This window comes from Argopecten irradians, chromosome 11 (assembly GCF_041381155.1).
Source record: "Argopecten irradians isolate NY chromosome 11, Ai_NY, whole genome shotgun sequence".
Classification (NCBI taxonomy): domain Eukaryota; kingdom Metazoa; phylum Mollusca; class Bivalvia; order Pectinida; family Pectinidae; genus Argopecten; species Argopecten irradians.
Window position 1 is genome coordinate 6,674,893 of NC_091144.1, and position 233,900 is coordinate 6,908,792.

The following is a 233,900-nucleotide window of genomic DNA, read 5'->3' on the forward strand; positions in this document are numbered from 1 at the left end:
TTCAAGTGTTACCCCAACAATATACACTCTCCTGCCGTTTTCAAGTGTTACCCAACAATATATACACACTCCTGCCGTTTTTCAAGTGTTTACCCCAACAATATACACACTCCTGCCGTTTTCAAGTGTTACCCCAACAATATACACTCCTGCCGTTTTCAAGTGTTATACCCAACAATATACACACTCCTGCCGTTTTCAAGTGTTACCCCCAACAATATACACTTCTCCTGCCGTTTTCAAGTGTTAACCCAACAATATACACTCTCCTGCCGTTTTCAAGTGTTACCCCAACAATATACACTCTCCTGCTGTTTTCAAGTGTTACCCCAACAATATACACTCTCCTGCCGTTTTCAAGTGTTACCCAACAATATACACACTCCTGCCGTTTTCAAGTGTTACCCCAACAATATACACACTCCTGCCGTTTTCAAGTGTTACCCCCAACAATATACACTCTCCTGCCGTTTTCAAGTGTTACCCCAACAATATACACTCTCCTGCCGTTTTCAAGTGTTACCCCAACAATATACACTCTCCTGCCGTTTTCAAGTGTTACCCCAACAATAATACACTCTCCTGCCGTTTTCAAGTGTTACCCCAACAATATACACTCTCCTGCCGTTTTCAAGTGTTACCCCAACAATATACACACTCCTGCCGTTTTCAAGTGTTACCCCAACAATATACACACTCTCCTGCCGTTTTCAAGTGTTACCCCAACAATATACACACTCCTGCCGTTTTCAAGTGTTACCCCAACAATATACACTCTCCTGCCGTTTTCAAGTGTTACCCCAACAATATACACACTCTCCTGCCGTTTTCAAGTGTTACCCCCAACAATATACACTCTCCTGCCGTTTTCAAGTGTTACCCCAACAATATACACTCTCCTGCCGTTTTCAAGTGTTACCCCAACAATATACACTCTCCTGCCGTTTTCAAGTGTTACCCCAACAATATACACTCTCCTGCCGTTTTCAAGTGTTACCCCAACAATATACACTCTCCTGCCGTTTTCAAGTGTTACCCCAGTGTTACCCAACAATATACACTCTCCTGCTGTTTTCAAGTGTTACCCCAACAATATAGCTGTTTTCAGTGACTCTCCTGCCGTTTTCAAGTGTTACCCCACAATATACACTCTCCTGCCGTTTTCAAGTGTTACCCCAACAATATACACTCTCCTGCCGTTTTCAAGTGTTACCCCAACAATATACACACTCCTGCCGTTTTCAAGTGTTACCCCAACAATATACACACTCCTGCCGTTTTCAAGTGTGACCACCACAATATACACTCTCCTGCCGTTTTCAAGTGTTACCCCAACAATATACACTCTCCTGCCGTTTTCAAGTGTTACCCCAACAATATACACCCTCCTGCCAGTTTTCAAGTGTGACCACCAACAATATACACTCTCCTGCCGTTTTCAAGTGTTGACCACCACAATATTCACTCTCCTGCCGTTTTCAAGTGTTACCCCAACAATATACACTGTCCTGCCGTTTTCAAGTGTTACCCCAACAATATACACACTCCTCCTGTTTTTCAAGTGTTACCCCAACAATATACACTCTCCTGCCGTTTTCAAGTGTTACCCCAACAATATACACCCTCCTGCCGTTTTCAAGTGTGTACCACCAACAATATACACACTCCTGCCGTTTTCAAGTGTTACCCAAACAATATACACACTCCTGCCGTTTTCAAGTGTTACCCCAACAATATACACTCTCCTGCCGTTTTCAAGTGTGACCACCACAATATACATTCTCCTGCCGTTTTCAAGTGTTACCCCAACAATATACACACTCCTGCTGTTTTCAATGTGACCACAATAATGTACAGACTCCTGCCGTTTTCAAGTTTTACCCCAACAATATACAGACTCCTATGGTTTTCAAGAGTGACCTTAGCAATGTATAGGCTCCTCTCCTTTTCAAGAGTGACCCCCATAATGTGTGACCTCCACAATAGTGTGATTCCCACAATATACAAACTTCTGCCGATATCGCTGGCCTCATTTGTGGAGAGAGGCATTGTTGTGGCGTGATGAATATTCGTAGCGTTTAGGGAAATACCCCTTGTACACCGGAACTATATTACCCCATACTATGGACCCACCAGATTGCCCTAAGATCATTTTTAGACGTTCAAGAGGTCTAGGTAAAAAAAAAAAAAATCGGTAACATAGTGCTGTACTAAAAACTTCTAAACCCACCTAGGTTTAGCGGCGAAACACATTTCTATCAAGTTTTCATAAAAACGGTTACTGCCGTTGGAAAGAGCGATAATTGTCCTTTCAAATTCATCCTACAAAACTATACAAAGTGCCTTCACTAAGACGATGGCGGCTCCAAAACGTCAGCTCGAGTACTATTCCATCTCTCGACAATACTATCAGCAATACTGCCCTCTCAACCAGGTCATAATAGATCTACGTGTAGTACCCTCTCAACAAGGTAATGATAGAGAAGCAATGAGTGTACTACGCCTACTTTGTGATGTAGAGGATGTAGATATCCCCCTATATACCAGTACCTTCACGATACTGTCTCCGACCATCCTCTGTGTGTACTACGCCTACTTTGTGATGTAGAGGATGTAGATATCCCCCTATATACCAGTACCTTTACGATACTGTCTCCGACCATCCTCTGTGTGTACTACGCCTACTTTGTGATGTAGAGGATGTAGATATCCCCCTATATACCAGTACCTTTACGATACTGTCTCCGACCATCCTCTGTGTGTACTACGCCCTACTTTGTGATGTAGAGGATGTAGATATCCCCCTATATACCAGTACCTTCACGATACTGTCTCCGACCATCCTCTGTGTGTACTACGCCTAGTTTGTGGTGTAGAGGATGTAGATATCCCCCTATATACCAGTACCTTTACGATACTGTCTCCGACCACCCCTTGTGTGTACTACGCCTAGTTTGTGGTGTAGAGGATGTAGATATCCCCCTATATACCAGTATCTTTACGATACTGTCTCCGACCACCCTCTGTGTGTACTACGCCTAGTTTGTGGTGTAGAGGATGTAGATATCCCCCTATATACCAGTACCTTTACGATACTGTCTCCGACCACCCTCTGTGTGTACTACGTCTAGTTTGTGGTGTAGAGGATGTAGATATCCCCCTATATACCAGTACCTTTACGATACTGTCTCCGACCACTCCCTGTGTGTACTACGTCTAGTTTGTGGTGTAGAGGATGTAGATATCCCCCCTATATACCAGTACCTTTACGATACTGTCTCCGACCATCCCCTGTGTGTACTACGCCTAGTTTGTGATGTAGAGGATGTAGATATCCCCCTATATACCAGTACCTTTACGATACTGTCTCCGACCACCCCCTGTGTGTACTACGCCTAGTTTGTGATGTAGAGGATGTAGATATCCCCCTATATACCAGTACCTTTACGATACTGTCTCCGACCACCCCCTGTGTGTACTACGCCTAGTTTGTAATGTAGAGGATGTAGATATCCCCCTATATACCAGTACCTTCACGATACTGTCTCTGACCAACCCCTGTGTGTACTACGCCTAGTTTGTGATGTAGAGGATGTATATATCCTCCTATATACCAGTACCTTTACGATACTGTCTCTGACCACCCCCTGTGTGTACTACGCCTAGTTTGTGATGTAGAGGATGTATATATCCCCCTATATACCAGTACCTTTACGATACTGTCTCCGACCACCCCTGTGTGTACTACGCCTAGTTTGTGATGTAGAGGATGTAGATATCCCCCTATATACCAGTACCTTTACGATACTGTCTCCGACCACCCTCTGTGTGTACTACGTCTAGTTTGTGGTGTAGAGGATGTAGATATCCCCCTATATACCAGTACCTTCACGATACTGTCTCCGACCACCCCCTGTGTGTACTACGCCTAGTTTGTGATGTAGAGGATGTAGATATCCCCCTATATACCAGTACCTTTACGATACTGTCTCCGACCATCCTCTGTGTGTACTACGCCTAGTTTGTGGTGTAGAGGATGTAGATATCCCCCTATATACCAGTATCTTTACGATACTGTCTCCGACCATCCTCTGTGTGTACTACGCCTAGTTTGTGATGTAGAGGATGTAGATATCCCCCTATATACCAGTACCTTTACGATACTGTCTCCGACCATCCTCTGTGTGTACTACGTCTAGTTTGTGATGTAGAGGATGTAGATATCCCCCTATATACCAGTACCTTTACGATGTCTCCGACCTTCTTATAGACACCAGCGTATAACGCACAATCCTCAACATCGAATTTAATTTTCACACCTTTGCCGTATGATCATTTGTACACATCATTCTCGTCGCCGGAACGTCACACATTGGCAAAAATATCCATTGGTCGTGTAACAAACATCGTTTTATAAATAAAGAGGCTATTTTTTTTCAAAAATTGCTGTCCTCGACAGGGAAATGTCTTGTTTTTTATATAGAAATGTACTTATTTTTTAAAATCCCTATTAAATACTTTTTAACTAGCATTGTCAGATTTAAGTCAAGAAAAATAAAATACAAGATAAAACATTCCGTGGTGAGATAATTTGTTTTTCTTTCAAATGGTTTGCTGATGACCCCTATATATCGGCCATAGTTGACGGACATTTCCCTATTAGAGCACGTAGTTACAGCTGTTGGTATGCATCTGCTTATGGAATTACAACAATGAACGTACAAATATTTCATTTTTGATAAAAGGGTTGGTGTTGTACTAAATGAATTATTTAACATTAAGGGACTAGTTTATTTTTCATTACGGAGCGTTTGATCCACACTAATTGGGACCCGTTTCATTCTGAATTAATGGGAGAGTCCATCTCCTAATTGTTTGACACTGAAGAGACTATCAATATGAAAGGTCGAGCTTGTCTCTCGAGAAAAGGCTTGATTCATAATTAAAGAATATTTTTATTATTAATTAAACTGTTTGTTTGGTTATTAATTGAAGCGCTGGTTTGAATATTGTTAAAGACTGATTTTGTTTAACAATCAGAGGTTGGCTATTTATTGCCTTTCGTCCGTAGCTCGTCCATCCTTCATCAAACGATTCTTGCTACTTCTATTTTCCTTGGCTACTAGTTATTCCCCTCGGCCACTGGTTGTTCCCCTCGGTCATTAGTTGTTCTCCTCGGTCATTAGTTGTTCTCCTCGGTCATTAGTTGTTCTCATCGGCTACTAGTTGTTCCCCTTCGCCACAAGTTGTTCCCCTTGGCTACAAGTTGTTCCCTTGACTACCAGTTGTTCCCCTTGACCACCAGTTGTTCCCCTTGGCTACTAGTTGTTCTCCTTCGGCCACTAGTTGTCCTCCTCGGGCATTAGTTGTTCCCCTTCGGTCATTAGTTGTTCCCCTGGGTCACTAGTTGTTCCCCTGGGCCACTAGTTGTTCCCCTTCGGCCACTAGTTGTTCTCCTGGGCCACTAGTTGTTCCCCTGGGCCACTAGTTGTTCCCCTTCGGCCACTAGTTGTTCCCCTTCGGCCACTAGATGTTCCCCTTCGGCCACTAGTTGTTCCCCTTACCTTTCAGCCACTAGTTGTTCCCCTCGGTCATTAGTTGTTCCCCTCGGCCACTAGTTGTTCCCCTCGGCCACTAGTTGTTCCCCTGGGCTACAAGTTGTTCCCCTCGGTCATTAGTTGTTCCCATCGGCCATTAGTTGTTCCCCTTCAGCCACTAGTTGTTCCCTTTGGCCACTAATTGTTCCCCTTCGGCCACTTGTTGTTCCCCTCGGCCACTACCTAGTTGTTCCCCTTCTGCCACTAGTTGTTCCCCTCTGCCACTAGTCGTTCCTCCTCGGCCACTCGTTGTTCCCCTTCGGCCACTAGTTGTTCTCCTTCGGCCACTACTTGTTCCCCTTCGGCCACTAGTTTTTCTCCTTCGGTCACTAGTTGTTCCCCTGCGGCCACTAGTTGTTCCCCTGGGCCACTAGTTGTTCCCCTTCGGCCACTAGTTGTTCCTCTTCGGCCACTAGATGTTCCCCCTCGGCCACTAGTTGTTCCCCTTCGGCCACTAGATTTTCCCCTTCGGGAACTAGTAGTCCCCCCGACCACTAGTTGTTCCCTTCGGCCACTAGATGTTCCCCTCGGCCATGCAATAGTTGTTCCCCTCGGCCACTAGATGTTCCCCTCGGCCACTAGTTGTTCCCCTCGGCCACTAGATGTTCCCCTCGGCCATGCACTAGTTGTTCCCCTCGGCCACTATATGTTCCTCTCGGCCACTAGTTGTTCCCCTCGGCCATTCATCATCAAGTTCATTTGAATCACAACATGTACACAATCTATACTCTCGTGAAATAGTTTGTTTTCTTCCATTTTCAATATTTAATTTACTAAGTCGAAATTTCGAGATACTAACTCGAAATTTCGACTTACTAACATGAAAAAACGAATATACTCTTCCGTTAAAAGTCTTATTTTTGTTAAACAACATCTTTTACATTCCGTGTCAATAGGCTTTGTTAAATAAAATTTTAAACAAAAATCGTCTACTAAATGTTTTTAAAGTAAACCTCGTGTTGTATTATTTACATTATTGTTAATAACCTCTTGTCTATATACGTCATTAATTATATTCTCAGTAATGTTACATGTATAACAGTCAGTGTAACTTTCATTCCAGAGGTATCCTAATCCATTTTTTTTAGGAAAAAACTTTTATTGTTCCAAAAACCAAAAACAGGACGTACACAACTATGCCCTCTCACAGGAGGGGGATCCGTTCAAATCACTTTTCAACGGGGTCCATTTTCAACGGGTTGGTTACACCGGCACATTTCAGAGGGGTTTATTGTTGTGGACATCTGCGCCAAGAAAAGCACACAAAAGTCGTCGTTTTACAAACCACATAGGTCTTGAAAGACATTTGGACCGAGGTCAATAATAATATCGTTAAGGAAACGATGCTTTAATTCGGTTGTTATGGACAAATGTAACGAACCGAGTCCCTATGATTTTCATTGCATAATGCTGGATTTGGTGCTCGGGAGCACACCTAAAATGTTTCTGTCTTGTACCAGCAACTCACAGAACAAGAAGTTTGTATGTTGGGTGGTTGAAGCGGTCGAAATAGTTGTCATCTGACAGTCGACGTTTAAAATACATTATTTGTGAAGCAGTTGATGTCTGTCTTGTCCTCCGTTTCCCCCCCCCCCCCCCCCCCCCCCCCCTGGTAATATTAGCTCTTGTTAGCACTAACCGAGGTACGTAGATTTTACTTCTGAGGTATCAAGTTGTAAATGTGTATTTCCTTTTTTCCTGAGCAATAGTGAAAGTGTATAGACGGAGTAAGAACATTGTCCTGACAATATGTCTACTATCAAGGTGGATCAGCTGGACAAGAAAAATAAGCTTCTTTTCGTCAATTGCGGCACATATTCGTTTGATCCCTAAGCCACTTTCTACAACGTCTGACCATGTGTCCGGTATTACAATAATTTGGATAGGATATCTCGATGCTAACCCGGTCAAATGCTTTGTTTATGTCACAGTGGTGTGTTCTCCATTTGCCCACTTTTTAGAGAACAAAGAAAAGTGTTGGTATAGGAGAACAATGGAAAACCAATTATAGTCAGTTTCATAATAATTTTTACCTATGCTTACCTGTATTCATTTACCTGTAGTTTGTCAAAAGTGGGGAAATAGAGAGATATCAATATATACAGTACAGTATATTTAATGCATTTTGACAGAAAATTTTGCATCATATTTTATATTACATCTTTGTAAATTTCAACATTGAGATAAGAATAAAGAACAAAATTGCATCCAAGTTTTAGGGGAAGTGTCATAAGAAGAGCAAATTGTTTTTACCAACTGTTTCAATTTCAAGAATTAGTTAAAATCATGAAAACTTTTACATCTGTCGTTATTATGTGAACCCAATCAAGACAATAATGCTTGTAATGTTGGCACGTGTACTTATGTAGCTATATAGAGAATATATCACAAGAAACTGTTCAATTCTATAGGATGATACATGTAACAATACACATGTAAATATGCATGTATCTAATTAATTATATCATATACAGCTGTATTCCATTAAACAACATCTTTTACATTCCGTGTCAATAGGCTTTGTTAAATTGAGAAAATCCAGCTATTTTTCATCTAGGATGATATTTGGGCAAAAAATTCGCTAAAATATCCTCTTAAACAAAAATCGTCTACTAAATGTTTTTAAAGTAAACCTCGTGTTGTATTATTTACATTATTGTTAATAACCTCTTGTCTATATACGTCATTAATTATATTCTCAGTAATGTTACATGTATAACAGTCAGTGTAACTTTCATTCCAGAGGTATCCTAATCCATTTTTTTTAGGAAAAAACTTTTATTGTTCCAAAAACCAAAAACAGGACGTACACAACTATGCCCTCTCACAGGAGGGGGATCCGTTCAAATCACTTTTCAACGGGGTCCATTTTCAACGGGTTGGTTACACCGGCACATTTCAGAGGGGTTTATTGTTGTGGACATCTGCGCCAAGAAAAGCACACAAAAGTCGTCGTTTTACAAACCACATAGGTCTTGAAAGACATTTGGACCGAGGTCAATAATAATATCGTTAAGGAAACGATGCTTTAATTCGGTTGTTATGGACAAATGTAACGAACCGAGTCCCTATGATTTTCATTGCATAATGCTGGATTTGGTGCTCGGGAGCACACCTAAAATGTTTCTGTCTTGTACCAGCAACTCACAGAACAAGAAGTTTGTATGTTGGGTGGTTGAAGCGGTCGAAATAGTTGTCATCTGACAGTCGACGTTTAAAATACATTATTTGTGAAGCAGTTGATGTCTGTCTTGTCCTCCGTTTCCACTCCCCCCCCTGGTAATATTAGCTCTTGTTAGCACTAACCGAGGTATGTTCGTAGATTATACTTCTGAGGTATCAAGTTGTAGATGTGTATTTCCTTTTTTTCCTGAGCAATAGTGAAAGTGTATAGACGGAGTAAGAACATTGTCCTGACAATATGTCTACTATCAAGGTGGATCAGCTGGACAAGAAAAATAAGCTTCTTTTCGTCAATTGCGGCACATATTCGTTTGATCCCTAAGCCACTTTCTACAACGTCTGACCATGTGTCCGGTATTACAATAATTTGGATAGGATATCTCGATGCTAACCCGGTCAAATGCTTTGTTTATGTCACAGTATACCAACATAATTTCGCTATCCTTATCGAAAATAGAAACGATTTTATGAGAAATGGATAAAAGTTGAGAGTGGAATCGCCTGATCCGAAGACAAATCCGGTGAGTCTCTCATTCCGCCAGAAAGATAATTAAAGAACATAATATTTGTTTAGTAGCGCATGTGTACCGACCTACTATACAAGTAATGAAGACACCTGTGTAATAAAGATGGTCTAGAAGCCAATGTGCTTCATGGACCGAGGTTCACGCAAGATATTGGATTGTATCTAGGACACGTCATTTTGTTCTATATTCCACAAAGTGTAATGCTGCACCACGATCCCCTAGGAAACCGAACCTCCAACCTTTTACATGGAATAGAGACGGCGTCTCATCCTCCGCCCTATTTTATCAGTTTCTACCACAACAGTCGATGTCGATGAAAGTACGTGTACAGTTTGTATCGTATTGTATGGATTCCATATTTAAGGATTGCTGATCACTAAAATTGAACGAATGTAAAACAGAATACTCCATATCATTTTAGACGAAGATTATACCGTATCAGATGATGAACTTCTTTGTAAATCAAAATGGCTACCTTTTAGCAAAAGAGTACAATATAATGAGTGTATTCTTATGTTCAATGTTATTAACAAATTGTGTCCTAATTATTTAGATTGTAACAATTTAGTATCCAATGTTCATGAAAAGAAGACTAGATCAGACACTACAGGGAAATATGCATTACCAAGATTTAAAACAGACAAATTTAAGGGCTCATTTAAGTATAGTGGAGCATCACTATGGAATTATCTACCAGGAATTGTTTCTGAAAATACAAAAGTCTCTAAATTCAAATACGAATGCAAAAAACACTTCCTACATGTATCTCAATACTCACTGTTTCATTTGCTTCTTAATATATATTTTAGTAAACCCAGCACCTTTTGTCCTTTTATCTTCTTAGTAAACTATCGTTAATTAATTAAATAAAATTAATTTTAACACATGCTATAATAGCATATATACTGTCAATTTTTATTCTTTTGTCATATTGGCATATATGTATATTATACACTAATTCATTAAGATGTGTTTTATTTTTTATTTTACCATATATTTATGCACCATGAGCTTTATGAGTGACTTTTTAATTTTTAATACTATTTTCTGTGATAATCTGACTGGGATATCCATTATAAAAATACATGCAACGCTGTAATATGTATTGTCTATCATATATTCCATGTTGTAAATATTGTATATTTTTATGTCGACCACCCGGAAGACGAGTCTCTGACTCAAAGTGTTATCGACTTTATTAAAGTCTAATAATATTATCATTATTATTAATTTCACTTCAATCAATTTCATTGGGTAATCAAAAAGATACGTCAACAGGCTAATTCTATAGAAGTCATAGAAGTCCTATCCTACTTATGTTATAACTCATAATGTATACATTTAATTTACCAATAAAGTGTGGAACTTTGCACTTTAAACATTATTTATTAGAAAATGTTCATCGACTATTAAGTACATGATAAGTAAGATGTTTATCCACTCTGAATGTTGAATAGATATTAAAATCGACAGGATGTAGGTAAGTATATATACGTTGTGTAGGTAAGCGTAATACTTGTATAGATGTATGTACGATGTTCTAAATGTATTTACATGTAAATGAGTGTTAGAAGAGGGTAAAGTTATGCAAGTATATACACACATCTCATTTCTAATTTTACAAATGAAATATAGTTAAATTCGTCTATACACAGTAATCACTAAAATGTAAGATTATCTTTGTAGATATACATGTAGGCACATATAGATCAATCTATGATATGAAATATCTGTTGAGTTGAGTAACAAATAATTGTGTTCAAAGCAGAATTCTTTTTGACAGCATACCAATATAATCAGAACCTACATTAATACAAAATAAAGTATTCTGATTTTAGAAAATGAACTAATAAGATTCAGACTTGTGTTAACTTTTATACCACAGGTGTCGGACAATTATTCTTTGAAATCATGCAGCAGTAAAAAACGTCCATGCTGAAGTCGACGAAGCCTTAGACGCTTCTTCTTTGGGACGTCTGATCCTGATGAATCTTGTACTGTCCCATGAGACTCTGCCTGAGCGAGCTGATAGTTATTTACGGGATGAAATGGAACCCAAAATGTAAAAGGTACAAATGGAAAAATATAATTCCGTGAACTCCTAACCTAGGCCACGTCCTAAAGTAGTTCTGGGGTAATGACATTGATTTTTAAATCCATTTTTGACTTGAAATGTTTATTTTCTCGAGATAATTGAACAAAGATAGTTTATTGAATTGGTACGTAAACCAAATCATTTCTACTGATTTAGTTTTCAGAGATGGGGCACAAAGTTATCTGTATTACAGAAAATGTCCAGTAAAGAAGAAAAGAATAAAGTTGATTTTAAATAAATAACAGTTTATTATATTATATTCAAGATTCAGTAATATCAACGAACAAAGCCAACACTGGGATACTAACATTACTAACTCATATTGTTTACTGTCGTATCAAAGTAACATCGCATATCGCCAACATCATCTGACATTTCAGTGTACCACGACATCTGCAAGGTCATCTAATATATCATTGTGCCACGATATCGCCAACATCATCTGACATTTCAGTGTACCACGACATCTGCAAGGTCATCTAATATATCATTGTGCCACGATATCGCCAACATCATCTGACATTTCATTGTACCACGACATATGATATATCGTTGTACCACGATATCGACGATGTCATATGATATATCGTTGTACCACGATATCGACGATGTCATCTGATATATCGTTGTACCACGATATCGACGATGTCATATGATATACCGTTGTACCACGATATCGACGATGTCATTTGATATATCATTGTACAACGATATCGACGATGTCATCTGATATATCATTGTACCACGATATCGACGATGTCATCTGATATATCATTGTACCACGATATCGACGATGTCATCTGATATATCATTGCACCACGACATCGACGATGTCATCTGATATATCGTTGTACCATGATATTGACGATGTCATCAGAACTATCGTCAATTTATTGTTCTTCCTTTTTAACACTTGAGTTTGTTTTATGATATATCGTATTTCCTTTCGCTACAATTCCGTCCTAATGATGGCTATCACAAAGGCAAGCAATTTTATACAACAAACATATCACTTCTACAATAACAGATTCATCGCGTTTATAAGTACATCACTATTGCCATGGTAACCAACAGGCCATGGATGTGTAAAACGTAAAAACAAAATAAATGACGTCATACTGACAATTTATTAGCCAATGTGGTGTATGTACGATACACAGTCTTAGTAAATATGCAGCAATGCCATACAAAAACAATGCAGCATTGTCTTAAAGAACAATACGGCAGTGGCTTACCTTGAGTATATCACAATCTAAGACATTGTCAACGTCATCTCATTGTCTTACAAAACAATACAAGAAAGTCTTACGAAGGTTTCCATGTGTCGAACTTTATGAAGCATTGTCTTACAAACATTGCTACTAACTTGATATCAAAACAGTTATAAAACAATACCAAATGTCTTACAAAGACATGGCAGCGAAGTTTTACGAAACAATGCAGAATTGTCTTTCGCTAACAATGTAGCTAGGTTTTACAAAAAAAAACCAACGACATTATCTGGCAGTAGTCTTATATATCTTACAAAACATTGTAATATTGTCTTAAATCATTGGAATATGTCTTATTAAACGACATTCCATTGTCAAATAAAATACTCCAACAATTTCTTACAGAAATCTTCTATTATTTTATAAAACGATGAAACAGCGACTTAAAATACAATGATGTATAACAAATAAATGCTGCAATGTCAAACTGTTCTAACAATGTTTATTTAATCAAGCTAGTTATGTCTTACTTATTGCCCAACTGTACGGATGTACTTAGGTATACCGTCTTTGTATATTACAGGGTTAGCTCCCTTGCGGGTAGGTATCGATTGTTACGTCATTATTTTATGAGCGCAAATCACGTCGTTTACTCTGAAAAGTATGACGTTACGCTAGCAAACATATGACGTCACAATCAATGCCTACCCGTAAGGGCAGATAACTCTGTAATATGCAAATACAGAATAGCCCATCTGTACGGGTGTGCTTATAGCCCCACCTGTACGGGTGTACTTCTAGCCCCACCTGTACGGGTGTACTTCTAGCCCCACCTGTACGGGTGTACTTTAGCCCCACCTGTACGGGTGTACCTATAGCCCAACTGTGCGGGTGTATTTAAAGCTCACCTGTACGCGTACGAGTGCTTATTAAACTGAAGGTGTTGACATGATATTAAACGAAGTACGAGGAATACTACACAATGACGTCGATTATGCAAATAATTCGTGGTCCTAAGATAGGCTAAGATGGTTTTTGTTTAACTCAAAGAAGTATTTGCCACCGAATTCTCTCCAATAATATATCTCTTTCCGGAATCAATTAGACTAATGATTTGTTACTAGAATCAACCATTCCCTTTCACCGACAGAAAACAGACACATTTTGATATATCGTATTTACAAAATTATGTTATGTATGCTTATGTTAATATATAATTCAGTTTTGGTTATAACGACCATTTTTATAAGCATAAAATTTACTTAATAAGCCCGTAAAGGAAAAAAATGAGATTGTAATTTGCAGTGCTGACATACTGCGAAATGATTTCATATAAAAAAGTCCCTGAATGAATCTGGAATTTTGAAGATATTACCTATAGTAAATTGTGGTTTATTTAGATTATTAGTTTTAGTATTCAAGTGAAAACTGCCCAAACGTACTGTTTGTTTTATATAGCACCGGACAAATCTCTGGGGATAGAACAAAAACCGAACTAGCCATCTAACAGCATTAAAAACAACAAAAAATGGTATTGCTTTAATTATGCATACGGTTTTGGCAACTTTGGATTTTAAATCCAGAACTCATTGATGTACAAATAATAAATAAATAAAACACCATAAAATGTGTTGGTAATGTCGACTTCATCAGCAGTTAGATTACAAAATGTTCAATGTAAGAAAAAAACACAACAAAAATAAAATGATATTATGTCGTACAGAGACTATTGGTAACAGGAGAGCTATCAACGCCTTGATTTTCTGACCACATCTGACCATCACGCTGTCATTGTCCGCTGACCAGTCGCGATCCGCTGACCAATTTTATTGCTACATTACATTCGGTTACGTACCCGATTCCCGGTCCGTGGTACTGTCGGACAGCCATTATAGGTAGGATTACATTAATAGACGGCCATGTCTAATGCTCGTAGCATTGATAGTTAGGGTTCCGATGCATCTGATCGTATTTATCTGATCGTATTTAGTTATTTTCAAATATAGAAAATATAAGATATTCGGAAGTTGTCCTCATAATGAAGGGTATAAATGGTTTCTGCTCCAGCAACACGCTTTTGAAATGTACATCCTAAGAATTACCTTACAAATTGTTTGAAAAACTACGGCTCCTAAGTTATATGACATATCTATCTTATCGTTGTTTTTAGGTCCATAAGAAATGACCCGAAACTCCTAAACATTGTTAGTATTCAGCCTTTGCACAATACAGACTGAGGGTTTTCTATCTTTACGAGTAGGTATCGACCGCGACGTCATTATTTTGGGAGTCAATCTCTCCAAGGGACCGCAATGAATCCTGGGAGAGATTGAAAATGTGACGTAGAATGACGTAACAATCGCCATCTACCCGCCAGATAACAGTAGCGGTATTGGACTGGGTCGATCATCGGTAACCAGGTAGCTAAGTCGGTAGAAAACTCGGCTAGTGTTCGGAGGGTCCCAGTTCGATTCCCGGTCTGACCGCTACATTTTCTCCTCTCCTGTTACAGAATTGGCACCCAACTTAATAACATACGGTAGGGTCTCGTATGTCTTCGTGGACTAAGACTTCGAGAAAGGAGGAAGGAGTGTAGCGGTATTGGACTCGGTCGATCATCGGTGACCTGCAGGTAGCTAAGTCGGTAGAGCACTCGGCCAGTGTTCGGAGGGTCCCGAGTTCGAATCCCTGTCTGACCGCTACATTTTCTCCTCTCCTGTTACATAACTCTGTATGATGCAAATACAGAATAGAATCTCCCAGGGTTCATTGCGGTTCCCATGTTCAGGTGAAATCAAGGGACTGCAATGGACTCTGGGAAAGTTTACTCAAATTCCGGTACAACTGACCTTCATTGTCACATAAGCTATTCGGAACGCTAGTGAGATGCTGTGTATGTTGCGGGGATACTCTGTAATGCGTTACGATGGGATGTCTGACTAGGGTTATCATGTAGGTTATCTGGACTGTAGAAAACATATCTAAATTAGAGTTTATATGTCACAGCTAGGGAGTGCTCTACATGTTTATTATAGTTATATTTGAGAGTAGGTATCGAGCATTAAGTATATATTGTCATAGATAATATCAATTAAATATTGTTATATGAATTAAAAAACATTTGAATTAACGGCATTAATTACGTTAACATGTGTTTAAACACAACCCTTTGTGAGATCCATTATGCTTTATTTTCATTTAAAGAATGTAATTGACTAACGGAATATCAATACATTTAAATCACATCAAGCCATTGGTATATGGTAAAGAGCTGACTTTACACTACCGATAGGTGGTAAAAACAATTGACCATACACCGGCGGTATATGGTAAAAAATAATTGACCATACACCAGAGGTATTTGACCACACACCGGCGGTTGTGGTCAAACGAATCGACGTCACATCGGCGGTATGTGGTAAAAACCGTTGACCATACAATAGCGGTTTGCTGTCAAAACAATAGACCATACACTGGCGGTTTGTGGTAAATCTGATATGAAACGGCAGTATGTAGTAATATTACTTTACACACGTGATATGTGATAAAAAATATCTAAGCGGCGACATGGCGGTACTCGAGGTAAAACTTTGTACACCGAAAGTACGTGATTGAAATACTGGCCCGACAAGCGATGATGTGGTCAAAACATGGTCTGTCCCCGGCATGATATCAGGTTAATATGACTATCCTGGCAAATAACAACGATATTTACAGATAATGAAAGTCGGTTATTATGACTCATAGTTATTATGCTTCAAAAATCGCTCTATGATGTAAATACCACATGTAATAACGTTAATATCCCACGACCAGGGCCTGTATTTAGTACGGCTAATCTCATTGTAGTCTTCAGCTTAGAACTCAATCCAAACAGGCAAAACAAACCTTTACGTTAACGTACCGGATTAGAACTTTCTGAATTGTACATTAAACAGCTTATGAATAAGAGAGGAGAAAAATATGTGATACACATCAATACGGAAATAAAGGTTTGGCAATGTAGCAAAATTTACCTTAACTATCTAAATTGCATTGAACATAAATAGTTGCACTTGGTTAACCGTCACTTTCCAGCCATTGTTGATACAGCATGGCCGATAAAGTAACTTTTGTAATGGACAAAGGGCAATAACTCTATAAAACATGACAAGGGCAATAACTCTGGCATATAATGTAAGCCTACAAACGTCCTAAACACTTATTGACGGGTAACAAGGTTATAAAAACGTTTATCTATTGGTAACAATGTCCTATAAACGCTTTTTGATGGTAATGAAAGGGGTGACGTCATTTATGCAAATATTAGACCTCGATCGTCATCAGTTTTTAGAATACGATTCAGTTTCAGTGTTTATAGGTACCTTTAACTGTCTAGATGACATAAATGATGACACCCCACAATCTATCACAGTATATCGTCAATGGCAACGGTAGATAACGGAAACGCGTACTTACAGTGCAGGTCACCTATGTCAGGCAATTTAAGGCATTACGATATAGGTTCTATGTACAACATTATTGATGACGTAAGAAGTCAATGACATCACAAGGATATATTTAATATATCATTGGAAGTCGTATTGCTTGTTCTACATATCTACTCCATAACAACCGTTGTTAAATCTTTATAACTTAAATAGTATATATAGTCCTATTGATTGGCACATTCTTATTAACCATTTCATGGCATTGCTTTCACATCCTATATACACGAGCTCACAGCTTGCTTTCGTCCGGACATGCATTACCGTTCCCGACGTGCACAATAGTGTGTCCCTGGCTGTTATACCTAACAATAGTCTCCGTGGGAGGTCGTAGACTGTCCCGGAACGTGGGGTCTGGACCATATTGTTCCACGTAACTTTCCGAGCGAATACGAGAATTAATACCCTTACACCGGAAGCATAAGATTTCCTTAAACGGAGTTCGAAACTCTCTATTGAATCGTGCGTAGATTAAAGGGTTTAGAAATGAGTTGAAATACCCTAACCACACAAACACACTTCCTAACCACGGGGGAATGGAACAGTACTGCTCCTGGGCACCACAGAACGGCCGGATCACCGCCAGAATGAAGAAGGGCAGCCAACAGGCCACGAACCCTCCCATGATCACACCTAATGTCTTGGTAGCCTTGGCTTCCTTGGAGGACGACGCCACCCTACTGTTCTTTGTGAGGAAGGATCTGAGAGTAAAGCGGCGCTTCCCGTTACTTGCCTTCACAGTATTGCCCAACATTTCCATAGACGGGTCATCCCCGTCGTAATTACCGTTTTTTAAATTGCCATTACCGACTATAGTATTCTCACTGATACCGCTGCTTTTCGATGACTTTTTAGAAGGTAAATATATTTGGTCATTGCCCTTATCAATACTTCCCAATTTCGATTTGTTTTCAGATTTCATAAGTCTTGACGACACTTTCCAGATACGGAAGTACACAAACAACATTACAGTAAGAGGGACGTAAAAGGCACCAAGGGTTGCATAGATTTGATATCCTATTTCCTGGCTTATTAGACAGTGCCATGGCGGCCGTTCTGTTTTCCACCCGAGTAAAGGCGGGATAGAAATGATGACTGAACCACCCCACACGCAGGCGATCATTATACCCATTCGACGTGGTGTCCTTTTCATGGCGTATTTAAATGGCCGAGTTATGACAAGATAGCGGTCCACGCTGATCATACACAAATTTAGAATGGAAGCTGTACACAGAATAACATCCAGTGATGTAAAAAGATCACACACGACCTCGCCTAGCGACCAGTAGGACATCACTTCGTAGGCGGCATTGAAAGGCATCACACAAATGGCGACCAGGAGGTCGGACACCGCCAGGGAGAGGATAAGAAGGTTGGAGGGCGTCTGTAGCCGCTTCACAATGCCCACAGCTATACAGACCAGGGAGTTCCCTATTATCGTCCCCGTAGTCAGCAGGACTAGCACTATAGTAATCAGCACTTGTTGCCAAATCTCGTACCGGGAGTCCGGACGGGGAGGGTAACCTTCGGCAATAGTCGTGTCATTTCCGGAAAATGACGAAATGTTCCCACTAGAATTAAATCTCGTTGTGTATATCACCGCGGTGTCATTACTTAGATCTGGGAAAACTGCTAACGTTTTATTGAACACCAAATTTGCCATGATATGTTTTATCTCTCTCACTTCCTTATTTAGGAACAGTTGGGAACACCGGAAGTCACGTGAGGTTTAATCATTATCTGCAAACTTTCAAAGAGCAATATTCCTTGCTGCAAATATTATATCAAAAAGTTACGGCCTCATGAAAACAACATTGTTAAATCCAAACACAGAGAACGCGAATATGTCGTCGTATACATTTCAGCACAATTAGATAACAACCAAGAGTACCTAACGGACATCTCTGTCTGTAAACAAGCCCTCTCGCCAGCTATAAAAAAGTTAGGTACATAAATCCGATCTTGATATCAAAATCCCTCACGTGTGTATAATGCCAGTTAAATGGTATTGGAGTCCATTTGAGGGTTTTATTTTTCACGGCGATGAAAACATTGCCCGTTGTGGGGGGTTACATAGAGCTGGTGTAGCCTCGCCTCTAGTATCGATCCCTGACGGGACAAGGTGTATACGAATACTTCCCAAGGACTCGTTACTGGCCAAACAGCAACAACAGTCGCCTGGGCTTGCACCCATAATCACTTTCTACACAAACCGTTCGCTTTAATTTCGCGTCGAAAAGATTGCATACATTTTTGACACCATTAGCTGGATGGATTCCGTCTTGGTAATGTCGTTAGACCGGTCTGAGTTGGGCTCTCCAAATTTTCGTTTCAGATAATATTCAACTTACACCTAGATATATATCCTTGACTTTAATGTGCTTCAGAATTGCTTTTACACAGAAAAGATTCATGAATGCACAATGTTTGCCTTGATTACGGTGTATGAACTCGTTTGGTAGTGTGGCTCCGTGTAAAAGTTGTGATATACAGCGAAATGAGTTCCCAATATCAGCCACAGATTAGTAACAAACATGGGTATATTTCGCCAGTTTTTGCTTGTCATAAGAACATGTCTAACACCAAAAGCTCCACGGAAAATATACACATGTATTCTGTACAAAATATGAAATCGCACTGGCCTAAGCTTTGTTATAATTATTTATAATCCTCTACAGTTAGCGAAAATATGTATCACACTCAGTTTAATCCCTTTACGGAGTCGGCTGATCGACACTGTGGATCACGGTTGAGAAGAGCCCTTGATATACGTCAGGCGACACCTCTCCCAGACTATACATAAATTACTCCTCGTTTTTAAACACCCGGCGCTACTTTTGAAACAGTTTATCCAGCTGTAGCTCCTTTGATGATACAGCCTTTTAGGACCAGAGTCCCAAGACACAGTCGAATACTCCAACACACTGTACAGTGACCTCTAAGTTTTTGACCAAGGCGCACTGATAAAGATGTCACAGATTCCCTCCTCTCCAACAGATTGACGTGATTTGGGTCGTCTGATAGTGACAGGTAAAGTCCTTAATTGGATCACCACACTATGATACCTTTACATTAATTATAGATCGCGCACCTGTCAGGTGTTAGAACTACGTCATGGAGACAAAGTTCTTATCCAATAATTGTTCGTCCAAACGTACTGGTACAGAGAGAGTTTGATTGGCCAAGAGCGGGTTCCGGAGCATGCGTCTATACCAAACCTATAAGAGAAATAAAGACGGTTAAATGCATGGTGGCAGTCACATGGGGAGGATTTAAGTATTAAGTACATATAAATGTCTAACAGATTGATTATATATAGCATTAGTATACAGGTAGGTATAATCTTATAACTTACAAACTGACAGGTACACATTACAAACTAACCTACCTTAATCCTTAATATAAAGTAAATACATTAAGTTTCTCTTCTCGTTTTAAACCTCAAGCTAACACTGCGTAACACCCGCACACGCAATAAACCCTTTTGATAAAACTACGAATTAACAATAAAGTTACGCAATTATTACGTTGGTAATGTGAATATCTTATCCATCTAGCGGGCTAGAAATTACTTTTTTATTGAAACCTTGTAAACTGCAGATATGACCTCATACACGTGTAATTACCTGACGAGCGTGAATAGCGTTTTACAGGAATAAGTTAGTTCCTCCGATATTAATATACACAACAGGTAAGCTACAGCATTATACTAAGGTCTCCACACCTAATTTAACGTTAGGCGAAATTAGACAGCTTCATGGAAGTCATTCTAAAAGGTTTTCAGTGTTTACAAATTCACATGGAAACTGACAATAGTAAATTCATAATGCAATGCAAATGTGACGGAAATGTCTACATAGCCAAAATGTATGCCGATATATGTCTCTGATGTAACGTAGTGCCTTAATGTAGATAATGATAATAAGCTTTATTCAAATTGCAGAAATTTTAGGAGCGTAATTACACAACATTGTGCGCGTTACGAAGTAGAAATAGCTTAAGCGTCAAAAGAAAGAATTAGATGTTTGACGAACGAGGTACTGACCATCACGTCTATTTGAGTAACATCACCCCAAATATAAGTTGGCCTAGAATCATGTATATCAGTAATGATACTTATTCATCACCAGTAAACTACGGCCAGGAAATGGCAGTATTCTAGTGTGTAATAAAACTATGGACCGAGGATCTGTGGCGCCAGAAGTCCAGGATTTCCCGGAGGATCTATAAGGGTTTGGCTGGAACACAACAATAACAAATATATAGGGTGTTCAGGAGATAACTATTGTGGCTATTGTCAAATTTAATTCTGCGCAAGTGTAGTGAAACAAGAACTTTCGTTTCGCATGTTTTGTTGACTATAACTAAAAAAAGTCGAAACTCTCGAGCAAATGTATATCTATTCTTTATAGATTCATCAAAACGATGATTGTATGAACTCGAATAGTGTGATACGTTGTTAGAACTATACAATATAAGTCTAAATGGAAAGAGCGATTTTCTTATAGAATTATCCTACACAAATTGTATATACCGTGCCGTTACTAATACGATAGCAGCCAACAAAAACTGACACAAACATGTCCAGCCGTGATGTGGAAAGCCATGGCGGCGCATTTGCAAACATTATGTATACATTTTCCCCAGATGTCTCTGATGTGTTGGTTTCGCCATACATATAAACGACGAGGTGTCCCGAAAAGAGCATAACAACAGCCAATTGGATTAAACCTCATACATACGTAATGTGCCACCATCGACGACACTATACAGATAGATAGATAGATTATATAATAGTATGCATAAAATAGATATAATTAGTAACACTACTATTTTTGTTTATTAAATGGATGAAGTGGTCGACGATAGTTCATCTAAAGATATATAATTGTCAATATTTTGTGAAATGGGTAGTAGTTAAATTTCAAACGACAAAAAGTGGAGGGGAGGTGGGGCGCAAAACAATATGATTCTGATGATGAGGGTTCTTTATTGAAGTGTTTGCAGACTCCCCCAATTTTATCATTTATAGAGGGTTCATTCATAAATAAATTAATCTACCCATCCGGCGATACTGTCTAAGTCTATGGAGTTAACACAATAACAGAACCTACTACTTTATACCAGTACATGGCTATACATTAGACGTGGTATTACAGTGAGTACAGTAACAGGGGTTAATCCATAATTACACCGGTCATTATACAGATTACACTAATTCACAGGGCCAACCCACACAAAGCGAGCTGCTGTCGTCTTAGTGACAGCACTTTGTACAGATGTGAAGGATGATTTTGAAAGGGACATTATCGCTCTTTCCAACGGTAGAAACCGTTTTTTTATGAAGACGCGCTAGAAATGTGAATTGTATCCGCTAAAGCTAGATGGAGTAGAAGTTTTGTATCGGGGAGCTTGCTATCTTTTACGTATATAGTACAATGTAGAGAATCATTTTTACCGATTTTTATCTAGACCCCTAGCACATATAAAAATGGTCTATGGGCATTCTGGTTGGTCCATTATTACATAAATTGTAACTAATTCTCAGATCCCTGTGCATCTGTGGAGTAGCTACACTAATTTGCCTGTAGCGTGCTAACTGTGACATGTCATGACCTTTTCTATCATACATATATAGTATAGGCTCCAAAGTGGTGCATGTTTGGTACTACAAGTTTCGGACATTAGCACCATGGCAAAAATCAAATATCTAAATGAAAGGATAGGATCACTAGGACATCTTCATATTAATGATAAATGGTTGTAATTGAGGTTTCTAAAGTCTAATAGCGTGGGCCCCATCCTTTGTATCCATAAAAATTATGTTTAAACTAAAACAACAAACCTCCACTATAACGTGTACTGATCAAGGTACATCCATTATAATTTGGCAATATGTGTCAGCCAATCAGATTCATTAATTATAACTTGGCAGTATGTTTCATCCAATCAAGGTGAGTCAATTAGTTTTAACCAGTCAAGATCACCAATTATAATCAGACAGAACGTTCCGTCCAATCAGCATTTTGCCGATCTTAGAAACATTCCTGTGTAATAATTAAAGTTTACATTCAATTAGTCAAATATTGTCGTAGTTTTACAACAGTTTTTAATTAAAGTTTACATTCAATTAGTCAAATATTGTCGTAGTTTTACAACATAGATATCTGGAAGATTTCCTTTTGAACACCAGTTTTTGAATACCCTGATTATTGTGCCACATTCTTGAGTAATTACCCATTAATACGGCTGATAAACACAGTAAACCTAATTAACAGTTTGATGGTTACAGGAAATGTAACTATATGTATGTCATTATTGACTGTATATTAGAGATGTATGGACATTAACTGTGGGGTTCCTAGTTAAATACTTCAATATAGTGTTTTGGTACTTTTAAGTAGCAAATTATGAAAGGACAAGCACACCAAAAAGAAATGTCTTCACAAAACAGTTATATGTATAATTTTGATGGTCGTATGTAGATTTACGGTCCCTAAATCTGAACAACATGAACTAATGAATGGTTTTGTAAAGAGTACTTAACAAAAGTGACCACGTTGTCCCCGGGATTCGTCGTACAAGTGATTCATATGCTAAGGTTACGTGTGAGAGGGACACAGACGAGTCCAACCTATCGTAACAATAGCTTTGTGACAATAACAATCCCGAAGTCCAATAAGCGCGCGTGACGTCGAGTCAGACTTGTAGATGAAGGGCTTAAAGAAGCAGGATCATGCATGGATTGTGGCGGTGAAGGGATACCACGAGGATTCCGAGAGACGCGCCAGACAAAGCTGGGACAGTAGTAAGGTATCCTATGTAGGCTATCTATTATATAATGTCTCACAGCTCGCCCCTGTATTCCCGACCAACTTGCCATGTACTTAATACTATACTGCTGAACTTATAACTAAAAGTCATTTCTGTTACTATCATGACTATAGCAGTAATAAAGCCGGCAGTCTATCCAATCGAGCAGTCCCTACATGTATTGTGTTATAGCATATCAGAAGTCATGTCGATCATTATCCAATTACAGACCGATCGAGTAATCCCAGATTGTAATTGTGAATGCAACAACGTTTATGACCATTATACATATTCATAACTATTATTATACATGTATACAGTTATTCATAACTATTATTATACATGTATACAGTTAAGTCGTACCGAAATCTGCACCAGCAACATCTACATCCTGACTCCAAGGCCACACAGTCCCACATTCTAAGTCAGGTATAGGGTCAATGGTCCGTCATGTGTGTGGGCAACACGTCAACACTTATTGCTGGACATATTGAAGAGATAACACATTGACAATAAGGCCGAGAGGCCATCGGAACACATTGGCAATAAGGCCGAGAGGACACCAATAATCGAGGCCATCGGAACACATTGGCAATAGGCCGAGGCTTCGAGTGGCCATCGGGGACAGGGGCCTTCGGAACACATTGACAATAAGGCCGAGAGGCCATCGGACACAACACACTGACAATAAGGCCGCAATAAGGCCGAGGCCATAAATACCGAAATCTGCACCAGCAACATCTACATCCTGACTCCAAGGCCACACAGTCCCACATTCTAAGTCAGGTATAGGTCAATGGTCCGTCATGTGTGTGGGCAACACGTCAACACTTATTGCTGGACATATTGAAGAGATAACACATTGACAATAAGGCCGAGAGGCCATCGGAACACATTGGCAATAAGGCCGAGTGGCCATCGGAACACATTGACAATAAGGCCGAGGGGCCTTCGGGACACATTGGCAATAAGGCCGAGGGGCCATCGGAACAAATTGACAATAAGGCCGAGGGGCCTTCGGAACACACTGACAATAAGGCCGAGGGGCCTTCGGAACACATTGACAATAAGGCCGAGGGGCCATTGGAACACATTGACAATAAGGCCGAGGGGCCTTCGGAACATATTGACAGATTGCTTCCGCAGATAGTATAATGGGAGGTTGTCCTGTATCAGCAAACAGATACAGATAAAGCCTGGCTCCCTTTCATCCGGAGGGGCACAGTAAATCGGAAACAACACATATATATGTGTACGTCAGTCTCCCCCACATTGTTTATCTCTGTGTCTAGTAGATACACTTCCCAAGGGCTTTCTTAAAAACACGAGGTGTGCCAAATATTGATCTCCAACATCAATTTATTATTTCCGTTTTTTTCCAAATATGCCTGGAGTTTAGCCAGACGTCGAGGAGATACATGATGTAAGTCGTAAATATGACATAAGTATGAAATCGATACGGGAAAAAACTGGCACATTCACATTACATACTACTGCAGAGCTCGGGAACTTGTCGAATCGAATGTCCAATTTGTTTCGTGGAAAGGAGGAGAGAAACGTACGGCATGGCGTCTGTCAAATAACTTTGTGACCAGAATGCTTATGTTTGATCTTAGACAGCGATTCCCTTTATCTCGTCAGATGATTAAGTGACAGTACCGATTCATTGACACCCACACATTATTACATGTACCTCATTTTATGAGCGGATTAGTGCTCTTACAAAATATGACATTACACAATGTGACATTACACAATGTCACATCCTAAGCTGACCTTACAAAATGTGACATTACACAATGTGACATCCTAAGCTGACCTTGCAAAATGTGACATTACAAAAGGTGACACTGCAAGCCGACCTTGCAAAACGTCACAACACCGGCCGACCATACAAAACGTCACAACACCGGCCGACCTTACAAAACGTCACAACACCGGCCAACCTTACAAAACGTCACATCACCGGCCGTCATTACAAAACGTCACAACACCGGCCGACCTTACAAAACGTCACAACACCGGCCGACCTTACAAAACGTCACATCACCGGCCAACCTTACAAAACGTCACAACACCGGCCGACCTTACAAAACGTCACATCATCGACCGACCATACAAAATGTCACATCAACGGGCGACCTTACAAAACGTCACATCATCGACCGACATTACAAAACGTCACATTACCTGCCGACCTTACAAAGTGTCACAACACCGGCCGACCTTACAAAACGTCACAACACCGGCCGACCTTACAAAACGTCACATCATCGACCGACCATACAAAATGTCACATCAACGGGCGACCTTACAAAACGTCACATCATCGACCGACATTACAAAACGTCACATTACCTGCCGACCTTACAAAGTGTCACAACACCGGCCGTCATTACAAAACGTCACATCATCGGCCAACCTTACAAGACGTCACGACACCGGCCGACCATACAAAATGTCACTTCACCGGGCGACCTTACAAAATGTCAGAACACCCGCCGACCTTACCAAGTGTCACATCAGCAGCCGACCATACAAATCGTCACATCACTGGCCAACGTTACAAAACGTTAAATCACCTGTCGACCTTATAAAACGTCACAACACCGGCCGTCTTTACAAAACGTCACAATACCGGCCGACCATACAAAACGTCACATCACCAGCTGTCATTACAAAACGTCACAACACCGGCCGACCTTACAAAACGTCACATCATCGACTGACTATACAAAATGTCACATCAACGGGCGACCTTACAAAACGTCACATCATCGACCGACATTACAAAACGTCACATTACCTGCCGACCTTACAAAGTGTCACAACACCGGCCGTCATTACAAAACGTCACATCATCGGCCAACGTTACAAAACGTCACATTACCTGCCGACCTTACAAAGTGTCACATCACCGGCCGACCTTACAAAACGTCACAACACCGGCCGTCTTTACAAAACGTCACAACACCGGCCAACCTTACAAGACGTCACGACACCGGCCGACCATACAAAATGTCACTTCACCGGGCGACCTTACAAAATGTCAGAACACCCGCCGACCTTACCAAGTGTCACATCAGCAGCGACCTTACAAAACGTCACATCATCGACTGACCATACAAAATGTCATATCAACGGACGACCTTACAAAACGTCACAAATCACATCGACCGACATTACAAAACGTCACATTACCTGCCGACCTTACAAAGTGTCACAACACCGGCTGTCATTACAAAACGTCACATCATCGGCCAACCTTACAAAACGTCACATTACCTGCCGACCTTACAAAGTGTCACATCACCGGCCGACCTTACAAAACGTCACAACACCGGCCGTCTTTACAAAACGTCACAACACCGGCCAACCTTACAAGACGTCACGACACCGCCGACATACAAAATGTCACTTCACCGGGCGACCTTACAAAATGTCAGAACACCCGCCGACCTTACCAAGTGTCACATCAGCAGCCGACCATACAAAACGTCACATCATCGGCCAACGTTACAAAACGTCACATTACCTGCCGACCTTACAAAACGTCACATCACCGGCCGTCATTACAAAACGTCACATCATCGGCCAACGTTACAAAACGTCACATTACCTGCCGACCTTACAAAGTGTCACATCACCGGCCGACCTTACAAAACGTCACAACACCGGCCGTCTTTACAAAACGTCACAACACCGGCCGACCTTACAAAACGTCACGACACCGGCCGACCATACAAAATGTCACTTCAACGGGCGACCTTACAAAATGTCACATCACCCGCCGACCATTACAAAGTGTCACATCAGCTGCCGACCTTACAAATCGTCACATCACGGCCAACGTTACAAAACGTTAAATCACCTGTCGACCTTACAAAACGTCACAACACCGGCCGTCTTTACAAAACGTCACAATACCGGCCGACCATACAAAACGTCACAATCACCAGCACCATTACAAAACGTCACAACACCGACCGACCTACAAAACGTCACGCGACCTACAAAAGTCGACACCCGCATACAAAATGTCACATCACGGCCGACCTTACAAAACGTCACATCATCGACGCCAACATTACAAAACGTCAAATTACCTGCCGACCTTACAAAGTGTCACAATACCGGCCGACCATACAAAACGTCACATCACCAGCTGTCATTACAAAACGTCACAACACCGGCCGACCTTTCAAAACGTCACATCATCGACTGATCTTACAAAATGTCACATCACCGGCCGTCATTACAAAACGTCACAACACCGGCCGACCTTACAAAACGTCACAACACCGGCCGACCATACAAAACGTCACATCACCAGCTGTCATTACAAAACGTCACAACACCGGCCGACCTTACAAAACGTCACATCATCGACTGACTATACAAAATGTCACATCAACAGGCGACCTTACAAAACGTCACATCATCGACTGACTATACAAAATGTCACATCAACGGACGACCTTACAAAACGTCACATCATCGACCGACATTACAAAACGTCACATTACCTGCCGACCTTACAAAGTGTCACAACACCGGCCGTCATTACAAAACGTCACAACACCGGCCGACCTTACAAAACGTCACATCATCGACTGACTATACAAAATGTCACATCAACAGGCGACCTTACAAAACGTCACATCATCGACTGACTATACAAAATGTCACATCAACGGACGACCTTACAAAGCGTCACATCATCGACCGACATTACAAAACGTCACATTACCTGCCGACCTTACAAAGTGTCACAACACCGTCGTCATTACAAAACGTCACATCATCGGCCAACGTTACAAAACGTCACATTACCTGCCGACCTTACAAAGTGTCACATCACCGGCCGACCTTACAAAACGTCACAACACCGGCCGATGACATTCCCGTCGGATCTTGCTGAATTAAGAGAATTAAGGTCGATGTACTGAATACGATATCAATTTGGTTCGTGATAACCTATCGGCCTATATCAGTTTTGGATCATGACAATCTATCGGCTTATATCAGTTTTGGATCATGATAACCTATCGGCTTATATCAGTTTTGGATCATGATAACCTATCGGCTTATATCCGTTTTGGATCATGATAACCTATCGGCTTATATCAGTTTTGGATCATGATAACCTATCGGCTTATATCAGTTTTGGATCATGATAACCTATCGGCTTATATCCGTTTTGGATCATGATAACCTATCGGCTTATATCAGTTTTGGATCATGATAACCTATCGGCTTATATCAGTTTTGGATCATGATAACCTATCGGCTTATATCAGTTTTGGATCATGATAACCTATCGTCCTATATAAGTTTTGGATCATGATAACCTATCGGCTTATATCAGTTTTGGATCATGATAACCTATCGGCTTATATCAGTTTTGGATCATGATAACCTATCGGCTTATATCAGTTTTGGATCATGATAACCTATCGTCCTATATAAGTTTTGGATCATGATAACCTATCGGCTTATATCAGTTTTGGATCATGATAACCTATCGTCCTATATAAGTTTTGGATCATGATAACCTATCGGCTTATATCCGTTTTGGATCATGATAACCTATCGGCTTATATCCGTTTTGGATCATGATAACCTATCGGCTTATATCAGTTTTGGATCATGATAACCTATCGTCCTATATAAGTTTTGGATCATGATAACCTATCGGCTTATATCAGTTTTGGATCATGATAACCTATCGTCCTATATAAGTTTTGGATCATGATAACCTATCGGCTTATATCAGTTTTGGATCATGATAACCTATCGTCCTATATAAGTTTTGGATCATGATAACCTATCGGCTTATATCAGTTTTGGATCATGATAACCTATCGTCTTATATAGTTTTGGATCATGATAACCTATCGGCTTATATCAGTTTTGGATCATGATAACCTATCGGCTTATATCAGTTTTGGATCATGATAACCTATCGGCTTATATCAGTTTTGGATCATGATAACCTATCGGCCTATATCAGTTTTGGATCATGATAACCTATCGGCTTATATCAGTTTTGGATCATGATAACCTATCGGCTTATATCAGTTTTGGATCATGATAACCTATCGGCTTATATCAGTTTTGGATCATGATAACCTATCGGCTTATATCAGTTTTGGATCATGATAACCTATCGGCTTATATCAGTTTTGGATCATGATAACCTATCGGCTTATATCAGTTTTGGATCATGATAACCTATCGGCTTATATCAGTTTTGGATCATGATAACCTATCGGCTTATATCAGTTTTGGATCATGATAACCTATCGGCTTATATCAGTTTTGGATCATGATAACCTATCGGCTTATATCAGTTTTGGATCATGATAACCTATCGGCTTATATCAGTTTTGGATCATGATAACCTATCGGCTTATATCAGTTTTGGATCATGATAACCTATCGGCCTATATCAGTTTTGGATCATGATAACCTATCGTCCTATATCAGTTTTGGATCATGATAACCTATCGGCTTATATCCGTTTTGGATCATGATAACCTATCGGCTTATATCAGTTTTGGATCATGATAACCTATCGGCCTATATAAGTTGATGCCTGTTTATTTTCTAATGTTCATTGCCACTTTCATTCAGCTAAGGTCATGTCTATCTACACTCGTTAATGCGCATGACATATATCTCTGAAACGACAAGATATGTGTAATTCAAATAAATTCAAAGTTAAAAATATAAAAAAATTGTAGTGGCTTAACATAAGACGTGGGTGTGTGTGGTGGGATGGGGGTGGGGAATTGTGAGGTGGGGAGGGGTGGGGGATTGTGAGGTGGGGTGGGTGGGGGATTGTGAGGTGGGGTGGGGTGTGGGATTGTAGTGTGGAGAGGGGAAGGGGATTGTAACATGGGATGGGAGTGAGGGATTGTGAGGTGGGATGGGGGAAGTGTGAGGTGGGTTGAGGGTGGGTGATTGTGAGGTGGGGTGGGGTGGGGGATTGTGAGGTGCGATGGGGTGGGGGATTGTGAGGTGGGTTGAGAGTGGGGGATTGTGAGGTGGGATGGGAGTGAGGGATTGTGAGGTGGGATGGGGGGATTGTTAGGTGGGATGGGGGATTGTGAGGTGGGATGGGGGATTGTGAGGTAGGTTGAGGGTGGGGGATTGTGAGGTGAGGTGGGATGAGGGATTGTGAGGTAGGGTGGGGGATTGTGGGATGGGATGGGTGGGGAATTATGAGGTGGAGTGGGGCGGGGGATTGTGAGGTGGGGTGGGGTGGGGAAATGTCAGGTGTGGTGTGGTTGGGGATTGTGAGGTGGGGAGGGATGGGGGATTGTGAGATGGGATTGGGTTGGGAGATTTTGGATGGGATTTGGGTAGGGGATTGTGAGGTGGGGAGGGGGTGGGGGATTGTGAGGTGGGGTGGAGTAGGGGATTGTGAGGTGGGGTTGGGTGTGGGATTGTGAGGTGGGGAGGGGTAGGGGTTTGTGAGATGTGATGGGAGTGATGGATTGTGAGGTGGGATGGGGATTGTGAGGTGGGTTGAGGGTGGGGATTGTGAGGTGGAGTGGGGGATTGTGAGGTGGGTTGAGGGTTGGGGATTGTGAGGTGGGATGGGAGTGAGGGATTGTGAGGTGTGATGGGGGATTGTGAGGTGGGATGAGGGATTGTGAGGTGGGGTGGGGGATTGTGAGATGGGATGGGTGGGGAATTATGAGGTGGAGTGGGGTGGGGGATTGTGAGGTGGGGTGGGATGGGGGTTAGTCAGGTGGGGTGGGGTGGGGGTTAGTCAGGTGGGGTGGGGAATTAGGGTTGACGATGGAAACACGTAAGGAGTCCAAGGAAACCACGTGATCGCGTCAGTTTGGTACAGCAAGAGGACATACAAAAGGCCAAAAAGGCCTGTACCAGTCACCTTGGTATTTCAGTTAATGTAACTAATCCCCATATTTCAAATATAACACGCATTTTTTGTATATTATCATAACAAAAGACAAAATGATCAGTCAAAAGTTATTACCTTTCCTAACAAACAACAAGAGCCACTGGACTTAGATACCTTTTACTAGAGCTAATGGACGTCATGGAGATATTATAAGTAAACTTGGTCCTTCGGACTAAGTGAGCTGATAACAGCTGATATTTTATTTCATAGAGATTTTCAGAAACAGAAAGTAATAAAAAAATGTCGTAGAGAGTTCATAGCAGAAATAAGTAGAAAGGAAAAATAAAACATATTTACATTTTTAGATTAAAAGAAGAATTTATCAATATGGCGACAAACAAAATGTGATCACCTGTAATGAAACTGTGATGGAATAATGGTATAAACGAGACAACATTAGGCCCTGCTCTGGTATACAAGTGTTGTATGTCAATATTTTTGTATCATATTCTTTATATGGAACTATTATAATAATGAAGTTACATTAGTCAGCTGTATAGTCGAGAAACATTATTACTCATAGTTCCGCTTGAGTATCCATAAAGTAACCGAGTGTAAGTTAGAAAGGCTTATATACATTTTAGTCAATGTCCTGGATTCAATGTCGTTTAAATCATCGAGGCGGAATATATGTACAGTATATTTGTGGAGTGGGAGGTAAGACTTAATACCATTCATCAATCCTCAGTGTTACACCAACAATCACTCCCAACGCTCAATCAAAAATTCTAACCTTTACATTATCGTATCAATACATTCTGAAAATTTGATTTAATATAACTTTGAACTTACATTCTTGTATTCAACGAAATCATTTCATACTAGTGTTGAAAGGTTTCACAACCATCCATCCTAAATCAGGCCAGACAATTCAGACTCAAACATTTCTCATCTTAAGCTTTATTTACTCTATAATACACAGCATTTTCAATGTGATAGTTTTTGACAATAAAATGTTTAATTTGATAACGTTGTCAGAGAGGGGAAGGCTGTTTCCCTTGTTTTTGTATGATCAGATAGAAGGAGTCCCGCTCTACACCGATACAGGCATAGGCATATTTCTTCACGTGAATTCCACGTGGAAATTTCCACATATTTCAAAAAAAATAAGCATTGCTCCTTAAAACATTAAGTTGTGGGATTAATTTGCATTTTCGTATGTTTGTCTTTCTGTTCATATTTTTTCATTTCATTTTTCGGAAATCATTTCAACGTAAATTTTTGTCCGATTCAGGTGAAGTTCAAGTGAAATAATATTGCCTATCTTGACAGCATATTTCAGTACATCCTCGATACCCCAGGGGTTCCGATCACTTACGATCTCTACACCCCTGGAATATGTGATCGAAACCCCTGTAGTATCGAGGATGATTTCAGTGATATAGGATTAATGTGTGACTACAGCTAGAGTACCCCGCTCTATACTACAGCTAGAGTACCCCGCTCTATACTACAGCTAGAGTACCCCGCTCTATACTACAGCTGAGTACCCCGCTCTATACTACAGCTAGAGTACCCCGCTCTATACTACAGCTAGAGTACCCCGCTCTATACTACAGCTAGAGTACCCCGCTCTATACTACAGCTAGAGTACCCCGCTCTATACTACAGCTAGAGTACCCCGCTCTATACTACAGCTAGAGTACCCCGCTCTATACTACAGCTAGAGTACCCCGCTCTTCTTCTACTACAGCTAGAGTACCCCGCTCTATACTACAGCTAGAGTACCCCGCTCTATACTACAGCTAGCTAGAGTCCATAGAGTTCGGCACTGTATTTGTTAATATAGCACAAAAAGTAGTCATTGTTGACAGAACGCTACACAAAAAGTAACCATTGTTAAATACTAAGTTGTAAGTTGATACTCAGATCATGTACAAACAACGGAACGATAATCTGAGGAAATAATCCTACTAATCCACGTGTAATTAAATACTTAGTACATGTATTTATAAGGCAGCTTTCTCCGGCCGATTATGGAACCAATAAATATAACAGTACACACGTGTGAAGTGTTGATAGAATTTCTAAAATGTGATCTACATCCACTTTACATGTCTTCTTTAATTTCATAATGTAATGAACAATTTGAAATAAAGAAAATACAGCGAATTATTTGACTCGTGAAGGAAATGTAAATATGAAAAAATAATGGAACGTTTTCGCGTGTACTGTATCGATCATATTAATTACATAGTACATTGATAACAATGGCTGACCTGGTGGTCACGGTGGACAACACAGCTGGAACAGTCTCTAAGATCTATTGCTCAAGTTAGATAAACATACACGAATTTATAGTACTAGTAACACGAGCCACATCAACAATATTGACAGAATGACTTTTTCTGGTATAAAGCAGTGAACACACACCGTTTCACTAATGTGATAACTACTTAGCAATCGGATATTCCACAGGGGCTCGACAAGTAGTTACAGTACATAAGTCACAGGGGCTTGGAAACAGTTACTGTATCAACGTATTTACATGTATACCGACAGTAGCCGCACGACCTGAATAAATATAATAAGTTACAGAATATAGGGCGTGTTACCCCTATTGCATTTAGGATATTATTTTTTCTTTCTAACTTCCGCTATTCTTTCTAACATCTCCCATGACATCGCCTCATTTTTTACCTTTAGTTGACCGCGAGTCCCTGTGTAGACATCCTCGATACTCCAGGGGTTACCATAACTGACGTTATATCAACCCCTGGACTATATATCAGAGTAAAACTGAAGGCAGTGCAGAAGAAATTTCTAACCAATCACAAGACTGCAAAGATTTCCTTTGAAGACAACAAAGAGAGCGACGCCCAACTTCAAAGCCACACAGTCAACCGCAGTGTACCGTTATACGGCTTTTTTATGTACATCAAAGGACTGAATTACATGTTCTGTCCGCTTGCCTCCAGTTTTGCTACGAGATAGTCCAGGGGTGTAGAGATCGTATGTGATCGGAACCCCTGGAGTATCGAGGGTGCTGTTCTGTCCCCTGGCCGAGACACGCCATAGTCTATAAAAGTGGCTGTGAAAGCTCCTTCTTATACATCAGCATTAAGTAGTCAGTTTAAAATGTAACCGGGTGTGGCTAACAATCATTAGTCCAAAACTATTTTGCATGACTCATGATACAGTCGAACTTAAGTTCAAAACAAAACGAATGTTATTTATTTACAGGACTCTGTGCTTCAGGCAAAAGTAGATTTTAAGTAAGGCCATACAAATGGGCTGTAATCAATTCTCATGACCCTGTGACAAAGTTTTTCTCAATCCCCTGTGGTACCAACACAGCATTCAATGATAAATCCTATTAGACATATGTACTTCACAGTTATGCCATGTTAATACAGTATATTTAGCACGCTTCGAGCGACTGGGGATTGAAAGTTGGACATCAACATGGCGCTGTAGTCGTGTAGGCTTAATGGCGACATTAATGGCTTGACAGTTTATAAAAAACAGTTTAAACATTATCACTGGGCAGTAAGCGGATTAGATTTAATATACGACAGTCAAATACAAGACATGCAGAAATGAAAACCCCGAATACCAGAGCGACTTATGTAAAAATATAAAAACATAAAGTCAGTATAGCTTCAAAGGGCGCCTATTTTCTAATACAAGGCGATCAATTTTGTGATACATTTTTCTATGACTTTTGGAGCCTATTTTCTAATACAAGGCGATCAATTTTGTGATACATTTTTCTATGACTTTTGGAGCCTATTTTCTAATACAAGGCGATCAATTTTGTGATACATTTTTCTATGACTTTTGGAGCCTATTTTCTAATACAAGGCGATCAATTTTGTGATACATTTTTCTATGACTTTTGGAGCCTATTTTCTAATACAAGGCGATCAATTTTGTGATACATTTTTCTATGACTTTTGGAGCCTATTTTCTAATACAAGGCGATCAATTTTGTGATACATTTTTCTATGACTTTTGGAGCCTATTTTCTAATACAAGGCGATCAATTTTGTGATACATTTTTCTATGACTTTTGGAGCCTATTTTCTAATACAAGGCGATCAATTTTGTGATACATTTTTCTATGACTTTTGGAGCCTATTTTCTAATACAAGGCGATCAATTTTGTGATACATTTTTCTATGACTTTTGGAGCCTATTTTCTAATACAAGGCGATCAATTTTGTGATACATTTTTCTATGACTTTTGGAGCCTATTTTCTAATACAAGGCGATCAATTTTGTGATACATTTTTCTATGACTTTTGGAGCCTATTTTCTAATACAAGGCGATCAATTTTGTGATACATTTTTCTATGACTTTTGGAGCCTATTTTCTAATACAAGGCGATCAATTTTGTGATACATTTTTCTATGACTTTTGGAGCCTATTTTCTAATACAAGGCGATCAATTTTGTGATACATTTTTCTATGACTTTTGGAGCCTATTTTCTAATACAGACAAGGCGATCAATTTTGTGATACATTTTTCTATGACTTTTGGAGCCTATTTTCTAATACAAGGCGATCAATTTTGTGATACATTTTTCTATGACTTTTGGAGCCTATTTTCTAATACAAGGCGATCAATTTTGTGATCATTTTTCTATGACTTTTGGAGCCTATTTTTTTCTATACATTTTTCTATGACTTTTGGAGCCTATTTTCTAATACAAGGCGATCAATTTTGTGATACATTTTTCTATGACTTTTGGAGCCTATTTTCTAATACAAGGCGATAATTTTGTGATACATTTTTCTATGACTTTTGGAGCCTATTTTCTAATACAAGGCGATCAATTTTGTGATACATTTTTCTATGACTTTTGGAGCCTATTTTCTAATACAAGGCGATCAATTTTGTGATACATTTTTCTATGACTTTTGGAGCCTATTTTCTAATACAAGGCGATCAATTTTGTGATACATTTTTCTATGACTTTTGGAGCCTATTTTCTAATACAAGGCGATCAATTTTGTGATACATTTTTCTATGACTTTTGGAGCCTATTTTCTAATACAAGGCGATCAATTTTGTGATACATTTTTCTATGACTTTTGGAGCCTATTTTCTAATACAAGGCGATCAATTTTGTGATACATTTTTCTATGACTTTTGGAGCCTATTTTCTAATACAAGGCGATCAATTTTGTGATACATTTTTCTATGACTTTTGGAGCCTATTTTCTAATACAAGGCGATCAATTTTGTGATACATTTTTCTATGACTTTTGGAGCCTATTTTCTAATACAAGGCGATCAATTTTGTGATACATTTTTCTATGACTTTTGGAGCCTATTTTCTAATACAAGGCGATTAATTTTGTGATACATTTTTCTATGACTTTTGGAGCCTATTTTCTAATACAAGGCGATCAATTTTGTGATACATTTTTCTATGACTTTTGGAGCCTATTTTCTAATACAAGGCGATCAATTTTGTGATACATTTTTCTATGACTTTTGGAGCCTATTTTCTAATACAAGGCGATCAATTTTGTGATACATTTTTCTATGACTTTTGGAGCCTATTTTCTAATACAAGGCGATCAATTTTGTGATACATTTTTCTATGACTTTTGGAGCCTATTTTCTAATACAAGGCGATCAATTTTGTGATACATTTTTCTATGACTTTTGGAGCCTATTTTCTAATACAAGGCGATCAATTTTGTGATACATTTTTCTATGACTTTTGGAGCCTATTTTCTAATACAAGGCGATCAATTTTGTGATACATTTTTCTATGACTTTTGGAGCCTATTTTCTAATACAAGGCGATCAATTTTGTGATACATTTTTCTATGACTTTTGGAGCCTATTTTCTAATACAAGGCGATCAATTTTGTGATACATTTTTCTATGACTTTTGGAGCCTATTTTCTAATACAAGGCGATCAATTTTGTGATACATTTTTCTATGACTTTTGGAGCCTATTTTCTAATACAAGGCGATTAATTTTCTGATACATTTTTCTATGACTTTTGGAGCATTTCTTTGTAAATTAGTCCAATTAACATGATATCAAACTGGATACCATCATGTTTTCTGAAAACAAAAACATTGTAGTAAATAATAGGCTTATAAAGATCATCTTTGATTTACATACTATAGAACACGTTAAAGTTAAATCCAAACCAATTCACCTCAGTTGACGTATAAACAAGGACTCGGACCTAACGATGACCACTGGTCAACATGAACGTTTTATCAAGTCGCGAACAATATTATTCTGTGTGTGTAATTGTGTGTAAAATGAGAATCGTTTATGATATAGACGGCTCGTTTCGTAAGGTTGAATTCTTGTCTTTACAAGGAACAAACCCAAAGAAATTCTACATGTCTTTATAAAGAAATATTTACTTCTATCAATGACATTTCCAATTAGGTCATTCTACGTGTGATGACGGGTAACTCTAAACTACAAAAACAACAATCATAGCAAACATTTATAGCTGTTGTAATTAAAGTGGGAGGGTTTACATTCCAAACATGTACTTAATTGGAAATGTGCTTAATTTGAAGACAACTGGAAAGGCTGTAATCAAGTTCAAAACTCATTAATTGAATGCAGATTGGGAGCAAGTTTCCATTAATTCAAAGCATTACAATATGGATGTACCCTTACCGGCCGTCTTACAACCTTTTACGGAAGTGTGTTTAAGTCAAACACACAATTAAAGACGCACGGCATCTGTTTAATTACTAAATATATCGGGCGTTGTACTTCAAGCGAGGAATCATCTTCGGTCCCAGTTAGGCAGGAGGCGGAAACGAAAACATCGTCGGTGACCGGAAATAGCTGGATGTGCCCACATGAAGACGTACTACCTTGATATGTAACATGTGACAGAGCAGCGCGGCCTAACGGTATTACAGGTCACAGGGATGGTTAACGATGGCGAAATTAATTAATTGAAGCACTATAGACGGAAACTAATCTGAATACGGTATCCATTGAAATATCAAAAGACGCGAACTCACAGATATAAGAAAAAAACAACACATGGGGTATTAGAAGAAAAATGTTACTCTGATGCTGCTAGATATTGACGGTTGCATGGTGTCTAAAAGTCACAAGATTGACGCCCAGTTACTCTGATGCTGCTAGATATTGACGGTTGCATGGTGTCTAAAAGTCACAAGATTGACGCCCTCTCAGGTGCTACTTACCCGAGAAATCAGCGTTATGACACCCGGAGACTACAGGATCAGGTTGTATTACCCTGGTAAAAATAACTTCATCATTCCCCTTAGCTAGAGTTATTTCCTCTTCACCCCAATCACTTAAGTATCTAGTATCAGATGATCTGATTACAAGCAGACGTAATAGTTAATTAATCATAGCATTATACTAGATTGTCTTCAGAAAAGATCTGCCCTTGCCGCCTCCACGTGAAGTCTGAATGGGACTTGATACATACGTAGGATGGCCCGCGACGGAACGCGACGGAGTGGAGAGTGAATGATAAACAACCATTTTACGTCGATGGCACAAAAAGTAACGTTTGTTACACGAGACAGAAACGTTAATGACGTACAGATAGTTACATTTACGACAAAATTAGGGTAAAATATACGGCATATTGAAGGAAAATTTATGACATATTGAGGGTAACATTTACGACATATTGAGGTAAAATATTTAGGGTAACCTTTACGACATATTGAGGGCAACATTTACGACATATTGAGGGTAACATTTACGACATATTGAGGGTAACATTTACGACATATTGAGGGTAACATTTACGACATATTGAGGGTAACATTTACGACATATTGAGGGTAACCTTTACGACATATGGAGGATAACCTGTACGACATATTGAGGGTAACCTATACGACATATTGAGGGTAACCTATACGACATATTGAGGGTAACCTATACGACATATTGAGGGTAGCCTTTACGACATATTGAGGGTAGCCTTTACGTCATATTGAGGGTAACATTTACGACATATTGAGGGTAACATTTACGACATATTGAGGGTAACCTATACGACATATTGAGGGTAACCTATACGACATATTGAGGGTAACCTATACGACATATTGAGGGTAGCCTTTACGACATATTGAGGGTAGCCTTTACGTCATATTGAGGGTAACATTTACGACATATTGAGGGTAACATTTACGACATATTGAGGGTAACCTATACGACATATTGAGGGTAGCCTTTACCACATATTGAGGGTAACATTTACGACATATTGAGGGTAACCTATACGACATATTGAGGGTAGCCTTTACGACATATTGAGGGTAACATTTACGACATATTGAGGGTAACCTATACGACATATTGAGGGTAACCTATACGACATATTGAGGGTAGCCTTTACGACATATTGAGGGTAACATTTACGACATATTGAGGGTAGCCTATACGACATATTGAGGGTAACATTTACGACATATTGAGGGTAACCTATACGACATATTGAGGGTAGCCTGTACGACATATTGAGGGTAACATTTACGACATATTGAGGGTAACCTATACGACATATTGAGGGTAGCCTTTACGACATATTGAGGGTAACCTGTACGACATATTGAGGGTAACCTATACGACATATTGAGGGTACCCTATACGACATATTGAGGGTAACATTTACGACATATTGAGGGTAACATTTACGACATATTGAGGGTCACCTATACGACATATTGAGGGTAACCTATACGACATATTGAGGGTAGCCTTTACGACATATTGAGGCCAACATTTACGACATATTGAGGGTAACCTTTACGACATATTGAGGGTAGCCTTTACGACATATTGAGGGTAACATTTACGACATATTGAGGGTAACCTATACGACATATTGAGGGTAACCTGTACGACATATTGAGGGTAACCTTTACGACATACTGAGGGTAACCTTACGTTTACGACACATAACGACACACTGACGAGAAGTTAGAGACATATCTCGACACTCAATGTAACCTTTATATACTATTTGCGATAACTTTGAATGTTTTCAATGTTTACGGCCCATTGACTAATTTATGTAACTATAAGGACAGATGAATTAACGTAAAGTTCACTACCTAGTTTAGTTTATGACATATCGACGGTATCTTTCACGATTTATTGTTAATATATATGACATTTTGGGATAATGTATACGCCATATTGACCGGTACGTTTACATGATTGGTGGTTGACGTATAAATGACTCTTTTCACGACATTTTACATTGGCGAAGTAAAATTCGCCATATCACAAAGTATCTTACCACAGTACCTTATAATAATATCACAATGTGTTAATTCAGTACATTATCATCATTACCTGTATCGCGTGAAAATGTTTATATCTGTGGACAGTGACAGTCCTGACCTGATGAAGAATAACAGCCCTGCCCTGGGCGAACACTATGGTCAGTAGATACACGGTCAACTGTTAACACATTATTGACATACAGTACACTGCATAAACAATTATCTCAAACTTCTCCCTTCAACATCTTTGTTTACTTATCTATATCACCTCATGTCTTTTATTGTAATTTTTGACATACACAAGGAGATGTGAACAAACTTATGGATGTTTAGAACATAAGAGATAATACATTATAAAACCCTATCAAGGTTAAAAAGCAAGGTCTTATAGGTGGAAACTGTGTGACCTGATACAGGTGAATACTGTGTGACATGATGTAGGGTGGATACTGTGTGACATGATACAGAGTGGATACTGTGTGACCTGATACAGGGTGGATACTGTGTGACATGATACAATGTGGATACTGTGTGACATGATACAGGTGGATACTGTGTGACCTGATACAGGGTGGATACTGTGTGACATGATACAATGTGGATACTGTGTGACATGATACAATGTGGATACTGTGTGACATGATACAAATGGATACTGTGTGACCTGATACAGGGTGGATTATGGCTGTGTATTGGAAGGTCTAAAACGATACGATACGTATTGACAATACACTGAAACAATACACGGTACGTATCGACGATACAGTGGACCTCTTTTTTCCAATTCAGTTGACCATTGTGTTTTGAATATTGTGACAATGGAAGACAATTTTGATCAACATTCTATAACCAGGAAAAAAATCTACCAAACATTTTATGCGGTTTATCATCTGTGTTAATTAATTTCTGTCAATTCATATTCTTAGTTATGAAAAGGCATTTCTAATCTATCTAGGTGACACAGATGCTTTAAACACTTCCTTTTGATTGAAATGCTGTTACTTGAATGATGTTTTAGTATAATTATTGTTTGGAATTTCCTATGTCTATAACGGAAACAGTAGGGTGAGTTGTTAAAACGATACAGCGATATACAGCATGTTTGTGTATCGATATTCGATACACTGCTGAAAACCGATACATATCGGTATATCGATATATTGATCCAACTCTAGGGTGGATACTGTGTGACCTAATACAGGGTGGATACTGTGTGACCTGATACTGGGTGGATACTGTGTGACCTGATACAGGGTGGATACTGTGTGACATGATACAGGGTGAATATAGTGTGACATGATACAGAGTGAATACTGTGTGACATGATACAGGATGGATACTGTGTGACCTGATACTGGGTGGATACTGTGTGACATGATACAGGGTGAATATTGTGTGACATGATACAGAGTGAATACTGTGTGACATGATACAGGATGGATACTGTGTGACCTGATACTGGGTGGATACTGTGTGACCTGATACAGGGTGGATACTGTGTGACATGATACAGGGTGGATACTGTGTGACAAGATACAGAGGGGATACTGTGTTGACAAGATACAGAGGGTGGATACTGTGTGACCTGATACAGGGTGGATACTATGTGACCTGATACAGGGTGGATACTGTGTGACCTGATACAGGGTGGATACTGTGTGACCTGATACAGGGTGAATACTGTGTGACATGATACAAGGTGGATACTGTGTGACCTGATACAGGGTGGATACTCTGTGACATGATACAGGGTGGATACTGTGTGACCTTATACAGGGTGGATACTGTGTGACAATACAGAGTGGATACTGTGTGACCTGATACAGGGTGGATACTGTGTGACCTGATACAGGATGGATACTGTGTGACTTGATACTGGGTGGATACTGTGTGACCTGATACAGGGTGGATACTGTTTGACATGATACAGGGTGGATACTGTGTGACATGATACAGGGTGGATACTGTGTGACCTAATACAGGGTGGATACTGTGTGACCTGATACTGGGTGGATACTGTGTGACCTGATACAGGGTGGATACTGTGTGACCTGATACAGGATGGATACTGTGTGACCTGATACAGGGTGGATACTGTGTGACATGATACAGGGTGGATACTGTGTGACCTTATACAAGGTGGATACTGTGTGACATGATACAGAGTGGATACTGTGTGACCTGATACAGGGTGGATACTGTGTGACCTGATACAGGGTGAATACTGTGTGACATGATACAGGGTGAATACAGTGTGACCTGATACAGGGTGGATACTGTGTGACATGATACAGGGCGGATACTGTGTGACCTGATACAGGGTGGATACTGTGTGACATGATACAATGTGGATACTATGTGACATGATACATGATGGATACTGTGTGACCTGATACAGGGTGGATACTGTGTGACATGATACAATGTGGATACTGTGTGACATGATACAGGGTGGATACTGTGTGACCTGATACAGGGTGGATACTGTGTGACATGATACAGGATGGATATTGTGTGACACTATACATGGTGGATACTGTGTGACCTGATACAGGGTGAATATTGTTGGACACTATACATGGTGGATACTGTGTGACATGATACAGGGTGGGTACTGTGTGACCTGATACAGGGTGGATACTGTGTGACATGATACAGGGTGGATACTGTGTGACATGATACAGGGTGAATACTGTGTGACCTGATACAGGGTGGATACTGTGTGACATGGTACAATGTGGATACTATGTGACATGACACAGGGTGGATACTGTGTGACCTGATACTGGGTGGATACTGTGTGACATGATACAGGGTGAATACTGTGTGACATGATACAGGGTGGATACTGTGTGACATGATACAATGTGGATACTGTGTGACCTGATACAGGGTGGATACTGTGTGACCTGATACAGGGTGGATACTGTGTGACCTGATACAGGGTGGATACTGTGTGACATGATACAATGTGGATACTGTGTGACCTGATACAGGGTGGATACTGTGTGACCTGATACAGGGTGAATATTGTGTGACATGATACAAGGTGGATACTGTGTGACCTGATACCGGGTGGATACTCTGTGACATGATACAGGGTGGATACTGTGTGACCTGATACAGGGTGGATACTGTGTGACCTGATACAGAGTGGATACTGTGTGACCTGATACAGGGTGGATACTGTGTGACCTGATACAGGGTGGATACTGTGTGACATGATACAGGGTGGATACTGTGTGACCTGATACAAAGTGGATACTGTGTGACATTATACAGGGTGGATACTGTGTGACATGATACAGGGTGGATACTGTGTGACATGATACAGGATGGATACTGTGTGACATGATACAAGGTGGATACTGTGTGACCTGATACAAGGTGGATACTGTGTGACATGGTACAGGATGGATACTGTGTGACATAATACTGAGTGGATATTGTGTGACATGATACAGGGTGGACACTGTGTGACCTGATACAGGGTGGATACTGTGTGACCTGATACAGGGTGGATACTGTGTGACATGATACAGGATAGATACTGTGTGACATGATACAAAGTGGATACTGTGTGACCTGATACAGGGTGGATACTGTGTGACCTGATACAAAGTGGATACAGTGTAACACGATACAGGGTGAATTCTGTGTGACATGATACAATGTGGATACTATGTGACATGATACATGATGGATACTGTGTGACCTGATACAGGGTGGATACTGTGTGACATGATACAATGTGACCTGATACAATGTGGATACTGTGGTACCTGATACAGGGTGGATACTGTGTGACCTGATACAGGGTGGATACTGTGTGACATGATACAGGATGGATATTGTGTGACACTATACATGGTGGATACTGTGTGACCTGATACAGGGTGAATATTGTTGGACACTATACATGGTGGATACTGTGTGACCTGATACAGGGTGGATACTGTGTGACATGATACAGGGTGGATACTGTGTGACATGATACAGGGTGGATACTGTGTGACCTGATACAGGGTGGATACTGTGTGACCTGATACAGGGTGGATACTGTGTGACCTGATACAGGGTGGATATTGTGTGACATGATACAGGGTGGATACTGTGTGACCTGATACAGGGTGGATACTGTGTGACATGATACAGGGTGGATACTGTGTGACATGATACAGGGTGAATACTGTGTGACCTGATACAGGGTGGATACTGTGTGACATGATACAATGTGGATACTATGTGACATGACACAGGGTGGATACTGTGTGACCTGATACAAAGTGGATACAGTGTAACAGGATACAGGGTGAATTATGTGTGACCTGATACAGGGTGGATACTGTGTGACATGATACAATGTGGATACTGTGTGACCTGATACAGGGTGGATACTGTATAACCTGATACAGGGTGGATACTGTGTGACCTGATACAGGGTGGATACTGTGTGACATGATACAATGTGGATACTGTGTGACCTGATACAGGGTGGATACTGTGTGACCTGATACAGGGTGGATACTGTGTGACATGATACAGGGTGGATACTGTGTGACATGATACAAGGTGGATACTGTGTGACCTGATACAGGGTGGATACTCTGTGACATTATACAGGATGGATACTGTGTGACCTGATACAGGGTGGATACTGTGTGACCTGATACAGAGTGGATACTGTGTGACCTGATACAGGGTGGATACTGTGTGACCTGATACAGGGTGGATACTGTGTGACATGATACAGGGTGGATACTGTGTGACATGATACAGGATGGATACTGTGTGACATTATACAGGGTGGATACTGTGTGACATGATACAGGGTGGATACTGTGTGACATGATACAGGGTGGATACTGTGTGACATGATACAGGGTGGATACTGTGTGACATGATACAGGGTGGATACTGTGTGACATGATACAGGATGGATACTGTGTGACATGATACTGGGTGGATACTGTGTGACATGATACAGGGTGGATACTGTGTGACATGATACAGGGTGGATACTGTGTGACATGATACAGGATGGATACTGTGTGACCTGATACAAAGTGGATACAGTGTAACACGATACAGGGTGAATTCTGTGTGACAAGATACAGGATGAATACTGTGTGACTTGATACAATGTGGATACTATGTGACCTGGATACTGTGTGACTTGACACAGGGTGAAAATTCTATAAAAACTTATATAAGATATTTATCCATACAATGTATAGAGATGTGAAGGGAAATTTGACTTAGAAGTAATATTAATCTCGGTCGTCTGCTGTCCAATCCCGTCCACTACCGGCTTTCGCGGATCTGATACCCTCATTACCGTTTTAAATGTCATCACCCACGTGGGGTTATCGAACTTATAGAGATCGATAGATGTACATATTTGTCGTATATTATCTATATCGGCTACCTCCATCCCCAACTTAGGACTTTTTTCAACTCAGTGGTCCGGTCGTCTTGTTTAAGTTTTACAAACGTTCGTACTGCCCTAGCAGTAGATATATGTGTCTGTGTTATACCTGTACATACCTATATCGTTGTGACTTGGTAATAAGGAGAAAATATAGAGTAATGTAACACTTACCAACTTTTCCTGGTCTGTTTTCGTCCCCTCGTGTTCACCTTCAAATATAAATACACAAACTTTGAGCTCCTGGTATAAAATCCCTAATGTAAGTTAAAACCTGTGTCCAGTCGGTCGGTCCTGGACGAGTGACCACACGTGTCAACATCTAAAGACATATATATCTATCCAATACACCCGAACTGGTGAATAGTATAATCTAGTGGAGTTTGATAACACAATGCCTTCATGCTGTGCAAACTTCACATTGGTGTATGCTTGGTGTGTACTTTGGACATGAGGATACATAACACACATATAAATGTATCTGTGGTCAGCCACTAAACTGTCATTGTCAGTGAGGATAAATAACATATCGATAGATCTATACATTCTCTGTCAAATGAAATATAGTTGAACACTTTCGTATTCAATGATGTACGCTCCACTTCACAGGGGTATAGAGAAGCACAGCGCACCTTATCTCTAGCTAGTTAACAAGGTGACATCAGGTTAACTTATACAAACCAGCTAGTTAACAAGGTGACATCAGGTTAACTTATACAGACCCAGCTAGTTAACAAGGTGATATTAGTTTAACTTATACAGACCCAGCTAGTTAACAAAGTGACATCAGGTTAACTTATACAGACCCAGCTAGTTAACAAAGTGACATCAGGTTAACTTATACAGACCCAGCTAGTTAACAAGGTGACATCAGGTTAACTTATACAGACCCAGGTAGTTTACAAGGTGACATCAGGTTAACTTATACAGACCCAGCTAGTTAACAAGGTGACATCAGGTTAACTTATACAGACCCAGCTAGTTAACAAAGTGACATCAGGTTAACTTATACAGACCCAGCTAGTTAACAAAGTGACATCAGGTTAACTTATACAGACCCAGCTAGTTAACAAGGTGACATCAGGTTAACTTATACAGACCCAGGTAGTTTACAAGGTGACATCAGGTTAACTTATACAGACCCAGCTAGTTAACAAGGTGACATCAGGTTAACTTATACAGACCCAGCTAGTTAACAAAGTGACATCAGGTTAACTTATACAGACCCAGCTAGTTAACAAAGTGACATCAGGTTAACTTATACAGACCCAGCTAGTTAACAAAGTGATATTAGGTTAACTTATACAGACCCAGCTAGTTAACAAAGTGACATCAGGTTAACTTATACAGACCCAGCTAGTTAACAAGGTGACATCAGGTTAACTTATACAGACCCAGCTAGTTAACAAAGTGACATCAGGTTAACTTATACAGACCCAGCTAGTTAACAAAGTGACATCAGGTTAACTTATACAGACCCAGCTAGTTAACAAAGTGATATCAGGTTAACTTATACAGATCCAGCTAGTTAACAAGGTGACATCAGGTTAACTTATACAGACCCAGCTAGTTAACAAGGTGACATCAGGTTAACTTATACAGACCCAGCTAGTTAACAAAGTGACATCAGGTTAACTTATACAGACCCAGCTAGTTAACAGAGTGACATCAGGTTAACTTATACAGACCCAGCTAGTTAACAACTATAATTAAAACAAAATTCTATAAACTTAGCTAGCTAATCAGGGTTTATTATTTAAAACTTATATAATAGCATCTATCCAACGGGATTATATCATTTAAAACTGATTTTAGTAAGCTAACTAAGTTATAGCATTTAAACTTATATAAACCTATATTCAGCTAGTCGGGTTATATTATGTAAAATCTATTTAAACCTACCGTAAGACCTACATACTCCTGGGGGACCAGAACATTTGGTGTTAATATGAAAACCTATTTGACCAGAACATTTGGTGTTAATAACACAACCTATTTGACCAGAACGTTTTGCTGACTGGCCTATGGCCGGAGGTCAGAAAGAAAATCTAGAGATATTTTAGCGAGAACATATAGTGTGTATTTAACGAGTAAATGTCAAAACAAAGTGCAACATTCTCCGTACACAAAGGTCAAGGCTAGGGCAATGGACCATGTCATGTCTATCTTTTAAAGAGGCGCGAGGTCACATCAAAAATTACAACGCCGAACTGTTACACCATATGCACGCACATACTCACAGCCTGTACCGCTGTAAATGGTGCATTATTACAGCTATCTTAGTGTGTACAAATAGGTCAAATGCCATGTCAACCACTTTATCTACATTGTAGAGCAGCTCGGCATTCACTGCCAGTCTAAGTTCATCTTGGGTGAAAGTACAGAGAGAGAGATTACAATTCAATAGTATTGCTATAGCCTAGATACTAGAGGTAAGGTGTTGGAAAGACATGCGTGGTAAAATTGTCACCAGCGATTCAAGTCATTCGCCCCCTCTCGCGGTATACAGAAACTAGTAACCATTTACTGCAAGCAGATATTATTGCAACCAAATTGCCAGGAAATCATTTTCTAAATTATCAAGATTATATTTACCTTTAACAAGCCGAAGATCTCCTTGACATTGGAGAGACGCGCGTGTGCAAACTATTTGATGTTGTCATGGATGCCAAGAAATGAGTTCGGAACCGTGCGATCGTTGTTACTCCTCGTGCGGCCTATTGTGGTATCATTTTAACTTAAGCTGAGAATTTCGCTGTTACCTCTAGTGATCATGACCTGGCTATATTATCATCACCGGTTCAAGGATTGTAAGCGTAAATGGGACTAGACACAGGGACATTATCACTTTCATTCCTTATCTGGCCTTCGATACAGATATATTTTAGTGACGTGATGTCACTCATCATTCAAGTCCCAATAAGGAATTAACATCCCTAAACACATACTTCCGGAATCTGGATTCATGGGTCTCCGGAGCTTCACGATAACTTAAACCGGTGTGCGGGTATACACAGTGTAAGCAAGCAGGTGAAGAGAAATCGCTTTAATTAATCAGAATATAGTGCATGTCAAAGCTGTTCTGCTTTGTTGTCAACGCGATGAGAAAGGAGTCGGTCTGTCACTTGTCACTGACCAAGGTAACATTGGAGACGGAGACAGATCTATGTGTTCTCACGACGTCCCTCACCGGCAGGTTAAAATTTATCGTTTAACCTCGAGCCGGAAGTAGGTTACTGCACTACTTACTAACCATAGAAAGGACATACACAGGTATCTTTTACCCCCGTGATGGTATCTACATCTCCTACAGTTGTTACCTATCCATATCTTATCTCACCTGTCCGTATAATTCACAACAGCAGTAAAACAATACCGCTCAATATCGAACGTCTTTTAATTATATATACAGATGAGTAATTTACTTACAAATTTGAATGGCCACTTGGGAAACTTTTGTCACCAAATTATTTTTGTTGATTAACGATGATGTAATAAGAGTACATTTGACTACATTGCCCGGGAGTAATTGTTTGAGTAATCACTCCCTTCTAGATTAGTTTTACAGCAATAACTGACGAGAAACCACATCATAACACAATTACCGAGATATCGCTTTAGAATTGTAAACATCATTGTTTCGGAATTGAAATGTGATATTATCATGTTCAAATTAGTTATGATTGATTTAAACTACAACGATTATTGTGTGTGCCAAGATGTGTCTTACCTGAATAAAGATGCAACACTTAATACCTATCACGAGGAAACGTGTAACTATTTAGGACAACGTCTTTTCGATTTTAAATTGTGCAGTTTTATCCCTGACATTGTTCAATTTTGGAAAAAAAAATTATTTGTGTTTTGTACTGGATGGATTTTTAAAATGCGGTGCATTTCCAAACAAATGCAAATGGAAACGTTTAGTAAGTGTCCATGTTAAAAATATGAACAGTTCCAACTTTGTGAAAGGATGAAAGCTGACAAAGATTTTTCTCGTTTTTCTCTTTTACAGAAAAAAATAGAACCATATGTAATATGGAAATTTGCTTTACGTTTTCCACAATATATTTCATGCATTAAGAGAATTGATAAAATATGCGTAGACATATAATGCGCGATAATGAAAATGTATATTTGTGTCATTTTTGTGGTTTTATGTATAATGATCTCATATTGCACAGTGTACTCGAATGTAGTCACACTGAGCCCTTAGAGACCAACTGTGGTGTATTCTCAGTACTGTGAAAGATATAGATTTTGCTTTTTATCTCAATTTAATGTCAAAATATCATCTACTGCATGTTCTTTTTTTTATTTCAAAATGAACTGGAGGACTTAAATGCAATTATTATTGTTAACAAAATGTTCGTACAAAGTGGTAATTTTTTATAACTGACCTTATTTTTAGGCAAATACTGAATCATATTAACTGTAACTGAAGTTATATGTACATACTAAATCTTGTTAACTCCAGAGTCTATGTAATATGTATGTTTTTGTGCTAGCCTTAGATATAGACTTTTAATACCTATATATTTGTTACTACAGACTGCAGGTATCATTTGAAATGTCTCATCAACTAATTATTATAAGCATTTTCTTACATGTGTGTGTTTGCCACTATTAGAAAATGGCGAAATGTAGTTGAATATACTTTTCTTTCTACTGATTATATTTTCTTGTATTGATATGTATGGGTGTAACTTGCGGTGTAACGTGTGTATACTAGAATGTTTCTTTATCTATCAACTTGTTTTCTGTAAACTCTTCAATATTGGAGGAAATAAAGGATATTACCGTTTTGTCTTCCGAAACAAGTAATTTCTATTTTCTACACATTATCTTTGGAAATGCTGCCTAAATTTTTTCCCTGTTCATGCTGACTGCCTGATGATCAGCAATGATCTACAAATGTATTTTGATTGGTCAAAATTACGGAATATTCAGGGAATTCCCTGTTACTATCTATAAACCAGCTTATCGGATTTAGATGGTCTACAATTTGTTCAGCCCCAACAGTCTCAGCCAATCAAAAACAGTAAAATTCAATCTCAGGAAACCAATGAATGCAACAAAATCTCAGTCCTGATAGAAGGAATGTTTTAGAAGGATATCGTGTGTTTATTTTGCTGCGGCCCGTTTTAGGCTGTTCCTTCATTAGGGTTTCCGTTGTGGTATTAGCCCCACGTGCTTTAGGCTGTTCCGCCATCAGGTTTCCCAATTAGACGTTTTTATGATTATGATTTCCCATCGTGTTCAAGACAATACATACGAGTTTAGGCTGTTCTACTGTTTTACTACTAGGAGTTCTGTTGCGCCAAACCCAACAGGAGCTAAAATAACTGTCCTACATCACGACGCTGATTAAAACAAGAAAACACGTCAAACAAAACTCCATACATGTGATGGTATATATAGTGACTTTAGACATTATCACATTGTAGACTGGTGCATACAACCTAAACACGTATATACATGTAGGAAGTTTCATACATAAACAGGGTGCGCAATGGAAATTCTTCATGATACAGATTCTGGGGCCGTGAAAGTCACCTCTGCGCACGTGGTGTTATTGTCTGGTACTGATGGCAGATCTATATGGTTTTTTTTTCTTCGGGTACTCCGACTTTCCTCCATCTCCTAAACCTGAAACGTTCCTTAGATGACCTTTACTATATTTGGACACCAAACAAAATAAACTCAAAACTTATATATATATATATATAAGAAGCCAGCTACGACACGGTGAAGGGTCCGCATTGCTTTATTATAAGGGAAGTAGAGGTAGAGTAGCTATTACCGTGATTAAGTCCCGTTTCCTTACTTTAATACACTACCGTTATAGGTAAGGGGATTAAGCTTAATACGGGCCAATCGTCTCTATATAGGTACAAACGGTAAAGGGGGATAGACGCGTACGGGTCGAGTAAAGGGGGTCAAAACGGGGGATAGACGGGTCGGGTAAAGGGGGTCAACACGGGGGATAGACGGGTCGGGTAAAGGGGGTCAATACAGGGGATAGACGGGTCGGGTAAAGGGGGTCAATACAGGGGATAGACGGGTCGGGTAAAGGGGGTCAATACGGGTTTTAAGCGCGTCGGGTAAAGGGGGTCAATACGGGGGATAGACGGGTCGGGAAAAGGGGGTCAATACGGGTTTAAGCGCGTCGGGTAAAGGGGGTCAATACGGGGGATAGACGCGTCGGGTAAAGGGGGTCAATACGGGGGATACACGGTTCGGGTAAAGGGGTCAATACGGGGGATAGACGGGTTGGGTTAAGGGGGTAATACGGGGATAGACGAATCAGGTTAAGGGGGTCAATACGGGGGATAGACGGGTTGGGTTAAGGGGGTATTACGGGGATAGACGAATCAGGTAAAGGGGGTCAATACGGGGGATAGACAGGTTGGGTTAAGGGGGTATTACGGGGATAGACGAATCAGGTAAAGGGGGTCAATACGGGGGATAGACAGGTTGGGTTAAGGGGGTAACACGGGGATAGACGAATCAGGTTAAGGGGGTCAATACGGGGAGAGACGCGTCGGGTAAGGGGTCAATACGGGGGATAGACGCGTCGGGTAAAGGGGGTCAATACGGGGCATAGACGCGTCGGGTAAAGGGGGGTCAATACGGGGGATAGACGCGTCGGGTAAAGGGGGTCAATACGGGGGATAGACGGTCGGGTAAAGGGGGGTCAATACGGGGGATAGACGCGTCGGGTAAAGGGGGTCAAACGGGGGATAGACGGGTCGGGTAAAGGGGGTCAACACGGGGATAGACGGGTCGGGTAAAGGGGGTCAGGGGGTCAATACGGGGGATAGACGGGTCGGGTAAAGGGGGTCAATACGGGGGATAGACGGGTCGGGTAAAGGGGGTCAATACGGGGGAATAGACGGGTCGGGTAAAGGGGGTCAATACGGGGGAAAGACGGGTCGGGTAAAGGGGTCAATACGGGGGATAGACGGTCGGTTAAAGGGGTCAATACGGGGGATAGACGGGTTGGGTTAAGGGGTAATACGGGGATAGACGATCAGGTAAGGGGGTCAATACGGGGGATAGACGGGCGGGTTTAAGGGGGTATTACGGGGATAGACGAATCAGGTAAAGGGGGACAATACGGGGGATAGACGGTTGGGTTAAGGGGGTATTACGGGGATAGACGAATCAGGTAAGGGGGTCAATACGGGGGATAGACAGGTTGGGTTAAAGGGGTCAATACGGGGATAGACGAATCAGGGTAAGGGGGTCAATACGGGGGATAGACGAATCGGGTAAAGGGGTCAATACGGGGATAGACGAATCGGGTAAAGGGGGTCAATACGGGGGATAGACGCGTCGGGTAAAGGGGGGTCAATACGGGGATAGACGCGTCGGGTAAAGGGGGTCAATACGGGGGATAGACGGGTCGGGTAAAGGGGGTCAATACGGGGGATAGACGCGTCGGGTAAAGGGGGGGTCAATACGGGGATAGACGCGGTCGGGTAAAGGGGGTCAATACGGGGGATAGAGGGGTCGGGTAAAGGGGGTCAATACGGGGGATAGACGCTTCGGGGTAAAGGGGGTCAATACGGGGGATAGACGGGTCGGGTAAAGGGGGTCAATACGGGGATAGACGGGTCGGGTAAAGGGGGTCAATACGGGGGATAGACGGGTCGGGGTAAAGGGGGTCAATACAGGGGTAAGACGGAGTCGGGTAAGGGGGTCAATACGGGGATAGACGCGTCGGGTAAAGGGGTCAATACGGGGGAATAGACGCGTCGGGTAAAGGGGGTCAATACGGGGATAGACGGTCGGGTAAGGGGGTCAATACGGGGATAGACGGGTCGGGTAAAGGGGGTCAATACGGGGGATAGACGCGTCGGTAAAGGGGGTCAACACGGGGGATAGATGGGTCGGTAAAGGGGATCAATACGGGGGATAGACGGTCGGGTAAAGGGGTCAATACGGGGGATAGACGGGTCGGTTAAAGGGGGTCAATACGGGGGATAGACGCGTCGGGTAAAGGGGTCAATACGGGGGATAGACGCGTCGGGTAAAGGGGGTCAATACGGGGGATAGACGCGTCGGGTAAAGGGGTCAATACGGGGATAGACGCGTCGGGTAAAGGGGGTCAATACGGGGATAGACGCGTCGGGTAAAGGGGTCAATACGGGGGATAGACGCGTCGGGTAAAGGGGTCAATACGGGGGATAGACGCGTCGGGTAAAGGGGGTCAATACGGGGGATAGACGGTCGGGTAAAGGGGTCAATACGGGGGATAGACGGGTTGGGTAAAGGGTAATACGGGGATAGCGCAGGTAAAGGGGGTCAATACGGGGGATAGACGGGTGGGTTAGGGGTCAATACGGGGATAGACGAATCAGGTAAAGGGGGACAATACGGGGGATAGACGGGTTGGGTAAAGGGGTCAATACGGGGGAATAGACGGTCGGGTAAAGGGGGTCAACACGGGGGATAGACGGGTCGGGTAAAGGGGGTCAACACGGGGGATAGACGAATCAGGTAAAGGGGGTCAATACGGGGATAGACGAATCAGGTAAAGGGGGTCAATACGGGGGATAGACGCGGTCGGGTAAAGGGGGTCAATACGGGGGATAGACGCGTCGGGTAAAGGGGGTCAATACGGGGGATAGACGCGTCGGGTAAAGGGGGTCAATACGGGGGATAGACGCGTCGGGTAAAGGGGGTCAATACGGGGGATAGACGCGTCGGGTAAAGGGGGTCAATACGGGGGATAGACGGTCGGGTAAAGGGGTCAATACGGGGGATAGACGCGTCGGGTAAAGGGGGTCAATACGGGGGATAGACGCGTCGGGTAAAGGGGGTCAATACGGGGTAAGGAGTAATACGGGTAGACGTCGAAGGGGGTCAATACGGGGATAGACGGGTCGGGTAAAGGGGGTCAATACGGGGGATAAGACGCGTCGGGTAAAGGGGGTCAATACGGGGGATAGACGCGTCGGGTAAAGGGGATCAATACGGGGGATAGACGGTCGGGTAAAGGGGATCAATACGGGGGATAGACGGTCGGGTTAAAGGGGATCAATACGGGGGATAGAGCGTCGGGTAAAGGGGATCAATACGGGGATAGACGCGTCGGGTAAAGGGGATCAATACGGGGGATAGACGCGTCGGGTAAAGGGGATCAATACGGGGGATAGACGCGTCGGGTAAAGGGGATCAATACGGGGGATAGACGCGTCGGGTAAAGGGGATCAATACGGGGGATAGACGCGTCGGGTAAAGGGGATCAATACGGGGGATAGACGCGTCGGGTAAAGGGGATCAATACGTGGGATAGACGCGTCGGGTAAAGGGGATCAATACGGGGGATAGACGCGTCGGGTAAAGGGGATCAATACGGGGATAGACGGTCGGGTAAAGGGGGATCAATACGGGGGATAGACGCGTCGGGTAAAGGGGATCAATACGGGGATAGACGCGTCGGGTAAAGGGGATCAATACGGGGATAGACGCGTCGGGTAAAGGGGATCAATACGGGGGATAAGACGCGTCGGGTAAAGGGGATCAATACGGGGGATAGACGCGTCGGGTAAAGGGGATCAATACGGGGGATAGACGCTCGGGTAAAGGGGATCAATACGGGGGATAGACGCGTCGGGTAAAGGGGATCAATACGGGGGATAGAATGGTCAGGTAAAGGATGTCAATACGGGGGATAGACGCGTCGGTTAAAGGGGGTCAACACGGGGGATAGATGCGTCGGGTAAAGGGGATCAATACGGGGGATAGACGCGTCGGGTAAAGGGGATCAATACGGGGGATAGACGCGTCGGGTAAAGGGGATCAATACGGGGATAGACGCGTCGGGTAAAGGGGATCAATACGGGGGATAGACGCGTCGGGTAAAGGGGATCAATACGGGGATAGACGCGTCGGGTAAAGGGGATCAATACGGGGGATAGACGCGTCGGGTAAAGGGGATCAATACGGGGGATAGACGCGTCGGGTAAAGGGGATCAATACGGGGATACGGTCGGGTAAGGGATCAATACGGGATAGACGCGTCGGGTAAAGGGGATCAATACGGGGGATAGACGCGTCGGGTAAAGGGGATCAATACGGGGGATAGACGCGTCGGGTAAAGGGGATCAATACGGGGGATAGACGCGTCGGGTAAAGGGGATCAATACGGGGGATAGACGCGTCGGGTAAAGGGGATCAATACGGGGATAGACGCGTCGGGTAAAGGGGATCAATACGGGGGATAGACGCGTCGGGTAAAGGGGATCAATACGGGGGATAGACGCGTCGGGTAAAGGGGATCAATACGGGGGATAGACGCGTCGGGTAAAGGGGATCAATACGGGGGATAGACGCGTCGGGTAAAGGGGATCAATACGGGGGATAGACGCGTCGGGTAAAGGGGATCAATACGGGGGATAGACGCGTCGGGTAAAGGGGATCAATACGGGGGATAGACGCGTCGGGTAAAGGGGATCAATACGGGGGATAGACGCGTCGGATAAAGGGGATCAATACGGGGGATAGACGCGTCGGGTAAAGGGGATCAATACGGGGATAGACGCGTCGGGTAAAGGGGATCAATACGGGGGATAGACGCGTCGGGTAAAGGGGATCAATACGGGGGATAAACGCTCGGGTAAAGGGGGTCAATACGGGGGATAGACGCGTCGGATAAAGGGGATCAATACGGGGGATAGACGCGTCGGGTAAAGGGGATCAATACGGGGGATAGACGCGTCGGGTAAAGGGGATCAATACGGGGATAGACGCGTCGGGTAAAGGGGATCAATACGGGGGATAAACGCGTCGGGTAAAGGGGATCAATACGGGGGATAGACGCGTCGGGTAAAGGGGATCAATACGGGGGATAGACGCGTCGGGTAAAGGGGATCAATACGGAGATAGACGCGTCGGGTAAAGGGGATCAATACGGGGGATAGACGCGTCGGGTAAAAGGGATCAATACGGGGGATAAACGCGTCGGGTAAAGGGGGTCAATACGGGGGATAGACGCCTCGGATAAAGGGGATCAATACGGGGGATAGACGCGTCGGGTTAAGGGGGTCAATACGGGGGATAGACGCGTCGGGTAAAGGGGGTCAACACGGTGGAAAGACGCGTCGGATAAAGGGGGTCAATACGGTGATAGACGCGTCGGGTAAAGGGGATTGACAGGTTTCAAAAACTGTCAACATGGTGATATTCTGGACAATAAAAAGTCGACAATGAGAGGTACATGTACAGTGCCCTTTCAGGACTAATTAGCTAAACCAAAGAGCGATGTTTCGGTACCATATTACATTAATAATTAAAAATCTGTCAAACTATAAAACATATTAATTGGTGACTTTTTTTATTTAACATGGAAAAATCTATTTGCAAATTGAATGAATTTCACTGTCAATAAGGTGGATCGTCTATTCTAATTAGAGAGGCGGTAACGGGCAATGTTTGTAGCTACAGCATCAACATGAAATGGTATAATTGTAATTTAGACGCTTATATTTAATAGAAAGAGAAACATTCTCCTCCATGTAAAGTTTGTAATTGTTACTGATCAGGTTCGTCCTACCGTTGTAGAGTGATAAAGTCAGGTAACCAGCACTCTATATACATAACGAGCAAATATATCGATATCAAACCCACATTAAACTCGCCCGAATTACTTAGATAAGATTAATGTTCAAAATTTTACAAATTAAAGTTATTAAAGATTGACAAGGATTATGGCCACATTGTAAAATTAAGGAAATTCGCTAATTTTCTTCGGACCATAAATGTTGCCATATATACCAAAATTAACATTTTGATAGCTGAGTTAATGAAGTTTCAAACATAAATCGTCTAATCTAAGTATTTATAAACGAGGTCTGTAGTGCATAAAACCCCACATGGTTGTTTACCAAGAATTTAATCTGTAATCCTATAAGTTTATAACACCAATATATTCCTGAGTTATTTGTTAACAATGATCACATCTCATTACTCGTTCTGTTGAAAAAATAAACTTTTGGTCATGAGGAGCTGATTCCACACCGACTGTTACAACTCTAGACGTCGCCAATTTGATGAAGTTGGACCCAGGCCTAGGGATGAACATTATGTTGACAACTATTTTAAGGTTGTAATTGAAATGATCGACAGCTTAAAATTGCAACGGAATCGGTTTTAATAATAAGACAAATATCTCCGGCATTTATCAAAATCAGTCACCGTGTAGAATTACAACTAACGACGATTAACCTGCTCCTCAACATGCCCCATCTGGCGGGACAGCAAGGGAGATAATCGCGGAATGGGTAACAGAAACATGCGAACAGACACACCAGAAAACGGGACAGTTTAAAAGGTAAATTGACTAGGCAAACCATTGATTGAAAACAAAATGAACTCCCACATGCATATTTTGATTACGATGAACTGTAAAGATACCAAGAAAACCATATTTAGGAATATTCTAAACTTATAATCTAATAGAAAACACTCTTCGATACACATTAGGAACGACTTAACGAAATGTGAGAAAGACAAAATATACAATAATGCCATAATAGAAAACTTTTAAAATATTGAAACGAGTCAAGAAATAAATTTAATAATATACAAATTTAAACAGTGTATCAACCATAATACTCAAAATATGGACATACAATTGTAGGTGCAACTCTACCTGCGTCCATCAACTAGCTATATAACTAAATAAGTTAACTACCCCGATAAGCTGGTTCTAAAAGCATAATGGTTTACTTACATATGGTTATGAGTTAAATTCAACCGATAAAGATAAACCAAAGCAGAGATTTAGATAAACCAGGTATGTTATATGATTTCTTGTGTAGGTTCTTGTATCTTGCAATACTGTAACATTGAGCAACGTCACAATACAGGACACAGGGTACGCTCCCTGGTAAACGATCCGCGAGGGGCCATGATACAGTATGTTATGTGGAACAAAACTGATGATGTATCATTCTATTTAGGATGGTGGAGCAGGAAGGGATTGATTCAGATAAATCGAAGAGTGAAAACGGTCAATGTGCAGGGAATAGGGGAGAGGGAAGGATAAAGGGAAGAGGGAAGGCTAGAAGAGGGAAAACGGTCAATGTGCAGGGAATAGGGAGAGGGAAGGATAAAGGAAAGAGGGAAGGCTAGAAGAGGGAAAACGGTCAATGTGCAGGGAATAGGGGAGAGGGAAGGATAAAGGAAAGAGGGAAGGCTAGAAGAGGGAAAACGGTCAATGTGCAGGGAATAGGGAGAGGGAAGGATAAAGGAAAGAGGGAAGGCTAGAAGAGGGAAAACGATCATTGTGGACGGAAAGGAGAGTTGGAAGACAAGAAGAGGGAAGGACAAAGGGGAAACAGTGAAGGAGGAGGAGAGAGGGGGAGATTAGGATGAACTTAATGGGGAGGGTAAGAGTAGAGAAGTACGACATGGAGAAGAGGATATAGATAATGAAAAGAATCAGGATGATAAGAAGGAGGAAGTGATTAAGGACAAGAAAAAGAGAGAAAATGAAGGAAGAGGGGAGGAAATAAGAAGGAGAGAAGAAAGTTAAGAAAGTGGGACGAGAATGGAAGGTAGAGGCTAAGGACATGAGGAGTAATACAATGTACCTGAAGAGGAGGATGATAACGACGAGAAAAAGAGACTTAGAAAGGAGGAGGAGGAGGAGGGAGGAGGGACGACGACGACGACGAGGAGGAGGAGCAAGAGAAGGAGGAGGAGGAGGAGAAGGGACGACGACGACGAGGAGGAGGATAAGGGACGACGACGAGGAGGAGGAGGAGGAGAAGGGGCGACGACGACGAGGAGGAGGAGGAGCAGGAGGAGGAGAAGGGACGACGACGACGAGGAGGAGGAGAAGGGACGACGACGACGAGGAGGAGGAGAAGGGACGACGACGACGAGGAGGAGGAGGAGCTATATTGTATTGACACGATCCATGTACATTCTCTATGTACGTAAGTCTACAGTGTATTCTGTTGTTCCTTAGCTGTCCCCAGTTACCAGAAATCCAATAATTATGCAGTTGAGTAATAAAACATCGCAGCTGTCACTTTCAAACATTTCAGAAATCAAAATCCAAACTGATTAATGCTTGCTCGATGTAATCGTATTAATTGCTTGAAGTAATCGGATTGGAGAGGCATCCCGCATGGTTGTGTTGGAACTGACATTGATGTAGAGTCGCGGGGGTATAGAAATCGACATCGATCATATAACAGTTGTCAATCAAATCTTCAACTCCCATAATCCTATGTACTTCCGTCTTAAAAGCTGGAACTGAACTTTATATTGTGCACCGTCTGGCCTTTCTCAAAGAGGCACCGAGAGGAGACTTTATAAAGTGAATGTCTTTAAAAATGGTCGGAATAACAGTAATGATTAAGTGTATAGATATGGGAGTATTCAGCATCCGTCGATACAGAGACACTTGAGCGACCTGTCATTCACCATCCGTCGATACAGAGACACTTGAGCGAACTGGCATTCATCATCCGTCGATACAGAGACACTTGAGCGACCTGACATTCATCATCCGTCGATACAGAGACACTTGAGCGACCTGACATTCACCATCCGTCGATACAGAGACACTTGAGCGACCTGATATTCACCATCCGTCGATACAGAGACACTTGAGCGACCTGACATTCACCATCCGTCGATACAGAGACACTTGAGCGACCTGACGTTCACCATCCGTCGATACAGAGACACTTGAGCGACCTGACATTCACCATCCGTCGATACAGAGACACTTGAGCGACCTGATATTCACCATCCGTCGATACAGAGACACTTGGGCGACCTGACATTCACCATCCGTCGATACAGAGACACTTGGGCTACCTGACGTTCACCATTCGTCGATACAGAGACACTTGAGCGACCTGACATTCACCATCCGTCGATACAGAGACACTTGAGCGACCTGACGTTCACCATTCGTCGATACAGAGACACTTGAGCGACCTGACATTCACCATCCGTCGATACAGAGACACTTGAGCGACCTGACGTTCACCATTCGTCGATACAGAGACACTTGAGCGACCTGACGTTCACCATCCGTCGATACAGAGACACTTTAGCGACCTGACGTTCACCATCCGTCGATACAGAGAAACTTGAGCGACCTGACATTCACCATCCGTCGATACAGAGACACTTGAGCGACCTGACATTCACCATCCGTCGATACAGAGACACTTGAGCTACCTGGCATTCACCATCCGTCGATACAGAGACACTTGAGCGACCTGACATTCACCATTCGTCAATACAGAGACACTTGAGCGACCTGACATGCAACAACACTGATCAGCAGTGCCGTAGGCCAACAACTCTTTAACATCTGAGGACAGGTTTAGCAGAGGTCTAGCGATTGTAACATGTTCTCTGTGTTGTATCCATTTTATTTGGCTTCCAGCAGGGCCTTACATGTATATGTGTCTTATGGAGGTAAAACGTCTCTCTGATGGCACAGCAGCTCAGATAGTCAAATGGTCATCACGATCCGCTTTCATTTTCTTGTGTTTCTACAGAAAGAATGATGATCCTCTCAGTTTCTGTAAGTTCGTGCGTATCTATTACTTATTTACTTATATAGCCCTGCAGGTAGGGCGTTAGAATTGTACCTGCTGCCCCTATTGCATGATCATAAAAGGCGACTAAATTTAGGATCTTATCTTTTCTCTTCTTCCTAAATAACTTTATCTTTCCTAATGCCTCCCTTGGCACGGCCTCACGTATGGTCTTGAGTTGAGCGTTCGCCCCTGTGAGGAAGGCTCTGGGTTCTGTCCCCTGGCCGAGACACACCAAAGTCTATAACAGTGGTAGTTTCTGCTCCTGCTTAGCGCTCAGCATACAGGGATTTGGACGACTGGTTCGCCCGTTGTCAGTATAATGTGACCGGGTGGGGCGTGTTGCTTGGTGTCTTCGGCGGCATGCTTTAGTGATATAGCACTATAAAAAGGGCAACAGTTCCACTATACAAGAAGACACAACATGAATATACCGCAGTCTCCCAAAACACGCACCTCGCACAACAAACACGCAGCACACCACATGCATGGGAGGCCGTCCTTACATGACCATAGCTGTTAATAGGACGTTAATTAATCAAACAAACAAACTTATATAGCCAACGGTTCCCGTCCATGCGGCCTCTCGGACTTTTTGGATCGAATTCCTTTTCTGATATTTTATAGCCATGAGAAATCACCCCAATATGACTATCTCAGCAAACATACTCAACACAACGATCTTGTCTGGGGTAGGTCGATGACTCACACAGAGACCTTGTCTGGGGTAGTTGTCGATGACTCACACAGAGATCTTGTCTGGGGTAGTTGTCGATGACTCACACAGAGATCTTGTCTGGGGTAGTTGTCGATGACTCACACAGATACCTTGTCTGGGGTAGTTGTCGATGTCTCACACAGAGACCTTGTCTGGGGTAGTTGTCGATGACTCACACAGAGACCTTGTCTGGGGTAGTTGTCGATGACTCACACAGAGATCTTGTCTGGGGTAGTTGTCGATGACTCACACAGAGACCTTGTCTGGGGTAGTTGTCGATGACTCACACAGAGATCTTGTCTGGGGTAGTTGTCGATGACTCACATAGAGATATTGTCTGGGGTAGTTGTCGATGACTCACACAACGATCTTGTCTGGGGTAGTTGTCGATGACTCACACAACGATCTTGTCTGGGTCAGTTGTCGATGACTCACATAGAGATCTTGTCTGGGGTAGTTGTCGATGACTCACACAGAGACCTTGTCTGGGGTAGTTGTCGATGACTCACACAGAGATCTTGTCTGGGGTAGTTGTCGATGACTCACACAGATACCTTGTCTGGGGTAGTTGTCGATGTCTCACACAGAGACCTTGTCTGGGGTAGTTGTCGATGACTCACACAGAGATCTTGTCTGGGGTAGTTGTCGATGTCTCACACAGAGACCTTGTCTGGGGTAGTTGTCGATGACTCACACAGAGATCTTGTCTGGGGTAGTTGTCGATGTCTCACACAGAGACCTTGTCTGGGGTAGTTGTCGATGACTCACACAGAGATCTTGTCTGGGGTAGTTGTCGATGACTCACACAGAGATCTTGTCTGGGGTAGTTGTCGATGTCTCACACAGAGACCTTGTCTGGGGTAGTTGTCGATGACTCACACAGAGATCTTGTCTGGGGTAGTTGTCGATGACTCACACAACGATCTTGTCTGGGGTAGTTGTCGATGACTCACATAGAGATCTTGTCTGGGGCAGTTGTCGATGACTCACACAACGATCTTGTCTGGGTCAGTTGTCGATGACTCGCACAGACAGTTTAACATTTTTTTCAGAACCTGTCTGTTGTATGTTAAGTTAGTTCGTACTGTTTCATTTTTTCGACCGATAACCATTTCCAAAGCCACGTGGAAGCTTGGCAGCAGGTATTAACCGCAGAAGCATGTTTGTAAATAGTAACCATTGTCGGCACAATATTTCCATCTGTATAGTATTTGCCATTAAATGCCAATATATATGATTGATGTCGAAACAACCTCTCAAATAACCATATCGGGCATATTTTTGTCAGCTATAAGCATCCAATATCGATGATTAAAGATTAGTTTGATCTCGAGATGACCCCAATTATTCCGATGTAGAACATCTCCTTCCTAGCTAGGCATCGGTGATATACAGGTTGGTTTGATCTCGAGATGACCCTTTTAATGCCTATGTCGGACATCATTTTCCTATAGCTTTATCATCAGCCATCGATGATTTACAGATTGGTTTGATCTCGAGATGACCCATATAATACCAATGTCTGACATCCCTATTCAACCCGATTTACTGTTTGACATCGAAGACGTTAGAGGTCATGCGCGATGATTTTACTCGGTATATAAATAACATTTCATATAGAAACTTATTGATTGATTAATGTTGGTTGTATTGGTAGATATGAGAGCCCGGCCTGTCAGACACGGGTCGGTAGGCTAGGCATGACAGACACAGTATCATTATAACTAGGATCGGTGTTTGGTATCGACTTTGGCTGATCCGGATACGATTGGTTGTGAGATGACCAAATTAATACGACAAGCTATGACGTCAAAGTCTTGATCGGTTGTGGTTTAGTTATATAAATCATAAGAGTGAAGCTGGACATTGGAATCTGTGGCGTCACGGCAACAGGCCATATATTTATAGACAATACATTTGGATCTTCTTTTGTTCTATCGGTGGCATCCACTTGTTCAGATTCACCAAAGGATCAGAGATCGCCCCTACAGCAAGGCAATGAGCAGGTCGGCCATATCTACTATATACAGTCACGTGACACGTCTATATACCCAGTGTCACTTGAGAAGTCTGCATGTTTGACATCTTAATATAGTTTAGCATGTCTAAATCTCAGGTAATCATCTGGAATTCGAGAATCAGACTCAACAACGCAGTGACGTCATAGGCGAGTATCCCGAAGCTCTCCCGGTTCCAATATTCTTTTTTAAGTCCGTTGCGACCGGATAGAATGACAAGTATTGTGAATTGTTAACGCAGCTTCAAGCAATGAATTCACCTCTTTAATTAATCGTGAAATATTATGCTGATTATTCGATGACGGCATTGCATTGTGTTGGTGGCCCTCCTAATTTCATGATTTAGCGGTCTCATCAGACATGATATTCGTGGCCTGCCACCTGATGTAGAGTATGTACAACACAGTAGGACTTTTCCGTTAAGGGGACAAAAACAACTCTCGTCACAAAACATAACACAATATATACATGTATTACAGCGGCAATGACGGGTAACGCCGATGTCACGTGCTGACGCACGCCCACCAGACGTGCAATCATACGCTAGTAAAAGTCAATACTTATTTATTTAAATTACAGCGACACATTTATTTGCCATTCCTAGAACCCGAGCCTCGTATCTGTTACAGACTATCTGTATACATTTATACATGTAAACAAAGACACGCGTAGTGACACAATGTGGAGATGTCTCTAACTATTAAAACCATAAGGATCTGAGAATCCGTTACAATTATATCAATATGGGCCTCCATCAGAGTGCCCACAGACAATATTTAGGCGTTCTAGGGATCTAGAATACTAAGATCTGAAGAGAGTAAAAATCATATTCTACATTGTACTATAAACGTAAAGGGCGGAAAGCTCCCAAACTCAAAACCTCTACCCTACCTTTAGAGCTTTAGCGACTTAAAAACACGTCTTCATCAAAAAGGGTTACTACCATTAAAAAGAGGGTTAAATTGTTCTACAGAACTATACAAAATGTCGTCAATAAGACGATAACTTCTCAGCAGCCCAGTTTCAACAAAAAAGATACAAAATTGTCCTCAATGGAGCGGTGGAAAAAAAGATACAAAATTGTCCTCAATGGAGCGGTGGAAAAAAAAAGATACAAAATTGTCCTCAATGGAGCGGTGGAAAAAAAAGATACAAAATTGTCCTCAATGGAGCGGTGGAAAAAAAAAAGATACAAAATTGTCCTCAATGGAGCGGTGGAAAAAAAAGATACAAAATTGTCCTCAATGGAGCGGTGGAAAAAAAAAAGATACAAAATTGTCCTCAATGGAGCGGTGGAAAAAAAGATACAAAATTGTCCTCAATGGAGCGGTGGAAAAAAAAAAGATACAAAATTGTCCTCAATGGAGCGGTGGAAAAAAAGATACAAAATTGTCCTCAATGGAGCGGTGGAAAAAAAAAAGATACAAAATTGTCCTCAATGGAGCGGTGGAAAAAAAAGATACAAAATTGTCCTCAATGGAGCGGTGGAAAAAAAAAGATACAAAATTGTCCTCAATGGAGCGGTGGAAAAAAAAGATACAAAATTGTCCTCAATGGAGCGGTGGAAAAAAAAGATACAAAATTGTCCTCAATGGAGCGGTGGAAAAAAAAGATACAAAATTGTCCTCAATGGAGCGGTGGAAAAAAAAGATACAAAATTGTCCTCAATGGAGCGGTGGAAAAAAAAGATACAAAATTGTCCTCAATGGAGCGGTGGAAAAAAAAGATACAAAATTGTCCTCAATGGAGCGGTGGAAAAAAGATACAAAATTGTCCTCAATGGAGCGGTGGAAATTTCTCGTGGCATTTTCTCATTCAGCAACTCTTACATGCCAATGATGTTATTTAGTTTCAGCCAAATCAGAAGCCTCTATTTCGTTTCCACGGTAACGGACGTTTTCGAATTTTCGCTGAAATAAAAAAGTATCTAGAATTTTGACCATTGAGAAGCTAGGGAATGGCGGGCATATTGGCTGTCGGTTTGGAAGATTAAGGGTCACGTGCATCCCTCTGAACTATGATGAATATTTGTGTAATGTTTCATTGTGATCTGTATAATAGTTTTCGAAAAGTGTGCCGGACAAAGTTCTTGGGGAAAAGAGAGAAAAAAAGGTAAAAACCAATGAACTCCCGAGACATCTGTATGACTTGTGTCCGCCACATCTAGAGCACTTCTGAAGGTAAAAAGACTTTTTTATATGTGTCAATTTTTCTTGCGGTGCACAAGGATTTCGCTTGGAATGAGGCGTATCTAATTGATAAAGCTTCGGTTAAAAATTTAAAAGTATTTGGTGTTTCTAGGACGGGAGAAATTTTTTTCTGTTACATTTGGAACAAAATTTTGTGGTGGAAAGCAACGAGTTTGATTACGTGAGCAGTTACTGTGCACATAATTTAGAAATTCACTGAAAAAAACGCACATTCTCTCCTATTTTAAATTATAAATTTAGATAAACGATTACTAAATGTAAAAACCAGTTTCAGTGAACAGCAAAATGTATCAACAGTTGGGACAAGGCCAGTTAGAGTTGTTCCCCTTTATTGTAATAGTTCGGAACGACTGTTCAGTGTTCTTGTTGTATATAAACAGGTTAAGGTTAATATTTTACATTATAATTACAGCTATGACATCAGCCCCTCATGGGTTTCGAACTCGTGTCCTAGCCTAGTCTAGATCTATAGAGGGGAATGGATGGTTAACCGAATTAAGCACTCAGACACGTGAAATGGAAGTATAAGTTATAAGTGCGTATGTAAAAGTATATCGGTGTTTCCAATGTCTGGAAGCTGAAAATGCAATTCAATTGAGATTCAAATCTAAAAATAAAGTATTTCCAGAATCGTTTTTGAGATATTCCCCTCGAGGACAGCCATTTTTTTCTATTGCTACCAGCATTCCGACCGGTGTTTTCTGAGCGTTCACATGGACTTACGTGATCGCCCGTCTATATGTGAGAACAGCTTTATCCTTTTACTGATCTCCATGACAACTTTGCATAGAAATGAGTAGAAACAATAAAGTGACAAAGCTTCAGTCGTCAGATCCCTCACAACTACCTTAATGTCGACCATCGATTAATCGTGGCCAAAGCAATTTTGCGCGGGATAAAAATCCACTAGGACAGCGCTATTACCATCAAGCGTCCGTCGGAAGAAGATTAAAACCGGATGTTGGTTGGGACATTGCCTCAGTCCGTCGTGTGAGTGGCAGTCCTCACGAGATTATGGGTCAGCCGAACGTCAAAGGACCGTCCATAATAGGCTACAGCGCGTGTTGCCTCTTCTGAACTCTGCCAAATACAACTCGTAATAAAATTAGGATGATCGGTCTCTAAGCTTTGTGTGTGTAGTAGATTGGAGTTATGATATGATTATAATTCACCATAGATATTTATATTTATATACTAAAATTAAAAATATCTGGATGTTAACGTAATGAAAGACCCTAGACAAAGCTTGGTTTCTCCCTCGTGCTACGTAGTGAGCAGTTGTGGTGTGTCAAATCGAGAACGCCCAAATCCGCCGCTTTATTTTGTTGTCATTCATCGAAACCTGCAAATAATCAATAAATTCCACGAAAATGCAAAGGGTTTCATCTATATGGAGAGGTTTGGAATTGTAATTCATGGGAAGCACAGAGTGTCTTAGACCAGGCCATGCTCCTGGTAACAATCCTATTTGATTGGGGCTTTTCTGCCATAAGCCTTTACAAGTGACGAGCGGTCTGTTCAGCCGACAACAACATTGTTTCTTGAAAAATCAATTCCACTATCAATATTTTATTTCAGACTTTTCTCTAGGAAATTGTTTAAGCTGTTTAAATGTAATGTAATGTATACACCAACACTTCCTAAAATCACAGACCGTCAATAATCAGTGAATATTTAGTGGGTTAGCACCAAACATCTTAATGAATACCTGACGCTTGCTTTTATTTACGTTGTAGCAATGAGTGTCATCCGTTCATTACTCAAACATCTTTGTATAAATTTTGTGATTGTTTCTTTTATTTCGCAGCCAGAGACACACGAATTTTAACCAATAATATACATATATATATATATTATAGTATCAAGGGTACATGTATGAACTCGGCTGTCGAGAAAAACGGATTGTTTTAAACCGTGATTATTTTAATAAATGGGCTGTATACACCATTGACGCATATCTTAAAGAAAAATAAATTATCTTTTCAGTGAGTGCTTGATGAACAAAATTTGCCAAATATTGACAAAGTTATGGCTTGAGGATTTGGGAAATTTACGAAAAATATGCTAGGTAGACATTTCCCTGTCCGGTCGTAATGTCGTCTCGCCTCTAATGGGTACCTCAAAAACCAAGCCAAAATCACAAAATCTACGCTTGTGGTGGTAAACAGTACCCATAACTGTGTCCATCAATAATCTCATTTGGAGGTGTCATGTACCATACTTTGTATACACTTCGTTTAAGCATTGGGTAACTCACTTACACTAACCATCACCGCCATGTTCATTTTTCTCTCGGAATGCTTCTAAATTTTACATATCGTGACTGTATGTAGTGTTGTGCTTGTCTGTAAAATCGAGAATTATTCCGAAGAACAAATGAACACGGCGGTGATGGTTAAAGAAGACGCTTAGGAATGCCCAGGTGTGGGGTGTCGGGACGTAGAGGAAAGCCCTGGTGTGGGCCTCTGTCGTCAAGGACACGATTCCTTTTTGACGTAATGCTATATATTCCACACACCATAAAGATATTTACAACAGATCATCTTCGCAAAAATGTATTCGAATTTAAAATTCTCTGTCGTATAATTACTTTGATCTCCCACAGATAACAGAATAAATGATGTGTAACCAGCAGTTTTAAACTTATTTTTATGGAAACACTTATCACTTTTAAACAAACTGTCACTCCGAATACCTGACATTTAATTAAACCGATAAATCGTTTGTATTCGTCATAAACCTCCTTCAATGTCAGTTTTCTGATGAACTATAAGATTAAAAGTAATACAGAATTGAATTGAACGTTATGTATTAGTGACTATAATTGGTTAGATTAAAATGTCTTCGTTCTAACGTCATGATATTTAATGTCTCTATAGCCATGTTTGATAACAATATTGATTGCAGTTCTGACGTCGACGGTCCATATCATGAATGTTGATGTCATATAAGATTCTCATTTTATAACTTACATATTACTAGTCTGCACAGGATAATCTATAGATATTAAGCATGAAAATCGCCGTGTTGATATGTCACATGGCAACAAGTGAATTAACAGCAGCATACATTGGTAAAATAATATTTTAAAGTCTTATTCTTACTTAGATACTTAAGATTCGTTACATAGATTATTTAAATTATAATGGGTTATGGCAGCAGTTTACAAAGTTTAAAAAGTAATTTGCAGCAACGACAGTTTTCATTGACCAAATCAAAATTCACCGTGAACAGATAACATGAGTTGTAACGGCGGTTTTCATTGGTCAACTAAATGTATAGAATAGTTGTACTGTATAGATACTTTCCATTGGTTTAAACAATACACTAACATATCATGGGCCGTCGCGATTGGTTTAAGGTATTATTGCGTTACAAAAATATCAAAATTAATTTAGTCTAATAAATAATCATAAAACAGATGTTAATGACTATATAATCCAGTTTAGATATTTGATATGAAAAATATGTAGATAATGCTGTACTTTCTAGTTTACATGTATAAATGGTCCGCATGTATAGATCCGGAGGCCTAGGACTGATGCAGATAGTATTAATTATCTGCTGATAGTAGCAGCATGGTGAGTTATCACCTCTTTAAGTAAGCCAGAGGGGCCTTATCTACGATAGATGGTCATCCATCTCGGGCCCAGTCACTCCCAATATGTCTGATACTTCATAAAACATCCTTAATATGCTATGCTTCCTTCTTGTTCCTTAGCATTGTCAAGCAATACGGTCAGCTTGCATCGTGACGTTAGACATTATTTCACATACATCACATGGAATAAAACCAGTTCTTCAAGCTTGTTACGACACGTGCTTAGCGACCTCTCGTGCGATGCTGACTAGTTACGGCGTGAATTTAATGTCGCTGAGAAATAAATGAGGGAAGCTGTGTATGGTCACCAATAATTACTTCAGACAGCCTAGTCTACACGCGCAGTTCCTCAGGGTGGCGTGCGCTTTGTCCCGGAGACCAACACTGCTCGATATTACCCCTGTTTGTCAAACTGTGTCCAGTGTCCCTATTGACAATATCAGGGACTAAACTGGCGCTACATACTTCCCCCTACAACTATTACTACTAATCAATGGTCTAATCAATGAATATCCAATCTTTTGTCGTCGGCTACAATCCTGCCACACAAAAGGCACGCCTGTTTTTCATTGCAAGTATCTCGTTAGGTCAAACGCGATCGTGACCTTGATTAACAAGGACTTCTGCGAATGTATATTTCCTGTTCAAATAAAATACATTACAGGAATTACATTAGTTTTCTCTACAAACACAATAGGCGAGTTCTGGACGAGAATGATTTTGGTGAGACAGACTTAGATTCTGAAGAGCGGGATGGAACATTACATTGGTGTGACAAGCACCACTGGGATTCACTTCGCTTCTCAGATACACAAGATATTGTCAATATATACATTAATTTCCCAAGAAAGAATTGATTACATAGAAGTCAAGTGGAAATCAATGGTAGGTCAATTGAAGTTGGCGACGTTCAAAAGAGCTGTTCCGTCGACATGTTTAGCTAACCAGGGAGGAAACGTAAGCTTTTGTCGGAGTCAATCTCTCTTCTTAGTAAAATAATCACTAATGGGCGAAAGAAAACAGTCGTCGTGGACATCACAGCTAACCAAATATATTCGTAACGCTGATTTAGGCTTTGTCGTCCTTTCCTACTCTCCATTTAACGCCCGGGTTCTTCGGTGTCCGAACCACAAAGTAACAGTGCTTTATCCAATCAAACCATCGTACGACCTTGATTACAGTGATTCCTGACAAATAGGAATGAAAAGGTTTGTAAACGCTTGAAAGACGTCCATGTGATTACGCCTGAAAGGCATACCTAGGATATTGTCTTTGCCTTCCTCACTCTCCATTCCTTCTGGGAGTTACGGGAGACAATGGTAATAATTGTATATTTATTGTCACTTTACAGACCACGGTAACCGAGCACCCTCTGTATCTATGGGAGCCGTCAAGGTGTTTAAGTCGGTGTAAGGCAGTTTTACTTTACAGACCACGGTAACCGAGCACCCCCTGTATCTATGGGAGCCGTCACAGGTGTTTAAGTCGGTGTAAGGCAGTTTTACTTTACAGACCACGGTAACCGAGCACCCCCTGTATCTATGGGAGCCGTCACAGGTGTTTAAGTCGGTGTAAGGCAGTTTTACTTTTCTTTAAATCCACTTCAAATGAATACAATAACAACAAAGTGCTGTATATGAAAAGACAGGAATTTTAGCATCAAAATGTTAAAACCCGACATACTAGACAGTATGTGTCAAAATAAAAACAATCTTGTTGGCATAGACAAAAATGTTAAATGTCATTGAAAAGGTCGAAAGGTCATGGAATTGCTATTATTTAGTTCTAAAACATGCGTTTGTTTTAGTTGGTATGTGTAGTGGTCGGTTATATAGCTCAACAGTGTGATTACATGTATAACAATCATTTATGACATTTGTATAACGACTGTAATCTCCATAAGACTTCGCTATACAGAACCTGTTAATAAATACAATGTACCATACATTACGGTCGTGTCAGTGTACGAGTTGCTAAAGTATAACATCAGCATCATGGTTTGTTAAGAAGAGCTGAAAGTAAAACAATTTATGGTACCAAAAAGCTGCTCAATTTAAAAGAGCCAACTCGTCCCAACTTGAAAAGTGGATTGTCCATTCGTCTACGTTTTGTTTGATACTTAGTCATATAAATATGTGGACAAATGTTTGTCCCTTATCACAAAGCCGAAAGCTGAGAAAAGCAAACCGCACCAAAGCAACTCACAAAAAGTAAATAACAAAAGCACCGATGAAAACAGATCCTTAGGCGTTAAGTAAATATGCAAGAGAAAATCCTGCATGATTGATTTCCTTAAACACTACAGCCGACTAAGATCCTGGGGTGCTTTCAGTACGATAACGGGGACGTTACTCAACAACATCAACAATATCAACAACAAAAGCAACACCAACAACTGTGGCACCCCCCCCCCCCCTTTAACAGGTTTTGTCTCTATGGGATGGTAGGTTTTTGCTTTTTCGTGATTTTGCATTTTTCGTATGTAACAAATCAAATTGACAAAATGTCCTAAACAAGCCTCCATTATAACAAACCGTAACAAAAGAAAATGCACGCGCCTCGTCTCTACATAGAACAACGACGGTGTTTTTTTCTTAGTACATCAATCAGCTGAGGAAACTTCATCTATCATTCTGTCTGAAATCTTCTCATCCAGAATTGATTCAAATGAACAAAAGCCAAACTATGGCAGTATATGCCTAAAACTTCCACAAAGGATAATTCCAACATGTGAGGTATTTATTCCTATCGGGAAAACTACGGATGATTGAGACGCTCGTACAGGGTGAAATTGATTTCATGTCAGAAGAGCTGTTTTCGGGAGTTGAACGCTTTAAGACGTAAGAGATGTTGTTGTCTGAAAGCTGACTGTGTTAGGATGTGAAATGCACATGCAGTGTAGATATGTACTTCCATCCCATACTGCTCAGCGTGTTGTTAAACGATTTATATATGTAGGTTATCCCTCTACACCTGATCTGTACCGATAACAATCTCAATTGGTACCATTATATCGCTGAACCCATACCTAGTTCATTTCTTATTGTTAAAACATGTGTCCTTTGCATTTTGATATTTTATTGGCTGTTAATTATGTTTTTGAACTTCTCAACTGTTATGATTCACATATAGCTCTAAAATACATATCTAAGTATGCGTGAAGATTGACGACCTATTAATATTTCTAATTAATATATCTACAGTTATTTGCTCTGTCCACATTACTGTTACTATGGTGATGACGTATGGACAACACGTGGACGATTAACATGATGTAACCGAGTACATTGATGCTGATTTGCGTTACAAGTTACCTAAAATAATCCGCGGGTTGGAAGGTTAATCCACGGTCCCGAGTTAGACGTGATGACGAATAGATCGCCTGATTTTTTTTATAAAGTGTTTAAAATCCGCTATAACAAGGGGAGTGCGAAACACAAGGTAGAACAAGGGGGTGCAAAACGAACTACAACGTTGCAATTAATTTACAAAATGTTCAATATCTGATACACCATACAAATGATCTTATATCTGCTAGGTGTAAGTGCTTCAGGCTGATCGCAGGAAAAACAGTAAGGTAAGAACATGGAGTTGATTTTAGAGATGGCGAAATTACAAACACAAAATCCTATTAGTAATAATGCTCTTACGACACGAAGCATCCGAGCTTGCTACATCTCCCAACACACCACTGGAAACCACTGGTTGGTGGGTTCTAAGTTATGTCCCAATGTCAAGCAACTGGAAGCATTCTTTAACTTTAGAGTGTGTTTCACTGGAAAACCAGGGTTGTGTTAATCAATGATGTTCCAACTTAATACGACACGTACTTGAAACGTCTGAATGTGTTTAAACATTACGTCGAGTGCAAACACATTCGTATAAGATAAATAAAAACTGAAGGTCTATGAATACACATCAACGAAAGACCAATGAACTGTAGGAAGTGTGTGAAATAAAAATATACAAACTGTACTTATAGTGAAATTGAATTCCTTTTGTATCGAAAGAAATCGAAGTGTCATGTTTACATTTACATAGCATCATGTAATCCACAATATAAAAGTCTGAAAGCTTGTATAACACACGATGGCCTCTTAAAACAAAATTGTTAACAAGGTTCATGTTTGTCGCTTTATTAACAATGCGCATGTGCAATAAAATAATCACTTTCGGCTGCAGGTTCCGGTAGATTTCATCAAAAGTGATTTGCCATTACTACAAACCGGTATTTTTATGACGCCTGTTAACACACAATATGTGATGCCCTTATAACGCTCACGGGACTGGCACGTGTCTCAGGGCCATGTTTGATTGGTCATTGAATTGATTTGTATTCCATGCCATACTGCTAATGATTTGTCAAGATCACGTGGTAGAAACAAATAAAGACAAATACCTTTTTCTAAACCAATTTGAGAATTATTGGCTTTTCAATTAACGTTCATCGAGCATTGTTTGTTAATACACAAGTGTGTTTATAACTCGATAAAATGTTCTAGTGATATATCCCATACATCTATATCAGGCTAAAAATACAGAAACTCACCATGATCTGATTGTATGTTTACGATACCGGAGCAAGTGATCGATAAATAATTCAGTTTTCAGAAATAAACTGTTGAAGTTTCGATTCACAAGGGACGCGGCATGTAAGAAAATAAATATGAAGATTGTTACTTTAATTTACATTCGTCTCGGAAGCTGTTTCTAGATTTAATTTAACTGTGAATGACAAATCACTAACAGCTAATATCGTAACGAAAACAGAAGTTTATACAATAGAGTGAAACAAATGAAACCTAAATCGGATACTTTTTCCTGGTAAATCGTCAGCAAATATCGCAGGTATACACGTCTCGTCCAAACAGGTGAGACAAGGTTTCATGTCGATATACTACTTGTGTGGTTATAATTTGTATGAGATGCTTCATTTAAGGAATCTGTATAAAGATACTGCGTCATTAAAAGTAAACATTCTTAATTACATCTGGACATTGTAACTTTTACGACGTCAGTATAAATTGTGTTATAACTGTTTTATCATATGAAGCTTCAAAACAATAAACACATTATTCCATACTGTTTCAGGGTATCAGTTGAAACTTATAGAGTTTCCTCGGGTTTAATAGAAAAAAAAAATATGAAATCACCATCTATGTTAATACAAATGTAGTTCAAAAATACATGTATATAAGCTTAGTACCATGTTAAGGATACTGTCAACTGAAACATTTGAAATGTTATTGTTCAATCTCCGAGAAAATTATATACATCGATGCTAACATGTATTTTAAAATTTCCATCTAGTGAAATCATTGTTCCTGCAGGCTAAGAGCCGCAAAACAACTACACGTAGTTTGAATTTCGGAATTAATATTAAATCCATGCATTATTCCCCGCCTCAAAATGAACGACATTCTAGTTCTACTGTTCGCCTATACCGTGTTTATATTAAAACTATGAAGCTGTAGGCCAAGTCAACATCATTTTATAGATATCGAAACCGTCGGCTGTCACCTTGTGGTCCGGAAAAACGTTTGTTTTGGTGGCGTAGAATACAGCAGTATCTAAAAATGACCATTGAATATACTTTTTTTCATAATCATTTCCGGAATAAATCGGTTGATATATTTTTTACCGGTAATCACGTGGTGTGTTTTTGACCAATGAAAAGTGACAAAATTCCAGATAAAAAAATAATAAAGATAATGTTTCAATGTGTATCCGTCTATCCTATAACCAAGATATTGTCACTATTGAGCCCATCATACGGATGCCGGTTATAAAATAACCGGAATGTCGGAATCTGTACCGAAAATAAGTCGATCAGCCAATGAAATGACAGCTTATGGTCTTATGAATATTTATGATATCAGCCATCGCAATATCATGTAACCAAGATCACGGACGACTCGCAGTTTTAATGAAAGAGTGCTTTAACTGTAATTCATAGTGCGACCTGGGTTTATTTTTTCCACAGATATGTAGGCCTAGATGGTGGTATTTCGGTCAAATAATGGTATTCGGCCTCGTTCTACTCAGCCAGGTTTATTCTGGCTCCTCATACTCCAGGGGTTACTATCACTGACGCCTCGATACTCCAGTGTTTACTATTACTGACGTTATATCCACCCCTGGACGCTATTATAGTAAAATTAAAGACAAATCATAAAAAACTGTAGTAGACTGCGTTGCTTTTATATAGGGCGTCGCTCTCTCTATAATCTTCAAATGAAATCCGTGCAGTTTTTGTTTCTCCTGAATTGCCTGATTCATTAACGGCAGTGATAGCAGTATAACTCCTAAAGTATCGAGAATGTCGCCCCTTATGTTATACTAAATTATGTTGATCTAACTAGACAGGTAGTGTTTATCATTAAGGTGGTCCCTACTGTATCCTGTGTGTACTTGTACTACGTTAATATGTATCTAAATGTTCAATTTCGTCCATGGATAAAATTGTCTTATTTGGTAGTTTTTGTCTCCGCCCAAAATATAAATGCGATCGTGATCTGACTAGCGTGAGGGGGATTTAAGACTTAAGCTGCCTTGGGGAGGAGGTAGGAAGGGGGAGGTTAAATGGACCGATCTATCACAAACCATCTCCATATCACATGGACGGGCACTTAGTCAATCACAGCAGTCACGTGAGAATTAAAATGTTGTTGTTAAATATATTCATTCTTTTATCCCGAATAAAAAGATAATCATAAAAGAAATATTCATTCTTTTATTTTTGATTTTGAAATATAACTTATCTATTAACTATATATAGCTGTGTTTGTAACTTGTTTTTAAGTAAGTATATCACCTCTACTATCATCAGTGAATGACCAATTGTACGCGAGACCAATGAGACATACATATACTATTTTACAGTGTGATTTGTTCTCACGAAGCTAACCTATCGATTGTATATTAAATGTAAACACAGATAAACCCTGATATATCATAACAATCGCGTGCGCATGATCCGCTGAACGTGTCTGACCTATAACGGCTTCCTATATGTTCGTGACCACGTGATGGCTGGATTCACGTGACCAATCCTGTGATGATACACTAATTCACGTCTGTGTTTGTGATTTGTCACACACAAAAGAAGTGTGAACATGAACATGAACTGTCACGGGAAGTCATGTCGGGGACGATCTTCACGTACATAAATAGTATACTGTAATTCAATTTTCCTTCTAACGAGGATTTCCAGGGGCGTAGCAAGAGGCTTTTACATGTGCAAGCGGGTCCAGCGCCCTGGTCGGGGGGTTCAAGGGGGCGAAGGCCCCCCGACGGAAAATGGTTTTAAGGAAATGTTTAGCTCCGAAGATGATGTTTGATAATGCTAGGTATTGCATAACTAGAGTTATTGAATTCAAATGAATAGGTGTTTTCTACCTGTACCTGATAATTATGTGTTAATGTTTTACTCGCTTCTGTTCCATTTGCAAGTACAAGGATATGAAAATCTCATGATAGTCCTACATGTATCTTGAGTGACTCTAAGGGGATTTGAGGATAGATGGACGGAACTTTCTTACATATGTACGTTACGGAATGTTTTAATGTGTAAAAATTGAATTATACATATATGTGAAAAAAGTGAATGAATATATAGTGAGTGAATAAAACAGCTCCTCATGTTATAAGGCATAAAAAATCGCACTGACAGAAAAATACAGTATACGAAATTTTGTTTTCATAAAGTTTATCTTGACGGGAAGTTTTATTTCTCTATATCGTTCCTCTACTCTGGGTTGGGATTTTGGAACATTAATTACATATCTAGATGTATTGGTCTATTCCTATTTAAATGACTGAATAGAATCTAGTCCGCCAAACATGCCTATATTTTTAGTTTTTTTATTTGTTTTTTGTTTGGCCTAATATATATAGACTTTATATTAGGGAAAAAAGCCTAATGATATAGACAGGTTTTAGCGGACTATCTAAGTAGAATCTACTCAGTGTCACTATAATTTGCGAGGTGTCACTTTCCCATATTTCATCTGTCGTCCTTTGACTTTGTGTGTCTTTCGGTTTAAGCTTGAAAAAGCCATCTTGTCGTTAATTGTGTCTTCTTCATATTAACGCACCAAACTACACAAGCACTAAATACCCAGAACCCGAAAGGCTGATCGTAATAAACGGATACGACTTCAGGTTTCCATTTCCGGACTTCCAAAACTGCACGGATATATTTCAGTATCATTATTTTTAATTTTAGATAAATCATCTACGTTTAGGTTATTTTTTACTTTTATTTTACATTACATTCAAGACTTTGATGGATCGACATAGATGTTTTAACTTTACAAGACCATGAATAACTCATACTATGATTTTTCAATGTGCAAGCCCAGGCTTTTTTCATAGAGCAAGCCACGCCCCTGAATTTTCCATTGGCTTAAAAATATGTAAGTGGATTCTCATTACATAGAAAACGCGGTTTATAATGCCGTCTCTGATTGGCTGAAACAACGGCGCAATGATTTCATAGAAAAAGAGTCCTTCAAGAAAGTTCACAGTATTAGATTGATTAAATGGTATGGATTCAGTGTAGATCGAAATTGATTAGATTGTACAAAGATTGTTGTATGTTATGTAACTGTAACCAACAACTCTGGGTGTCCTCTATATGAAACGCTTTTAAATCCTTCATTAACGGTTCTGGATCGGATAGTCCAATCAATAAAGCAAGCAACTAGTGTTCGAAGGTTTCGGGTTCGAATCCCGTTCTGGCCGTACGTTTTCCGTTCTTTTTTTTATCTGGTGCCGTGACCAGGATCCTGTTTCAAGCATTATTTGGGTGGTTTGTATTATAAGCAGAGGACACCCGAACCTAGGTTATGTAGAATCGTCGATTCTAAGAATTAAAAAGGAAGGAAGGGTTTAACATTCTGGATCGAGGTGATCGCAGGCGACCAGGTACATGTAGTTCAATAAGTAGAGCATCCAGCTGGATTTGGAGGTCCTGGGTTCGAACCTCACATAACAATGGTCACATTTACGAAAATGAAGAGGTACAAAATTAAATCAAGAAGTACACAAAAAAGAGGCGAGCTACATATGAAATTATTAATTATGATAGTTACACACCCAACTGACCAATCATATCACATAATAACACGGTGTACAATAAAATGGCGAGCTTCAGAAAAAAAAGACGTGGTTAAGTGATAATGTTACGCTAAAGTTTCTCATTTCAATGACAAAGACAACGCGGACAATGAACATCCATTTTTGTATATCGATGATGAGGATACGAATCTCTTTTGATGTGATCATAATGATACTTGACATTTCCATGCCAATGTATCGCGATAAAAACATTGGTACAGAAATGATAGAGCGCGGGGGAGGCTGGGAAATAAAGCTCAGCACATGATGGATCTGTCTTCAGAGTAGAAATACCGTCTCTAAAGACACCTTAGCGAGTTGGTGTGAATTGTAAAGAGTAAAATTGATGTCCAAGTCAATAAGATTGTCCCCAGGTGAGGGTGAAACTTTGATTGATAGATATTAGTTTGTCGCGTGACTTGTAGATATATGTCACGTGATGCCGGTAGTAGCAGGAAGTATCAAACCCAGTGATGGAGATATATATTACACGGAATTCGGGTTAATGTACAGCGGCAGTAAAACTGATATATACAGGAAAATAGGTTGAATTTCTAAACACGATAGGAACCGTCAAAATATTAGTTGTAATAAAAACTTGGTGATGTAGTTTTGTCGATGGTTTCTATTAGTAACGGGACTACATAGCCTCCCGCCATATTGAATTCCTTAAGACTAGAGGTTTTCATCAGAAACAAAGACTTGATATAGAGTTATTCCGAATCTAGTCACCATACAATCTCTTTAACAGGACAAGAGGCTTTAACCTTTAAGCGGAAATTAAGCTTTTCGATGCATTGTAAGGGCCCTAAGTAATGTCGGACTTAGCGCGTTGTGTCCATGACAAATTGGGTTACTGTCCCACTCTGAAAGCCTTGGGAGTGCAGCCCGCACACTACACTACTCCTTACCCTTCCCAAACCCTTTTAAACAATATTACAGTGTTATGTTTTAATTGTTACACATACGCATTTTAATGTTCTGCTATTACAGCGATGTAAAGTGCTGACAATTAAAGTTTACCTGATCCCTATAAGATTTTATACCACTAAACATCACACTGTCCGGTAGACTAGGCTGACACTTCCACATGCCTGCCACTCGAGGGTCGTGCGAGCTAAGCGCCCCGTCAGACGCGGGCCGTAATGGTCAATTTACTTGCAAAACGGAATGAAAAGAAAATGACAGTTTGGAGATGAGAGATTGGCGGTCACTGCCAGGGTAATTGGTTGTATTCTGTTGTGAAATCTTACTCACGTCAAAATGCGTTTTGATTTTGTTCAATAACATAGAAGTTGTGGCCATGTTTAGTGGTTCGGCTATGAGACCTAGTTCGCTCTAGCTGAGTTGTACAGAATTGGTTTATTGGTGTTTTTATTGATATTTATATTTGCCTTGAGTGTTTCACCAACTCACAATTAATACATGTCTATTGTCTAATCGGCTAGGCCACGGGACATGTTATATTTCTTATCATTTGACATTAGAGATTCCGTGTGTCTAATACATATTGATTTAATAACTTTGTGTGATCGGAGCTGCCTCTGTCTCTTACGTTATACATTAATTGTTTGAAAGATCAATATTTGAAACAACAAACCACATGGTAACTCTTACATGTACCAGACGTGGATCCCATATTGGGGAGAATTGTGGGAGGGAGGAGAGGTGACATTGGCAGAGGCGTGCAGAATTCACTCATACTCAGAATCGATTGTAACTAAAACATCTCTAAAGCCTCTTGGTAAAGTTAACCTTTACCTGCCTTAACTTGTATTTTGCCTCCTTTGCTTTGTCTGTAGATGTTTCTATCAGTTCGGAACGTTCTATACTCATAAGCCATATGACGTTTGCGGAACAGAAGTTCCCAGGTTCTGTCCGCCTCTATATAAATAAAGTGGCTTCACAAACAAGGTACGTACCACTGTCTTCCTCTTCGACATAAACTATTTTTATTTTCGTATTATCATTCAGTGTTGTTAATGCGTTTCCGATAAGTTATTCAGTGACGTTGAAGCTTTTTTTCCAGTGCGGAATATTAATACGAAGCTTAATGACAGAAAAAACGTCATTGTTTTCCAGACAAAACTATTACACAATGCCCAACTATGAAAAAAACAAAGCTACACATGACGTTCTGTATGAGTACACATGTACCAGGGGATTAGAACAGATTGTCCCGGAAAGCGCTCTCTGTTTTACCAATGTCACCAAACACTAGATCTACTCCGAGGTTTGTGCCCTTCTGTCACGGAAATCTGAGACACTCGATGGAATCGCAACACAGAGTCGAGGAGGCCTTGTCCGATAAAACCATGTAGAACCCTCAGAAGTGTACATCAACCTGCATATCTCGTACGGGACGAGGTGGATCAGTACAATACTATTTTATTAGCTGTTAAGGTGTTCCGACATATTACCTCTACATATCAAGTTCTAACCTCACGTGAAACAGATGTTCCGTATTACTCATAATTATGTTGATGAAAATACCAGTTTTCCTCTACTTCTTTAATACAGAGCGTCATTAAATGATGTTGATAGGGCATAAAAGAAAGAAAGAAACAAACAGCGTATTTCAAGAAAGTCTTGATTTTGAGAAATTAAATTAGCCACAACTATCATTTATATGAAGTAACAAAATGGTGAAATCAACATCCGCTATAATAAATAGAAAAATAATACAAAAAGCGAAAATCTTTAATCACACGTATGAAATATAAGTTTCTTCACAAAAACAATACACGGATGAGTCTCCGAATCTGTACAATGTTCAATAATACAAAACTAATGCAATACTCTCTCGTCTGTACGATGTCCGGATTTACACCAATCTCTCTGTAGTTTTCCTCGCCTTCTAAGCAGATCATTTCTTACTTACTTATAACGATGTCGGATGCTATCAATAAATTATTAAGTAAAATAAGGTTTTATGAGAAGCGAACGATTGTAATTAATGCTTATCAGCCTAGGTATTCCTCTCTCTCTACCATGCATTGGAAGTAGTGTGCACGGGCCTTATAAATCGTCCGTACTAGTTTACAGTCAGTATGATAAATCGTCTGTACTAGTTTACAGTCAGTGTGATAAATTGTCTGTACTAGTTAACAGCCAGTAAGATAAATCGCCTGTACCAGTTTACAGCCAGTGTGATAAAACGTCTGTACCAGTTTACAGACAGTGTGATAAATCGTCTGTACTAGTTTACAGTCAGTGTGATAAATCGTCTATACTAGTTTACAGCCAGTGTGATAAATCGTTTGTACTAGTTTACAGCCAGTGTGACAAATCGTCTGTACTAGTTTACAGCCAGTCTGAAATATCGTCTGTACCAGTTTACAGTCAGTGTGATAAATCGTCTCTGCTAGTTTACAGCCAGTGTGATAAATCGTTTGTTCCAGGTTACTAGTGTGATAAATCGTCTGTACTAGTTTAAAGCCAGTGGAATAAATCACTTGTACCAGTTTACAGCCAGTGCGATATATAGTCAGTACCATTTAACAGCCAGTGATAAATCGTCTGTATCAGTTTACAGCCAGTGTGATAACTCGTCTGCACTAGTTTACAGCCAGTGTGATAAATCGTCTGTACCAGTTTACAACCAGTCTGAAAAAACAGTTTATAGTTAGTGTGACAAATCATCTGTATCAGTTTACAGCCAGTGTGATAAATCGTCTGAACCAGTTTATAGCCAGTGTGATAAATCGTCTGTACCAGTTTATAGGCAGTGTGATAAATCGTCTGTACCAGTTTATAGCCAGTGTGATAAATCGTCTGTATCAGTTTACAGCCAGTGTGATAAATCGTCTGAACCAGTTTACAGCCAGTGTGATAAATCGTCTGTACCAGTTTATAGCCAGTGTGATAAATCGTCCGTACCAGTTTATAGCCAGTGTGATAAATCGTCTGTATCAGTTTACAGCCAGTGTGACAAATCGTCTGAACCAGTTTACAGCCAGTGTGATAAATCACTATTGTCTGTACTAGTTTACAGTTAGTGTGATAAATCGTCTGTACCAGTTTACAGCCAGTGTGATAAATCGTCTGTACCAGTTTACAGCCAGTGTGATAAATCGTCTGTATCAGATTACAGCCAGTGTGATAAATCGTCTGAACCAGTTTACAGCCAGTGTGAGTTAGTGTGATAAATTGTCTGTACCAGTTTATAGCCAGTGTGATAAATCATCCGTACCAGTTTATATCCAGTGTGATAAATCGTCTGTATCAGATTACAGCCAGTGTGATAAATCGTCTGAACCAGTTTACAGCCAGTGTGAGTTAGTGTGATAAATTGTCTGTACCAGTTTATAGCCAGTGTGATAAATCGTCCGTACCAGTTTATAGCCAGTGTGATAAATCGTCTGTATCAGATTACAGCCAGTGTAATAAATCGTCTGAACCAGTTTACAGCCAGTGTGATAAATCACTATTGATTGTACTAGTTCACAGTCAGTGTGAAAAATCACTTGTATCAGCTTATAGCCAGCGTGATAAATTGTCGATACCAGTTTACAGTCAGTGTGATAAATCGTCTGTACCAGTTTACAGCCAGTGTGATAAATCACTTGTATTAGTTTACAGCCAGTGTAATAAATAGTTAGTACCAGTTTACAGTTTGTGTGATTAATCCCTTGTACCAGTTTACAGCCAGTGCGATAAATAGTCTGTACCAGTTTACAGCCAGTGTGATAAATCGTCGGTACTAGTTTACAGCCAGTGTAATAAATCACTTGTACCAGTTTACAGCCAGTGCGATATATAGTCAGTACCAGTTTACAGCCAGTGTAATAAATCACTTGTACCAGTTTACAGCCAGTGCGATATATAGTCAGTACCATTTTACAGCCAGTGTAATAAATCACTTGTACCAGTTAACAGCCAGTGCGATATATAGTCAGTACCAGTTTACAGCCAGTGTAATAAATCACTTGTACCAGTTTACAGCCAGTGCCATATATAGTCAGTACCAGTTTACAGCAAGTGCGATATATAGTTTGTACTAGTTTACAGCCAGTGTAATAAATCACCTATACCAGTTAAAAGCCAGTGCGATATATAGTCAGTACCAGTTTACAGCCAGTGTAATAAATCCCTTGTACCAGTTTACAGCCAGTGCGATATATAGTCAGTACCAGTTTACAGCAAGTGTGATAAATCCCTTGTACCAGTTTACAGCCAGTGCGATATATAGTCAGTACCAGTTTACAGCAAGTGTGATAAATCGTCTGCACCAGTTTACAGTCAGTGTGATAAATCACTTGTACCAGTTAACAGCCAGTGTGATAAATTGTTTGTACTAGTTTACAGTCAGTGTAATGAATCACTTGTACCAGTTTACAGCCAGTGCGATAAATAGTCAGATCATCTGTACCAGTTTACAGTCAGTGTGATAAATCGTCACAGTAAAACTACGATAATTTGAAATAAAGAATATGCAATATAGTCGTACGATTTAAAAAAAAGCTATAATTACGCTGTATGTTTACTGATTTCGTTCTCTACAGATTGACTTCTATAATTTGCCTGGTTGGTGACATTGTATTTCTGACCCAGATTTATTACTGAGCAATTACATAGATTCTGACTCTCTATCCTATCAACGTTACACATGACAAACATAATTATTATTCAAATTATGGACCTCTGCTGTGGTCCATATGGTGTTTATAACGCCCTGGTAGAATTACACGTAACAGTGTATTAGCCATTAAGAATGTGTTGCCATTTTTACCATGATGATGATGGTGATGATAACTTCCCAGAACACAGTTAAAATCTTTAGATACCTCGATATGTTCCCATTGCACGGCTACAATACCGAGTACTCGGTTAAAATTCCTGTATGTCCCTGTAATGTTTCCAATGAATCATATAACAGATTCACGGGACCCATACATTATTATGTATAACATTTTATAGGACCCGTATGACATATTTCAAAGGTTGGTTGTTTGTTTGTTTGATTATTATAACGTGTTATTAACAGCCAGAGTCATGTAAGGACGGCCTTCCATGTATGCAGTGTGTAGCGTGTGTGAAGTGCGAGGTGCGTCGTTTTAGGAGACTGCGGTAAATTCATGTTGTATCTTCTTGTATAGTGGAACTGTTGCCCTTTATATAGTGCTATATCACTGAAGCATGCCGTCTAATTACTTGATAGTCAAAATACTATCTAGCAGTGCAATTAAACATCTAAACTATTGTATATGTTAATATTTATTTCTAATTTACTCTAAACTATCCTGGCTGGATGGATACTGAATACTGTTTATCGAATATTGAGAATCTTTTATACTATAATAATTATCTAATTGAATAATCAAACTGTACATATTAGAACCATAAATGTTGGTTAACTCCAATTGTATAAAAAATTGCATTCAATCTCCTACCAATTTTTTTTTTCATATTCAACTGAAGACAAAATGCTCATTTGTTGTCAGACTTTCATACATATATTCCAAAGGGATGGGTCATTGTGCATAAGCACGGGGACTTTTTGGCCTAATATCTCATGGTGTGTATGTATGTTAGTCTGTCAATAAATGAGCATGATTCTTATCCCTATCCAAAAACTACAATCACTAGGAATATGAAATCCAAATAACTAAACTTGTTCTGAAACATTTTCTATAAAAAATAAAATTGGAGTTATCCCCCTTTAATTAGTAATTATTAATATTATTATCACTATACTGTAATTAATTCAATTTATTTGTATATATAAATATATGTATTAATTAATTGCAGAATGAATTCATGTTTATACTTTAAAATAAGATCTGGAGAGGACTTAAATAGGCGTAGCCTGATGTCTGATCCTATTGATGTACATAATATCAATAAAATATTGTTGAAATTGAAAAAAATTGAAATTGAAGCATGGCGTCGAGGACACCAAGCAACCCAGCCGGTCAAATTATACTGACAACGGGCGAACCAGTCGTCCCACTCCCTGTTCTTAGCGCTAAGCAGGAGCAGAAACTACCACTTTTATAGACCTTGGTGTGTCTCGGCCAGGGGACAGAACCCAGAGCCTTCCTCACAAGGGCGAGCGCTCAACTCAAGGCCAAAAGTGAGGCGGTGCCAAGACAGGCATTAGGAATTAAAAAGTCAGTTAGGAATAAGAGAAAAGATGAGATCCAAAATTTAGTCGCCTTTTACGATCATGCAATGGGGGCAGCAGGAACAATTCTAACGCCCTACCTGCATGGCAGATAGTATTTCAAAAGACCCATATAACATATTTCACAGAACCCATATAACATATTTTAAAGGACCCATATAGCATATTTCACGGAACCCATATCACATATTTCATAGGACCCATATAACATAATTTTAAAGGATCCATATACCATATTTAATAAGACCCATATAACATATTTCACAAGACATATATTTCATAGGACCCATATAACATATTTCAAAGGACCCATATAACATATTTCATACGACCCATATAACATATTTCATACGACCCATATAACATATTTCATACGACCCATATAACATATTTCATACGACCCATATAACATATTTCATACGACCCATATAACATATTTCATACGACCCATATAACATATTTCATACGACCCATATAACATATTTCATACGACCCATATAACATATTTCATAGGACCCATATAACATATTTCATAGGACCCATTTAACATATTTCATCAGACACATATTTCATAGGACCCATACATTATTATTTTTTACATATTTCACTGAACCAATATCACATATTTCATACGACCCATATAACATATTTCATACGACCCATATAATATATTTCATACGACCCATACATTATTATGTTTTACATATTTCACAGAACCCATATAACATATTTCATAGGACCCATACATATTTATGTTTTACATATTTCATAAAACCCATATAACATATTTCATAGGACCCATATGACATATTTCATACGACCCATATAACATATTTCATACGACCCATATAACATATTTCATACGACCCATATGACATATTTCATAGGACCCATATAACATATTTTATAGGACCCATACATTATTATGTCTTACATATTTCATACGACCCATATGACATATTTCATAGGACCCATATAACATATTTTATAGGACCCATACATTATTATGTCTTACATATTTCACAGAACCCATATAACATATTTCATACGACCCATATAACATATTTCATAGGACCCATATAACATATTTCATAGGACCCATATAACATATTTCATATGACACATATTTCATAGGACCCATATAACATATTTCATAGGACTCATATAACATATTTCATAGGACCCATATGACATATTTCATAGGACCCATATAACATATTTTATAGGACCCATACATTATTATGTCTTACATATTTCACAGACCCATATAACATATTTCATAGAACCCATATAACATATTTTATAGGACCCATACATTATTATGTCTTACATATTTCACAGAACTCATATAACATATTTCATAGGACCCATATAACATATTTCATAGGACTCATATAACATTTTACATAAAACCAATATAACATATTTCATAGAACCCATATAACATATTTCATATGACACATATTTCATAGGACCCATATAACATATTTCATAGGACTCATATAACATATTTCATAGGACCCATGTAACATATTTTATAGGGCCCATACATTATTATGTTTTACATATTTCACAGAACCCATATAACATATTTCATAGGACCCATATAACATATTTCATAGGACCCATATAACATATTTCATAGGACCCATATAACATATTTTATAGGACCCATACATTATTATGTTTTACATATTTCACAGAACCCATATAACATATTTCATAGGACCCATATAACATATTTCATAGGACCCATATAACATATTTCATAGGACTCATATAACATATTACATAAAACCAATATAACATATTTCATAGGACCCATATGACATATTTCATAGGACCCATATGACATATTTCATAGGACCCATATAACATATTTTATAGGACCCATACATTATTATGTTTTACATATTTCACAGAACCCATAGAACATATTTCATAGAACCCATATAACATATTTCATAAGACACATATTTCATAGGACCCATATAACATATTTCATAAGACACATATTTCATCGGACCCATATAACATATTTCATAGGAACCATATAACATATTTCATAGGACCCATATAACATATTACATAAGACCCATATAACATATCTCCTAGGACCCATATAACATATTTCATAGGACCCATATGACATATTTCAAAGGAGCCATATAACTTACTTAATAAGACATATATTTCATAGGACCAATATGACAAATTTCAAAGGACCAATATAACTTACTTTATAGGACCCATACGTTATTATGTATAACACATTTCACAGCCCTCGAGACTTATCTCATCATGTACACGTATTTCGGAATGTCCATTTTCCACCTACACGCAACAATGCATCCGAATGCACTACAAAACTCCGTGAAATATTGCATGCAATAGCCGTTATCTGGACGTGCACATGTGTAATAAAATCTCATTCACTACGGGGAAAAAAGAGAGGCGATTGTCGATTGTCACTTTAGGTTATTGTAAATGTTGAAAATAGATTTAATAACCATGATAAATAGGCGTAACATTAAGGTTCTAGGTGGTGTGTAATTCACTGAGGCCCCGGGCTCGTCCTGTATCGTTTGTTAAATCAACAAGTTAGTGTTCCATAAATAGTATGGATGCGGACAGGGCTATTACGATTGATTAAGGTAACAGCATGTAATGACTAATTTAACCACGGACAGAAAAAATACGGATCTGCCTTGCAAGACCCACAGTAGAATTAACATGTCGCTGATAAAAAAACCTATAGCACTTCCACTAAACCCATATGGATTATTAATTAAATCAGATAATTAGGAGAAAATATCGATATTTGATAATAGCAGTATGACTTTGAAGCTCTGCGATCGGTCGATAGCTACACAAGGCCTTATTGCCTTTTTACTTGTAGATACCACAAACCGCGTGTACAGCGGCATGCGGAGCGAACTCAATAAGTCAAAACATATTTATATAAAGTCTACAGCAGTGTATCTGTGGGCTGGAAATCTGAGCCGTAATGAAGGTAATCATCATATATATATCTGATACGGTTATCATCACGCCTGTATCACATCAAACTCACCATTTAACAATGACGAGTACACAACATGGCGATCCGCGTACACGTGTAGCACACCGAGAACGTGTACAGCTGTAATATACGTAAACATGTTATATGTACATATCTCATGTGTACATCATTGTATCATACAAATAAATCTTTTATATGTGCGTGCGCTAATCTCGGATAGAAACTTTGTGTGCAATAGTTTCACCAGATACAGCACATGTCAAGAACGAAATTTACGTGCACAATAAAACATTGATATTCAACATAATGTCAACATATTTGACGCATAGAAATCAAGCATACATAGACATACAACACTGAAAAATGTTAATTTGACACAAAAAATCCAAGTCTACAGATTTACATTATAAAAATATCCTAAGACGCACGTGTAATAATACATGTACTATGTACAACTGTTCATTGATATTGTAACCACGTGTACGACTGTTCATTGATATTGTAACCACGTGTATAATTGTTCATTGATATTGTAACCACGTGTACGACTGTTCATTGATATTGTACCTAAATGTACAACTGTTCATGTATATTGTACCCACGTGTGCGACTGTTCATTCATATTGTACCCACGTGTACAACTGTTCATGTATATTTTACCCACGGGTACAACTGTTTATGAATATTGTAACCACTTGTACAACTGTTTATTGATATTGTACCCACATGTATGACTGTTCATGTATATTGTACCCACGTGTACAACTGTTCATTGCTTTTGTGCCCTTGTGTACAACTGTTCATTGACATTGTAACCACGTGTACAACCGTTTATGAATATTGTAACCACGTGTACGATTGTTCATTGATATTGTATCCACGTGTACAACTGTTCATTACTATTGTAACCACTTGTACAACTGTTCATTGATTTTGTACCCACATGTATGACTGTTCATGTATATTGTACTTACGTGTACAACTGTTCATTGATATTGTACCCACGTGTACAACTGTTCATTGATATTGTACCCACGTATACAACTGTTCATGTGTATTGTAACCACGTGTACAACCATTTATGGATATTGTAACCACGTGTACGACTGTTCATTGATATTGTACCCACGTGCACAACTGTTCATGTATATTGTAATCACTTGTACAACTGTTCATTGATATTCAGTGTACCCACGTGTACAACTGTTCATGTATATTGTACCCACGTGTATTACTGTTCATTGATATTGTACCCACGTGCACAACTGTTCATGTATATTGTACCCACGTGAACAACTGTTCATTGCTATTGTACCCTTGTGTACAACTGTTCATTGACATTGTAACCACGTGTACAACCGTTTATGAATATTGTAATCACACGTGTACGATTGTTCATTGATATTGTATCCACGTGTACAACTGTTCATGTATATTATACCCACGTGTACAACTGTTCATTGATATTGTACCCACATGTATGACTGTTCATGTATATTGTACTTACGTGTACAACTGTTTATTGCTATTGTACCCACGTGTACAACTGTTCATTGGCATTGTAACCACGTGTACGACTGTTCATTGATATTGTATCCACGTGTACAACTGTTCATTGATATTGTACCCACGTGTACAACTGTTCATTGGCATTGTAACCACGTGTACGACTGTTCATTGATATTGTATCCACGTGTACAACTGTTCATTGATATTGTACCCACGTGTACAACTGTTCATTGATATTGTACCCACGTATACAACTGTTCATGTGTATTGTAACCACGTGTACAACCATTTATGGATATTGTAACCACGTGTACGACTGTTCATTGATATTGTACCCACGTGTACAACTGTTCATGTATATTGTAATCACTTGTACAACTGTTCATTGATATTCAGTGTACCCACGTGTACAACTGTTCATGTATATTGTACCCACGTGTATAACTGTTCATTGATATTGTACCCACGTGCACAACTGTTCATGTATGTTGTAACCACGTGTGCAACTGTTCATGTATATTGTAACCACATGTACAACTGTTCATGTATATTGTAACCACTTGTACAACTGTTCATTGATATTGTACCCACATGTATGATTGTTCATGTATATTGTACCCACGTGTACAACTGTTTATTGCTATTGTACCCATGTGTACAACTGTTCGTTGACATTGTAACTACGTGTACAACCGTTTATGAATATTGTAATCACATGTACGACTGTTCATTGATATTGTACCCACGTGTACAACTGTTCATTGACATTGTAACCACGTGTACAACCGTTTATGAATATTGTATCCACGTGTTACAACTTTTCATTGATATTGTATCCACATGTACAACTGTTCATTGATATTTTACCCACGTGTACAACTGTTCATTGACATTGTAACCACGTGTACAACCGTTTATGAATATTGTAATCACATGTACGACTGTTCATTGATATTGTACCCACGTGTACAACTGTTCATTGACATTGTAACCACGTGTACAACCGTTTATGAATATTGTAATCACATGTACGACTGTTCATTGATATTGTACCCACGTGTACAACTGTTCATTGATATTTTACCCACGTGTACAACTGTTCATTGACATTGTAACCACGTGTACAACCCTTTATGAATATTGTAACCACGTGTACGACTGTTCATTGATATTGTACCCACGTGCACAACTGTTCATGTATATTGTAATCACTTGTACAACTGTTCATTGATATTCAGTGTACCCACGTGTACAACTGTTCATGTATATTGTACCCACGTGTATTACTGTTCATTGATATTGTACCCACGTGCACAACTGTTCATGTATATTGTACCCACGTGAACAACTGTTCATTGCTATTGTACCCTTGTGTACAACTGTTCATTGACATTGTAACCACGTGTACAACCGTTTATGAATATTGTAACCACGTGTACGATTGTTCATTGATATTGTATCCACGTGTACAACTGTTCATTACTATTGTAACCACTTGTACAACTGTTCATTGATTTTGTACCCACATGTATGACTGTTCATGTATATTGTACTTACGTGTACAACTGTTTATTGCTATTGTACCCACGTGTACAACTGTTCATTGGCATTGTAACCACGTGTACGACTGTTCATGAATATTGTAACCACGTGTACGACTGTTCATTGATATTGTATCCACGTGTACAACCGTTTATGAATATTGTAACCACGTGTACGACTGTTCATTGATATTGTATCCACGTGTACAACTGCTCATTGATATTGTAACCACGTGTACAACTGTTCATTGATATTGTACCCACGTGTACAACTGTTCATGTGTATTGTAACCACGTGTACAACCATTTATGGATATTGTAACCACGTGTACGACTGTTCATTGATATTGTACCCACGTGCACAACTGTTCATGTATATTGTAATCACTTGTACAACTGTTCATTGATATTCAGTGTACCCACGTGTACAACTGTTCATGTATATTGTACCCACGTGAACAACTGTTCATTGCTATTGTACCCTTGTGTACAACTGTTCATTGACATTGTAACCACGTGTACAACCGTTTATGAATATTGTAACCACGTGTACGATTGTTCATTGATATTGTATCCACGTGTACAACTGTTCATGTATATTATACCCACGTGTACGACTGTTCATTGATATTGTACCCACATGTATGACTGTTCATGTATATTGTACTTACGTGTACAACTGTTTATTGCTATTGTACCCACGTGTACAACTGTTCATTGGCATTGTAACCACGTGTACAACCGTTTATGAATATTGTAACCACGTGTACGACTGTTCATTGATATTGTATCCACGTGTACAACCGTTTATGAATATTGTAACCACGTGTACGACTGTTCATTGATATTGTATCCACGTGTACAACTGTTCATTGATATTGTAACCACGTGTACAACTGTTCATTGATATTGTACCCACGTGTACAACTGTTCATGTGTATTGTAACCACGTGTACAACCATTTATGGATATTGTAACCACGTGTACGACTGTTCATTGATATTGTACCCACGTGCACAACTGTTCATGTATATTGTAATCACTTGTACAACTGTTCATTGATATTCAGTGTACCCACGTGTACAACTGTTCATGTATATTGTACCCACGTGTATTACTGTTCATTGATATTGTACCCACGTGCACAACTGTTCATGTATATTGTAACCACTTGTACGACTGTTCATGTATGTTGTAACCACGTGTGCAACTGTTCATGTATATTGTAAACCACATGTACAATTGTTCATTGATATTGTACCCACATGTATGATTGTTCATGTATATTGTACCCACGTGTACAACTGTTTATTGCTATTGTACCCATGTGTACAACTGTTCGTTGACATTGTAACTACGTGTACAACCGTTTATGAATATTGTAATCACATGTACGACTGTTCATTGATATTGTACCCACGTGTACAACTGTTCATTGACATTGTAACCACGTGTACAACCGTTTATGAATATTGTATCCACGTGTTACAACTTTTCATTGATATTGTATCCACGTGTACAACTGTTCATTGATATTTTACCCACGTGTACAACTGTTCATTGACATTGTAACCACGTGTACAACCGTTTATGAATATTGTAAATCACATATACGACTGTTCATTGATATTGTACCCACGTGTACAACTGTTCATTGACATTGTAACCACGTGTACAACCGATTATGAATATTGTAATCACATGTACGACTGTTCATTGATATTGTACCCACGTGTACAACTGTTCATTGATATTTTACCCACGTGTACAACTGTTCATTGACATTGTAACCACGTGTACAACCCTTTATGAATATTGTAACCACGTGTACGACTGTTCATTGATATTGTACCCACGTGCACAACTGTTCATGTATATTGTAATCACTTGTACAACTGTTCATTGATATTCAGTGTACCCACGTGTACAACTGTTCATGTATATTGTACCCACGTGTATTACTGTTCATTGATATTGTACCCACGTGTATGACTGTTCATGTATATTGTACCCACGTGTACAACTGTTCATTGCTTTGTACCCTTGTGTACAACTGTTCATTGACATTGTAACCACGTGTACAACCGTTTATGAATATTGTAACCACGTGTACGATTGTTCATTGATATTGTATCCACGTGTACAACTGTTCATTATATTGTAACCACGTGTACGACTGTTCATTGATTTTGTACCCACATGTATGACTGTTCATGTATATTGTACTTACGTGTACAACTGTTTATTGCTATTGTACCCACGTGTACAACTGTTCATTGGCATTGTAACCACGTGTACAACGTTTATGAATATTGTAACCACGTGTACGACTGTTCATTGATATTGTATCCACGTGTACAACCGTTTATGATATTGTAACCACGTGTACGACTGTTCATTGATATTGTATCCACGTGTACAACTGTTCATTGATATTGTAACCACGTGTACAACTGTTCATTGATATTGTACCCACGTGTACAACTGTTCATGTGTATTGTAACCACGTGTACAACCATTTATGTAGATATTGTGTAACTGTTCATGATATTGTAATCACTTGTACAACTGTTCATTGATATTCAGTGTACCCACGTGTACAACTGTTCATGTATATTGTACCCACGTGTATAACTGTTCATTGATATTGTACCCACGTGCACAACTGTTCATGTATATTGTAACCACTTGTACAACTGTTCATTGATATTGTACCCACATGTACGACTGTTCATGTATGTTGTAACCACGTGTGCAACTGTTCATGTATATTGTAACCACTGTGTACAACTGTTCATGTATATTGTAACCACTTGTACAACTGTTCATTGATATTGTACCCACATGTATGATTGTTCATGTATATTGTACCCACGTGTACAACTGTTTATTGCTATTGTACCCATGTGTACAACTGTTCGTTGACATTGTAACTACGTGTACAACCGTTTATGAATATTGTAATCACATGTACGACTGTTCATTGATATTGTACCCACGTGTACAACTGTTCATTGACATTGTAACCACGTGTACAACCGTTTATGAATATTGTATCCACGTGTTACAACTTTTCATTGATATTGTATCCACGTGTACAACTGTTCATTGATATTTTACCCACGTGTACAACTGTTCATTGACATTGTAACCACGTGTACAACCGTTTATGAATTTTGTAATCACATGTACGACTGTTCATTGATATTGTACATGTCCACACGTGTACAACTGTTCATTGACATTGTAACCACGTGTACAACCGATTATGAATATTGTAATCACATGTACGACTGTTCATTGATATTGTACCCACGTGTACAACTGTTCATTGACATTGTAACCACGTGTACAACCGTTTATGAATATTATAATCACATGTACGACTGTTCATTGATATTGTACCCACGTGTACAACTGTTCATTGACATTGTTACCACGTGTACAACCGTTTATGGATATTGTAACCACATGTTCGACTGTTCATATATATTGTATCCACGTGTCCATTTGTTCATGTATATTGTTTCCACGTGTACAACTGTTGCTGGATATTGTAACCACGTGTACAACTGTTCATGGAGGAAACCACATGTACGACTGTTCATTGATATTGTACCCACATTTACAACTGTATGTTAATGTTGTAATTACATACAAAAATTGGAAGTGTTATAAGTATAACAAATAAACACGTACATGTGTTATTAAGATTAAAATATATGTGTACAATGTAACTTGTTCGTTATTATTGTAAATACTCTATACAAATATTCGATAATTCTATGTGTGAAACTTCCGATTATTTTGTAAAAACTGTGACATCTGAAAATAATGTGCACAACTGAACGTTAATTTTGTATATAGTGGAACATGAAGGCTACACGAGAAACTCTAGAGCAAGACTAATGGAATGTACCCTCTTTGGCAAGAAACATGTCTTGAATATTCCCTAATGCCTCGTCTCTCTTGTTTAAATGAAATAAGTAAATACTTACGTGTTGCGGTAAAATCCCATGAAATCACACACTATAAACATATAGTTTGTTGTTAAGGTAAGAAAGCCATCATTTCACGACAGTGGGGAGGTACGGAGTGTCTTCTGCTCACAGCCAATCTGATACTGCTGAGGTATTGATTGGGTTCCGTGGCCCTGTAAAATACATATAATATTTCATTTATTCCAAGGTCCGGTCCCCTTCTCACACCGACTTAATATAAGACATTAAGGTATATGATAGGTCAGCCTCGTCCGTGCTATCAGAAACTCAACCCACTGTTAATGCTATTTACTGGCGGACGACACTCACAATTCCCGTCAATAATCAAACTGACCAGCGGCCGTAAACTCTAGCGGTCAATGGTTTTGGCTGACCATTTCTAAACTTGCTGTTATTGAGTATCTGTACAAACCAGAACGTTTCCTTGTTATTGTGTTGCCATTATTTAGGGCTCTAAAGTGTTAGGTTATTAACAAGGCTTGTCCTTTTAACAACATATGTTATCAGCATTAACCGGACTCTCCATCTTCTCCCTAATTGTCTCCCATCACTATCATATCACTGTTTGTCATTTCCGCGGTATGACGTCACACCTTGTGTTGGTTCTCGACAAGTTTTTGTGTCGTCTACTCACCTTCAGGCGTCAACTGTTTGTAGACCTGTATTGACACGTCACCCCTCTACCACGTCGTACGCACTAAATGACGCCATGATAATGAGGGGCACCAGCTATTCAATGTCCACGTTACATACGTTAGTTCTCACAAAGATTTTTGCTTTGGTTTGGAATTATTAGAAATTCGTTTTGGAAGATATTGGTATGTTGGTGTTTTGGGAGATATTGGTGTTTTGGGAGACGTTGGTATGTTTTGGAAGACTGTGGTATGTTTTAAGAGACGTCGGTATGTTTTGGGAGACGTTTGTACCATGGTGTTTTGGGAGACTTTGGTATGTTAGTGATTATGGAGACGGTGATATGTTTTAAGAGACGTTGGTATGTTTTGGGAGATGGTGGTATTATGGTGTTTTGGGAGACGTTGGTATGTTGTTTTGGGAGACGTTGGTGTTTTTTTGTAATTTGGAATCGTTGGTGTGTTGGTATTCTGGGAGACGGTGATATGATACTGTTTTGAGAGACGGTGGTATATTGGTGTTTTGGGAGATATTGGTGTTTTGGGAGACGTTGGTATGTTGGAAGCTTGTGAGACGTTGGCATGATTGTATTTTGGGAGACGGTGGTGTTTTGGGAGACGTTGGTGTGTTAGTGATTATAGAGACGGTGGTTTATTTTAAGAGACTTTGGTATGTTTTGGGAGACGGTAGATTATTAATGTTTAAGGGAGACGGTGGTATAATGTTTTGGGAGCATTGGTGTGTTAGTGATTTGGGAGACGGTAGTAAGTTTTCAGCGACGATGGTATGTTTTGGAAGACGTTGGTATGGAGGTGTTTTGAGAACCTGGTATGTTTTGAGAAACTGTGGTATGTGTAGGAGACTTTGATATATTATGGGAGACTGTGGTATGTTTTGGGAGACCGCTGTATTATTTGGGAGACTGTGGTATGGTTTGGGAGACTATGGTATGTTTGGAGAGACTGTGGTATGTTTTGAGAGACTGTGGTATGTTTGGTGAGACTGTGGTATGTTTTGATAGGCCGTGGTATGTTTTGGGAGACTGTGGTATGTTTTGGGAGACTGTGGTATGTTTTGGGAGACTGTGGTATGTTTAGGGAGACTGTGGTATGTTTTGGAAGACTTTGGTATGTTTTGGGAGACTGTGGTATGTTTTCGGAGACTTTGGTATGTTTTGGGAGACTTGTATGGTTTTTGGAGACTGTGGTATGTTTTGAAAGACTGTAGTATGTTTTGGGAGACTGTGACATGTTTTGGGAGACCGTGGTTTGGTTTGGGAGACAGTGGGATGTTTTGAGAGACTGTGGTATGTTTTGGGAGACTTTTCTGTTTTTTGGAGACGTTGGCATGCTAGTGTTTTGGGAGACTGCGATATGTTTTGGGAGACTGTGGTATGTTTTGGAAGACTTTGGTATGTTTTGGGAGACTGTGGTATGTTTTCGGAGACTTTGGTATGTTTTGGGAGACTTGTATGGTTTTTGGAGACTGTGGTATGTTTTGAAAGACTGTAGTATGTTTTGGGAGACTGTGACATGTTTTGGGAGACCGTGGTATGGTTTGGGAGACAGTGGGATGTTTTGAGAGACTGTGGTATGTTTTGGGAGACTTTTCTGTTTTTTGGAGACGTTGGCATGCTAGTGTTTTGGGAGACTGCGATATGGTGGTGTATTGATAAGTATGCTATATATTGTCCGTACACCTAACATTATACATTGCCCTTTCACATCATATATGATTAACAGGTAACCTACTGGCCAGGTGAGTATTACCGGAAACGGAACTGGTCTAGACACATCTAATCACCGTCTCAAAATCATCCGGACCGGAATAGAGACATGTTATATAGAATTGGTCCTTACTTTTGTAATCACTTTTACGGAACAATGTTACTTTACAATATATATTGTCTATATACGTTTATATATGCACGTGCGCGGGTATTGATTTATGCACGTGCTTTCACATTGATTGATGTTGGACAGCCTGACAGCAGAGGTTCAGTGATGACAGATTTTACATATTTCCTCCCTTCACGTTATATAGGTATTGGGCTCGTGACATGCACGCGTACGTTTACATAAACCAGAGATCTAGAGCGTGGATGAAGATCAATAAAGTTTTCTTTTCTGGAGTCATATCTTACAGTTTGTAATCGTTACTAGATACCGGAGTAAACACTTATTCCTTCATTTGTTGATGTTTATATCTGGGTCGGTAAAGTATTTTGTATTATCAACGAGTATAGATAAAACATTGTTTGTCAGTATATTGAAAAATGAACCCAAGATTTTATTATTTTTATTTTGTTTTCCATTTTATACCATCTTTCTTCAATCGTTAAGTTTTTTTTAATATATATATATATAGAATCTATTGAGTGTGTGAGTACTATCGCGACACATCCGAACATTTACACATAAAATACAGTGGCGTAGGAAGATGAAACGTGATGGGTGATGGGGGGGGGGGGGGGGGGGCAAAGGTCCTCAATATTTCGTAACACCCCCCCCCCCTCGCGCGCCACAGGAGATATTTGATTTTTTCATATATCATTACATATAATCCTTGTACAAACAGTTCTATATAGAAAATGGCGTCGCTAACAGAAAATTAATGAATACGCAAATTCGCGTGGGGTTTTGGGGGTCCGCGAAAAATTGTACGATTTTGAATGGGATAGATGAGATTTACAATGCATTTTGTTGAATTTGCGAGCGCTGAAGGCGCAATTTTTTGTTGTTTGGTGGTCCGTGGCTCTCCCCCGAGAAAAAATATTACAATTTTGAATGGCTGAGTTTAGTTTTATAATGTATTTTGAAGATTTTAAAACGTTCTTAACACGGTAAATTTTTGATTTAAAGTTACCTGCATTTAGAAATGATAATTGCGAGTGTCGTCATACCATTATGCAACTGAACATACCGGATTCACATTCATCGGCAAATTGTTGTGTAACTCAAAATAATAATGAATTGATTGTCTTGCTAAGACATATAAACAAATTAATCTTTTAAGAAGCATTTCTTGAAATAGTATAATCCCTTGATGGACATTTTTAGTCTAGTTCGTGTGTATTGAATTTTCATTATTAGCAAACGCACCGCGCAGCGCAAAATTTTCTAAAATGAAGTACAAAAATGAACAGGAGGACCCTTTTTTCATTCAAATGTGCATTTTTAGAACATTTCAATGGACGAAAATGGGGGTGGGGGGGCAAAAGGATATGTGTGCCCCCCGTTCTGGGGAATGGGGGTGGGGGTGGGGGGGGCAATTGCCCCCCTGCCCCCGCTTCCTACGCTCCTGGAATACATTATGTATATTAATTTACAACGTGATGAGAGGGCATTTTCTCTAATAACACCCGCATATCGATACGAATCCGCGGAATAGTCTATGTATTCTTCCGCCGATAATCTACACAGGAAGCATCATAAACGACAGGAAGTGGGCCTGGCGCTGTTGGAGACGGGATGCTCCTCAATGCAAGCTTCCACACCAACAATACGGCAAACCCTGTATTCAGGAACAATGCTCGCGTGGCTCGCGCCGATCACGTGATGTGCCGGACACTAGAAGGTGATTAAGTACGTGAAGTCTATGACAATGAACGGGATCAGATTTAATTATTTTCCAGCTATGCAGCATAATATTTGATAGGCATATGTAGTAAATTATTGCTCAGGCTTAAACAATTCAAATCCGAGAGTACAAGAGGATTTTCCGTTTATTGAGCGAGTTTGTTTGGATATGTTAGAGGGTTGAGTGTTGTTGTGGAAGCTTGTACCTTGTATGGTAAACCCTTGTCTATTGAAGCTCCAAGTGTTCAGACACCAATATCCGGTACGATAGGTAGCGCCTAATTGGACCGGTCTGGGTATTACATTGTACACCAAGGCGGCCATACACTTGCAGGCTATTGTTATTGGGAATAAATACATTTCTGTTTGGGGGTTTCTTTTATTGTCATTTGTTTTTAAATACTTTACAAATTAATGAAATACATGTATAAATCTAAAAAGCCTTACCGTAAATGCAAGCATTGCCGACAAAGTAGTATTACGTGCGCAGCTGTGCACTCTGTGACATTACTGATTCCATGTTACATTATAGTACATATTGAAATCTAAACCCGACCAGACTCGAACTTGTATCCTCTTGTCACAGGGCTAACACCCTTATAACGTGTAAAAAATCAATATCCAAATAGTCGAAGCTAGCTAGACCACATTAGATACATATACACATATATACCAACTTTGGGTATACACTGTGCAAATCTGTTGGTCCCAAATAATAACGTTCATCCAAAGATCATATCCCAACTCCTCTCATACATTGATGGAAATCCGAGCTAGCATACGTTTATAATTGCTTGTTTCACAGCAGAGCAGGGACTCGATACCAGAGAGGAGTTTAGAAGCCCGTTAGCACGAAACTGGAAGGTTCCCTTACTATTGGGTATATTAGCGAAGTTAGTGCTACTGGAGTTCGCCGACTCGTTTTACTTGTCTCTTTGCTTGTTTAAACTATATATCTTGGTTAAACCGATGTTAGATCCTTAATCACCAGTTGTGGAGGTAGTTCCGAATGGCTTTATCAAAAGGACATCTTTCATACCTTAATGACGTCTTAGTCTGTCATCAAAATCACTTCAACTATCGGATTCCCCGTCTGTTGTTAAAACTAGGGACTGTGAATTTAGAACTTTGGATGATGTCATCTTTCATTATTTGAACATGAAGCAATGTCTTTTTATATTTTTATTCGTGATTTGAAACTACAACAGCGGGTACAACATACATTATTTAGTACTTGGTAGTCCAAAACAACTTGATGCCCCGTCATCTTAGATTCTGACATCATTGCCTGTGTGTGGTAGGTACATTACACTAGTGACGTATGGTCGGTTTGTGGGTTGGGCTAAAGTCCTATTAACAGCTCTGTCAATATAAGGAGGGATTCCCTTGTGGGAGGCTGCAGAGTAAAATGACACTATAGGTCAAGCAATTGTGTCATAGTGATGATAAAGTGTTAGGATGGCTTTGAAGGTCAATGTGTAATATACATTTGTATCTACCTATGATGGCCTGTTAAAGGAACATATTTTATGCTTACACTTTACACGTGCAATACTGGCTGGTCTAGGACAGTACACTCATGTTGCCTGAAGCTGTATTGCATGACTTCCCATGCAATAAAAGCCTCATGACGTCACAGCGTTAACAAAATTACTATTTTCTGAGTAAATTTTTGACATTTTTTCCAGAAACTATGCTGGATTTACTTTAAAAGATAGAAACAACAGGAACTGAGTTAAAAATATCACTCAATTTTCATATATTGAGAATTGACCTGCAGTCCCGCTTTATATCTAATTGATTTCAAAATGGCCGGAAATCATTGTAATAAAATAGCAACAAAACGTCGAGGCATGAGAGAAAAATACCCTTTCAAACGTTGATATGAAGGAGACGGATAATCTACCCTCGACAAGCCTCTAGTTGTTCAACATTTTGTAACCCTCGGGTAGAATATCCCTATTCTTCATATCCAAATATGAAAGAGTCTTTTATTATTGCCTCATGGTGTAATGACGTTATGTAAAAGTAACGTCACAAAAGATCCACGTTCTGTTTTGTACCACTTCAATATGGTGTCTTAGGGTGCGGGAACTATATTTCATCAATGTTTCTGATCAAGGGTTTGCCATGCCATATTATAAATCTAAGTACCTGCGATTTACTTCTGACGTCTGTCAGGGGCAAATAACTCTAGTGATATGTCGGTGGGATAATCGCCATTACACAATTGGACCGGGAACTGACCTGGAACGCCAAGATAATTAATTACGCTATATTGAATACCGACAAGACGAAATTCGATTCACATTTTGTTCCGTATGAGCATTTTCTAGCTGGTTATCCCAACATAAAAAACACACCAACAAAAAATCTAAATAAATTGCAGAAATAGCCGGCACTTCAAAGACTTACTCGCAAATCAGGTTCATGGATGATTTATCAAATTAGCTTATCGATAATTCAGAAAATACATGGATCGGATGGAATAAACAGGAGATTCAGCATAGTCAACTTATTGGGCTGTTTTTTAGAATATGTTTACCCGGCAAACGCTACGGATCATATAGAATATACATCAGGATGTTCAATATGGTTGGCTTATAATATAAATATTGCGAAACTAAATATGGTTAGCTGACTACACCATTCGGTAACACTGATGGTATGCATTATTTGTATTGGTTATCTATGATGTACCGCTGATGACAGTTAAACTTGTGGTTCAGTCTCTAGTGGGGACTGTTGAATTCACTATCTCTCGGACTTGGAGTGAGACCAATCTATACAATTTCTTGGACTCCGGCGTGGAGACAATTATGTAAGTGACCCAATCTTAGACGTTGGTTAAGGTGTACTAGACCCCAGTCCGCAGACTAACTGTGCCCTGCCCTGGGGACTGATTTGTAAAATATTCTAACTCGGGCGTGGGAAATTGAATACAAGTTCCTGTCCCCCGTACTGGCTCCGTTGTCACGGCTGATTTGTACATGGTGTGGAGGCTTTGAAACGGGCGCAGTACCCTCGCAATGAAGGCGATATTTCGGTGTTCTTACCAGCACATTGACACTATCACCCGTACAGAGTATCGCGTGCAGTAAAATTAATTGATGGGCAATATCTCTTACATAGCATCAGGTGGATCAAAAGAACTAATTGTATCGCTGATATCAATTTGAGTCGCTGATTGGAGCAGATGAGGGACGAAGCCAATAAAACAATCTATGAGATATCATAGCTCACAATACACTCAAACGGTTAGGACGATAATGTCTGTTGTCTTTACTCAGATTGGCCTGACGTCAAATCTAGGACACAAAAAGGTGATTGGACGTGGTGTCAGTGGGTCACAGGAAGGTCATATAATCTGTCAGAAAGGTCATTAGGAGGGACAGGGTACAGCAGTAGAAAACTATAGGCAGCATTTAGTAAGAATTTATGTCATATAACCTGTCTAAAGCTTACCTGGAAGGCTCGGGTGACTGAATGGACCACTATGAGAGTCGGGGTTGGGCCAAGTTAGTGTCAGGGAACTGGGATGGCGACCGACAGGTTTACTATGAGGGTCGGGGTGGGTCTAGTTAGTGTCAGATGACTGACAGGTTTACTATGATTTGTTTGTTTGATTAATTAACGTCCTATTAACAGCTATGGTCATGTAAGGACCAGTTTGCTATGAAGGTCGGGGTTGGGCCTAGTAAGTGTCAGGGCACTGGGCTGATGACTGACAGGTCCACTATTGAGGGTCGGGGTTGGGCCTAGTCAGTGTCAGGGCACTGGGATGATGACTGACAGGTTCACTATGAAGGTCGGGGTTGGGCCTAGTAAGTGTCAGGGCACTGGGCTGATGACTGACAGGTCCACTATTGAGGGTCGGGGTTGGGTCTAGTCAGTGTCAGGGCACTGGGCTGATGACTGACAGGTTCACTATGATGGTCGGGGTTCGGTCTAGTTAGTGTCAGGGCACTGGGATAATGACTGACAGGTCCACTATTGAGGGTCGGGGTTGGGCCTAGTTAGTGTCAAGGCACTGGGCTGATGACTGACAGGTTCAATATGATGGTCGAGGGTGGGTCTAGTTAGTGTCAGGGCACTGGGATGATGACTGACAGGTCCACTATTGAGGATCGGGGTTGGGTCTAGTTAGTGTCAGGGCACTAGGATGATGACTGAAATGTCAACTATTGAGGGTCGGGGTTGGGTCGAGTTAGTGTCAAAGCACTAGGATGATGACTGACAGGTCTAGTATTGAGGGTCGGGGTTGGGTCTAGTTAGTGTCAAAGCACTAGGATGATGACTGACAGGTCCACTATTGAGGGTCGGGGTTGGGTCTAGTTAGTGTCAGGGCACTGGGATGATGACTGACAGGTCCACTATTGAGGGTCGGGGTTGGGTCTAGTTAGTGTCAGGGCACTGGGATGATGACTAACAGGTTTACTATGATGGTCGGGGTTGGGCCTAGTTAGTGTCAAGGCACTGGGATGATGACTGACAGGTTCAATATGATGGTCGAGGTTGGGTCTAGTTAGTGTCAGGGCACTGGGATAATGACTGACAGGTCCACTATTGAGGGTCGGGGTTGGGCCTAGTTAGTGTCAGGGCACTGGGATGATGACTGACAGGTTCACTATGATGGTCGGGGTTGGGTCTAGTTAGTGTCAGGGCACTGGGATGATGACTGACAGGTTCAATATGATGGTCGGGGTTGGGTCTAGTTAGTGTCAGGGCACTGGGATGATGACTGACAGGTCTAGTATTGAGGGTCGGGGTTGGGCCTAGTTAGTGTCAAGGCACTGGGCTGATGACTGACAGGTTCAATATGATGGTCGGGGTTGGGTCTAGTTAGTGTCAGGGCACTGGGATAATGACTGACAGGTCTAGTATTGAGGGTCGGGGTTGGGTCTAGTTAGTGTCAGGGCACTGGGATGATGACTGACAGGTCCACTATTGAGGGTCGGGGTTGGGTCTAGTTAGTGTCAGGGCACTGGGATGATGACTGACAGGTCCAGTATTGAGGGTCGGGGTTGGGTCTAGTTAGTGTCAGGGCACTGGGATGATGACTGACAGGTCCACTATTGAGGGTCGGGGTTGGGTCTAGTTAGTGTCAGGGCACTGGGATGATGACTGACAGGTCCACTATTGAGGGTCGGGGTTGGGTCTAGTTAGTGTCAGGGCACTGGGATGATGACTGACAGGTCCACTATTGAGGGTCGGGGTTGGGTCTAGTTAGTGTCAGGGCACTGGATTATGACTGACAGGTTCATTATTGAGGGTTGGGGTTGGGTCTAGTTAGTGTCAGGGCACTGGGATGATGACTGACAGGTTCATTATTGAGGGTCGGGGTTGGGCCTAGTTAGTGTCAGGGCACTGGGATGATGACTGACAGGTCCACTATTGAGGGTCGGGGTTGGGTCTAGTTAGTGTCAGGGCACTGGGATGATGACTGACAGGTTTACTATGAGGGTCGGGGTTGGGCCTAGTTAGTGTCAGGGCACTGGGATGATGACTGACAGGTCCACTATTGAGGGTCGGGGTTGGGCCTAGTTAGTGTCAAGGCACTGGGCTGATGACTGACAGGTCCACTATTGAGGGTCGGGGTTGGGTCTAGTTAGTGTCAGGGCACTGGATTATGACTGACAGGTTCATTATTGAGGGTTGGGGTTGGGCCTAGTTTGTGTCAGGGCACTGGGTTATGACTGACAGGTTTACTGTGAGGGTCGGGTTGGGTCTAGTTAGTGGTTGCTTTAGGGCACATGTTATATTTCATGAATCCATCATGATAAAGAATAACCAATCGTTGTGTGATGTTGCTTTAATTCACAAATAGAAGAATAACTACGAGTAAACTTGTTCTTTCTATCCTACATTAAAGGGACAATTCACTCAGGCTAATTCTTTTACATAACCAAAAAGTAAAATATGGCATAAATGTATTGTTCTATATTTCTTATGAAACATACAACATAAAATATTGACAAATTCCACGTCATTGATTAATATTTTAATTGATACCGTTGTAATTACAAATCGTTGATCAATACGATTAAGCGGGTACAATATGTACGCTGTACCCATATACTAGCCATAGTCACGCACGTTAAACAAATGAACTACATTACCACTGAGGAGGTGATAAATGATTTTTTTGGCAAGACAATTCAACTAATAAAGTAAACACACTGCTGTCAGAGCGATTTGAGCAGTTCTAGACAAAAGTTTCATTACTTTACGAGCAAGGGACAGGGTTCGGCATACAAGATGTTCGACCACAATGTGTAATGGCGGACAGCGAGCGGGGTTTGAACATCTCACACGCATTTCACCACCATGGGCTTTTCTGGCATATCAGAGCAAAACCGACTGATCTAATTTCTATTAGAACTGGGTTTTCCGATATATGTACACATTTTAATGTAAATACGAGTAAACTTGTTCGTTCTATCCTACATTAAATTGTGCAAGAATCGATGGACTGGACCGGATATGAAAACTTAGTCAATTATGTCACGTGATGCCGCTACAGGAAGCAACCGCTCGGGAGTACTATTCCTAATAAGGAAAGAAAAAAGAACTAAATTAGATAAAATAGATCAATATTCCGGTAAATATGGAAAAGATTTTCGATTGTTTATCATCTTGATTCAATAAACTGCGTCTAAATTCAAATAACAAAGACGGCCATTAACGTCTGAGGCACTGTCAGGGCACGAGGTGTGTTCGATACCTGCACAAAACCATACAGCTTAGGTATATTATTTAATGAAAGGTAACGGTTTCCGTTCGACCAATCAAAGAAACTAAGACTTATTTTTACCATAGTGGTCCTGTTCGTTTCGGCATTTTCAAGTCTCATTTGCCCCAGGGAAATACATATAGCTTCTTACCGATTTTGTAATTGAAATTCTAGACTTCATTGAGAAGATGGTTTTCTGTTTTGCCACGATCTACTATATATGTTGTATCACACGATGTATGTATACCGTTTCAGGGGAAACACCTCATTGATCTAATTGTACGACCATGAAATCAGGTGGAAATAGAAGAAATCCTATGAAAACACATATCGTTATTCTAATAGTTGACCTCTAATTTGATTAGAATAAGATGTTTCTGCAATAGTTGATATATAAATGTATGTATAAGCAATTTTGTACAGTGCATCCCAGACAGGAAATATCATCTCTAGCAGAAAAAACACGTTGTATATATAATACGGGTTAACTTATGGTAAAGATTTTACAGTGCAATCTGTCTGTAAATACCACCGAATGGGACAAAGAAAAAAGCCAAGTGTGTGTGTTGAAATTGCCCATTTGGGTCCCAGTGGTGTTATCATGAATTTGTCGTGTTATTATGAATTGCTAAAGCAGGTGTTATCATGAATTGGTCGTGTTATTATGAATTGGTCGCTAAAGCAGGTTTATCTGTACGGGAAAAAGTTACTGAAGGTTAGTGCATGTGGCGAATTCTTAGACGGCACTTACAATGTAAATGTCAACATGTGATGACAAAAACGATAAGAAATCGGAGCCGTCAGGTAAGAGTGAAGGTGTTTAATTGTTTTCTGCCGCTTCACGCAGAAATACTGTGAACATAATGAGAACAATTACTAGGACATTTCCATTCCACGCCTTTAACATCATAACCATCGCAGGCAGTTAGACAGGTGACCTAATTAACAGAAAATGTTAAATGATCGTCGTTGAAAAACAATAAGACTCGTGCTTATATTGGTTTGCTATGAGGTGTAACAGTTCTGGGTCGGGTCGATCGCTGACGATCAATTGGTTAAACATCTAGCTGGTGACCGTGAATGTCCAGCTCCAATTTGGTGCATGTGACCAAATTAAAGGGAGGGAATACTAATAGTTTTGGTAAATTTTGTAACTCAATTGGTAGATCGTCTGGCTAGTGTTGGAGAGTATCCACTGTGTTTCCAATCCGGTCTGGTCGTGCATTTCCCCAGCTTTTGTTAAAGTATTTGGTGCGTGTGACCAAATCTTATTTCAAGCTGAGGTTGTGCATGTACACTTACCAGAATGGATACCTAAGTTGTGGAATGAGTCTTTGGGGCGAATTCTATAAACGAGAGGGGAAAGCGTAACGATTCTGGATTGGGTTAATCGCCCACGCCCAATGCAAGTAGCTAGTGTTCAGAAGGTTCCGGGATCGAACCCCGGTCTTGCCGTGCATTTCCCCGCCCCTATCACAGGGAATGCATGTCTTTGTTTCTATAAGTGTGGATTCGTGATCAATAAGTTAATCGACGGACCAGAAACTGTCGATGATTTACAAGTATTATCTCATGAAAAAACACTAGTCAATTACATCTAATTCGGCTGGGTATACAGAGTTCTGTACTGTCTGGAGCTACTCCATGACATCTATAGTCCGTATATAAATTAATTATTTACTATGACATGTAAAGTTTATAATAAATGCATGTAATTTTATTATACACAATGTATTTTATCAGACAATGTGGTATACCAATTACTGCACGGGTTTAACTGGGTCATCAGTTCTTCATTTGTTTCTCATGTCTTGTTATAAGTTAGTATCTAGATTTCGTATCCAAATGAATTTCTCGTGATTATAATTTAGTGTGCTGTCATATTACTTATAAATGTCCCTTTTTCGTGTCCAGCTTCACAATTGCTTTCTGGTACCCTATTTATTTTGCGGTTTCCTATCCAGAGACATTAACTGTGTGTATCCGTCACACTGTATGCTGGGTAATAACGGCAGCTAGATCTACAATAGATCCAGAGCTTTCCTTGACGTTAATACACTGAGACAAACCTTCAGTCCCCGAGGCGCGAATCACACGCTCAAACATCACCATTCCGCATCCGCACGTAGCCAGAGGGCGCTGTGGAGGTTATTACATCAGAGTAAGCTCCCCTACGTCTCAGCTCAAATCAACTTCCGCGCTATAAGGAAGGGAAACTAATATTGATCAATCGACGGTTAGGGAATGAAATAAGACCAGATGTATATTTGATAAGATGTACAATGAATTGTTTTCTGTTGCTGTGCAATCGCTTGTTCAGATAAATCAGACTTTACGGGAAACTTTCGAGGGAGGTCTGGTTAGCTTTAGAATAAAACGGGGTTGAGATGGATATTTATATTATCTCGCTAAATGACGCGGCAAAGGAGAAAGTATTTAGACTAGACACACTTTTCGTCTGTTTTGAGATGCATAAACGACGTGGGTAAAGTAAGTTAAACTGTGACAACATATCTCGACGTCATTTTGTTACGTCAGAATCATCGTAAGGTGGGACTATATAGCTAATCGATGGTAATCGTATTATTCCTCTACATTGTTTTGCTTTACAAACCAACATCACGTTACGCGACAAAAAGATGAAGGAATATCTCCCTTCGTTACGCAGCATATTTTAAGATTGATATTTTCTCTTGAATTACGAGAAAAAGGGTTAGATTTTCAAATGAATATTCATATTATCTCCTTTGAGTACGTGACTTAGGTTGCAGTGATGTTTTGTAATACATACTACATGTACTATTCATGTAGCATACATTCCTACATGGCATTGGGGAGTTCAAATAATCGAGTCACATATCTATAAATATGCGACATAGTGATGAGAGCTTGTTGATGGATATTGTCTTATTGAATGTGATACAGGGACCCGGGTTAAGGATGGAGTCTCATTTTTTCCCGTTTTCTTACGTAGTATAGGGCTATAGGCCTGGAGATAGATATTCAAATTCTGTATTGATTTATATGTATATTTGTGATGCTCCGTCCGCAGGCCGATCTATGAGGCACCATCCTCAGTGATACGGGTTGAGGACAAGTGAATTCGGTCACAATGCTAATCAGTCCGTCATCGTATCCATATACATTGGAAGATTGGAGTCAAAATCTTACATGTTTAACAGCAAACTATCGGGATCATACATAAAAATCGGAAACTTCTCGTATAAAAAGCAAATTATCAGAAACTTCATGTATAAAAAGCTAAATGTCCGGAGCATACATGAAAATCGGAAACCTCGCGGAAACCTCTTGTATAAAAAGCAAACTTTTTGTTAAAAAGCAAATTATCTGAAACTTCGCGTAATTCAACCAAAATGTCGGAATCATTTATGTATACACAAGAAAATATGGGAAACTCCACTTATAGATTAAAACAGCAAAATGGTAGAAATTTACAAAAACACAAGCATAAATTGTTAATTAATGTCAGAAACAAATACATTGTTATATGTATCCGCAACAACACGATCTAAAATGTCCATGAACAGTAAAACACCATCATATTGACAAAGTCGTTACCAGTACAACAATTAGAGATTACTCGAGATGTGATAGACTAAGGGACACAATTACGAGCACATCATACGTGTAATAGTATGGTGGAAGGGCATTGGAGGATTTCTCGTCATGATGTGATTAGCTACAGGAAAACACATAGCCCCGGGAGCTTGGCTGTAATTACCGTTTAGTTTTCCTGGGAACAGTTTCCAGAATAATCGTCCCAAGAAACACGTCATCGTCACTCCCCAATGTTGGCAATAATCGTCCTTAAAAACGTGTCATCGTCACTCCCAATGTGGCAATAATCGTCCGGTAAAAAACGTGTCGTCGTCACTCCCAATGTTGGCAATAATCGTCGTCCTTAACACGTGCCATCACTCCCAATGTTGACAATAATCGTCCTTAAAACGTGTCATCGTCACTCCCAATGTTGGCAATAATCGTCCTTAAAACGTGCCGTCACTCCCAATGTTGACAATAATCGTCCTTAAAACCTGTCATCACTCCCAATGTTGGCAAAATCATCCTTAAAACGTGTCATCGTCACTCCCAATGTTGGCAATAATCGTCCTTAAAACCTGTCATCACTCCCAATGTTGGCAAAATCATCCTTAAACATGTGTCATCGTCACTCCCAATGTTGGCAATAATCGTCCTTTAAACGTGCAATCACTACCAACAATGTGTTGGCAATAATCGTCCTTAAACGTGCCATCTGTGTTGACAATAATCGTCTTAAAAACGTGTCATCGTCACTTCCCAACGTTGGCAATCATCGTTCTTAAACATGTGTCATCGTCACTCCCAACTGTTGGCAATCATCGTTCTTAAACATGTGTCATCGTCACTCCCAACGTTGGCAATCATCGTTCTTAAACATGTGTCATCGTCACTCCCAACGTTGGCAATACATCGTCTCTTAAACATGTGTCATCGTCACTCCCAACGTTGGCAATCATCGTTCTTAAACATGTGTCATCGTCACTCCCAACGTTGGCAATCATCGTTTTAAACATGTGTCATCGTCACTCCCAATTTTACGCATACATGGGAGGCCGTCCTTACATGACCATAGCTGTTAATAGGACGTTAATTAATCAAACAAACAAAAGTATAAAAAGCAAATTATCAGAAAACTTCATGTATAAAAAGCTAAATGTCCGGAGCATACATGAAAATCGGAAACTTTTTGTATAAAAAGCAAATTATCCGAAACTTCGCGTAATTAAACCAAAATGTGGGAATCATTTATGTATACACAAGAAAATATGGGAAACTCCATTTATAGATTAAAACAGCAAAATGGTAGAAATTTACAAAAACACAAGCATAAATTGTTAATTAAAGACAGAAACAAATACATTGTTATATGTATCCGCAACAAGCACGATCTAAAATGTCCATGAACAGTAAAACATCATCATATTGACAAAGTCGTTACCAGTACAACAATTAGAGATTACTCGAGATGTGATAGACTAAGGGACACAATTACGAACACATCATACGTGTAATAGTATGGTGGAAGGGCATTGGAGGATTTCTCGTCATGATGTGATTAGCTACAGGAAAACACATAGCCCCGGGAGCTTGGCTGTAATTACCGTTTAGTTTTCCTGGGAACAGTTTCCAGAATAATCGTCCCAAGAAACACGTCATCGTCACTCCCGATGTTGGCAATAATCGTCCTTAAAACGTGTCGTCGTCACTCCCAAAGTTGGCAATAATCGTCCGTAAAACGTGCCATCACTCCCAATGTTGACAATAATCGTCCTTAAAACGTGTCATCGTCACTCCTAATGTTGGCAATAATCGTCCTTAAAACGTGTCATCACTCCCAATGTTGGCAATATGATCCTTTAACATGTGTCATCGTCACTCCCAATGTTGGCAATCATCGTTCTTAAACATGTGTCATCGTCACTCCCAATGTTTGGCAATCATCGTTCTTAAACATGTGTCGTCGTCACTCCCAATGTTGGCAATAATCGTCCTTAAAACGTGCCATCACTCCCAATGTTGACAATAATCGTCATTAAAACGTGTCATCGTCACTCCCAATGTTGGCAATAATCGTCCTTAAAATGTGCCATCACTCCCAATGTTGGCAATAATCATCCTTAAACATGTGTCATCGTCACTCCCAAACGTTGGCAATCATCGTTCTTAAACATGTGTCATCGTCACTCCCAACGTTGGCAATCATCGTTCCTTAAACATGTGTCATCGTCACTCCCAATTTTAGCATTAATCGTCTTTAGAAACATGTCATCGTCACTCCCAATGATGGAAATAATCGTCCTTAAATCGTGTCATATAAATCTAGGTCATGGCAACATATGTCATAGAAATCTAGGTCATGAAAACATTTGTCATGGAAATGTAGGACACGGCAACATCTGTCATCATCTAGCCAAACATATGTCATAGGCCACATGTAACGGCGACACCTTTTCACCCGAGATAAAAATGTAGATTACGCAGACTCAGCATAAGTAATCTTGGTCAAATACTTTTCAAAAGATCATTTCAAGACGTTTGGCAGTGGAACTGCAAATATCGAACATATATCCAAATGATATAATAATGACTGATTTCGTTTTATCGAATTACGATATATTATAGTCAATATCGACTGTCGATCGAGGACATTTCGTCACACTATCAAACAGTTCGTCACTTTCTATAATCGATACATTTCGCCACACTATCATTTTTTTACTACCGATATCGAGACATTTCGTCACACTATCACACAGTTCGTCTACTTTCTATATCGAGACATTTCGTCTCACTTTCATACACTTTGTTTAACTGTCAATATCGAGGCATTTCGTCACATTCTCACGCAGTTCGTCCACTGTAAATATCGAGACATTTCGTCACATTATCACACAGAATCGTCTACTGTCAATATATCGAGACATTTCGTCACACTTATCACACACTTTGTTAACTGTCAATATCGAGACATTTCGTCACATTTCACGCAGTTCGTCCACTGTAAATATCGAGACATTTCGTCACATTATCACACAGTTCGTCCACTGTTTATATCGAGATATTTAGTCACATTATCACAATTTGTCTACTGTCAATATCGAGACATTTCGTCACACTTTCACACAATTCGTCCACTGAATATAGAGACGATTCGTAAGATCATCACACAGTTTAGGTACTGTCAATATCGAGATATTTCGTCACACTATCAGACAGTTCGTCCACTGTAAATATCGAGACATTTCGTCACACTATTACACAGGTCGTCCACTGTCAATATCGAGACATTTCGTCACACTATCAGACAGTTCGTTCACTGTAAATATCGAGACCGTTCGTCACACTATCACACAGTTCGTCCACTGTCAATATCGAGACATTTCGTCACACTATCACACGGTTTGTCTACTGTAAATATCGAGATATTTCGTCACACTGTCACACAGTTCGTCAACTGTCAATATCGAGATATTTCGTCACACTATCACACAGTTCGTCTACTGTCAATATCGAGACATTTCGTCACACTACCACACAGATAGTCTACTATCAATATCGGGACATTTTGTCACACTACCACACAGATAGTCTACTATCAATATAGAGACATTTCGTCACACTATCACACGGTTTGTCTATTGTAAATATCGAGATATTTTGTCACACTGTCACACAGTTCGTCAACTGTCAATATCGAGACATTTCGTCACACTACCACACAGATAGTCTACTATCAATATCGAGACATTTTGTCACACTATCACACAGATAGTCTACTGTCGATATCGAGACATTTCGTCACATTATCACACGGTTCGTACACTGTCAATATCGAGACATTTCGTCACACTATCACACAGATAGTCTACTGTCAATATCGAGACATTTCGTCACATACAGCCAACACACGTTAGTGCTGTAACACAACCCAAGACGTATCAATATTAATTAGGCTCGGGGATCTAAATGAGATTGCCCTAAGAGCACTATGTATTTGAAAGAAGATTGCATTATGCCACAGATTGTACATGAATGTATCAGGAAAGTTCTATTTTGATATAATGTTACAAGCTAGCATTTAGAAATGGGCAGCAGTATTAGTTTACTGAACAGAGTAACGTAGAGTTCACCATGATGGCGGACAATGAGGTTTGACAGCAATGCCTTTCTCTATCTAATTTACATCCATGTCGCCGCATCGTCGCAAATCGAGTTACATCATTCGAACAAAACCTGTGCATTGATACACAGTTATTTATACAAAAAGTAGCTGAGTCTGACGCCAGAGTAGACTTCTCGGGGCTCTGTCCGGAATAAAGCATCACACACAGAGATACAGCATTCACGTATTTATCAATTCTAGGGTATATAATGATCAAATGTACAATAATAATTTCATTTTTGTGTAATTTATTGCAAGTAATGGATATGGCAGTAACGTGTTAGAATTACGAAATGCAAAACAGTAATATTTACCAATTATGTTAACATTATAACAGTATCATACATTTATATATCGATACTATATACACCAAGCCACACTTTGTTATTTATTAATGGATCAAGGCATCATGGTAACATTCCTATAAGTCTAAGTACACACATTAACTTTATCGATTTCGAGTGAGAATAAAAAATATACTACGGTATTCCATTGAAACCTTACCAGTACATAATCATCCTTGTTACCATAACAACCCCGCCATTATCAGGATCCATACAAAAGCTCTACAGGGTGTGGAGACGTATTTACATAAATAACATAGTAAGTGGGAGACGGAGGAAACATGGCAACCATGTACTGTAGAATATAGGAACATTTAAAAAACGGTAACATTGTTCGAAATATCGATAAAATCCTTCTGTAAAAAAACCCCTAATGAACAGGTATAACACAAAAAATAAAACCAACAAAAAACAAACAACATTAAAGTTTGATACATCTTCGACTGATTTTTTCTTTCCACCAAAAAACTCTGCTAGATGATCTGTCTGCACTCGTGTGAAATTAGGAAAAAATCACTCGGCGGATATGATATGATTCCGAAAACAGTTACATACTTTTCCTATGTGGCGATATATCGAGGGCTGGCGTAATATACCGGATGTACATACAGCATTGTAATAAACCGCCCGGATATCGGACATGGTAACAACGCACATCGACCCAGCGTAACTATTCCGGAATTTATTGTCGTTACGTGCAGAAAACATGTACATGAGTTTTGCATTAATACAAATCACGTGCAATAGTGATAAGGCTTCGCCCGAACAACACGCGATAATTTTCTGTTATCACGTGACTGATGGATGACAAATTCCACTTAAAGTTTCTGTCCTTTTATGGTATCTTAAATTAATAAACTGCTTCTCTCTCAAACGTGAAACTTTATCATGTGAATTCACGGAACGGATTTTGTATACACTTGAGGAGTGTGAGAAGACGCAACACACACAAGTATTGGATGGCATCGAATCCTGCACTTGGTTTGCATCATTCTAATGTTGTGCGTAGAAGGGATGGAATTTGTATATATGATATATAGCTAGAATCTTTTAGAAATACAAATGATCGAACGTGGCCAGTAGAACAAATGGTTGCCACACCATCCGTTGTCGTGAACCATCAATTTCAAAACGGGCTTTGCCAATTTGAAATCTTCAATCTAGCATTAGCCTTTCGTATTGCGTTACATGATTGTTGGAACGGCTATAGTCAGCTGAAATGTCGTTGCTGGCCGTCTGGTCTGTAGATGGAAGCTACTTGAGCTTAATGTCTTCTTCCTTTTAACTCGGGCATAAACGTTTTGTTCAGTCCATTGACTTTAAGGTCAAATGACTCTTGATTTATTTTAACAAACACACTTTACTCTGTTTATGTCATCGAGTTTTAAATTCCAGTAAATGTCAGATGGAAAGAAAGAAGTATTGTTGAGCTATTACCGGATCTGTTACGATGGCCCACAGTGTAGCCGGCAACTACTTAGAAAGCCGGCGGGGATCCTTACATTGTCTTCAAGCCTTAACATGTTTCCGATCAATCACTAACTTTACGGATGCTGTCCGGTTTCTATTTACAAATTAGTTTGATTGCGCACGTTCAAATTAGATCAGTTACACTTAAGTAGGTTTAGATCGACATACCATCACACAAATACATGTACCTAAAACGAACTTGATAAATGACGGCAAACTGTGTGGCACACAAAACGGACGAATCAGTACGGCGTCTGGGGACAAAGTAAGATCACATCTTTAAGGCGTCTAGGCACAAAGTAAGAACAAATTTGTACGGCATCTAGGGACAAAGAAAGAACAAACCATTACGGCGTTTGGGGACAAAATACGTACAAATCAGTACGGCGTCTGGGGACAAAAACAGACAAATCAGTACGGAGTCTGGGGACAAAAACAGACAAATCAGTACGGAGTCTGGGGACAAAAGCAGACAAATCAGTACGGCGTCCAGCGACAAAGTAAGGACACATCTGTACGGTGTCTGGGGATAAAGTACGGACAAATCGGTCGGCGTCTGGGGACAAAATACGGACAAATCAGTACGGCGTTTTGGGACAAAGTATGAACAAATCAGTGCAGCGTCTTGGGACACGTAACGAACAAATTTGTACGGCATCTAGGGACAAAGTAAGAACAAATCAGTACGGCGTATGGGAACATAAAACCGTGAAGCATATGAGAAAATTAACAAAACATGGGAGGTCCTAATAACGAACCATGATTAACTTATTCTGTAGGAAACATGATCGACCGCCAACCATGCGAGACAGATTTGTATTTGTCGTGGACACAGCTATAAATCAGACGCATGTTGGCATGATACTTGGCATGTCTAGGACTGATTTTGTCTAAACAACAGCCCAAGTCTGTGTTCCGGCTAGTCTTTGTTATGTACCATGTGCCATTTGCTTTGCTTGTCTACGGGGTTGTGTGACAGGGAACCAATATGTCACGTGATGCGATATTACGGATCATAGCAATCCATTCTAATATGTTATAGTCGACGGAACGGTAACGGAATCCGTATCCTAATTACGGTATAATCACGGAAGAGTAATGTAACAGAATCCGCATCCTAATTGGGGTGTTATCACGGAAGAGTCGCGTAATCGGTGTGGTTAGAGTGGCGTTAGCACCGGACATGTCGTACAGAGAAATTATGTGGAGAGATATCGAATATGGTGTCGTGATGACGACGTTATGAGAATGGAAACGTATATAGAGAGAACAGAGACTCGTTTTCCTAACAGAGGCATTAAGACCATTTGAAGTGAAAATTAAATAAAAGTAGTAGAAACATAGCAATAATGATCACAATGACATATCAGAAGCTTGCTATGTCTTCACTGTAAAGTAAAAAACGATAACCCTCTCACGACAACCCGAAGTCAGTCATTTATTCTCGTGCTTCAAACTCTGTGGCCTACTTCCAAAATTGCTATAACCTAAAACAAGAAAATAAAATAAGGAGCGACGATAAACGCACTTCCTCATTGAAGAATCATCCGCGGACGTAAGACACCTTCTCCCCTAATCACGACCTTAACACACGTGTATCCACTACAATGATAACGGAATATAATGTCGTCAGAATTCCCTATAACTTTTAACGTTTGCCTTAATTGAACAAAGACAAATATCGTTTTCATACAAAAACGTTTAAGTTTCATTTGTAGAACGATCAGTAAAGCGTTTGGACAATAGACAACGATAGAAAACAGTGATTACAAAGTGAACATAGGTTCTACAGTGACTTTCGGCTGATGTATAGTTATAGGTTCTACAGTGACTTTCGGCTGATGAATAGTCATAGGTTCTACAGTGGCTTTCGGCTGATGTATACTTATAGGTTCTGCAGTGACTTTCGGCTGATGTATAGTCATAGGTTCTACAGTGACTTTCGGCTGATGTATAGTCATAGGTTCTACAGTGACTTTCGGCTGATGTATAGTCATAGGTTCTACAGTGACTTTCGGCTGATGTATAACTATAGGTTCTACAGTGACTTTCGGCTGATGTATAGTCATAGGTTCTACAGTGACTTTCGGCTGATGTATAGTCATAGGTTCTACAGTGACTTTCGGCTGATGTATACTTATAGGTTCTGCAGTGACTTTATGCTGATGTATAGTCATAGGTTCTGCAGTGACTTTCGGCTGATGTATAGTCATAGGTTCTACAGTGACTTTCGGCTGATGTATAGGTTCTGCAGTGACTTTCGTCTGATGTATAGTCATAGGTTCTGCAGTGACTTTCGGCTGATGTATAGTCATAGGTTCTACAGTGACTTTCGGCTGATGTATAGTCATAGGTTCTACAGTGACTTTCGGCTGATGTATAGTCATAGGTTCTACAGTGACTTTCGGCTGATGTATAGGTTCTGCAGTGACTTTCGGCTGATGTATAGTTATAGGTTCTACAGTGACTTTCGGCTGATGTATAGTCATATGTTCTGCAGTGACTTTCGGCTGATGTATAGTCATAGGTTCTACAGTGACTTTCGGCTGATGTATAGTCATAGGTTCTACAGTGACTTTCGGCTGATGTATACTTATAGGTTCTACAGTGACTTTCGGCTGATGTATAGTCATAGGTTCTACAGTGACTTTCGGCTGATGTATAGTTATAGGTTCTACAGTGACTTTCGGCTGATGTATAGTCATAGGTTCAGCAGTGACTTTCGGGTGATGTATAGTTATAGCTTCTACAGTGACTTTCGGCTGATGTATAGTCATAGGTTCTACAGTGACTTTCGGCTGATGTATAGTCATAGGTTCTACAGTGACTTTCGGCTGATGTATAGTCATAGGTTCTACAGTGACTTTCGGCTGATGTATAGTCATAGGTTCTACAGTGACTTTCGGCTGATGTATAGTCATAGGTTCTACAGTGACTTTCGGCTGATGTATAGTCATAGGTTCTGCAGTGACTTTCGGCTGATGTATAGTCATAGGTTCTACAGTGACTTTCGGCTGATGTATAGTCATAGGTTCTGCAGTGACTTTCGGCTGATGTATAGTTATAGGTTCTACAGTGACTTCCGGGCTGATGTATAGTCATAGGTTCTGCAGTGACGTTCGGCTGATGTATAGTCATAGGTTCTACAGTGACTTTCGGCTGATGTATAGTTATAGGTTCTGCAGTGACTTTCGGGTGATGTATAGTCATAGGTTCTACAGTGACTTTCGGGTGATGTATAGTCATAGGTTCTACAGTGACTTTCGGCTGATGTATAGTCATAGGTTCTACAGTGACTTTCGGCTGATGTATAGTCATAGGTTCTGCAGTGACTTTCGGCTGATGTATAGTTATAGGTTCTACAGTGACTTCCGGCTGATGTATAGTCATAGGTTCTGCAGTGACGTTCGGCTGATGTATAGTCATAGGTTCTACAGTGACTTTCGGCTGATGTATAGTCATAGGTTCTACAGTGACTTTCGGCTGATGTATAGTCATAGGTTCTACAGTGACTTTCGGCTGATGTATAGTCATTTTCTGTGTTTGGTGTTTCAGGAGTTCATTTCTGTTTACACATTGTTAAATGATAAATGTGCTATACTTTGTTAGCTAGGCGCTAATAAATATACATGATTGTATTCAATGTGCATTTTATGATCATGCCGACATGTAAACAGATATGAGCTGTTTCAGTATAGGACTATCACTCCATGGCGCTGGATCTATAACATGCCAACTGACTTGTTACTAATTCATGTGTTTTGCATATTGTTTAGCTTAATTCACATAGTTTCCTATTATTTTTTGTTTACAATGCATTGAGTTACAACAACAAAAAATCCTGTTCTGTCAGTTTTGAAACAAAAATCTTTGTAAGTTAGGTCGATAACATATCATTTTCAGGAAGACAAATAACATGTAATTTGTTCGGATTTTTCTACGGCTGTCAGCATGTCAGAAATAACTTATGTAAATTTGAAAAAAAAAGTTTTGAAACGAGCATTCCTTGTCAACTTTGATACATCAAACTCACCACGTTTGAGAATTCTGTAATGACTATTTGTAATAAACACTTTTGATGTGAGGTAATGCCATTTCTAAACGTCACCCACGTATACTGAACTGTCTTTGGGTGCCAAACAATTTCGTCAGATCTACCTTCGTAGTACATTTTTGCAGGCAAACTGAAACGGTTAATGAAAAACCTGTTATTTATACAAAAGTCGACCAGAAAATTGGTCACAGCAGGGGAAGGAGAGTAAGAGATAAGGAACTTATCACAGAATTAAGAGAGGAAGTTCTGATTTCGAAGGTGTCAGAAATTCTTAGGAGGCTTCAACTGCTTTTAGTGAAATTTCTGCGGAAGAAACAGCTCAAAGGCAAAACAAATATACATTTACTAGTAGACGAAGCAGATTTAAAAAAACCCAAACAAATTAGACATATTTGCTCCAGGAAAAAACCGAAAACCTGATAGCTTACATACAGACAAAGACGTGCAAGCCTTAATTCAATAGTTAACCTGATAGCTTACATACAGACAAAGACGTGCAAGCCTTAATTCAATAGTTAACCTGATAGCTTACATACAGACAAAGACGTGCAAGCCTTAATTCAATAGTTAACCTGATAGCTTACATACGGACAAAGACGTGCAAGCCTTAATTCAATAGTTAACCTGATAGCTTACATACAGACAAAGACGTGCGAGCCTTAATTCAATAGTTAACCTGACAGCTTACATACAGACAAAGACTCGCAAGCCTTAATTAAATAGTTAACCTGATAGCTTACATACAGACAAAGACGTGCAAGCCTTAATTCAATAGTTAATCTGATAGCTTACATACAGACAAAGACGTGCAAGCCTTAATTCAATAGTTAACCTGATAGCTTACATACAGACAAAGACGTGCAAGCCTTAATTCAATAGTTAACCTGATAGCTTACATACAGACAAAGAAGTGCAAGCCTTAATTCAATAGTTAACCTGATAGCTTACATACAGACAAAGACGTGCAAGCCTTAATTCAATAGTTTATGCATGAGCAACAAAGCGTGGACAATGAAAACAGTAATAACATGTATATTACCGTGACATACACAGTGGGAATGAACAAGTGGTAACAGAAGAGCTGTGACAAAGGTAGACATTGGATGAGGAAAAAATGAGCGCTGGGACTGAATCGTAAAAAAAACACTTCCCCAGACCATATAAGAAAACAAAGAGGCATAGGCAATGATCAGTAACTTGGTCTTTCAACATGGTTCGTATCGTTGTCATCAGCTGACGTCATAGGATTAGACCTACTAAAACAATGGCGTCTCTATATGGCACTTTTCTATACTGGACAGGAAAACAAAACTAGCAAGCCCGAGTCCTATGCCAGATGTGTCGATAATGTGGTCATAACCAGATCTGATGTAGTACTGATACTTTCAAAAATGTTGAATTCCAAAATAAACATGTACCAAAGATGACAAAACTTTGATAGAAGAACATATAGATACATATGTTAATTGGTTATTATAATCAGATGACCTATAAGTACAAACGCTTGTGATTGATGGAACATAAGAAAACCCCATTTTCCCTTTCAAATAATACTTATTTATCTAGGAAAATACATGCATCATTGATCTTGTTTATACACTTAACGGGTAAACAATATCTTTACATGTTGTGTATTGAAAAGAACAAATTTCTTCTTTGTAAAAACATAAAATTCTTGTTTTGACAGACTTTTTTCTATGTACAATGCACATATCGTGTATTGACCTAGCCATAAGACCCGGAGACATACTTACAAATCTTAAATCAATACAAAATGGATGTACCATCTTTATCTTTCTCCTCGTTACTAAATGTTATGAATATAAAATCGTCCTAGCTATTGTCTGGACACCACATACAGGCCACTATCTACACAGATAAACGCTTTCCTTTCGTCATATTTCCTTATCTCCCGGACGGTTATGAATATAAATCAAGTTCCTCATATCAATCTATCGCTCTCTACGATTGGCGGGTTTAAAACTTGTCTAGGTAGTTAGGGAGACGTGAATCTAATGGAAACCTCGACAAGAAGAAGGTCCTGATTATTGGTGTCGGTAGGATTGGGAGTACTCAGGTAATGTGTTAAAGTACTCGGGGGCTATGTTAAGGCATGCTGTAGACAGTGTTTACATTTTTTATTCACCAGTGCAACTACTATGTGGAAATAAAATGTTTAATTTATAAATAAATTACAATTTCATTTCCTTACAAAAAATGGTCATTTAGACATTCGTGTCAACGTAATGGATGATAAAAAATGATTTCGTTTCGTTTTGCTTTCGTTTCGCACTTCAGAGGTACACATTGTAGACATGAACAATGCTATAGAAGTACCAGAATGATAACACATAATAACTACATAATACATTTTACTGTTTCAAAATAACGTGATCTCTGTGCATTATATCACACACATATCGATATGTGCCGGCAAACTATTTTTGTTTTTAAAACAATAAAATTAAGTTTCATATTAAGGGAGTTTTTCTTATAATCATTATGTTGTTGAAAAAAGAAAATGAATAGAAAAAAAATCACTTGAAATATCAGAAAAGAGTGTCAACGGGATATTATATAGAATACCTATACCGAAACAGCATACTTTGTCATGTAGTAGTGTAAACTTGTAAGCCTGAATGTGTGTAAGTATATGTGCTCCGTCATCACTATTTGGTCAGCTGGTTCATGTCCATTGCACGGTAAATTAATTTATTTCCATTAATATAGATTGAACATTTGTTATTGTCCGTGTATGCTAGCTACACTTTTCTGGATTCAATAAAACAGAAAAAACTTATTCGGCACGCATACCACCGACCGGAAGTTGGACATCTTTTCAAAATCCATGAGTGACAGTTTTCTCTGGTGCAATCGCAGTAGAGTTGCAGACAAATATCAGCATAATATTTGTTTAGTGCTTGTCTGACAAGACCATCAACTGAACTAAAGTATAGTGTAGGTAGTAATTATATTCATGTGCATCCGAAATACTTTGACATTTAAGACAAGGTTCTGGCTAACTTCAATTCAATGCTGAAAGCCCCAAGGTCAATTGGATGTGAGGAAAACAGGCAATTACACTCTATGGTTCGTTTGATTGACAGGTGTCATTACACAAGGTCGAATTGCAGTAGTAATCTTTCCGGAGAAAGCCCATTACAATCAAACCTCGGTCTATTTCTGATAAAAAACTAACTTTGAAATTCAATTTTTGATTCCTCTTTTGAAGTATTTCGATAGTAACAAAAAATCGAAAAAGCTGAAATTCGATTCCAGACATGTGGACATTTTCTGAAAGCCATCTTAAATTCGGCATCACTTGGTGAAGAGGATTCGTCGCGAGAGTGAGGAGTTGATGAGAAATGAAGCCATATCTAGCAAGTTAATTTTACGTCAGTGGTCCGTCCATGAATATTCAATATTCTAACACACGTCTTTCTGGAAACAAAACCTGGCAAACCTGTCCTTCCACAACAAGAAATTGATTCTTCTTTGGAAAATAAAGAATTACATGATATTGAAGCGACGAACCGAAATGTACAGAATAGAAACATATGGGAATTTAGGCTAGAATAATATACATGTAGTAGCCAACCTGTATATTTGGCACCAAGCAAACGTGTCCTATTTGGTCGTGTAGTTATGTTCATACAAGATATAGTCACGTTGATTTCTGTCCAGTGTCGGTTTCGTTGATGCAGACTTTTAATATGGTTTTACACTCCTGTGGTTTTGATATCCGCGTGTTACAATCGTGGTTCTGTTTTATTATACAAACCTCAGTACATTGTGGGGGGCTCATCCAGACAGGTACACAAAGGTATCGAGTAATTTGTGACTTGTTCCGAATCTGCCCATCCACTGGTCATCGAGTCATTTTGTGACTTGTTCCGAACCACTGATTATTGAGTAATTTTGTGACTTGTTCTGAACCTGCCCATCCGCTGGTCATCGAGTAATTTTGTGACTTGTTCCGAACCAGCTCATCCACTGATTATCGAGTAATATTGTGACTCGCTCCGAACATGCCCATCCACTGAAATTGTAACTATTTTGATTGATATGTTTTGGAAAAGTCACTATTAATACAACACAAAGGATTACGAACGAGCACACTGAAAGCTATCTGTCTGTACAGATACATATCACTTTTATACCAGCCTGTGTTTAATGTGGATTTATAAATGGATCATTCGTTTGTGAAATATTTATACTAGTTAAGAATGTGATTGTATGAAGAGTGATTCAAAGTGGAATGGAATTGAGATGTCGTTTAAATGATGAAAGTTTGATACAACTGGATATAACATAGTATTGCAGAATCATTTGACTGACTGCCAATGACTTGAGCAAACATCATTAAGGTTATTATATTGAATATATAGATATAAGTAGCTCAATCAAAGGCTGCGTCATTGTCTGCCGTCAACTCGTCACTGTAATAGCGGGCACCTGCTGTCTGGAGTAAGTATAAGGAGGTAATAGTGGGTTAGACTTTGGTCAATGGTAGATTTAGGTAATCTCTCAGGTTAGACAGAGCTCTCGGAAACATCGACATGATATCTCAGGTTAGACAGAGATCACCAGAGGGACAAATGGGGTGAAGGGCGAGGTAGGTGGACAATGTTCTCCTGATAGGTGGACAAGAAAATAAACCTCTTCTGAAGGTGGGTAAAAAAACCAAAGCTCTCCTGAAAGGTGGGCAAGCAAATAAACCTCTCCTGAAAGTTGGGCAAGAAAACACAGTTCTCATGAAAGGAGGGCAAGAAAAACAAACCTCTCCTGAAAGGTGGGTAAGAAATCAAAGGTCTTCTGAAAGGTGGGCAACATCTGTAATGTACCAGAAAAAAAAATGAAAATACGAAAGAAATATGGAGGACAATAGCCATAACATATCAGAATTGTCTCCTATTGTGAAATAATCGTGGGAGAGAATGAAGAGAATTGAAGATCATGATATTACAATATTATCGATAAATATCAGTATGTTTAGCCTTGTGATTATCGTACAATAGTTTTAAGATAGTTTTCTATCGCTGATACTTCTGGCTTTTGTTATCACTGCTGAGGCTTGGAGGACGATGTGTCTAATATCACCCACCAATCAGCTGATAAAACAGAAGCAATAGTACCTCAAAAGAACAAGCTCTAAAAAGTGTCGTGATGACTGTGACACAATCACTGCCGCCATGACACTTAGAAGATAACTCAAACATAAAACTAACAATATTATTATCAGAATGTCATTAGATATGACAAGTCATCAGAACAACAAACATCTGATAAATATAATGACAAAAACGAATGGAAAATTTTCATTCTCTCCTTAACCGGCAGTGTAACGGCCTTGACATCGGCCTGCTCAGATTCCGCTGGTGTCATATTCAAAGGTAAATAGACAAATATTGATCCAACTGCCAACGATGATAAATATCAGATATATCACCAAAGAGTATTCAATGTTAACAAATACGGATTTAATTCCGAAATGTGATACAATTAAGAATATATATCCTCATAGAACATTAAAGTAACAATTGATGCTATTATCGATGAAAACTATTGATATAGTAATATATTCCCTATGCACGATATAATAGAAACCAAATATTTAGATACTAATCATTATAGAAGGGTAATGCTGATCTCACTTTATGTGTATGAAGATCATTCTGACAGCACTAATCTCCAGTTACACAATCAGATGTAATATTTGATAAGTTATGGGGACTAAAGACGATAACCGATACGTGTTACAACTGTTTAAACCTGTCTGATAATTATAATCACACACTTTACCGAAAGAAAAATAAATATTAGCATTTGGTATTTACCCTGATTATTAAGGATATTGTGACAGATGCTATATATATTAGATCATAATTACACGCTAGACTATCTCCAGTCTGGTGACGTAGCTGTGAGAATGTGTGTGGGAGAATGTACTCGGGTTTACATAATAAAACAGAACCACCACTGTAAAATGGGACCTCTGTATAAGTTGATGGATCGGTCAGCGACGATTTGACTCAGATAACTCGCTATAATGGTCCTTTATTACCAGTTCCGAGTAGATGACGGTAGTGATGGATGTCTACTCGTCTCTGCAGTTACACACTGTTGATATTAAAACGGAATAATAAGGTATCGCTTTCTGTTTGTTTAACTGTTATGTTTTATCGTTATGTGACCTATGTGAATTGCAGTCGCTGCATCGCCACTAAAGGGACTATAGGGACTGAAATGTAGAGGTTTTAATTAACCAAGTTCTAAATCATCATTTCTCTACTAAATCATGAAATCAGATCAGATTTAGCCGTCACTGATAATTCTGCGCTAGTCTCCAAATACAACATATCGTTCCTTGTTAGCGTTTGATAGCTCTGAAGGCAAGAGAACCAGGATCTTAGATGTTAATATCAAGGTAACACATCAAACGTAAGACAATGCTTTAATCAAGATATTAACCAAAGCACTACCAGATAACACTTTAGTGTAAACACCGTCATTATTTACAGTTACTATCCATTTTCAAAATCCTATCTTATTTATACCATTTCCGGTTATTAACGTTCTTTAACGACTTTACAATTTTCATTCATTAACCTCGTTTAAAGCCACACTATCCATAACTATCAACAACAAAAATCAAGTTAGATTCGACCCCGATATTGTTAGTATTTGTAGATGTAGTTGAAATTAAGTTATATCAAGGGATATTTATATTGATTTCTAATTAAGTTTGGTACAGCAGTTGTTGAAAGTCGATACTTGTAAACATGCTTTCATTTTGAAGTCCGAAAGTTCATGACCAGTTCTCGGAAGAGTTCGGACCGACATTACGTAGTTACGGTAGTCACATAATGTTCTCGGCAACGATGTTACAATGTCGGCTAACCTCGGTTTGTTGGACTAAATGGGACCCACCTAGCGATGTTCAATATTGATTTGGTTTTCATCAAAAGTTTCCGAATCATTATCTCTCATCTTGACTTCGATTGAGTCCTGTTTCTGAATGATTTACAATAGGATTATTTTGTCAACATTCTTCTAAATTGTGAAAAAATAAGACAGATACGGATATTGGACTTTAATATCCCGTTTGCTTTTAACGTCACCAAATCCTATTCAAGCAGATTTTAATTCTCAACCTTCTCGATTATAAAGGTTGTATTTGAGGGAACAGTGTATTAACCTCCTCCTAGATCTCGTTTGTCATTACCAGCAAGGAACAATAAAATGAACCCGTCATCATATATCTGATTGATAAATCGGAAATTGGAGATGTGGTTATTGCCTGGGAAATCAATAGGGTGCGATAACTATCTCTTAATAGATTGCGTAATAGAATCCACAACACATTATACACACTAAAATGGAAAGACGAGCACCAAATTGTAATTAAGGATTGCATGTCGAAATGAAGGAAACTTCAATGGAAACAATGTTCTGGTTAACACAATAAATACATGTTTACAAGTTGTGTTGGTCGTTAGATTCCAAATTACTTCGTAGTTACCAGTGTTAACGGCTAGCTCTCACAGGATTTAAACATACACATAATTTTATGATAATAATAATTACACAAAAACGACTTTTGAAAATTTTCCTTCAATAAAAAGCACCATAGATTGCGATCTAGAATTGTTTGTAACATCGCCCTTTGATTTCAGTTCCTATTGATACTTGAAATTATTGCAGTAAGTTTGCTACAAGGTAAATCGAGAAACAGATAGATAGCGGCTTGCGATTTCTTTTAATTGAACACAAATCTAATGTTGAGTTACATGAAATTGCTAACATAATGTTTATCATCCCTACACATCTACATAATAAAACTTGTGGACTAGCTTTAATAAACTTGCCCCGAACTAAAGTTGTAATCATGTAAATAAATCTCACATAATTCTTATAATTTCGGGACAGATGATAAAGCTGACTTTCGGATTATCAACTTCTTGAGTTATGGAAAATGAGTTTCTGTTGCGGAGCGCCTTCCATATGTACAAGCCTCCCATAAGGAGAGTTTCGGAGGTTATTCTGTGGGACGGTGCCGACCTCGGTTGCCATGTGGTATGCCTGATATTTCTATATTTTCTTTTAATTCTTGCTCGATTGTTAATGTTTTACTAAAAACCTTGCATGTGTGTATATTTCAAATCTATTTCATAATAATGCTATAGTTTTTGCTGGTTTTTTTTTATTGGTTTCACTATGAAGATCTTTTTTGTCTTTCTCTTTTGATTTACGATAAATTGGTTGCTTATTTTGTTTTGTATAATCTATATTTACATTTTGATCTCACATATGTGTATGAAGGTTAGGTAACTTGTCCAGAATAATCGGCGGTATATAAAGTTGATTGTATCTTGCTGATGTCTGACACTTGGACCAGTTCTAATATCCTATTGGCCATGTAAAGTATTGAAGTCTCCGTACAAACGTATGCCTTGTAGTATTTATATTTTGAGTACGGTTGGTTTGCGGTGTTTGATTTATGTCGATATTCGTAATGTTACAGAAGAAAAACTGACAGTGAATGTGAGTAGTTTATCTAATTACCGATTCTTGGAATGACACCAGGGAACACGAAAAGATAATAAAAGTAAGTGCTTGCACGAGTATTTGAACTTAACTGCGCGCACGCATAAGTTTTCAGATGAAAGAAACAAAACACATCGCCAATTTGTTCTCGAGGAATAAGACCACTTTGATGGTCAAATAGCTTACCAGTAAAAGTACTTTTACTAGGAAAACTATGCCTGTTTCGATATGGTATGATACACACGTATTCATTGATCATGTCACTTGAGGGATGACCTAATTAATTGTGACAATTAAACACCCGGGTGTCGTAATCACGCACGCGCGGGACTGCCGCTTAATGAATTACAAATATTGTTTGTTGGCGAAGGGACTCACCTTAAGTAGCGTTTTGGCTGTACACGACTAACAGCTATACTCCTAACTAGATTAGACATGAGAAATACCCCAAAGGAAATTATCTGGATGATTATTTATTTATATTGACCACGATTAAGGCGTCAGAGACGTTTGTTTCCAAGTGCTCACTGAATTACACGGATCTTATACCGTAACTCTGTTAGGTACCTTCGACTCGGATATATTTCTTATACTAATTCGATCATGGAGAATTTTATTACCCTAAATATCAGTTTCTATTTCACAATGTTTCTATAATAAAATAAGATTAGTAGCGAGTAGGTAAAATAAAACTATATGTTCTCCTAAAGGTTGGTGGTTAGATCCATCGCCTATATGTTTTATGTTTTCCTATAAAAACAGGAGCTGACAAATAAGTGTCTTTCTTCAGTTAACATCACTACCACCCTTGGAAAACTTAAGCTTCTCATTTTACTTAATGATAAAAATATTTCCAAGTAAAAAGAATTACTACTTTATCCCAGTCTTATGACATGGGAGGTCTAAAAATGATGAACTTATAATATTTTTGCAAGTCATTGAAACTCACATGGATAAAAAGGCTGTGTCTATCCGAATCCATATGGCGTCCTTTGATTTTAAGAAATATACCGCATCCAAATTTAGGATAAGCATAGGCTGGCAATGAATAGCTCTGATAAGATATCCAATCCCTTTTGGAAAGAAGTCTTTAAAACTTTAAACAGATTTTGTACTAAAATACCTTTGAATGACACTGTAATTTTAATGAACCTTTGTGGTATAACCCAATGATTAAGGTTGGTATTAGTAACATTTTCTATAAAAAATGGACACAACATGGAGTTTATAGCATTCATGATTTATTTGATTGTAGTACTGGTAAATTGTATACATATGAAAGATTCTGTGAAGACAATTTTTTTCATCCATCTTTTACCACTTTTGAGGGAATTAAAAAGCAGTTTTAAATATTTTATATTTTATATGCATGTATATATTGTATATATGTATACAGGTATTATATGTATATCTAACAGGAAAACTAAGGCATCATCTTGGTACTAATGTTTATTCCGTAACATATGTATATATTCATTTCTGACACTGCAAATGTGAAAGTTTGTATTGTCATGTTCGTCTTGTCATGTTTTATCTTTAGTGAAACAGTAGCCAGTTGAAGTGGTAACTTACTCACCATGTGTATTCAACTTTAAAATGACAACTCATTATCTACACATTTTTGATATCACAAATGTTTGTAAATATAAGCCTCCATAAAATATATGAACATATATATACATACCCATATGCACCTTGAGTTCGGGTTTCAAAATTAAACAATATTTATCTGTACATTTTTGGTGTCAAAATTGCTTATTTGCTTCTAGTTTTATGATTGGCTTAATCTTAAAAGCCAATCTTCATCAAAAGGTGGTATAGTGATAAATGAACATACCATGTATTCATAATTCAGAATAATACACCTTTTATAATTACATGCTTTTAATACCACGGATGTTTCAAGCTTCCATTGTAAAGATTGTCTTGTCATCTACATCATATCTTTAGTGAGTCATTGTGCACTTTAAGTGGTAACACTAAATCATGCAACTATGAAATGATAAATTGTGTATTGTCTTTTATGTTTATAATGTCATGTTTTAATGAAAATCAATAAAATGTAAATGATAAGAAAAAAGTAAAAAGAATTCATTCCTTCCCGAAAGAATATGACACTATGTATGTTCTATATGGAATGAAGTGCGGTTTGCGCATCCACCAATTCAAAAGCAAAACCAGTTATCTTATATTGTTTCTTGTGTTAACTAGACATATATTAACATGTACATACAAACACAAATTCCAGTTCAAATGATGAGTATCGTTTATGCTCTGTCAGCGGTGGGGCATCTTTAGAATGATTAATCCTGGATGAGCGTAACAGTTGTGAGTGTGAAACATAAATGATGTCAGTAATTCTGTGGTTTACGCGGGGTTATCTCTGCATGTATTTAAGGTTTTCCATCTTGTTTACAATTAATTTACACCGCGATGTAACGCCAGTGTGCTCATAAAGACAATTATTCCGAAAGCTGATGAAGAACATTCACGATAGTAAAATGCACATAAACGGCATAATTATTTCATCTTTGATGTAACGGAAGAATTTCCCTAAACTTTAATCCGCTTATCACATTTAAATAAAATAATGTCATTTATATTACGTTGGATTGGCTAATAAAGCGCGATAAATCCTCATTCGAATCCGCCTTTCGCAAGTATCATGTGGATTTTGTAGACATAATTATAGGGTTAGTGTAACTGGTAGTCACTAGTAGTATAGCTGCGCAGTAATATATAAAAATACACATTTACTTCAAATAAGAAACTAATTATTTATTTTTAACTTAGGTGAAGTATTATAAAAAGGTAGATGCAGATTTTAAGTCAGAAGAATGTAAGATTATGTTCAAAATTAAAATACTTTATAGAGAAAATGGTGTGCGAGTACTTCTGCGAAAGGAAAATACATTGTAATGTTGAGTTATTAAATAAAATACGTGTATGGGCGCAATCTTGGTAAACTCGAGATTTTAGAAAATACAAAACCGGCAAAGTTTTAATGAAACATAATCACTATACCTCTGTATTGATATATATTATATTGTCGCAAGTTTATATTGATAAAATATGACAAAATAAACCTAGTACTGTTTTTAGAATCTCAGTTCACTACCTGCCAGTTCGTGCACTAGAACGTGTGGGAAAGCAATCACGTGTAAAATACGTAACACAAAGCCTAGCCAAGGTCAGTTATTTGGCACCAGAGAGCTGGCGGAAAAGATAAGTAAATCTGGGGAAGTAATCAGTAAGCTTTCCGAAAACCTTTTTGTATGGTGTAAGAGGCTCACCATTTCGCCGGTCTACTCCTCCGGGGTACACAAACACGATTAACTATCATGTTTTACCATTGCTCTACTTTTTACCCGACATTATGTAAATACTTGTTAGCCGTGATCGTTTTTCCGGAAAGCTTTGGATTTTTATATAGACGCACTATAAGGAGGCTAAAAATGAAGTTTATAAGTTAAAGATATATTTTGATTAAGGTAGGCAATGATTTCGATTTTAATTACAGTTAAATAGATATGATATTGTACTATGACACATGCCATTTTGTACAAACATGTCACTGACCGTGATGTAACAGTCGCAGGCTTTAAATCTTCAAATCAGTAGTGTACATAACGATCAATATTCAAAGATAGGTCACATGACTTGTTAGGTGTCAAATAAGCTTAAATATAAATGGTAGACAGATTTTCAAGGGTTTGACCAGAAATGCTTCCTGTAACTCTTACGGCCAATAGTCAATTCCGGATATGATATCAAGTCCGTTTTTTTCGGGCTCAATTTTATCAAAGATCACTGACTTCCGATTAAGGGAATCCATCCGGACGTGTAATTTTGTAACATCGTACAGAGAATTGGAAAGTTGGCCACAACTCCTCGTGCGACGGATTTTCTTATAATATAAACTTAGAAAAAACTAACCATACATACAGCGATAAGAATCCGTCTGACAACATCGAACAAGATTATTTTACGATCAGCAGACCTAATTTTAGTTCTGAATGCTGATGGGATGAACCTTTGATGGTATCGATCCTATTTCAAAGACATAGTTTGGAAGAGGTGAAGAGAAATTGTACATACCGTGTCGGCGGGAAGTCGCTCAAATCTTCCAATCAAATATCTGAAAAATAGGAAAGATAAAACTCCAATTATCAAAATTGCAATTCACTTTATAAAATTGCACCTGGTATGTTATAAAATCACCTACAGGACCAAAAATCTATTGAATTTGCACATGTTTCTTCTGAATGTAACAGCTTTAAAAGAAATTGGATTCCTCGCATTTGAAATTCTGAAAATAAAAGCAACATCAAACTGCATGCAATCACTCGTGTAGAGTCTCAAGTGTGCAGTGTATTTGACAGTAGACGTGAAAAACGAGGGATAATGTAATCAAAAGATACAAGATCGGTATATCGTGCTGCGCGTGTCTGCGCCAAACAGATCATCATATTTGTTTGGACATACAGTTGGCCGATTTAAAGCATCCTTCTCGGACGTTTACACACCCCTAATGTATACCACACCATAACATGACTAATTATTCGAGGACATGATTGCTATGTATTTCAGATAATAAAAACATGTTACAGATATTGGGGTTGAATTTTCAAGTAAGTGGCACGCAACATAGGTTATTCTGACTTGACGAACCCAAGCTGGCTGTTTTTGTTTACATCCAATCCGACCATTTAGTTCCGTTACCTCTAATAGAAATACGAATATTGCACTAAATGTTTAATCTCTAAAGTTAGAACCTTTAGTACCGCTGGCACAAGCTTTACGGACGTTCCTGATATTAAGGCAGTGCCTTCATTTGAAATTCGCCATAGGAGAAAAAGTATTATAATACAATTCCTCAATACAACTTAGGACTAACTTATATAACGTTTCTTGTATAGGAGCGTTCTGCTCCCTTCAGTTGAGGAATGGTCCTGATACCACAATCGTCGTAAACATTGTGTCAAACAATTATTTTTACCAGTCTCCCACACACCAATTACGGAAGGGAGATTAGAGGATAATCTATTCCATTTATGGCGTCGTGTCCTTAGAGATAATCTCCATCGAGCATGTTTTACGTCCAAAAACATACCTTCTCCATTTGTATCCCCTTGTAATCAGAGACTAATACTTATCATCATTACGCTAATTAAAAGTAGTGCTCACAGTATTTTTTCACATAAAACTTTTAGTGCCTTTATCATCATTAAATCATGGTCATGTGTATTAAGATCAGTCTAATGCGTATGTGTTTTTGAAATCTGCAATAGAGTATATTTTATATGAGAACGTTTCCAAATTCATCGAATTCATAATTGCGTAAATCTCTACCTATTATCATATTATGAGATTTAGAAGTTTTGCAGTGCACTATGAATTTGCGTCAGAAGAATAAAATGATTTTGATGATGAGGAGACAACACTTGACTGTTATAACAGATGTATTGCTACTGTACCACTGACATCGTCTATATGTTTATGTTTTGTTTTATATGTATTGACTGGCTTTGACTAACGACTGCTGAGGTCCTGGTACGCTGTTGTGACACATCCTTCAACCTCTGCGATCATTTCTACTGTGTCAGCACGGCAATGATACAGACATACGACCAGAGAAATATTTTACCGAAAACCAATTACATGTCGTTCGGAGCTATTATGCAATGTAAAGTATACATAATGTCACTTTAAAGTATACACGGAATCTACAACATTGGTTACGTTTTTTTCCGTTAATCAAAAGAACAATCATTGGAGTATCGATATAAATTTCTGATATACACAGCACAAAGAAATAAGTTATGTATTACATATTTTAGTGTTCCATTATAACAATATTACCGTGTGTCGTTACAGCAGGAAGTAATGACTACTCCATTAGTTATATATACTTAATGTACGACCGGAAATAAAGATACACAGCCGCAGACAGAATATCCCAAAATGTTTCGTAATAAAATCAGAAAATGGCTCTTTTCAGTTTCTTAAAGCAATCATCTGAGATTTGTGGAAAGCCAAAACGTTTTCGTCTCACTCAAGGAAACCACGAATCTTGACTTTAATAAAAGCTAGACGATGAAAAATATGACTGAGTTTGGCAGATCTCCTTTGATTCTACAATATTTATATAAGCTCTAGTAGTTTGGTCGTCAAACAATCCTTGTCGATTGAGATTACAATATAACCTCGATAATATTTTATAGATAGAGACATTAATAGATTTTGCTTTGATCACGATTTGTATGATGGGTATCGCTTTGACCTAGATTTGTATGATGATTGTTGCTATGACCTAGATTTGTGCGGTGGGTGTCGCTACGACCAAGATTTGTGGGATGGCTGCCGCATTGGCAGAGAATGTCTTATTTTCAGAGCCCTTTATTTATCGCTGTCTTCAGTCCTGCCGTTAAAAGTTAAAAACAATATTCAAGATTTGGATAATAATTAATGTTTAATTTTACATATATATTGTTTTCAAATTTTTTGAATTTTTTTTTGGTGAAATCAGAAGTTCAAACTTTTAAATATGGTAAACGTGTAAATTAATAACTTTTGTTGCTAAAGAAAAATGCTTATCTGTCTGCTCCTGTTATACAAAATACTCATCGGCGGTGTAGCATCTGTGCATCATATAACAGACCACGACTTGTACTGATGGTTTCTAAATCTAAATGGCATTCCTTAGCTTTACAAACTTTTGAAATTGCGATATTTTTCTGTGTTTTTATTGGTACATAAAGTTGACAAAATGTACAAAGCGCATGCTTGGACAAAGTCGTGCAGTGCATCTCTAACGGAACTTTCCCATGGGAATGTGTCGGAAGCCGATTTTTTCTGACTAGACGGATTTCCCTAAGATACTATCGGTGATTCCGATGGGAGCGTCTGTCGACGGGTAAGTTGGTACGATCTTTTGTTGTCATGTTCCAAACTCGTGTTTGTAAATCGGCGTGGTGTGTCGAATGTAATTGTTACCGGTTTATGGTTCCCGGAAGTATATTAAGTCCCCGACTCATCCCGACATAACAATCACAGTCTTATTTATTCGATTAGCAGGGACTTAATATATACTTGATGATGTTGCCATGCTTCCTTTACTTCGCGAAACAATAGAATCAAGGCGTGTAGCTACACAAGCCCTATGAACATACATTCTAAACACATGTTAAGGTGTACTACGAGTTTTAGGGTCGACAAACCTCTCATGAAAGTAAATTAACATAAACATAGACTTATTTCGGTTACCGTCGATAAAATACAGAATACCCTTACGGATTCACGGGTTCGCTGTCCGTGTCATATTTAATGAACCCACGGCAAATCTGAAGGGCGTTATACTATTGTAACATTTGGCTAACTTTTAATAACCATGTTTTCATCGGTTTTCTTTGACCTAATTGCTGATTACTGAGTATTACTGATTACTGATTATTAAGTATTATTTCTAAGCCTTATTCACTTTAAATATGGTCATGATCTGATAAGAAAGCAAGACGACCAGCTACTGTATAAAGGGTAGTTTCCTTCTGATTTACAGGAAGTGGACGTTTGTTTCTAATCTATACATCAATATAATCAGACGTCTTCATAGAGGTAATGGTGGTTTATTTGTGTGAAGCTTTGTCTGTAATTGGTCATGACAAACAAATTCTTGAAACGACCAGGAATCAAGTGATGGGATGAATGAGCGTTATATAGTTATTGGTAATCACTGTATAGTAAATCATCAGGAAGAAAGTACCAGCTCAAAACGTTACAATTTATAACGACTTCTAATGGCTAGATACAAGTTTAGATTCTACTTATAAACAAAGTTGACTCCCTACTTTCCCGTCATTGCCTTCCACACCCAAATCAATATCGAAAAAAACTACTTCCGGACAGTTGATTTTTGCTATACAGAGAGAAAATTATGCTAATTACTTCCCCCTCTGTATTAACATAAATGTATATACTTGATTTACAGCTCCAATCAAATAACCAAATAATTTATTCTTCAGCGAATTCATTGATTTTTGTGTTTGGCTTTAAGTTAGAATGTTTCCAATTGCTCACAAAAATACTAATGCGTATGTCTATTTATGCTGAAACAAACACCGGTTTTCATTTTATACAAACTGAGCATTGAGATGCCAGTCCTTCATGCTTTCTGATCGACCCACTGTGTTGGATAAAATCATGATATGTACACAAACGTGCAGCGGAATGTAATGAAGCGTTTGTCATTTAAGGATAGTGCTGAATTAGCATTACAATTACAGGTGAATAGTCTGAGGGACAATGTAATACAACAGTACAAAACACATTTGGTGAAATCCCAATTGGATCACGCGCATCCCTCCAGGCAATATCTGCACGAGGTCTCGCGCTAACAGTAACCCCTGTTTAGACCAGCTTACTACATTGAGTCTAATGGGAATACTTTAATCTTTAGATGCAGCAGGAAACTTTCATGTTCTTCTATTGAAATAATACCACGCTTTATTTGTGTAGAAACAATAAATATGAATGAAAGAATGTGAAGTTTCAAAACATATATAAACTTTTTTGTCTTAATCAGTTTTATCAAAAAATCGCTCTATATAAATTGGGAGGTAAAGCAATTGCGAGGAAGCCTGCTTGGTGGTACATGTACATTGATGTAAAGTGGTGATGGGGAAAGAAAGAGTGGCTTTTAGTCGTTACATAACTGTGCCTGTTTCGAATGTTAATTTCTGTTGCTTGGCAACGTATAAAAATACAATTATCTAAAGTGATATGGAATGACACGTAAGAGGGGAAACTCTACAACGTTCTCGGTGGATTTAATGATTTGGCATGACTCGGTTTAGAATGAAGGTAGGCCTTCCAATATGGAGCCATAATCATTCAGTCTTAACGTAAGGGAACAGCAAACTAAATGAAAACTTGACCTTCGAAATTGTCTCTGTGTAGTCCTAATCTTATCAATAAATGTAGATATTTTTGTATATATCAATGCAGATATCTGTTTATATAAATTACTCATTTTTGCAATGCTTTTAATCTATATATACCAGTAGATCATTTTTGTACATATGTTTTATTCATTTTTGGTAATGCTTTTAATTCTAGATATAGATAATTTCTGTATATAGATATTATTAATTTTTGTTATGCTTTTAATCAACAATGTATTCCGTTTTTGCATATTACAGGGTTATCCACCCTTGCGCTTAGGCATTGATTGTAAAACTGTAGTAGAAATAAAATTGCAGACCACATCTTGGCATCATAGTCTGACCATATGTACTAATTTACTGTACGGTAGACATAAACAAAATGATGTTTGACAATACTGCAAAAGTAAATTGAACTCTTATCTGTTTGCGTAAAATAAAAGCTATGTATTGCATTGTATCTCAAAATGTTGTTATTTTTGTGTGTTAGATTTGTGTATAACCAGATTTATGCAATATATCGGGTATTTTTTAGTTTGCTTGACTGTATAATATTTTATTTTAGTTTGGCTTACTTGAAGATTTTTTTTTAGATTTAATCTTTGTTTGATTTGATTTATCTTCAGTTCATCAGTGGCGGTACAAAAAGACGAGATTTGAAATATCAAAAGATGTTTTGACTATGTGTAAATATAACTCTTACCCAGGTATATACACGAGAGAACATTAAATATTTATTAATTACAAGAGAGCATGAATACATTGATCAAGTCAATGATGATAGTTCATTGACGAGTGCGATGGAAGTTGACGTAATGACATTGCCCAAGTGTGATTTTTACGTGTTTTTTTAATCTATATTATAATAATTTCATATTGGACAAGTCAGGAAATATGCAATAAAACTATTTCATGTGATAAAACAATTTAAAATGTAACGGTACATTTTAAGTTAATTTTCAATTGTATTTATAATGTTGAATATGCTTATGTGCACGCATTAGACGAGAGACTTAATTAGGTATGAATCACAGGAATATGTTGGTGTGTTTACAACTGCGAACGTTTTGCTATGCTAGATAACATTACGATTTTGTTCAATATGTACTGCTTATAGCGAACAAATAAGTTGTTAGTATGTATGTAATGAACAGGAATGTATGTTTTTAATGTACAAAAATGTATGTATTTGGTGTTTAGATATGTATATATTTAGTGTATAGAAATGTATGTATTTAGTGCATAGAAATACATGTATTTAGTGTATAGAAATGTATGTATTTAATGCATAGCAATGTATAGTGTATAGAAATATATGTATTTATATATTAGTGAATCGAAATGTATGTAGTTAGTGTATAGAAATGTATGTATTTAGTGTTTAGAAATGTATGTATTTAGTGTATAGAAATGTATGTAGTTAGTGTATAGAAATGTATGTATTTAGTGTTTAGAAATATATGTATTTAGTGATAGAAATATATGTATTTAGTGCATAGAAATGTATGTATTTAGTGTGTAGGAATGGTTAGTGCATAGAGATGTATGTATTTAGTGTATAGAAATGTATGTATTAAGTGCATAGAAATGTATGTATTTAGTGTTTAGAAATATATGTATTTAGTGCATAGAAATGTATGTATTTAGTGTGTAGGAATGGTTAGTGCATAGAGATGTATGTATTTAGTGTATAGAAATGTATGCATTTAGATTATAATAATCTATAGTGTATAGAAATATATGCATTTAGTGTATAGAAATATATGCATTTAGTGTAGAAATGTATAGTGTATAGAAATGTATGTATTTAGTGTATAGAAATATATGTATTTAGTGTATAGAAATGTATGTATTTAGTGTATAGAAATATATGCATTTAGTGTAGAAATGTATAGTGTATAGAAATGTATGTATTTAGTGTATAGAAATGTATGTATTTAGTGTATAGAAATTATAGTGATAGAAATATATGTATTATAGTGAATAGAAATGTATGTATTAGTGTATAGAAATGTTGTATTTAGTGTATAGAAATGTATATTAGTGTATAGAAATATATGTATTTAGTGTATAGAAATGTATAGTGAATAGAAATGTATGTATTTAGTGCATAGAAATGTTTGTATTTAGTGCAAAGAAATGTATGTATTTAGAGTATAGAAAAGTATAGTGAATAGAAATGTTTGTATTTAGTGCATAGAAATGTATAGTGTATAGAAATATATGTATTTAGTGTATAGAAATATATGTATTTAGTGTATAGAAATATATGTATTTAGTGCAAAGAAATGTATGTATTTAGTGTATAGAAATGTATATATGTAGTGTATAGAAATATATATGTATTTAAGATATAGTAATGTATGTATTTAGTGTATAGAAATATATGTTTTTAGTGTATAGAAATATATTTAGTGTATAGAAATATATTTATTTAGTGTATAGAAATGTATGTATTTAGTGTATAGAAATGTATGTATTTAGTGTATAGTAATGTATGTATTTAGTGTATAGAAATATATGTATTTAGTGTATAGAAATATATGTATTTACTGTATAGAAATGTATGTATTTAGTGCACAGAAAAATATGTATTTAGTGTATAGAAATGTATGTATTTAGTGCTCAGAAATGTATGTATTTAACGTATAGAAATGTATGTATTTAGTGAAAAGATATATATGTAATTGGTGTTTAGAAATGTATGTATTAAGTGTATAGAAATGTATGTATTAAGTGTATAGAAATGTATGTATTTAGTGTATAGAAATGTATGTATTTAGTGTATAGAAACGAGAATAAAACAATGTCGTACACTCGAAAACATGTACTTTCCTAGAAAATTACATTTCCTCTCATCTTTGCTATTTTGCCGCGTCCAGCGATTGGTCTTAACTCAATCCCACAAATACTCTACCCATCAGCCGTGTCCACGGCCATACTCAACTTAAATCCGGCACGTAAATCACGTAGTATAACGCAAGGGTATTCACATCAGCAGTTTTTACACTTATCAGGGCGAGATCAAAAGTATTTAATATATCCCAAAAATTAAGGACTTTCAGAAAAACAACACAACAATAGTTTTAAAGTAAGATATACTTCACCCAGAAGCTGACCAAGACGTGACGGAGTTGGAAGTGCTCTGGACCAAATAATGTCTCCCATTTCCCTCGTGTTTGGTCCTAATTCCATTAAAAAATCACTCGCAGTTCCCAAGTCTACGGCTTTTAATGCGATTTCTTAAGCAGATCGACAGCCCGGGAAGGCAGCAGGATATCTTCACAATATTGGACTTGGCCAATAAATAGGGGACGTCTGAACGAAGGATTTGTAAAGCACTGTTTGAAAATAGCTAGGAATTATACGGCAGGAGCAGCAAATCAGAATCCAAATCAATCTCAAATAGAATGAGAGAGTAAAGGGGAAAATAGGGGATAGGGTGTAAAGCCATTCGATTGCAATAGAGGAAAAGAGAGAAAGAAGGAGAAAAGTCGAAAAGGTAAAACGTTGCAAGGGAAGCAAAAGTTGGGTTACGATGGAGTAAAGATAGAGCGGGGTTCGGTCAACATTGAAGTGGGAAATAGAGCAAGGGTTGGTCAAAATTTGAGTGGAGAAAAAGCGAGAGTTGGGTAACGATGGAGTAGAAATAGAGCGAGGGTTGGTCTACATTGGCATGGAAATAGAGCGAGGGTTGGTCAATTTTTAAGTGGAAATAGAACCAAGGTTGGTTAACACTGCAGTGGAAATAGAGCGAGGGCTGGTCAACCTTGGAGTGGAAATAGTGCGAGGGTTGGTCAACATAGAAGTGGAAATAGAGCGAGGGTTGGTCAACATTCAACTTTAGAGTGGAAATAGAGCGGGGGTTGGCCGACATTGGATTGAAAATAGAGAGGGAGGGTTGGTCAACATTGGGGTGGAAATAGGGCGAGGGTTGGTCAACGTTGGAGTGGAAAGAGAGTGAAGGTTGGTCAAAATCGTTGGAGTGGAAAGAGAGTGAAGGTTGGTCAAAATCGTGCTCCTTCCCGAACATAGAATTCTTCGATCCAATTGTATCTAGCGTAAACAAGGTGAACGACCTTTAGTGTCTATCAATACGTCAGATCCGACAGAAAATTACCATTTACTATTTAGCTGTGCTAATAAACTTCCTGCTTTTATTCTCGGAATGCTCTGCTGTGATCAATCATACAATAACTTGGAAATCCTTGGAATTTAAGGAATAAAATCATAATATCGATCGGTTGTGGTGTCTCTATTCACACTACGTACGGTTCCTTGGTTTATAGTCTGACGGCAAACTTTATGTTTGGAGATACGTAGTCAGGTGTCTGCATTCATTATTCAGTAACTACTATATATAATACTGATTGTATCATCGTTATATTATCAGTTTAAATGTTTCATTTCCTCTAATAAACAGAATTTCCATTACATTATTGCATTGTTCATATTTTTCCATTCATACTCATATATTTTCCCGTTATTACTTTAATGACCATAATCCCTAATACTTCCCATTAGCTTTAGTCAGTGAACTCCTATTTTTATATGATATATACCCCCTTTGTTTTAAGTGAGTTAATTCCTAATTTATACATGATGTATTCTCTCTCAATTTAGTCAGTGAACTCCTATTTTTTATATGCTATATTTTATCTTCGTTTTTAGTAAGTGAATTCCTATTATTTACATGTTGTATTTCCCCTCCTTTTCGTCAGTGAACTCCATTTTTTATATGCTATATCCCCCCTTCGTTTTTAGTCAATTAATTCCTATTATTTACATGTTGTATTTCCCCTCCTTTTCGTCAGTGAACTCCTATTTTTATATGCTATACCCCCCCTTTCGTTTTTAGTAAGTTAATTCCTTTTATTTACATGTTGTATTTCCCCTCCTTTTAGTCAGTGAACTGCTATTTATTTATATACTATATCCCCCTTCGTTTTTAGTAAGTGAATTCCTATTATTTACATGTTGTATTTCCCCTCCTTTTAGTCAGTGAACTGCTAGTATTTTATATGCTATATCCCCCTCCTTTTAGGGATCCTATTTTTAATGCTATACCCCTCGTTTTGTAAGTGAATTCCTATTATTTACATGGTGTATTCCCTCCTTTTAGCCAGTGAACTCCATTTTTTATATGCTATATCCACCTTCGATTTTAGTTAGTGAATTCCTATTTTACATGTTGTATTTCCCCCCTCGTTAGTACTCCTATTTTTTTGCGTCCCCTTCGATTTAGTAGTGAACTACATGTTTTTTTATATGCTATGCTATATCCCCCTTCGATTTTTTAGTGAATTCTATTATTTACATGTTGTATTTCCCTCCTTTTCGTCTATCCTATTTACTATGTTGTTTTAGTAGTGATTCCTATATATGTGTATTCCCCTCCTTTTCGTCAGTGAACTCCATTTTTTATATGCTATATCCCCCCTTCGATTTTTAGTGTCAATTTATTCCTACTCCTTTTTTATGCTTTACCTTCATTTTAGTTTGAATCCTATTATTTACATGTTGTATTCCCCTCCTTTTCGTCAGTGAACTCCTATTTTTATATACTATATCCCCCTTCGTTTTTAGGAAGTGAATCCCTATTATTTACATGTTGTATTCCACATTCGTTTACCCCATCCATTCTTATATTACGATATTGAAGCTCTCATTTGTTCATCAGTACATTCTGCCAGCTGTATATATCTAACTGTGGAAGGAGATGGTTTCAAAGGCTGTTCAAACCTGTGACAAATTTTTTCATGCATTTAATAATAAAATATGTTTAAAGTCAAAGTACATTCTTTATATTGAGTTCGGGTTATATTACTCAAACGAATGATAATTATTCTGTAAAATACTCAATGCACTTTGCTAGGAGATGTAGAATGTTAAAGAACACATCCGTGATTTATTGTTCATTACAATATATGTATTGGTATGTACTATAGGAGGGGCACGTATCTTTGTTCCTACTATAGATAAGGCCAGCTCCTCGTTGGTTATTGAGGGCTATCACGTTAGGATGATAAGCAGAATAAGATGTATAGGAGATCCCATACAAATAGATATATCCTATAGGTACATACCGATTTAATTAGAAGACTGTGCATGTCTGTCCGAGATTACAGAATTACAAGACATGTATTAGATCCAGACAAATATTGAATTGTATGTGCGTATCCGATGATAGAGGATTCTGAGAAAGTAAGGGTGGTCGCGACAGAGTGGGTAGGTAAGCTGAGGTATCTTAGTAAGTAAGACTGGCCGTGACAGAGTGGGTAGGTAAGCTGGGGAATCTTAGTAAGTAAGGCTGTCCACGACAGAGTGGGTAGGTAAGCAGAGGAATCTTAGTAAGTTAGACTGGCCGCGACAGAGTGGGTAGGTAAGCTGAGGAATCTTAGTAAGTAAGGCTGGCCACGACAGAGTGGGTAGGTAAGCAGAGGAATCTTAGTAAGTTAGACTGGCCGCGATAGAGTGTGTAGGTAAGCTGAGGAATCTTAGTAAGTAAGGCTGGCCACGACAGAGTGGGTAGGTAAACAGAGGAATCTTAGTAGGTAAGGCTGGCCGAGACAGAGTGGGTAGGTTAGTAAGTAAGGCTGGCCGCGACAGAGTGGGTAGGTAAGCTGAGAAATCTTAGTAAGTAAGGCTGGCCGAGACAGAGTGGGTAGGTTAGTAAGTAAATCTTAGTACGTAAGGCAGCCACGACAGAGTGGGTAGGTAGGCTGAAGATATTAATAAGTAAGGCTGGCCGTGCAAGAGTGGGTGGGTAGGCTAAGGAATCTTATTAAGTAAGGCTGGCCGTGACAGAGTGGGTAGGTAAGCTGAGGAATCTTAGTAAGTAAGGCTGGCCGAGACAGAGTGGGTAGGTAAGCTGAGGAATCTTAGTAAGTAAGGCTGGCCGTGACAGAGTGGGTAGGTAAGCTGAGGAATCTTAGTAAGTAAGGCTGGCCGTGCAGAGTGGGTGGTAACTGAGGAATCTTATTAAGTAAGACTGGCCGTGACAGAGTGGGTAGGTAAGCTGAGGAATCTTAGTAAGTAAGGCTGTACGTGACAGAGTGGGTAGGTAAGCTGTGGAATCTTAGTAAGTAAGGCTGGCCGAGACAGAGTGGGTAGGTAAGCTGAGGAATCTTAGTAAGTAAGGCTGGCCGTGACAGAGTGGGTAGGTAAGCTGAGGAATCTTAGTAAGTAAGGCTGGCCGTGACAGAGTGGGTAGGTAAGCTGAGAAATCTTAGTAAGTAAGGCTGGCCGCGACAGAGTGGGTAGGTAAGCTGAGGAATCTTAGTAAGTAAGGCTGGCCGTGACAGAGTGGGTAGGTAAGCTGAGGAATCTTAGTAAGTAAGGCTGGCCGCGACAGAGTGGGTAGGTAAGATGAGGAATCTTAGTAAGTAAGGCTGGCCGTGACAGAGTGGGTAGGTAAGCTGAGGAATCTTAGTAAGTAAGGCTGGCCGTGACAGAGTGGGTAGGTAAGCTGAGGAATCTTAGTAAGTAAGGCTGGCCGTGACAGAGTGAGTAGGTAAGCTGAGGAATCTTAGTACGTAAGGCTGGCCGTGACAGAGTGGGTAGGTAAGCTGAGAAATCTTAGTAAGTAAGGCTTGTCGTGACAGAGTGAGTAGGTAAGCTGAGGAATCTTAGTAGTAAGGCTGGCCGGACAGAGTGTAAGCGAGATCTTAGAGTAAGTGGCCGTAAAGTGGAGGAGAATCTTAGTAAGTAAGGCTGTACGTGACAGAGTGGGTAGGTAAGCTGTGGAATCTTAGTAAGTAAGGCTGGCCGTGACAGAGTGGGTAGGTAAGCTGAGGAATCTTAGTAGGTAAGGCTGGCCGAGACAGAGTGGGTAGGTAAGCTGAGAAATCTTAGTAAGTAAGGCTGGCCGTGACAGAGTGGGTAGGTAAGCTGAGGAATCTTAGTAAGTAAGGCTGGCCACGACAGAGTGGGTAGGTAAGCTGAGGAATCTTAGTAAGTAAGGCTGGCCGTGACAGAGTGGGTAGGTAAGCTGAGGAATCTTAGTAAGTAAGGCTGGCCGTGACAGAGTGGGTAGGTAAGCTGAGGAATCTTAGTAAGTAAGGCTGGCCGCGACAGAGTGGGTAGGTAAGCTGAGAAATCTTAGTAAGTAAGGCTGGCCACGACAGAGTGGGTAGGTAAGCTGAGGAATCTTAGTAAGTAAGGCTGGCCGTGACAGAGTGGGTAGGTAAGCTGAGGAATCTTAGTAAGTAAGGCTGGCCGAGACAGAGTGGGTAGGTAAGCTGAGGAATCTTAGTAAGTAAGGCTGGCCGTGACAGAGTGGGTAGGTAAGCTGAGGAATCTTAGTAAGTAAGGCTGGCCGTGACAGAGTGGTAGGTAAGCTGAGGAATCTTAGTAAGTAAGGCTGGCCGTGACAGAGTGGGTAGGTAAGCTAAGGAATCTTAGTAAGTAAGGCTGGCCGTGACAGAGTGAGTAGGTAAGATGAGGAATCTTAGTAAGTAAGGCTGGCCGTGACAGAGTGAGTAGGTAAGATGAGGAATCTTAGTAAGTAAGGCTGGCCGTGACAGAGTGAGTAGGTAAGCTAAGGAATCTTAGTAAGTAAGGCTGTCCACGACAGAGTGGGTAGGTAAGCTGCGGAATCTTAGTAAGTAAGGCTGGCCGTGCAAGAGTGGGTAGGTAAGATGAGGAATCTTAGTAAGTAAGGCTGGCCGTGACAGAGTGGGTAGGTAAGATGAGGAATCTTAGTAAGTAAGGCTGGCCGTGACAGAGTGAGTAGGTAAGCTGAGGAATCTTAGTAAGTAAGGCTGGCCGTGACAGAGTGGGTAGGTAAGCTGAGGAATCTTAGTAAGTAAGGCTGTACGTGACAGAGTGGGTAGGTAAGCTAAGGAATCTTAGTAAGTAAGGCTGGCCGTGACAGAGTGGGTAGGTAAGATGAGGAATCTTAGTAAGTAAGGCTGGTCGTGACAAAGTGGGTAGGTAAGCTGGGGAATCTTAGTAAGTAAGGCTGGCCGTGCAAGAGTGGGTGGGTAGGCTGAGGAATCTTAATAAGTAAGGCTGTCCGCGACAGAGTGGATAGGTAAGCTAAGGAATCTAAGTAAGTAAGGCTGGCCGCGACAGAGTGAGTAGGTAAGCTAAGGAATCTTAGTAAGTAAGGCTGGCCGTGACAGAGTGGGTAGGTAAGCTGAGGAATCTTAGTAAGTAAGGCTGTCCGCGACAGAGTGGGTAGGTAAGCTAAGGAATCTTAGTAAGTAAGGCTGGCCGTGACAGAGTGGGTAGGTAAGCTGCGGAATCTTAGTAAGTAAGGCTGGCCGAGACAGAGTTGGTAGGTAAGCTGAAGAAATCTTAGTAAGTAAGGCTGGCAGCGACAGAGTGGGTAGGTAAACTAAGGAATCTTAGTAAGTAAGGCTAGCCGTGACAGAGTGGGTAGGTAAGCTGCGGAATCTTAGTAAGTAAGGCTGGCCGCGACAGAGTGGGTAGGTAAGCTGACGAATCTTAGTGACGACACTGCGTCCAAATAAAAAAAAACATGACCAGCGTCCAAAACAATCGACATCACCAGCGTCCAGCAGTGTCGTCCAGATATCACCAATAACAGATGCATCAAGTGATATAAAGAGTGTGCTTGATATCAAGAATCATCTACTTCTCTATATTAGTTTAAAATATTTATATTGCTGAGCTGCGATTATATCAAAGTGTTGGTATTCGTAAATTATATTTAATATAAAACAGCCATTTCCACCCATTCCCCTCCTGGATAAAAGTACTCTCAAAACCTGAATTTCCTGTTCGTAGATAAATATTCCAAAATAATACCGTTATCTCATCAGAAATGTTGTTGTCCCTCACATGATAAACTTTCCCTTAATGCATGTTTAATACAGATGAAATCTACATAAAGAGGAAAAAAGAAAAATAAAAACTTCCAGCACACGGTCTCCCCCTAACGATTGTATAGCATGTCTCTATCAGCTGCCTTATCGCCAGATTAGAGTCTTTATTGGCTATACAGCAATCCAACCAGGCATTTATCATCCAGCCAGCTACCTAATGTTCGGCCATAATTTCATTTACAGACATTTGGACATGCATGTGATTTAAAACACATAATATGTTCATCGCCGTCAGCTGCACCGTTAACGAAACAAGTTTTATCACATATACATTTATGAATGGTTATGATAAGTATACAAAGTACTTCTCTCGACACTATTATGGGCAATGATAGACAATAGTTGATATCACTAACTATTTGTCCTCAATTCCCGATAACATTTTATATTGCATAATAATTTAGCTTCGCTTGTGACAACCGTTCCCATTTGTCTAAAATGATTTTATCTTCCATGCACTATGTATGGTATTTTTGTTGAAAATTGAATACTGATCAAATTGAAAGGCTACATCAAAAACAAATCATTGCTACATTTCCGCAGAATGAGATTATTTATTCTAAATGTTGGTGAATCTTAAATAATCATACCATCGTTAAATTCTAGTATAGTTATAAGATATTATGCAAGAAAACGCCAGAAAATAAGGTAATGCGTGATGCAATTTAAACGCGATTATTTTGTCGCAATCAAATATTTGTGCAAAATCTATTTTTAACATATTGGCACAAAGTTTTTTTAAAATTGTATATAAACACCGTGTAGAAAGTACAATAAGAGATATTATATTTTAATGCTAAATATATAGCGGTTAACGGTAAAATAATGTGACCTCTAAAATCCTTTGTACGTACCTTAACATTTTATAAATATTATGTTTAATGTGGACATCGAAATAAAGAATTGATACAGTAGTAATTCACCTCTGATGATGGGTGAAGTAAATGCTTAATGTATGACCAACTACAAAGCTGCATATGTTGTCACAAAAACATTTAACGCCAAACAAAAGACGTCTTTAACAGGTCAGAGCAATGATAAATTGGCGTAACATCATATTATTTGTTATACATTGTATAAAGAATATATAGAAAATGAAATGGGCGCAACCATATTTATAGCAACATTTCTGGGATGAAAAACGCTCAATTAAGATTTAAGTAAAATAACATAAACGGCATCACAGATAGGACATGCTAGAAATGTGGTGCTGGGGAAAACCTGTTCCTTTATTTGTTCATCAACTTACAACTCTATTGTAGTTGAGACAAGTCCACTGAAAATTCTACAAGTATCTTAATGGTGTTTTCGGAATCAGCTCCAATAGATTAAAGGCTAAGTATCCTTATTTTTGATTTAAATGAGATGGGCTGATATGGTCGCGAAGCAATATAAACTTTTGGACTGATGATTTAGGCGATACCTTTACGCCTTTATTTGAATCGCGTTACATAATAAAGGAAACGATGAAGGAGATTTAAGGCCGATCGAAATTGCTTTCACAACGATCCCAGTCTGTTCGGTTAACGTCAATCCTGACTTGAAATTGCCCCTCTGGTAAAATCAATTTAGAGAATGTGTTGTTTTTATCTAATATAATGGCTGTATCACTGGGTCTTTTAGAATTGAATAACAATTTCATTTACCGAGAGTGAATCTACCAACATATTATGGTAGCAATAGAGTCATAATCTAGGACATCGTGTGGCCTAATACAGTATTCACGCAAAGTCCTACAGGATATGATACCAATAGGGTCATCGTCTAGGACAACTTGTGGCCAAACACTGTCTTTATGCGAAGTCCTACAGGGTACGGTACCATTAGGGCCATCGTCTAACACAACTTATGGCCTTATATCAGCTCCCACACAAAGTCTCAATGAACATTTGTTAAGGTTAAGCTTCCTTCAACGTAATCGCTTTATCAGAATTGGAATGACAAGTTTAAATTTATTTAATTAAACCAACTAGGACATTTTCAATAAGCGCGCATTAGAGCTCTGATGTCATGTTTACAGTCGCAGACATAACTAAGGCTGAGTTTTATTGGACAATGATCTATCGATATTGCCACGCTACATGCTGCTGTCATGGCAACAAAGAAAATGCAATTAATAAACCAGCTTGTCAATCATGTAATTGTTTTCAATTGAAATAAAATTTTAATTACAAGGGAAAATTGATGTAGGAATCGCCCTCGGCTAACGTCGAACTTCTTTGAAAAATAACGCAACAAATGAGTTTGTGATCGAAGATCGAATAATTGGGCTATATTTTCCATAGTGATCATTAAAATAATGAAATAAAAATACACAAAAGCGAGCAATATAGCAAACGACTTATAGGTCAACCTGGTTTTTAAAGTCCTAAGATTAAGCTTAAGACAGTGTGTTTCGTGTTTCTGTAATGCATAACACACATTATATCGAGCAACACTGTTCTAAGATTGACTTAATACAGCGTGTTTCTGTAATGCTAACACACATTATATCTAGGAATACTGTTCTAAGATTGACTTAAGACAGTGTGTTTCTGTAATGCTAACACACATTACATCGAGCAATACTGTACTAAGATTGACTTAAGCCCGTGTGTTTCTGTAATGCTAACACATATTATATCTAGGAATACTGTACTAAGATTGACTTAAAGATGCTCCACCGCTGACAGAGCATTTATGTTATTCATCATATGAACAATAATTTGTGTTTAATCGTGTATATATATGCCTAATTAATACAAAAAATTACATAAAATAATTTATTTCGCCTTCGGTGCATGCGCAATCATTACTTCATTCCATATAAGATATAGTGCCACAGATTTTTTTCGGGATGCAATTAATTATTTTTCATATTTTTAACTTGAAGTAAAATTAGAAGCTCAAACTTTTCAATGGTGGTAATGGTGTAAAGTAAGTAACTTTTGTAACTGAAGAAAATTACTAAATCGTCTGGTCCTGTTTTTGATAGTGAAAAAAAACATTTGTCAGCGGTGGAGCATCTTTAAGACAGTGTGTTTCTGTAATGCTAACACACATTATATCTAGGAATAATGTACTAAGATTGACTTAAGACAGTGTGTTTCTGTAATGCTAACACACATTATATCGAGCAATACTGTACTAAGATTGACTTAAGACAGTGTGTTTCTGTAATGCTAACACATACATGTATTATATCTAGGAATACTGTACTAAGATTGACTTAAGACAGTGTGTTTCTGTATTGCTAACACACATTATATCTAGGAATACTGTACTAAGATTGACTTAAGACAGTGTGTTTCTGTAATGCTAACACACATTATATCGAGAAATACTGTACTAAGATTGACTTAAGACAGTGTGTTTCTGTAATGCTAACACACATTATATCGAGGAATAGTGTGAAACAACTTATTTCGCGAGGATTTTATTTTTGCGGTTTCAGATTTAACAAGTAATTCGCGGCGACCAATTTTTGCAAACTCTAACCGTAATAGGTAATTTTTTTATCGCTCATGAACGTTAGGCCAAAGAAAAAACATATGTGTGTTTAGGGTTACATTGGCAAAAAATAGGGTCGGTAGGTCGGGATGTTTTTTTTTTTTTTCAATTGTGTCTTTCACTCTAAAATAATGGCCGAAACCGGAGTCAGAGGTGGAAATCCCGACCTAGAAAAGAGAAAAAAAATAGGGTCGGTCGGGCAACCCTAAACAGACATTATATCATTTGCCTAATTTTTGTTACATTTCACTGGGGGATGAAGAAAAAATGATTTAAAATTATCAATTTATAAAAGTTAACATTTTATTATACTCTAGTACAAGAAAATATACCTTTGATATTTCAAGAGCAAAGTTGATTTAACAAACGAATAATGACGTCTGTTTAGCTCTACTTTGAGTGAGTGAATGAGTTGCTGAGCCCACCAAAAACACAACAGTACATGATGGAGTAGGATAAACGAGATTCTAGGAAATGGTGGTGAAACACATCAAATAAAAAAAGGAAATGTGCAACATGTACAAAGCTATAGTAATGAAAAGAGAACAATTGGTGTAATGTCTATTTATCGGTAAATCATCTCAAAAAGTGTATGAATGCACAAAAGGTCACATATGTTTGTAATCATAAACTTATAGGCCCATTATTTTTCCGAAAACGGCTTTTATTTTTTGAAATGGGAAAGTAATACGAGATTGATGATTTTGTCGATTCGCGAAATGTTACATTTGTCATTATCTTCTGAACAATTTAATAAATGTTAATTTTCATAACGCGGGAATGTTTACCGCCGTCGTTCTAATTTACACGCTTTGGTTGACTACTGCGCCAGAAGTCACTTCATCGTTAACATATAATATGTAGGAAATCTTGTTTGGTACAATAACCATAATAAAGATACCAGATTTTGTCCAGATGTTTTGTTGTTTATCTGTAGATACCGGAAAAAGAGGATGAACTGATTAATTACGAAATTCAGTCACAGAAAACGATGTTGGTGTAACGTTGTTATTTCCTGTAGATAATTATTTTGTCAAATCCATAAACAGTTGGTATTGTTTGTGATTATTCTGTCAATGGAATCCTGAGTTATCTGTCCTTTGTGTGGAAATCGATCAGCCAGACAAAGGGCTGCCCGACACTGAGTCTCTGGGTCAGTGGGACGCTTTGAAGGATGGATCTCGGTCAAACAACTGCAGCGTATCCATCATATTTAACTTGACAGGTACGTTTGTATGCATTTTCACACTTTAGCCAACGCCTTACATCTTCTTTAGAATTCGGGGAGATGCGTTTAGTGTAGATATACAGATCTATTCATCAAATGTTCAACATGTAGGAAGGACGACTGCAGAATTGACAACACAGTTAAACCAAGATAAATTATAATCTTTCGACGAGACATTCAAAATTATCTTCATTTCCAAGAGTTGAACACATGCCATTTTATAGTGTCATATAACTATTGCATGTGACGAATGTGTAATTTATGATTGCTTTATTTTACTTCCATATTGAGTATGCATATGTGTGTTTAATAAAGTTATTCAGCACCAAATGCTATCAAAATCATAAGTATGATATATCGCATTATTATTATCAAACAATAATTGACTTAGCCAGTTTAATATCTGCAATACACACACTATCCTCATACAAAATGTGTTAGCCCTTTAAGCAACGTTTTGATCTTCTTTATTTGTGACGTTGGAATTCACCAGAACACACCTGCGGAGCGTACTATAAGATCAACCCAAAAAACAATAATAGAGAACTTCATATACTTAGCAAACGGCACAACACATACAATATCAACCACAAAATCCACACAACAGGACCTCATATCTGATCAATATCTATAAATTAAATAATCATCACGATCTAGAATAATAAAATCTTCTCAGTCCAACTGATGTTAAAAACCTATCTGTTCTGATGTTAAAAATTACCTACACTGTAAAGGAAGGAATATGGATTTTGAAGACTATACGGGAAATCATCAGAAAATATTCATTCAGATACTAGACACATCGCTGAGCGTTCCCGTGCCTGAACACAACCTAAGCATATTAGCGTAAGAGTTCGGCTTCTGAAGGACAGCGGCTCATAATTCTCGCAAATGAGCAAAATCCATGCATGAACTGTGCCGGCTTCTTCGCCTCGCAATAAACAGGATGAAGTGTTTTGATTCCATTCTACAACAAATACCCTCTGTTAACGACCACGATGTTGGCTGCGTTTATAAGGATTGTATAGGCCACCTTTTAGTCCTCAGAAACACCACAATTACAATAATATAGCCGGGCGTCGTGCTTTCGCGCCCCGCCATCTTGGTTTAATTCCGGAAATGGCCATTATAGAATACGGAAGCCGACGGATTGCGAGCACCGGCCTTGTATCGACTGTTCATACAAGTTTATTGATAAGGAACTACCAGCGGGGCAGTCTAGGGACACTATGGGGCACCGAAAGGGACCAGGCGGTACCGGCTAGTGAGGCTAAAGACGCCGAATATCATTACTAGTCGAAGTGTGAGGGGGTACGCCAATATATTATTGGATTCAGTGAGTTTTTAATAATATATTTCCTATTGCACCTCAATGGCTTCTACACTATTTTCAAGGATAGATGAAAACATGTTTTTCAGACAAAAGAGTGTCTGTAGCCATGTAGAGCAATCGGTCAGTCATGCTATAGTTGAAGTCAGACTGACTAATGGGAGAAACGACTTCCCTCACTAGAGAAAGCAAGCACTAACAGCTTCATTGTCTGTACAGTCCATACGATGACGCAACAATAATAAAGTTATCTTGGTATGTACTACACATGTCCATGAGTCCGTCACTCATTCAATATTTGTAAGTAACAGTCTTCCTGCCATATTAGGCCGTGTATATCATCCAAACATATAGGTTTAAAACGGTAATCATTGACCGCTTCTCCATTTGTTAAGTGGCGGTGACATTGGACAGACGACATCATGTGGTTCGCAATCAAAAGGGCAGATCATGAGCTTTACCTACAACCGACACAGTCGGAAACAGAGATAAATGATTCAGGGTATTAAATAAAGACGTCAAGGTTCGATGTCTTTAAGTACTCCAAGTCATCCAGGACTCATTTAATCAAAATGTGATAAGGCTAATGACGATTTAACGACAATTCTGAAATAAGTATGAAATAGTTTCTTTAAAGTTAACTGTGATAAATTTTATTAATATTTCTTAATTAATTTCTTCCTTTAGATATAAAGATATAATCACCTGTTTTGCAACAAATGCTAACTGAAACTTTCACTTACCAAGTGATTCAGCTATACCGGACTGGATAGTTATGGTTTCTTCATTCTCCGTTTACTTCAGATACTGATGTATCCGATGTAAAGGGAACATGTACATGTATGGAGGTAACTGCGATTGTGTGAAGAGATGGACGAGGTAGGAGTTGGGTAGTCGGAAATTTGGGTATTGGCACGGGATGGGTTTCTTGAGATGTGGGAGTGAGTGAAGGAAGAAAAAAATAATATGTGGGCACAGATAAAGAGAATGGTTGAGTAGACTGAGGATATCGGGTAGATAATTAGGGGTTTCGGGAGATTGGTGGAAACTGATTAAAGGGTTTAAGAATAGATATTTTGTAGTGAGACTGTAGCAGTGACCTGGACGGAGTACATAGTGGTGTTTATGGGAGTGAAGAGTTGGTTGGTTGGCCTGACTAGGCGGGGGTGTTTATAGGAGTGAAGAGTTGGTTGGTTGGCCTGACTAGGCGGGGGTGTTTATGGGAGTGAAGAGTTGGTTGGTTGGCCTGACTAGGGCGGGGGTGTTTATGGGAGTGAAGATTGGTTGGTTGGCCTGACTAGGCGGGGGTGTTTATGGGAGTGAAGAGTTGGTTGGTTGGCCTGACTAGGCGGGGGTGTTTATGGGAGTGAAGAGTTGGTTGGTTGGCCTGACTAGGCGGGGGTGGTTATGGGGTGAAGTTTGAGGTTGGTATGGGAGTAGGTTTTGGAGTGAAATTTGGTTGGCCTGACTAGGCGGGGGTGTTTATGGAGTGAAGGTTGGTTGGTTGGCCTGACTAGGCGGGGGTGTTTATGGGAGTGAAGAGTTGGTTGGTTGGCCTGACTAGGCGGGGGTGTTTATGGGAGTGAAGAGTTGGTTGGTTGGCCTGACTAGGCGGGGGTGTTTATTGGTGTTGCTGACTAGCGGGTGTTTATGGGAGTGAGAGTTGGTTGGTTGGCCTGACTAGGCGGGGGTGTTTATGGGGGTTGGTTGGTTGGCCTGACTGGGAGTGAAGAGTTGGTTGGTTGGCCTGAGGCGGGGGTGTTTATGGGAGTGAAGAGTTGGTTGGTTGGCCTGACTAGGCGGGGGTGTTTATGGGAGTGAAGAGTTGGTTGGTTGGCCTGACTAGGCGGGGGTGTTTATGGGAGTGAAGAGTTGGTTGGTTGGCCTGACTAGGCGGGGGTGTTTATGGGAGTGAAGAGTTGGTTGGTTGGCCTGACTAGGCGGGGGTGTTTATGGGAGTGAAGAGTTGGTTGGTTGGCCTGACTAGGCGGGGGTGTTTATGGGAGTGAAGAGTTGGTTGGTTGGCCTGACTAGGCGGGGGTGTTTATGGGAGTGAAGAGTTGGTTGGTTGCTGACTAGCGGGGGGGAGTGTTTATGGGAGTGAAGAGTTGGTTGGTTGGCCTGACTAGGCGGGGGTGTTTATGGGAGTGAAGAGTTGGTTGGTTGGCCTGACTAGGCGGGGTGTTTATGGGAGTGAAGAGTTGGTTGGTTGGCCTGACTAGGCGGGGGTGTTTATGGGAGTGAAGAGTTGGTTGGTTGGCCTGACTAGGCGGGGGTGTTTATGGGAGTGAAGAGTTGGTTGGTTGGCCTGACTAGGCGGGGGTGTTTATGGGAGTGAAGAGTTGGTTGGTTGGCCTGACTAGGCGGGGTGTTTATGGAGTGAAGAGTTGGTTGGTTGGCCTGACTAGGCGGGGGTGTTTATGGGAGTGAAGAGTGGTTGGTTGGCTTGTTTGGAGTGAGAGTTGGTTGGTTGGCCTGACTAGGCGGGGGTGTTTATGGGAGTGAAGAGTTGGTTGGTTGGCCATTGTTTATATTCATTGGGGAAGCAGTTGGGCGGGGTTTTAAACTCCGTTATATAACATAGGTGAAGCAATTTTTGTTAGATAAGTGTTTCATTCCGACAAAGTATGGAGCGAGGTTCCCCAAGAAACAATTCGTGTCATCGTGGTTTACTTCATGTGAACACCAAGCTTTGAATCGCCATATCTCCCTAGTGTATAATAAACTAAACAGCCGATATTCACGAACAAAGTTTAATAGGACTCCCCTCCCCTCAGAGAGACTTTAGGTCGTATGATCTCAAGCATTGTTCTGTTCTATATTTGAATTTCTTCAAGAAAAAACCAGAACAACTGCAGATTTAAAAATCATAAGAGAAAACTAAATCCCAAGATGAATGCTATGCTCAGATGATCCAAAGATGAATGCTATGCTCAGATTGGGTAATTTTGTTAAGAAATATGCAAATTCAAATCACATTCAATAATGTTCTTTTTAACATTAAAATCATCTATCTAATCAAAAAGTATCCAAAATCCGAGAATTTCTGATGTTTCAAATAGTTTCTACTCATATTCAAATGTGCTTGATAGCTTGTGTGCTTTGATTTTTTTCCTCAAGATTAGGCCTACTGGTATTAGAAACTACTGGTGGATCATGTATGAATGGTTTATTTAACAGAACTTGATTTTCAGTGTTAGAAATAAGCTTTATTGTGTAAGAACTTATTTTAATATTAAGTATCTAATGTAATGACAATCTTTTGATAATTGTTTGACATATTTGTAAATTATATTAGAGTTTAATTAATTCTTCGCCTCTACACTTCCCGAAGGGATGGACCAAATAGCTCTATTGTGTAGTTTAGTCTTGGACAAGGTGTTGCTTGTTTTTTTTTTTTAACAAAGCAGTGTGTTACTACAGTTATTTTTGGACAATCACAAAAGTATGATGCTATCTCTTATATACACCAAACGTAAATTTGGTAGAACAAATGATGATTAAAAGAATATCTGTCTCATTAATAATCCCCTCATTTCTATGGTTACGAGACACCAGCTAAGAACCATCCAATCATTACATAATGTATAATCCGGACGCTAGAATACATCTGTCAATGTCGTCAAACCAAAAGTTTCCTTCAACAATTCCGATTTAGACTGTCTGATATTCCGCCATCAACTGACATTAAGGAGGCACAGATCTACCACAAAATTGAAAAAGTACACCTTTTATTGAAATCTAAATGGTCTTAAAGGAACAAATGGCGGTTTACGGCGACATTTACTGGAAACTTGATGTAAATGTAGTACACCACGGGGACAGAGATATGCTCAAATACAGTTTAACAATCAGTGGAACAGCCGGTACAAAGGATGTTTTACTGCTGGGGGGAGACTAAACAGAACACAACACCCCCGGATACTGATTAAAATACAATCAGTCGGAGAACAACGGCGAGCTGATTTGTTTTAACGTTTACTGCTATTGGTTGTGACAATAATACACAAACTAACACCCGAGAACAGTGTAAGACCACAAAGCGTCTGACTCAATTACTGTATTACAATGATTGTTTTCTGTAATTCCAGGAAAACTGACCCGATATGTTAACTTTATCCAAGGATTTATTTGTCACGTGTATGCTTTATCGTCACTATAACTTAAACTAGTTAATGAAAGTCAATAGTCAATTGATGAGCTTTGCAGATTTATATGTTATTTTTTTCAAATCTATCGTGAGGAATCATAAACAAGATTGGAATTAACATTAAATGATATAATTGGTGATATCTTATTTCATAAATATCATTAATTTACCGTTAATGATAAAATATATGATATCTTATGTCATTGAGTTTTGATAATAATGATCTTATGTGTTTCGATCATCATCTTTCAGTTTACTTTTATAATTTCGGAGAGAGCGATTTAAGATTTGAGTAATCCGATGAAATAGTGTTCCTGCATTTTACATAAATAAAATGCTTTAAAACTACAAAGACAGTATTTGGTTAGTATCTTAAGACATTAGGCTTATTTTGGTGCGGGGAAAAGCTGACGTAACATTTTATCTGGCAGTAGTTGTGTATCGGTCAGTATGTGCATCTGTTGCAGGATACAAATTAACAAAACAACTGCATAAAACGTCAACGGATAACAATATTGTTAACTTACATTATATATAATAATAATAATAAAAATACTGTAAGAGATATCTTCATAATTCCAATTGTTCTGAAACCAGAACGATTTTTTAAGTGTTCCAGCAAAATTAATGTAGTGTAACTTACTTACTTTTGGAGAAAATCGTCTTTTTGTGTCCTTATTTTCCTGATGCAAATATTCACTTGGAAGGTCTTTATCACTACGGTGTTTATTCACGTTGAAAAACAAGCGTTCTGACGCCCTTCGCGGGTTAAGTTCATTTTACGAATTTAAAGTAAACGAAAGAAGCGGAACAATATCAAGACACAATGCATTTTCAGCATTAATATCGACATTAGTCGGACACCAGGGTTCGATACCGGATAATAAGAATTTCCTGTAATAGTTTCAATAGGAAAATTGTACGATGTCAGTAAATAGATGTTTAATTTCTTTCGTTTGATTCAATTTCTTAATTTGATGACTTGATCCCGAACATTCCAGTGACGTCACTTTTAGTAGGAGTGAATGAAACGACAGTCAGTCCCGCCAAACAGTGACGTCACAATCACCGGAATGACGTCGCTTACATATTTCCTACGGTAGTAAAAAGGAGTTCACACTCATTCGGTTTATTGATCATCAAAGAAGCGTTTCGCTTTGAGCGAAATCGTGTAAATAACAGGCAATTTGCTTTCGTTTTGAATACCATCTTCTGTTTGTATAATGAAAAAGTTACAGGATAAACAGAATACACGGTCACTATCTTACAATACAAGTTTTATTTTGGTGTCGACAGGGAAAACAGAGATGACTCGGCAAAACCTCCTCATCTCATCTCATCGCACAAAAGATAGAAGCATCGATATTGATTATAGCAAAATAAAAATGCCCAACGTTGGAAATATTGCAAGTACATTTATTAATCATTTATTTCATCTAGACTAAATAATTTACAAATCCCATGTACCGCCTGCAAGGAGACGTCCTTGGCATATCGCTACCCACGATGCTCTCGGTCGTGGTCCTATATTACATATGTGTGTAACTTTCGGTGGGATATTAAATCTAGATATATCTGTTTTCGACAGTTAGATTCTATGAACATGTGTAAAACAAGCAGTCTCAACTGTTATTCCGAGACCGTAAAATACAATCTTGGTCACCTCAACCAAAACACAGAGGCACGCAAATTATGACAGAAACGTTTACTAGTGAATTGATACGTATGATGTTTAAAAGTATTGGAGAACTTTTGATATGCACGTGTATATCATGACGTTTCAAGTGGTTGCCTGTATTATTTTTTGTGAAAAATGAATTATACATATATGTTATAAAATTAGATTAGCTTTTTGATTGTCATTATTGTTATGTACACTGTATGTGCAATCTAATTGAAATTAGAACTTCTATGTCGCTCTCCGTACCGTCCGCTCGTAGAAGCGGACGGTACGGAGAGCGACATAGAAGTTCTAATTTCAATTAGATTGACACTATGTGATATTTAAACGAAAACACGTATTTTACCTAAGAAGCCTATGCTATATGCATAAAACGTCAACGGATAACAATATTGTAATAAATAAATATTAAAATGAAAAAAATATGTTTTAAAATCATGCCATCGACTTCATGAAATATGCGTGTCGTAGAAAAATATTTGATAATTTTACGTTAAAGCATGAGTTAAAAATACGTGACACTGTTTTAGACAACGCATAACCACACAATGACATTTCGAGTATTTATAATGATATACCGAAATCATTATTTTGTTTTATTATATGACTGCTGCTTTCGTTGTCTTTTAATTGGCCGATACGTTTCTCAGAAGTATTCATCAACCGCGATATCAACCCCGAAATCGGCGGCGAAAAGCACGCGAGGTTACTGGACTCAGTCCAGATACCTCTCGCGAGTCCAGCAACCTGTGTCAAAAATAGATCGAGGAAAACTCCCTTGAGATGTGACGTCATAATCATTTTTGACGTCGAGTCGTACCCAAATATAGCGTAACGGGAGTTTCCCTCATTCAATGACGTCAGGATAGTCTATTGTGACGTCATTATTATGGCGGAAGGCAGCAAGTTTACTGCGATCAACGGTTATCAACAGAAATGAACTGCAAAATTTGAATTTATGGAAACTGTTCAAGAATGCCAGACGGGCTGCAGTTGATACAATATTCCGATTCTACCATTCTACACCGTTAGCAAGGAGCATTTGGATATTTACCATTAATACTACATGTAATTACTTTTGTAAATAGAAAGTTTGCAAATACCATCCTGTTTTTGTAGTTATTTCTTTTTGAAGAGCCGGGTAAATATATGTAAGTTTCATATACAGGCCTCGGGATATATCACTTACTCGGGTTGATAACTCACCGTATCCACCTGAAAATAGGTCGATAATTGAATAATATCTATGTATCCATTCATTATAATAAAACAACTTGAAAGTTCAGCTTTAACAAACTACTTACACTTTTACGTATAACTGTAGAAAACATTTTCATAGCGCACATGACAATTACAACGAAATAATCATCTTTTACTTCTATATATTTAATCCAATAAAGTCCAGCCTCTGGGCAGCTATAGTCCACAGGGATTTACTCATAACGACGGCTATTACAAGTGTTCTACTTAGTTATATAGGTGTAGTGATACGTTAATAGACACCTACGCCGACTACCATCGTTTAGTAGTTGCAGCACACAACCCGACACGATGCAATGTGTGTGTGCTGTAGTCCCTGAGGATCAATTCTTCCGAATAACATTTCCCTTTATATACAACCGTATGAAGAGGTCATATGTACCAAATGACACGAATAAAGAAGACTTCGGTGGGGTTACATAATCTGCGTGTTCAATTATCATCATGCCACTCATAACCTAACTAGAATAAAATTATGCCTTTATCAGAGAGCTTAAATATCGCTATTCATCAAAACTGGGGCAACTAATGTTTCATTACAACCGTTGTTTTCTATTTTTAGAATATACTATTATTCAGACCTTACCGACATTAGAGAGTAGACTATAGGAAAAGCCTATACATCGTTCGTGTCATTGTCAATTCAAGAAAGAAATAATTGTAATTTGACAGAGACATAGATTTGTTTTCATAAAAATATATGCCTCGGTTCCCAGTCGTCTGATTTTTTCCGGGCACATATCGTCATACATATGTAGATATAGGTAAAGTGAAATATATCGTTGAAGTAAATTGGCAGTCATACGTTCATTCAATTCACGTTTACCCGCCAATTACCTCTAAACACGGCCGCCAATATTGCCGGAGTGTTGACAAACTGTAGACTGGTGTTCGGCGGGGTGTTACGGGGAGTTGGGGAGCGTAAGGGATTCCCCAGTAACGAACACGGAATATGTACAAGTCGGCACTAATTGGGTTTCCTTTACAGACATAGCCCGGGGAACCTCTAGTTAGGAACACAACGCTACACCATGTAGCTATCGGTGTTCTAGGAAACCTGATCATTACTAGGTCTCTATGCAGGGATCTTGTAGAGGCACACTGCGCATCAATAGACACTTTTCGTGACATTAAGAGAACAAAGCTTAGCAAACTTGGAATAAAGAAATCGATTTTTACTTTAAAACCGGTTAGAATTCAGAAATTTCGATCAAAGACACCTAGCACTGCACATAAGTCTTCACCGCGACAGAAAACAGTTTCAAATAGTAATGGTAGGACTTTTAAGAGCAGAACTTCCACGAAGAAACATTGCATATAGATACTAAACATTTTGTTAATTGATGAAGATTGTTTTAAGAAAACAATATTTCCTATTACATGTAAGCTCTGTCCATCGTTTGTCTCCATGGAAACCACACAATATAAACCTGATATTGTGAATGTCTCAATAGGACCACTTACGTTCCTTAAGTTCTTTGAAATAAAAAGATAGCTGATAATGGTAAATCAAGAAAAGAGGTCCTTTAATTCCTTTGTGATGATGACCTTACCAACTACTTCCGGTGTAATGATATCGTCCATTATTCTAAGAAAGGGATTCTCATTCTCTCTAATGTCACCAAAAGTAGACCGTAATAGGCTGCACACTTTAAGATTAATCTCTAAACACCATCAAACAAATTGCCATAGTATTTAGGCACGGCTCTAAATGCTATTTCTATTAGAGAAAAGCCAACGGTAAATTTTATATAGTCGTCATTTTCAGCTAATCAAATTGCCGAAACGCATTACTCCCGGGATATGACTACCGGTGTACCCGGTGCATGTCGGGAAAACGAGATGTAAGTTACAAAATGACGCGTTCTCCACGTCATTACTCTAGGGCAAATGTCCTTTACGACAGTAAAACGCCGATATGAAACTTTATGAGGGAAGCCAATTTTCATTAGGATCTGTGATGACCCTGTTTGCTGTCGGTAGTGTTAAAGCACGCTACCGGACCGGCCAATGATATTAAGGCCATTTCCGGGGACTTTTAATGTTCGCGAGCCAAATTCGCCTTTTCCCAATTTCTCTCAATGGCTGATTACAAATTGCTGACACTTATAAGGATGCCGGCTGGTTACGGTAATGTAACTGGTTAGAAGAAGGAGAATTTCGATTTATAAATCGTATGGTTAATGAGAACGGGGTTTTATTACACCTTTCTCTCATATGGTATAAACACGGGGTCGCGTTTTTACAGAAGTGCTATAGCCAGCGCCCAGCAAGGAGTCGAACATGTCCCAGTCTTTAATTATTCAAAGAACGCTTGTATATGACATTTTAACAACACATACAAATATAATAATGTACACACACGATGACATAAAAGAAAATGGGAAACATTTAAATGCAAAAACCAAACCTAAGAGATGAGAACAATATATGCTTTATCTACCAGTGAAGTAATTTAAGTTTATTGTATATCAATTTAGGCGATTTCGTACACTTCATTAAGAAAAAGCGAGACGCTATACCGAGCATTGGTATTCTGAATGTCCGGAACTATCACTAGCGATGTCGATTATAACTATTTCGTGGTGTTGTCCTTGTTTGATCTCGGGGCTAACAGGAAATAGGACGACGGGAATACGCGGTGGTATAGAAACCTAACAGGTCCGTAAGTACGTCATTGTATTAGGATTATGGGAGGTAGGAGTGAGAGACGTACCAGAAAGACATGTCTCTCTAGACACAAACGTACAGACTCCAGTCACATGAAGAAGGACAAAGCTGACGTCAAACAATAACGGATGTAAGCTGCCATACACCGAAGTACCGAGGTGAGCTTATGCGCGGCGTCCGTCGTCTGTCGTCCGTCAACAATCGACTTCTTCTCCATAACCGCTGGTTGGAATTCCACAAAATTTGACTGGTAGCATCCTTATGGGCTACTGACTGAAAATTGTACAAATGATGGGGCTGACCACCAAGGGGCTCGAGGGGCGGGGCCAAAGGGGTTCAATTTGGCTGTTTTCATCTAAACGTCTTCTCTTAAACTACATGTAAGCATGGGGGAGCACTCATAATGCAATGGTAGCATCCTTATAGGGTGGGGATTCAAAATTGTACAAATGATGGGGCAGACTCCCCGGGGGCCTGAGAGGCGGGTCCGAAGGTGTCAATTTGGCTGTTTCCATCTAACCGTCTTCTTCTCTTAAACTAAGCATGAGGGAGCACTCATAATGCAATGGTAGCATTCTTATAGGGTGGGGATTCAAAATTGTACAAATGATGGGGCTGACTCCCCGGGGGCCTTAGGGGCGGGGGTCAAAAGGTATCAATTTGGCTATTTCAATATAAAGGACCTCTACTACAAAACTAAGCATGGGATAGCACTCATAATGCAATGATAGCATCCTTATAAGGTGGGGATTAAAATTGTACAAATGATGGGCCTAACCCCCCGGGGGCCTGAGGGGTGGAGCCAAAATTAAACAAATCGTGGAGTCAATTTGTCTGTGTGATTTTTGAATCACTAATTACTAAATCACAGAATTACTCAAAGAAAAAAAACAAAAAAAAAACAAAAACAGGTGAGCCTCTTGTTTATCTATGACTTCATTAACCAAAAATAATATTGAGAATAATGCTTATAATTTGATTTAGGTAACTGATTTAGGTAACTCCATCAGATACTTATTAGGAATAAATTTCCGTGATTTTACTTACTTATACAATAAATCAAACTGCAGGCGCATATATATCTTATTCAATAGCATAGTCCAGTTTGGCCAATGACTACCGGTTTAAAACTTTCTGTATGTGTGACGTCATAATACTTGACGTACAATTCTTTCGGTCTATGGAAAAATAACCTCAAAGATCTAACCAATGAAAATGAGTGTAAAATAAAAAAAAACTAATTTATACAACTATATATTCCACCAGATTTCAGCATACACCAACTTCGCTGGCCTTTTGTTTTCGACTTGACAGACCCGTTTTTTTCTATTGTTTGATTACTCTCCACATTACGATATTATCAGACCAGACAAATATTCCTAAAATTAGCATAATAATGAAATCCTAATCCTCCACCAGGCACAGCGACAATTTCATATGCAAAATAAAGCATTTGACCTACATTTTATAGGGTTTTCTGTGCATTGTTATCAACAACTTTCCCTGATCACAAAGCGCCTCCGTAATGGTAGTAATCTGGCCTGCTGACTATCGGGGCTGGTTTGAAGTGATTGTGTATACATATGGATGGAGTCTGTAGCCATCAACACAGGATTCTATTGTATGGTACAACGCCGCGTGGTTCTGTGGGACGCAGACAATGATTCTTGGGGACGGCAGCCTTTAGTTCAAGGAATGGCAGACAATGGTTTTGGGGACGACAGACAATGGTTCTGGGGGACTGCAAACAATGGTTCTGGGGGACTGCAATCAATGGATCTGGGGGACGGCAGACAATGGTTCTTTGGGATGACAGAAAATGGTTCTGGGGGATGACAGACGATGGTTCTGGGGGAACGGAAGACAACGGTTCTTGGGGACCGGCAGACAATGGTTCAGGGGGACGACAGACATTGGTTCTGGGGGACGGCAGACATTGGTTCTGGGGTACTGCAAACAATGGTTCTTGGGGAACGGCACACAATGGTTCATGAGGACGGCAGACAATGGTTCATGAGGACGGCAGACAATGGTTCTGGGGGGTGGCAGACAATGGCTCTGGGGGACGGCAAACAATAGTTCTGGGTGGACGGCAGACAATGGTTCATGGGGACGGCAAACAATGGTTCATGGGGACAGCAGACAATGGTTCTGGGACATGACAGACAATGGTTCTGGGGACGGCAAACAATGGTTCTGGGGGACGGCAGACAATGGTTCTGGGGGATGACAGACAATGGTTCTGGGAGACGACAGACAATGGTTCTTGGGAACGACAGACGATGGTTCTGGGGGATGACAGGCAATGGTTCTAGGGATGACAGACAATGGTTCTGGGGGACGGCAGACAATGGTTCTGGGGGATGGCAGCCATTTGTTCGAGGAATGGCAGACAATGTTTCTGAGGGACAGCAGACAATGGTTCTGGGGGACTGCAAACAATGGTTTTGGGGGACGGCAGACAATGGTTCTGAGATATGACAGACAATGGTTCTTGAGAACGACAGACAACCCCGCGGGGCATGGTTCTGGGGAACGCAGACAATGACTCTTGGGGACGGCAGCCATTAGTTCAAGGAATGACAGACGATGGTCTTGGGGAACGGAAGACAATAGTTCTGGGGGACGACAGACAATAGGTCTTGGGAACGACAGACGATGGTTCTGGGGGATGACAGACAATGGTTCTGGGGGATGACAGACAATGGATCTGGGGGACGGCAGACAACGGTTCTTGGGGATTTCAGACAATTGTTCATGGGGACGGCAGACAATGGTCCATGGGGACGGCAGACACTGGTTCTGGGGGGTGACAGACACTGGTTCTGGGGGTGACAGACAATGGGTCGTGGGGACGACAGACAATGGCTCATGTGGACGGCAGAAAATGGTTCTGGGGGATGACAGGCAATAGTTCTGAGGGACGACATACAATAGGTCTTGGGAACGACAGACGATGGTTCTGGGGGATGACAGACAATGGTTCTGGGGGATGACAGACAACGGTTCTGGGGGACGGCAGACAACGGTTCTTGGGGATTTCAGACAATTGTTCATGGGGACGGCAGACAATGGTCCATAGGGACGGCAGACAATGGTTCTTGGGGACGGCAGACAACGGTTCTGGGGGACGACTGACAATGGTTCAGGGGGACGACAAACAATGGTTCAGGGGACGACAGACAATGGTTCTGGGGGACGGCAAAAGGATATGATTTCATGTGGGGTTAAATGGTTCTGGTGTCGAGTGGGGATTGTCATTTGAATGGAAAATTCACTCTTTTTTGGCAAGACTCGTGCGATTTTCATGTGATATTCTTCAGCCAAAATCCACTTGTTTTCTGAATCATATGGAATTCATGTGCAGCACTGTGGATTTTTTAAATTGAATAGGGTACCAAAATTGAAATAGCACAACTTTAATCATCCAGCGACTACTTGCTTAAATCAAGCGTTTAACATTTGGTTTCCAAGAACAGAATAGAACTCAGGGACGACAAACAATGGTTCAGGGGACGACAGACAATGGTTCTGGGGGACGGCAAAAGGATATGATTTCATTTGGGGTTAAATGGTTCTGGTGCCGAGTGGGGATTGTCATTTGAATGGAAAATTCACTCTTTTTTGGCAAGACTCGTGCGATTTTCATGTGATATTCTTCAGCCAAAATCCACTTGTTTTCTGAATCATATGGAATTCATGTGCAGCACTGTGGATTTTTTAAATTGAATAGGGTACCAAAATTGAAGAAATATCGAAATAAAAAAGTATGGTCTTAAAACAAATAAAAGGGCAGAAGTACAAACATGTAAATGCTTTCTAGGAGAAAATTAAATGGCTTGTTTTGTAAAATACATGGCCAACACTATTTACTGCATTTTTTTGCTTTCTTACTTAATGTTCATGATGGTATAGCACAACTTTAATCATCCAGCGACTACTTGCTTAAATCAAGCGTTTAACATTTGGTTTCCAAGAACAGAATAGAACTAATACATCCACCGACAATAACTAAACCCTGCTTTCACTGACTGATGAGCTAAAAATGACATTCTCATGTAAAACATAGCGCGTCCCAAAGTAGAAATGACAGTTTGTGGATTACGAATATCCCTTGGGGCGATATCGGCACCGAACCATGGATTAGCAATATCCTTAGGGGCGGTATTGGCACCAAATCAGCCACATCACCAATTAAAACTCTCCATTTTAAAATTTGTGGATTTTATTTTAACTTTTTTCCCTCGGAATATTTGTCTCGGGTTGTGTGATATGGAATGAAGGTTGTAATTAGATTAGCCTTTTTCGGAGAATCTGCACGTCATTTTTTTTATTTTACATTTGTTTTCTCGAAGGTGACTAATTATCACAAAATGAAAAATGGATTTTGTGCTAGACATGCCAAGTTTACATAACTAAAAAGGCAGAGAAGTTTTCTCATTCGAGGTTTAGAATCACAGAGACACATTCAGTACAGCTGTTTACATAGATGATATCACGGAACAACGAGAAGATACAAAAAAGAAAAGCAGTAAATCTCTGACTGTAGTTAGGAAGTCAACACACGAGATCTAGAATAGAAAAGTCTTGTAGTGTATGGCTAGTTCGTATTGTGTCCCTATCAAAGCTTTTTCATCATGTAATCATGAATGTCCAAGTTCACGTTTGTTATATTGAACTAGTTGGACACATTGTAATTTGATTTTAATCTCAATATAAAATTAGAAAATAAACAAACGTTCCCAAAGATATTGGAAAGGGCTACAGAAACTTTACGCAAATATGAATATACGTAAATGGAAAGAAACTTAGATATTTATATAACTGAAACCAGTGTTTGATAAAAGGAAGGACAGAAATATTTTTCAAGCACAAAACTTGGGTCCTGATTTTTTGTATCACTGGAGGTCTCGGCCGTGTCTGAACCAAGTCTGGGTCTAAGGAAGATATATTGACCAATGACAGTCTGTGGATATTTGGAGAACCACAAAATGGCGTAGCGGGTCCCATCACGTGATTACGTAACATACAAATCAATGTTCTGTCACTATCAGCCAGGGTAACGGTCGACCTGGGCGTCTGAAGCCAAGCGATCGGTAGCTTAAAACGCGATACACTCCGAATATTGTGTCGCGGGTCCAAAAGGAGATGGTTCATTACATTACATACGTAATAGTCTAGGGCGGGATAATCTAATATTAAAGTGTAGATGGATAGAATCAGTCCGGACGCAATTAGATTATAACGTTTACTTTCTGTATGTCCAGATAAATGCTAAACACATGACCATAACTACAGACGTGTTTACAGTAGGACCGTGCAGATTTAGGTATGTAAATCAATCAGTCCTGTCTATCTGTAGAAAAACATTTACAAATGCACGAAGGAAGCGAAAACAACGACATGCAAATATTGCACAAATGATTGGTCTAATTTGACGTTGAGCAAGACTTCAGACTTGAATTGAATCTCTGAACTGAACGGGTTTTTTTGCAACTAAAACAAACGCTCCACTTGAATACTGAAACACAGCCGATATTGAGACACACGTGCAATCCTATTGAAAACCAAAGCACAGTTACTTAGAATAAACAAAGTTCATAAATATATTTGAACATATTTAGGGGGTTGTGTGTTGGTATTAATTGCACAGTACTTATGAGAATGGAATAACGAACATGCCACCACCGTTAACGAACATTCAAAGTACACATTTAATTCATTATCGCGAATAACGAGGAAATAAATTCTGCTCTATTTTGTTTTGTACATTACCATTCATTCATTTATTTCGTTTATAATGATTGATATGAAGGTTCATGTTTATACAGAAGATGGTGTCAACGATTCTAAGTCATTAAGTGTTACGATTACCACAAACTGGAAACCAAGGAAACGATACATTAAAGCATCTAACCATATATATCTGCAGTTCCTGTTACACTGACGACATCGATATATATTATACTAGAAGCGGAACTGTTGTACTGATTGTTATCAGATATAAAAGGCGACCTATCTGTTATCGCGGAATGGTTTATCAGAGCTAAACCCCATGGGGGTCGTTGGTGTAACAATGATCCGACGCTGATTCCGCATTGGTTTGTTATCATGTGCAGAATTAAGAGGAGGAACAGCTTCATTGTTTAATGTTCTGTCAACAGTCCACGTCAAGTAACGACATTTGTTACTGTAGGAGGTATTTTGTGCCCAACCTACTCTCTAGTGCACACTAGTGTCAGTATACACAGTTGTATATATACCTAGGCTGTCGATGAGAGGAGTTGGGGCAGGGATAGCGTTCATACGGTTATGTAAAGGTATTTATCGTTTGTTTCATCGTTTATAAGATACTAATTAATCGTCATGGCCTCATGGATCAAAGATACCAAGCAACACTCCCCACCCGGTCATATTATACTGACAACGGGCGAACTAGTAGAACACTCTCTTTATGCTGAACGCTAAGCAGGAGTAGAAACTACCACTTTTACAGAATATGGTGTGTCTCAGACAGGGGACAGAACTTAGAGCCTACATCACAGGGGCGAGACTAAGCAAAGGTCAAAAGTGAGGTGGTGTCAAGGGAGACGTTAGGAAGAAGAAACTAAAATAGGATGAAAGAAAAAAATCTTAATCTAGTCGCCTTTTACAATCATGCAATAGGGGTATCTGGTAAAATTCGTACGCCCTGCAGGGCAGATACTCAAAATACATTGAGAGAAGATATTGAAAATGTAAAGTATTTACCACGTACGCCATTAGAGCCATGGGGATATTATAAGTCAATAGATGGCCTAAACACGATTTAACTACGCTACGATCTGTGTTCATATTTTGCTGTACCCGTGTGTGACAAAGTATTAATCAACGTACAGATATAACCAAGCAGTCAATAGACGTCTTTTTTTTCAAACCTGATCGTGTTAACTTTATCAGCTACTAATCAGACCTGATTGTAGTATCCAAGGCTACCCCTGAGTTAATCAGAGAAAAAAAAATGCGGTAGTTGACCTGTCCATAAAAATACAGTAAAGGTGCATGTCTATCTAAATACGTATGTATCAATGTCAGTAATATTACCAGTGGTAGACGTCCTACCGACAGGGCAATGCTCAAGTCTATGACCGAAAAGACAAACATAAAAAAATTCGGGATCCCAGTGGGCGGTAAAAAGCTTACTGCATCCCTAAAATATTTTATAAGGTTTGAGGATACAACAAAAAGTCAAATCATTTGCGAAGAATCGTCACTGCAAAAAAAAGCGCTCACTATAAATATATCTCAATATTAATGTATCTAGGTAATCTGTCCAAATAGGTATCAGGACAAATAAGAAATTTAATGTAAGATCTGTAGTAAGGCAATGAAATTGAAAATCCCTTTGATGATGATCAGCTAGGAAAGGATGATCAAGGGTTAGGATATGCGGACGCCTAGGCAAGTAGATGATGATTTGAGTTAAGTGTAAGTTCCGACTACTGGAGGATGTGGTGTCAGGGTCAATACCAGCTCATGCTAGCGGATATTTGAATTTTAATCTAGAAGAGGTGTTAAGACAAGTGGACGCTACAGATAGAAGTGAAATGTCAAGCTATAGGGGAAGATCTGGTATCAGAGCAAGCGGAAGATCAAGCTATAGGGGGAGATCTGTTATCAGGGCAAGTGGAAGGTCAAGCTAGGGGAGGTCTTGTATCAGGGGAAGTTGAAGATCACGCTATAGGGGAAGATCTGGTATCAGGGCAAGTGCAAGGTCAAGCTAGGGGAGGTCTTGTATCAGGGGAAGTTGAAGATCACGCTATAGGGGAAGATCTGGTATCAGGGCAAGTGGAAGGTCAAGCTAGGGGAGGTCTTGTATCAGGGGAAGTGGAAGATCACGCTATAGGGGAAGATCTGGTATCAGGGCAAGTGGAAGGTCAAGCTAGGGGAGGTCTTGTATCAGGGGAAGTGGAAGATCACGCTATAGGGGAAGATCTGGTATCAGGGCAAGTGGAAGGTCAAGCTAGGGGAGGTCTTGTATCAGGGGAAGTGGAAGATCACGCTATAGGGGAAGATCTGGTATCAGGGCAAGTGGAAGGTCAAGCTAGGGGAGGTCTTGTATCAGGGGAAGTTGAAGATCACGCTATAGGGGAAGATCTGGTATCAGGGCAAGTGGAAGATCACGCTATAGGGGAAGATCTGGTATCAGGGCAAGTGGAAGGTCAAGCTAGGGGAGGTCTTGTATCAGGGGAAGTGGAAGATCACGCTATAGGGGAAGATCTGGTATCAGGGCAAGTGGAAGGTCAAGCTAGGGGAGGTCTTGTATCAGGGGAAGTGGAAGATCAAGCTATAGGGGAAGATCTGGTATCAGGGCAAGTGGAAGGTCAAGCTAGGGGAGGTCTTGTATCAAGGGAAGTGGAAGATCACGCTATAGGGGAAGATCTGGTATCAGGGCAAGTGGAAGGTCAAGCTAGGGGAGGTCTTGTATCAGGGGAAGTGGAAGATCACGCTATAGGGGAAGATCTGGTATATCAAGTGGGGTCAAGTGGGAAGGTCAAGCTAGGGGAGGTCTTGTATCAAGGGAAGTGGAAGATCACGCTATAGGGGAAGATCTGGTATCAGGGCAAGTGGAAGGTCAAGCTAGGGGAAGATCTGGTATCAGGGCAAGTGGAAGATCACGCTATAGGGGAAGATCTGGTATCAGGGCAAGTGGAAAGTCAAGCTAGGGGAAGATCTGGTATCAGGGCAAGTGGAAGATCACATTATAGGGGAAGATCTGGTATCAGGGCAAGTGGAAAGTCAAACTAGGGGAAGACCTGGTATCAGGGCAAGTGGAAGATCACATTATAGGGGAAGATATGCTATCAGGGCAAATGGAGGGTCAAACTTGGGGAAGACCTGGTATCAGGACAAGTGGAAGTTCTAGCTAGGGGAAGATCTGGTATCAGGGCAAGTGGAAAGTCAAGCTAGGGGAAGATCTGGTATCAGGGCAAGTGGAAGATCACATTATAGGGGAAGACCTGGTATCAGGGCAAGTGGAAAGTCAAGCTAGGGGAAGATCACATTATATAGGGGAATATCTAGTATCAGAGTAAATGGAGGGTCAAACTAGGGGAAGACCTGGTATCAGGGCAAGTGGAAGTTCTAGCTAGGGGAAGATCTGGTATCAGGGCAAGTGGAAAGTCAAGCTAGGGGAAGATCTGGTATCAGGGCAAGTGGAAGATCACATTATAGGGGAAGATCTGGTATCGGGGCAAGTGGAAAGTCAAGCTAGGGGAAGATCTGGTATCAGGGCAAGTGGAAAGTCGAGCTAGGGGAAGATCTGGTATCAGGGTAAGTGGAAGATCACATTATAGGGGAAGATCTGGTATCAGGGCAAATGGAGGGTCAAAAGGGGACTAGGGGAAGACCTGTTATCAGGGCAAGTGGAAAGTTAAGCTAGGGGAGGATCTGGTATCAGGGCAAGTGACAGGTCTAGCTAGGGAAAGATCTGGTATCAGGGCAAATGGAGGCTCAAACTAGGGGAAGACCTGTTATCAAGGCAGGTTGAAAGTTAAGCTAGGGGAAGATCTGGTATCATGGCAAGTTGAAGGTCTAGCTAGGGGAAGATCTGGTATCAGGGCCTATTGCAGATCAAGTCCATCATGGGGAGAATCTCGTTCCAAAGCCAATTGAAACTCCGGCGTGGAGAAAATTGTGTGGTAAATGGTGTAAGAGCTTAAGTTTGAAACGATATGGTGTCACGGCCTGTCAAAAAATATTCCAAAGAAGAATATCTAGTGTAAGGAGTTATGGGACATCAAAGTCAGTCGTAGTTCAGGCTAGGGGTGGAGTAGGTTTCAGAAACAGTAGAAATTCATGAAGTATGTATGTATTAATGGTGTCGGGGGATTAAAATATCAGACAAGGAAAGAGGTTTACTGCCAGGGCCAATAGGTGTTAGGGATAGAGGAGTGTCTGGTACAATGACTAATAGAATCTTACATTAGTCTGTCAAGTGGACAGGGATATTTCAACCCTCGTGGAAGATTTTGTTGAGGGTTGATAGTCAAAGTCTTTCATGAAGGTTGAGATATCCCTTTCCACCTGACTGGGCCATGTAAGATTCGTATTCTCCAATATTTTAACGAGAAATGTGAAAATTCAGTCGACAAGAACGTTGCTGTGCGTAAAAATGGTCGCCGCATGTATTGATGACGTCACTGTCTTGGCTTATTTTGGAGGGGAAATTCGTAAATAGAGGGTTAGAAGATAGTTATAGTTTGACTGAAAGGTTACCAACCGTCGGCTTTGTGGGGTATATGGGCGGGGACTCATTTGAGGACTATACTAGCCGCTGTATATCTCTATATCAATCGATACTTGGTGGTCAAAGTGTCCGGCATTACACCTAGGCTTTCTTTTAACATCATTGAATGCGCTTAATCAGGTTATCATCCTATCAGGGCACTAATTAAAAGGGCTTGTCACCATCAACAGTATCCATACAGCCTCCTACAAAAGTGTACCCGCCGACCTCCGGTAAACAGCGCTAATGTACTGTATAGAGGCGGGTAAGCTAACCACGCTTCATTAACCACGTGACAGGTCATGCATGGCATGCATTTGTATACAGGAGACAGAGAGGAAATCAATCCATAACATATTGGCGGTGGGATTATCAATAGTAGCTGAGTGAGTCTTTAAGGTCCATATCATACCATCCACATGCACGACCGCGTAAATCTCTACGACCGCGTCGCATGGTGACGGAGTGCTTATTCTACAGCTGTATTCTTACGTTTTGGTAACGCGGTGACGGAGTGCTTATTCTACAGCTGTATTCTTACGTTTTGGTAACGCGGTGACGGAGTGCTTATTCTACAGCTGTATTCTTACGTTTTGGTTACGCGGTGACAAAGTGCTTATTCTACAGCTGTATTCTTACGTTTTGGCAACGCGGTGACGGAGTGCTGTTATTTTGCAACGCAGTATCCGAACATTTATTCTGACATCAGCTCTCTTCTACCTTGGCACGTGTCGGGTGACTGTGTTTATTTTACCACTAGATTTCCACTACGTATATTTACTGGATCGCTTTGACCCAGGTGTTAAATAATATTCATTAGTTCTCCACTTCTGAGGTATGATCGCTTAGTGCTGACGAATATTTTAGTTGACTTTCAAACGTCAACTTTCGAATTCTTGATCGAGGGTTCTAGCTCCAGCCAGGGCAATTGTTTGATAGTAAATCTTTAGTTTGTTTTAACGTCAAAACTTGATAAAGACCACTCATATAAACAGGACCATACAAGGCCAAAAAGAAAGCAATCCATGACACAAATCTCTATAGCATATTAACGGCATTGTCATCACCATTGTGATGGTAGTATATCGTTTACCCGAGTTATAGCTTTTATATTGAATTTATTAAAGTAGTATTTGGATTATATTACGAAATCTCTTATTTAAGTTGACGCAATCAATTGTGAAAAGTCGAATTTGTGGGGAAAAATATTCAGATTATAATATCTCACTAATTTTGTAATTTTGTTTTGTTATATTTGTATTGTCCTTTGTAGTTTTTTCTGTCTGGGCCTATTGTTTGAAGTATGATTTAGTGTGTACACTGAAGTAGTTTCCACAATTCAAGGGGGAGTAATTCTGCTAGTTAATGATGTCTAAAGTGACGTTAAATTGCATAGAAATATCTATGGTTGTTTTTATATTAAATGTAAATATGTTTTTGCACTCTACTATCGATTGTTGCCAGATAAACTGAGACACTGCAAATGACCTGATTTTTATGCAAATATGTTGCCAAAGCAATGGCTGATTCCTCTTGATGCTACGCTGAGGGCGATTAAATTATTGGAAGGCCACGGATGGAACTATCGCCCGAACAAGAGACAACACCTGTATAATACCCGGCCATATTCACTTCTATTTCCTATTTGATAGGCTTAGACGTTAGCAGGAGTTAGTGGCATATTAAACCAGATAGTGGTCGTATCAAAGGCCGCTAGAATAATCGTTTGTGCCAATTTACTCCACGTGAACGCGTTTAATGGCGGAAAACGGTAAATTAGTAGGCGATGCTTTCAGTTTTAATCAATATTTCCATTATTACCTCATGCTACGACAATGCATTCTGGTGAAACAGGAGTGAACGGGGTATATTGAAGATGACCAGGTAGTGCAAATGATAGAGCATCTGACGAATGTTTTAAGATCCCGAATTCCGTATCCTGGCCCGATCGTGACAATATCTCCTCTCCTGTTACAGAATTACCATGCTTGCCAACCATTGGTGTTCAATGGTGTGACCTATCGTCAATATTTGGAAGACCGTTTTTATATAGTTGATGAACTGATCTGATAGTTTTAAGAATACTTTTTTCAGTTGAATTTCTAACGAAGTTGAAATATACCACTGAGAAATAACAAATACATCAATATATTGTTACATATTGTCAGCGACAATAGAACCAACTGTTCCAAATGTTTCAGTGAATGAGAATCACGGCGGCGGGGACCACAAACACCAGTATGTCACTGGAAACACAGCGAGCAGGATAATCTTAATTAAAATTTGGTTAATATAATTCTAGTCGATATGTGGTAATATATTTTCTATATATGTACTGACAATGTGAACACGATAATACATACTCCCTTAACAAGACACGAAACCCGTCGATACCACAGGAAGTTTTACTTGATTAAGGTTTTGAATTTAAGTGAAATTTCAACAATTGAAGTGTTATACATACATGTATAAAGCGTGTCTTAAAATTCAGGGGATAATGCAATGCCTTATTACTGTTGGGAACAGAGAAGTGTATATTTCCTCCCCGGAAACCTGTGAAAATATTTCAATTCCAAAATTTCTAAAACCGTTACTGTGCAATATGCCACTCATTCCTGTAGAACTTCACACCTGCCGTCGAGAAACGATTTCACGAGACATATTCCTTTTTTGCACGATGTCGATTGCGCTGTCAAGTTTGAATAGTGCTTTCCGATTGCGGGGTACTTGGACAAATTGCCGAACGTAAAATCCTCAAAGATGCTTGCTGTGGCGCGTTTCTAACACATTTATTACGCAGGGGGTCTTTTTATCAAACATTTAAGTGTCAACGTCGCATGAGAACGCGTCCTTCCGGTATTTGCGTGCTTGGAGAGCGATCAGTAAACTGGCGGAATATTATCATAGTGAGGAGAGTTCCTAATGGAATAAGTTCTGATATACGCATCACAAACTTCCATTTTTACAACACATTTTAGATTTATGTTAATCTATTGAGAAGAGTGTTATTTCCTAGGTTTATAGAATAGAGAGTCTCGTGAGACTTTACGAGCCCCGGGTCTGTAATGTTTTAAATTTCGGAAATTGTTTTATTGCACCCAGTAATTTTGACAGCTCGCCTAAGTAAAAATACATTCAGTTTGTAATTGAAATAGATCGGTTTCTAAATTCCATTGCGCTCCCATTCATCTTTGTTATAGCCAACAAGCTTGTCACTAACGTATTATCATGGTCCTGGAGCTCTTTACTATTGAGAAACATGTGACTCACTAACGTATTATCATGGTCCTGGAGCTCTTTACTATTGAGAAACATGTGACTGGCCAAGCAATATGGCACTGGTCATACTGACTACTGAGAACATATATGCCACTGAACGAGCATTGCGTTGATTAAATGACTGACGGTCTGACGCCCTTTTCCTGTTATAACAAAGCATAGGATATATACATACCATCAGGACTGCCGGCGTCTTGGTTTAAGAGAAGACTCCTATCACAGACCTAACACCATGACCATTAACGTCTTGGTTACGGATAACTCGCCGAGTACTGTGATCCAAGCTCCTATGTTATATAGGAGAAGGCTGTCACTGACCTACCATTGTATACGTACCTGATGCCTCTACAGTACAATGGTAGGTCAGTGACAGCCTTCTCCTATATAACATAGGAGCTTGAATCACAGTACTCGGCGAGTTATCCGTAACCAAGACGTTTATGGTCACGGTGTTTGGTCTGTGATAGGAGTCTTCTCTAAAACGAAGACGCCGGTAGTCCTGATGGGAATGAATGAATGAATGAACGAATATCCAACGCTTTATTATAACAGGAAAAGGACGTCAGACCGTCAGTCATTGGAGCTTGGGTCACTTACTAACGTCTCTCTTGACACCGCCTCATTTCTGGCCTTTGGTTGAGCGCTCGCTCCTGTTAGGAAGGTTCTGGGTTCTGTCCCATGGCCGTGACAAATCAAAGTCTATAAAAGTTGTAGTTTCTGCTCCTGCATAGCGCTCAGATTGACTGATTCGCCCGCTGTCAGTATAATTTGACCGGATGAGGTGTGTTGCTTGGTGTCTTCGACGGCATGCTTCAGTGATATAGCACTACATAAAGGGCAAGAGCACTATACCAGAAGACACAACACGTATATATATATATATATACACCGCAGTGTCCCAAAACACGAACGTCGCATTTCACACACGCAAGACACCACATACACGGGATGACGTTCTTACATGACCCTGGCTGTTTATGGGACGTTATATAATAAACCATACCAAAAGACCTAATTTTGTGAACATTTGCCTCTAAATTATGAAGAATAAGCATATAACTGGCCTCGTACAATTAACCCGAACGATTTGATTCTTACTTATTCACGTGGCATCATGATTCGGCCGCATTAGACAATGCAGAAAAAGCATGTGTCTGATCTCTACTGCATTGGCCTTTGTTAGGCTTTTATAGTAAAAAGCGTGTAACTGGCCTACCCGACAATAAGGATGGAAGGCTAGTCAGCGTCCATGTTTCAGCATACTTTGGTAACTGAGAACAAGCATGTCATTGACCAAGTCTTTTGTTGTATTATATACAAAAGGACCTGTTACAGCTACCATTGAAATTTGCCCACGAACCAATTTAACAAAACCCAGGTGCATTTTGTAGTACAATGGTAGGTCAATGGTAGGTTTGGTTTAAAAATCCAAAAGGTTCCAGGGGACTTTGCTAGGGATAATTTATGTTGCCCTCCTGAGGTGTACACCAGGGTTCCTTTTTTGGTCCAAAACACTATCAAATAATCTTCAATGTTGTAAAACGATATCATATTCTTATCATAGTCCATAATTACAAAATACTTTTGGTGTACAAGAACCGGAAGTGGATGTACCACCTAAAAATTTGAAATTGCTAAAAATAGAAATTTGGCCATTTTTTGGTTTCAAGACTTGGTAAAAAATCTATTAACATTTTTAAGCCACACATATTCAGTTAAAATTTGTAGAAATATATACTTTTGAGATTTTGATCGTTTTACGAAATTAACCATTATTTTAATATAGTTTTGGACCTCCAAAAAACCCTGTTGTACAAACTTGTAACAGGCATTTTATAATACATTACTTATTAAAAACAAATTCGAACAAGAATATCTAATTCCATAACCCTGAGATGCGAAAGAATTCGTTAACAAATTGTTCGGTGTCGTAACTTGATAACAAAACATCTCCCAATCAGAATACTCACAGAGCAAGGATATCAATCGTAAATATGCCTAAAAATCAATGTATAGTGTTAGGTATAAACCGTTTTCTTCCGTTTTATTTATCTGTTAAATTGCAGCTTGCGCTATATACAGTTCTACATGTCTAATTTCTCAAAATAAAGTTTGTGCTTGTAAATGCAAATTTGAAAACAATATATGATTCTGTCTTTCAATGAAATGCTGCTCATGTACATGAAGTATGAATAATTCGTTTGTCGGTGTTAAATGAAGTGATTAATAACAAACTTTAATATTTATGGAAAGAAAGATAGGTATAGTGATAAGTGTTAAAACATACAACTAAATGGGAATCACACATTTCTCAAAGATAATGCAAGTGATATCGAAACATTTGAACTTAATTGTTATTTGATGATAACAGACTATATAGATGTTTATTGTATCAATCATGACTCTTTTATAATAAAGTCGTAATAAAACAATTATTGAGAATACTTAACACCTGACGTAAATTAAATTTAAACAAAAAAATGTAAATGTCCTCTTTATCTTCTAACCTAGTAATACTAACTGTATTGTTATACTAATTAAAGGTACAATTTAGTTTGTTCCAGGTTGTGCTCTAATGCTTTTAAAAGAAAAACTATCAAAAGATATGCCAAAATCAACAAAAAATTTCAAATTTACATAATGTATGTAATCTTACCATGGTTATATAGCAAAAACATACTTTCTGTCAACAAAAATATCATTAAGTTTTTATCAGGGGCGTATTCAATATTTCAAACGCAGAAACTTAATTTCTAAATATGTAATTTGAAATTTGGTAGATTCGGCCAAAAAGTGTCATTACCATATCTAGTGCACACATTACCACGACGCGGATTATTACATAAAACTGTTGTTCAATATACCATATGAAATTTTAAAATAGATCATATCGATGTTTCCAAGTAGACGTATGACCAATCTTCACAATACTCTATGAACCAGTCTCAATATTCCCGTTGATGGACCAGAGTCCTGCACAAACTCCTGCCGTATCAGGTCGATGGATTCCCGTCATCTGTCATTGTTTAATGGGTTGTAATTAAAGTGGTCGTTCGTTAATGATTTGTTAGACAGTGTAGAACGTAAAATTGGGACAGGTTCACAATAAACTCAGATTTATATACAGACTGTGACGGAAGGAGCAATCAGTCGGGCGACACACGAGTACAATACACTGTTACTCATAAATGTGAAGTTTATAGAGTGTGGGATAACTCATTACTAGGTAATGTACTGTTAACATCGCCAAACATTTGTTTTATATGTACTAAAAAAATATGTCTCGTTTACGTAATGGAATGTGCTGTACCATCATGTCCTTGATGGAAACATCGCCAAACCTTTGTTTGATTGTACACTGTGTGTCATAAAATAGAATGTACTCTAACTATTTATGCTTTAAATTAGCAGTTTAACATTAAAATATTTTTCAAAATTTAATTAAGTTTACTAATTGCCTTACTTCAACTAGTAGCTGTAAATTGTTTTCCAGTTTATTCCAGTAATTTGGTCGTTTTTTTTTCATAATTGGGTGATTAAATGTCACTTGACATTATCATCTTACCATCTGGAAAACGGAACACTGACAAAGCATTAGTATCAGGTAAAAGGACTTTACATGTACGAAGGGCCCAACAATTATTGTACAAGGCAAAATGCCAGGACTAATGGGGTAGTCAAGGATCAGGCTTTAGATCAAGGTCACAGAAATGGGTATAGCAACAGTACAGGCTGAGAGGACAAAAGAATCAGGAACCAACTCATAGAATTAGACCAAAAGACACGACTAAAGAAAGGAGTACCAAATTATGAGTTTAGACCAAAGAAAAAAACCCCGGAAGATTATGATGAAATTCGTAAACCCGATCAAAACCCGACAGTAATGAAAGACTGGGAATCAATCCATGGGACTATTCCAAAGGAAATGACATTCGGTTGTGGCTACGAGATCAGGGACAGAGATACGTATCTGTGAGATCCGACAAAGGCGTTTGGTACTATAGCGAAGGAAATGCGACCGTGACAAAATATACCTTAAGATTATATTCAATTGGGAGAAAGATACTGGGATTTCGACAATATCAATAGCTGTAGCTTCTAATTGCACTGCGCAATACAGTGTCGTAAATAGTCATACATATATAGAGAACGTGATCTGTTCGTTAGGTAATGTTACGGCCGCTCCCTGATAGAACTTAGATTTATTTTTATATTTAGTTTGACAAGACTGATCTTCTCGTAGGCAGATCGATAGGGTATTCGTCTCTATCTGTCAATCGATTTTATGAGTTTTGCTTTAAAAAATCAATGCAGTTCCTGTCGGCTTTAAATTTGCAAGATTATTGCAGCAGTTGATGTTAACGCTAATTAAGCAGTGCCATCCTATAAGGAAGATGTGTCGACAGATTATAGTGTAAGGAGGCGTAGTGATAATTAAGGTAAAATATCAGCATGACAGACTACACCGCTGGACACAGACACTGATATATCCTTTTATGAATAAGATACTGTATTCTTTTATTGATTTCTTGAATGTCTATCTGATTGCACAAATGTTAACATATCTTCCTGTTTCAAATATATGTACCCATACAGTTAAAAGCTATTTCTATAAAAGGAATATCTTTTCCAAATATTTCCGTCCATCTTTTATTAAGTACAATTTAACTCTAACTCCATCTCTCTAAAAACTTCTATCTTTGTTCAGTTTTCTTGAATTCAGTCTGTCATGGAGATCCCCTTCCTTTCTGCAATCTAGCATCGTACACAGTTTCAAGACAAACTACATAATTTATATAGCTTGTCATCGTCGTGAAAATAGTAACATTTAAAGAAGTATTAGTGATAACCAGCCCAGTCTGAATAAAAATCAACTGATCACGCCTAAACATCATGAGGTAACGAAGAAAACCATGAACAGATGATTGTCATCAGATTGTGACCAGCGTATTTGAAACACGGAAAGAGGAGTAGTGTTTGCTAGAATTGATTTGTTTTTCAAAATCATGTGTAAGTGGAATTTTGTAATTATATAAGCTGTCATGAAAATGTCTTCGTTTTTAGATAAAATTCCAATTTTTCCTTGTATAATTATTGTTAAGTTATCGCCCCTGCTCAAGTTGACTAGTCTCAATGACCATTGATGAACCACCCCCAACTTCACTAACACACAGTCTTTAATCTCGGCACTCAGCCATGCTAGAATATTACCAAAGCATCAATTAGATCATGTACATATCTAATTATCGACACAAACTAACATCATAATAATGTTGTTGAACAAAAGTAGATTTGAGTATTGAAGGGTCATTGAACACATTCACCGGTATATTTACTAAAGGACTATATATAGGAGCTCTTGTATCGGGAGAAGGCATATATGTTAATAAAGCGACTGAAGTATAAAATGGTAATGTATTCTTCTAAGCGTATCCTTCTTTGCTTCATTTCCATGGTAACTTAAATATAAATTTCGCGATGTTCATTGTTGGAAATAACTCTAAACTTCTTAATAACGCAATTTGATGCCCGTGAATGACACTTGGGTGACGTCAGAGAAAATCTTACGTAATCGTGTTTTTACAGACGCCAAGTAAATTTGAGAATTAAAGCATACATTACAGCGGACATGAAATAGAAATAAAACAAACCCAGGGAGTACCTTTGTTTACGTAGATTTACATAATGAGGTCTTACATCAGCTTCTGTGATATTTGCGACAAATCATTTAAACCTTGATTAGACTAATAACATTGTAAAATAAATGGTTATTATGATAAAATCCCGTCTAACAGAACTATATAGACAGTTTCTATAAAACTATATAGCATAGTTGATTGACTGGTAGTTCAGTTACATAAATATTTACCTTAAGAAAAAAACTTTTTCTATTATTATTATATGATGATGTATATCATTTTTGAATTAAATAAATTATGTGATGTTGACCGAAATTGGTCGTAAACTAAAAGTTGCTGTTTTGAAATTAGGTCTGCGTTACAGCATAATTGAGTAATCTCTAATTATCCTGTATGGACACACCGCCTCATTAAACATGCTTTCGAGATTTATTTTACTATAAAATTCCTAATATTTGCAGGAGTTTTTTTTCTTTTAATTCGCTGATCAATTCAAATCGCGAAGTTTATTTCCTCACAAATCACGGTTTTACGTATTATAGTATGTCGTAAGAATGAATCTTTCAAAGGGAACTCGGATAATTCGCGAAAATAAACTCGCACGAATAAATTCCGAACAGTAAATCGCAAAATTTTACACACGCAAAATTTAACAACCCAGTAAAAAACTAGTCGCCATTTTAAAAAATGGTGACTATTTCCGTGATTTGACCTTAAGAGTATAAATCCGGGGTGAGACCTTGTGACATCTGGTCCATGTACACTATGTTGTACCTCAGTACATACCAGACATGATACATAAGTCAAATCACTACAAGCTGTTGTCGGACAGGCGGGTTATGAGGAGAAAAGTAATATTATCTGTGTATAGGTATTCGTGGAGGATGTTTTCTTTTTTTATATTTCATGTGTTATATTGTTTAAATCCGATGTATATAATCTGCTATTGATACATGCTAAGAAAACCAACTTGATATTAAGACCCTTCCTTGAACTATCTGCTGTTGATACATGCTAAGAAAACCAACTTGATATTAAGACCCTTCCTTGTACTATCTGCTGTTGATACATGCTAAGAAAACCAACTTGATATTAAGACCCTTCTTTGAACTATCTGCTGTTGATACATGCTAAGAAAACCATCATGATATTAAGACCTTCCTTGACCTTTCTGCTGTTGATACATGCTAAGAAAACCATCTTGATGTTAAGACCCTTCTTTGAACTATCTGCTGTTGATACATGCTAAGAAAACCATCATGATATTAAGACCCTTCCTTGAACTATCTGCTGTTGATACATGCTAAGAAAACCAACTTGATATTAAGACCCTTCCTTGAACTATCTGCTGTTGATACATGCTAAGAAAACCATCTTGATATTAAGACCCTTCCTTGAACTATCTGCTGTTGATACATGCTAAGAAAACCATCTTGATATTAAGACCCTTCCTTGAACTATCTGCTGTTGATACATGCTAAGAAAACCATCTTGATATTAAGACCCTTCCTTGAACTATCTGCTGTTGATACATGCTAAGAAAACCATCTTGATATTAAGACCCTTCCTTGAACTATCTGCTGTTGATACATGCTAAGAAAACCATCATGATATTAAGACCCTTCCTTGAACTATCTGCTGTTGATACATGCTAAGAAAACCATCATGATATTAAGACCCTTCCTTGAACTATCTGCTGTTGATACATGCTAAGAAAACCATCATGATATTAAGACCCTTCCTTGAACTATCTGCTGTTGATACATGCTAAGAAAACCATCATGATATTAAGACCCTTCCTTGAACTATCTGCTGTTGATACATGCTAAGAAAACCATCTTGATATTAAGACCCTTCCTTGAACTATCTGCTGTTGATACATGCTAAGAAAACCATCTTGATATTAAGACCCTTCCTTGAACTATCTGCTGTTGATACATGCTAAGAAAACCATCTTGATATTAAGACCCTTCCTTGAACTATCTGCTGTTGATACATGCTAAGAAAACCATCTTGATATTAAGACCCTTCTTTGAACTATCTGCTGTTGATACATGCTAAGAAAACCATCATGATATTAAGACCCTTCCTTGAACTATCTGCTGTTGATACATGCTAAGAAAACCAACTTGATATTAAGACCCTTCCTTGAACTATCTGCTGTTGATACATGCTAAGAAAACCAACTTGATATTAAGACCCTTCCTTGAACTATCTGCTGTTGATACATGCTAAGAAAACCAACTTGATATTAAGACCCTTCCTTGAACTATCTGCTGTTGATACATGCTAAGAAAACCATCTTGATATTAAGACCCTTCCTTGAACTATCTGCTGTTGATACATGCTAAGAAAACCATCTTGATATTAAGACCCTTCCTTGAACTATCTGCTGTTGATACATGCTAAGAAAACCATCTTGATATTAAGACCCTTCCTTGAACTATCTGCTGTTGATACATGCTAAGAAAACCATCTTGATATTAAGACCCTTCCTTGAACTATCTGCTGTTGATACATGCTAAGAAAACCAACTTGATATTAAGACCCTTCCTTGAACTATCTGCTGTTGATACATGCTAAGAAAACCATCTTGATATTAAGACCCTTCCTTGAACTATCTGCTGTTGATACATGCTAAGAAAACCATCTTGATATTAAGACCCTTCCTTGAACTATCTGCTGTTGATACATGCTAAGAAAACCATCTTGATATTAAGACCCTTCCTTGAACTATCTGCTGTTGATACATGCTAAGAAAACCAACTTTATATTAAGACCCTTCCTTGAACTATCTGCTGTTGATACATGCTAAGAAAACCAACTTGATATTAAGACCCTACCTTGAAACTATCTGCTGTTGATACATGCTGAGAAAACCATCTTGATATTAAGACCCTTCTTTGAACTATCTGCTGTTGATACATGCTAAGAAAACCAACTTGATATTAAGACCCTTCCTTGAACTATCTGCTGTTGATACATGCTAAGAAAACCAACTTGATATTAAGACCCTTCTTTGAACTATCTGCTGTTGATACATGCTAAGAAAACCATCTTGATATTAAGACCCTTCCTTGAACTATCTGCTGTTGATACATGCTAAGAAAACCAACTTGATATTAAGACCCTTCCTTGAACTATCTGCTGTTGATACATGCTAAGAAAACCATCTTGATATTAAGACCCTTCTTTGAACTATCTGCTGTTGATACATGCTAAGAAAACCATCTTGATATTAAGACCCTTCCTTGAACTATCTGCTGTTGATACATGCTAAGAAAACCATCTTGATATTAAGAACTTGATATTAAGACCCTTCCTTGAACTATCTGCTGTTGATACATGCTAAGAAAACCCTTGAGACCCTTCTTGAACTACTGTGTTGATACATGCTAAGAAAACCATCTTGATATTAAGACCCTGTCTTGAACTATCTGCTGTTGATACATGCTAAGAAAACCAACTTGATATTAAGACCCTTCCTTGAACTATCTGCTGTTGATACATGCTAAGAAAACCATCTTGATATTAAGACCCTTCCTTGAACTATCTGCTGTTGATACATGCTAAGAAAACCATCTTGATATTAAGACCCTTCCTTGAACTATCTGCTGTTGATACATGCTAAGAAAACCATCTTGATATTAAGACCCTTCTTTGAACTATCTGCTGTTGATACATGCTAAGAAAACCATCTTGATATTAAGACCCTTCTTTGAACTATCTGCTGTTGATACATGCTAAGAAAACCAACTTGATATTAAGACCCTTCTTTGAACTATCTGCTGTTGATACATGCTAAGAAAACCATCTTGATATTAAGACCCTTCCTTGAACTATCTGCTGTTGATACATGCTAAGAAAACCAACTTGATATTAAGACCCTTCCTTGTACTATCTGCTGTTGATACATGCTAAGAAAACCATCTTGATATTAAGACCCTTCTTTGAACTATCTGCTGTTGATACATGCTAAGAAAACCATCTTTATATTAAGACCCTTCCTTGAACTATCTGCTGTTGATACATGCTAAGAAAACCAACTTGATATTAAGACCCTTCTTTGAACTATCTGCTGTTGATACATGCTAAGAAAACCATCTTGATATTAAGACCCTTCCTTGAACTATCTGCTGTTGATACATGCTAAGAAAACCAACTTGATATTAAGACCCTTCCTTGTACTATCTGCTGTTGATACATGCTAAGAAAACCATCTTGATATTAAGACCCTTCTTTGAACTATCTGCTGTTGATACATGCTAAGAAAACCATCTTGATATTAAGACCCTTCCTTGTACTATCTGCTGTTGATACATGCTAAGAAAACCATCTTGATATTAAGACCCTTCCTTGAACTATCTGCTGTTGATACATGCTAAGAAAACCATCATGATATTAAGACCCTTCCTTGAACTATCTGCTGTTGATACATGCTAAGAAAACCATCATGATATTAAGACCCTTCCTTGAACTATCTGCTGTTGATACATGCTAAGAAAACCAACTTGATATTAAGACCCTTCCTTGAACTATCTGCTGTTGATACATGCTAAGAAAACCAACTTGATATTAAGACCCTTCCTTGTACTATCTGCTGTTGATACATGCTAAGAAAACCATCTTGATATTAAGACCCTTCTTTGAACTATCTGCTGTTGATACATGCTAAGAAAACCAACTTGATATTAAGACCCTTCCTTGTACTATCTGCTGTTGATACATGCTAAGAAAACCATCTTGATATTAAGACCCTTCTTTGAACTATCTGCTGTTGATACATGCTAAGAAAACCATCATGATATTAAGACCCTTCCTTGAACTATCTGCTGTTGATACATGCTAAGAAAACCAACTTGATATTAAGACCCTTCCTTGTACTATCTGCTGTTGATACATGCTAAGAAAACCATCTTTATATTAAGACCCTTCCTTGAACTATCTGCTGTTGATACATGCTAAGAAAACCAACTTGATATTAAGACCCTTCCTTGAACTATCTGCTGTTGATACATGCTAAGAAAACCATCTTGATATTAAGACCCTTCCTTGAACTATCTGCTGTTGATACATGCTAAGAAAACCATCTTGATATTAAGACCCTTCTTTGAACTATCTGCTGTTGATACATGCTAAGAAAACCATCTTGATATTAAGACCCTTCCTTGAACTATCTGCTGTTGATACATGCTAAGAAAACCATCTTGATATTAAGACCCTTCCTTGACTATCTGCTGTTGATACATGCTAAGAAAACCATCTTGATATTAAGACCCTTCCTTGAACTATCTGCTGTTGATACATGCTAAGAAAACCATCTTGATATTAAGACCCTTCCTTGAACTATCTGCTGTTGATACATGATAAGAAAACCAACTTGATATTAAGACCCTTCCTTGAACTATCTGCTGTTGATACATGCTAAGAAAACCAACTTGATATTAAGACCCTTCTTGAACTATCTGCTGTTGATACATGCTAAGAAAACCATCTTGATATTAAGACCCTTCCTTGAACTATCTGCTGTTGATACATGCTAAGAAAACCAACTTGATATTAAGACCCTTCTTGAACTATCTGCTGTTGATACATGCTAAGAAAACCATTGATATTAAGACCCTTCCTTGAACTATCTGCTGTTGATACATGCTAAGAAAACCAACTTGATATTAAGACCCTTCTTTGAACTATCTGCTGTTGATACATGCTAAGAAAACCAACTTGATATTAAGACCCTTCCTTGAACTATCTGCTGTTGATACATGCTAAGAAAACCAACTTGATATTAAGACCCTTCCTTGAACTATCTGCTGTTGATACATGCTAAGAAAACCATCTTGATATTAAGACCCTTCCTTGAACTATCTGCTGTTGATACATGCTAAGAAAACCAACTTGATATTAAGACCCTTCCTTCCAACTTGATATTAAGACCCTTCCTTGAACTATCTGCTGTTGGTACATGCTAAGAAAACCAACTTGATATTAAGACCCTTCCTTGTACTATCTGCTGTTGATACATGCTAAGAAAACCAACTTGATATTAAGACCCTTCTTTGAACTATCTGCTGTTGATACATGCTAAGAAAACCAACTTGATATTAAGACCCTTCCTTGAACTATCTGCTGTTGATACATGCTAAGAAAACCAACTTGATATTAAGACCCTTCCTTGAACTATCTGCTGTTGATACATGATAAGAAAACCATCTTGATATTAAGACCCTTCTTTGAACTATCTGCTGTTGATACATGCTAAGAAAACCAACTTGATATTAAGACCCTTCCTTGAACTATCTGCTGTTGATACATGCTAAGAAAACCAACTTGATATTAAGACCCTTCCTTGAACTATCTGCTGTTGATACATGCTAAGAAAACCATCTTGATATTAAGACCCTTCCTTGAACTATCTGCTGTTGATACATGCTAAGAAAACCATCTTGATATTAAGACCCTTCTTTGAACTATCTGCTGTTGATACATGCTAAGAAAACCATCTTGATATTAAGACCCTTCCTTGAACTATCTGCTGTTGATACATGCTAAGAAAACCATCTTGATATTAAGACCCTTCCTTGAACTATCTGCTGTTGATACATGCTAAGAAAACCAACTTGATATTAAGACCCTTCCTTGAACTATACTGCTGTTGATACATGCTAAGAAAACCATCTTGATATTAAGACCCTTCCTTGAACTATCTGCTGTTGATACATGCTAAGAAAACCATCTTGATATTAAGACCCTTCCTTGAACTATCTGCTGTTGATACATGCTAAGAAAACCATCTTGATATTAAGACCCTTCCTTGAACTATCTGCTGTTGATACATGCTAAGAAAACCAACTTGATATTAAGACCCTTCCTTGAACTATCTGCTGTTGATACATGCTAAGAAAACCATCTTGATATTAAGACCCTTCCTTGAACTATCTGCTGTTGATACATGCTAAGAAAACCAACTTGATATTAAGACCCTTCCTTGAACTATCTGCTGTTGATACATGCTAAGAAAACCAACTTGATATTAAGACCCTTCCTTGAACTATCTGCTGTTGATACATGCTAAGAAAACCATCTTGATATTAAGACCCTTCTTTGAACTATCTGCTGTTGATACATGCTAAGAAAACCATCTTGATATTAAGACCCTTCCTTGAACTATCTGCTGTTGATACATGCTAAGAAAACCATCTTGATATTAAGACCCTTCCTTGAACTATCTGCTGTTGATACATGCTAAAAAAACCATCTTGATATTAAGACCCTTCCTTGAACTATCTGCTGTTGATACATGCTAAGAAAACCAACTTGATATTAAGACCCTTCCTTGTACTATCTGCTGTTGATACATGCTAAGAAAACCATCTTGATATTAAGACCCTTCTTTGAACTATCTGCTGTTGATACATGCTAAGAAAACCAACTTGATATTAAGACCCTTCCTTGAACTATCTGCTGTTGATACATGCTAAGAAAACCAACTTGATATTAAGACCCTTCCTTGAACTATCTGCTGTTGATACATGCTAAGAAAACCATCTTGATATTAAGACCCTTCCTTGAACTATCTGCTGTTGATACATGCTAAGAAAACCATCTTGATATTAAGACCCTTCCTTGAACTATCTGCTGTTGATACATGATAAGAAAACCATCTTGATATTAAGACCCTTCCTTGAACTATCTGCTGTTGATACATGCTAAGAAAACCAACTTGATATTAAGACCCTTCCTTGAACTATCTGCTGTTGATACATGCTAAGAAAACCATCATGATATTAAGACCCTTCCTTGAACTATCTGCTGTTGATACATGCTAAGAAAACCAACTTGATATTAAGACCCTTCCTTGAACTATCTGCTGTTGATACATGCTAAGAAAACCAACTTGATTTTAAGACCCTTCCTTGAACTATCTGCTGTTGATACATGCTAAGAAAACCATCTTGATATTAAGACCCTTCCTTGAACTATCTGCTGTTGATACATGCTAAGAAAACCATCATGATATTAAGACCCTTCCTTGAACTATCTGCTGTTGATACATGCTAAGAAAACCATCATGATATTAAGACCCTTCTTTGAACTATCTGCTGTTGATACATGCTAAGAAAACCATCATGATATTAAGACCCTTCTTTGAACTATCTGCTGTTGATACATGCTAAGAAAACCAACTTGATATTAAGACCCTTCCTTGAACTATCTGCTGTTGATACATGCTAAGAAAACTATCTTGATATTAAGACCCTTCCTTGAACTATCTGCTGTTGATACATGCTAAGAAAATCAACTTGATATTAAGACCCTTCCTTGAACTATCTGCTGTTGATACAGGCTTTTGGCTTGAAAGACATTTTTCTCTCCTTGTCTATATACTGTGATAGACCTTGACAAAGTATTACATATACATAGAGAGAAAAACGTCTTCCGAGCCTGTGATACATTTATACAAATAGCTTAAAGACAGGTTAGGTTTAGCATGCATAATATAACTATGGTTCTTAAGGACATGCATGTACAGCGTATCTAGATATTTAGGACCGATTATGTGTGTTTGAGGCCCTGCTGATAGGGCGCAAGAATAGTACCTGTTGCCACTATTGCACGATCATAAAATGCCACTAAATTTATGATATTATCTTTTCTCTTCTTCTTAACAGACTTTATTCTTTCTTACGTCTCCATTGACATCGACTCACATTTGTCTTTTGTTGAGCGCTTGTCCCTGTGAGGTAGGCTTTGAGTTCTGTCCCCTTGCCGAGATACACCATAGTCTATAAAAGTGTTAGTTTCTGCTCCTGTTTAGCACTCAGTATACAAGGAGTAGGACGACTGGTTCGCCCGTTGTCAGAAAAAATGTGACCTGATGAGATTTGTTGCTTCGTGTTTTCGGCAGCATGCTTCAGTGATACAACACTATAAAAAGGACAACAGTTCCACTATACAAGAAGACACATCACAAACATACTGCAGTCTCCTAAAACGTATCTCGCATTACCACACGCTACACACCGCATTCATGGGAGACCATCCTTACATGACACTGGCTGTCAATAGGACGTTAATTAATCAAACAAACAAATGAACTATGTTTGCGCAAACATAACATGTCATTGTTATATAAAAAAGTCTACTGTGGATAAATCGCATGTTCTTTAAGAAACATGCTAATAACATCCGATGGTTGTCCAGTAGACTGAGTAATATGCCACAACTACAGCTTGATGGCGACGTGTTCTATCATGACGATAACACGACAATGACCATAACGGAGTATAATGGGACAAATGTATGGAAATCACATATAAAATGCTGATTGTTTTTTGGAGAAATAAACGTATAAGTACTTAAAGAGTACATTTGTAGATCACCATCAGGAAAGCCTGCCACTGTAGAACCAGCCCAGACAAGGGTATGCGCGACCTTTCAGGACACCAACAGAAACTCTGCTAATGTGTTTCAGTAAATGTATCTATTTTTCGTAATGTCCGTACTAACGTGTGCGCTTCAATAAATCTGTCTGTTCGTCCTAATGTTAATCCTAACGTGTGTAGTTTACCACCGAGTGCCGTGCTGTACAACTATTGGGACCGCTGTCTGCCACAAACTTTCCGTACCTCCGCTAAAATCTCTGTACTATTCTGCATCCAAAAGAACAAGATCAATGCCAAATTGATGTGCCTCTTCATGCCTATTCAAACATTTTGGAGACATTAGTTCTTTTTTCTAGGAATACGCATTGGTATACTTTTGTTTTTTTTAATGAAACAAGAATGTTATTTTTATAAATCAATATCATACTGAATCGCATTCGATGTCATATGGAATGTAATTTTATAACACATTTCGTTTTATGTCACGTTTCTGCTGTTTAACTCATGTGAACACATACATTTATAAGTGTATCGCCAATGTTTCAAACACCCTTCTATGCATTTTGTAGATAGAAAAAAGAAGGGCTGTAAAAACAATTAACCGGGATCTGAAAATTCTCCTCTCGACTTCAAATAGACTTTCCTCTGTCTCTATATATAGCATAGGCACGTAAGGTTATACGTAAGTCTACACAAGTTTGTCAATGATGACTCTTACAGATGGTGTTATACTGGGTTTTAAATAAGTTTAAACATTCTCGTTACGCTGTTCACAGTACAACATACAACACAAGATGTAAGTGGAAGGCCACGTACAGCAAGGTTAGTCGGAAAACAGGTCCAATGGTACTGACATTCTATAACAACAAGTCCAATGGTACTGACATTCTATAACAACTGGTCCAATGGTACTGACATTCTATAACAACAAGTCCAATGGTACTGACATTGTATAACGATAGGTCCAATGGTACTGACATTCTATAACAACAGGTCCAATGGTACTGACATTCTATAACGATAGGTCCAATGGTACTGACATTTTATAACAACAGGTCCAATGGTACAGACATTCTATAACGATAGGTCCAATGGTACTGACAATCTGTAACGATAGGTCCAATGGTACAATTACTGACATTCTATAACGAGGTCAATGGTCCAATGGTACTGACATTCTATATAGGTCCAATGGTACTGACATCTATACATAGGTCCAATGGTACTGACATTCTATAACAACAGGTCCAATGGTACTGACATTCTATAACGATAGGTCCAATGGTACTGACATTTTTATAACTGATAGGTCCAATGGTACTGACATTCTATAAACGCCAATGGTACTGACATTCTTAACAAGTCCAATGGTACTGACATTCTATAACGATAGGTCCAATGGTACTGACATTCTAAACACACATTGACATTCTATAACGATAGGTCCAATGGTAATGGTACACAGGTCCAATGGTACTGACATTCTATAACGATAGGTCCAATGGTACTGACATTCTATAACGATAGGTCCAATGGTACATTCTGACATAGTCCAATATTCTATAACGATAGGTCCAATGGTACTGACATTCTATAACAACAGGTCCAATGGTACTGACATTCTATAACGATAGGTCCAATGGTACTGACATTTTATAACGATAGGTCCAATGGTACTGACATTCTATAACGATAGGTCCAATGGTACTGACAATCTATAACGATAGGTCCAATGGTACTGACATTGTATAACGATACAAATGTACGTCCAATGGTACTAAGATTCTATAACGATAGGTCCAATGGTACTGACATTCTATAACGATAGGTCCAATGGTACTGACATTCTATAACAACAGGTCCAATGGTACTGACATTCTATAACAACAGGTCCAATGGTACTGACATTCTATAACGATAGGTCCAATGGTACTGACATTCTATAACGATAGGTCCAATGGTACTGACATTCTATAACAACAGGTCCAATGGTACTGACATTCTATAACAACAGGTCCAATGGTACTGACATTCTATAACGATAGGTCCAATGGTACTGACATTCTTAACAAAACAGGTCCAATGGTCACTGACATTCTATAACAACAGGTCCAAATGGTACTTGTCAGATTACTGACATTCTATAACAAATAGGTCCAATGGTACTGACATTCTATAACAACAGGTCCAATGGTACTGACATTGTATAACAACAGGTCCAATGGTACTGACATTCTATAACGATAGGTCCAATGGTACTGACATTCTATAACAACAGGTCCAATGGTACTGACATTCTATAACAACAGGTCCAATGGTACTGACATTCTATAACAACAGGTCCAATGGTACTGACATTCTATAACAACAGGTCCAATGGTACTGACATTCTATAACAACAGGTCCAATGGTACTGACATTCTATAACAACAGGTCCAATGGTACTGACATTCTATAACAACAGGTCCAATGGTACTGACATTCTATAACAACAGGTCCAATGGTACTGACATTCTATAACAACAGGTCCAATGGTACTGACATTCTATAACAACTGGTCCAATGGTACTGACATTCTATAACGATAGGTCCAATGGTACTGACATTCTATAACGATAGGTCCAATGGTACTGACATTCTATAACAACAGGTGTCCAATGGTACTGACATTCTATAACGACAGTCCAATGGTACTGACATTCTATAAAACAGGTCCAATGGTACTGACATTCTATAACAACAGGTCCAATGGTACTGACATTCTATAACGATAGGTCCAATGGTACTGACATTCTATAACAACAGGTCCAATGGTACTGACATTCTATAACGATAGGTCCAATGGTACTGACATTCTATAACAACAGGTCCAATGGTACTGACATTCTATAACAACAGGTCCAATGGTACTGACATTCTATAACAACAGGTCCAATGGTACTGACATTCTATAACGATAGGTCCAATGGTACTGACATTCTATAACAACAGGTCCAATGGTACTGACATTATAACAACAGGTCCAATGGTACTGACATTCTATAACAACAGGTCCAATGGTACTGACATTCTATAACAACAGGTCCAATGGTACTGACATTCTATAACAACAGGTCCAATGGTACTGACATTCTATAACGATAGGTCCAATGGTACTGACATTCTATAACAACAGGTCCAATGGTACTGGACATTCTATAATAGTCCAATGGTACTGACATTCTTATAACGAAGGTCCAATGGTACTGACATTCTATAACAACAGGTCTAATGGTACTGACATTCTATAACGATAGGTCCAATGGTACTGACATTCTATAACGATAGGTCCAATGGTACTGACATTCTATAACAATAGGTCCAATGGTACTGACATTCTATAACGATAGGTCCAATGGTACTGACATTCTATAACGATAGGTCCAATGGTACTGACATTCTATAACAACAGGTCCAATGGTACTGACATTCTATAACAACAGGTCCAATGGTACTGACATTCTATAACAACAGGTCCAATGGTACTGACATTCTATAACGATAGGTCCAATGGTACTGACATTCTATAACAACAGGTCCAATGGTACTGACATTCTATAACAACAGGTCCAATGGTACTGACATTCTATAACGATAGGTCCAATGGTACTGACATTCTATAACAACAGGTCCAATGGTACTGACATTCTATAACGATAGGTCCAATGGTACTGACATTCTATAACAACAGGTCCAATGGTACTGACATTCTATAACAACAGGTCCAATGGTACTGACATTCTATAACAACAGGTCCAATGGTACTGACATTCTATAACGATAGGTCCAATGGTACTGACATTCTATAACATAGGTCCAATGGTACTGACATTCTATAACAACAGGTCCAATGGTACTGACATTTATAACAAGGTCCAATGGTACTGACATTCTATAACGATAGGTCCAATGGTACTGACATTCATAGTCATAAATCTATACAACAGGTCCAATGGTACTGACATTCTATAACAACAGGTCCAATGGTACTGACATTCTATAACAACAGGTCCAATGGTACTGACATTCTATAACAACAAGGTCCAATGGTACTGACATTCTATAACAACAGGTCCAATGGTACTGACATTCTATAACAACAGGTCCAATGGTACTGACATTCTATAACAACAGGTCCAATGGTACTGACATTCTATAACGATAGGTCCAATGGTACTGACATTCTATAACGATAGGTCCAATGGTACTGACATTCTATAACAACAGGTCCAATGGTACTGACATTATATAACGATAGGTCCAATGGTACTGACATTCTATAACAACAGGTCCAATGGTACTGACATTCTATAACGACAGGTCCAATGGTACTGACATTCTATAACAACAGGTCCAATGGTACTGACATTCTATAACGATAGGTCCAATGGTACTGACATTCTATAACAACAGGTCCAATGGTACTGACATTCTATAACGACAGGTCCAATGGTACTGACATTCTATAACAACAGGTCCAATGGTACTGACATTCTATAACGATAGGTCCTATAACCACAGGTCCAATGGTACTGACATTGTATAACAACAGATCCAATGGTACTGACATTCTATAACGATAGGTCCAATGGTACTGACATTCTATAACAACAGGTGCAAAGGTACTGACATTCTATAACAACAGGTCCAATGGCACTGACATTCTATAACAACATGTCCAATGGTACTGACATTCTGTAACAGATCCAATGGTCCTGGCATTCTATAACGATAGGTCCAATGGTACTGACATTCTATAACAACAGGTCTAATGGTACTGACATTCTATAACGATACGTCTAATGGTTCTGATGTTCTATAATGATAGGTCCAATTTTACTGACATTCTATAACAACAGGTCTAATGGTACTGACATTCTATAAGGATATGTCCAATGGTACTGACATTCTATAAGGATATGTCCAATGGTACTGACATTCTATAACGATAGGTCCAATGGTACTGACATTCTATAACAACAGGTCCAATGGTACTGACATTCTATAACGATAGGTCCAATGGTACTGACATTCTATAACAACAGGTCCAATGGTACTGACATTCTATAACAACAGGTCCAATGGTACTGACATTCTATAACAACAGGTCCAATGGTACTGACATTCTATAACAACAGGTCCAATGGTACTGACATTCTATAACGATACTGACATTCTATAACAACTGGTCCAATGATACTGACATTCTATAACAACAAGTCCAATGGTACTGACATTCTATAACGATAGGTCCAATTGTACTGACATTCTATAACAACAGGTGCAAAGGTACTGACATTCTATAACAAGTCCAATGGTACTGACATTCTATAACAACTGGTCCAATGGTACTGACATTCTATAACGATAGTCACATAGGTCCAATGGTACTGACATTCTATAACAACAGGTCAATGGTACTGACATTCTAAGATCTATGTCTGGATGACATTCTATAACATATGTCCAATGGTACTGACATTCTATAAACAGTCCAATGGTACTGACATTCTATAACAACAGGTCCAATGGTACTGACATTCTATAACGACAGTCCAATGGTACTGACATTCTATACAACAAGTCCAATGGTCCAATGGTACTGACATTCTATAACGATAGGTTCCAATTGTACTGACATTCTATAACAACAGGTGCAAAGGTACTGACATTCTATAACAACAGGTCCAATGGTACTGACATTCTATAACAACATGTCCAATGTTACTGACATTCTATAACAACAGGTCCAATGGTACTGACATTCTATAACGATAGGTCCAATGGTACTGACATTCTATAACAACATGTCCAATGGTACTGACATTCTATAACAACAGGTCCAATGGTACTGACATTCTATAACAACAGGTCCAATGGTACTGACATTATATAACGATAGGTCCAATGGTACTGACATTCTATAACAACAGGTCCAATGGTACTGACATTCTATAACAACAGGTCCAATGGTACTGACATTCTATAACGATAAGTTCAATGGTACTGACATTCTATTACAACAGATCCAATGGTACTGACATTGTATAACAACAGATCCAATGGTACTGACATTCTATAACAATATTCTTTATGATTACTTGGTTTTGGTGTTCATTTCCAAAATACTGTACCTAAATTTCAAGTTTGTTCTACGATATAAGTTTATCCTACACAGTGTCATAATCATATTGTTCAGGTTTTTTCATTTAAAAAAGAAAGAGAAAAAAAACCTATCGGTACAGCCGCCATATCTCTTTTATCCGGAACCTCTCTAGAAAGCCAACATTAGTGCGTAACGTTACTTGATTTACAACTGATGAAGATAAGTATTACTAATGAACATTGAACACGTATATGTTACTTCATGTACAAGGAATGATAATAAATATTACCAGTAAACATTGAACACGTAGATGTTACTTCCATGTACAAGAAATGATAATAAAATATTACCAGTAAATATTGAACACGTAGATGTCACTTCTTGTACAAGAAATGATAATAAATATTACCAGTAAACATTGAACACGTAGATGTCACTTCATGTACAAGAAATGATAATAAATATTACCAGTAAACATTGAACACGTAGATGTTACTTCTTGTACAAGAAATGATAATAAATATTACCAGTAAACATTGAACACGTAGATGTTACTTCATGTACAAGAAATGATAATAAATATTACCAGTAAATATTGAACACGTAGATGTCACTTCTTGTACAAGAAATGATAATAAATATTACCAGTAAATATTGAACACGTAGATGTTACTTCATGTACAAGAAATGATAATAAATATTACCAGTAAATATTGAACACGTAGATGTTACTTCATGTACAAGAAATGATAATAAATATTACCAGTAAATATTGAACACGTAGATGTTACTTCATGTACAAGAAATGATAATAAATATTACCAGTAAACATTGAACACGTAGATGTTACTTCCATGTACAAGAAATGATAATAAAATATTACCAGTAAATATTGAACACGTAGATGTTACTTCATGTACAAGAAATGATAATAAATATTACCAGTAAACATTGAACACGTAGATGTTACTTCATGTACAAGAAATGATAATAAATATTACCAGTAAATATTGAACACGTAGATGTCACTTCTTGTACAAGAAATGATAATAAATATTACCAGTAAATATTGAACACGTAGATGTCACTTCATGTACAAGAAATGATAATAAATATTACCAGTAAATATTGAACACGTAGATGTTACTCCATGTACAAGAAATGATAATAAATATTACCAGTAAATATTGAACACGTAGATGTCACTTCATGTACAAGAAATGATAATAAATATTACCAGTAAACATTACACACGTATATTTTATTTCATGTACAAGAAATGGTTATAAATATATCTTTTAAACATTGAACACATGTGTTATTAGGTATACAAGTATTGATGAAAAGTATTACTGGTAAACATTGAACAGGTATACAAGTATTAATAATAAGTTATACTATTAAACATTGAACACGTGTGCTATTTCGTGTAAATTATAAAAAATAAAAATTACTGGTAAGCATTGGACAAGTGTGTTATAAGGTATACAATACAATTGATGATGATAAATATTACTAGTGAATACGGAACACTATGTTACTATATGTAGATAAACGATTAATGAAATGATATGACGGTAATAAATATTGTAGTAAAAAGTTGAACACATGTTGGTGATACACGTCAATAACAAAAGAATTACATACTGACGTAAATGTACTTACCTTTTACCTGGTACAAACAGAGATCCGGCACCACTGAAGATAGAAATAAACACAATATTCACACAAATATCCTTATAACGACAGAAGTCGTGACCTACAGTGAGCGAACACCGCCAGATTTATACATGTTTATGCCCAGAGCTGTATCCAGACTCCAGACTCCTCCCTCTCTCCACTCCCATCCCATAATTTATCCTCCATCTGTACGGGAGACGGCTTAACACCCTACAGTTGTTAAGGAATTGTTAAATTATTGATGCTGTCTAGAAAAACATAAAGACTGTTTAACTAAGATGTTAATTACTATCAGTAAAAAGAAATCAAGGATCGATGGTAACTTATCGCCTACATGACTGGGCCTATTAATTTGATCGTTCTCACTATTCAGAGGCCTATTATGAGAAAATATTTGAAAAAGTCTACCTTTTATAGGAGAGAGTGTTTTTGTGTAAAGTTTGTGAGATGACACAGAAAAGGCCCTCAATGATGTTATGTTGTATGTTTGGATTTGTATCCTGCACACGGACAGGATTCTCCAATAATGCTTGTCATGCTTAAATAATCAGATTCAACACGTGTCCGTTACATTATATTCCCACGTGCTGATGCGCATCCGTCTGTCAGGGCCGTCCTGTTAGTGCCTGGACGTGTGGAGAATCCGGACCACCTAGACTTATTGGCCCTGGAACAGTGGACGCGCGGAGCCAGCAGCGACCCGATTTGAATATCGACGTTAATTTCTGTCATCGCTATGATATTAGACTGACTAACTTGGGTGTAGGCTATCAGATTGACTCCAATCGATCTAAAGGCAAAATTATTGTACCGGAACATTTGGTATATACTTTTTATGCTCAGAGATGGACCTATCTTATAAGAGACGTACAGAAAAAAACCATATGGATGGACACAAGGACGTACCGAATTCATAACAATAGACAAAAGGATATTGACGTGTGTATAGATATACCTGGTGACAGATAGACGCAACGTTGTCCCACACATGGACATAATTATTTGATGACAAACAAAAAAACACATTGACACACACAGGAACATATCTGATGAAAAACAGAAAGACAAATTGACGAAAAAAAGGACACATTGACGCACACAAGGACATAGCTGATGACAAACAGAAAGACAAATTGACGCACACAATGGAACATATCTGATGGCAAACAGAAAGACAAATTGACGCATACAAGAAAATCTAATTACAAACAAAATGACACATCGACACACACAAAGACATATCTGATGACAAACAGAAAGACACATCAACACACACAATGACATATTGATGACAAACAGAGAGAAACATCAACACACACAAGGACATATCTAATGACAAACAGAGAGACACATCGACACACACAAGGACATATCTGATGACAAACAGAGAGACACATCGACACAAACAAGGACATATCTGATGACAAACAGAGAGACACATCGACACACACAAGGACATATCTGATGACAAACAGAGAGACACATCGACACACACAAGGACATATCTGATGACAAACAGAGAGACACTAACACACACAAGGACATATCTGATGACAAACAGAGAGACACATCGACACAAACAAGGACATATCTGATGACAAACAGAGAAACACATCGACACACACAAGTACATATCTGATGACAAACAGAAAGACAAATTGACGCACACTAGGACATAGCTGATGAAAAACAGAAAGACAAATTGACGCACACAATGGACATATCTGATGACAAACAGAAAGACAAATTGACGCATACAAGAAAATCTAATTACAAACAAAATGACACATTTACGCTTCCATGAACATATCTGATGACAAAAAGAAAGACACATTGACGCATGATTACAAACAAATAAAATAAAGATAGACACATTGACGCATGATTACAAACAAATAAAATAAAGAAAGACACATTGACGCATATATGGACGAACATCCGGATGTAACTTATAACAGAGATGCAAATGACATCTCGACCAATTGGAAATACCTTACAAAATACTCAAGAAAAACACGCGGACGGACACAAATATAACTAATAACGGACGCATAGAAAGACACCTGGACGGACACATAAACGGACGCATAGACATAATATCTATACAACAGACGTAGAAGTATCGGTATCACCAACCAATATCTTGTGTTTACAGATCTATAGAGTATATCTGTCCATATGTCAAGCTTCAACATCTCGATTACATCCCTTCGATTTCTCCGCCTAAACAAGAGATTTTACACGTACTTCTCACGGAATGTATACTATTTCTCCACACATCCATTTCATGTATATTACACGTACATTATACGACGTTCATCATAGTAATAATGGTATTTTATTTCATCATTGATCTGCCATTGAAAAAGTCATATTGAGGTCATGACACTTTTATAATAAATAGAATTTCAAAGTAACGATTTGTTCTTTGCTCAAAACAACAGAAACTCTATACTGTACTTGGTATATTCACATATCAATATTTCTAATCATTCCTCGACAAATAAAAATTAAAATTCCTTTACGACAGCTTGTTGTAGTTTAAAAAATCAAAAAAAATCACCAATGTCTCCATCTTCTTCAACACAATGCAAGTAATTATAAGCTCTCAGCTTTCTCAGCTGGCGAGAATAGAGTTAGTGTGTATTAGTATGAGTTAGCCCCCCTTGGTCTGGGGAATTAGGAAAGAAAACAACGCACTAAAATGTTACTGTGAAATTGACATTTGCGACAGACATAATGACTGAACAACTGAAGAATTTTATTTAATGTGTACAGACTTATTTATCTGTTGTTTTTTTAATTATTACACTAGCGACAAAAAGTATCGGCAAGATAGACCTTAATCACTGAATTTCTTAAACGCGTGTAATCTGTTATTGTACAAATCTTTATCTTTCGAAATGATGTCGTCCCTGTAAGCATTTCAAACATCGGATAACACCATTATCCGACATTTTATGTAGCAAATCTATCAGAGATATCTTTCACTTTCAGTGGTTCTTGTCATATGTACATAACCAGTCGTTAATTAGACCGAGACAGTATTGGGTTAGCGATATAAGTAACATAATTAAAACTTTCTACATGTATCTATCAAACACTGCGCCATCGGGAAAAATCGTATCCATTGAGTGAAAGAAAGTACGACCGAACTCTGCATATGTCAGACCAGTAATGACGTGATGCCTGTGACATTCGAATCAGGTATAGACTTCAAGTAAAAAATAATTTTGCTTTTGGCTATGTTTCAATGGCAGCCGTAAAATGCGAAAACATGAAAGGTGGCCAGTTGCAAAGGAAAATAATATGCACAATACACCTACAAGTGTCCAAATTAATATATCGCCAACAGACTGTTTTACGGACAAAACCAAGACGCGATCAAATGTCACGGGAGATTTTACGAAAAAAAGTCATAGAGGAGAAAAGTCCAAAACACAAAATTAGTCAGGTAGAGCGTTAGAATTGTACCAGTTGTCTCCTAGATTTCACAACACGTTATTTGGATTTGTCGGCAAATAACGTTTCTCATAATATGTAAAGGTTTTAAATGATTTAATTTTGGTAGAGACAGGTCGTACGACTAGAGATAATATAGGGGAATTTATTTCTTATATCGTAAGCTATCGTTCAAGAGTTACAAAAGTTCGCTTGTCTTTTGTAACCTTTAAAAATAATTTACTCGTGTGAAATGTATTCCATAATAAAATCTACTGGTTGTTTAACCTCTACAAGAATACTGTCGGTCTTAAGCGTGAAACATCATTGCCCGATCTTTACCTCGACTCGATGTCTTCGATTAGTGAGACTATTAAGTTACATTATGCATGCTCGTAAAAATTATCAGTACATAAAATGTAATTAAATTAATTTGCTTTTAAAAAATACCTGTTATGTAAAGAGATACAATGTACTTTTAGAAGTGGTAAAAGTCTATTAATTAAATTGATATTTCGCCGAAATGTACAGATGCACTGAATGGTCTCTGATTAACACCATGTAAATTAGCGAAATTCAGGTAAAAATCAAAATAAAAAGTACATGTATGACAATTAATCAAAGAAAGTAAAAAAAAAAGAAAAACTATCTAACCGTGCTATTGACTAAATGACGAGAAGATGATGATCGTCTTTGTGTTAAAGCTACAGAACGTACAGTGTACATATAATTCACCCTACCTGGCTTTTCTTCCCTAACAGATTCATGTGTTGGGGAAGGGTATCATGAAATAGGAAACAAAAGGCTATATCCTAGAGGCAGGTAACAAATAGAACTAATATCACATGCTTTATGAAAAAACGTGAAATGAGATTAGCTTAGTTTTTATTTTCTGAATCAATTAAATGGATCGGTACTCCAAATAAACAGATACAAACTATTTTAAGATGACGAGATTTCTGTAATAAAAGGGAAAACAAATCAACAATGTAAACATTTAAACTCATGAAACATCCTTTTAATTAGAGTGTAAAACATTGATAAAATTGTAAAAAAAAACTTGAAAAAGACACAACATAGATAGTTATAAAGGTGAAATGTTAAAAATGACCGTTGATAGATAAGTATAGGAAGTTGAACAGCATCACTTAATATCGTTTTTATTCAGAACATGAAAAACCCATTGCTTCTTTCTGCTCTAATCAGATTGCATCTTCGCAAGTTTGATACATGGGAAACGTAATGATGCATAATCCGTTAAAAACATCTTTGTTGACTTTTTTTTAAAATAAATCTACTTTTCTGACATATTTGTAGAAATAGCAGTGTATTTATAACATTTTAGTCACCTAAACTTTCGAAGAACTTTTGATTTGGCCTTGACATCTGCATCGGTATAAAATCAACATTACTAACCGATTGGTAACTTTTGTCTGAAGATATTGACGAATAAGGTGAACAGTATAACTCGGTCATCTTCATCACTTAAATCAATAGTGTTTTGACGTAATTTCCTGTAAGGAACTTTTAAGTTACAAAGAGATACCAAAATTATACTTCAGTATGAGAAGAAATTTATACGAGCTCTGAATATCTTACATAATACCAGCATACAATGTATCTACTAAATTTTCATTTATGGACGATCATTCTGGATGAATAATTAGACATATAAATATAAACTAGGCAGTGTTATCAAAGAATGACTTTTTTCCGTTTTGGGGCAGTATAACGTTCCCTTGGGGAGCGTATCGTTCCCGCAAACACGTAAACAGTTGAAGATTATGTTTGGGGGCCTTCGAGTCAGCTTTCAAAATATGTATAGGCAAAGTGTGGGAAGGCTGAGGATGGACTCACTTGTCAGAAACGGACATCACACATTACATCCATAATCATTATCACATAATACAACATTGACTCTATCTAATATATCATTGTAGGATTGCATTCACATTAAACAGTCCAACGTTTAAAGGATAGTAAAGGATACGACTTGACTTACGAGTAAAAAGAGATAGACCAAAAGCCTACGGATCATAGGGCATCCCGGACCTGTAGTAAACTCATTATGATTTGGATAATAAGTGTTCCACGCGTACTACTTGTAATGCATTGGTAACCTTTTTACCAATAGTAGTATTTAAATCACGGTTATAAATGGTGGGTTTTCTCAGTTCATTTTTACCAAATGTACATGCAGTTATTGTAAATATATTTTATCGAATGGATTAGTTTGTAAATAAATCTTATTATTGATAACCTTTTGTAAATACATTATGTATTTTTGCCAAATATTCCTTTTAGAAAGAGAAGATAGATTTGCCAACGACAATTTTGTAAATGTATTTTGCAAATTTGTAGCGTTTTAAAATGTGGTTTTGTATTTGATAACTCATTGAAAATATACATAATGTATTTCACTACATCCGTGTAGAAAACCTTCATGAATGTATTTTTTAAAATTGCAAAAAATTATAAAATGGTTTTACAATCATTATCATTACGTAAAATATCTTTGCCTAATGTAACATTTAAACATGTATTTTGCCATCTACAGTATTTTTTAATTTAACATCATCATCTGTAGTATTGTAGATGTGCCTTGCCATCGGTAACTTTTTGATATGGTATTTGATTGCCAGTTGTAACATTGAAAAACCCAACATTATTGTGCTGTTTGTTTTAATGAATGTATGACCGCTAAAGGAATTATATATAAAAGTGTTTTCCTAATAATAGACTTTAAACAATTATGTTTACCAATGGTAGCTTAGATTTGACAAGGGTAAACTTTGTTTATGTACTTCTGCCAAATTAAGTGTTTCTGAAATGTTCTTATAATGTTAACTAAGCCCCTCGATGATGTTTACAAATTAAAGAGAGACAGTGCAACCAGACAATTTATATCCATGTCAATGGAAATACAAACATACAAGGATGTGGTTTTGCCATTGATAGTCTTTGTCTAATTTCGCCATCAAAACATTAAAATAAATCCAACTACTTTCCTTGTTTAGGTATTATAGCGCATGTGCCTGCTACACTACGCTTGTGTACTGTACTGTCCTGAAAACGATAACTGTGATATGGTAATTATCATTATAATTATCATATTTACAACATGTTACATTAAAATCTGATAGGCATCTACCCAATATTCAAAGGTATGTTACTATTGAATACCTAAATTACATTCTGTTATCAAACTGACTGTTGATCAATGTGTAAGAAGCGAGATTTATTCTTTGATAAAGTCTTACTGTGATTCTATGACGAATATATTAGTTAACAAAAATAAAAACACTTTGTAAAGTCTAACGGGGCCAACTCGAAGATATCGAGTCCAGTTTCATAAAAAGTCTTTTTTTATTTAACTTTTGAATTAAATTCCTGTCATTGGTTGAAGTGAAAAAAGAACGTCTTTGTAATGATTAAGTATCCGCATTCACCATAACTTAAATGTGTCATATTAGAAGTGTACTCGTTTGTACCAGTAAGGGTTTGTATAGCAGCCTATAAAACTGATTAATAACAATATCAGTGTTACATATCAACGACACGTTCGTATCTCACGGAGTGTCGCCATGAGTCAGTTTTGAAAATTGATCCGAATGGACGATCTGAATTAAGTTGGACAGAACAGCGACTATCCCCGGCGAAAACAACTTTAACTCGTCTTCTATTTCAAATATACTGATGGCATTGTAGTTATTTTTATAGCAAACCTAAACAATTCATATAGGTACGATATATGATGTACGACGTATGGTATTTTGAACGATCATTGCAACTACCCTCGAAAAATGCTGAATAAGCGAGAAATGACAATTATGTTGATTTATCGATTTTTGTACTCATTGAACCTTGTATTCCATAGGAGAGCGTTAGCACGATCCTGATGGATACATTCGAGATCGAAACGTTATTTTACTGATTCATAACGTGAATTCAAAATTGGAAATTAATAATTAAAACTCTTGAGCAAATAAAAAAATGAAAATCAAATAAAAACATAATTTTATAGTTGCCCATTCTCAGGAGAGAACGAGATTCACAAAAATACGTGTAGTTGAGATTTTCAAAACATGTCAAAATGACGTCGAGTCAAATCCATGACCTGCGGAAATGCTGATTTACAAGTGGTAATGGGAAGGGTTTATAAGGACATGTGCTGTTATATAAGGAGTAATAAAACGCCGGCGCCTTTAATCACAGCCGAGATATTCTATTAATTTCGTTTCCAGGGATGACGGCTTCTGTCGGGAAACAGGTTGGACAAGCAGACGACAGCTGTCGATCCAATAGTTTCTGTGACATGTAATGTTCAATACTAGACCTTATTTAGGAAATACGCTGATATGTATTACACATGGACATAGTCCAGGAATGTCGAATATATACAGTGATTTCTCTTAAAATACGTTAATATAATAGGCAGGGACATTTTGAACTAAACACACACAAACAATCCAATAAAATGTTCGAGATTTAATAAAATATGCTGTAACAGTGGAATTATAAGCGGAGTGAATATTTTAGCTTTCGTTTAGTCTCCGCAATAAAATCCATATGTAAAAATATCAAATAAACCAATTTTCTATCTATGATTAATTACACTACCGATGTATATCGCAAGAATTATTACTTGCGAACAATTTGAAACTGGTTAAGCGAAAACAGACACACAAAATCTACGTTTATAATCTTTACTGAGACACATGTGTGCAAACAGAACCAATTGGTTCGTTGACATATACCCGCTGCACGACTCAATGACAAACGTCGGTAGCTAGCAATCGGAACTCCTCTAATGTTAAACAAGACAATGGAAATAAAAGGAGTTAGAATAGACTGAATGCAAGAATATCAAACATTTCTTCGTCGATAAATCTAGTTACGTAAGAACAGGAAGAGTCATTGAAATGTTGATCTGATATAGGCTTGAAGTTGAATGTACGCACAACACACAATAACAATGAACAGAAGTGTCCTCGGTGACAACCATGTTGTTTATCAAATTGAACCTTTAGTTTCGCAATGGATGCTCTCGTATCGCATCCGAGGTCAATGCACGTCAGTAACATCCGAGGAGCTAGTGCAGCAAGGTAGAGCTAGACATTCCCATTGTTCAAATAAGTATGATATTCTTGTTTAAAATTAGACTTGCAAATCCGTTTAAAGTTTGTGTTGAAAAGTAACATCTTTTCAAAAGTTCTCCTTACAACCCGACGATTAGATTCCTGATAAAAGAGATCTAAATATGTTCAATGTTTCAAGGAACTGCACGGAATGTAGTCCACTTTCTTCAGACTTATGACAAAGACATCATACCGGTACGTATTCCGGGTTGTTTCCAGTAAAATGAGAAACGGACATCGACCTGTGATGTCAAAGGAAAATTTGAACATATTTGATACCGTAAATAATTTATGTTGTTCTGAGCAATTATATCATTGCATTTCATGTTTGTCTTCAAGGAAAAGTTACGCCCAAACATTTATTGAATACGTCATATCATATGCTGTTGTTCCCCTCTCTCGTGTGTCACTGGCTTGGTAGAACTGTTTCTATCCAAAACTAAAACTACGACATCCTCAGATTCTACGTTATCGGGTGTCTGTACCTCCTTAAAACCATACTAACTATATAAGACTGCTTTGTCTATAATTACTACCAACGTATGGATATGATATTTGCTAATGACGTATGCTAACTCTGCTCTCCGACGTAACCAGGAAATCGTTCCCAGTGAACGGCAGACACCCGGACGAGGCGGGGTTCAATGATCTGTAGCTTTCTACTTTAACATAAATACCTTCGTCTGCATCCTTACATATATATCTTATATCATTTATAACCCAGACTATTGTTGGTACACGACATGTTTATCAATGGCAAACTGCCATTTTCTCTGTATACGCCAGCCATCAATACATTCGTCAGATATATAAAGACAAGGAATGTCAGCGTTCAAAACGTGATGGAAATCAAAAGGAAGAAAGAGAAAAACAAATAACTGAACAGTCAATAAGTAAATATATGGATTTGAAAAGTGAACCGTACCCAATTTGAATTGTCATTTTCTTATCTACTTATACGATTAAAATAATGGATGAATATGGTTGCATTATATGCAAAACATTTTCATTATTACCAATTAAAAAATAAGTCAAAATACGTTTTTGAAACTGCAGTATATTTGTGATGTGTATCTTGATAATAGCTGGAGTTATCGTCTGCATTTTGTGCTATATAAATGAGGAATATAGCTGGAACATTGAACAGCACACTCAATTAGGTTCTATAAACAGATATAGGGCCATCCCACGTATGCTGAATGGTGCGATAAACCATACGGTCAGGGGACAAACTTCACAGTATTCATCAAAATATGGTAACGCTGATCTTCAAGAAGAGAAAATATTGCTAGTTCATTGGCTTTTTGAATGAAGTTTACCTTTCAATTTTAAAACGTATCTCGGAACATAACAGCTGAACTTCACCGCATTAAGGAGCCAGAATATTTCCCGTGAGACGATTAACCGTAACATGTATAAAAGCCTTGACACCTGCCATCTCTCATACATTCATGTTGTTATTGGCGTGTATTATTACGATTATCACGGAAAAAGGGAAATGTCCATTTCAAACTTTATTAAAAGGGACAATAGCATTAAAGACCATTAGTTTGCCTTCTAGTTCTGATAATTAACTCCACATACAAACAATATGTCGGTGACTTTGTATCTCCTTTTAAGTGGGTCCGTTAGGACCTTTCTAACCGTCATATTTCCTGACGTTTGGTGTAATGTGCAGAACGACGGGACCCTTAATCACATACATAGGATGTGTTGTTTCCTATTTACGTGGTGTAAGGGAATCTTAGCAGATCGGGTTACTTTCGTTATGGCACAAGGTTACTTACGTTATGGTAATGTAGCTGTAGTTCTCACAATGAATACTGAAGTAATAATTTATTTCCCTGTCCCGACGCATTAGGGTTAGATTTAATTATTTATAAAAATCATAAAAATGTGACAAAATCATCAGAATAGTTAGTTTTAAGCACGATGTTTGTTTGTTTGATTAATTAACATCCTATTAACAGATAGGGTCATGCAAGGACGGCCTCCCATGTATGCGGTGTGTTGCGTGTATGCTGTGCGAGGTGCGTGTATTGGGAAACTGCGGTATATTCATGTTGTGGTACAAATGGTAAATGGTTCCTTTCGTGATTACTCTCAATTATAATTCAAAAACGAATATCAACGAAATTAACAAAAAATATAAATAAATAAATATAATGTTATTTAGATTTTTTTTGGAGGGGGGGGGGGGTGAAAGGAAGATCGTAAGTGAATATATACAAATAAAATAATAGAAAAATAACGAAAGTAATGGAATTCAAAAAGAAAGCACAGATTATAATCACAGATATTCAACATTACATTCAACAACAAAATCTACAACAGCAGGCTATCAACAAAATTGCATCATGCTCTTTTCAATGTATACAATGGACATGTGATATTTCCATACTGACATACTATACTGCTTTTCAACCACCACTATCTGAACATAACAAAGATGATATATATAAAACAAAGTTAAAATAGCACAATACACCTGTATCAGGTGTATCTATGTCACACCTTACTATAACATCAAAATGATTACCTTCTCAAGGTAACGCAGTGGTGTCCTTGAATACAATATAAAGACATGGGATGAATGAATCGTCCCATGTTGATAGTTATACGTGGATGTTGACTCTGTATGCATTACCAAGTTTCCGACATTTAGTACCAGCGTTGAATATTGTGTAACCATAAACCTATTTATACTTCTCTATTATAAATAACAATGATGCTTTATAACAGATAGTGTACAACATATTTAGATTAACAGCACATCCTCTCAAAAACATTATTTTGTTCCAAAAGACCGAATGTTACACTAAAACTGATGCCGTAGCTTGGGTACGACTTTGATTTAATGTTATTATGGTACAAATCACAGAATGTACAAATACAATGTTCGTTAGATTTTATAAAAAACAGTTTCATTAAATTTATTTTTCAATGGTTAATTATTCGTCTTATTAGAGTTCTCCAATCGATGTTGATTTTTGTCTTTTATCCGTATGCAATTATCATATTCGTATTAATCTGATTCGTTACATTTGTGTATAGCCCACATTGTGAGGGACCATGTATAACATATTTCGCCTTTTTGTACGGATATTTTTGTTTTATAGAATATGGATAATACGAGTCTACTACTGCAACGTCACAAGGACGTCATGTCATCATGACGAAGTGATTTCGCATGATTACGTAATACTATCATAAGCGTTCACGAGTACATGTTAATTGAATTGAGAGAAACCCATACATATTCGCGATATCATCTAAGACCCGGACACACAGATTATGCAACATGATAAACATGCTGTGAATTATGTACATTTATGATCAAAGTCAGTAAGTCTACATGTATTTAACATTAAGTTATCCAAGTACAGACGTATTATATTCGTTATATGAAATACATATACAGGGGACAGAAATATCAACAACTGTTCAAACTCCGTATACGTTTAACCAGATATTCATTTTCAAAACCATAACGTACTTAGAACCACTAGATGTGACTTGATTTAGGTTAAATATACAATCGCTCCGAATGTGTCCCTTTTGGCCAAATGCGTTGCTGATGTGGACGATATGAAATTTAAGTCAGCTTGCAACATAAACATGTTGAATGTCCGGATAATAATTCAGAGTCTAACAGTACTATCTTAATGTTATTTATGTTAGCCTGACCATGATCAGAACCTGCAGCTCGTTTGCCGATTTACTTACTACAATCAAATACAACATCATCAAATTGATGTTGTTGAAATGGTCATTTATTGATGACGTATTTTATTGTAATTGTTTTATATTTCTACTTAGCATCGTAAATGAGAAGCAGCAAAGATGGCATATAAATCTTGCCATAGATGGCATAAGCCTACTGAGCTCTTGCCATCCCCTATCAAATGTCGATTCTCTTAAATTTTACAACAGTAATACTTATCAGACAACCCATTGTCGAAGATAATGTGTTTGAATTGTCTTGTTCATGGTCAAAGCAGTGAAATTTCCTCATATTATATTACATAGCCATCATTAATAGTTTAAATCGAGCATATCTAAAAAATCTAGTTTTAGTGTGAATTCTTGTTTCCTAAAATTCCTTATCATAATGAACTACTCACTGGAACTTTTAACTTCTGAGCAGAGCAGATTTTAAGCTATGAAATCTGGGGATGAATTCTGACGCTAATTAATTCAAAGAAACAGAGGTAAGAAAATAGCTACGTAGATAAACAAGGATGTTGAAAAATAATGTTAAATAGAATACCACGTCGATAAAAAGTAAGTTAAAATATTGTAATTTAAATTCTATCTACATACGCTACCGCCTTAACCGTCGTCTGAACCCGGTCACAGTCACCTGGTCAGGATTTCCCTTTGTAGAGTGTAAGGTGTAATCCGGAGGTCAGTGTGGGGCTCCTAACACCCTTTAGATATATTACTTACACAAACACTACTACTTCTAATGTTACAAATACGCATAACATGTATATGGCAAGCGTTGAAGTAATGCAAGGTCTGAAATTAGGGTTTTTGCGGTTTATACATAATGAGACAGGTTTGCGTGAAGGTGGACGAACTAATATAAGTCAATCAAACGCCAATAAGGGATTCGGAGAAAGATAATAAATACACACTATTTATGAAGTTGATCAACTGATACAGAAACCAACGGGCTATACTATAGTGTTGTAAAACAGGTTATATTGGGCGGTTTTCGTGAGCCTAAGTGGTTGTGCTTAACGGCCTCTAAACAGTGAATGCATTTAAGCACGACTTTGTTTACGATATGATGTGTTTGTGTGTGGATATCTGTATATTTTTGGGACACTGTGGTGTATGTGTTTGATTTATTATATATACGTCATATATGTGTGTTCTGGGAGGCTGTGGTATATTCGTGTTGTATCTTCAATGGTGCTATAACCATGTAGCGCTATATCACTAATGCGTGCGGCCAAGGACAATGGGCGAACCAGTCGTCCCACTATATTTATGCTGAGCGCTAAGCAGGACTAGAAACTACCACTTTTATAGAACGTGTTCACATGAGCGAGTGCTCACCCGATGCTGAGTTAGGAAGAAAGAAAAGATAAGGTCCTTAATACAGTCGCCTTTTACTATTATGCAATGTGGGTAACGCAGGTACACATCTTACGCCAACATGCAAAGACATGTTGTGTTTTTTTAGTTTTTGTTGGTAGTGATAAATCTACCGAATACAACAAACAAGATATCCCCTCGTAACGTTAGCGAGAAGAGAGGTTTTCGTATAGAAAAAAGTGATAAATTTAACTCTGAATACGAAGGACTTATCGTTTCAGAAATCTCCTATGAATTTTGAAGCAATGTCTGATTGATGGAATCAGTCTCTAGTAAAAATGTTATCAGCTATTCGTCAGACAATTTGTGTGTTTAATAACATACGGTCTATTTCTTTGTATCATTTAATCCGCCTGATATCCGGTGACCTCGCCCGAGTGATATGTTTACATAAGTAACATAAAACGCCATTTCATTGGCTAGATATCCATTGTGATGTTACGTCAGGATGCGAAAACACAGTGACGAAATGGCGGCCTCCGCGTGATTTTTTGCAACACATTTTCACTTTAAAAATCTTCGAAATGTATCTTTTTGTAGTTATGTGATAAACATATTCAAATGTGTTCATTTCATTTGAAATTGTGTTTCAAGACTCGCAAAAATAAAAATTTCTTAGGCACATTTAATAAAACCTCATATGAAATGAACAGAAGCGTGTTCATATTTAATAGTTGATTCCATATACCTCAAAATAAAACACTTGCTATAATTGTTGGTATGGAAGATTCCGATCTACTTGAATAATGATAATTAAAAGAAATATTTTCATCTTTGTTCCTAATACCTTACAAGACAGGCTGATTAATGCATGGACATTGAATGTTAGAGCTTGTGTAAAGCATAGCTCACCACACCACGGGATGACTGAGGATAAAGTTATACAACGTTTATATAATTAGTACATGGTACCGACTATTGTTATACTGAGGATAAAGTTATACATCGTTTATATAATTAGTACTGGTACCGGCTATTGCACAAATGAGGATAAATTATACAACTTTTATATAATTAGTACCAGTAGGATCTATTGTACACCTGAAATAAACATAAATACAACCTGATCCAAATTTATAATCAGGTCTTGTTTACATTAATTACCTGATATAGATATTACATACAACCTAATTAATTCAGCAAATTACTTTAACACGATGCATTATTTGTTCTGATTTTGTTTACACGTAATGGTTTTTGCTATTGTTGATATGCATGTTGTCTGTACCAGTCTGTAATAATTATATGGCTGTGTACCCCCTTTACTACATTATAAACCTCTAGTTACATTGACTTGTAAGTAACAAAGCGCTGGGGCAAACATTCCTCTGTTTTTTCTGTTTTACTGTCCACGTATGTATATGAAACTGATGCACATGACTCATCGCCTCCCTACGCGATTCTTATATTTCTGTTATTATGAAACATCCATGAGTATAGCCATCTTTACGTTTCAGTTCATCCCAACTAATGGCGTTACACGTGACGGCCGGTTATAGCCTGGGTATAATATTTACAGATACAGATAGGAAATATCAACTGGATACATTAACCTCATATCTGGTATTAGATACACAGACCAAACCAAGATTGAACATGTAATGATATTCAGAAAATTGATAGGATAAAATGTAACAAAATAAATCATCAAAGATACCTTTACATTTAAAGATGCTCCACCGCTGACAAATGACATTTTTTACTATCTAAAATACGAGCAAAGGATTTATTATTTTCTTCAGTTACAAAAGTTACTTACTTTACACCATTACCACCATTGAAAAGTTTGAGCTTCTAATTTCACTTCAAGTTAAAGTTACAAAAAATAATTCATTGCATCCCGAAAAAAATCCATGGCACTATATCCTATATGGAATTAAGTACTGATTGCGCATGCACCAAAGGCAAAATGAATTATTTTATAATATTTTGTTTTTGTTAATTAGACATATATATACACGATTAAATACCAATTATTGTTCAACTGATTAATATCATTTATGTTCTGTCGGCGGTGGAGCATCTTTAAACTCTTTGTACAGATATAAGAGAGCTACGGAAGAGCAAGCGTCGTTTCGTTAAATAGACGGAATCTAGGTTTAATAAGAATGAACTTATAATCGATAATAGAGGGTAACATAAGATATATCCTTATCGCCTTTCAATAGCCATTAGTATAGAAATAGATGATATGAATGGATAAGTTTTATTCAAAACTGTTATATCCATTCATACTTTCAACAACTTTAGTACCCGTAATCATATTGCAAACTTGAATCACACCGTCATTAATAGGGCATTAGAGGATTGGTACTCTTTACATTATCTAAAGGAAAAAGCGATGTGGTTGAAATCCAAACCAAACGTTTGTAGGAATTTCTGGTGGAACTAGCGTTTTGGCGACTAAGATCATAGGATTAATACTTATTTCGGAAGAAGATAAACGATAATAGACAATAACTTAGAGCTTCACGCGTTTATTGTTATAAACCTAGGACCCCAGGCGACACACCTAAACCATTAACTAACGTGTCAAACCCAAGGCCGATAAAACACGCGGGTCAATAAGGTTGACTACAGCCAGGGCTTATGTTAGTCTTAATTGGTACTCGTAAAACATTCCTTCAGAAGCTTTAATAGTGTATGTAATTTATTGTCCTTAGAATCTTTAGGAATTGTTTGTGTGTCTTAATTTTGTAAAAAAAAAGCTTTAATTTACGCTGTCAACAAAGCAGAATAATGGAACACTTCCATTGTGTTTTCTCCTTTTGATACTTTCAGAAAAATGTCACATGAATGTCGGGAAAAGAATAGATTTACACAGAAAGGGCATGAACCTTTGTTATTCTCAGATTGTGATGAGTAGATAAGGGATCATTAGGGACGTAATTTCTAACAAATACTGTCCAGTGTTCTTATCGGTACAAACAAAGGAAGGGTACGGTCAGTTAGACAATAGAAATGTCACACACCGCATACACAGTAAAATGTAGGTTACTTTATACTTTAAAAGCTAAGTAAAATTAGTACTGGGCGATGGAATGAGAGAAAAAAATTACAGTTTTCCTGAGATATAGTAAAACAGAATTTCAATGAATTGCAATAAACGCGGAATTTCTTTTTAGTTAAAAGTAATTCGTTGAAAATATAAAGTGAATTGATTTACTTAAACAATTTGATTTGGTTTCACTTTATTGCGGTCCATACAATGTAAATTACTTTAAAATAGTTATAAAATTCATAGCAAAAACAATCTTCATTTGTCTTGAAAAAAACAACAAAATGCTTTTGTTGATTTTTTCATTCGTTAGAGTGTTTCAATACATAGGAAAAGGGGGTGAAAGGACACAAGAACGATTTTGGTATGAACATTACTAACTCATATATTAAAATTATTTCACTTTAAATCAAACGCCTTAAATGATCTTAGAAAAGTAAGTAAACTATTCAATAAGCGTGTCGCTCTTCAAAAACAAATCGTTGAAACAAGCAAGTTCAATTTAAAGATAACATCACATGAATTCCTTTTGCATTGACAATCGATCAGGATCGTATACATGGAAATTGAAAATCAACTGACACAGGGTTCAATTAAAAATAGAAAATCAAAACACTGAAATATTAAACGACAAAACAAAATGGCTTCAACATTTACTTTTATTTTCAAGGAACAAACGCGAGTGACTGCCATTTTTTAAAATAATTTTCATTAAAACTGGCTATGTGATGAATAGAATCTTACATTGGTGACTACATAATAAGAACTTAAGTTGTTTTATTATTAGGCTCATATCAACTTCTTGAACTCGTTAGATTAACTTCTGTATGTACGTGTATTATAAATAACCACTCTGTTAAGGTCCTATATTCAAGTAATTGTTCACATCACTTCTCTTTTTTTCTGCATTTGTAAAACAATCGTGTCTCGGCAAAGGCAGGAATGACAATTTGTGGCCCCTGAATGATCAACCAAATAATACAATGCTTTGATTGCTGTACAATATGCATTTGATTTCCTGACCATAAATACTGAGAAGTAAAATGTGCAATGTTGTAATGTTTGGAATGGACGGAGTAACAATACGAATTAGTCGTATTACTGAATGATAAGAATAATACAGGTATACTTGTATCCTCATATACTATCAGACATTATAAATAATGAAATCCTGTGTAGGTTCAGTGTCGCCAGGTTTATTAGGGGTAGACGGAGTGGTATTTTTATTGGAATGTGCTGATGTACAAATTACGACACAACTGATTAAATACTTACCACACACATTGTTAAAGTTTGTGAGTCGGAAATATGTATCTCATAAATACACATGCTGCACGCAATGAATGCATTATGTAGTACCGTCAGTAGTCGATAGTGGGCGCCACATGTCCTGTTCACCAGGTGACAGACATAGCGACATCTGGTGGGTGCCATCTTCATTGTCATGTTTAATAAATACGCTATGGATGCCGTCAGTTTGTCGTCAGGCTAGTCTAGGTTTACAGTGGTCGATATGTATCATCTTATCAGTAAACAAACGAAGCAATCGTCCATTTCTTTAGGATTTGTATCATTTGCTTTTATCTTTTCAAAAGAGAAACAAAATAGTTGGTAAAAGAGATCGTCATTATAAATGTAGTGTAAAATGTAACAAATATTTATAGCAACATTAAACGCATATTTATCTATTTAAGGTCCATCCTGTTCTATCATCCAGATATTTTCCTGTTTGGATGCACACGATTTAAGCATATTTTTGTATGACTATAAACTATAATTAGCGTTGTTGTTGTTTTTTTAATTACGTCCTTACACTATGGTGTAAGCGCTCCTAAAATGTCTTTGAAAGACAATACAACTAGTAGGTGCAGGGCGAGAAGTCAGTTGAGTAGAAGAAAGACTAACCGTAAGGGTAAGCGTATCCTATTCCATCTTTAACAAACCTCATACCGATCCATATAAATATATGGAACAGGAGACGGCAGATCTTGAACCAAAACGAAAACATGTTGTTTATGATGATATGTTTGACCGACTTCTTTAAACCTTTTTAAACAAGTATAACAGCCTCTATTGGTGGTCCCATTACATCGTAAACTTTCAATGGCAAGTTAAATAAACAGCGATGGTGTAACTTATCTATTGCTTATGTAAATGTTAATGTAGTCATTGTTATATAACTTCTTTATCATGTTGCATTTAACTAATTTTTACAAGGGCTCTGAACATAACATTGAGTTACAAATGTAATCAAATAATTCCTGGAGATTTCAATTTTGTCGTTATCATTTATTGAATATATCATAAAACCTCGTGTGCACACTTTATCATGCCTATCACATCCTCTTACAGTTTATAACAGACTCAAAGAAAAGTTATACTAAGTAAATGTTACAAAGTCAATTTAATCTCGTCTAATGAAAACAATGCCTTAGATAACAACAACTAGAGAGCATTGTTTTCAAATATATAAGTAAATATTTTCCAGGTAAAATGCTCATGCTGGTGTTCCGTACATCATTGGTACAAACTGGTATATGTTGAAAAAATAAAGTTTATTTTCAAAAATGTTTGGTTAGAGTAATACTATACTCACAAAAGATCTTTGTTCTTTTATTTGTTTATTGCGACTTCGCGACCAACACCCGGCAGATCTAACCATGTAATTGATAGGACGTACAAATCCAATCCAATCGAGTGAGAAAACATGCTACATATTTTCTGACCGTTACAAGCACAGTACAAACTACCAAAATATATATTAACTAACATCAGGAAGGCGAGGCAGGCTGATGAGGTATCCATCTGTACCTCACACGGATTCGTACTCAAGCCTCGAGCTGCCGACAAGTTTAATTTCGCGCGTGAAACTTTCTCGTAAACGAGCATGCATGATCAGGAATAAATGTTTCCAAACAGTTCAGTAACCTCGCCTCTATATAGTAAGGATTGGTAGCAGTGCAGTGAGGTTATATCGGCTCGGAATGTATCATAACCAATGTTTATTTTTAGTTCTTTTTTGTCATTGTCAGTATCTTTATTCAGAGCAAATCGTAAAATTGTTTACAAAAAGTAACAAGGTTAATTGAATTTGTTTTTAATTTCTTTGAATCAAAGGCAAATCTTGTGTATACCATTGAATATTGTATGGTATTTTCCATTGCAGCTTTGTGCTTTTATTATTTGCTAGTCGGTATACTGTATAACAATATCAGGCAAACCTATATTTTATATTCATGATTTCATAGCAACCGTAAACAACGCAATTTTCTACAGGACTAAAAGTTTCTGTTATACAGTAATTGTATATTTTTGCATTAAACATCGTAATATTGTTCAAACCATTTACGCCAGACGTAGCTTACAATGTTAAATGCATTAGTATAGGTAGTAACACCTCCATGTAGCCTAGTCCTAGGTAGGAATGACGTAACTGGTCTTGTTCACTTGTCCTTGGATGACCTTGCGTCTAGATGTGATTTCACAATTCTACTGTTCATCAAGGTAATACGATATAAGTAATTGTGTGTCGAAATCCACCCAATACAAAGAAACCGGGGGATTTTCCGAAGTAATGGCCAGTTTGTATCGAAATCCTCCAAATACAACAAAACCGGGGGATTTTCCGAAGCTTTTCAGACCTGTGTTTAAGGGTTTTACATTGCTCGGAACACTGAATGGCTGGGCTATTGGTGAGTAGTTTCTGTGACATAAAGGAGCAATTTCGACACGCACGATTACACAGCGTTCTTACTTCCGCATGCTTCAGTTCTTCTAACGCAATGGTCTACCGCCTTGATGGCTGTACGTTCAACTTGATTCGAAAATAGCAACACTTTAATCAAATTATCGGCAATTTATTGTGGATTTAACTCAAACAAAAAAAGAGAAGGAAGTATATGTCCACAAATAAGATTATTTCCTTTTACGTCGTCGGGTATACGTAGCACTCCGTAAATTAGGGTGCAGTTGACCTAGTCTTGATCAAGCTGTGAAAACCTTTAGGAACATCCTAAATGAAAGGCGTAAGCTTGACAAATTTAATGAAATGGTTTTGTTGATTTCTATTCAGAAGTGCTTCATCACTCTGTAGAGATATTAAGATTCAGCAGAGCAGGACTTAAAATCGTATACAAACGAGAACACCACAGCTTCGCACAGCTTCGCACTTATCGTTTGTCGACAGAAAGAGTCAAAATCACCCATATCGATCTTATTTTAGATTTATATTAAAACTTTTTAAAGGGTGGAAAACTTCCACTATCTACCCATCCCATTAAATCATTAGTTTTATATTACAGCAAGACCGTCATCAACCCATTTTGAGCATATGAGCAGGCTCCGACTTTTCGACACAGAAACAGGCTTTTTTACATTGTCATTACTAACATAAAACACATAATGAAGCTTAGGTTTTGGCTTAAGCCGGTAATTTATGTTTCGAGAAATCGGAGCAAGAAAACGTTTTATACTCTTAATGAAAATAGTACACACATTGAAATTAACGCACACACACATATATATATGCGTTTTACTAAATGACAACAGTACATTACACTGTGACAGATATATATATAAATGTACGTTTTACCCAGTACGCGATACATTCAAATTTACATTCGAACTGAGGCAAAATTACGCAGAACTTTGTTTTTTTGCGAAAATTAAGTGGATTGCAGATTGCATGCTTCCTTAGACGTTTCATCATGTTTTACTGTGTGTATATTATATATAGTAACATATTTGATGAGTCTGTGTCATTTCAATTATTTAAAGTCTCTACTAATGAGATTAATATCTACACAAATCTTTGAGAATTTGGCCATATGATTATTTCATTTTAATTTGTAATGTCCTTTTTTTATTTATTCACAAGTATTCTTTGCTAACTTATTTTGAAACGATAATTGATAAAAGATAATTTCAGCATACACAAAAGTTTAAAATCTTAGGAATGAGTGAAATAGCTGTGTAAGGTTAATACCGAAATCTATTAACCATTAATACTGACCGAGTAAGAGTAAGGCTGAAGAGCTCAGGGATATTTATTGGTAAGGCGAGCATTCGATATAAATAATGTTTATCCAGTCGTAGTTCGTGAAAGAACACTTTTTCTCCGGTAACCATCCAACCGAATTTCTATTACAAACTTACTTTCGCTTCATTACTCAATAAAATTTAGTTTTAGAAATACGGTATTGGAAGTTTTAATCAGAATGTCGCTGTTATCTTGTGCTGTTTTGACCGCTTCTTGCCCAGAAGTATATGGGACGAACGAGATGGTAAACTATCATTGAATTTATGTGAAACAAAGCGAAAAAGAACATAAATTTCCACTGAAGATATCACGGAGTGTTATCTTTGAGCAGGGTTGAACGGTTCAGGGTTAGTTTATCTGTGTACTGTATGGATGGTAATGAGCAGCAAGTCTGTTCGGTGTGTTTAAAGTCTTCATGCGTCTATTCTTAGTCCTATCAGCAACACTTGGCAGAATTGTCAATGTCAGACAATGTTAACCTGTCATCAATCAACGTAATACAAAATATCACTATCGGGTAGTGATGAGCTCTGGGGTATAACATAGATTTTACAAGTAACATATATATTAATGATATTGAAAATGCCGTCTTTATAAGTTTGTAGGGAGTAATACAGGAAATAATGTTCTAGGTAATACAGTGAAGTGAACGTACATGATTTAGCCAATAACAATATAATATAACGCTTTACGGGAAAACATCAACTAAATGATAAAAATGTTAGTATTTTGTCAACTGTATTAATGTAAAAAAATTGGTTTTGGGCTGTTTTTATTAAAATATCGATTCAGCGCTTATATCTGACTGTGTCAAGATATTACCGTTTGTGTAATTGGTAGGAGATGGGTGGAAACAGACCCTTAAAGAAAAATCACATGTGCTGACATCTGCAACGCTATATAAAGAAAACGGGTGCAGAACAAGAACACAGAATAAAAAACAAACCTAAACGCATGTAATATTGACTTAGACGATTATGTGTGGGAGAATTTTTAAAATGAAATAGACTGAAATTATTCATACAAAAATACAATTATGCACATGAACCATATGACCTTTTTGTCCAGTCTGAAACCGTAGACGGCTTTACGAGAACTAGGGAAGCAAAAGAGGTGATTATAATGCTAAAAGACTAAAACTAAAGATTCTTCTAGATACAAAATGTGTTAAAGTAAATAAATGTACTTTAATAGCGTAATTCAGAGATATTTATCAAATACCTATTATTTTTTTCCGAGATAAAACAAATACTTTTAGCATTACAACAATAAATACAAATATGACCATGAGTTTCGAAGATCAAACGTCTTGGAACTAATAATATACTATTCTAAGCAACAAATTGCATATAATTTTGAACATTGCTGGTGTTCTAACCTATATACATTTCACTGGTTGACAAGTCAACATCACAGGGAGAAGAAATGCTCTATATTTTGAAATTCTAGCCAAACTAATACTAATTCACAATCAAACGTTACCTCGTATAAAAATGTGACATATGATAGTTTATAGAATATGGAGGTTATCATTCCAGATTTTATCTCAGCACAAACAGATAACTGATGAGTTTAAACGCTCATCGGAGTGACAGCAGCATTAGATGGTACATATGTATGCACACGAGCTTATCAGACGAGTGATTGGCAGAAAATATTTTGTTAGAAAAATATGTGATTCGGGCCGACATTCCATTATTACGGTCATAAAATGAATTCATCATTGTTATACAGTTAAATGATAAAGCATATCAAGTGAAAAGCTACATTACTACACTACCTCGTTGCGAAATTTAATTGAATGCTGGAAATGCACATTAGATTTATGCTATGATTTGTCCTGTCCTTGGAAATATTTGCTCATCGGAGCATCAACAAGGAATCCTGAAATACAGAACCAGATCAATGACCTACTGGTGACGTAAGAAGCACTGTGAACAATGAAAGAATTTAATCTTTGAATGTCACAAGGAAGAATCAAGGTTGTCAAATACCGAACTGCAAAAACCGGACATATGTTGACAATCTCGTCAATTGTCCCATGTGATGCATGTGACGAGGTCGCACCACAGCAATGCCATTTGATGATATAATGAGTGATCTTACATGAGTGTTCGTGTCATATGAGATTTTATAAAACGATTTAAGAAGTTTTTATTTTTATTTTTGCGAGCCTTGGCGAAATAAACACAAATTCAAGATTCTTTTATCACATAACTACAAATACCTACATAACAGAAAATTTCACGTCAAAATGCAGAGGCCGCCATTTGTCCCGCCGACTTCGTCATCCTGATGTCACGTCATTTTCCTGACGTCATTTCATTGTTTCTGTCTGACGTCACAATGAATTTCCAGCCAATGAGAAATGCTCATTGTCATATTACACTAGTGACATACGCAAAAATATTACACGGACGAAATCACTGGATATCAATAGGATTATGGGATAAATAAAAATAAAACTTCCCCATGTCGCAGATGAAAGACATCGCGGAAAGATTTTCCAATTTCTGTTTCACCGACCTGCCTTTCTGTGGTAGATACACAAGTAGGAAACCCTTAAATAACCTTCAATATATCGCAATATTTACATACTTTAGGACATAATTATGGCACCATGGGTCATTCTGTACCGTCATTGTGTTTTAAGTCCTAACGTTTCCTTGGGCTGTTTAATGTCTAACGTTTCATGTATCTCTTTGGTCGTATTTCTAAAATAGTCTTTTATAACTGACGATACTCATACATAGTAAATTACATACACTTAATTGAGGTAGAACATTCTGTCTTGTAAATGTGAATTATATGTGTCGCTTTTTGTGTCCTTTTATGTGAAGTAAATATTACTGATATGTACTATAGTTTTAATTTTCGTTCACATTATGTGTATTTATTTCTATCATATATTCTATATAGCAATTTACCAGTAATGGTGTTTACTCTACTTGCTTTACGTTGTCACGAGTAATGATTACATATTTAATCTATATACATGTATATATAGACACATTCCACCCCATTATCCATTGCTGTTGGTATGATATCCCATAAATATTTGGTTCAATCTTGATTCTGAAGCCAAACGAAATGGAACGAACTCAAGTAATTACAAATAGAGCCGAGACAGAGAGCGTGATCGATGGATCGATACGTATATGGAAATGAAGCGAGACCTGTATAAACTACGTACTGAGTGAAATGAACACCAGATTGTAAGTTGTGATGATTACATTCTGAATATATCATTCGTATACTTTTATATCTATATGGGGCAGATTTTATTTATTTGTTATGTCATTTTATATTCCTTAATCTGGTAGGTCCATACTTGATACTTGTTGTATCTACGCCCAAACCATACCAACAAACACGAAATAAAGTCAATAACCAAATGATAAGCTAAAATAATAATAGAGAGAAAAACAGAAAAAACAATAACAAACACAAATAACGTTGTGCAAGTCATGGTAGTATGTATATTAACACGATTTTGTTGACGTGTGATATTGCTAATGGATATTCTTGTGATCGTCCTTTCTCACATCTAATATAAACACCAAGAAAGATCAGTTTCATTTGAAGTCCATTTGTATCGTCCGCCTTCTTTGAAGAGCAGAGAGGAATAACGACTGTACAACAGGATATTTATAATAGAATTTCCACGTACTAACGGGTATGTTTTCGTCAAGTTAAGTACAAACAGGTGAATACCTGGCAACACCAGACCCCGTACCCGTGGAGACTGGGGCTACCTACCTATCGCTGAATCACGACAAAAACACAAATTTATCAATATCTGACAGCTTCGCATTGACTATAAAATTGAACTACGCTAGCTACACATCACCAGAATCTATTAGAAAAGTCAATTAAGACATACACCATCCTAGAAAATGGAGATGGAACGATTACAGTTTTTTTTTTATATTTAGCTTAAAATGTCATTTTAGTTTCTGATGAATTGGGTCAAACAAATAATGGTTGGAGCGCAGCATGAACAGGTTTACTTTTTCTCAGTCTAATATAATTTGTTTGTTTGATTAATTAACGTCCTATTAACAGCTATGGTCATGTAAGGACAGCCTCCCATGTATGCGGTGTGTTGCGTGTGTGTTGTGTGAGGTGTGTGTTTTGGAAGACTGCGGTATATTCATGTTGTGCCTTCTTGTATAGTGGAACTGTTGCCCTTTTTATAGTGCTATATCACTGAAGCATGTCGCCGAAGACACCAAGCAACACACCCCACCCGGTCACATTCTACTGACAACGGGCGAACCAGTCGTCCCACTCCCTGTATGCTGAGCGCTAAGCAGGAGCAGAAACTACCACTTTTATAGACTTTGGTGTGTCTCGGCCAGGGGACAGAACCCAGAGCCTTCCTCACAGAGGCGAACGCTCAACTCAATGCCAAAAGTGAGGCGGTGCCAAGGGAGGCATTAGGAAAGATAAAGTTAGTTAGGAAGAAAAGAGATAAGATCCTAAATTTAGTCGCCTTTTACGATCATGCAATAGGGGCAGCAGGTACAATTCTAACGCCCTACCTGCAGGGCACTGTGGTACATTTGAAAACATTATTAAATCTTCTATATATTAGATATGTAATATATCTACATACATATTAATAGCAGTATATGAATATGTGTAAATGGTCCCTACATGTGTAAATGTATATTTAAACGTCCCGACGTTGACAACATCTATCGATAAATATTACAATATAATAAACGACATGTTGGTAATGAGGTATTAGAATAAGAGGTAATCTTTTTTCAATGCAGCGATGGTCTTTTTGATGACAATGCCAGATGACCTTAGCCCACAGAACCGTGAATCAGTAGCAATACAAAGTTCGAATAGGATGTTAAATAGTCAAACGAAAACTAGTTTAATGATTAAATGATTTTCAAATCAACTAAATGTAACGATTTACTACTGAAATCAACATTAAACCCATCTACATTGTTATTTTCTATCTGATGTTCGTTCAAACGCTCGAAGTATTACCTCGAACACACATCATAAGATACATGATATCGAGCTCTTGTGATTTTTGAGATAGTAATAATAACATTATTAATATCATTGTTCATGTCTGAAATGTATCACCATCGTAAAACTCCTCGGATTAAATTCCTGTAATCGCACTATATTACGCGATGTGTGCGGTTCGTGCCCATTATACATGTATTTTTCGTGCAGAGAGGTATCAAATTGATGTTCCTAACTTGTTGTCTTTACCAAAATACTATATATCATAACTGTTCTGTTCATAGGACGAGATAGGCGATCGTCAGCGACACAGTAACTTTAAATGAGGTGCGAGGTTCATAAATCGTTATCATCGTTAAAAAATAATTTTGACTGTACGTATCTGTTTACGCCTAGTGCCGTCAATGGGATAATAGTTATTGTGAGTTTTTTCTCTCACCATGCTCTGAAGTTGACTCTCGCTGCATTATAACCATAACGTCGATGTCCTTTTCAGTAGACGATAAACTTTTTACATGAAATCGATATCCAGCCACCATTTATGATGCAGGTTCTCTACATGCATGTATAAAATTAGCATTTATACAGATGAAAAATTATTATCTTAATTATATCATACAGGTCCTGTGGATGTCTTGATTCAGTTGATTTTGTATACCATATCCAAATCAGCATTTTATTTATTACATGTAATAACACATGTCGCCACCTGTATATACTTATTAGCGGACCTTTTGCAAATAGTACTTAGTCTAAATCAACAGATTTAATGTCCCATTTATATTTCTTAGTTATACACAGTCGTGTGGTGTGGACAAACATCACAGAAATCGATACAAATGATTGAACAATAAGCATGCTTGTCATGTAATTAAACTGTTCGTAATAATTTCGGCTTTTAAGAACCAATCCAGAAATCATCTCTTTGAAATATCTTATATCAATACTAAGAGTTACCCAGTATATATTTTATATTAACTGTAATCATTATCTAAATGTTCTAACAAAGGAATACATTTTATAGCTACCGTAAAAAGGATCTTGACGGTAAGGCCGTCTGGACAGACATCCCTCAACACCCCGGTAACTCTGGTCATTTATCATCATTATATAAAATGACTGTACCCAAACTAATTAATCTCAGCAGAAAACTGGTGTAGCCTACTTTGGACTATTACTGCCCAGTTGGAAACGTGATTACTGGTCATCTGTATAAAATTAAAGAAAAACTTCGATAGTGGATCCTAGAAAAATACCGAAGTACATAACATCTAGTGATACATACTAACCTTTAAGTATTTCCTACTTACAACAAATAAGTTTGATTACCTTATACAATCAATGTAACTTTCCTCTTGAAATCATTACGCTAGATATTCATCTTACTATTGTATTTCGATAACATTTCCTTCGTTTTTTCAGTTTCATACATTTTTTTTATCTTTTTTCCCCACTGCCTTTCGGAAAATTATTTCTTTAGTCCAAACGATATTCTATAGTGTCATGTTGAGGCGAGCATTGGAGGAGGGAGAAACTATTATGGTAATAAGCAGGTCTTTATCTAATGTTGTAAAAATTGGGAAAACACATTAAAAGTGGACAGAATATATCAAGAAGTAAGAGCAACAATACGTTATTGACCTGTAACTTTACACACGTCCGCTTGGTCGACACATCTTAATCCTTACTATATAAACTACATGTTTAATTAGATCCTGCTCAATAGCTTAGCGTTATATGTTCATCATGTCTTCATATTTGTCCTTACGTAATGTCGATCGTAAATGTGATCGTTTCAGATGATACCTTGTATTTATTTTGAGCCAAAGACACACATATGTTGGACTGATTGCATACTTAATTGTTTTACCACTTACTAATGAAGGTGTATAGACAACACTGTTAATAGAAGCGTGTTTAATGAATAAAAACATAGAAATTTAAACATAGCATCATTTGAGGCAGATATTTCACAATGTCACGTAGTTCCGTATAGGTTTGTTGGTTTCCGGATCTCTTTACAGTTCATTGATCATGAGTGTTTAAATATATCATTTTGATGAACTAGATATAGTATTTTACTTGTGAAAGTTAATTACAAATACTTTGTACAAATTGAGCTATGATATAATGACTCTTACAACGTGACTATTATCTAAGCCTGTTCTTCTGACGACATGCTGAATCACACGTGCTCCCATCTACATGAAAAAGTAAGTATCGGGTAAACTAATTAGTTATAAAACATGTAAACATGCGGAGAATCTAATGACTCATATTAACACTTCAATGTGTCGTATCTACCCCACGACTGTATCATATTACACTACACAAAGTGGTCAATGCCTTTTGACCACTGCCCGCTGCATTGCGATAGTGTATCAACCTGTCGGCGGGGACATCGCCCCAGTGTACCAAGGACAAGACAGTCGGTGGTATAACAATGTCCTGCAGATGACATGTGATATCTGATTGTTAAGTACGTACCCCTCCGAGGACGTGACGAGGATCTTATAATAATGTCGGGTAGATTTCTACCCTAAACATAGCCGATCGGAATAAAGGCAGCATTCTACTCCAAACATCGAAGGCCATGGCCTTGTCAACATATGTTTAACTACGATCGGGATTCGGAATTCAAGATGGTGACAACCTCATCCTATATTCACCTTAAAATAGTATTATCATTTCTGAAGTTTAGTAGATGTCATAACTGTATTTTTTATAAATACGGCGACATTAAAGATACTATGAACGTTAGCAATGGATTAAACCCGAGTTTTTTATCGTTGATTATGCTGATATGACAAATAAGAAGTGTAACCAGACAAACAGATAGAGCGTACCCATACCAATACCACGCTGCTATGCTTGTCTGTAGGTCATACTCCATTTTGATTTGAGCTTTCACTGTGTCGTATAACCTTTTTTATGTGAGATGAATGAAAAAAAAGTTTGTGTGATTAAATCAACGTCCTATTAACAACCAGGTTCATGTAAAGGACGGCCTCCCATGTATGCGGTGTGTTATGGGTTTTGTATTTTTTGAGACTGTAGTTAATTCGTTTTGTGTCTTCTAGTAAAGTGGAATATAATAATAAATAATAAACTTATTTTGAGTTGACTTGATATGATAATCGAACGCTTCAACATTTAAATAGCGATATGATAAATAACGTTGGGTAAACTTAGCGCACCTTGCTTTTGGTTTTAATGTGTTTAGTAAGTTTGTCCGAGTAGGTTTAAGGTTTGGTAAACTTCATATAAAAGTGTCAGTTTCTTATACGTGTGCAGTGTAATAAAGTAGATATTTCTTGAACATTGTATGTTTGGACTCCATGAATTTAGTGAGTGGGCTTTGATTGTCTCAGCAGGTCAATCCAGTTCAAATGAGGTAAATAAGATCGGCGGCGATCTTTGTTTGGTTTGAGATTGAGAGAGCTTAGTGGAGATTTCAGTTACGATATAAGGTTGAACACTTTGACAAACCTGGTTATGATATTAACACAACATGTAAGGTTAAGCTTAGTTGACCTGTAGCTAGTTAGATCTGGACCTGAGTATGTTTTATATAAAGTGAAGACGATCATTTACGTATCTGCACACTTACCTGTGATATAAAGGTTGATGTGCGATCCGGAAGATTAATGGCAGGACATAAAATAATCCGATCGGTGCACAAAACAAGATGGATCTGTGATCACTGTTTACATCCTTATAGAGTTCACAACATGTAACATCTCTCTTTTCACATTATCTATTTTATATCCCCTACTGTCCGACCCGGGACCTGTATAGCGACAGATCGCTTTTATAGGAGTTGCGCTGTATTGGATCACGGGCGATTTAAATGACTATTTTCCTCATGCCTTTAGACTTTTAAATAACATTCGCTTAGCCAAGCGTTGCGTTTTGTGTGCATCCATACGCTATACAAACTGGTTACTTTAGTTATAACTCAGTTTGCCCGCCGATACTGAAAACTGACTCTACAATAAGGACACCCAGCTTGAATAAAACGTAAATATGAAACGAATGAAAAAACAAAACTATAACTTTCTTATTTAGAATTTATTAATATGTTATCATTAAGTAAAGACATAGTTATTCACTATGCTGGACCTGTTAAGTAATTTGAACTGTAAAATTATACACAATATTAAGATGTTCACGGTAACACGGGTGCGTTAAGCTGACTAGACGTTTCCCTGTGAGTTCTATGGACATAACAGGCTGTTCTTTACACCAGCCTTTTGCTTGTTAATATTCTAAGTGACATGTTGTGTTGGTGTTTTCTCCTCAAACCCGGAGAATCCATCACTCAATAATATAACAGTGTTGTAAGGGGGGCTAGTCTGGTAAAGCAAAGCTCCCTGCTCTATATTCATTATATATGTAACAGAGTGTGTACATACTCTTACCACTAATTCTAAAGACCAGGGTTTTAAAGACAATGGTAACAACAATACACATTATATATGTACAAAGTAAGATAATGAGAAGAAAATCAAACCGTCTAAGTTTCATTTAAACCCATCGACTCCTGTCTTTGTCTGACCAAATCATTCAGAATGTATGGGTACCGTAGACTGATTCGTCGCATGATTTAACTTCCCGACATTACAGTTAAACCTTCACGGTTTGTGATCTCTAATTATATCTTTGAAAAAGAAAACAATCTTCTTCAGAAGCATATCATGTAATTAATAAGCTATATGATATATAATTCGCACCTAAACTCTTGTCGAAATTTCTTATGCTTTGATTGTAAAATTTGATTCTTCGTTATTTAAGGTTTTTACCGATTTCCCATTGAGGCTTTTAACTGGTAAGCTAAGTGTGTTGCATTGTTAGGGAGGCTTAATTCTCTGTCCCCTATTCAACAAAAATAGTAGCTACTACTCCATTACGGAACGTAAGAAGACTGGATGGTCTCGACATTCTCCATAATGTGTAATTCTGTAAAATAGTACTTGAAACAGGACAAAACCCACCTATATGAATATAATGTGATCTGCTACACAAGCGTATTAAATTAGCCACATTGGTATGAAATCCGTACAGTGGATATAGTCATAAATCACCTAGGATGTTGTTAGGACGAACACAAAATCAGTCAGGTCAATCATGTTAAGTCCCAAGACTAAATGGCGATAATATTTCCTTTTGATATTACAAAAGCAAGGATATGTACACGGATACAAACTTTCACGAAATATTTTTGATCGCTCAATTCGCAAAGGTAAAGAAAGTTGATTTACAGTATACTGAGGTTGGCTGGTTGACTGGGCTTAACGTCTTATTAACAGGTATTGTCATTTAAAGACAGTCTCCCCTGTATGTAATGATTTTTTTGTGGATGTCTATGTATGATTTGGGAGGCTGTGGTATATTTTTGTGTATTTTTTGTAACACTGGAACTCTTGTTCATTTTATAATGCCATCCCACTGAATCATTCCGCCATTTACCGAACACAACATACCCTTACATTGATATACTTACAACGCGCAAAATCACCAGTACATATGTGATCATGATATGTCAAATATACTTATTGAATTATAAGTACTGATACTCACAACATCAGTACATAACTGGACAAAACCTACCTCGTCAACAAACGCCATGGTAAAATATTGCACAAGTACAATGTCGGACAAAATATTACAAATGATCAACGCAATAGGAAAGAACATACCAGGGTGTCCAAACATACTATTAGTAAATACATCACAGCATCAACTAACAACCTTAACCTCATATTTGACCATGTAAAAATAAAATGACCTGAAGTTGTATTTTCACATCGGTGCCAGAACCATTTCAACACACTATCTAGATGTTTCTCACAGACTCAATTTAAAAATGATAAAACAGTGGTATGAGCAGGGGCTTCGTTATTAGATGCTAAGTATTTGATATGTAGCTTGTATAATTCATCTAGAGGACAATATACAACTAAAACAAGATGCAGATAAAATTGTCGTCTGATTCACAAATAGGTGCAGCCAAGCATGATTACGTTTTACTTATCATTCCACCATCACCTGGGATATGCTGGGCTCGTAGGTCTACATAAACATAAATCCTTACACAAAATGTATATATTTCTTTTCATACACTTTATAAATAAGGTACGTGTTGTAGTTTGCTTTAATGTG

General features: G+C 38.2%; 3 protein-coding genes across 5 annotated transcripts; 1 reads left to right on the forward strand and 2 right to left on the reverse strand.

The window, feature by feature from the left end:
• Positions 1–12,515: 12,515 nt before the first annotated feature.
• LOC138334380 (probable G-protein coupled receptor No18) lies at positions 12,516–231,645 on the reverse strand. Of its 3 annotated transcripts, XM_069283053.1 has the most exons (6): positions 231,349–231,645; positions 201,011–201,043; positions 134,130–134,169; positions 96,944–97,098; positions 46,677–46,714; positions 12,516–20,318 (listed from the first exon to the last, which is right to left on the reverse strand). In XM_069283053.1, exon 6 carries the CDS (start codon positions 18,761–18,763, stop codon positions 17,333–17,335), a length of 1,431 nt encoding a protein of 476 aa, XP_069139154.1. In that variant the 5' UTR covers positions 18,764–20,318; positions 46,677–46,714; positions 96,944–97,098; positions 134,130–134,169; positions 201,011–201,043; positions 231,349–231,645; the 3' UTR covers positions 12,516–17,332. The 3 variants fall into 3 exon arrangements, with proteins under 3 accessions (XP_069139154.1, XP_069139155.1, XP_069139156.1); XM_069283054.1 differs by lacking the exon at positions 46,677–46,714; XM_069283055.1 differs by lacking the exons at positions 96,944–97,098; positions 134,130–134,169; positions 201,011–201,043; positions 231,349–231,645 and adding an exon at positions 89,947–89,987.
• On the forward strand, positions 26,036–28,138 carry LOC138335700 (zinc finger protein 845-like). The gene has a single exon (XM_069284861.1). The coding sequence runs from the start codon at positions 26,036–26,038 to the stop codon at positions 28,136–28,138; it is 2,103 nt and encodes a 700-aa protein (XP_069140962.1).
• LOC138335701 (300 kDa antigen AG231-like) lies at positions 119,197–120,459 on the reverse strand. Its single transcript, XM_069284862.1, has one exon. The coding sequence runs from the start codon at positions 120,457–120,459 to the stop codon at positions 119,197–119,199; it is 1,263 nt and encodes a 420-aa protein (XP_069140963.1).
• Positions 231,646–233,900: the final 2,255 nt, after the last annotated feature.

What these genes read in the sequence shown, in the direction of transcription:
- LOC138334380 (XM_069283054.1), bottom strand. Translation starts at nt 18,763, where the DNA reads ATGGCAAATTTGGTGTTCAATAAAACGTTAGCAGTTTTCCCAGATCTA.
- LOC138335700 (XM_069284861.1), top strand. Translation starts at nt 26,036, where the DNA reads ATGTCACATCAACGGGCGACCTTACAAAACGTCACATCATCGACCGAC.
- LOC138335701 (XM_069284862.1), bottom strand. Translation starts at nt 120,459, where the DNA reads ATGACTATACATCAGCCGAAAGTCACTGTAGAACCTATGACTATACAT.